At 43.1% G+C, this 288,358-nt stretch overlaps 1 protein-coding gene across 2 annotated transcripts; it reads right to left on the minus strand.

Annotated features, from left to right (window-relative positions):
* Window positions 1–54,279: 54,279 nt before the first annotated feature.
* On the minus strand, window positions 54,280–217,966 carry large2 (LARGE xylosyl- and glucuronyltransferase 2). 2 transcript variants are annotated; one of them, XM_061738909.1, is made up of 16 exons: window positions 217,578–217,966; window positions 153,875–153,983; window positions 97,295–97,500; window positions 83,968–84,257; window positions 81,398–81,480; window positions 80,274–80,397; window positions 74,724–74,895; window positions 71,391–71,495; window positions 71,013–71,125; window positions 69,000–69,125; window positions 67,707–67,862; window positions 66,681–66,844; window positions 64,265–64,543; window positions 59,707–59,853; window positions 59,392–59,587; window positions 54,280–57,895 (listed from the first exon to the last, which is right to left on the minus strand). In XM_061738909.1, the coding sequence occupies exons 3-16, from the start codon at window positions 97,392–97,394 to the stop codon at window positions 57,698–57,700; spliced, it is 2,253 nt and encodes a 750-aa protein (XP_061594893.1). In that variant the 5' UTR covers window positions 97,395–97,500; window positions 153,875–153,983; window positions 217,578–217,966; the 3' UTR covers window positions 54,280–57,697. The 2 variants fall into 2 exon arrangements, with proteins under 2 accessions (XP_061594893.1, XP_061594885.1); XM_061738901.1 differs by lacking the exons at window positions 153,875–153,983; window positions 217,578–217,966 and adding an exon at window positions 114,643–114,870.
* Between the last annotated feature and the right edge of the window lie 70,392 nt (window positions 217,967–288,358).

Here is a 288,358-nt window from a genome sequence, read left to right on the forward strand (position 1 = left end):
TCTTTGTGTCAGTAGAGAAGCCTCTTGGATTTGTAGATTCATTTAAATGATACTAACATATACCAGTAGTTCCTATTTTATAATTTTTTCACTACAAAGTAAATTGTGTATGAAAAACAAGTAAAAAAGAATAAAAACCCAGCTTCCAGCAGCGCAGTCACTTCGTCACACCAGAATCCATATTGATATTGCAGAAATGTCCACGACACACATTGGAGGTGGACGTTGTTTGTAACCACTCCGTTAAATGGTTCACAGCAGCAGCCTCTGATCGCCTGCTGCTTCACTCACGACTGAGCTCCTCTGAAATCAGTCAATCAAACTTTATCGTACAGCCCTTCACAGCGATTCACACCGTTTATAGTGGATTCACACCGCAGCTTGGCATGCGTTGTCTGCGTCCGTCTCCAGAGACTTGGAATGGGGTGACATCAAAAGTTGCCAGAAAGGAATTGTGGGTTGTTTGAATTTCGTCAATTGTGTCATCTCCATCAGAAGTTGGGGGCTTTTCAACTTTTTCTGCATCAACGGACTCTTCGGCCAGTCAAGTTGCATATACCCACCAGCTTAGCCAATGAGCTCGTACACGGAGATCGGTCAGAAAGGAAAGCCGGTTGTTTTGAGCACAAATGGGAGGACAAAAGAGGAAGAACTTGTCATTTAACAATTAAATAAATATATTTGCCTGAAGTAGACGAACAGGAGTTCTGCTGGCAGATGTCCCACGCTCTGACGACAGCATTGACCACAAGCATTGGACACGCCCTCTGTTGTGATCCACATCGAGACCCTTTGGAGTCTTAAATATGTTCCTGCAGCCACTGATATGTCCTTGTTAGAACTTTGTTTTTCTTTGTGCCTGATCTCAGAAGCATTTCTTCCCTTAACCTTCGGGGAGAATCTAAGTTTCTCTTCCTCGCTCCACATTTTGTTCCTGCTCTGCATCCTTGACATCTCTTCTTCAAATACTTGGGATTTTATTCTGGTCATTAGTTGGGTTTTAGAAAGTTCATTCAGCTGCCGCTCACCAGGAAACAACCTTCCTATCGTCATTATTGAATTTAAAAGGAGTTCACGTCCTTTTTCTGGTCCTGTTGAAGCCCAGGAGGTGCTGCCTCTCCTTCAGTACTGCTTCCCATTTCTTAGCATGACTTGTTTTGTTTTCTTTGCACTTCTCAGGTCATGGTGTTCCTGTTATATAAGAAAGTTATTGAAGTTCTAATAATATCACACATTGTGATGAACAGCCTAAAGGTTTAGATGGTAAAAAAGGAAAAGATGCTCATGGCTAAACTCGGAGTTAGGATGATTACTCATTCTTTAAGTAACCCCCCCTGCGATGTGATTTATGATGCATTTCCCACATCCCTACATGTTTACAGAGCCTGACCTTTCACTGAGAGTTGTTTTCACCTGATCAATTCACTGCTTTATCTCCTGAACGGGTCCTTCTGAAATAATATAATTTATTTTAAATAAGCCAGTTTTCTCATCTTTGAATGAAGCTTTTATCTTGAAGAGACCCTAACCCACCAACCCGCCAGCAAGGCCCGCCCCCTCCCAGCGGGGACAGTTCTGTCCCTCCTGTTTCCCATCTGCCCTGATTGTCTGCACCTGTGTCTCGTTATCCCCTGTGTATATCTAGTCTTGTCTTTCCCCTGATCCCTGCTGGTCCGTACCTACTGTTTCCTCCCTCCATGTGGCATGTCAAGTTTTTGTAGTTTTTGATCCTGTTTAAGTTCTGGTTTTTGGTCTGCCTTTTTTGATCCTGCTTAGCAGCGCTTTTGGTTTTGCTCAATAAATCCTGCTTTGTGAACTCCTGCCTCCTGCTCTCCTACGTTTGGGTCCTCTACAAACCGCAATCGTGACAGTAATCAATTAAACACAGAACAGATGCGGCATATACACAATGACACACAATGACAGGATTAAACAACACAGGATTCAACTTCTACCGAACTATGAAAACAATATCTCTTATTTAATAAGTTAATGTTTGCTTCATATTATCAGTGTTTCCATCCTCTGTGTGTTAGACATTAGTTTTCCATGAAGAAACGAGACACTCTCAGAACCAGTGTTTTTGGCAGCCTTTTTAGATTTAGTCTTAGTCCAGTTTAGTCCAGTTTTAGTTAAAAAAAGATATTCAATTCAATTTTCCATTCAATTTTATTTATATTGCGTCTATTACAACAGAAGTTGTCTCTAGGATATTTCCAGAGACCCAGAACATGACCCCCAAGCAATTAATACATAAACAATGGCAGGTAAAAACTCCCCTAGTGGGAGAAAAACCTTAAGCCAAACAGTGGCAAGGAAAAACCTCCCCTTTAGGAGGGAAGAAACCTTGAGCAGGACCTGGATTATAAGGGCGGACCCTCCTGCCGAGGGCCAGACTGGGGTGGTCGGGGGGGAAAGGCCAGGATGTCAGCAACCACACAGCAGACATCCACACAGACAGGTGGAAGCAGCAGCAGAGGGGAGGGAGGGGGGGGGGGGGGGGGTGGGGCGCGCAGGCCAGCACGCAGCTCCCGAAGCTCTGGCCTGCAAAAAGAAAGATAGAAAGAAAAGATAAAAAAGAAAGTATTTTCACCAATATTTACAATAATAAAGGTATATTCTGTTTTAGCCTAAAGCAGGCAGACTCTACGTATAATAATAAAATGTATAAATGCTGGCGTGATGTCAGGTGGGCGTGACCAAACAAGGAGAGGTTGCAGCTGATATTTTTTATTTTTTGACAGACATGTCAAAGGCAGGCAGAAATGTCATGCATTTTGAACGTCCGACCCACTAACATTTTCGTCTAGTCTAGTCTCGTAAACGAAAACTCAAACACGTCTTGTCATGTTTTAGTCATCAAAGAGCCACGTTAAGCTCGTCACCGTCTCGTTATCGTCATGAAAAAAAGGTGCGCCAACGAAATAATTTCGTCATCAACAAAAAAAACAACACTGCTCAGAACCACATTTATGCACATTATGAAGGTGTCTTGGGCCCTGGCTGCAGGGTTTGTTTTAAAGAGCTCCCATCCCCTAACGCACTTATTCCAATTTAGAGTCACAGGGGTCTGCTACAGCTTTTCACAGCTCTATCTGGGCCAAAAAACTATACTGTATTTGCATGCAACAATGCATCAACGAACACAACATAATGAAAAATTTATATAACCAAAATTGAGTCATTAAAAGTATTGCGAGCCAATATTCACATCCGTCATCCATAAGTACTGGATATGCATGTTCACACACACACACACACACACACACACACACACACACACACACACACACACACACACTCTAACACACACACACACACACACACTAACACACACACACACACCAGTCCTGAAATTGAACAGAATCCAAATTAGAGAGCAACTCTGCACCAAAAGTTCAAGTCCCCCGAAAGTATAAGCAGCCATAATAATAATTGTGTGCAGCTGGAGGACATCAGGACAGCTCTGTCTCCACTTTCACTGCACCTCATACATTTTTTAAAAGTGTACAACTTATGCCACACAATTTGTATGTGCATGCACACACACACACACACACATGAGACCAGGCCTTGAGCACAAGAGCGATAGCGTTCGTCACACCAGACAAGATCGCAGCTGCAGACTGTGCAAAGACGCCCCAGAAACAATCTAGCACATAATAGCAGGATGAGGGATGCTGGCAGGTAAAGCACACATGGAACAATACAAGCAGGTGGCGGTTATAGAGGACGGGAACATCGGTACTGGGTATGGGTTGGAAGTCCACGTCAGGGTGGGAGAAACCTCCACAGGTGGTGAAGAATAGCGCGAAATGATTTACTAAAACAAGCGACAAATCTAAAGGGTCAATGCAAGTTTATTTGTAATGAACAATTCAACAACCAGGTGATTCAAAGTGTTTTACAGAGACATGAATACATCATCACAAAGCAGAAAATAAAAAGCATGATTTCAACTAACACATAAAAAGAAAGGAAGAAAAGAACAATGGATAAAATCAGTAGTTACAATATGATCAAGTTTTGGAACTGCAGAGTTGGAGCTTTATTCAAATGCAGCTGAGAACAGGTGAGTCTTCAACCTGGATTTCAATAAGTGTTTCAGCTGATCTGAGGCTTTCTGGGAATTTGTTCCAGACATGTGCAGCATAGAAGCTGAACGCAGCTTCTCCATGTCTCGTTCTGACTCTGGGAACTGATAAAAAACTGAGGGCAAAGATCTTGTGGGACTTCCAGATCCAGAGCGATAAACTGGTGATGGCTAACCAACCAGCCCTTGTGGTCGTACAACTCATGCCAGACAGAATCACATGTGTATGCTTGTGATATTTTCTCTACTGTTCTCAATTACACATTGCAGGTATGATGGGTGTGAAGCTAATTCAAAGAAAGTTTGCTTGAAGATGCAGGAAGCAGACTTCAGAGAGCTGCGACACCGAACCAGGACAATTAAGTTCTGGCTGAAAGTCTTTTGGTCCACTTTGTAATCATTATGTGTGTCTTTTATTTGTCTTAAAAAGACAAATAGTGGGACCATACACAAAAACACAGATATATGAGTAAATCAGCTCATTCATCCTTTGTAGGAATTTTTTGGAACAAATATTTACTGAAGAGTCAAATTTATTATTTTTTTTAAAAACCAGTGTGTGTCCACTTTCATCCGTCTACTCAATATGTTTTCATCATGTTTGTCTTGATATTTTAGATGAAAAAAAACACAAAACAGTCCTCGTATAGCTGTGTTGCGACTCCGACGTGGTGGAATATCTTCTTCTTTTCCACCTCTCCGTCATGCTCATTTGAGGTTTTCTGAAAGCACTTAAGCTGCCATCTGTAAAACACCCGGGTTTAGTCTTTCATCGGGTTATGAACTGGATCCATGATTGGCTTTTGTTGGCTGGCCTCAGTAGAAAGTTGTGTGGAATATCCAACGCCTGGCCTTTTCCGACTCAGCAGAGACATCTGTTTGGTGGACGATGTGCCACAGTAATGGTTGACTCCTGACTGACCCCCTGAGCCTCACTTTTAATCTCAGCCCAGAAGGCTTTGACATTTCTCTGACATTTACCATCCCACTGTTACCTCATCCAAGGGAAAGGCCGGGTTACCGGCTCTCAGCAATCGATAGACAGTTAGTTTATTCCCCTGCGAAGGTCCAGGGAAAAGGAGGCGTGTGTGTAACCACATTAGATGTGCCTATCATCTCCAGTGCACGGTAAATAGGAAATGCCTCCGTTGTTGTAGGGTGGTGATCAGCGCAGGTGTACTGTTCATTTAAAAGCTTCTTGTGCCACTTTTAGATTATCTGACAGCTTTCACCAACAGCAACGTTCAACGTTATAACAGCAATGATCGCGCTTCAAGCAGGCTTGATTCCAAACTCAGCCCTGTGGACAGTATGAAGCAGTCAATGCCAGTGGGAAGCCATAACGCAGACTAATGGCCCACTAGCACAGGATTAAAATGATCTTGGGACCAGTGATGATTTGTAGTAAATGGGGAGGATGGCTTTGACCGAATGCACGTGTCAGTAATTCAGTGATGTGCAGGGCTGGAATCTTTTTTTTTTTTTTAAATCCTCTCATCATCATTCAGGCACTTGCAGTACAGTGTGATATTCAATCAAAACTTCAGCTTCAAATGTAAACTTCAACATTTAATGTTACTATGGGAAGTTAAAACGTTCTGTCAACAGTCTGATATGTGCGATTCAAATCAAGTTCCTCCTCAAAATCTTTTTTTTTTTTTTTTTTTTTTTCTTTTTTTTTCTACCTTGTCTGCACACATATTAATGATTGATACTAGGGGTGTAACGATACACTAATCTCACGATACGGTACGATACACGATATTGAGGTCACGATAACGATACGATACGATATATTATTTTTTTAACAACCTTGAATGAGGTAGTCATGAGGAAATTTTCTTTTATTTGAAAGATACAAAATACAAAATAATGCTGTGCATTTGCCCTATTGTTACAGTTTGTAATGCTTTATAACTGTTTAAGTTTTAAAGAGAAAGCCAGGCCAACCATTTTCCACAAACTGAACTAAAAGTAAATGTCAGGTTTGCATTATGCATCTTCAGTTTCATACAAGTACAAATATTTTGCCACAAACTGAATAGTTTCTCTCATGTATGATTTGACTTTTTTCTTTTCCAGAAATTTAACAACTTAAATAAATAAATACAAGTAAATAAATACATACAATTTTACATCATAAAAAACATTGATTCATGCTCAACTTATAAGTGTAAGAGGAGATTTATTTTTGTTAAGAAGGTTATTTTGGTAATTCAGGGTTCATTATTTTATAAATATATTCTTTATATTGTGATGTAAATCAGGGACTATAATGACACTAGTCAGTTTATCTGTAGTGATTGGTCTGTTTTAGATTGGGCGGAGTGATACGCCACAGTACGGCACTAGGTGCTGTGTTGATGTTCTAAAATCCTACGCTGTTGAGCGGACATTGAAGTACACTGGAACTTAGCAGAAGTTGTCTCCGTGTTTATCCTACTCATGACCCCAAAAAGGTTTAATGTAATAAGGTAAGGCTTAACTCTACACCAGACTTACATAAGTAAAGGTTCAGACCTCAAAACGGGACCGCAAAACGGGACTAGTTTATTCTGAGCGGAGGAAGATTTTGGTCCGCGCGGTCCGGCCGCGGTCGTGGTCGGATGCGCGTTTCTAGTCAACACAGTAGATTAATATTAATAACACAATATCGCGATACACTCTGTCACCTCCACGACACGTATTGTGACATTTTTGTATCGCGAAATTTCGTGGCACGATATATTGTTACACCCCTAATTGATACCATGACGGTAGAAACCAAAAGTATATATATGTGCATTATTACTATATTTAATATATATACATATATATACGCACACATATGCGTACACATACATAAATATACACATACAAACCTAGTGTTTTTTTTTTTTTTGTGGGGGGGGGGACGACATCCACTGCCAATCCAGGAAGCAGGAACACACGGAGACACACGTCAAGCACTGGAAATCTGCAACAAAAAACCACAAACAAAGCACGAAACCGGCACGGAGCCAACCAAAACAATAACAGCAATCGACCTAAATCTTGAGATCTGATCGTCGCAGTCTGAGCTAAGCTATCGCTACCGCTACCTAAACCCAAAAACTAGAGAGCCAGCATGCAGGTGAACAAGCCAGTGTGTATGTCTATGTGTGTGTGTGTGTATGTATATGATCATGCGTGTGTGTGTGTGTGTGTATATGCATGTGACTAAGTGACTATATGTGTGTGTGTGTGTGTGTGTGTGTGTGTGTGTGTGTGTGTGTGTGTGTGTGTGTGTGTAATAAACCAAACAAAGCTCCACCTGAAGTGTATCTATAGTGGGGGAGGGGGGGGAGCAACCCCGCCACCCGTGAGACCAGAGGCCGACACGGAAGAGCCCGGAACCCAGGCCAACGACAACCCCACAGAGGGGAGAAGTAGGAGGGAGGCAACCCACCGCCTGCGAGGCCCCCCCCCCCCCCCCCCGGCGGCGGCCGAGGGGGCCCGCGGGCGGGGCCCCCACGGCGCGGGAAGAAGCAGCCAGGGACCCCGCGGCGGCGGACCGCGGCCCAGGCAATCCCCGGCCACCCGGTCCGGGCCGGACACGCGGCCAGGAGGCCCTCACCCTTCAGGCCAACGACCCCCACCCGGCAGGGGGCCAGCCTGCCCGGAGAGACAGAGCCGCCCCGGCCGCCGACGCGGGCAGGCGCACCCGTCCCCCACGAAAGTCCTCAAAATCTTAACGTCTTCACCTCCAATTCTGCTTTCTGTTTCAAGCCACAGAGCGGTTTGAGTGTTACTGTCTTGTAAAAATCCCTTTCACTCTCGCTGCTACTCTTCTACTACGGACAGCTCCAGACACATGTCCACATCCACTGCTGCTTCAAACCCTTTACGTCCTGCCTTATCTCAGGCTTATGGCTTTATATGCCATTTGCCCCCTGTACCGGGGGCTCAAAGGGTATAACAAGTTGCATCCCTACTGCCATCTCAGACGTGTAAATGGAACTGAGTACATTCCCATAGCATCACAGGGTCAGTTTAGACAACACAGTAACATCCATTGTGAGAAATGAGGGGCCGCTGATTGGCATCCATGTTCACACCTGGCATTTAAAAGCGCACCCAAATGCATCTTGAGATCTTGAATGACCTGACCTTGCACTCTCTCTATACGCAAACACACTACCAGTCAAATGTTTGACTGGTAATGTGTGTGAATCAGAAACCCAAATATGTCCACAAAATCAAACAGAGTTCCCATTAAACTGCTTGCAGCCACTGGGATCCACCATTGTACAACTTGCCTGGCTTCCTCCGGCTGCTGGGCCGCATTGCACAGCATGTCAGTGTCAGATTAAAAGGTCAGCTTGTAGTCTGACGTATCATAACTGTTTTCCATGAAAAGGTGAACATTTGAGGTCAAAATTACAATTTTAACCACTACAGGGAATCACATGCTCATATTGTTTCTTGGAAAACTCTTATTGTATCTCCCAGGGTGTCACTGATAACCATGAGAAACACTACATAGAAGACCAGGTGCATCTACAACATGTCCATGCAAGAACCACACTCTAAAGTCAAAGCTGTGACTCGTTGTGTTTGTGCACAGGAAACAACAATGACAGGCAACAGGATTTTTGAAATGCTGAGGCCGAATTCACTGCAAAATGTATTGCAAGTTTGTACAAGTCATCAAAAAGACAAAGGTAAGACTTTGATGCAAAAACATGTCGATGTGAGTTAAAGTTTTAACTTGACTGAATGATAAGCGTAAATAAATAAAGACTGCTGCAAAGTATGCGAAATAACTGGAGCTGGGGTCAGTACCACGATGGACTCTGTGAAAATTATGTGAATGAAAGACAGTTTGACAGTGTGGGAAAACAAAAAAGTCAGAAGATGTTTCCATCTTCTACTTCCCAAGGTGGCATACTGATTACACCATGTTTTACAGTAATATACTGCGTAGGGGGAAACAGCCCCGTACCCAAGTATGGGTATCAGAGAACGGCTGAAACTATGGCGGGAGGAACTAATCCTCCACTGTCTTTTTTCTTCTCCGTCTTCTTCCTAACAACCAAGTAGCGGTGTCCTCTTTAAAAATGCAGCGGGACAAGCTCATTATGATCCTGCTGTCACATCCGCTGATCTCCGCGGTGCCGGAGCAGATAAGAAGCAGCGCTGCTGCACATCAGTCAGAACAGCCTGAGGAGAGATCTTCACCACCACTTGCCCTCTGTCTCATCATGTAAATCAGAAGCTAAAGAGGACTAAACGAAGGGCCATGAAAGGTCCTCTGGGGTTAAAGGCATAGTAAAATCAATTTTAACCTCATTAGTGAAAGAACCTTTGAACGCAGAGACAGAAAGTTGTTCAGGGATCCTGAAATTCAAAGCGTCACCAAGATTCAGTCTTCTCGCTTTGTGCTATGTGACAAATAACTTCCCCTGAGTTTAAACATGAAAACCCCCTCATATTTAGAGAATAGGTAAACATTCTTGTTCGTTGTAATGCTTTAGACATATTGAAAAGATTCTGAAAGGCCTCACGGTGGGTCACCACTCTGCAGCTAGGATTTATTCACAAATGCCATCCTGGCAGCAGTTCACAATGAGAGCAAGTGGTATTTCAGGATTGAGAGGACGTGTCTTTTACAGAAGTATTTCAAGGAGCTCTTATTTTTAATCTTTCTGCAGGTTACTGAGACTCAAATCCACAAGGCTTCAAGTCAGAACAATGAAGATTAAATCTAAAGTGTACAATCAAATTCAAATAGGAACGACAAAGTAAAGTAGTTGCAGACTAACTGTCAACTATTTAACATAAAATATGAGTCAAATAAACGTAGTCTTGTTTGTCAGTGACGTGGGTTTTCTTTTATGCTCCACTCCTTTGTCTGCTCCAGTGTCCCCCCTGCTCCACTCTCACCTGTGCCTGAAAACCTTCCTATTCAGGAAAGCATTTAAGTGTTAAGGAGAGTAGAGAGAAGAGGACGCTGGCGTGTTTGTTCACTGCTTCTCTGTCTCTGAGTTTTTAAATTATTGTTGAGACTGACCTTTTCTTGTACGTGTTTTAACTCGTTTTAATCTTGTAAGCACTCTGAGATTCCCTGAATGAAAAGTGTTTTATAAATAAAATCTATTATTAGGGCCCGAGCGCTTACAGTGCGAAGGCCCTATTGTATCTGTAGGAATTCTTTTCCTCGTTTTTATTTTTCCGATGAAATGAGGGCCTTCTTGCCCCCCTAAACGTGCCCCAAAAGTCACCAAATTTTGCACGCAAGCCAGGCCTTGCGAAAAATTTGATATTTAATGGCTTGCATTAATGGCTGTGGCAAAATGGCTCAACAGCGCCCCCTAGAAAACTTTGTGCCTCAAGCCCCACAATACGGTTTGACGCACGAAAATCAATACACACCTGTATCATGTCGCAACTTAAAGAAAAGTCTCTTGGCGCCATGGCCGAAACAGAACAGGAAGTCGGCCATTTTGAATTAATCGTGTAATTTTGGCACAATTAATGCCATTTCTTTAGCCGCTTCTTCGCCTGAACCGTAACGTGCACCCAGGTGTGTTATACATCAAAATGTGCGTCTCGATCCTGCGACGATGTGCATTACTTTTCTCAGTCAAAAGCGTTACCGTAGCGACGATAGACGACAAAAAGCACTCCCCCTCTTCATCTGATTGGTCCATATTTGATAGTTCCTACTTTCTGCCATAACTTTTGAATGGTTTGACATAAAGACTCGTGGGTGGTGTCATCAGACTCGGTTTTGAGTCCTTGAACATAATTGGCATGAATTAGCCCCGCCCCTTCTTCTGATTGGTCAATATCTGATAGTTCCTACTTTCTGTCATAACTTTTGAATGGTTTGATATAGAGAGTCGTGGCTGGTGTCATCCGGTATCCAGGCCTCAAGACATCTACATGCAAGTATTACAAGCGCTTCCACTGCAGCACGCCTGAATGTGGACAAGGGTGCGAGGCACAACAGTACAAACCAATAGTTTGCTGGACTGTTGAACAGTATTTTGATATTTTTATTGTGAATTTGATACTGAAAGTAAGTGATAAAATGGTTGATGGTAATACATCACTGCTGGCTGAGCAAAGCAACACGAACAAAAGTGTCTGTGTATCGCTTGTGCCGGCCCAGATTCCCCTAGACCTGAGGCCAGTTACATATACATCACAACTTTAAAATGAGCACCCAAAAGTTCTGGTGAAAACCTGACTCCTGACAATTCTAACATTTTTTCAGCAAAGGCCTGAAACCCTACTGCTCAAAAATTGGGAAAAGGGGCCAGAAAACATTTGGTGAAGGTTGATTCGACCCTCAGAGAACATCATGGAAACGATCACATCCCACACAATAAAGTCCTTCATTTATCACATAGTTTTGTCACACCAAATGTGTGTGATCACCGCTCATTTCATGCCGACAGGCTTATCTAATAAGATGGTGACCTTCAGGGGTCCTTGGTCATCTATCTCTGGAGACAGGCAGAAACGTCCCCATGACAACCTTCAAATGAGCCCATGGCCTTTCCTCTCTCTTGAATTAGTCGCATTATCTCCTCTGCTGAAAACACACGCTTCTCCTCCTCAATGTCAATACCCACAAGTCACTGCTGACATATCTCAGCATCTCTTTAGCCATCAGTTCAGGCTGATGATGTACAACCACTCATCCTCACCATCGTCCCTCGACCAGCTGAGGTTAGAATGCGAAATAAATGAGCAGAAATTAAAGTCTGGAGCGGGGCTTTACCATCAGTGTGCAGCAGTGAAAGTCATTGAGGCGCCGAGAGGCAGTTTCATGTGGAAGTGACGGCCTCCATCATGTCTGCTTTGCTTTTAATAGCCGGCAGATGCTGAACGAGTGTTTGTGCTCAGCTGCTAATTTTTCCCCAGAGGAGTGGGAAATAATTCACACTGCAGCCTCCTCCATCACAGAGCGTCTGCAGAAACGTGTGTGTGTATGTTTATATTTGTCCGGGTGACGTGGAGAGTCTGAGTGGGGCTTTGTTGACATTTCAGAGACATATTGCAAGTGTGCAGAGAGGATTCGTTCCTGTATGACTTATTCAAGTTTGGAAGTTCTCTATTGTAAGGGGATATTTATTATTTTGAAATTAACCAAGTTCTTTAAACAAAATGCTATTCACTCAGTAATAATAAGTTAAGAAAACCCCTTTTTTTTTTAAATCAAACCTGGCTGGTTTGGGAACACCTCGCACCTTGGGGTCCGTCCCAGCCAGTACAGTCTGAGGACGAGGCTGGACACATGGGGGTCTGGTGAAAACTGGCAGAAAAAGGGAGGGATTGGTCAATATTTCAGTGTGAAAAATTACTCAGATGAATATTTTACCAGATATTAATATTTTTGTTCCACTAACAGGGTGATTGCTGGGAGTCCTGTTCAAGCTGAGTTCCCTCACACAAAAATACTAAGCAACATGGAAGATTAAGACAAACTGTTCGTCAGAGCCAGACTTTCTACAGACCTTGAAACACCTGGTTAACGGTAGACAAAGACAAGTTTTGCTCAGTATGAACGGTGAAGCTACGACATTTCACCTTGTACTTTAACCACGATCTTGGTCATTTTAACTGCATAAAAAAGGGGAAACTCTTATAATACCCACAACTGACATGCCAGATTCCAGTCGTACACAGAGGTGCAATGTGATGCTGGCTAATCGGCCCAACTCCTCCTTCTGAGCCCTGCAAACACGTGGGTTTCGTGAGCTGAACTGTTTGGTTTGCAGCAGATGTGGCGGTACTCCAGCGGTATAAACAACAGCGTCAGATTTTGGAAAGGTTTTTCAGGGTCGGTGAAACTTACTCTAATCAAGTGAAAACATGAAATCTGCTCTCTACCAGAAAATCTTGAGGGACACTATCCAATATGTAGTTTGAAATCAATAACTCATAACAGCAAGTCTGCCTTTGAATGGCTCAAAAGAAACAGAATTAAGGTTTCAGTGTGGCGTTATGAGTTCTGACTTGAACCGTAATAGGAGTCTGCAGGGGGACCGTGTTTGTTGCGCTTACAGAAGCATCTACGAGGCGTGCAGGAGCCATTTCTTTTTCACATGGCAGATTTCATTTGCTTCATGGTGTTTAGTGTTGCTATGTGAGTTGTGCGACGTCAGCGGACCTCGCTAGCTCTGCGTGCGTCACGTTATCACGACTGGGGATATTGTAGCAGAGTTATTCCATGCAGAAAGAAGAAACAAATAATTCATTGGAATTTTTTCTCATATTTTATTGACTAATACAGTGCCAAAAAAAAGAGTGTAAACACTGGAATTAACTGGTTTTCTGTATGCATTTGCATTTAAGTTACAAACAGAAAATGCTGATGTTTTTCCAAACAGTGATATTACCAAAATATTCACAGTAAGTGAACCCACAGACTGATCACTTCAGGGAAGCTAATCTGAGACAGTTACTGACATGAACTTGGAGCTGGGTTTAGAGATCTCTGAAGACCTGTGATCCAGGAATTCATTTGAAGCTGGAAAAGCGATAAGAGGAGCTCCAAAGTGTTTGGTCCTCAGTTTAAACACTCATCTTTAGATGGAGACTGTTTTGGAAATGAACTCAAAGATACAACACAAAAGACCCATTTTTTTAGTTCCATGAATCTACAACAGTTAAGTCATTGAAGAGGCCAGGTGTGTCTCTGAATTACTTTGGAAGAGCACTCAGTGCTACAGTATGTCTGGCAAGAAAACGCCCTGCACGTCCTGCCTTTGATTCATTTGAAGCTGAAAGAGAGGTGTGTTTTTAGAGTGTGATCACACCTCACTGAACAAATCGGATTTCAGAGCAAACCAACGACAGTTTGGTTAAACAAGTCTGCTGAGAGACTTGCATCTTTGCCGCAGAATGTGGAGCTCTTGCCATCATTGAGGTAAAATGAATCCCCAAGTTCACGGAAATCTCCTCCAGAAAAAACTACCTGGGTGTCCGTCTACAGGCTGAAGCTTAGTAGAAGTTGAATGATGCAGCTGGAAATTGGAAATCTACTTTTTGAAGTGGTCCAGTCAGAGCCCAAACTTTCACCCACAGAGATGCTGAGGAATGGGCTGGAGAAAGCTGTTCACTCAAAACAGCTCTTCAAAGAGGAATGGACAAAAACATCTCTCAAAAGTTGTGCAGCTGTGATCCAGAAGTCATCGCGGCCAAAGGGTGTCGAGCTCACCAGGGGTTCTCTTATCTCCTACAGTATTTTGAAAGTTTAGTGGGTGGTGTCAGTGCGGATAGAGATGAAGACTGGGCTGTTCCAAGCAGGGGTGCACATACTTCATAGACATACCGTATTTTTCGGACTATAAGCCGCTACTTTTTTCATAGGTTTTGAACCATGCGGCTTAAACAACGGCGCGGCTATTTTGTGGATTTTTTTCCACCGCCAGGGGGCGCGCTAACCGGAATTACCGGTAGAATCAAAAGTAAGACAAAGTAAATGCAAAGAAGAATAGACTACTCCTTTAGCAGATAAAACTAGGTAGAAGCAGATAGAAAAACGACGAATTAAATATTTTCAAATCCTCTCAAACATTATCTTTTCAAATCCTCACCCCCCTTCATCATGGAACCCACACGAAGAACTTCGTATGATGCAAGTTTTAAGTTGAAGGCCGTTGATCTCGCTATACAGGAAGGTAACCGCGCTGCTGCTCGGAAGCTTAGCGTCAATGAGTCCATGGTGAGACGTTGGAGGATGCAGCGGGATGAGCTCATGCAATGCCCAAAGTCCAGGAAAGCTTTCAGGGGACATAAAAGCAGGTGGCCTGAACTAGAAAATGTCCTGGAGGACTGGGTGAACACGCAGAGAGCGGGTGGCCGGGGTGTATCCACTGTACAGGTCCGACTTAAAGCCAAAACCATTGCCCACGAAATGGGAATTAAAGATTTCAAAGCGGGGCCGTCATGGTGTTTCAGATTTATGAAGCGTAAAAACCTGTCCATCAGAACACGGACCACTCTCTGTCAGCAACTCCCCCCTGACTATCAGGAAAAAATAAAAAACTTCCATACATTCGTTGAAAAACATGTACAAGAACACTCCATCAAACCAGATGAGATCATAAATATGGACGAGGTCCCTTTGACGTTTGATCTGCCGCTGACCAGGACCGTTAACAAGAAGGGCGCATCATCCGTGCAGCTGAAAACAACGGGCCATGAGAGGACGCATTTCACCTGCGTTCTGGCATGCACTGCATCGGGGCAAAAACTTCCACCACTGGTGGTTTTTAAGCGCATTACTATGCCTAAAGAACAATTCCCGAAAGGCATAGTGGTCAAAGTTAACAGCAAAGGCTGGATGATGGAAGGCGTGATGAAGGAATGGTTAACGGAGTGCTACAGCAAGCGACCGGGAGGATTTTTTCACCGGAAAAAAGCACTGCTTGTTTTGGACAGTATGAGGGCCCACATCACAGATTCTGTAAAAGCAGCAATCAAGAAAACAAATTCTATTCCAGCTGTGATTCCTGGAGGTACGACCAAGTTTTTGCAGCCGCTTGACATCTGTGTCAATCGGGCATTTAAAGCTGCGCTCCGGGTTGAGTGGGAGACTTGGATGACAAGTGGAGAGAAGTCATTCACAAAAACCGGCCGCATGCGAAAAGCATCCTTTACTGACGTCTGTCAGTGGATCCTAACAGCGTGGAGTGCTGTGAAAGAATCCACCATCACCAGCGCGTTCAGAAAGGCTGGACTGCTGCGCCGCGAGGAGAGCGGCGCAGCTGCAGAGCCGACCTCAGCGGAGGATGACAGTGACGCGGAGAGCGAGACTGATGGAGACAAATGTGATGAAGCGCTGCTGAGTTTGTTCAACTCCGACACTGAAGAAGAGGACTTTCTGGGTTTCAGCGAAGATGCTTAAGGTGACGTGATTTCACAGATAAATAAATAAATACCGATTATTTTCTCTTGGTTCTGTCCCGTTTTAATCAGCAAAGTTGCTGCCGTGTTGCTGTTAAAAGACATGTTGTCTTTGTTTATTGTTAGGAAAGGATCTATGGTATTTAGGTACATACATGTATCATTTACAGTTAAAAATCGTTCTGTACATGTATTAAATATTTCATTTAACAAATAAACTTTAACATAAATATCTGCAGCTTCCATATCTTTTTTTTTTAATAGAGTGGGTGCGGCTTATATACAGGCGCGGCTTGTATATCTTTTTTTTATTATTTTTTTAAAAATAGAGTGGGTGCGGCTTATATACAGGTGCGGCTTATAGTCCAGAAAATACGGTATATATCAACTATAACAGTTGAATAGATCAGCAGATGCATTTATTCACAAAGAGCTTTTGTTCACCCGCTGACAGTCCTCATTAGGGCCCGAGCACCTTCAGTGCGAAGGCCCTATTGTATCTGTAGGAATTTTTCTTTTTTCTTTCTTTCTTTCTTTCTTTCTTTCTTCTGACGAAAGGAGGGCCTTTTTGCCCCCCTAAACGTGCCCAAAAAGTCACCAAATTTTGCATGCAAGTCAGGCCTGGCGAAAAATTTGATATTTAATGGTTTACATTAATGGGCGTGGCAAAATGGCTCAACAGCGCCCCCCGGAAAACTTTGTGCCTCAAGCCCCACAATACGGTTTGACGTACATGCACGAAAATCGCTACACACCTGTATCAGTACACAACTTAAAGAAAAGTCTCTTGGCGACATGGCCAAAACCGAACAGGAAGTCAGCCATTTTGAATTAATCGTGTCACTTTGGCGCAATTTATGCCATTCCTTCGGCAGTTAATACGGCCCGAACCGTAACGTGCCCCCAAGTGTGTTATACATCAAAACGTGCGTCTCCATCCTGCGACAACACGCATTACTTTTCTCTTTCAAAAGCGTTACCGTGGCGACGCTAGACGCCAAAAAGCGCGCCCATCCTTCATCTAGTTGGTTCAGACAGAAAAAACTTTGCGCCTCAAGCCCCATAATACGGTTTGACGTACATGAACGAAAATCGGTACACACCTGTATCATGTCGTAACTTAAAGAAAAGTCTCTTGGCGCCATGGCCGAAACCGAACAGGAAGTCGGCCATTTTGAACATTCTGAATTAATCGCGTAATTTTGGAGCAATATGAGCCATTCCTTCGAGAATTAATACGGCCCGAACCGTAACGTGCACCCAGGTGTGTTATACATCAAAATGTGTGTCTCCATCCTGCGACTACACGCATTACTTTTCTCTTTCAAAAGTGTTACCGTGGCGACACTAGACGCCAAAAAGCGTGCCCCCCTTCATCTGATTGGTCCATATTTGATAGTTCCCCAAAAGTCACCAAATTTTGCATGCAAGGCAGGCCTGGCGATAAATTTGATATTTCATGGTTTGTATTAATGGGCGTGGCAAAATGGCTCAACAGCGCCCCCCGGATAACTTTGTGTCTCAAGCCCCACAATACGGTTTGACGTACATGCACGAAAATCGGTACACACCTGTATCATGTCGCAACTTAAAGAAAAGTCTCTTGGCGGCATGGCCAAAACCGAACAGGAAGTTGGCCATTTTGAATTAATTGTGTAATTTTGGTGCAATTTATGCCATTCTTTCGGCAATTAATACGGCCCGAACCGTAACGTGCACCCAGGTGTGTTATACATCAAAATGTGCATCTTCATCTTGCGACTACGCGCATTACTTTTCTCTTTCAAAAGTGTTACCGTGGCGACGCTAGACGCCAAAAAGCGTGCCCCCCTTCATCTGATTGGTCCATATTTGATAGTTCTTCAAAAGTCACCAAATTTTACATGCAAGCCAGGCCTGGCGATAAATTTGATATTTCATGGTTTGCATTAATGGGCGTGGCCTAACGGCTCAACAGCGCCCCCTAGAATACTTTTCTCTACCATAACTTTTGAAAGGTTTGACATAAAGAGTCGTGGGTGATGTCATGGGACTCGGTATTGAGTCCTTGACCATAATTGTTGAAAATTAGCCCCACCCCTTCTTCGGATTGGTTGTCCCGATTTTCTGCTATAACTTTTGAATGGTTTGACATAGAGAGTCGTGGGTGGTGTCATCAGATTCTGTATGGAGTCCTTGACCTTCATTGGCCTGAATTAGCCCCGCCCCTTCTTCTGATTGGTTGTCCCTTTTTTCTGCTATAACTTTTGAATGGTTTGACATAGGAAGTCGTGGGTGGTGTCATTTCTGATATGCTTATGGGGGCGGTGGCCGTGAGTGCGAGGGCCCGTTCATCGCTGCTTGCAGCTTTAATTATGTTTTAAATTGTTAACCTCCTCGGTGACTGTGAATTGTATCACGTAAAGCCTAAATTAGTACTCATCAAGAGCGCAGTGGAAATTTATTTTCTCTTCAGGTGAGGAGTAAATGTGATTTAAATAGTAATAGCAATTTGTTTCGTGTTTAGATGAAAAACATATCTGTGATTTAAAACTAATTGTGACTTGTGCGAGGTTTTCGCTGCAGTTATTTTAGTCTCATTTGTGTACTTTGTTAGACAATCTTCTGAACAAACGATGCATTTCTTTCCCAAGCTGACACGATTTCATAAAGCCTGTAACTTACTTTGGTTAAAATATCACAAAAGAAGCACTAGACCGGCTCAAACCACTAAGCTCCGCTGGGCTTCATCATCAAAGCCATTTTCAACTAAAGATCTATGATCTAAGCTGCTAAAAGACAACAACACAACACTTCCACCTGAAAAAAATAAAATTCCAACAGTGAGACGCCAAGCATCAGAGAAATACAAGAATGTGACCGCGCCAAAAGAAAATGGGCAGTTAATGACCAGCTTTTATGTTTCTCGCACAAAATGCTGAAATCAGCTGAGGGCTGAAATTCCTCAGATTCCAGCGATGCAAGGATCTCCAGCCTGCAAGACAGATAACAACAAAAAACAACCTGACTTTCTACATCTCAGCTCTGGATGGAGCCTCATCTTTGCTGTTTGACCGTCAGAAATCTTGAGTCCAGTTGAGTACTTGGAGTATCTGTGTGTCAAATCAAAAACCCTCAAAAACTGCTGCTTTCAAAGTTTCTGTCACCCGTCAGATCCCACAAAAGACAGACAACTGAGAACTCTCTTGAGGAATAGTAATGTCTTAGTGATGCACTTACTGTTTTGTCAATTTGTCCTTCAGTTAAGGAAACTGTAGAAGTGATGATGGGGATTTGGTAAATCTGTCGCTGAAAAGCAAATAGCTGAGCTCCTTGTTGTCTTTAGTGTTAATCGAGGGGGGCAGGGTGGAGCAGCTGGTAGTGCAGCCGTCTCACGGCTAGAAGGTCCTGAGACACTGCTGAGTGAGTGTTAAGTTCCCCCCTGACTTCAGCACCCACACCATGGGTGGGGAGGATCTGGCCGGAATAATGTTATCCTTCCACGCGCCACGTCCGGCCGGAGAAGCCCCACCCTGTCCGGTGAAAAGAAGTGGCCTGTTCTGGTAGAGGGTGAGCAATGCCCAGGACTGACTTAGGTAGGAGCACTGGATGATAAAAAATGGGAAAAAATCAGGGATAAAAAATATTAAAAAAAGAAACTGTGTCATTGTGTTTGAACTGTTTTTCGGTGGACACACTACACACGCTGAACCCGCTGTTTATGTACCAACTGCTTGTCTAATATTTTGGATTTTGTCTGTGAAGAATTTGGGAAAGTCATTGCAGGCCATGGTGGAGTGAAATTCAGTTGCCACTGTAACAGGAGGATTTGTTGCCTGTCAACTGTAAAAAATAAGACCCGAGCGTTATAACTGTTTTCAGTGATGATGTAGACAAGTAGGACTTCCTTGCATTCCTCAGTTGTAAATTGTAAGAGTGAAGATGTCTTAATGAACCTAGAGGTTTGTTTTTGTCTATCTGCGCTCAGCTTTCTGACGCTCTCATTTCCCATTTTTCACCAGTTAGGAGTTTCACCATGGATACTTCTTCCATCTAGAGATAATCTTCACCTTAGTGGGAGCAATAGTATGCATAACATTTAACATTTAAGCATCAAAGCTACTGACGAGCTCATTGACCAAACCCCCAGACTGGACAGGAGAGAAGACCTGGTTAAAGATCTCACTACTCTTTTCAGTTGTTTTGAGATCAATGCTGTTGAAACATTTGTGAGCACTGAAATCATCCTCTCAAGGAAAACACAGGAATGATCAGACAGGCCCATATCAGACACAGTAACCTTTTAAATGGTCAGACCCTCAGATATCAGTACGGTATTTTCGCGACCATAAGGCGCACATAATTTTTTTTTTTTTCTAAAATGTGCCGCGCGCCCTATGAAACGGTGCGCCGTTTCTATTACCTGTATTACGGTAATGTAAGGCGGAGCCACCATGAGAACGGTAAAAGGAGAAGGGGGCGTGTGAAGCACCCGTGAGTTGCGGCTGAGTCCGACTGAAAGCAGTAGCGCTGGCGGAAGAAATGAAAATTGAACATTTTCATGGAGGTCCGTCCTGGTGCTTTCGCTTCATGAAACGGTGCCAGCGCAGCAGCAGCGCCCGGCGGATTACATGGAAAAGATGGAAAGCTTCCGCTCATTCTGCAGCCGACCCATCCCTGACATGGACGAGGTGCCGCTCACGTTCCACATCCCAGTAAATCACACGGTGGAGTTAACGGGGACCAGCGCCGGGGAGGGGACCGGGTCCACCGTGGGGGAGCGGCGGACCCGGTCCACCGCGGTCGGGATCTGAACAACGGGGTATGAAAAGTTTATTTACTGTTGTGCTTGCCTGCCACGATGATGGACAGAAACGGCCGCCGATGGTGATTTTTAAAAGAAAAACGTTGCCTAAAGAGACTTTTCCAGCCGGAGTCATTATAAAGGCAAATGAAAAGGGCTGGATGGATGAGGGGATGATCGAGTGGCTGAGACAGGTTTATGTGCGGCGACCCGGTGGTTTTTTAAATTCTTTAATGCGGAAACAGAAGATGAAGACTTTGAAGGGTTTGATTGATGTGAAAAGTGAAATAAAATATCAAACTAAGTTTTGCTCCCGCTCTATTTTTAAATAAGCACACGTGTGTGTGTGTTCTGCAGCGCGTGTGTGTTTTGCGGCGAGCGTGTGTGCAGCTCAGTCTCTGTAGACGGCGCCTTTTCGGTCGGTGCACCGTATGTGTGTTTTAAATCCAAAAATTACACACAAAACTGAGGGTGCGCCTTTTCACGCGGTGCGCCGAATGGTCGTGAAAATACGGTAAGTATAGTGTGCCCCCTATTGTTATATGCTGAGTCAGCCCAAAGTTGTCCAGAGTGTTAATAAGATCTTTAGTCCATTTGTCCTGAGTGTTGTCCACATGGATGTTAAAATCACCAACAATAATTACACGACCAGGTGAACTGGTTCTGTAGGTGAACTGGTTCGGCAGGTGAACACGTACATTAGATCCTTGGTTCAATTTGAGCAGGACACAGCATGCCGACATTATCCTTTTGTTTATAGAGCAGAGTTGCACCACTTGTGTCCAAACACAACCTTCACCTGCTGCTTGTCTGACATCGTATCACATGCATTTAATCACTCCACTGACATTTTAAAAAACTCTCTGAAGCACTAATATGTAAAATGTACTGTAATGTAACACTTTTCAATGGTATCTGCATATCCTGGAAATACCAGTCATAATAAGGCATCAAAGTTGTACATTTTGACGGTCATACTAATTTATTCCCTCCTCATTTACACCAGTTCTTTGTGTGCTCGGACACAGGAGTGGATTTCATTTGGAACATTTTGCTCAGGTTTCATGAATGAAGCTCACTGGCTCCAAGGAAACCGAGGACCACGGAAAGCTCTGCATAGTGAATGTGAGCAGACCTCAGACAGGGGTGAACACAGGTTACAGCGTTTTTTCACTGGAATTCTACTGTGGAAGAGGTCCAACAAGCTTCAGAGCAGCCTGCTGGTTTCTGGGTGCGGAGCCAGCTGAAGACGGCGGGAGCAGATGGGCATAAAGAGTAGCGTGTTCATGAAACGAAGAACGCTTTCACAGCTGCATTATTAACGCGCTCCGAGATGCAGCAGGTGCCTGGTTCTGCCTTTGAAGGTAGAGATTCATGGAAAACTGTGGCTACAGCTCAGGTCAGTCCAAGATCAGGTAATACACTGATTCTTGCTCAGCCCAGCATCGCTGCGGCAACTCTGCTTGTTACACACCCACAGTAGGGGTTTATTTTTCCCTGGAATAAATCGTGATTTTAATTATCTGGTGTCAAACTGTTTGAAGACAAACAACACTGTCCACATGGAGTAATGTCAGCAGGGGGAAAAAACAGATAAAAATGTGATCTTAAAGCAGCACAAAGGAGTTTTTTCCCGTCAAATTAAAATGATTAGCTAAAATAATTAAAATGATTAGCTTAATATGTAGCGGTATTTGCTCACTTTTAAGCCATCATCTTGCAGTCTGGATCTCTTATGCCACGTCAACAAAAAGCAGCCAAAGTGACGTTGGGGTACCGTCGTGGTTGACTGTATCTCAGCAGCCAGGAAATCAGCTCGCAGAGCAACGGTGGACGCCACTACAGAGTAGACGACTCAAAAAGGTAGGACAGAAAAGAAAACGAGGAGGAGACCAACCAAGATTAAGTCTTGGACAGTGTCATAACCTCCACCCTTACAGGTCAGAGGGTCCCCTGAGCTAAACATTGTATTTTCGACTTTTTTGCTTTAAACCCATGTAATTATTATTCATGCAAATACAAACATCACATTCCACAAGTTCACATTTGGTTAGGAACACACTAATGAGAACTTGGAAAGGTGGGAGTTGAACCAACAACCTTGACACTGAATGATTTGGAGCGGTGCTGGACCGCACCAGAGCTAAGGGGCTGCTCCCGGAACTAAAAAGCAACCACTAAATCAGCTTTCTCTTGTAGTGTGTTGCTATAAAACAGGGTGGATGTGAGAGCAGGAGAGAAGCAGATGGAAGGAGCTGTTTGTGTGTTTCACGCTCGATGCTGCGTCTGCTGATGCGCGAGCGCTGATGCTCGTGTAGCAGCGGGACACTGATGCTTCTTCTACAGCAGACAAACTCTGGCTCAGTCTGACTCTCTGTCATCACGGTAATAATAACCGCCGCAGCTGATATGAGTCACTGTGTTTGCTAAACTGGAAAACTGATGGCCAATGCTGCCAAATAAAGAAGCAGCTGTCTGCATACTTGTCATGCGCTTGTTTGTTGACTGCAAGGCGTATGGTTCCAGCCCAGGTGTTGGAAACGGCCGTGTCACACATGTCCAGGACCTTTGAGTGACGATGTTTTTTACTTTGGGTGGATCTGGCTCAGAGTTCAGCAGCAACAGCATCCAGTTTGGATCTTCTGAAGTCAGTGCTGTCCTGTTGCAACTTACCGGTAAACATCATACACCCACGGCTGAGTTCTTTGTGATTTCGTTTTTGTTACAGTTTGTTTGTTTCTTTACCGCCTGTTTGTTGGAACTGTTGGAAATGCAGCGGCGCCACGTCAGCCGTGCAGCGAGCCCGGTTGTATTTATAGATCAGCCTGTCAGGAGACGGAGCCAGGAGCCAGGGAGTAATGATGCGCTGCAAATGGGCCTCATCCAAAACTCATTCCCGATCACGTACAAACACACAGCTCTGTAAACCTACACACGCGTGCACACACATAGGCATCATGCCCCACATGGCCACAGTCATTTATGGTATGTTTTTTTTATAGTTTGAAAGCTTCAAGCAACAGATTTACAAGTTCTGCATCAACATATTAAAGTCAAACATTAATGACCCTATATTAGTGTTTAGTTGTATATTATTTCTTGACGTGTGGCACTTAAAAAGTAAATTTTACATGCATTCACAATTTTTTGTCATTGCTAAAACACAATTTTTGCAAAGTATGCTGGTTTTATCAAAATACTTCACACAATTCTCAAAAACCACACACCCAAACTGCAAAATACCTCATATATCCTGCAAAATGAAGCACTGCAACCAAAACTATACATAGAATTATCGGAATCAAACTTTTGCCCCAGATGACACACGTCATTCATGTTACCAGATTTATGTCTAACCAACTACACACTGTTGGGCATAATGAAAAGCACACTCATCTTTAGTATGCTTTGCTATAATACTAAAATAGTTTAAAATATTTGCAGATACACACACTTTAATTTATTGTTTTATTTTTCACCAAACAAGTCAGTGAAACATATGCACAGCAGATATATTTACATTGAATGGAACAAAAATATTCTCATGAAAACCAGTAAACTGAAAAAGAAAATTACAGAAAAAAATACATGGGAAAAAAAAGAAAAACCATCATGCAGCATCTTGCCACACAGCTGGGTCTGGCCACAACTGGCCACAACTCATCCACATCACAGGCAATAAACCGAAGTCAACCACTTTGGGCCCCTGAGCAAGGCCCTTAACGCTTACTGCTCCCGGGCGCTGTACAAAAACGGCCCCCACTGCCCAGAGTTTGACTAGAGATGAGTTAAATGCAGAAGAGGAATTTCCCCATCGTGGGATTACTAAAGGAAAAATGTATGGTGGGGATGGTGTACGAGACATGGTGGGTGGTCAGGAAACCAATTTCAGACTGAGGCTGCATGATGGACGCTCAAGTTGTCCCATTCGTCCCAGCGTACCGGTTTCTTTGATGGTCTGCATCATTCATACACTGGTGGTATGAGAATGTTGTTTAGTCTGTCCAGAAATGTGTGTGGCCATGACAGTGCGGGGACACGATCTTCACCTTCAACATGCTGGTCTAGAACAGGGGTCGGCAACCCAAAATGTTGAAAGAGCCATATTGGACCAAAAACACAAAAAACAAATATGTCTGGAGCCGCAAAAAATGAAAAGTCTTGTATCAGCCTTAGAATGAAGGCAACACATGCTGCATGTTTCTATATTAGTTATAACTGGGGGAGATTTTTTTTTTCATTATGCACTTCGAGAAAAAAGCCGAAATGTTGAGAAAAAAGTCGAAATGTCGAGAAAAAAGTCGAAATGTCGAGAAAAAAGTCGAAATGTTGAGAAAAAAGGAATAAAAAGAGAAAAAAAGGAAAAAAAAGAAGAAAAAAAAGAAAAAATAAGAAAAAAAGAATAAGAAGAAATGAAGAGAAAAAAAGGAAAAAAAGAGAAGAGAAAAAAAGGAAAAAAAAGAAAAAAAGGAAATAAAATGTAAAATTCTTTGAAAAAGCTCCAGGAGCCACTAGGGCGGCGCTAAAGAGCCGCATGCGGCTCTAGAGCTGATCCCTGGTCTAGAAGGTTCTTCCTGATGTCCTCAGACAACTGTCCCCTCTGCTGTCTCTACGATACCAAACATGTCTGCGTTTTATTTGATTTTCATTTGTCAATATTCACTTAAATATTGTTTATTATTATTTTGTCAGTTTCAAGTTATTTCAGTATCCATCATGGGTTTTTCTTTTTGTAATTGAAGGATACCAGCAAGTTTGTCCACCTGCATAGTGATTTCAGAGTGTTTTTAAGGAAACTGATTACTGTTCGTGTTTACAAACAAAAAGGTCATGAAGTGATGGATACACACATCTAAATAGTTTGACCAAAGACCTTTCCTCTCTGAGTCGGCAGCAGAGGAGATGAGCACCAAAAGAGACACAAATGGGCCGAGTGCCAGTAAAAAAGAATTACACTTTAAAGTTATTTGAATGTAACCTCCACATCCTCTTCAGCTGCTCATTTCAAGTACATTTGCTCCACTTGCTCAATTGAGAAGTTGGGATATAAACGAGGTAATGATCGTAAAAACATCATAATCTGGGCTCAAAAGGCACAGACTCCTCAAGGCTGGTTTCTGCTCACCGTCCCTTTGACAATCATGTCTCCGCCACCTCTTTTAGTCCGCTGCCTCCCCAGTCGATTAAACCTCCAGCTGAGTGTGTGAATGAGGCGGCTCCAGAACAAATGAGACAGCAGAGCAAAGAATGATGAAAGAAAAGAGAGCACAACAAGCCAAGCTGCTCTTTGATCAGAGCCTTTGATTGGCATTTCACATCAGTGTTCTCCGAGGGCGCATGACACACAGACGACTCGAGAAGTGCGGAAAAATCTGGGCGGGGATTCTTGGCTCGCCCTACAATCTGGATAACGAGACTTCCATCAGGCCCGAAGCAGCTTGTTTACTTTCCACCTACCGCTGCTGCTCAGATTGCCAAATCAATAACTGTGTTGGACCGCAGCAGGGTGCCACGCAAACACACACACAGAAGAACAAACGTGTGTGTGTGTGTGTGTGTGTGCGTGTGTGTGTGGGGATGATTATTAATTTTAAAAAGAGATGAGGGGGGTTTTCTCAGAGGTAATCCAAAGAGAGCATCACATTCATCTCACCTGGTGAGCACAACACGAAACACTGATGAGATATATGAGAATACTTTGGAGAGCAAATGATCAAATACATTTTTTTAAGCAGGAAAAATAATTATGACAGGATGCAATTAAGTCCTGCCCACGCAGCGGGGACACGGCCCTGGCGGAGGAATAATTGGGGACGGACAATAATAACCGAGACCTCAGCAGGAAGATTTCTGTTTTTTGATCTTTGTGAAGGAAAACAAAGGTCTATGATATTTTAGCAGGCAATTACTTGTCATACAAATACATCCAATTAATTATTCAATTGTCTTGGTTCATTTTTAGGCCAATGTTGTGCTAAAAACCTTCTAATAGTTACAGAATTTAGCAAAAAACCTGTTCGAGGAGTAACAATCACTTACTGGAAATGAATACAACAAAGAGAAGTAGTGCTGCAATGAGATGACGTTAAAAGGCTGATAACTACATTGGTGAGTCAGTGGACTGTACATCTGGTGGTGAACGGGAAAATCCTGCATTTTCGTTCTTTTCCCTCAGCTGCTTTCAAACAAGTGAATGAAGATGATTACGATGATTACCATGCTCATCATCCTCTCAAATGATTGCAATCACACGATTAATTGTTGACTGCCGCAGACTGACGGCCTAGTAGATACAGGCTGCTGAAATAAACACGTCAATTCAATTCCATTTAGTTTTATTTATATAGCGTCTATTACAACACAAGTTGTCTCTAGGCGCTTTCCAGAGACCCAGAACATGGCACCCGAGCAATTATTACATCAACAACAGCAGGTAAAAAATCTCAGAAAAACCTTAAGCCAAACAGTGGAAAGAAAACCTCCCCTTTAAGAAGGTCCTTGAGCAGGACCTGGATCACTGGGGGGGCTTGGTAGAGCAGGAATGACACGGTAAACTTCAATGTTTAAAACAAGAACATATCTTTTATCTGTGCTTCAGCTGGAAGGAAATTTAAAGAAAAATATAGTTATGCAGTAATATGACATAAACACTTCACTTTTACATAAACATAATGAAGATGATATGATCATAGTGGTTTGAACTATGAAGCAAGTACAATTACAGACAAATAACAACATAACTTATTTCACTTTTACCGCACTGTCATTTTTTGTTCAGTATTTATTTTGATGTCATTATGATGTTTTGAATCGATGTTTTCTGTAGGGTGACCTTCAGTGCTGTGAAAAAGGCACTTAAATGAAATCTATTATTATTTTATTAACCAATTTCCCTTAAGAATCAGAAAACTAGGAATGTTGTGACTTTTGACAGTTCGCAATAAGCAGATGTGAAGAGGACAGAAACATGGACAAATTTGGAAATTATTATTACTTTTGTGATATGTGTGTGTGTGTGTGTGTGTGTGTTTGCGAGCATGCATGTGTGTGTGTGTGTGCGTCTCCGTTTCTGTGCGTGGAGGACTGATGTGATAAGAGGCATAAATGCGTCGTGCAGGTTCTCTGCGGACAGAGAGCTGTTATCATCACAATCAGACCACAACATCCAGGAAACGGCAACGAGACAGATCTGAAAGTGCATGTGTCCACAAGCACGTCTGCAGAAGCAATCCCATTCCACTTTCCTGTGCACGTCAGCAGGTGACACAGCGACAGGATGTCAGAGTGACCTCATTAACCTGACATTATTCAGGAGATGAGCAGTTTTAAACAGTTGTACACACAAGAGTGATGATGTGATGGATGGGCATGATGTGGTCATCTCCATCATTTATTAGTAGGAACTTTCATGTGAGGCACATCATGTCCATCATTGAGTAGTGGGTATAGTGTGAGGTACATGATCTCCATCATTTATTAGTGGGAACTATTGCGTGAGACACATGATCGCCATCATTTATTTATTAGTGGGAACTATTGTGTGAGGTACACCATCTCCATCATTCGGTACTCTTACGTTTTGGGAAATCCCTAATCCAACACACCTCATCCTAAAATTAAAACAAACTATTGATAAATGAGATGTTCATCTAATTTTCTGACAACCCCACTTCATCCACAGACCACTGGAAATGTTTGTCCATGAGGATGCTACAGTTCACATATTTATTCTCATAAACAATGGCTGCATTTCAAATTAAAAGCCCATCATTTACAAACATACATGACTGACCATGAATTTCTTTGGATCTCAGTGCCACTCTCAGCTCTGTCATTTTCTCTACCTTTTTTTACGTTATTGTCGCATTGTCTTATTCTTTGACCTAAAAGGGACATGAAGACATGTTTCTGGACTGAAGTCACTGGACTTGAGCTTTTCATGTCAAGCCTCTTTTTTCTATGGGTGCCCTATCAAATGGTGGTTGTGGTCACTTTGCCCTGCAGGTCCACTTTGGCTCTTGTTGGCTCAGATTGGGATGATACATTCGTGCTTTGGTCTGATGAAAACTCATTTTCTTTTCATCTTCTGGATGAGGGCAGTTCATCATATTTTCACCTGACAGTGCTCTTAAACCGAATTGCCTTGGCTCAGACAATCACGTTATACTTGGCAAACGCCGGAGATGATGGTGGCGGGACGTCGACAGAGCCATTGGTCTTGTACACACCCATTTCGATCCGCCAGATGAGAATACATCTCTTAACGGTAAGTTGTATTCTTTATGACAGAGACTAACAGTTGATACAAGAATAATTTAGTGACACAGCCGAAGCTCTTTGACTCCATTAAAGCGCAGCAGTCTCTTTGTGCTGAAGTTACTGATTAAAAAATGGAGAGGCGCCACTCAGCAGTAACAAGAAAAATGAGGCCCGCCTCGGATACAATTGAAGGAGAGCTGAAGAGTGAGGAGGATGCGAAGGAAGGCTGGATGGATGGAGGTGGATGCTGATTAATTGATTAATTAGGGATGGTGACTGTGTCACTCTTTGTCTGAGCAACAATGAAATGTGCCTCCTACAGGAATGGAATCCATTTTCCAGCCCAACAGTAATTGTCTCTTTATTATTACCCTCATGTTTGGTGTTTTTTTTCTAATCACCATCCTGCCATGCCATAATTCAACCCTGGACTTGCAGAAGTCCAGGGTTGGTGTCCAACATGCAGAAGGGATCCAACATTCTTTAGAGAGGCTGAATTAAATTATTCAAGCCGACTGGAGCCAAATGGAGAAAACAAAAGTGTTTGCAAACCTGCTTCCACATAACTTGTGATCAGCAACGGCAGTATTTATGATGATCATACTTCAGATAAGCAAATCACCCTATAAAAACTATTTGGAAATGATTTGTCCACTGAAAGATGTGTACTAGTGCTTTAAAACTATTGACATTTCTTTAGATGTCTACGAGATGATATAACGGAGAGAAAACAATACTTGCAGTCTTTGACTCATTCCGGTTGCGGGTAAACCCACCAGACGGGAACCTCTAACGCGCCAGACCCCCTCCAGGCCCCCTCCTCAGCCCCCTCAGCCCCCTCAGTCTCCATCACACTGCAGCGCCACATAAGAATCGTTGACTGAACAAATGACACAAACAAATCAGCGTTTCATAGTTAAGAGAGCTATGTTACTGCAACACAGTTTAAGCTTGCAACTTTCCTCCAACTAAGGGCCAAATCCACAAAAGGATTGCGCGGCTTTTGCGGCCGCTAAACCGGTGCAAATGACACAAAAAGAGAGCCTCTAATTCACAAAGCAGCCGCAAAGGGCGAATTGCACCACAAACTGCGCTGCCAAGCAAATAGTGGCATTGTGCGCCTGTGCCATTTGCATGCATGTAAATTAGGTAATATTCATACATTCGGCGCAAAATTGCCCCCTTTCTATGCAAATAAGCCTCATTGCAAAAACCGTCTAATTCACAAAGGCCAGCGCTATTTGCCACACGCAAAAATAGTGGAGCAAATACCGTCTTTTCGAAGCGTGTATTAACTGCGCGCAAACTTACTCCTCACTCCCCCTGCGGCTCTGTTTCTCTCTCTCTTCAATATCATTCAAGCCTGTGTGAATGATATTAAGGGTGAAATCTACAGTCAGACATGACTGTACACAGTCAGATCAAGTGGGGTTGTGGACTTATCTCGGATTTAAAAATGAAAATAACAGGACGGAGCTCAGGATTCATCCATACAGTAGGGGCCGCTTTATTACAAACAATTCCACCATATAAACATATAAATCTAGAATGTGTGTGTTTAACAGCTGACCTGTAGGTGTGTGTAGCAAAACACAGAACATGAATTACCGTCAGATCCTGATCTGGGACCTCATCTATAAAGCTTGCTTGCGCACAAAAAGGGCCTGAAAGATGCGGCGACGCGCACTGTACGGTGCGCGGGCCGCGTAACCTACGCCGTATGCTCTGCGTCGATTTAACGCGGAACCATAAATCAGCCTTGAACATCACTGAGGGAGGAGGGAGGAGAGAGAGCGGGGCTCCCGTCCCGTCTTTGCAGTGTCTTGAGGATTTACAGGCTGAGCCTACCGTTAGTTCTTAAACTGTAAAAATAAAAGGGGGGGGGGGGGGGGACAAAAGCATGAGTTTGAAAAGTGGGGGGGCATGTCCCCCCTGTTCCCAGTGGAAATTGCGCCCTTGCGCCTCACGGCGTTTTATTTTCACTCGCTTTATTTTTTATTTCTGCAGTTTTCATTATGGACCAATCTGTGTGCTGAAATATGGAGAACACTGGAAACAGCTCCGCTCGACTCAGACAAGTGCAAATTGCACTCAGCTCCAAAACTTTATGGGCGTGTTTACGCCGGTATATCATTAGAGCAAAATCTTTTGTGAATAGGACCTTAAAGCGGGGCAAATTGCGGGCGCAAATGCGGCGCAATTCACAGCGCTATTTGCGGGCGCAATCTATTCTTTGTGGATTTGGCCCTAAGTGTTTTCCAGCTGTTTTCTGCAAAAAAAGGCGGGGCACATCCTGGACCGGGATTAAGTAAGTTCATCACATATCCACATAAACTCCCTCACTTCTGGGGTTGAGGTGTCTACAGATGCTGCGAGAGGAGAAGTTCAGTGTCACTTCCATGACATCAGCGAAGGTGGACCTCTGAAGCTTTTCCAGACACATCACCTGGGCAGAACATCTCGTGTGGTGTCTGAGACCTGTTTTGTGATTGGTCAGGAATTTGAAGTGGGTGTGGTCAATGCAGAAACATCATCCCCACATTTCTGGAGGTGTGGAAGTTTGGAAGTTGCTGCAATCTTATTTCTGTTTCCGTGTTATTATGTAGTTGTAGTTATAGTTTTTTCTGCTGCTCGCCGTTTTAACTCTTGTTGAAACTGTACGGCTGTCTTCCGTATTGTCCACACTTATGGTTTCTGTCTTTCTGAGAGACAAGAGGAAGCCATGGAAAGATGCTGCGATACAAGGACACCCGTAGGAAAAGCCCCTCCCATCAGCTGCACTGCAGCAGTTCAGATTGACTCTAGAACCATTCCTCGCCTCTCCCTCGCCACAGGCCGTTAATCAGAGACGCCACACAATCACGACGAGACCTGGAGGGCGTGGCAAGGAGAGAAATTGGCGGGACATTTCTTTTCTGGAATAATGCCGCTATCGTCACCTTGTTCCCTACGATGTTTCTGTTCAGTGTATTTGGTATTTGAAAGAAGTATTGACTGTTTCAGTGTGAAGACGTCCTTGGTCAGGGTGTCAGACATGTGGCGGTGGCGGAAGTCGATGGAAGTGGCGGGAGTATCGCTGATACTGTGGCAGTTCAGTCTTGCAATAAGATTTAAAGGTGACCTATTATGGCATTTAATGTATATTTTAAACAGGCCTTGAATGTCTTAAAAACAATCTAAAGCTTGTTTTTTCTACATAAATCATAAATCCAGCCTGTGGGCCCTGTCACTAGTTTTACCGCTTCTAACCTCTTTTTCTGCGCCTCATTTTTAGGGAAGGGGGGGTATGATAATGAGGCTCTGTGCTGATTGGCTCCCTGAATGACGTGTAGCAGGGGAGGAGCATAAACCTCGCTCCGCCAGAGCAGCCCGAGCCTGTAAATAAATAAAACACTGAATTTTCACAAATGGAAACTTTATTGTTAAAAAAATAAAATATGAGTTGTATATAAATAACATTTATGCACTATTTAAGCCGGATCTACCCGGCGGATGCTGAACGCTGGCCCCGGAGCCACGCCGGGCGCCCGGGAGCAGCGCTGCTGGAGCAGCGCGCATCACTGCGGCTTTAACGGGGGAATCTGACCGGTTCCGACCGGCCGGGACCGCAGGAACCCGCCTGGACTGGTAGCAGGGACTCCCGGGGACCGACCAGCGGAATTTCAGCCGGATCTGCCCGGCGGATGCTGCGCGCCGGGCGCCGCAACCGCACGGCGGGCGCACAGAGCGGCTCCGGAGCATATCCGCGGCGCATCGCCCGTTACCGGGGATCAAACCGACAGATTTGCCTGAAAATCTCGGAGGGTGAAGCTGGTCCAGCCTGGGACAGACCCCCGAGGACCCAGCTCCCAAACCACCCGGGAACCTGGATGATTTAACCCGGATCCGCTCCGCCGCGGCGCCGCGTCCGACTGGCTGAAGGATGGACCACTCCAGCAGCGGAGAGAGCTGGTTGTGGGCGTGGTTTCAGCAGCGGAGGCCAAACCTATGGTGACGTCACGACGGGAGCAGATTCTAATCGGCTCAAAAAAAAACCACGTGACACTGGGGGACTCTGTCCGGCGGGGGTCAGAGACCTTGCAGAAATTCATGGTATTTTGTCTCCCCTGTGCTGGCAGGGTGAGGGGAGACCACTTTATATATGTTAAAACAAGAAAAAACGTGTTTTTCATAATAGGTCCCCTTTAAGGTTGATTTAAAAAAAAGGAGAAGTAAGTATCTTTAGTTTGTGTCTTGCCTGCTCCCATTGATCACATGACGCCCAGCTAGGATGCTCACAGTCATTCTCTCGTTTCCTCTTCTCTATGTATTTTCCTGAGTGTCTTTCTCGCGTCCGCTACCATGCCCACTGTAGCTCTGTGAGCTGCCTTCATCGCTGATGTGTGACACTGTGCTGTGAAACCATACGAGATATTGCAGGAGATAACTCTCCAAAGGTACTGATGTTTGGCTCACAGTTGGGACAGGAGATGGCGAGAAAAAGACGACGCCTCCTAAAACCAAGCAAATAAAATCTTGAACTCATATCCTGACCTAAAAGTATTTTGTCACACTTTAAAGAGACATCAACTCTTGACTTTCACTCAAATGTATATTCATGAGAGAGATCTGACTTACAAACCAAAGACTTAAAATGAATCCTCCCCAGCAATAGTTTCCATGGTGATGGAACTCATTGAGAAGTGAACTGGCTTCGTGGCACCGAAAACAGTCGATCTTGAAGATGAGTCACAAGCAAAAGTTTGAGAATGCTTTAGTGACAAAACTCCCAGCACTGGATGAGTTAATGTCAAGCAAACGCAGTGATATCCTGTGTGTGTGCGTTGTTTCGGTGGATGCTCCTCGCCCCAGTCTGAGCCTGATGTTGAACTAAAGTGCCTTTGGCTGGTTGTTGCTCTGTTGCTCAATTAGTCTAATGGGAGGAGCCGGTGGGATGTCACGACTGCAGACTGCCGACTGCGGAGCGCCGACTGTGGTCCGGCCTCCGCTTCATCACCGCATCAGGTTAGGATGCAATTAATAAGAACATCTCAACATTTATTTACCCTAACAGCCTCTTAAGTAATCTGAGCATACTCCAGTGTGGTTTTCATTTTCTCAGTAAAAAGAGCACCATTAACTCCAGCTCACATATAGAAACCGCCGTTGGTGAATTCTTCCTCGGCTGCCCTTGTTGTGCTGAACAGAAGCAGCGAGCACGCATACAAATGAGTTAATCAATTTTAGACGACACAGTTGGTTTGGTGGATGGTTCCCACGCCGTTGGCTTGGAAACCAGGAGTCCAGATGAGACCGCGGGAGCAAGCTGTTGGGAGTGCAGCGAGTGCAGCGAGCTCTGTCGCCGTCCACTCACAGCAGAGGCCCCGGCGGCGCTCGCAGCGCGTCGCAGCGCTGCTGGACAGAATTCAAGCAGCTTTTACTCTGACGTTCACCAACCCGGAGAAGATGGAGCCAAAGAAATGTTTCAGCGCCACATTTTATGAGATGCTGGATGAGTGATGGCTCAGCGATGCACTTTCCCAGTGGGATTCTGCCAGGAGGTGCACTTGTTTACTTCAGAGGTCGATCGTTAATTTAATCCAACCTTCTCTCTCCTCTTTTTTTAGTTTCTGGTGGATTTTTTCATATAATTGTTTATTAACTTTTGAATACTGACTTTGTTTTTCACGTGTGGAAGAAAACAGTGGGTTTCAAGGCGGCGCTGCAGCCAGAGCTTCAGCCCGCTGCAGAAGTTTGTTGCATTACATCTTTGTGCTTCTTGATATTTACCACTGGGCTTTTACTGTGATTTAAAAAAAAACAAACAATTTTTTTTCAGTTCTGGTTTGGATGCCGTGATTCTGACCTTTTTTCTCTGGCATGGTTGTAAGTAACCAAACCAACGGGAGAGCTGTTAAATTTATAGATTCTGTTGTCTCACATTTAGAAAACGTGTTAACAGCAGTTGTTTAGGAACTGGGTGGGCTCTAAAAGGACTTTACCCGTCCAAAATCCCCAGCTGGAGGACAACTGAGTCCTGGAGATGATAAAATTAAGTCTCAGATCCGTTCTGGTTGCAGTACTGGAAGTCTTGTGGCTCGGATGGACTGGCAATTCTTTTTTTTTTTTTTTTTTTTACTAAAACTCTCCTTGTTGTTTTATTGTGCTGTTGCATATTTAAAGTCATTCTTACACACACAAACACACATACAAAATCATCCCTCTCTTCAGCCCACAAGCAAGCACCAACAATTCAGTTCATCAACTAACCACTGGGGGCAGACTCCAGAAGTGAGTCGCTCTCCATCGACCTCCACGTTAATATCCTGTTCCTTCCAACCGTTTGAAACTGGCAGTATGAAGAGAACAACGCTTTAAAAGCACCCTTCAGATCACGTATGGATGATGTCACAGCAGGCTTGTCCAGTTCTGTTTTATGAACAGTCTTTAACAACACATTACATTAGATCCTGGCCAGAATAAGCTTTTACTGAACCTCAGTCAGAAATGTTGGCTTTTCTGTAACTCCTTATAAGTGAAGCAATAAAGTTATTCAGTTCAGCAGAACATCCTCCTCGGAGTGCATTAACAGCAAAATAATAGTTTGAATTACAAAGAAAACATGAGCAAGTCAAACCTCGTGTCTGGTAAAGCGAACAGTGGTACCAGAGAGCATGCATACGTACGGTAATTAAACTGTTTTTTTTCTCTTTTTCCGTTGCTGATACTTAGAGAAGCTATGAAAGCTGATTTTAAGAGGCTTAGTTTCCAGCGAAGGCTCATCGCTCCATAATGTCAGCTCTATTCAGTTTCTTTAATTACCGCCAACTCACGACAAACACCATCTCAGGGCTTTTAGCAAAGCAAACAAACAACTTCAGCGCATGTTTATTGTAATCCAGTTAAAAAATCCTGGCGATGCAGCCCCAGTAGTGATGCTGAATGCCACCGAGTGCGGTGGCGCCATGCATCTAAACGCAGCCTAAAACTGCTTCCCTGGGTGTCTCCCGTGTAAACCCGTCCGTATATGATACACGTCACCTCATTAAGGTTATTTTACAGTTTCTATGATAAAAAAAAAAAAAAATTCTTGACAGTCAAAGGCTGGGTTTCCCAGATCCAACCTCTCTTAAGGATTTAAGAGAGGTTCAAAGAAGGTTTCAACTAAGAGAGAACCCTAAGATACGGGTGTTTCCCAGATGACTTCTTAACACCGTCCTTTAGTTTCGCTCTTTCAGAAGCTCTTTGGAGGAGCTGTCCGGTTCTGAAACCAAATAATCGATGTCAGGCAAATCGATCACCGATCACTATCAGCGCATTTTCACACGCAGCACTGCTACCTAACGCACTAACTCCCTGCTGCCTGTGCATTATAATGAAAAATTAAGATGATACGGTAAATATAATTCAATGACCCTTTTTCATGATGAAAACAAGACTGCAACTAAATAAGAGTAGTCTTGGTAAGAGAATAATGAGGGAATGTATTGTTTTTACTTTTTAAATTCAGTCACGCAATTACCGTTACCAAACGGTGCGGTACTCCGTTATTTCTGGATACAGTGAAGCTTTTTTTCCCCGCATGCGGAGACCGGAGGAAACGTAGTGGGCGCATGTGTGCGTTTTTACATGAGCGGTCAAGAGCCAAGAGAAGGCGAGTTTCGCAACGTGGAATTACAGCAATCCCTGGTTTTTCGCAGGGGTTATGTTCCAAAAAGAACCCGTGATAAGTGAAATTCTTTTTACAATTATAGAGGGCTTCAAATTGCAGAGATCAGCACCGCCTCGCACGTATTTCCCTGCTCTTATGAGCCGCTGCATCCCGACTCGCGCTGTAGCGTCTTTTTATCCTAAAGCCTGCGGTGCAGGTGTGTTTTTTCAAGAGAAGAAAATAGTTATGGGTCGTTGTCTTCGCTCTTTTTTCTTCTGGGCAAAAAGATTCTTATAAACCGACATGCTACCATTGGTTATATTTGAGAACTGTAATGAACGATTCATCAAAGGCTCCTGTTCTTCAGCTGCTGCTGAAGCTCATTGGTCGTTCTCAGCTTGTTGCTAAGCAACCAACGTTATTGACACAGGAAGTGAAGAAGCGGGGAGACTGTTTAAAATGCAGAACACGATGCACAATGCAAATCCATACAGTACCTGCTGAAATGAAGGGTAGAGGGGCATGAAATGGGAGCATTTGAAATAATGTTTTTATTTAAAGTAACCAAAAAGTTACTTTTCATAGTAACGCATTACTTTTTGGTCTAAGTAGCTGAGTTACTGAGTTACTTTTTAATGAAGTAACTAGTAACGGTAACTAGTTACTATTTTTCAGTAACTAGCACTGGTGGAGACGCAGCGCTGCTCCTCAATGCACTAATTCCCTGTCATCACACATAGAGGTGCTTGGGCTCGGGCAGGAGGATCAGTGTCACGGCTGCCTGGACAGCCCGGTCCAACAGCACGTCCAGGGGACTGAAGTGCTGACGCACGAATGCGTTCATAAAAACAGTTCTGCTTCGCGCACGGTTGATTTGCAGCGAGAATATGCTGTATAGCAGCCAAATTATCAAATAAATGATATTCATGATGATCGTTTTATTTGTGCGTAATGCATAAAGCATATACAGGAACACACTTGTTATTCCTTATTTTTCTTTTTTTTCCCCTTTGCTGTCACCAATAAATGCTAAACAATATAAATCTAAAGTATAAAATAGATCAAAATTTGTGCGGGGTGCATTGTTTTAATATCTCATTGCTTGGTGTGATATTGATTTGCCTGACGCAGCTGGATCTGTGAGTCTTTGTTCACTAAGATGGTTGTAAAGACTGGGTCAGCAGCATCTTTCATTTCCTTCTTAATGAAAGAGATACTTAAGCTAAGAGCAACTCTGGGAACGCGATTTTCTTTCACAGGCTCCTTAAGAAGGTTTGAAAGAAGTCTTTCGCTGTTAAGAGCTACTTAACTGATCTGGGAAACCCGGCCAAAGTCAAATGAAGGACTACAGGAAATGAGTGCAGGTCATCTTTAGCTACAAAAACATAAAAATGGTATAAAAAGTAAATTAAAGGATAAATGTCAATAACATGTTTAGAGGAATAGCCAGAACATGAAACCATGACTTAGTTATGAAATTGCAAGAAAACTACTCAACTGGCTCAGTTTTGACCCACTTAAGCATCCAAAGCCCAAACTAGAAGAATTACTAGCCAACTTTTTTAAGAAGCACTTAAACCAGCATCAAACACGTCCTTTCTGCCCATCAGTCTGTCCACCAGGATTTCAAAGTCAACACTGCCTTTGTAGTTATATCACACCTTTTCTGTGTGGTGAAAAGCCCAGGTTGTCATGACTGATGACCCGTTCTCCTTCTCCAACCAGGAGTGGGGGCTCCTCTCAGTGACCCCACGTACAAACACACCGTGACTTTTTCTTTACCGCCGTTATCCGGTCACGCCAATTCCTGTCATGCCGATTCCTGTCCAACATAAATAAAATCATCCCGAACTTCCCAGGTATGGAGGTTTTTTTTAGTGCCAAAAATAAATAAATAAATACATCATTAATTAATTAAAATGGGAATTAAATATATCATCCATTAATTAAATGTGTCATTAATTAATTAAAATTGGAATTAAATATGTCATTAATTAATTAACATACAAGTCATTTTAAGTAAAAAGATATATTTAATTACTTCAGTATTTAATTAATTAATGACACATTTTATTAATGATTTTGTGTTGCGTGTGAATCATGAAATGTCAAACTGTCAGTTTCACTCGTCAAACTCAGTGGGCGGGATTCACACGAATCTATCGAAGAGGAAGCCTTTCTAAACATGGCAGCTGTGTGTTTAAAGGATTTTCGTGAACTTTGCAGAGTATGTGGAAGCAGGACCTGCTGACCCCGAGAATGTAGCATGTAAAGCAGAGGAACTGATTGAAGTTGTTGGAGTTATTTCTGCACTTTCCCACCAAGCCTTGCAACAATCCATTACGTGGATTCGATTTGCCTTGACTTGATGTGCAGGGGAACCAATGAGGTGTTTGGAATCCGCCCACTGAGTTGGACGTGTGAAACTGACAGTTTGACATTTCATGATTCACACGCAACACTAAATTATTAATTAAATGTGTCATTAATTAATTAAATACTGTAATAGTTAAATATATTTTTTACTTAAAATGAATTGTATTTTAATTGATGAATGACATATTTAATTCCAATTTTAATGAATTAATTACATTTAATTAATTAATGATATATTGCATTCCCATTTTAATTAATTGATGGCATTTAATTAATTCATGATACATTTAATTAATTAATTATATTTAATTCCCATTTTAATTAATTCATGAAACATATAATTAATTAATTTATTAATGATGTATTTATTTATTTAATTTTGGCACTAAAAATTCATACCCAAGTCCCGGCCATCTCCCGCCTCCATTACATCAGCGCCCTCCTGACTGCCAAACCTCCTGTCTAACTAATATTTAGAGCCTGTACTTTTAATTTAGATTAAAATTTAAAAAAAAAAAGTCTTTACAGACTTTTATAGGTTCAATAAGCAGTTAATGGCCACTACATGGAGGTTTAGCATTTTGTTGAGTTCCATTGAAATGTTAAGAAACATAAACAGATGTCTTGTCTGGAGCGGACAGGTCCTCCATCCTGAAGCTGAGAGGAACACACACACACACACACACACACACACACACACACACACACACACACACACACACACACACACACACACACACACACACACACACACGGCCAGAAAGTTCCCGCAGTCAGCAGATGTGGTGAGCAGGTGTTCCGGCCCCTGTTCCAGATGAGGAGGTCGGGCTGTAATTGGAGACTCGGGGCCACCGACGAGACACAGATTTTGCGGAGCGGCAACACCGCGCCGGTTGGACTTCATTTACCAGATGCAGCGATACGTCTCTCTAATGAATCCATCGTGTAAACGCGCTCTCGCCCCTTCACCCTCATTAAACACCGCCGCCGTCGCCGCCGCCTCGCTGCGAGTCACGTGATGACAGAAATGAGGGGAAGAGTCTCAGACCTGAGACCTTCAAACGTCCTTTCATCAGGAAAGGACAGTTAATGTGAAGAAAGGACAGTTAATGTGAAACAATACAAATCAGCTGATGTAAAGCTAGTGTCACCAATGTTAAATAATAGGAAAAGTTTTGCATCTGATTATAGATGTAGAAGAAGATGTAGAGGAGAGTGTTTGAGTCGTGGATGTAGTTTGATATCTGAAAAATTAAAGATAGTTTGCTTTTGTTGGTGGACTTGAAGGTGTGCAAGGTAAACCAAAAAAACATTGTGAACATCTTTTACATTTGAAAGTCTTTTATATATATAATTTGAAACAAAAATGCATAAAGAAATGTTCTTGTTATTATTCACCTGTTACATCCAATTATCTAAAAACCATGTATGACAGCAATGATGTTAATTTCATTCATTACTTTTCCAAACATCACGAATTGCTTCGCTTGACTGATCAAGGATTAAATCATTAAATTTGCACTGCAGGAATTAGAATAATTCAATTAAAAAAATAAAAAGTCACTTAAAAGAACTAAAGTTAATCATCAATAACATTATAATTGACAAAAAAGTTTAACCAAGAAAATAACTTCTGTTTATAAAATAACAATGAACAATTTCAAACGCCACTCAAAACAGATGGCAGTTATTTACAAACCTTAAAGAAACCAATACATATATAAAAACCTAAGATGTCTGATGAGATATTTGATCATTTTATTAAAAATATTAGCAGATTTTTTTGTAATCTGATGAACACAAAATGTCTTAAAAACCAGCTTTTTTCAACTGTAATGCCTTAGTCTAGAACTGTCCCGCCATAGTACAGAACTACCGTAGTTCAGTACTGTCCCAACGTAGTCCACTACTGTCCCGCAGTAATCCAGAACTGTCCCGGTATAGCCTAGTCCAGTATTGTCCCTCCTTAGTCCAGGAGTACTCCATTACTCTGCCACTGGAGTCCAGGACTGTCCCGCTCTCGTCCAGAACTTCCCTGCTCTAGTCCTGAACTTTCACCAGCTATAACCTTTAGAGCATCAGGACACAAAAACACAACAACTCAACTGCAATCCTAGATCAGGACAGCCTCTCCCCATAACTTTCAGCAACTAGTCTTCTGGGTTATTCAAAGTTGGAGTATACACGTCGGTAAACATCACTCTGCTCTAAAGGGCAGCGTTCCCCCACAAACTTTTATAGAAAATATGCTAAATTTAATGCTGCAAAGGACCTAAGCTTCCTGTAGAAATACAAACCATCTGCCTTGTGTCTTGACAGTTCCAGAGTTGTATGTCATCCTTTTGTTGTGCAGAACCTCCAGGTATTTCTAACTCCCTCCTCTTCTCACAGGAAATAATTCTCAGGTCCTCCTCCTCCGTTTACCCCCTCTTTGGTCAAACACTCTGGTTTGAGGTTGAGGTTGAGGTCTAATTGTTGAAATAAATCCTGAGGAATACAACAAACATACTAAGATAATGAGACGCCCCTTTTCTGTTTGTCTCTGTGGAAATAAACCACTGTATGAATTTCATGCAGCTAACAACGCGTGAGTCTCTAGTGATGAAGCAGCAGGGCTCGTCTCCTGTCCTGATGTCATTCCATCCTCTGACCAGCACACATCTCATACCGACAGGAAACAGTGGACCCTTCTGGAAGGAAACAAATTAGCTCTGTATTTCTAAATGACATCAACTCAATTAACACTGAAATAATCCCGGAAACCTACACTCTTTTTTATCGTGACATACAAACAAAGCAATTAAGAATGTTTATCATAATGAGACAAATCTATCTTACTCTCTGAAAAGATTCCTGTAGCTTCATTTTTCCCCAGAGGCTGCCTCTACCCTTTTACTTACAACAAAGGGTATTAATAACGAGACTGTATCGCTATTGCTTACATTATTTAGTTCTGGTTAGTTACAGAAGCCGGTGTGGGACATCCTAAACGGTCCAGAAGTCCAGCATCAATAGAGTACAGACAGGACAATAACCACCTCAGACCTCATACGGCAGATCCATCATTGCTCTCCGTGTGTGAGACTAATCATGGCAGAGGGAGATGAAGTGTTGGCCCCCCCTTTATCGAGCTCGTGGAGGAGAGAAGAAAGAGAGCGAAGTGGTTATTGCCATTGATTTGAGGAGGACGATTCCTCTAAGGCGCTGGTGGGAGTCGTTTTTTTTCTTGGTTCCACATCGATCCTGCCTCGACTCTGACACTAATAATTGGCCTTTACCCGCCTCTGTCCTCTGATGGCTTCATTAGCTCCTCTGGCCCGGTGCTGAGACCAGCCCACGGCTTCTGGCAGCCGGCTGAGGGCCACGGGGCAACCGGCGTAAAGTCATCACAGACGGGGAGAGATGGCCACCGACGTGCTTTTAATTATGCTAATGAGGCTTCTCGCATCATTGGTCCTCTTGGTGGGCAGATGCGGGGGCGAGATAGGATGATGGAGGAGCTGAAGCCACCGAATGAGAGTTATTTGGCTCAGTCCAGAGTCCAGCTAACATGTGCAATGGTTAGTATGGCTATAAAACGGTACAAATCAAGTGACCTTAGTATTAAACTTAATCATGCCACTATTTAATAATCCACTTGTAATTTCCTTCTGTTTAACTATTGGATTCATATTTCCTAATCAAGAGAGAAACCTGTACATATGACAATAAACACTAACAATGCTTAAAAATGGAGGCAATACAGAAAAAAGGGCAATACTAAGGAACCCCAATGATTAACAATTATTTTCGGTCACATGGTTGTGGAGAAATTCTTGAACACATTCTTCTTAAAATGACTTCCGTGCCTGTTTCATGCCTGTTCTGTTTTTTTTTTTTTTTTTGCAGATTTCCAGTGCTCGACGTGCGCCTCCATTTGTGTTCTCGCGTCCAGGATTAGCAGCGGATGTCACCCCCCCACCCTTCCCCTTCCCCAAAAAAATGTATATATATATATATGTATGTGTATGTGTATGTGTATGTATGCATATATATATATGTATATATATATATATTAATGAGATAAATATATTAAAAATGCACATATATTAATATGCCTTCTGGTTCTTACCAGCATGGTATTAACCATTAATATGTGTGTAGACAAGTAAAAAAATAAATGACTTCATGTGATACAGGTTAATTTTGTCTTCTATGATACAATATTTACAGTTTTCTTTTCTTCAGATGATTGAGGTTTTAGACAAACATACGTAACATAGGTAACAAAGGAAAACAACGAGCCAAACTAAAAGAGAAAAGGCAAAAACAAAAGAAAGCAAAGCTAAAACAGGAAGGCGACGATAATCAAAAGAGCATAATAACTGTGCAGTCCATACATCCGGGGGATAACAGAACCAATAGCACGCATCAGTAAAACCACACACCCAACTACACCACTTACCAGTGCACCCAAAGGACAGGATATAACTGGATACAAAGTGCTGTATCATCTACCAAATATCCTGTAAATCAAAATAGATGTATGGGGAAACAGAGAGGGATTATAATACACAGAAACAAGAATGACAATGTAAAAAGGAGACAGCAGGGCGATTCAACAGCACACAAGGAGACAAAGCAGGACAGGAAAACAAGAAATCAGCCATCACAGATCAGTGCTGGAGAATGAACCAGGTCATGGACTGGGACAAGAGAAAGATCCTTACATTTCAGACAAACAAACTCAAACACTACATCAGAGCATCCATCGAAATCCAGAAGCAGGCAAGCGATATCATCAACCAGGACGAGGGGGCATACACTCTCGCACACCTGCCATCCTCTAACGCACAGGTGTCAAACTGAATCCCAGAATGGCCGGTGTCCTGCATGTTTTAGATTTTTCACTGCTTTAACACACCTGATTCTAATTAATCATTGTCACCAGCTTGTCATCAAAGTCTGGATAGTTCTGTTGATGACACAGTCACTTGTATCATGGTGCAATGAAGCAGGGAAACATCTAAAACCTGCAGGGACACCGGCCCTCGAGGACTGGAGTCCGACACCCCGCGGCTGGTCTGAGAGCTCAGTGTTGACAGGGGTCCTAGCATCAGCAGCACGTCAGATGAAGCTTTGAAGAATGCTGCGGTTCACAGCCGCAGATATGAAACAATTCTCCTAAAACCTCAAGAAAACTATAAATATCATTTCATGAAGGTTTTTATTCTCTCATGCACAGCTCTGTCAACTACCACGGCATTTCGTTGTGTTGAGGTGTGAATGTTGGCTCAATGACTCCAAAACTTGAATGCTGCTGATCAACAAAGTGCAAAAAAATAAAATAAAAATAAAATCTTTTATAGGAGGTAAACGCACCTGCTGCGGATTAGTTCATCAAGAGTTAATCACTAGCAACACTTGGCTGCAACTTATTCTCCTAAATCCTTTGAAAGGATACTTAGTATTACCCACTTGTTGTCTGTGGCTGCATGTGCTTAATGATAATTCATATTTTATGATGAAAGGACTTTTAAAATAATGTTTTTCACCCTCCCCAAAAACAGTAGATTAAAAGAGGGGTAGTAACTCTACTTCTTACATCATTTTCGAAACAGACTTTCACATATGGCTCACTTGTATTTTGTAGCTCCTCGAGGAACCACTTCTGCTCCCTTCAAAGTGCATTTAAGGGATTCGAAGATCCTCCGTGATGGTGGAGGGGAAGCGATTTCCAAGTCACAGGAGAAAAGAGGGAATGTGAGGACGCATGTGTTAGCATAATGAAAAGCACCTCTGGAAACCCATGAGCTCAAAGGTGCACTTAGGAGGGGAAAAAAGTGTTAAGAGAACTGTACCTTACGTGAGCTGCGATGCATGTAGGGGGATAGCATCCTGTCTGGCACCTGCTTTAAAATGATTCATCAAATTCCAATGTGAAAATATCGATCTTAATCTTTGCAGGAATGAGGCTCACAGTGTGGTGGAGGTTTTGGCAGTTTACCGGGTTGTGCGTTAACTCGATGCCAAGAAGGACAGTCATCAGGAATGATCTTGGAGAAGCAGACATTGGTGCACATCACTCTGGGAACGGTTATAAAACTATAGACATCCAGCCAGGCAACCTCTGGAGCACACAGGATCAAAGTGGAGATGCTTGGTCATAATGTGCAGCACCATGGCAAGAAAACAAACATGTCATCACAAACTCCTCGCACTACCTCTCAAGCCGTGAAGCCAGCGAGTTGACCACAAACTCCTCTGTGAGAATCCTAGATGCAAACGTCTAACACACAAAACTTGGCAGAAAATGCATCATGCAAAAGAGAGGAAAAACATTACCGCAAATGTATAAAATGTAGTAAAAAAAAAAAAAAATGTGTAAAAATGCAGCAAAAAAAAAAATAAAACATTTAAATACAAATGGCTGACAAAGAAAAACGATCAAGGTGTTGCTCGTTTGAAAATTTTGGCGATTTTTGCTGGCGTTCGTCTGGGTCAGTTCAGAGCACGATGAAGCTCGCTGGCATATGTTGTACTTAGCCTGGTCTCAATGTATGCCAGCGTATGGTGTCCCGTATACACGGGCCAGAAGTTATGCGATCGCTGACACTTGTTCACACACGTTATTTATAAATTACTCGTAGGTCAAAATATGTGGAGGTGATGCCTAACGTACACAGGGTGAGTAACGTGCTCTGTATCTGTATCTGTATCTGTATAATGTACTGCTGTCAGTTTGAAATATACAACCAGCTTTACCTCTGCTGGCTGAGAGGAGGTGGAGGCCACGGACACAGCCGCTGATGGCGCTGACAATGCTGACAATGTTGACAATGCTGAGTCAGTGTTGAAACCTGCATCATCTCCAGAGGGTGAGCATGAGGATGATAATTAATACTCTTTAATACACACACAAGGAGACTTCTGGGCAGCGTGCTTTGATGTTTGATGGTGATGTCGATATTGCGGCTTCTGTGAAGTCTAGTGCAGCTTTGAGCGGCAGCATTATTATAGGTTAAGACAGGTGATCATCAGCGATGTCCTGCTGCACACTATGGATAATTTAGATCTCCGTTGGGCATAAGTTGTGAACACCCGCAACTAGCAAAGCATTCAGTGGTATAAGTCACCTATACGTCATTGAAGCATTTTATATAAGGAAATATGTTGTGTATGCGTCCAACTCGTTATGAAAAGGTCAGGTTTGACTCCAAAAAACAAAATTATTGTTCAGCGAAAACCAGCATTTCAGAGGAATTTTAATGAGTCGCCATACGCCGGGTAAATCATCAATGTGTGACACGCTGAAATGCCAACATGAGCCTCAGTTAGATGCTGAATGTATGTCCAGGAATTTAGATACTTGGAGAATGCAACTGCAGACAGGGTGGAGAAGAACTTCAGGAGTTTTGACCGAAGAGTAGAAGTGAGAGTAAAGGGAAAGGTTTACCAAAGTTAGACCAAATCTTCTCTGAATGGAGATGGAAGCACCAAGAGGAAAACAGAGCTGGAGGTGGCATAGATGAAGATGTCAAAGGAGAAAGGCGAACATTAGAGGATCAGCCAGAGTTGGATATCTTGGGGACAAAGTTGGAGGTCAGACTGAGATGGTTTGGATGCCATCCAAATAGTGAATACAACCAGTAGAAGGATGCTGGAGATGGAGCTGTAAGGCGGGAGGAGAAAAGGAAGACCTAAGAGATTTCTAGATGTGGGGAAAGAGCTATGACGTTGGTTGAAGATGCAGAAAACAGGGTAAAAAATAGAGGGGACTCACTGTGGCAACCCCTAAAGAAGAAAAGGTCTGTGTAGAAGTGGACTTCCAGGTGTGTTAGTCGCAGTTTACTTATATTTTACTAAACTTGTATGTCCGTGGATGGAGGTGAAAATGGAATAAAAATACAGCAGAGATACATGAAATAAAGAAAATGGTATTTGCCAGCTGTTGTGCTCACACATGTTCAAAAGCAATTCTTAAAAAAAAAAGAATTAGTTTCAAAGGCCGAGTCTGAGAGAGAACGCTGTCAGATTAGACGCTATTGTCTCGTAGCAGTGGATGATCACAAGGCCTAATTTTTATCTTTAGTTACTGAAAATAACAAAATCCTTGACTTCACAGAGTGTTTGCTGTTTTGAGGGGATTAAAAAGCTGGCCAGTCCATTATTCAAACACCCAGGCTACAAAAGACAATTCAGTTTCCAGTCTTCGGCAATAACTGTCAAAGCAGGAAACATCCGTTTCTGTACCAAAAGAGATGGTGCGTGTCCTGGTTTTGAGCCGTTCGGGGATTAATTTCCCTTTTAGGTACAGAAATCTGATGCAGACAATTTTGACATTTCATTTCATTTCGGAGTCTGGAAGAGTTTGACGGAGGGGGTTCAACTATGAATGAAAGTGTTCAATTGGATGGGAGACTATTTTGCTCTCTGAATGCAGACTTTGCTTTATTTGTTAGTTTGGTTAGATGGAAGTATTCAAAGCTCCATAGAGGGGCTTCAGCATTTTAGATTGTTAGGCATGGGGGAAAATAAAATCACAACTTGATTTTTGTTCAGCGGGCGCAGGCCAGCACGCAGCTCCTGAAGCTCCGGCCTGCAAACATGCACAAAAGAGAAAAAAGGGGGCCAGCACAAGAATCTACAGGAACGATGGACAAAAATGATAGCTATGAGATATTTATAATAAATAAAAATGGAAATGGAGAAGAGAGGAAGGGAAGAGGAGAGGAGAAGAAGGGTGAGAGGCACCGCCCAGTGGATCATGTCGGTGCCCCCCTGCAGCATAGGCCTATAGCATTATATCTACCAAGAGGCTATATTTGAGACTAACTATTATAGTCTTGTTCTATAGCTCCAACTATGACTACTGACTCTAACACACTAGAGTTTACACTACCTACAGATTTACCAACACCAGCTAGACATTTAATAAACACTAACTATAGGCTTTACTAAACAGAAAGGTTTTAAGTTTGGTTATAAAGGTGGAGGTGGTGTCAGCCTCCTTAACCCAGATTGGAAGTTGGTTCCATAGGAACTACGAGTAAACCTTCACTCCGAGAACGGAGAGCTCTGCCAGGAACATAAGGCACTATCAGGTCTTGCAAATAATGCAGAGCTAAGCCGTTTTGGGCTTTATACGCAAGTAATAAAATTTTAAATTGAATTCTGAATTTTACGGGTAGCCAATGGAGCGACGCTAACACTGGACAGATATGGTCTCTCCTGCTGATTCCTGTCAGCACTCGCGCTGCTGCATTTTGGATCAGCTGGAGCCTGTTCAGCAAAATTACTTGGACATCCTGCTAATAACACATTACAGTAATCTAGTCTAAAAGATACAAACGCATTAACTAGTTTTTTCTGTATCACTCTGCGAGAGGATTTTCCTAATCTTTGCAATATTACGGAGATGGAAAAATGCTATTTTACAAACCTGATTAACATATGGTTTAAACGACAAATCCTGATCGAAAACAACACTAAGGTTTCTCGAAGTTGCACTGGAAGCCATCGCAACACCATCTAATCCCTTCCTAAGATGCTCTGGACCAAGAATGATAACCTCTGTTTTATCTGAATTAAGAAGCAAGAAATTTCCGGACATCCAGTCCTTGATGTCCCACCTTTTATCTGATCTCATTTACCTAGTCTTTTCATTTATTTATTGTGTTTATTTATTTAGCTCTTTTATTATTTTTAATCTTTAATCCATTTTTAATGACTTTCATTTTATTTTATGTTATTTATTATTCATATTAAGTTTTGTATAGATTTCTCAAAAATTTTACACTTTTAGGCATTTTTTACTTTCTTTTAATCTTTTAGTTTTTAGCTCCAGTGTTTCCTCAGGGGGGTCCTCCACACTGAGAGGTGTGCCTGCTCTGCCCATGGGGGTGTCGTCATGGGGGTCCCTCAGGCCAGGGTGGCTGGGGGTGGGACTCCACCTTCTGTGTGGGGTCTGCCCTGGTCTGTCTGGGTTGGGGAGGTCTCTGTGGCGATGCTCCTTGTGGTCATGGTCGGTGATGCCTCTCAGTGTGGACGGCCACCCATAGGTAGTTTTTTCCTCACCTGGATCGTTAGTGCTAAGCCATGTCACCAGTCCACTTACTGTGTGTGTGTGTGTGTGTGTGTGTGTGTGTGTGTGTGTGTGTGTGTGTGTGTGTGTGTGTGTGTGTGTGTGTGTGTGTGTGTGGGCGTGTGTGGGCGTGTGAGTGTGTGCACATGTGTATGAGTGTGAGTGAGTGTGTGTGTGCGGGTGGGGGGTGGCGTCGTATGGGATGTTTTAAATTGTGTTTTAGATTTTTATTTTATTCTTCCTGTAAAGCACCATGTGTTGCATTCGTAATGTATGAATTGGTGCTATTTAAATAAATAAATAAAATAAATAAAAAATAAGACATGCCTGAAGCTTAACTAACGGTTCTGTTTCATCTGGCTTCATAGACAAATAGAGTTGTGTATCATCAGCATAGCAATGAAAGTGTATGCCTTGATTCTGGATTATACTTCCCAATGGCTGCATGTATAAACTGAACAAGATTAGCCCTAGCACTGAACCCTGCGGAACACCATAACAGACCTTCGACTGTTCTGAAGGAATCTCATGTACATGAACAAACTGGAATCTGTGAGATAGATATGATTTAAACCAACGTAGAGCTGTCCCTTTAATCCCAACAACATGCTCTAACCTATGCAGTAAAATGCCATGATCTACAGTGTCAAAAGCGGCACTGAGGTCCAGTAGAACCAGTATGGACACTAATCCCTCATCTGAGGCCATAAGAAGGTCATCCGTGACTCGAACCAGTGCTGTCTCTGTGCTATGATGCATTCTGAACCCTGACTGAAAGACTTCAAACAGATCATTTCTACATAACTGGCTTGAAACGGCCTTTTCTAGAATTTTAGATACAAATGGAAGGTTGGAAATTGTTCTATAATTAGCTAAGGTGTCTGGGTCAAGATAAGGTTTTTTAAGTAAAGGTTTAATTTCTGCAACTTTGAAAACCTGTGGTACATATCCTAAGTTTAGGGATAGGTTGATTTGGTCCAGTATTGTCGCACCAATAAGAGAAAAAACATTTTTGAATAGTCGTGTCGGGAAGGGGTCTTACATACATGTGGTTGACTGACGAGTGAGGTCAGCTCAAGGAGTTCTATAGGATCGAAACAGTCTAGAGTCAAGTCAGAGCCTAGGGAAGTCGCTAAAGCTGAAGAAACGCCCACAACCGGCTGCTTGATTTCTTCTCTAAGAAAGCTCATAAGGTCTTCACTACTGAGAGCTGCAGGAATGCACGGATCAACAGAGTTGTGACTCTTTCTCAGCCTGGCTACAGTGCTGAACAGAAAACGTGGGTTACTTTTGTTATCCTCTATCAACGTTGAATAATAAGCTGTTCTGGCTTTGCGAATGGCTTTTTTTATATACTATTAGAATATCTTTCCATTCACGATAGGAGCCTACAGACTTACAAGAGTACCACTTCCTTTCCATTTTACGCACGTTTTGTTTCAACATGCGGATATCTGAATTATACCAGGTAGTTAAGCTCCTGTGGCTAGAAACCCTCCTTTTCAAAGGAGCAACTTCATCTGAAGCTGAATGCAACAAATCAGCAGTGTTACTAGCAAGGAAATCGACATATGCAGAGGTAGAACCCACTGGCTTCCATAACTTCACTATTTTCCACTATCATAAGATGACCAATGGCCTCCCTAAATTTAGCAATAGCCTCATCAGACAAACATCTGCTAAAGTAATACCTCCTATTTTGCACTTCAACATCGACAATATTAAATTCAAACGTTATTAAATAATGGTCGGATAAAAGGGAGTTTACAGGTGACACCAACAGATCATCAGTTTCAACACCGTAGGTGAGAACAAGATCGAGGGTATGATTAAAACAGTGCTTCGGTTTGTCCACTTTTTGTGAGATACCTATTGATTCTAGAAGAGAATTGAAAGCTAATTTAAGATTATCGTTTTCAACATCCATATGAATATTAAAATCACCCACTATGATGAATTTATCTGTACTGATCAATAATCCAGATAGGAAATCTGAAAATTCAGATAGAAACTCTAGATAAGCACCAGCAGGGGTCCGGTAGACTACCACTAACAAAACTGGCTTTCTCTGATTTCCAGCTCGGAAATTTCAGACGAAGCGTGAGGCTGTCAAATGTATTATAATTGCACTTAGGTTCAGTTTTTGTTTGGAGACTGGAGTTATAAATTGCTGCGACTCCTTTGCCTCGGCCCGTGCTTCTACGAATATGATGATTAACGTAGCCGGGCGGAGTCGATTCATTCAAACTAACATACTCTTCCTCCTGTAGCCATGTTTCTGTTAAACAGAAAATATCACTCCTGCTCTCTCTAATTATATCGTTTGCTAACCATTCTCACTCTCAAAGAATCACAGTTGTTTTATTGGGATTTTTCGACAAATACACACACAACACTCACTGTGTGATGTGATGGATGGAGATCAGGAGATCAGTTTTGGTTAAACTAATCCACATTCACAAGGCAATGAAATTGCACAAATGCAAACATTTGCAGAAAAGACAAACACCAGCAACGTTATTATTTCAGGGAAACCTACTGGCAGTCATAAAAATACTAAAACTGTATATAAGAGATTTTGAGGTTTTCCTCAGTGAATACTTTAGTAGTAAGTCTGATATTGTGCACATATGGGCTTGTTTGGCCTACATGCAGACAATAACTAATAATTGATAAGTTGTTGCTAAGAGCCTCTAAGGAGAGATGTGGATTAACTTCTCCTGTGAGCTGACAGCTTGAGGGTGTGCTCATACAACAACGGTGTTGTGTGTGCTAATGTTGAAGGAGTGGGGCACCCCAGGGTTGTTCTGCGTATGAAGGCATATCCCTTAAGACAACACTGAGATGCTAAAAAAATTTTTAAAAAATAGAGGTCCAGGGCATGTGCATATGTTACGGCCCTGAAGACACGGAAACAATGTTACTTCAGTCATGTCTGGTGTAATGGATTAGCAAAAGCCTTCCCACTACTATAATTATAATTATAGGGACGGCAGTAGCTCAGGTGGTAGAGCGGGTTGTCCAATGATCAGAAGGTTGGCAGTTCGAATCCCGCTCCGTCCCAGTTTGCTGTCGTAGTGTCCTTGGGCAAGACACCTTACCCACCTTGCCCCGTTTCATTTGCGATATGGCAGCCACACTTCCGTCAGTCTGCCCCAGGGCAGCTGTGGCTACAAAACGTAGCTACCACCACCGGTGAGAATGTGTATGAATGAATAATGATATTTGTAAAGCGCTCTGGGTGCCTTGAAGGGCGCTATATAAAACCAAGTCATTATTATTATATGCATGCTTTATGGTTTTGTGCACCTGTGCAGAAATGTTGGCTGGAGGTATGTAAATATTTATCTACATGGCTCAATTGCAGAATTCCTGTGTGCGCCACACTATGCATACTAGGTCATCTGAGGGACATCCACATGGAACCTAACTTGGCTCATTTGGTTCTCATTGCCTTATGTATCGCAAAGAAACCATTCTAACGAACTGGAAACCGGTGGAGCTTTGGTCGTCTATAGCGGGGTGTTATCTTGTGGCGGCGAGTGGGGTGGTTGGGAATGGCCTGGGTGGCGGCCGCTTGCCTTGAGCGGTTCTCTGAACCATTCCGGTGTTGGTTGGGGTGTGGGGTGTTGGGCTGCTGGGCTGTGCCGGGCCTCCAGGGGGAGATGAGAGTGGTGAGAAAATTATTTTTCCATGTTTTTGTCAGTGAGTGTATGTTAGTGTGTGTGTCAATGGGTGTCCTGCGATGGCCTGGCGACCTGTCCAGGGTGAACCCCTGCCTCTCATGTGTAATTAGCTGGGATAGGCTCCAGCAGACCCCTGTGACCCTGCAAAGGACAAGACGGGTAAAGAAAATGGATGGATGGATGGATGGATGGATGGATGGATGGATGGATGGATGGATGGATGGATGTCTGTTGTCTTATCTGGGTTTGGGGCTCTTTGCTGTTGGGCTTGTCTGGGTGGTTCCGTGTTGGGGGGTTCTCGCGTTCCGTTTCCGTCTCCGCTCCCCCCCGCTGCCCTTGCAGCTGGGCGCGCCTTTGGCTGTGTGGTTCCCGCTTTCATTGGGGCAGGTGCCGGCCCGCCGGCGTAGACTGTCGAGGTGGCCCCGTCTCTCCGGGCAGCTGTCCTCTTACCGGGTGGGGGTCGTTGGCGTGGAGGGTGTGGTCCTCTTGGCCCTGTGATTGGCCCATGCTGGGTGGCTGGTGCTCGACTGGCTCCTGGTCCATCACCGTGGGTTCCCTGGCTGCCTCCTCCCATGGTCATAGGAGCTCCACCCGGGGGTTCCCTCTGTCCCTTGTGGGAGGGGGCGGGGCTTGCTGGTGGGGGGGTTTCCTCCTGTCCCTCTTCTGGTCCTTCGTGGGGCTGCTGGTGGCCTGGATTCGGGTTTCTTCCTAGTCGGCTTCTGGTCTCTCAGGTGGCGTGGTTGCTCCCTCTCTCCTCCACTGTAGATGCAGTTCAGGTAAAGCCTTGTCTTCACTTTGCACAAACACATTTACACAGACATACACACCTACTCACTCACCTACATACTCACTCCACAGTTTTGGAGGACAGATAATCGCACAAGTTTAGTCTTTATTCAGTTTCACAGACCTGAAATGGTTGTTTGTGTCTCTGCCTGTTCTCGTGTCTGTTTGTTTGTTCTTGTTTTCTCTCCTACAGATTTCAAAGGCTTGTGTGCCCATTATGTGTTTTCCTGTGTTGTTCTCATTTCAGACTTTTGGAGGACTATCTTATCACCTAATAAGCACCTGTATTCATGAGTTCCTCATCATTTGCGTTTGTTCTGATTTTCTATTTTCTTTGTGATAAATGGAAAGCTTACTTTTGTTAATAAATAATTAAATTTTGAACACAATGGAGGAAAAGTTCTGAGTTCAATTATTCTAATTGTAATTTGCATTTAAACAGGATGAGAGAAGTCAAGGGACCTATTCATCCAAAACAATGCAGTGTAGCTTCGTCTGGAGGTTTTCACAGGACCAATTACACACATGGAAGATTCAATCGGCTTAAACCCACTGACCTTGGTAAATATTATAATTTTTCTGGATATCCCAGGACAGTTTTGCCCTACAAAGTAATAATATAAATATGTATTATATGCTCTCCTTAATTTTAAATACAATGAATCCAACACAGATTTGCTGAGGCTGCAACACAACAAAACCAACAAAAGACAGATGAAGTAATTAAAAAAGGGCAAATTTATTTAAAGCACTTACATAGAAAAATATGATTGATTTGAGTCAACAATAATAAATAGAGCGCCTGACTCCCCCAGGCCCCGTCCATACAACTGTACAATCAATATCCAGTTTCACAACACAGCAAAGGCACTAGCATTGACCACAATCAACAACACGTCGATGGAGGCGGCGTGGATGGCAGCGGGGAGGAGGGGCTCGCCGTGGCACCGGTCACGCTCGCCTCCTCGCCGAGCAGCCGTCATACACAACATCGCTCACGACCCGATGCGTCGTACAACACTCTTCTTCTGACGTGTCCTAAGTGGAAATCGCATGATGTGAGTCACTGCTTCTCTGCTCACCTTCTTCCCTCTCGCACGCAGGCTGACACCATGAAAGATGAGCGCAAAATAAATCTTAATTAAAATTAAAAGTGTGAAGTAAAAATCTGACAAACTTTAAAAAAAAAAACAGAATGGTTGTCTGATGCAGTTGTAAGCTGCGTTTTCTAATTCTGATACTTTTAAAAGAAAATCCCATCGCATACTTTGGGGAAACATCAAATCTCAACAAACTTGAACTGCGGAGTCATTTGGGAAAACTGGTTGGTGGTACCGGTTTTGGTTGTGATATGCTTCAACAGCAGTTTCCCATCAAATATGTTAAACAATTATTTTCCGATCAGCACATTACATGTCATAGCAGCATGATCAATAGATACCTTCGACATATTTCTACGCTACTTTTGAGTCCAGAGGACAAGTCGAATGGACATAAAAATGCTTTTTAAAAGTCCATCTGAAATTAAACTCCATGTTAAATCACTGCCACATACGGCTAAAAATGGTCTGGGGTACTCTCTGTCTACATCACGTCAGCCACTGTGTCGTAGCAGTGGGGCTTCCTTGGGACCGGAAAGACTGTAAACATAGGCAGGATATCATTTTGAAAAACGTCACACATTTTCATGGTTAAATATTTTTAACTATCAACAGATTTTTCTCTTCTTAAATAATTCCTCCCATGACATACTGGGCCATCTGACTGAGCTGTGGATATGTGGCGGATGTAGGAGGGTGAAAGATCCCACTTTCATCCTGGAAACTGTGGGGTCCATGGTAAATAAAATAGACGAGCTTGGAGTGCCGGCGAAAAACGCAGTGAAAATATCATAAATCCAGTGACAACACGATGTTTAGCCAAAGATCTTCTGAACAGCAGTGTTTTTCTGACTGACTTGTACGCTACACAGCCAGAATGAGACTGCAAAGACCGAAAAGGATAAAGGAGGACGGGCCACATTATCAATAGATGGTTTAATCCTGGATATGATTTCAACCGGACCTTCTTCTGCTACTCTTTCTATCAGTCCACCCTCAGTTTATTCTGCAACAATCTTTTTAATTCTAATCAATAAAATTACTAGGGGCCTAGATGACTTGGTGGGCGGAGTCATCTGCCCTCCAACCAGACGGTCAACAGATCAATTCATTGCTTCAGCCACCGCATAGTTCTGGTCCCGAGACCAGATAAAATGGGAAAGTTCCGTAAGGAGGTTAAACCAACATGAAAATCTATGCCAAATCATATGCAGAACATATCTAGTTACCCTAAAAGAAAACTTGCTGGATTGATGACACATTATTCGATCCTAGGTCATGAAGATTCTGTCAGGACACTGGGCTTCACTTTCTCAGTTCTTGAAGACCTTTTTCTGGGTTCTTGAGCATCTTCTTCAAGATCTGAGAAAAGTGAAAAGAAGTCCAGATGCCTTGGAGGAAAACCGCCTCATGCCTCACATTTGTAGGAGGGTGAGACATCTTGTATAGAGACTAAATGGACATTTCATCCATCCATCCGTCCGTCTATCCATCCAGGACTGGCTCACGTGGGCAACACCCTGAGCAACGGCCCTCAGATCTCCGTCCTAGAGCCACCTGCTCTACCAAAGAGACAGATGTTCCAGAGTCAAGTGACAGATAGTATTGTTCCTGTAGCTCTCGTTTCTGCCCTAAACAGAACACAGATGGTACATGTCCAACACCCCTACCCCGGAGGGTTTCCGGCAGGCACCCTAACCAGATGCACAAACCACCTCAACTGCCTCCTGTTGATGTTAAAGGGCAGTAAATCCTCTCTGGACTCCTTGCTGAATGTTTGCACTGTTCACCTAGACCTCCGGGTTCGCCCAGTCACGCCTCGAGGCGAACTCATTTGGGTCAGCTCATTCCTTCATGACCCGATTGTTTCGGCCTCTCCCAGTAGTCGTACTGATAATGAATTTGACTTGTGGCAGCAGAAAGGCAGGAATTTCGTGATTTCAGTTGGACTTTACACAAACAAAAAAGGGGTTACAGGTAAAATGATTCAGTAGATGGCACAAATATCCAGTGATTGAGACATTTTACAGACAGAATGGCACAAACACAACAAATTAAAATATGCACCTGCTTCAGTTAAAACCACTCACTGTCACATGTCAGTGTTGGTCGCGTGAGTTGGTCCCAATAGGCGATGACACATCACATCGATAGCAGATCTTTGCTGCTTTCAGGGTGAATGAGGAGAGAAAATGCATTTTTCTGTCGTGAAAAGAACATGTAGTGCAACTGTTCACATGCAAGACGAAAGCAAGCATGACACTGACCACGAGCAGGAAGCGTGTTGAAGATGCGCCATATGATGCGGCTGGAACACACACTTTCACACGCACACACACACATCCCTGAAGCCCACAGAAAATCTCAAATAAATTGACTGGGACACTACATGGATTTCTTTTAAAGAGGTCAGAAAACGTAGAAAACAAAATAAAAATAAAATTAACTTGCGTAAAGCCGTAATCATAACTCGTTAATGGAAATGCTCACTATCATTGGTTTTGATTTATGCAAGAAAAAAAGAAATGAAAATACCATTAAATATCTTAGTAAATATCATGAGAGTGATAAGGCTTAAATCATTCTCCAGTTCGACCGGCCTCACAACAGTCCTTCCTCCAAAGTTATTCCCCAGAATGACGGGGTTCCTCTGTGTCCAGATAGCCATGCAGACAGACTGGCGTGTCCTCTTGAAAAAAGCCCTGATTGTCAGAACAAATTGTAAGAACATGGTTATTTCCTGGCCTTAAAGCTAGTCCTGTGAGTATCCACACATCCCTTTCAGCCTTTTTCAGAATCCTGTTTAGGAAATCCAACATTGTGCTGTCCTGTTTATATTTCCACCTCCTCCTCGGACGCATCGAGGTGGAGTCGACTGGAGAATTAATGCACAGAAGCCCGAGAATGCTCGAAAGGGCTGTAAAGCTTTACTGTATCATCGTATTCAGGCTCTGCTGTAAAGTGGTCCCCGGCATCAGCGCATGTCCCGAGGCTCGAGGAAGCCGACAAATGTGCTGGCTCTCAGCAGGCCTGTGTTGTTAGATGTTCCTCTGGGCGGTGAGATACTTGAGAGCCGCCGCCCCGTACTTCCTGGACAGATCTTGGTGGAACTCATCCTTCAGGGTGTTCAGGCAGTTGCGGTAGCTGGAACTGGAGCGGAACTTGGAGATGTCGAAGCTGGGCGCGTGGGGCATGTGGATCATGAAGGCGTTGGGGAGGACCATCAGGTCGTACTCCTGAGAAAAAGAAAGAATGGAGTGACAGTAAGTGTGAATGTAGCGCCCTTAGAATCGTGTCAACCAAAAATGCAAGTTGATAATATTATAATATGAATTACTCCTATGTGGTATGAATAAAGTTCTTATTTTTGCCATCTGAGAAAATAAAATATATTATATTTGGTGCCTCACTGTTTCCCAAGTATATTAGTGTATGTGTGAATGAATAAATGAGACGTAAAAAGTAAATTTCTTACCTAATTTCTTACTCACATAAAAACAATCCTAACCCTAATAATTTATCAGACTCATGTGTGTGACAGCAGAATTTGGGGTACAACTTTTTTATTTACATACAAATGTTTATCATTACGAACTGCTGCATGTAAACGTACTGACTGAGAGCTACGCGCCGACTAGTGGGTGACGGCTGTATTGCTACTATAGCCTGGCGTGAGCCTGTGAGTCCGAGCTCAGGGCAAAGGAAACATTAAGGACGCACGAATCGTTTTACACACGGATCTTTTTACAGATTTGCCGCGGCAGAAGTGTGTCAAAATCCACGTGTACAAAGACAACCAATCGAGAGCTCCCAGCTGATTTTTTGTGCACACATAAATATGAATACAGACACACAAATCTTTTTACACACACACAAATGTGAATACGGACACGCAAATCTTTTTACGCACACACAAATGTGAATACGGACACGCAAATCTTTTTTACGCACACACAAATCTGAATACAGACACACAAATCTTTTTACGCACACACAAATCTGAATACAGACACACAAATCTTTTTACGCACACACAAATCTGAATACAAACACACAAATCTTTTTACGCACACACAGATTGAGATACGCACACACAAATAATATTGGAACAACAAAAATATGACAGCTTTGAGCAGGAACCAGTAACAAGAGAATATTTAATCAAAAATTGTGCAGGTCTTCCAAAGTCCACGGAATCCACTTCTCCTTCATGAAATCACGGAAAATGACCTCTTCAGACATGGCTGGCTGAAGATATTGGCTTCACTGCTGACCTCTATGGTAGTTTAACTAAAACTAATGACAGAGTGGCTGCAGATATGGAAATAAGCAACTTGTAATAAGCTCTTTCCTTACAGGGATCCCCACAGTGGATCGGTGCTGTGTTTCCTTTATATATCGGATGCCCATCTGGACTCATCCGTCCTCATTTATCCAGGGTTTGAACAAGAACCATGACAAATTTAACACTGAAAACACGTTTGTAATTAGGCCACTGTGGGGTTCGGTGTTTTGTTCAAGGACACTCAAGGGCGGAGATCCATCCTGCAACCTTCTGGCAAACTTTCCATCATTCTTGCTAGGGCTTATTGTAGAGAAGAAACTGCGATGATGCCTGACGAGCGTGTTAATGGAAAGTAGTCATTTCAAACGTACAACGAATTTAGACAAACATCATCCTGGTATGCGCACTGGATTAGTATCTTCTGTGGTTGTAAGAAGATAAAGTTACCTGTGCATCCAGCTCCATGATATGGGACACCTTGTTCCAGCCAAAGCCCACGAAGCGCTGGTCGTACTCCGGACAGTCTCGTCTCACCACCACGTACGGCTCAAAATCGGGCTCCCAATCCACCTTGTAGGGTGTGGTGGCTGTTCGCCATTTGGCATAGTTGGAAGGGGCGTGGCCCTTTGGCCACACGTGATACCTGGAGAGGCAAGAGAAGAAGGATTTCATTATCGGCTTCTTGTTTCCTAATTAAACGTTATCCATTGATATGACACGAACTGGCAGCTGCTATGTGGATTTTAGGTTCTCTTCCAGTACCTGAAGGTGTAGAGAGTCCCCATGTCCAGCATGGAGAGCAGCTCGGCTTTGGATTTGGGGAAAGACAGCCGGTAACGCAGTGTCTCAAAGGCAGGAACCACCAGAGCCTTCTTTGTGTGAGCCATATCCAGTTGCACCACAGTTTTTCTGCAGCGGCAAACAAGAGGGGCAGCGTCAGTTCTACCACCAGAGAACTTTACTTTGTGTATTGATTAATGAATGAATGTAAATATGGATATGAATGTGTAAATATGTAGAAATACATAAATAAATAACATAAATCTACAATTAAATTCAGATTCAGATTACGTTTATTTGCCATTTGTGTAACACACATAGGAAATTGTCACGTTGGTAACAGTGTGCCTACTCAGTATTCTTTTCACATGTACCGGTAAATAAATAAAACACAGACACAAACACCGTAGTGAGGAATAAGCAAAAATAAAGTGCAGGCATATACATAAATTATAGTCCAGTTATGATTACTATTATTGTTATTATTATTATTATTTCTTTTTTTTTTTGTCATCATTGAGGAACGGGAAGAGGGAGGGGGAGAGTCATTGATGAGCCTGGCGGCTGAGGGGAAGAAGCTGAGTCTGTGGCAGCTTTCACAGCCTTAGGTAGCCTCAGCCTCCTACCAGAGGGGAGGACGGTGAAGAGGCCATGGCCAGGGTGAGAGGGATCGGCCATGATCTTCCTAGCCCTCTTCAATGCCCTGGAGTCATACTGAGACTTCAGGGAGGGCAAGGGGCAGCCAATCACTCTCTCTGCAGAGCGTATCACTCGCTGCAGCTTGTGGAGGTCCCTTGCATAAGTGAGTGCAAATACACTTTTAAATTAGTCACGTGCAAAAGTTTATACGTCAGATAAACAGGAGCTTATAAGTTGTTTCACCAGGCTTTAACGAAGATGAAGCCAAACACAAAACTCCTAATGTGGGCAATACCAAGTACCACCATCAGCTTGTACATCTATCCTCAGCAGCAGTAATGGGATGGATTCATTTTCTTAATCTTATACCCAAATTTGACAAAACTTTAGCTGTTGGTCAGGTCATGGTTAGTCATTACAAGTCCCTACATCTGCAAAGCATTTCCAAAGCATCTCTCCCTCCACAATGGTGCTTGCCGGTGTGCATGTGGTGTTTCTGCAGAGACGCTGTGTAACTGTCTGGCTTGTGATCAGTGATGTAGACTCTGGTGGTATGGAGGTCCATCAGGAAGCAGAAGACAACGATGCTGACAGGTACAGTAACTACAAGTTTCAGAGCTTCTGGGATTAATGAAATGTTATTCAATGAGATTCAATATGCATCCATCCAGACGACGACTCTTTCAGGGAAAGTCTTGCATCTTTCAGCTAGAATTTCAGCTGCACCCTGCAGCAGTTACGACAGCACGGCCTCACAGCTCCAGAGTCTGGGTGCTGATCTGGTCTGCCTGCAGTTCAGAGCTTTGACCAGCAGAAAACATTTGCTGCTTCATTTTTTAACCTGAAGGGGAAAACCTTCCTTTCCCAAAACTCCATCAACGGCTCAGTTCCAGACGTTTACAGTCTGCTGTTAAAAGCAGAGATAAACTTCACTCTGTCCCAACATTTGCTGCCATCAAATTCAAAAGTCTTTTTTTTTTATTCTTAAGATGGTTTATTTTCTCACGTGTGCCGTCTATGTTTTACTGTGAAGGAATTGTGGGTTTGTGAGGATTGCAAATCATTTCAACCCCTTTTTATTTGCAGTTTACACAGCACCCCAAACAAGTCTATGAAAAGAGCCATTAAACGCAGCGTTTGCGGGGAGGCACGGCTACCAGGGAGTCCAGAGTGCAGAGGAGCACATTTATGTGGTCGCTGGGTCTGCTAGGACCATCGTGGAGTCTTAAAGTCTCGTTGTGATTTCCCAGGAGACGTGTAAGACTGCACATCGGCGCTCGACCAATCGCAGCCCGCCGTCTTTCATGACCCGTGTGTCGTCGTTGCCTAGGAGGTTCCCTGCTCCCGCAGCGATGTGAAAGAACAATTCGGTGACTTTTACTGTCTTCGTTGTGCTGAAAGAAGCTAAGACTGCGGGGACAGTCACGTGTCACAGCAAGGGGACGGTTTCCCGATCCTGTCCTTGAGCCTGACCTTCTCCTCATCCGCCATCAGCGGCGATCGCACAGGTCCTGGTGTCATCCACGACTGACACTAATGCTCCGTCAATCAGTGTTTTCATGGCTGAATCAGGGGGTCGGAAGCTGTCAGAGCCCGTTAAAGAAAGCATCTTTGAAGAGTCGTGCAGACCCAACGTCCCGCTGCAGCGTAGCTGCACGCTGTGACGTCCAGCCGTGCAGCCTACTCGCCTCCGGACACGTTCACTAAAGTTGAACTTGACTTGTGTGTCTCCACTTTGTCTTCTGCATTTTGGCTCCCAGGGCACAGAAGGTATGAGTCAGCAGAGGGTTAGCGGGCGCCTCGGAGCAGCGACGTGATGAGTGGCGAACTCCTCCGACCCTCCGGCACAGAACAACGTCCTGCCTCAGGTTTGATGCTTAATTATAGTAATTTCTTTTAGCATTAGTAGAGTCAGGCTGTAGTAGTAATTGGTCTCTAAATTAAAATTTAACTGATTTAATTATTTGTGCTATTAACACGATTAAAGAAGGCTTAATAGTCTCATTTTGTGCATTTTAAATCAGACTGCTTTCATCTTGAAAAGGTGCAAATGTGTTAATTACTCCAGACAAAAATAAACCAATGACACGTTCATTTTAAAGGGTATTATGGCATCTAATACCTATTTTAAACAGGCCTTGATTGTCTTAAAAACAAGATTTTGATTGTTTTTGCTAAATAAATTAGGAATTCAGCCTCTGAGCCATGTCTTTATCTTCCCATTCTCTGACCTCATTATCTATGCGGGATTCTAAGTGGGCGGGGCTATGATAATGATCACTGTGCTGATTGGCTGCCTGAATGATGCGATACACCGCTACGAAAAAATGGAGGAAACTCCGGCCGGGGGAGTTAGTTGTGGGCGTGGTTTCACACATCGGAGGCCAACCTATGTAAATCGCATTTTGGTTACGTAACGACGGGATCAGAATCTGAACGGCTCGTAGATCCACATCACACTGGACGACTCATCCGGGCGGCTGTACAGACACTGCAGAATTTGGTTGCTTTCCTCCTTCTCTGAGTTGGCAGACTGAGGGGAGACCACTTTATATATGTTAAAGCAAGAGAAAACGTGTTTTTCATAACAGGTCCCCTTTAAGGGACTTTATCTGGAATAACTCTTTTGATTCCAGGACACATTTATTTACTCCACTACACTCACTGGCATTGATATTCAGGTCGGCGGTGTCGTTTCAACATTGGTTGGTTGGTGTTATTGGGCCTAAAGCGTACCAAAATTCTTTTGAATAAAATAAAGATGGTTTTGGGTCAAAAAAGCCAAAACAAATAATCCATCAAAAAAAAAAAAAAAAAAAATTCTGTTTCTAAACTGAATTCATGAATAAAGTTCAATCAACTGTCCGGCTCCGATGCACCACCAACCTGAACCAGGCCGGATGGTATGGAATACCAAAACTGACATAGTTAAAAATAAAATCTGAAATATATGTGTTGTTTGTTGTAGTTGTTGTTGTTTTTCCTTTTCCTTACTCATGCATTTTCTACTTAATCCTATGCATTTAGGCCTCATTATGCAAATGAGGAGGGCTGTATGTGTATTTATTTATTTATTTATTTATTTATTTATTTATTTATTATTTATTGGATCCCCATTAGTCCGCATAAATATGAAGACTATTCTTCCTGGGGTCCACATTAAATCAAACAATTAATCAACAATACAGCATTTGTACAAAGAATTACATAGATCAATTAACCTGAAAATATATATATATATATATATATATATATATATATATATATATATATACACAGTATATATTTCTACTTTTATTTTTAATGATGTCAGTTATGGTCCTCCATATAATGGATCTTTCATGCAGCTTGCACCAAATCCCAGACCAGCCAGCATTCTTCAAATCCTCTATTTTCCCATATTTTTTGGAGAATTTAAGATGAGCCGTGGCACCATGTGCTTGTTTGACCTGTGGTGTGATCAGAGATGCTCCTCCACACACCTCGGTTGTAACGAGTGGTTATTACTGTAGCTTTTCCAAAATATCAGACTACTCTGACCATTCTCTGATTTCTGACATCAAAAAGGCCTTTTGGCCCACAGAACTGCACCTCGATGAATATTTTCTGTATTTTGGGCCAGTGTCTGTTAACCCCAGAGACACTGTTGAAAATATTCGCTGCAGCCCTGGCCCTTCTGCAGCCAACAACCATGCCATCTTCAAAGATGTCAAAGATATCTCCCTTCTTCCCCATGCTGTTGCTGAGATCATCTTTACCACGTCTACCTGCCTTCGTGCACGGAGCTGCTGCCATGTGACTTCCTGATTGCATATTAACTCTAACGAACATCTGAACAGGTCTTTCATAATCTTAGTTATTGGCAGTTATAAAGATATATTTCCAGGACGGCTGGTCTTACCTGAGGTAATCGTAGAGGCCGTACATGGGCAGGAAGTCCACGTCTGTCAGGAACACGTAGGGCGTGTTGGCGTTCTTCAGGGCCACGTTCCTCACCAGGTTGACCGGGTAGAACTGGCCTTCCTTGTAGACAACATGGTAGCCGACGTTCTTGCGGTTCTTGAGGACCTCGGAGGCCTGAGCGTAACGCAGGAACTGCTGCGCCTCGGCATCGGACATGTAGAGCGCCAGGCTGATGGGACCCTCCCAGTGCTTACAGATGGCCTCCAGCATCTGCAGCCTGCAGGCGGCACGGGACAGAGGAGGAAGACCATGGTGAAGAAGAGGCAGATCAGGGCTGTAACAAGGATTCTCATTCTCTCATTTCTGATATTAATGACTAAACTTACCAGGTAATAATATACAATGTTTATTAAAATCGGTAAATTTTACTATTTGTCAAAAATTTGAGGAAAGTCTTGCTTTGAAAGAGACAAAACTGCTCCACTTCCTGGAGGCTGATGGATGATAACATGAACCACTTTTTTAAAGGCAGGGTATGGCATTTTTGGACAAGGTCACGTCTGTTACAGCTGTACCTCCCTTTCCAGTGCTCATCGAGGCAACAAATCTCCCTCTGATGTTTTTCCTCCCTCTCCTACTTCATGGGCATGAACATGTATATGAAGACCGAGATTTTACTTAGTGCCCACGAGAGGAGATATTTTACAGAAAGTGTTCTGGGTTGGAAGATGCACAGACTCCCCTTTAAGTGGCTCACATGACATTTGGTTAGCTCACGTGGCGGTCCTCAAGGTCCAAAACTCACACCCCTACTGCAGTTATTACTAGGGTTGCCACCTTTCAGAAATAGAAATAAGGGACACCCGATTTCAGCAGCGCAGGAGCCAAAAAAAAAGCCCCAAAACTTCTAAATTGCATAAAAAAGTGTTTATTTTATATGAAAAAACAAAATGCTTTGATTTAAAGTTTAAAGTGCTTTAATAGCATTGAACTTGCATGACTGTACAGACAACCAACCATACTAGCAACTGAAATATCCTCCTATTCTATGTATGTCCACATCAGCCAAGATGTATAATATAGCCTACAGGTGAAGAATATGGTGTAAAAGTTAATTTATTTCAATAATTCAACTAGCAAATAGTGTAAAAGTTAATTTATTTCAATAATTCAACTAGCAAATAGTGTAAAAGTTAATTTATTTCAATAATTCAACTAGCAAATAGTGTAAAAGTTCATTTATTTGAATAATTCAACTATAATATACAGAGCGCAGCAGGTCCTGTTGTCCTGCCACAAAGATTTTGCTGGCCTTAATGTTTCCTGTGTTTTATTTTGTTCAGTATTGGTAAATTTAGTGTTGATGTGTGTGTGACAGACGTGCGTATGGGGCGTTAATGAAAATACAGGACAAATCGCGTCCCGTATTAGTTCAATACGGGACACAACATTTTTTTCTCAAATAAAGGACAATTCTGTATTTTACCGGACGGGTGGCAACCCTAGTTATTACATAAGTACTGGATAAGTACACCAAACATGATTCTGGTTGTATTACAGGTGTTTTACAGGTGTTGCAGCAGCAACGAGCTACGAATGCAGCTAGTTGAGACATTAGCATATTAGTTAACATAGAGTTAAAACAAAAATACCCAATTTCATGACATGAGTTGTAAATAAGAAATTATTAAGAAATCATAAATGTTTTCAGAAAAAAAGTAGAAAAACAACAAATGTGGAAATGTTATGGGGGAAGGAAACTACAGCGACATAGAAACTGTCTGGTACAAAAGCGATTTGTTTCACACTTTAGCAGTTAGCTGTTGGCCATTAGCTGTTAGCCTAGCTACCCATCAGGATTCCTCATCAGTTCTCCAAACTGCGAGCTATAGGACTTGTATCTGCAACAGGAAAAACTCTAACAAGTCATACGTACTTCAAACAACCCACAGAAATTATATTTTCAGTTCCACTGGTTGTTAATGATTATCTGTTCTTCTCACTTGTACACAATTCCTTTTGAGAGGAACTTTAAGAGGAATATTTGTGAATGAAACATGGTTTTGTTGCTGAAAGTGTTGACTCTACTGAATCTACTGAACGTTATCTTCAAAGTCCCCGTGTGGACCATCAGAGGAGGACTGTTCTGTGCTGGTCTACGTCCACAGAATCGTATGAAGCTGGGCCTCGTGTAGGAAACACTTGTGGCCGAGCTGATCATGTCTTCATATTACAGGAGCTGAAGGTTTCTGTGCAGGATTTAGAGTCGAAACTGTAACTTCCAGCACTGACCAGCAGACATCTGTCTTCACTGAAACATTAAACTTTGTCAGGTTCACAAATGGTCTGATGACAGGGTTTTGATAAGTGGCTCATTAAAATGACGGGTTAAAGGCTTTGTTTGAGCGCAGTACCTGTCCATGGAGAGCTGGGCCACCAGCGTGACGTCGGCATCGTCCTCTGTGGGCGTGTACTCGTACTGCAGGAAGTACAGGTGCACTCGGTGAACCGTCAGCCGCTCTCGCCGGAAGTCGTAACACTGATCGTCCTCATCCAGCTCCTCCAGAGCAGCTTGCAGCTGAAATGTACAGCAAGTTTGAATTTGTTTCATTCTTTAGTTTTCAAATGTTCTGAGTTTTAATGTTTTAAAAACACCAAATGCGAAGTTGTTTGTTTACACTGCTCACAAATGACAATAAAATAATTCCCGTTGATGAGAAGAGGCTTCATCCTGGCCGTCTGCTGCTTGTGCGAAGCTTTAACTTGACTGCTGTTTTTGGGTGGTTACTAAGGGGAATACCACACAGTCTGACCTCAGGGTGAACCTGCTGGGAGATCGACCGCTGTGGAGAGCCACAATTGTCTTGAACGTTTCCCAATCATACTTTTTTGTTCACTGTGGAATGATGGACTTGCTGTTGTTTGGAAATGGCTTAATAACCTTTCCAGATTGAACGACAGCTAGCTGCTTTTGTAAGATCATTACTGATATCTTTGGCACTGTGTTTACACCAGAATGTTCTAGATCGGAAAGCAGCCAAGGCGTCTGGTTTTGTAGAGGTTTGCACATGTTGTGATCAGTAAATCAGCTCCTGACTGCTGCATACCTTCTTATTTCCTCTAGTATTATGGGCTGTATGTAAAGTACTGCAGAGCTGAGATTTATTCTGTGTATGTGGAATGGAAAAAAGTAGCTGCTCAAACATGATCTGAGAAAGAGTAAAATCTCCAGGAAAACAACTTGAAATACCTGCTTGGGGAAATGAGCCCTATTTAAAAGTAAAAATATCAAATCAAATGATTCTTAGATGTTTATTCTCCTTCATACTGGTTATAAGTCCTTCAAACAGCTCCAAGGTAAAATGAAACGTAAAAAACCCCTACTGATGTCTGAGCTGAGCGCTCTGGTGTTTGTGCAGGAGTTTGTGTACGCGTCTCACCTGCACGCTCTCCAGGCTGGCCTGACTCGGGCAGCCGAACAGCTCCCGTCTCAGCAGGTTCCCGTCGTACTCCAGGAAGGTCAGGTAGAGGTTCCTGAAGAACTCCACGTGTTTGTTCTTCACGCGCAGCTTCTTCGGAGAGTTCCAGTGGATTACCTGGAAACGCCACAAATTGATTCAGAATAGATCTTTCTGCAAATTTCTCCACCAATTTTATTTCCGTGGGGCATTGATACTGAAGGTTTTTAAAAAGGAACTTGACGCCCTGGTCTGACCTCACCCCTCATTGCAAAACATAAATTATAAATTACCAATTCTAACTCTAATAATTATTTCTGGCATTATCATGATATATTGTTTCATATTATTATATTAAGTTATGAAATCTCATGGGATGTTAAACTATAGTATTATATTGTTATATATAATAGTATGGTGGTATAATTTGGTTATATGTTATAATATTTTATAAAAATTATGTTATTAGGATATTACTATATTTATTATGCTATATTTATATGATATCATGCTACACCACTCTATATGATAAATATTTATTTGTTTACTCTCGAATTAATATTCTCAATTTATGTATCTATTTTCATCTTACAAACACGGCACGCACACACACACACACACACACACACACACACACACACACACACACACACACACACACACACACACACACACACACACACACACACACACACACACACACATACTGATGTTGTCTTTTGTCGTTGTTTGCACTGTATGTTAATAAATAAAAAAAAAAAAAGGAACTTGAAACCATGAATGTGTGTCCCATTGCTGGAGGCTTTTATTCTCTTTTCTAGTCTGATATCGTGGCTTTGTTGTCATGTACACAGATGAGCTGCTAGTCAAAAGAACACATTGATTTTTGTGAGTCTTTACATTTATGGGGGTTTATGCTGAAATGAATATTCAAGTAAATGAATCAATAATATTTTTTATTTTTGCAGCTGTAGAGGCCTTTATTCTGATAGCGGCTAGACAGGAAACATGGATGGGGGAAGACCTGCATAACAGCCTCTGTATATGGTGAGCCCGCTCAACCCACTGAGGTAGCCGGGCTTTTTAAATCCCGCCTCACCCCCCCCCACTTCAGGCTCTAGAAATCCCAGAGCTTCTGGAAGTGTTTTTTTTCCAGTTGATTCAGCTGTTTTATCGAGAACTGATGATGGGGCCTCCTGTAAGCACCTGCTGCAGCGCCGTTGGCTTGGGGGACCTGGAAACCTGAAAGAGTGATGGCGTGTGCCGACGACGTACCTTCAGGTCGGAAACCTCGGTGTAGCACTGCTCGGAGCGGGTGTGGTCGGACAGCTGGACGTTCCAGAAGCAGGGCAGCTGGTGGACCAGGACCGGGTTCTGCTTGATGAAGGCGTTGAAGATGTCCTGCAGAGAAGACACACAGTTTTAACCACATTGGTAGCTCCGATTAGCCTGTCTGCTACTGCGTTTATCCAAACATCTGGAACACAGGACCGGTTCACTCTGAAATCCACCATAAGATTCTGGAGATGAAGGAATTTGCACACTAGTGAGGAGACATGAATACACAAACATGTGTAAATGAACTGCAAGTGCTTGCGTGAAAAGATTCCAGCTTCTAACACATGAAAAACACTTTTAATACTAAAATACTTATAACAATGACACTACAGATAAAAGCTGCTTAACTGAGCATCTGAATCAAATGCAGTTCAGTCAAACTAGTCTTTTTTTTGAAGGAAACATGTATATATTTATCAGTTAGTTAAAGGTAGGGTAGTGGATTTTGCACACTTTTCAATCCAGAGCACTTCGTCTCACACTTGGTGGACTCTACCTCTGCACTTCCCGAGTATATTGCAATATAATTAAAAAAATTAATGGGTAGCCCTGCCCCCCACACCATTACGAAGGTTTCTCTAGCCAATCACCGACAGGGGGAGGGTTCATGCTCATTTACATGGAGGTGGGGGCCGGAGTTCCTGACAGGCTGATATCAACAGACGTGAAGCTATCCAGAAACTGCTTACCCTCCCTTTAAATCATAGACTGACACCTGACTCAGCTCTGCATCTTCCTGAAAGTTAAATGTTAAAATAAAGAAAACAGAGAACAGCTTGAATTTATAAATAAATAAAATCAATAGCTAATGCATTATAAAATGGGAAGAATCCTGAACATAAAAAGAGTCAAATAAGCAATGAAAGCAGTACAGAAAATTTACTCTGAAATTTAGTGAAGTAGGATTGGGGTTTTTTAAATAAATACAGTTAAAATTAAAGCAGAAATAAAAGTGCTTTCACATTTTAACCATCTGTCATTGTGTTGGGTCTTGTACTTTCTTAGCAGCATTTATTGGCACATTTATTTCTGAGCCATTTTTGTATTTTATATTTCAGTTTTCAGTCCTCCATAAGTTTCCTCACTGAGCGCAAAAAGCATGAATAATTTTAGTAACTAAACCTATTTGAGTTTCTGCCCAAAAACTCTCCCTTATTTAGAATAAGTATATTTTCACAGCTACTATAAGACTGAATTTATGTGGTCTAATAATTAAGGTAACACATGGGACCTTACAGCAGAAACATCAACATAAGTATCTAAATATCATCAGGATTAATGAAGCATTAATAACGCATCAATAAAGAGAACGTATCTCTGACTGATAAAATATTACACTTTTAGTATGTAAATATTATCAGTGTCATGTAGTAAAAACACTCAATCCTGCAGGAATACTTTCTTTAACATATTACCTTTTATTCATTTCACACGGACATTTAGGACATGTACACACCTGCCCCATTGAGCTTGAGAATCACCACCAACGACTACTCTGACATGTTCAGAGGGTAAAATCGAGAGGACGTTCACAAATCCAGGTGAACGCAGCCACAACCAATCAGAAGGAAACAGAGGGCGATTGGCTGTGTCTGTGGAGCCTGTGGTGACTGAGCTCTCAGGTGACAGCAGCTCTTTGTCCCGGTCAGAACCTGGACACTGGCATCGCTCTTCAGGAGAACTGCATCCTTGTCTGTTACTCATGTAATCATTTCAAGTTCAAAGCTGATCACTGAGGATTTTCTCATTCATGTGATGCGCAGTGTTTGTATATTGTGTCATGCTTTGTGTCTAAAAAGCTGGACTGATGTCAGAGCGGTCCGCCTTCGTACCAGAGACAGGAGCAGGATTATATCTTTATGATTTTCTGTATTTTGTTGTCAAACATCTTTTCATCCGTCACATGTCGAGGACAAATACATTAGATAAATACTTGGAGGTGTCCCTCACCTGGTCAGCTAGCGACGTACTGAGCATGCTCATTAGCTCCCTCTCTGCTGTCAGCCGCCACATCTGCTCCCAGCTGATTCGCCGTAGTCGTTCCAGGTAGAGAAGGATGACACCTGAGACCAAGAAGAAAACATCAGTGGAAAAGCCACTGGCCAAAGGAGGCTGCAGTCCATGTTACGTTGAAGAACGTTCTGCAGGCAGAATGAGCTCCGGGTGGATTTATCAGGAGCAAACAGCAGCGTTTGTGTCATTCAGTTATGACTGTGAAAGGAGCTCTGCAAACATCTTCAGCCAATCAGGGCTAAAGTCCAACATCTTTGGAGCAAACACCTGGGTGAATACGGTCCTGCACAAAAACATCACACAGCAGCTGTTTACCGGTGTTGAAGCCTCGTCCCAGCGCAGGCCACGGTTTGTGGTTCTTCCACAAGTTCCCCAGGTACCAGTCGCTCTGATTCTCCACCAGACCGATCACTTGCTTTTCTGCAAACATAATAAAATGAATCTTTCAAGCGATTACTCCATAATTGTAGGGATTTTTCAAGTTCTCCTGTGTATTTTCATCCTCTCTTGCAGCGGTGGGCCTCAGCATCAGAGGTGCCACCAAAGGACCGGAGGCAGCTACAAAACTCTTTAAATGTATCTGTGTTTCTGGATCATTAACACAAATACATTCATTGTTTTTGTCGAGATATGGCAGACAGTCTAATGTTGCTGCTGTTTACTATTTTTGGTTTTCACACTAAACTCCTTCCTTGGCGGTGTATCCCTGGTATAAAAATCCTTCCATGGGGTGCAGCCACCGTCCAGAAACGCTGAGAAAATATACGGCTCGTCCCCACTAGTGCATAGTGCGTTTTTTATTGCTATCTCTCTGTGAAAACGCCTTCCCTTCTTCAAAGGTTCTTCTTCTGTTGGTCATTTTTCTTTGAAAAGGAGGACATGTAGTCATGCTTCAAGTGTAGTACAGAATAGTATTGTAAGTGTATAATTATATGTACATGTTCCTGAAGCAGGAGGTACAGAGGAGTTCTCAAATATATCTTATGTTATGACTATGACCCGTCATTTCACAGTCGGGGTCATAAACAAATGTGATATCATGGTTAATAGTGTTGAAGCTGCTCGGAGTAGCAATACCACCTCTGACCACATGGAGGCATCAGTGCCGCTGTGTGGGACCAGTCCTGCACATGTAATACCACTTTACCCCACTAGAGGGGCACTTTGTTGTGTCTTCTCCCAGGGGCTGACCCCTGACGCTCAGGTTTGAAGGCCTGAATCATGTCAACTTCTCCAAAAGCGCAGCATAAGTCTCTAACAAATGGAAAATAACTGCATTTGCTGCCTTCTTCGGTGCAATCTGCGTGGAAGCAATTTTCAGTAAATTTTCACATGAAAAATTAAGTTATTTTTTTTCCATTTTTATATGCAACACTTTTTAAGGCTCTAGTAACTCTGCAGCTATTATCCAAACATATTAAATTTCCTGACTATGAATGCTATTATGCTGCCAAATAACAGCAAAGAGATTTTAAATCAGTCAGTTACCTAAAAACCAGCATGAGTTAAATGCAAAATATTTTATTTTAGCTCAGTTCTACAAAAAAGACCAACATAGGTGAGCATCAGGTAACATCTGATGATGAAAACTCCTCTTTTTTGTCTCCTCTTTCATTGATGAAAGTGTAAGTTTATCGAAGAAAATGATGTGCTGCCTTTTTGCTGTCGTGTCCATGGAAACAACTGTGGATACAGGCTCATATTTATGCAGAAACGACTGTTTACAGTTCTGTTAAGTACATCATTCAGACAAAAGCTAATATTTGTCCATTTGTGATGCCATGTGTGCTTGAAGTTCAAAGACGCAGGCGTATTTTCTCCCTGCTGATTTGGGTGCATGCGTTTCACAGCTGGAAGACAGATGTGCGGAGCTGCTGTGCAGCCTCAGACACTCAGGCAGAGGTCATGCATTCATTCACACGTCACTTCAACTGCATCATGCTGAGTCTCCAGCTCCGTGTTAAACATTTAGAAGTTGCAGGCTCCTTGTGTGAATGAAATAAAAATCTTTTCTTTAGATGCTAAAATAGACTAGAATCTTAACATTTATGCTGTCACGGCCCGGCTCAAAAGACGTAACAAACCAAGAGGGAGACACGCAGGAGACAGGAGACAGGACACCGTCACCATCACACCACACAATGCATTCTCTCTCATAAAGACCTGGTTAATAAGGTTTCAAACGGCCAGAAAACATGTGAGAACATTCTTCTGTTTTTCTTTTACTATACTGGATTCATAAATCACTTATTAAACTGACAGTTTTTTAATAGTAATTGAATGTATCCCTGCAGCACAAACTCACCCTCATAGTGCTTGAAATTGCATAGTAAGTCTCGATAAACGTGTGCTCTTAAATGGTGGGAAATGCTCCTAGCACATTCTGGCATCGATCTTCTGGTCTCCCGTACGCTTTAGATTATATTTCAAGATTTTATTGCTTGTTTTAAAAGTTTTAAATTGACTAATAATACCATATTTGTCTGAACCTTTATACCCCATAGTCAGAGCGCTCAGATCTGGTCTGCTTGTAGGTTCAGAGATACAGACTCAGAAGAGGAGCTGTCCAGGTCTTTTTAGTAGCTGGTCGAGTCCTCCAGAACAATTTAACGTTACAGGTAAGAACAGCTGTAGCTGCTGGTGCATTTAAATCTCTGCTGGAAGCCTGTTTCTACTCGCTGGCCTTCAACTTCACTGGAGTTCAGGCAGCGTGTCATTATGGTTAGTTGTGTTTTTGTTGTTTGTTTTATGCACACTATTCATATTGCTTAAGTTTTACCCATAACAGACTTCGGTCAACCTTGCTTGACATTAATAATAACAATAATAATAAATATAATAACAATAACTTGCATTTATACAGTGCCTTTCAAGAAACTCAAGGTCACTTTACAATGGTAGTATATTATTCATTCACTCCATTCATACTTGGTGATGGTAAACTACATGTGTAGCCACAGCTGCCCTGGGGCAGGCTGACGGAAATGTGGTGGCCAATCCCGTCCAAGTTTATAAATGTTTTCCCCATTCAGGGAATGCGGGAGGGTCTGCTGTCAATATGAAAACCTGACAGAAGACATCTTGGCCGACCAGTCGACGCTGGACCGTCTCCTCTTACTCTGCTACGCAGTAAAGATTGCATCTGTGAAGCAGCCTTTAGTCAAATAAGGATGGATGCTTGGGTAAGACTTTAGAAACTTTCACACCCTACCCAACGAGCAGCTTATCAACCGTAGCTTGTTATAACTTCTTCTTCATAGCATCTTAGATTTTTATTTCACCAGTTCCTCTCCAAGCAGTTGGGTCGGTTCTTCCACTCCCAACTAGACTGTAGAACGTACGGTCGGTCTGGGCTCACATTTGTAACTGTAGTCGTTCGTAGTGTTCGGCAGATTCAAACCACACTTCTTCAACCACAGCACTGATGCTAGATTTTGATCTCATGTTATTTACTCACTTATGGACAAATTAATCAAAATATTTCAATCAACTTGGTACCAAGACATAGAAATCAGAATCAGAATCAGAATCAGAATCAGCTTTATTGGCCAGGTTCGAACATTGTCCATTGTCCATTGTCAAGGAATTTGACTCCGGTAATTTCGCTCTTTGGTAGTAAAAATATGTAAAAAATGAAAATGGTCTCACCAGTAAACTTCTTAAAGATTCCCCAGAGCTCGGCAATGTCCGTGGCGAAGGTGATGTCAGTGTCCAGGACGATGACCTTTGACAAGTCGGATGGCAAAGCTTTGGTCAACGTCAGCTTCATCAAGCCGTAAATGCCAGAGTAATGCTTGTTGGGAATCCACGACACCTCAGACTGAAAAGAGAAAGCACATCAATGTGGTCCTAATTCACTTTGCCAACAGGTGAAACATCTCTGCTCTGACTGAGCTGCTCATTATGTTCGAGCACCAGTCCGTATGTTGGCTGCGCACAAAGCCACATTCAGCATACTTTGGCAAAGACTCAATGTGCTTTTTTTTCCTTCCTGAATCTGCAAACAGTGTCTTTTAATTAATTCTCTTGATTCAGAGTAATTGGATCTGCATAAGTGCATCATCTGCAAATATAATCGGCTTAGTCTCAGCTGTTTTTCTCCACTTTAATGCCAGTTAATGGAAAGTGAAGAGAGGTTGCAGGTCAAAGCGTCTGACAGCACAAAGGACTCATTGTTCAACACAAAGAGCGTGCGGGAAGAGAATGTGGTGATGGGAAGGAGGGAGATGCGGACTCGAAACACAAACGCTGTTCTTCTCATTCCCTTCACTCTAAGAGCACATTCATCAACTTGATGCCCAAGCTAATTGTTGTTTTTCTCTTTAAGTGTCACTTTTTCAACTCAATTAGCCTGTGTCTCTGTCATTCCAGGACCCAAAGAAGAGGATCAGCAGACTCGCAAAAAAGGAATCTGGAGTTTCAATTTGTCTTTCAGGAGGGGAAGTTAAATATGTGTTCTAGCAATATTACCTGCGGTGAAAGTACATTCAATTTATTGCCAGAACAACCAAAATCCATCCATCCGTTCTCTATAGACCTGTTCAATCCTAACCAGTGTCATGGGGTCTGCTGGAGCCTGTCCCAGCTGAACAACCACACACTCACATTATACATATCGAGGGCCAAAGAACATAACCTCCTATCTGAAAATTTCACTTTTTTGGGAAAACACAAAAAACTGTGTTGTTTTGTTGTAGAATGCTATATTTTTTTAAAGATACCTCTATATATATGGGTGGAAATAACGTACAGACAGGCTGAATAGGTGCAGCCCACCTTGTGATGTCATCTAAACAAAGTGAAAAACACCAGTCAGACAATTTTGCGGATAAGGGGTTATGTTCTTCGGCCCTCGATATGTGCAATTTAGAATAGTCAATCAATCCAATATACATGTTTCTGGACTATGGGAGGAAGCTGGAGTACCCGGAGAAAACCACACTACCACAATTTATAAAAAAAAAAGACACAATTACTTTAGTTGGTGCGTCTTATTGGCATCACTGTACCATAACTGTTCCCAATGTCTGATCTCTTCTTGTTATTCATGTTAAACACAATTTTTTCTGTTTTTGTGTTGCAAACTGCTGCGGTCGCTGGAGTCTGCATCCCACCATGAGTGCATGTACAGTTAGTGCGATCCGTGGACTGTGTACTGGTAACGTGTTCAAGTCTTCTAGAGGTGTCCAGGGCTTCAGATTATCCCAGTCCAATCCCAGTCCATCAAGTGTAGTAATTTAATATGTTGGTCATTTTGTGAAAGATAGAACTAGATATTAGACAGGCTGGTGACTTGCCCACTTCACAGGTTATGAGTTGCACACATGCACATGCTGTACTTATGGAAGCCCAGTTGCTTAGCGACTAAAAACGCAGGTATGAACTATTGTTTTTGTAGTTGTGGACTTGGATGCACCCTCCAGTGTTCTACCTGCCCACTAGGTCAAGCTCAGGCTTTAGATGTTTTAATGTGAAGGACGAGACAATCTGCAGCAAAGAGGAAGAGGGTCTGTGATATCCTGTGATAGCCACAGAAACCCAGATGGTTTTAAGGTTCAGGCTGAGGGAGCAGCTCGACAGCCTGATGGGGGGAAAAGTACCAGAAATACAAGAAAAAAAGAGATCAGCGTTTGCTGCTTATTAAAAAGGCCTACAGTTATCCATACTTGGACGAGGCCTTGTCACAGAGGATTTCAGAGCTGGGAGTGGGAATGGCATGAGTCCTTGTGTCAGGCGACAAATGAATGGATTCAGGACTGAGTTGCGCACCCAACCGTGTCCTCTCTGAAAGGCCTTTTAAAAGCAGATAATCAAGAGACAATTACTTTTTTGAGATGGTGTGATGTTAGCGGACGTTTTTTTCTGACTGAAAGTGGTTTTGAATGTTGGTGTTCAGACTCAGACTCTTTTATTGTCATTCGACCCATTTACAGGATGAACGAAATACAGATACTCCGGTCTCGGTGAAGTATAAAAAGTAAGGTAAGAATAAAAATATATACAGGGATAAAATCTTAAAATATTAAGAGAATAAAAAAATAAAAAGAACGAAGAATATACATTTCAGCGTAATGAATAAACATTGTAACTTGAAAAGCATCATGACCAGAAGGAGCAGCAGCAACATTTTAAGTGTGCAGTGATGAATGTGATGCGTGTGGTCTTGATCAATAGTCTGACTGCATCCAGGTAGACGCCAGGTAGACGCTCTGTCCCTACATATGATGGTGTAAATGTGCCCCAGCGGTGGCACCCGATGGTCCTCTGTGCAGACTTAACCACCAGCTGCAGCGCCTTCTTCTCTGCCACCATAGCACACAGTGAGGCACAGGTGTAGAGTGCAGTGAGGGTATCAGTGTTCAGACCTGCCTTCACAGATTCCTCAGGAAGTAGCATGCATTGATGGGCCTTCTCAATAACAGCTGTGTTGTTGATGCACCAGTTGAAGATGTCAGAGAGCTGGAAACTGAAGTATTTCATGGAGGAGCCAATCTTCACAGCCTCCCCGTTGACGTAGAGAGGGGAGGGGTTAGTGGGGGAAGACAGAAATTGACAAACATCGTCTTGGTCTTGGGTGTTGAGGATGAGGTCCTTGGCTCCACACGACCACGTCAGGTCCTCCACATCCTGCCTGTACGCAAACACGTCTCCATGGGTGCTGACTCCAACCACCGCTGTGTCATATGCAAACTTCACAACAGGCCTGCTCTCCTGCCGAGCTCTGCAATCAAAGGTCATCAGTGTGTACTGCTGTAGACAAAGCACACGTCAGTTTGGCCAGCCAGTGTTCAGGATGATGGTAGAGGATGAGGTGTTGTTGATCCTGACACTCTGTGAACTCCCATTCAGGAAATCCAAGACCCAACCGTGCAGTGATGAAGGGGTTCTTAGATCAGCCGGCTTGGACAACAGTTTCTGCAGGGTGATGGTATTACATGCAGAACTGAAGTCCAGGAACAGCAGACTCGCAGAGGAGTCCTTGGTCTCTGTGCTAGAGGGCCTGGTGAACCACAGTAGAGATGCCATCAGCTGTGGACCGGTTCCCCCTGTATGCGTACTGATGGGAGTCCTTCACCACATAGATACCTCATCACCAGCCTTTCAAAGCACTTCACGGTGATAGGGGTGAGTTCCATCGGGCGATAGTGGTTGAAGCACGATGCTACAGAGAGGCATGGGGATGATTTTGGATGTCTGAAGGCATGGCGAGACTTTGCCTTGGAACAGCAAGATGTTGAATATGTCTGTCAATACCTCAGACAGCTGGTGATTACAGTCCTTCAGAACGCTTCCTCGTATTCCATCAGGGCCTGGGAACATCGGTGGGTTAATCCGCTGAAGCATTTTCCTTCACCTCATACCGTTGGTATGCTGATGACTGGGGGCTTGTTAGGGGAGGGGGGGAGTCAGGAGGGGGTGGTGGTATTATACACCTCCAAACGGGCATAAAAGGTGTTCTGGGAGTGCTGGGTCATCAGGCCCCTGTGCATCTCTCTTCTTGTAGTCACTGATGCCCCTCCACATGCTTTGTGGGTCATTTAATGTAAAATGGCCCTGGATCTCGAGAGCATGCAGACTTTGCCCGCTTCATTTACACTTAAGAGGTTCTTTCTGGTTGCTTTGAGAGCTGCTGCATCCCTGTCCTTAAACGCAGAATCAAGGGTTCTCACCAAGGAGAAAACTTCTGTATTCACGCATGGTTTCTGATTTGGTCAGATGGTGATGGTCCTGGTGGTGGTCACATTATCCATGCAGTTCCATATGTAATCATGAACTGGTTACGTGTACTCCCCCAGGTCCACACTGGACTCCTGTTGTTGCAGCCTCTCTGAATATCTGCCAGCGGTCTCAAAGCAGTCTTGAAACACGGACACATCCCCATCTGGCCATACAGGGATGGTCTCAGTTACAGTGTCTCTGCTTCTAGATACCGGGTTGTAAACAGGACCGATGAGGATGTGGTCCAAGTTGCTGAAGGGGCTGTGGGACGTTGCTCTATACCCTCCACGTGTGTGGCGTTGTTGATATCTTGGTGGATCATAGGGAGAATGTCTTACAGGTTCAAATGGTTGAAGTGAAACATTTGCCAGGCGAACTGCAAACATGAGTTTCTACCTCAACGACTTGGCAGCGCTCTGACAATCTGACATTCATTTATCAGCTGAGGCACTAAAATCAGCGTAATCCTCGCTGCTTGTTTTGTGTCCTCATGTCAAACGCAGCAGGTTTGTTCATTAAAGATAAAAACCATCTGCAGATTTAAACCACTCTGCTATAGCTTTTCCCTATGATTGTGCACCAATAAAAGGGAAGAAGCATGAGCTCCTGGAAGAGCTGAACTAAGTGCTGTCATGCAGGTGAGTCATGTTTCCTGATTGCTGATAATTTATAGTGATTTGTTCTGTTGAGCAGGAAGTGGAAAGCTGTTCTGTATTGGCTGCATTTTATATTTGTTGGTTCCCTTTCAAGTTGTGTAATCGAGGATGTGCAGCTGTTGTGCTGATAACAGATGATGTCTGATCTGTAACAGACATCAAACATTGATACTCCTGTGCTGAAATGAAACAGGTCCTCTCTCCTAGAATCTGAAAATCAAAGGTAAACTGATACTTGACCCTGAAAACGGATTCCCGTTAAAGAGGCACATGATCTGACTGGAACATAAAGGCACACGTTCTCATCTCCTGTGTCTTTTTAACGTCATGTTATCTCTTTAAACCTCTGCATTTCATCTGCTAGAAGAGATTCATAAATACATTTTTACTGGAACTTCATATCTCTCTGCTGTTTTGGACGCCGCTCATTTCCCTTTGATGAGTGAGTTGAACACAGGAAAAGTGGCTCATGTGAGGTCCATTAAGAAAGACCGACATGGTGGGTTCGAGGCGTGGGTCTGGGGCATATGTTTGAGGCATATATTTGAGGGATATGTTTGAGGCATATATTTGAGGCATATGTTTGCAGCGTGGGTTTGTGGTGTGAGTCTGGGGCGTATGACTGAGGCATGTGATTGGGCTGTGTGACTGAGGCCTGTCATTAAGGCATGTTTTTGGGGCGTGGCTTAGAGGCGTGTGATTGAGGTGTGTGATTGGAGTGTATGTTTGGCGCATGTGACTAAGGCCTGTGTTTGGGGTGTGTGCTTAATGCGTGTGATTGTGGCTTCTGTTTGGGGCATGTTATTTCACAGTGACCACTAACCTTGAGTTCATCTGCGTCATAGAAGCTGACCTGCACGGATGGGACCATCCAGGACTGGAACAAAGAGCTCAGAATGCGATTGGCTACTGTGTCAGTGATGAAATGAAAGTGAAGAGGATTTCTCCTAAAAATGGTGAGCAAAAGAGATAAATTAACTTTAGGAACTACCAAACTGGTTGCAGTTTTGACTAATCATCACAGACACACTATCATTTAACTTCCTGACCAGCACCAGAAACGCACCCACACAAGCGATGGACATTCAGATCTCTACTACTACAAATACTACTACTACTGACATTTAGCAGATGCTTTCATCCAAAGCGACTTACACCTGAGGGAATTTCACCCCTCAGATGCCCGGGGAACAAGGTTAAGGGTCTTTCTCAGGGGCCCAGGGTGGTTCATCTTGGTTGCCATTCTGGGGCTTGAAGCTGGGTCCTCCAGACACCAGCTCACCTCTGTAGCCACTAAACTACCACTCCTAAACTACTAACTAACTAAAAAAAACTGAACAAAAAATAAACAAAATAAACCGCTGTTAACTCAGAAGTGGTAAAGTTTGCAGTTCTTTGAATAACCAGCAGGGCCAGTCTGCAACACGTAAAACATACAAACGTACAGACTTGCAGCTGAAGTGACCTTCAGCAGGGTGCGATGGCTGCCAACCATCCAGCAGGTGAAGACATTGATGATATGTAAATGTAAATGTGACTGCAGCACCTCAGACTTGTTTTCAAAGTGGTATCTACACATTAGTAACGAAGTCCAACCAAGCGAGACTGATGTTGCAAAATGTTACAGAGAAGCTGCAGAGCGCTCATTCAGACATTACTCTGGTATTTTCTATTGCTACCAGGCTGTGTATGTCTGAAATGAGCTTTTTGGAAATGAAAAGTTGTTAAAAATACAAGTAGCTGGACTCTGAACGGTCCAACTACAAGTAGAACAATCAGTTTCAAACCAGATTCGAGGAATCTTTCTTGTCTCTGTCAGTCTGGGCTACAGCCATGTCAGATTCTGCTGTAAGTATAAAAGCTGAATGGAGATGATTACAAATAATATATACATGTCAGGGACTCAAGACAGGACTGGAGAGAGGAAAGCAGATGATGGAGTCTCACCTGTGAAATAGGATGGACTTCACCAGCGTGACCACGTCCCTGCTGGCGTTGTGACCGGCACAAACGCACGCTACATGGATCAGCTGTGGAGACACAAGAGGAAGCTCTGAGTTCCATCGAAAGGCATGCAAATTCTCTTCAAAAACCACCCGTCGACACCTTTTCTCTCAGGGTGCTGACAGCTTTCATCACTGGCTTGCATCATCCCTCTCTCTACAGATCAGGTTTCTGCGTGTTTTTTTTTTTTGTGTGTGTGGTTTTTTTTTTTTTTTTTCTGTACATCTCCCGTCTTCTGAAAAGCCAGAGCCCCATTTTCCCGTTTCTGAGCCGTCACCGTTATGGAGACATGCAGCTCACCCACCTACTACTTCACAGAAAGAGCCAAGGAATCTAGGACATTCATCCGCCTCTCTGATGTGAAATTTCATATTTAGTTTCCCAAACGCGGAGGATTTCACCTCGGTTGCTTTTCATTAGCAAAAGCCTTTGAAAAGTTGGAAGTGGAAGTTTTGCAGACTGCATCAAGCACCATGAGTGTTGGCATGGATTTTAGTGCTAGGTGACCTCAGCTCCCCTGGTCCATCAGTTCCAGTGAAGCTGGGATTCACTGGGAAGAACAACCTGCAGTAATCACGCAGGACATTGTGTAACAGGACAACCTCATTGACCAGACTTAGAACCTCCCTCTTCTAATTCAGTTTTTTGTGTAATAAGATACAATCCTTGAATCACAGACAAACAAGAACACATAACGTTTTTTTATCCTTTACATCCTTATTTAACAAAACTGTAGAGTAACGGGGGGTATGTATGAATGAAAAAAATGTATGCTAGGACACCGATAGCATAATCAGAGGCACTGCTTGCCAACAGGCATACCGGACAAATACTTGGCCCCCAGCCAGAAGGGCGCACAAAAAAAATCTTATAAACCAAATGGGGCCACACCCAAAGTTTGTCAACCACTGGGTTAGCTGATGACGCTAACCTCATCCCCACTGCTGAGCACGATGGTGGGGGGGGGATTATTTGGGCTGGTTTTTCAGCCACAGCACCTGGACGCCTTTCAGTTAAGGTTAGGATTCATAAACTCCTATTCTAGATGCTAATTTGAGCCTTTCTGACAGCTAACACTTGGGTGACGCTGGGTCATACAACACGATCTGAAATGCAGCAGCAAATCTACAATCAGGATGACTGAAAACCGTTTGGCAGGACCTGGATAAAGTCCAGTCCCCAGCCTGGCTGAAACGTTGTGGCGGACCTTCAGAAAGCTGCGTATAAGCGAATGCCCGAACACTGGTAAAGATGAAATTACTGAAATTCCTCCACAACCATGTGACCCTGCGTTCACACTGAAAGCGTAAAAAATCTCCCGACGCCAGCATCTCGCTGCTTGGTGCGTTCACACTGAAAGCGGCATGCACTGTTGACGCCTGCAGTGGGCGGGGCTTAAAGCTGGGCTGCAGAACTGGAGGGAACATTGGGAACAGCGTACACATCTTCAGTTTGCTATTTCACCATAGATCACAGTTTGGGACGCCTTCTTTATATTTTAGCGTTATTTCTGCGTAGATAAGAGTGAGTTTGATACTCCTTTAACAAATTTGGTCCGCGGATCAACATCAACCGCCAGAACCCACTCCCGGTGAACCATAAATCCGCTTTGGCTGATTTATGGTTCGCGTCACACCAACGCAGAGCCGACGGCGTAGGGTTCGCGGCGACGCACACCGTACTGCGACCCTACGCCGTCGGCTACGCCGTCGATTTAACGCAGAACCATAATTCAGGCGAAGCTGCAGTCTGTCTGCGGTGAACACCCACACACCGGGTCGGAGCGGATTTGGTCATGATGACTAACCTGTGTTTTGTGATTAATAAGCACGCGTTTTAATTATTTTTCGTTGGATCAATGTAGCAAATAAAATCGTTGGGACCATCCAGCTCCTCACCCATCAGATATGTGTTTCACATGATCAGTTCAGGTAAAAACGGCAGTCAAATCAGCAAAAATGTAATTTTGCTGGATGAAATATATTAATTCCTGATAAAATAAGTTTGTTAGTGCACAGCTCTGCTCCTGTACGCATGTGAGTGAGTGTACGTTTGTGTTTACATGAAAGTACAATCAGCATTGAGGCTTCTCGCTTCGGGAATCCCGGTGTGTGATTGGACGCTGCCTCGGCGTCGCCGCTGCTCATTTGCATAAAGTTCAGATTTTTCAACTTCAAATTGACGCGCCGCTCCCGCCGCCTCTCGACGCCCGTTTTTCATAGACAATGAATGGCAGCCAGACGCCTATGACGCCCGTGACGCTTTCAGTGTGAACGGGGGGTGAGAGTCTGATAAAGTTAAACACGAAACAACTGCTTCGGGTTATTGCTGCCAAATGATGGTTATGGGGTCATTAGTGTTTTGGGGTTCATTTTTGTTACATAAATAAGGGGTACAACCTATTTCACGTATCTCAATACTGGTACAGACAGATCTGTAAAGTTTAATTTAAGACCACCTTGTTGAGCATCAGTGGTTTCAAAAGTGGAAGTATCAGGTGGGGGTTTGCTGACCTCACACTTCTGGACGGTGGGTGAGCGGGGACAGTCCGTGTGGTTGTTCTTCTCCTCCGCTGTGTTGTCACCATCCTCCGGCACAGTGTCCGCGGATGCCCCCCATTGCTGGTTGCCATAGTTACCCTCGGCCAGCTGGGCGGCGGTGCCCTGGGACTGGCTGAGCTGTAGTCGGATCTGTCGGTTCTCCTCCTCCACCTCTCGGACCCGGGACTCCAGGACGGCTCGTTCTAAGACCTGAGCGGCCGGCGTGTCGGCCAGACAGGGCGCCAGGAGGAGGGAACGGCCATCTGAGGGGAGAGAAGGAGCATCAGACTACCTGCATAAACACACCATTTAACAGCTTAAGCTTATTATTTACACTAAGTGAGTTTTATGTGACAGATTAGTAGTTGAATAAAACTTAACCACTCTGTCTACTGAATACAGGGCGGAAGTTTCACGGATGTATATGACTTAGTCGTGCTGTTTGAGCTTAAAAGAAGTTTTCAAGTGCTCCTGTCCCTTCTTAATTACAGATGTTGCCTGAGTGAATTATCCAAAAGGTTCAAATTATTTTTATTCAAACAAAATACTGTATCTGTAGTGTTTACAAAGAGCCACCAAGAAGTCCACACCAGCAATATACAGACTGATGACTACAACCAAGAATAAGGAGCTCACAATGCGGAAGAACCAATTTAAAGTTATTTTAGGAGGCGGAGTCGGACACTAGCTGTAACTCCACCCCTTTTCCTTTGCAAGGGCGTGTGTCTTTATACTGTAAATGACTATTAAAGCTTTGTTCTACCTAATGTTGGGGTACAACAAATGCACTGCGATGTGAAATTGGTCTGTGATGTCATAGTTCGCAAATCTTTTTTTTTTTTTTTGTGGCTCTAGTGGCCTTGATTGACAGTGTGGAGAAAGTAGAGGTGGGTGCAATTCATCGATGTGTCGATGCATCGCGATGCGTCACGTGACGATTTGGAATCGATTAATTAAAAAAAAAAAAAAAAAAAATTATTATTTTTTTTTTAAGTTATCCAGATTCCAGACTGAATAAGCTGCTGAATCATTTCATTTTCAAGAATGCACATTTCTTATTGTTCACTTGAAATATGGCAGATATGTTTACACTAAATAAATTTGATGGAAGTACATATCTTGTTTACTTGAATTAATGAACAATCGTTATAATCGAACAATCGAAGAATCGAAGCTCCAATAATCGAAATCAAATTGAATCGTGAGGTACCCTTGTTTGCACACCCCTAGGAAAAAGGTAAGGGGGTCAAAGACTGTAGGAGAAGAAACGTGGCAAAGGGTCACAGGCCGGGACTCAGACCTGGACTGCCGGCAGGAGGACTCAAGCCTCCATATACAGTATAGCTGGCCCCGTAGCTGGCCCCATAGCTGGCGCAGAGCTAAATAGCGCTTCCACAGTCTGCAACTCTAAATTGCTCACTGAATAAGAAATATTCAGACTTAATTTATGCTGAATATATGCTCTCAGGAAAGTTGTTTTATTTCTTTTTCTATAGATCCTCGTCCATATAGCTCCCATGTCCAGGATTACGTTAATTTATAGTTTCAATATCTTCTGTAAAATTAAATTACATTAAATGTGATGGTAGCTAACCAAATTAAAAGACAAACTTTTTGAAATAAGAGTAGAACTTTGTTGTAAATTTTCTCAACACTATTAAGTAACACAGATAAAAAGAGTAAATGTTTCTCCAGGGTCGGAAAAGTTGATGCTATAGTTTCAGGAAGTTCAGCTCTGAAACAAGTCCCTGCGTTGAGTTGGTATTTCAGCACAGCCCCAATAAACTGATGACTTACAGCACCTTCAATGTCCATTTGTGGTTCAAATCTTCTTCCCTCATCCACATCTACCATCACAGTATAGAACAAACACAGGAAACAAAATTGCAGCAACCTTTGCAGCTCCATCACTGTTTATCTTGTCATTCTCGTTTGCTTCATCGTCTCTTTTTTTCTTTTTCTTAGTTGTGTTCTTTTATGAACACAACTAAACTAACTCCCCCCTTATGAGCCTGGTCCTGCTCAAGGTTTCTTCCCTCCTAAAGGGAAAGTTTTTCTTTGCCACTGTTTGGCTTAAGGTTTCTCTCCCACTAGTACAGTTTTTTTTTAACCTGCCATTGTTTATGTAATAATTGCTCGGGGGTCATGTTCTGGGTCTCTGGAAAGCGCCTAGATACAACTTATGTTGTAATAGACGCTATATAAATGAAATTGAATTGAATATTGTAATACACTGCGTATGTTTACCCACAGCGGGTAAACAGTAACAGCTGTGCATTTTTTGTGTGTTCCCTTCCCGCCCAACACAACAGTCCCTTTATACAAGAAAGCTACATCTTAAAAGACACCGTCATACTATCATCTTGTCATACGTGCACGCAGATTACTCAGTGCTGAGTCATGCAAAGAGCTGGACAAATCTTCTAACTGATTCTGATGAGCAGATACGTTTACTCGATGCAGAAGTGCTGCTTAAAAAGCTGAGTCTTTAGCTTGCCCTTAAAAGTTGGTACAGACCCTGCAGATCGGACAGACTCAGGACTGACACTGAAATGGAGACGCAAAGATTGAAAGGATTGAGAAGGTCGGCCCTGATAAAGTTCCAGCCTCATAGTTTTTACCCTTCTGTAAAAAACATGGTTTTAAAGCTTTAGCTGTTTTCCAAAATAATCACAATCTCAGAGACCAGCTGTGTTTAATGTAACACATAAGACATGTGAACCAAGATCCTTCTAGAAAGTGCTCATGTCAATTATTTGGAGTGTTTCCGCTGCAGTAATCAAGAGTTTGGAAGGCTGAATGCTTGTGTTAGGAAGCTGTTGAACTGACTGGAAGTACTGCTCCTCATGGTAAGTTCAAATCGTCTGTGGTGAAGGGTTGAGGGGTCCTGACTATATTCAGTACTGTATATCTGCAAGTACTCTGAAGCACCTGCTGGACTGAGGGCAAGGACACGCCGCTGACCCTCTCACTACCCTCTGGAGAGCCTTTTTTGCATCATACTGCAACTGCAGTATGATATTGAAATGCAATATGTCAGGACACTAAACCACTCCCTCTGAAGAATGTAATAAGGATGCCAGATGGACGTTTCTCACTGTTGAGCACTGATGTGCAAATCTAGCACCAGCCAACTTCAAATCTATCATCAACAGGAATACAGAACTTCCTTGTTGGATGCAGTTTAGTCTATTGATGAATTAATGTTCTTTAGAGCACTTAACTACAGGAGTTTTGCAAACCCATCCTCACAGATTCCACAAACCTCCAGGTCCTTCCTTGCAGCCATTTCCTTTCTGGGGCTCCTGTAGTGCTGCCCTGGATGGAAAGTTGGGCCCCAATACTGGTGGGGCACCTGTAAGTCCCATAGTATGGTCCTTAGATTGGAAACCAATAGGAAGGCCCAAAGTATGGGCTAAAATGGGCAGCCCAAAGGAAACAGAGCTCTTTCTATGATATGCCCATAAGAATCCATCACAGGAAACTGGAAAAAGAAACTGCTGGGGTCCTGTATGGACTTACCCACATGGGGCCTGTACAGATTAGTTATGGCGAAGCCCATGGTGGTTTGTCATGGAGAACTGACATGGGATCCCAAAAGGGCAAAGTTTCTCTGGACCTTCTTTAGGTCTAGATCCATATTTGGTTTATGTGTTTTTTTTAGTGGGATAAATGTGGGATTACCTGCCCACACTAGCCCACAGCAAACCCCCACATGTCTGTGAGGACCTTGTATGGGCAGGTCTGCTGAGTCACCCAACTGCTGCTTCAGAATCTTTGGTCAAAGTATTAGAGATATACAGGAACACAATTCCCTTTTCAGTTGGATTTTTATGTCTTTGTCCTTATCATCTGGTTTTAGAGGGCAGAGTCGGACACTCGACTTCGCCCTCCACATCCATGAGGTGTGCCTCTTTTGAGATTGGTGCTATAGATTTGTACATCTGAGAAACAACAAATGCAGCGTGAATAAAATATTTTCAGATGCAGATACAGTTGTGTTCAAAACAATATCAGTCCAACATGACTAACCAGATCAATCAGTGTTTTTGGTATAAATCATATTATTATATGGCAAATAATTTACCAGTAGGCGTAGTATAGTCAGATAAACCTCATGCTGTGAATGCTCTTGAGGCTGTGTAATTGAATAATTCAGTAATTAAAGGGATGTGTTCAAAATAATAGCAGTGTGGAGTTCAATCATGGAGGTCATTCAATATGTGAAGAAACAGGTGTCATTCAGGTGGCCCTTATTTAAGGATGAAGCCAGCGCATGTTGTACATGCAATTCCCCTCTGAAAACCTGAGAAAGATGGGTATTGCCAGACATTGTTGAGGAGAACAGCAGGCTTTAATTAAAACGTTGATTGGAGAGGGGAAAACATATAAACAAGTGCAGAAATGTATAGGGTGCTCAGCTAACATGATTTCCAATGCTTTAAAATGGAAAGCCAACCCAGAGAGACCTGTAAGAAAACAGAAGACTATCATGGGAATGGATCGAAGAATAGCCGGAAATGCTAAGACTCAGCCAATGATCAAGGAGATCAGAGACAGTCTGAAGTTATCTGAGTACTGAGACAAATAGAACTCAAAACAGTGGCTATACAACTAAATACAGTATTACTTTAGTGATTCACAAGAATGCTAAATCCTAATGTTTTTTTTTTGTTATAAATATTTAAGATTGTAATGAAAAATGCAGACACTGCTATTTTTTCGAACACCCCAATATCATTTTCCTTTAAATTAATTAAAATATTGATGCTTTTTTCTTCATGTCTTGATTTAAAAAATAATGTGCAGTGTTCCCAATGAATGGAAATAACAAATATAAAATGCTGCTATTATTTTAGAACAAAAACAAAGTGTGTTCAAGTTTTTGAGTTGGATTTCACATCAGACTCCCTAATTTATGCACTCAAGCACAGATTTATTTCTCTTTTTTTCAAATTTCTCCTTTAAGGAGGAGACTAATCTCATACTGGCAGGTCTCACTTCCCCTCACTTAAAGCACATTGCAGACTAGAGCACACGTCTAAAGTGATTCTAAATCGTGTTAAGAAATTTTGCATGACCTACAGAGTGCAGAATAGATCTGTACTGGGAAATGAAAAACATAAAACATGCAAAATCTTCAGTTGTAGTCAGATAGAACTACGGCATCGCAGGCGGTAAGACAGTTAGTAAGACAGTTTCCTCAAAGGTGGGAGAATCTGCAGTAAAATTAGCATCATGTGTAAATATAGAAGCATGAAAACACAAGTGTACACCTCCACATGTGATGCCATGAATATTTACAGTTCTGCATGAGCTGCTAACAGGCTCCATCTTCTGATTTCAGAGTCCCTGAACAGACAACAGCGAGCGTAAACGTGAACTACTGGCTTTTCATCATCACTCCTGCTGACACCACGCAGCACAGACGTGTTTTTCTCATCGACGGTACAAAACACGCTGAGAATTTGCGAGTGAAATGTTCTCCCGAGTCTCACACTTGAAAATTGGTTCATCACACTTCCCCTCTTCCTCTTTCTCCACCTTGTTCCTCTCTCCCTCCATCTTTCTTTCGACACAGTGGGGTGTGAGCATTTCTTGAGTGCTCTTGGATGCGTTGTGTCTGGCTATTTACTCATAATGCATTTCTGTCTCTAAAAGGTTCATTTTACAGCGACAGAAGCTGATGTTTTTAATGGAGAGTATTCGGTTGTAAAGTCGGCCCTTCTCCGCCCAGCGAATCTTGACACCAAAGCACCAAAGGTTGCCAGATTCAGGGCAATGCTGACTGGTGAGGGTTGGTAAAATCCAAGACACATTCAGTGTCCTTTGACGAACTAGATCTGGCTCCGTTTGCTTCTTCTTGTTCCAGAAGGGCAAGAATGCATAATGTGCCTTGTAGCCTGAATAATCAGAGCCCGCCGAAGCTCTCGCTGCAGTTCATAAATACTAATAGGTGTGCAGGATCTGCCAATGGTCCTTTCCTTATTCATGCTCTGTGACTCAGATAAATTAATTGTAAAGGTCTGGACATGAAAATGAGCATGAAGTCAACTCAAGTTTGCACATATAAAAGGGGACAATAACAGAAAAACTGCAGAGAGAGAAGCAAAAAAACAAACAAAAAATTCATTCATTCATTCAAAAACAACTAGTAACAACATTTTATTTGAACTGAGCTTCATATCCTGTGATGGTTTATGTAATAACCTCCAAAAACAGAGAAGTGATTGTGTTCAGCGTCTCTGTCCAGCAGCATCATGATGGAAATTCTAAAAGCAGAGTGGTTGCAAAAAAAAAAAGAAGCTTGTTTTCTTTTGAATATTTAAATTTGCTAGCAGCTTAATGGATCCCACACAAGCACAAGTACAACTAACGAGGACTACGTTTCCGAAGCTTTGTGTTCTGTTCCATAAAGCCGTAGTGCTTGTCCAAAAACACTCACTGATATTTATTTCCACTTGCTCACACACCCCCATCCTTCTTTCCCAAATACTCAACACAACAGCAAATGTGAATTAATCAGCAGCTAAGAAATATTCCCAGAGAAATCTTCTCCTGCTTAGATAACCGTCTCATCTCCCATCCTCCATCTTTTTCTCTTCCTCATTTATCTCTTTCTCTCCTCCACTTTTATCTTGACCTTTCCCTCTCCCACTATTCTAACCATCTTTCTTCTATGTTTCTTCCACGTACCAGTTTTGAAGCCACACATTCATCCTCCATCTTCCTCTTCATTTCCATTTATCCTCAACCCCCCTTTTTCTCCTCCTCCTCCTCCTTCTTTCCCTCTCTTGTCACCTCTTTCTCACAAGTCTCTCCTTCCTTCCTTCCTCTCCGCCTCGCATGCCTCGTTTCACCCGATCTCTGTCAAGCAGCAGCTGGACCACAGCTGAACTCGGGCATCATGGGAATGTCCACGCCCTCTGCTGAGTGTGAGGAGGAGGCTGCCATCTTTCTGATTTACATGTCATGTATATTCTTGTGTTGGTTTTTATTTAAAAGTTTCTCAAAGCACATTTCACATTTTGTTCTGGTGGAGGAGGCTGCTGCTGACAGGGATTACAGCCGACGTGAAGGAATCTGACTCGGATGCAAATCTCTGCTGCCTGCCAAACAAAAAGTCACACCAATATTATGTAAAACCAACTCTGGCTAATATTATAGCACATATTGGTCTCAGTAATTTCAATAAGCCCTTATATTCTCACATCTATTTCCAGATGTTGTGTTACTGAACATAAACCTGACCAACTGAAACCACTCCAGACTATAATACTCCCCCCTCAGGCTTGTATGGTAGACACTCGACGTGATGGGTGCATCACTTCTTGCCTTGACGCCTCCGTGCATCGTTACCAGACTGAACCTGAGCCCCGTACACAGAGCAGTCACATCTTATCCATCCAAATAAGAAGTCCTCATTAAACTGTTCCTCTTTAGAAATTCACACAAAACAAACAGAGGTGACACTGCACCGTGTCAGTGTGTGATTACACACATCATGCCGGTGTTCCTGGGAGCGGCAGGTTTTCTTACGAGTGCTTTTGATGCCTCTTTTCTTTTCTCTGCAAGGCACCATATAAGGAACTGATGCCCCAATAAATCAGAAAATAAGCAAATGGGCATTACTCAGACTGGAGGCTGGCTAGAACACGCCCACCCCAGCTCAGTTATCACCAGTTAGCTATTTTAGCTGGCTTTGCTCATACCGAGCTATGATGCTGACTAATTTTCCCTTACTTCTAAAATCTGTCCAATTTTCTGATGTTGCTATGGAAACAACGCTGAAACTAGAGCTAGCAGGGCACTCTTATCACTCTCGTCACCCGTAACCGTCCGAGGTTTGAGGCCATTAGATTGGCTGTTTGCAGGCAGCCACCTAGCAAACAAGCAGCTTGACTGGCCGGGGCCACGGTCACCCGTGACTATCGTGCTTAAGTCTGACTTTTACTTCTGCATTGCAACTACACACAGGGCGTACGCCATCTCTAGCGTTTATACTTCTGCGTTATCGTTTGTGTCGTTCTGTAACACACCACCGACTGCTAGGTGGCGGTGTAGGTGCTTGTTGCACTGTACCTTGCAGTGCTGGGTTTCCTGTTTATTTCCTGTAGCCTATGTAGCTCAGACATAGCAATGGAGCAAATAAAGCTTATTTTATCCCAGTTGGGGCTGACAAATGTTGAGCATCAGCTGTTTTTACAAAAATCGCAGCAAACTATCGTTAAGAAAAAAGAAACAAGCAATAGTGGCAGGAAGTTTGAAAAGGAATATGATCTTCCAAAATTGTCATGTTTCTTGTAGTCCATGTCGCTACATCGCATAGTGAGATTTGGAGAGGCATGTCAGGCTATACTGTCAGGTTCACACCTACGCGTAGGTGAAGCCACATCGTGACTTTGACAAAGAAGTATGAATCAGACTTTGGGCTGGCTGGTCGCAAGCAGCTGACTGGCCCGGGCCCACGGTCACCCATGACTCACCCACCTGCAGGAGTCTGACTGGAGTCCCGCTTCCCCCACTCGAGGATCGTAAAAAAAAAATATCAGTTCTATTTCTGAGGGGTCCTGGACTAATCAGACCACAGGACCTGTTTCATTGATCTGGACAAAAGTCCTATATTGATTAGCCTCACTGATTAGTGCTGCACATCTGGCTGCACAGCTGACTTTTCTATACATTGTGGAAATTCTCTTATTTTTACAATCAAGAATGTTAAGTATAAGCCATTAAACTGTACATTTTCAATCTAAAACCAGCAAGATTCAAGTGTTTGTCATATGTTACTGTTTAATCAGGGTTTCCATACAACTACAGCAGCATTAGCTAAATATGCTAGCAGCTAGCTGCTCGTTTACACTCTTGCAAAAACGATTATATTGAACAAGTGATGAAGCTGAACTAACATCCGGGGGATTTGTCACCGCAGTCGTGCCACCGTGCCAGACCAGGTTGATACCAAAACTGGTCCACCTAACCACCAAATATCAGGATATTTGGGTACAGCTCTCAAAAGCAAAAGAAAAGACAAAAACCCTGAAAGCCTCCCCTAACTGGAAACAGTTCCTGCAGTTAAATGCCCGTGATAATCCTTACATTTTAAATATTGTGATGATAAACGCGTTTGAAAACCTGTAAGTAGATATGCGCATGTAATGCAGGAAAGAGAAACCCAGAGCTGGAAGCATGGATACTGTCACAGAACCTGATCTCCAGCCTGCCAGTCAGACACGGCGCATTAAGAAAACGCTGCTTATTTCTGAGCTCATATGCTTCAAAACCTCGCTCCATCACTTTTAACGCCCTCAGTTAAAGAGGCTCCATTGCACCGAGACAACTCATCAGTCATCGACCTTCGAGTGCTCCAGCACCTCTGGGAGCCTCAGAGGATCCTACTGTATATTAATGCTCTGCTCACCCCCCCAAAATCTCTTCAACCCCAACACTTACATCAAATATTGTGTGATTTCTAAGAAAAAGGTAAGCCACCTTTGGTTATACCGTACCACAGTAGGACAGCAGGACTTTATTCAATGGTAAAAAAACTATTCCCTGCTGCTGCAGGGTACATCATTCTGCTTTGAACTTGGATCACTTCTCTGTAAAAGTCACAATGTCGACGTTAAGGTCGTGAGGTCCCACTGAATGACTGATTCGGACGGTTTATGTGTCATGTATTGACGTTTCTGGGTGAACCAACTGCAGTCCTCTCGGCTGACTTTTTGAAAGGCCTGGCCTGTTTACTCAGATTTTCTTTACAAGAACTTTAATCAACCGTGTACAGTCATATAATCGCCAGTAAACAATAGCCGAGGCTGCGCAGCTCTACAGCTTTACTTATGGAGTCTTGGTTTCTGTTAGCAGTAAAAATACACAGTAAAGTAGAGCTGGTTTTAGTTTGTTGTCCAAAAATGTTTCTGTTGCTTGATCACGTGTTATTTCTATTTTACAAGTTAAATTTGCTGTCTTCATCTGTACTAATAACAACATTTTTCACATTAAAGACGTGCTTCTCCATGACATCTCATTGATTTATTTTCTAATGAACTGACTTTTAAATATGTGATGTTTGGATTATTAAAAACCCAAGTCTTACATAAAGCCTGTTAAAGACGACAGCACTGGTGCAACACAGGCAAAATCACTGTAGATGTCAGCTGTGTTTTAATCTCAACTACTTTGATTCATAAAGCCAAGTGCACAAGTTATTACAGTCTCTTTGTGTTTTGTGTGTGAAAAAAGCTTAAAACACACCTGATCATAGTGGGTCTCAGTATAAGACGAATATAACCTAATACAGACAACATCAAACATTTTTTCACTGTGCCATTATGTATTAAATTAAAATTTTTTGTCATTTTACTGTTTTGGAAAATTCAGGTGTAATAACACAACGCCAAGAGGGAAAGAATTCAGCAGTGGCCTGAAAAACATCTGTTGATGCACAACAATATGGAAAAGATTGTCAGTCGATTTATCAAGAAACCATTCAGAGCAGCCACCAATCTCTCCAGGAGTCGACATCCTAGCAAATTTAAAAATAGAAAAAGGTCTGAATGGACCACCACACTTCTGGAACAATGTCATATGGACAGACGAAACCAAATTCCTGTGCAATCTCTTTTTGGAATATCAAGGACTTTGAGTTAACTGCATTGATGATTGGTATTGCTCATTTTCTTTTCTTTTTTTTAAATATTTTTTATCCCCGATTTTTTTCCAATTTTTCACCCAGTGCTCCTAAGTGACAGTCCTGTGCATTGCCATCCTCTACCAACCCCGGGAGGTCCTGCACTGAGCTCAGGTCTCCTCCTTATCCTGAGGAGTGAGCAGGCCGCATCTTTTCACCAGACAGGGTGGGGTTTCTCCGGCCGGACGTAGCGCGTGGAAGGATTACGTTATTCCAGCCGGATCCTCCCCACCCCATCTGGCGCCCCGGTTGGCCAGAGGGGGCATGTGTAGCCCAGGACTGTGTGCATGTTTTTGTGAGGGTAGCTCACCTTGCTACCCAAGGGAACACAGGGAGAACATGCAAACTCCACACAGAAAGATCCTTTCGCCAACCCCACCCATGGTGTGGGCACTGAAGTCATGGGGGAACTAACACGCACTTCAGCACCCACAGCGTCCCCGGCGAGAATTGAACCCAGGACCTTCTTGCTGTGAGACGGTATTGCTCATTTTCGAACTGCTCAGTCACTACAACAGTAGCCTCCACAAGTTCCTGGACACCCTGCTCCCTCTAAAACCACATACTGTTTAATTTACCCACTCTGCACCTTGGTTTACTTCTGAACTTTGCCAACTGAAAGTCATCAAATAAATGTCTCTGCAGGAAAACTTGTCTTACCAAACACAAGGAAATGTTCAACATGCATTTCCTCCGCTGCAAGTATTTTCTCTTCACTGCAAAATCAAACTACTTTGCAGATTTAATCAGGTCAGGTTTTGGAAATTCTCAAGCTCTATTCTCCTTGTTCCACAAAACTCTATGCCCACCTGACTCTCTCCCTCTTCATTTTACTCCACCATCTTTCTCGGATTTTAACCTCCCCTCTATTTCTGAAATCTAAACCCTCTACTTGTCAACTGGATCCTGTTCCCATTATACTGGTCCAAGATAATAAAAAAAGATTAAAAAAAAAAAATAATAATAATAATAATGCATTATATTTGTATGGCACTCTTCATCCAATCTCAGAGTGCCACAGAGACAGTAGTTAAAACTAACAATAATAAGTCATTAAACTCAACTCAAAACAAACAAAGCTTGCATTCACTCTCTGGCACCTCTTATAAATGCAATTATCCATTCATCTCATCTCTGGTACTGTTCTGCCACCTCTCAAATCAGCAACAACAACCCCTATTCTCAAGAAACCTGGTGCTGACCCCAGCGACTTCGACAATCTCTGCCCGACCTCCAACCTCCCCTTCCTTTCAAAAATTCTGATGTTGCCTCTCAGCTACATGATCATCTTTCTTACAATAGTCTTTACAAACAGATCCAATCAGGCTTCCGTTCCCTCCATAGCCCAGACACAGCTTTAGTTAAAATAACCAATGACGTCCTTATGGATGCAGACTCTGGACTACTTATCATTCTTGTCCTCCTGGACCCGAATGCGACTTTTGACACTATTTCCTTCACCATCCTCATCAACCGACTAGCCTCCATTGGAATATCTGATATACCCCTCAACTGGTTTAAATCATATCTCTCTTTCCATACTCAGTTTTTCAACTCAAAACATTCAGTTCTCGTTCTTTCCCCCTCTTTTCTGGTGTACCTCAAGGCTCTGTCCTCTGTCCACTCTTGTTCATCATATACCTTCTCCCTCTTGGCCACTTCTTCCGTAAATATAACACCAAGTTCCATTGCTATGCAGATGACACTCAGCTATACCTGTCCATTAAACCTACATCAGGATTGCTTCAGATTAATTTTCTTGGATCACAAACGCATGTTCAGAAACTCCCAGACACATCAACTAAGACTGTTTCAAATATTTGATGCCGAGCAAAAAAAAAAGGTCAGATCCTAAAAAACCATCCACAGGAAATGTCACATTAATCTGTCCTGAGATCTTGTAAGAACTGATGAATTAGTCACCAAATTGGATTTTTACAGGGATTAGAGTACTCATGTCCCCGCCCCCAAAAATGTAAATCTATCATAGTTTTCTTATCTTTAGAAGACTTCTAATTAGACAATCTAATTAAATCAGACTTTACAAAATGAATCTAGGAATTAACAAGTGATGAAAAGAATCGTTAGTTATACTCTTCAGTTTAGTGGTTTGATTTAAACTAAAGTAATCAAAAGAAAAAATAATGTGTATGAAGTTGCACGAATCCTCTAAAGTTCAAGCTGCTGCTGTGAATGTGAAGCGTCTGTGTGTTGTCTGATGGTCTCCAGTCAACACAGCATCTCAGTGTTTGTCCTGCGAGGATGTTGACCGTTCTGATCCAAACTAAACTGCTGACTGTGGCTCGCTGGCGAAGCCTCCACAGCTTTCTGAATGTCACCATCAAGGAAAAAAATCCAAACCAAACAGAAAATAGTCTCCATGTGTTTAAAAGATCAACTTTGTGTCCGATTGACAGGAAGTTGAGCTGACTTGCAAAACCAGATCCTATAATTGGTGTTTTCTGTTCTACTTGGTTCGATCCTCATAACCCAAACCACAACCAAAACCTTGTTGATAGACCAGCTCTGACATTCAAACCCGAAGCCATAAATGTGACCCAATGAGGGTCATCGGACTATACTGGCTAATACTCTGCTCAAACTCACTCTCCAGGTTTCCAGCCAGCAGGTAGAGCCAGGTGAGCAGGACGATGGCAGTGAGGGACGCCACCAGCAGCTTCAGGCGCCCGCGGCACAGCAGGTGCATGATGGGACGGCGTTGCTATGTGCTCTGAAGGATGGGCACGGGATCAAGGGTTAGGGGGTTCAGGTGGGGCTCAGTCCCTCTTCAGGTCCTTGCAGCATCCTTTCATCTGAGGAGACAGAAACAGTGAGTGTGAGATCAGGAAGGCAGCAGTCGAAATTCACATCATTCCTACACAAAAATCTTTCCCCTCTCAAACTTTCTGCAAGAGACAAGGCATCTATAATCAAGAGTCTCGCCAGTCCAGCCAGCTAGATGCCAAGAAATACCCAAGAACATGTAGATCACAAGGAATACATCAGCAACGACGTCTAATATCCAGCCCACAAACACAAAGATCAGTTATTTGATATCAAATTAAAAAGAGCTAATTATTTTCAAACATTAAGAGCACATGAATGCAGGATTATGAAGTTGGATCCAGGTTCCAGCCCTATCTATGTCCATGAAGTATGTGTCATGGCTGAGAGAACAAGGTTTCCAAAACAGATTTATTGGGGAGTTATCAGAGTAGAGCTGGAGCTACTAGAGGTAGTTGAAGCATGTGGTCAGGATGTATTCCAGAGGTTACCAATCAGGAGAAGTCCCCAGGGCAGACCCAGCACTCGCTAGAGAGGATGTGTGTCTTGGTTGGTTTGTCCTCAGGTTGGAGGAGTTGGCTTGCAAGAGTCATGCTTGGGGATCGCTGCTCAGACTTAGTCCCTAGGTCTGTTTGGACTCCCATTCCCAGAAGAGAGGCAGAATATGGACTGATAAATGGATTAAAAGTAAAGAATTTATTCTAACTTTACCAGAGCAACCCATTCATTCTGAGCTGGCTCTTATTTTTCTCAACAAAAAACAACAACAAAGGTTTACGTCGATGGGTCAGTGGTGTTGCAGACATCCAGAGATTTTGCTTCCAGTAGCCGGAATTCCGGGTAGATTTTTCGGGGCCAGGTCGTTTCCATTACCAGGAACGGCCCTGTAATGTGGCCTTCAGGAACATTTACAGGGGAAAAAAACTACCCTGTAATAGGAGAGGGACGTTTTTCGGCCCAGAGGGGCTACCTGGTGGGTGGTCTCGGCTGATTGGGTACTCCAAAAGCAGGAAATTATGTTCAGCCCTCTCAGGTGGACTTATATCCTGTGACCACAAATTAATCAAGCATTTGGACCAGAATCATTTTGCTAGGAGTACATTTGATGAAGTTGGAGATTACATGAAAAAAAACGTGGATGGACAAACGAGTTGGCTCAGGTCTTGCTGTCATATTACACCAATTTTCATCTCAACCGCTATGACCGTGGTGTTTAAAAAAAAAAAGCACATAGCATCCATGTTAATGTGTTTCTTTTTCCTATCATTCTTCTGCTGGCCTGTTTGTGAACCAAGCATTACCGCCACCTGGTGGTTGGCGGTGCTATTTAGTCAGTCAAAGGTTCTTGTGTGGCTCTACAGTGTAGTGCACGGGTAGGCAGCCCTGGTCCTCGGGTGCCACGGTCCTGCATGTTTTAGATGTTTTCCAGCTTAAACACACCTGATTCTAATTAACGGTCATCATTACCTTGTCATCAAAGTCTGGAGAACTCTGTTGATGACACAGCATCTAAGCATCTAAGACATGCAGGACAGTGGCACTCAAGGACCAGGGTTGCCTACCGCCTGGTTAGAGGTTCCTGTCTAGCAGATTAACACGCCTGTTGACACAACTCCTGGCATAATTACTGAAAACTTGCTAGCTGACATTCATGCGGCCGCTGTCCAGTCATCCATTATCTCAAAGGTGTTTGACTGGAGTCAGATCTTCTGAGAAGGCCACTGAAGTCCTCAGGAAGTGCTCAAGAAACCAGACTGAGATGTCTCTTGATTCATAAACCTGAAGCCTCATCTTTCTGGAAGCAGCCTCTTAGAGATGTGGTCAGAAAGTAATTCAATAAGTAGCTGGCATCATCATCCTTTAGCAAAAGGTGGAGCAGACCTCACCTGTCCAGCTTTGTTGAGTCTGAAAATAAATACAGAAATCTGTGGCAGAACAAGGTTGCAGGTCCCCAAGATCCTGAAAAGATGGATAAGCGGATGAATGAAACGTCCGTTTGCATGAGCTTGGAAAGAATGCAGCGCTGATTCATCTACATAAAATGGGTGGAGAACTTGATTTAACCTCTGAGTTTCCTCCCAGCAGAATTTAAACCGTCGTGAATGAAGCCGCTACACAATCTTAGCCTGCAGAGTCGTGACAAATAGCGATGAACAAGAGCGTTAAGATCTCCTTTATCATTATACACTGTGTTAGGAAAGCTGCATGAGCTCCGTTCACCACGATGAAATGGACAAACGGTAGTGGATTGCACAGAAAGTAGCCATTTTCCACAGCTGGAGATATTGTTAGTGTAAGTATGTTTGTATAGAAATTTGTCAAATGGAAAAAAGGAGAAGGGTTTTTTTTTATTTAAATCCCAGCTGTACTGGAAAAAAAAAAAAAATCATACCAGAGACATCAAAGCTGAAATGTTATATGCTGTATTTTAATTTTTCACCATTCTGGAGGAGCGCCAGAGGCTGCTGCAGGGACAAACATTCAGGAATACAATCTGGGAAACTCATGAAGGCTGTTTGTTCTGGATTCTGCAGACTGAAACTCTGGATTCATTTCTGAGATGTTGGACTGTACTACAGCTGAGTGGTCGGCTCAGTGTGAACTGCTGTGAAACCTCGCTGTGGGACCCATCGCTAAGACCCACCCCTCACCCATAGATGAGCCAATGGCTGTTTAACATCAGTTCCACAGGGACTGGCACTTGGACATCTGTAGCTTTCAGTTCCACACAAAAACATTCTCATCTGTTTTATGGAGCTGATGCCAAAAAAACAACAACAAACAAGCAAACAAACGTTTAAAATGAAGTACTTGTAAGACTGATTCTCAGTATCCGGGGAGGATGGACAATAGTTAATTAGTTAAAATCCTGAACAAGCAGCTGTTAAACCCTTCCGTCCTCTATCTGTCTGCACCAGCGTCCCTCCACGAGCCTGATTACAGCGGGTGTGGGGGGTTCTGAGTGTTCAGTATTTGTTTTACAACGTCATTCATTAATCCCAGATTAATTAATTAGACAGAAGCCCGAGGGAAACAAGGCTAGAGACAGCCACCAATAGGAGACACGTGGAGATGCCAGTTTACAGGAGAAAGTTTAAGTCGGATCAGGGACAACGCTGAAAGTGTGAAAAAGGTCCCGGTCACTTATCTTAGTCTTAAAAGTCCCTCTATCTCCCATTTACCGCAATCATTGCAACATTGAGGATTTCTGCTGATGGTTCCTGGAACATCAGGTCGTTAACATGACATTCACCAGATCCTCACAGCCTCACTGTTCACCAGACTGACAGCAGTCAATCCATAAAAGAAACGATGGAATATTCGGGGCGATTATTCATGACTATAACCACTAGGGGTGGGCAAAAATATTGATACGGCAATATATCGCGATACATAGTCTCCCGATACGATATCGATATTCAATGTATGTATCGCGATATATTGCCGTATCAATATTTTTGCCCACCCCTAGCTGCACTTTATTTTGTGATTTCAGTGTGGGTGAGACACTGCATTTTATTTTTGTCATTTTAAGTCAGGGGCAAGTAGCTGTACTGTATTTTTGTGATTTCAATTTCAGTGTGGGTGAGACACTGCATTTTATTTTGAGTATTTTGTATCTAAGAATAATGCACACACTGCACTTTTTATTGTGTTTCAGTGTGTTTTTTCATGCAAATATTTTGCATAATTAAAATGGAAAGTTTGAATTACATTGTTTTGACTCAGTCTGTCCAATGCATTATCACTATCATCTGATGTACATACATACAACTTGGATTTTAAGATGTGTAATGCATTTTTAAATTTTTCGGTGAACTATGTAGAATATCGCGATATATATCGGGATATATCACAATTTGTATTGTATCGTGGCTCAAGTATCGTGATGCGTATCGTATCGTGAGGTCTTTCCCAATACCCACCCCTAATAACCATACAGTTCTTCTTCACCTGACTCGTTTGTCTCTCAGAGAACGAACAAAGAAGAAGCACTTATTGTTATTATGACTGGGTTGAATAAAGATTTACAGACGGAGTTACAGCGAGGCTGGAAAGTGTTGAAACCTCCGGATATTAAAGAGACATATAATCAGTGCTTGAGAGCTTAGATTTGGGTGCCTGAAACTCTGAAAACAATCACAATGATCTCACTTTTGTTCGCCCTTCCTCTCACGCTGAGAATCTGTAATTTAATGAGTCATTCATAATTACAGGGTGCTGAATCATCAAAGAACCAGAGCAGAAGTATCCAGCCCCCTCCATCGGCACGTGATCTGTGCACCTTGGAATTGGGAAGTCCAAACTCTCTCATTCTCGCTTTTTTTTTTTTTTTGCTTCGTTATTAACAGCGAACTTTGATCACAGGTTGGAATGTCCGGTCCAACTTCTGGCCTGGCGTTCCCGTCAGAGCAGGCAACATTTTTCCCCTCTTTTAAATGACCTCAGTTTCCAGGTTTCCTTCTGAATACCATGATGGTTACACATCGTCTCTAACCAATCAGATCAATCACCTCTGGCATCAACATGTCTCCCTGGATATTTGCTCTCTCTCCGCAAACCTGACAAATGGCTGAAAATCCCAGTAGTCCCCAATTCTCATCCCACCAGACCAGACCAACCACAAAGTTGTGCCATAAAAAGCAATAACATACAGCCGTTGATGGACAAGAGATGTGTCTGGGTTCTACCTCACCGTAGCTAACCTCATCTCCTGCCCACTGACAGTCTCCCAAGCCCCCCCATGACTTTGAAAAGAATGAACCAGGTTTAGAAAATGGATAGAGAGGAGGTTTATTTCCATTTAGCAGGATATTGACACTTTCCCGGGGCTTAGATTAAGAGATTCAAGGACACAGCAACAATTAGACTGCAAACACAACAGGGATGTCACCTAAACCAATAACTCAATACAGAAAAAACAATAATTCTACAAATCCCTGAACCCAGTAGGACAAAACTGTAAAAAAGAAAATTAGTATTATGGGCGCGACCCGACATGTAGCAAAGTTAACAATCCTTTGCTGTAAGTGCAGCTCCACCCGAGGAGAGAAATCACTCGGCCAGACGTTTAAACTTTCTAAGTATGATTTATGTGTTAATTAGTGAGGCTGATGTATGCGTTGTGTGTTGCCAGGAGCAACGAAAGGTGCTGATACAGGAAGAAAACAGGAGGAGTGGAGAGCAGGGCCGGCGAAGATGAAGAGAAGCGAGAAAGGGGTGACGGCGTGGAAGTGACAGAAATGGAAATGTTTGGAAAGGAAAAAAAGAGATGAGTCGAGAGAAAAGGACCTGAGAAGAAGAAAGCAAATAAAGGGAGAGGAGACGTAACAGAGATAATGGAAAAAGTGGAGAGGCAAGAAAAGAGGAGATCAAAAAGATATGAGGAGGGATAAAAGACGGGGAACCAAATAAAACAAAAAGAAAACAACAGAGAGGGCAGAAAAGAGGATGAGATAAGGTAGAAGCATCACATCGGAGAATGAGATTTGGCCAACAGACAGGAGATTAAATAACACAAGAGAAAGGAAAATAACAGAAAATAAAAGATGTAAGGTCGAAGTGATCCGCCTTTACGCTTCCAACATCCATAAACCCAGCGCGGATGTAAAAGCCAAGGACACCGCCACTAAAGAGGCGTTTAATAGGCAGCTATTGTTGATTCTGCAGGAGCTGCACAAAACTCTTTCTGAGCTCTAATCGTAGCTGTAAAATCGAAAAATCTTGGCCCGAGATATGAGGAGGAAGAGCCGGAGGACAGAGGCAGTCTGCAGCCTCCCCTGTCGTGTAAGCAGAGCTGAGAACAACACCAGAGGGACGGCTGGGCTGCGTGGGTGGCAGGGTAGCCGACGCACAACAAATAACTCCGTCTAACAGCAGTAAATTAAAAGACAACACGCCCACAACCGCTGAGGGAAAACAGTTTCTAAACACGCCTCTGTTATCCTTTACCGGCCCCAAAGAAAGCATCCACTACTGATGGAAGCACTTGCTGCACGGAGAGCAAGACCGATTCCAGAAAACAGGATCAAAGGTGCTACATTTCACCTGAGCTAATTTAGATCAGATCATTACCCCTCCCCCCCAACTTACGTGCTCTATCAAAGCTGTTGATCTGGACACGTACGACGGAGTATTAGGGCCAAACTAAAACATAAGAAAAATTGGAAATTACGAGAATAAAGTCATAATATAATGAGAATAAAGTTGTAAAATTACGAGAATAAAGTCATAATGGTGCGAGAATAAAGTCGTAATAGAATAAAGTCGTAATATTATGAGAATAAAGTCGTAATATTACGAGAATAAAGTCGTAACATTACGAGAATAAAGTCGTAATATTACGAGAATAAAGTCGTAACATTACAAGAATAAAGTGGTAATTTATGAGAATAAAGTGTTAATTTATGAGAATAAAGTCGTAATATTACGAGAATAAAGTGGTAATTTATGAGAACTCTAACAGGAAGAGCAGTCTTCTCCCTGTGTTAAAATGAAGAATATTGAGCATCTTGTGAAGTTATATTTATATATTTATAATATATTACAACTTTATTCTCGTAATATTACGACTTTATTCTCGTAATATTACGACTTTATTCTCAGAACATTATGACTTTATTCTGGTAATTTTACGACTTTATTCTCATATTATTATGACTTTATTCTCGTAATTTCCATTTTTTTCTTTTTTTTTTTGTCTTAGTTTGGCCCTAATACTCCGTCGTAGGACACGTGGCTCCTCCCAGGTGACATTACTCATCTCTCCAGGTTTTCCACTTGTCAGCACGCCCTCTGACATCCCTGATGAATAGCCCTCTCTCTTTTTGGCTCAGAACAACAGATCATTATTTGCAGTTTTCTTGGCTGATTTTGAGGTCAGTCTCCTGCTCCTAATGATTTTGAGTTGATTCTGATTTTCCTTCTAAAAGCTGTAATCATCTGCATACTTTAACAGAATCAACCAGAAGAAACACAGCTGGAGCTGCTGGCAGTGGCCTCGGCTAGATTTCCTTTCTGCTTTTAGTCTGTTAGACTTCGATAACTTCATACCGTAGCACTGGACATCCACAGCGTGCACACTCCCATGTACATAGTACACAGATTTACTGGGGGAAAAAAGGATTTCTTATAAAACTACACTGATAAATTTACTAAGATCTAACAAACTCAGAAAAACAAACTGACAAAGGAAAACCCACAACAGAAGCCAGAACTTCAACCACAAATTTACTATGGAGTTTAAACAATAATATTTTAGACAACGTTTCTGGGCACAAAAGGACCTCAAGAAGCATTCAAATAGGACTTAAATATTAAATGGAACATTAATCCAAATCTATGCAGTTGGTAATAAGGTTAATTTGGAGGTTAGGGTTTAGAAAAGTGTGACAGATGACAGCATCCAGGATCAACACTGTTAATACACCACAGGGTAAAAATAATACTTTTATATATAGAGATGGAACTTCAGATCTACTATCAGCTGTCTACCATTAGATATCAAGTTATGAAGATATGATACTACTATGTACCTAAAATTATGTCCAAAGTTATAATGCTTGACCGGTGGTAATATCAGTAGTCCATCCTCTCTGGATACCTGGAATCAGTATTATAAGCACCACAGACATATCGTTTAAAATTATTTCTTCGGCATAAATTCCATAAAGCTGGTGAAAGCAAAGGATATTCTAGTGTTTTCTGTAGAGCTAAAAGTAACGGGCGTCTTAGTTCTGGTCCCTGAGGAACTGATACTCAACAGCTATTGGCTCACCTGTGTTTTGGGGGCGGGGCTTATTGACAGGTCAATTACAAACACTCAGTGTAGGAAGTGAGTAGAGAAGTACTGCCTCCCTACTGTGGTCAGTGCAGGCCCTATACTGTAGGGGATGAAATCCCTCCTCCATTATTATTTTTTTTAAGGCCCAGTTCCAGTGGTAGAACTGGAGGGGTCAAGGAATAAACCTAAAAGATGACGGTTCTTGGAAAAGCTTCCTCCATTCAAATGCAACTGAAGCGTCCCTCTTTGGAAAATATTCAAATCTGTGGAACCCTTTCTATTAATAAAATTCAGTTGTGTGACGGCACATTCTTAGACTTGACAGTTGCAGACAGCTGAAACATCCTCATTTAGTGATTTTCCAGAAGTAAACCAAACAGCTGAGTCTCCACAAAGCATAACTGTTATTCCAGCTAATGATGCCCCTTGAAGTAAATAAGGCCTTCCAAAAACAACAAAATTGCGACAGAAACATTTTGATGGACAAAACCTCCTGCAGAAGATGAGACAGCGTGATGATGCAATCAAGCCTCGAAAGCAGTGTTTTGGTCCCATTCCATCTTTTTTCTCCCTCTTTCAGTTTTGCATGTAGTTAATCACAGAGGGGATAGCCCTGATTAAGGGGACAATCAGAAGGTACTTGCTGCACTAAAGAAGAGAGATGAAGAGGATGAGGGGGTCAGTAATCAACTCCTCTCACACTTGCTGTTGACCTCCCTGATCCCCTTACAAAGACAAGACCATAGCTCTTTCTCTCACAGGTTTACCTGAAGTCCAGACACTTATGAATCAACACAAGAGAACTACTGTCATGCAAGTAAATAAATAAAGCTAAGTTGAGGCAAACCCCCCCGCCCCCCCTGAAAAAACTCCAACTTAAAACGAAAAAAATAAACGAGAGAGAGACCAGGATGATCAGGTTAGCATCAATGCATCCTAGTTATTTGAATGTTCACATTCCGTGAAGAACAGGTTGAGGACAGCCATCTACTAATCAAGTCTATTAAAGGAGCATGAGGCAGGATTGAGGCAGGATTTATGAAAAAAATTCATATACGTTTTAAGTTTTCTAGTAATAATGTCAGATGAAGCGTTCCAAACCAAAAAGAATGAGCCCTCTAGTGTATCTCTCTGTTGCCTTGAACAGGCTGTGTGCTGCAAAATTTGCTGCAATTCCGGGCCGGAATTTCCCGCGCTGTCCTGCGGATGTGACGTCAAATGACGCTGCATGCACGTTCTCCCCGTTCTCCCGTGCCGGCTTCACTGTTGGCTGCAGTGACGACGGCCGTCGTGGTGGTGGCGCTAGAGATTCTCATTTCTTAAAAGGAGCCTCATGCTCCTTTAATCTACCCCAGACCCACCCTTAGTTACTTTTGAGTTTCTGACTCTCACCGTGGAAAACAGGAACCAGTACTCTTTGTCGTGGCATATCGTCCTCGTGGTCAGAGAACAACAAACTTCACTGAACTAGACGATTTAACTGGACTGTACGGACTTTGCTTGCAGCTTTCGGTGTAAAGACTCAATTTGAGCATTATCTGGCTTGCATCATGATACTAGAGCAGAGGTAAGCAATTCCGGTCAATGAAGGCTGCTGTCCTCCATATTGTAGATGTCTCCTCGCATCAACACACCTGATTCTAATCAATCACCAGCATGTTTGGTCTGCCCAAGTCTGTCAATAGTCATTTGTATCAGGGTGTGATGAAGCAGGGAAAACATCTAAAACATGCAGGATAGCGGCCCCCGGGGGGCCGGAATCGCCCAGGACTGGAGACATAACTTGAGGAAAAATAAATGTCTGTGCCTGAGAGCAATCATTTGATTCATTGAAATGAAATGAATGAACATAACGCAGTGACATCTCTTCAAATCCCAAAGTACATCATTAATTGAGCTGTTCAGAAAAGAGCACTTTATATCGTGCTACATTTGCTTGACCTCAGAAGTAACTAGTATAAAGTTAACTTTCCCAGAGGTGAAACCAGCCGCCAAGACCATCACTGTAAAAACAGTTGAAAAGGGAAATGCTGTATTGCATTTTTCTTATATATTTTGATAGGAATATTTCTGACATTTTATCAAGACTTCAGAACATTCTGGATTTGGACATTTTTTTAAAAGTGGTACCAATAAAGTCCCTTTGAATAAGGCCTTCACAATATGTATCCAGTTATGCAATTATTTTGTCCAACTTCATATAACTTGAGTAAAGAAGAAGTCACATCCATCAGATGTTACAGGCTGAAAAAAGTTCTTATTATAGTCATTTTCTCTATCCGTTTAAAACTGAGCTGAGACCCTTTGACTGGCAAGTTTGATCATGTGATACGTTCAGTCTGAATATCACGATACCTCGAGGCTATACCATGAAACATCTTAAGGCCCTTATTCAAGGAGAATGTCTTTCCAGGCAGGATTTTTACGACAAAAAGATAAAACCCCTTATTTATTTCAGCAGTCATGGACATAAAATGTTCCAAAGCTTGGAAAGCTTTATCCCTCAAAATGCCTTGCTTACGTGAGGATATTTTTTAAAACAATTCTTCAAACTGGACCACGAGAAAGAGGCAGTTTGGCGATTGTAAGATGTCTTCTCTCCTATTTTATTGTTAACGTTCATCTGGAATGGCATAGTTAAAGTTTGGTCACATCATCTGGCACTCTTGGGGACATGTCAAGACCATGAGGGAATTAGACAGCGACCGAAGACCGAACAACACCGAAACCAGCTTCTTACTAACAAAGACGACTTTGTCAAGAGGAAAATGCACACAGGATCTCTCCTTTGTGCGTGATCTTCGGTGATGGCATCTTACAGCACTTTCTGTGTAGCTACAGACAGCATCAAAACACTGCCTCGTGCAGCTTTCAGGAACTGGCTGCTTGCCATCCTCTGCCCTCCAGCATCTCTGTTCATCATGTTTCAACATCTCCTCTTACTGTTCTTCCCTCCTCACCATCAGCTTCATCGCGCTGCACTCATCAAACGCTCATCGTCTCCCGTCTTTCCTCCGGTCGAGATCTGAGCTCTGCAGCAGCTTTTGACGGAGGGACAAACCTTGTTTTCTTTGCACGGAGCTGAAACAAGACGGCTCCTTTTGAAAATTCTCTCTTTAAGTTTGAAAACAAGCCAGGAGCGCACGACACAAGAAGCCACAAAACAATAAATAACAACAGGAAATTCATAAAAATCTTAGACATTAGCACAAATCAATGCAAATGAATCTTTTTAAGGTTTAATGCTGTGAATCATTTTATAATCATCAAGTTATTTCTTGATTTACAGAAAAAAGAACAAAAACAAGGACAGAGGTCCAGTCTGCAACCGCTGATGAGAATGTGCCGTTAAACTGGCCAGTGTTCAGAATCGGACAATTATCCAACTCTTCACTTTGAATAAAAAATATCAAAGGATAGACGTCTGTACTGCTTGGTAAGGTACAAAATAACCCAGTGGAGTAACAGTAATCGAAACATCCCGGACAATAAAGTAAATCTGACACTTGAAACTGCTGCAACAGCCGAGCAGCCCAGTGAAGCTGGAAAAGGCTAATAAAGCTAACAGAAAAGACACGCTGCAGCATTGATTGCAGGATTGGCATTAGTGGAAGCCTTTGTTCTTATAAAATCTCAAAAGAAGAATGAGTCTACGAGCCTGAAAACTAACACCCTCCCCCGTGTTTTCCAACATTTTCACATCATTTCCACAAGCTCCTTTTCCATTGGCAGATACCCTGCGTTTAACGCGTGGAACTAGCGTGTCCTTTTTACATTGATCGACACAGAGTTTTGTGTTGAGCTGGTCCAGCCAATAACTCGACTCTTAGGGAACCGCGAGTCAGGATAACGCAGGGTTATGGGTAGTAGGAGCCGTTTGTTGATGCTTGACTCCAACCCACCAGGGGAGGTTTGTTTGTTTCCATTTAATCATGAGCCAGAGAGAGTAACAACAGCAGCAGGACGTCACAGGTAGGGCCTATATTTTCAAGATGAGTAACTGGTGAGCTACTCAGTCTCGGAGCCGAGGATGCCATAAACTGGCGTATGTCCGGAACGACAAAGGCTGGTCCATTGTTTGAACAAGTGGACACAAAAATGACAAACCTGGACTTTGCAGGAATCAAAACCCGGCCAAAAATGCTCATCCCGGTGTTAATCCATCCTCATCCTCACACCTGTCTGATTGCGTATTTCATCCTGCTGATGTAGGGACAATACGTCACTCTAAACGCCCACACCTCTTTTGTTATGTTACGAGGATAACGCTTCCTGGCTCGCCTTCCCAACCCTTCAACGGAATGGCAAATAACACGCCTTGTGTTTATATTACCCAACGTGCCTTAAACATGCGTTCATCCTCCAGCGATAATAGCGGGAATCCCATCTAAAAATGACGTGGTTTTAAGTGTTTGAATCTTATCTGAATAATTTGACTACGTTCTGTCGACCTTCCTCTGTGGTGTTATATTTTGAAAAACTGAGAGGACTCGGTGACAGTCTTGTGTCTTACTTACTTACTGCCTACTCCATCTTTAGTGTTTAAATCAGTGTGGCTTCGCTGCACCTGAGAACTAAAACAGACTTGACGTAGAGAGCGTGGTTGCTTCTGGGAAGCTTCCAAGCAACGTCGCGGCTCCTCTGGGAACACTCAAATTCACTAGACCGGCTACGATTCCCAGCAGCTGGAGCAGTGCAGTCATGCTGCGGTGCTTCCCCGCCCGCCGGGACCCGGGCTTTAGTCTTTGCATATGACAAAAAAAGTCCTGACCCTTGTCGGGTCATGTTCAGTTACCACACGCTTGGGTTCATGACCTGGACATTTACAAGCCCCCACACTGCAGAAAGAGACATTCAAACAAAGAGAATAAGGGAAGAGAAGCATTTTGTCTTAGCATGTGATGCTAGCAATCATGCCTACTGAAGGAAGTGACGTCTGTTTTTCTTCTCGATAAGCGCTCGTTGTTAAGCACTCGTTGATAAGCACTCGTTGATAAACGCTCGTTGATAAACGCTCGTTGATAAACGCTCGTTGATAAACGCTCGTGTGGCAGGGTGGAGAGGCTGACGGGCCACACCTGTGTCCCGTCAGCCTGAGTGGCTGCACCTCCTCCACCCTGCCACAGCTCGTGTCTGTGGTTGAATTTTTGTGGACGGCGGCTTGGACGCCCCATTAGTCCCTGAAATCACATTTTAATAACACATGCAGGGAATGAGTCATAACTACGCACATGACAGAGTTGATTATTTGAAAAGGGTCTGATGAAGGTAGGAAATTGTGCTATAATTTCATTAAAAAACAAACATAAAGAGAAGATACAGAACATCGGGCAAATACAGCGATATTGTGTGCTACAGGTATAGTTGTAGGTTTGTTTAAAAATAATCTTTTGTAATTAAAAAGTAATGTCTTGTTTGTACTCAGGTGTGGCGCATCGTGTAAACATTGGTCAACCATCAGCAGCGGCTCAGCGACATATCGGCGAGTCTTTGACAAGTTTGTGACTTATTCATCAAACACAAGGAAGTAGTTCCCGCTCCTGACCGCCAACACAAACATGGAGGTGGTTGGAGTTTTGCAGCTGGCAAAGCTAATTTAAAATCATATAAACTGAAAAGAGACATTTCAACCACACAAGTCCTTCCTTTCATGACTTCAAAAGAGTCACAATGACGACGCTTGCTGTCACTGTGCAGCCGGTCCCACATGGTCACGGCGACCGCCACCGCGACCGCGCTCCACGAGGAGTCACTGGTTAACGACTTGCACACGTACAAACACTACTGACATGACATTTCTGGACGTGATTACAACTACTTTTCACATTCAAAGTGGAAGTGACCACTGGCCTGGAAGAATGTTTCACTACAGTCTGGCTGTGGGGGGTGGATGGATGACGCTCAGGTGGTCCACTTTCAGTTTGCTGTGGAGCATCTGCTTAATGAAGGTAATGAAATGAAATGTGCTTCTTCCAGAGCCTCGTTAATGAGAGAGCATGTCTGTGCTCAGAGGTTGATGTTTGATTATGTCGATATTTTGGGGTTTCATTCCTTATCCAGCATTCAGAGTGCCTCTTATATATCCCCATTCTCTGTTTAATTTATCTTCCAGTCCTCCTGGAGGTTTTACTTCCCATTTTGTCATATTTAAGCTTAGATTTCCCCTTTATTTCTTTTACTGTAAAGCACATAAGGTTTATGTGTAATGAAACGTGCGTATAAATAAAACTGCCACTTCCATTACAGCCCTTTAGTTGCAACGTTCAGCTCAGGAGCCTCCAGCCCGGCTGTAAACTGTTAGTCATGTTTGGTTGATCCGGCTGTGGCGCAGAACATCCATACTTCATCGCAGAGATCCACGCAGCAAATGCCACTATTTTCATCTTCCGCCGTCGAAGTCAGCGTACGTTTCCTGTCCGCTCTCCTTCCTTCTGACGGACGTTCTGTAATAATTCAACCGCAAGCTTCATTTCCCACTTCTGATTTTCATTTGATGCTTTAAGGTCACGCAGTCACTTTCCACTTAATCTGCCGTATCGCCGGCGTGCGGGCCGCCTCTGCGAGGCCAACTGGACTTCTCTGTGATTTATCGGAGTAAGCTGAGGTGGGATTAGTGGCTTCCTGACCGACGATGACCTTTTCGTTTCATTTCCCCGCAGTCCCACGGACACAATCCACTCTCCCCTTGCTGTTTCTCTTTGTCTCGCTCGCTGAGGCTCAGTTTTTCATTTACACACCGCACAACCTTTGACACCATCAACTAAACTTGCTCTTAGACTCTTTAGAGGGCATTTACATTCTTCTTTTTAACTCCAGGTGGGGCCTAATTATTGTTCACAGCAAACTTCTCACTGTTTGCTCTGTTTCTTTCTGTGAAGCCGCTCGCGAGGATCAATCGTCCTCAAAGCCGAGGGATTGGGAAGTAATTATCCAGACTGTAGATGAAATGTGGTTTTTAAGACTGCTTTAAAGGTTTATGAAATCATATTTCCAGTTCAGATTGTAATTATAGTGCTACAGTTATGCCCTGACATCTGAGGGTTAGTCATTGGGTTTAGATTATTTGTTTTTTAGTTTATAAGCTCTTTACAGACATATAATATAGAACCTCAACAGCCGAATGGTCTGTTCCAGAGTTAAAACAACCCCTAGATCCAAAATGGTAGGGGTAATGATCCCCAGGGACTAAAATTACGTGAACCGAAGCAGTTTGGAGTTAGTTCAAAATATGAGTTTGCAGCAAAATGGCAATTAATGTGAGCACAGAGGACAAAGGAGCAACGTCAAAACAAACAGCCACTCTAAGCCTCTGACAAATTCATAAATGTTATTCCACCGCAGAGATCGTGTGGAGTCCCTGCAGATGGGGCAAGGTGTGCAAAAAAGGTTATGAAAGCAATGTTTGTACCCAAATCTTGCATTAAATCTCTATTAAATGTCGGAAGAGTCCCTGGTCTCTGCTTTCACAGAACCGGATCTGTAATAAACAGTCACGTCTGCATCACGCATATATGAGCTACATGGGGCATGAAGGGGCCACCAATTAAAGTGTTTATGCCTCCATCAGAGAGATGTGTTCAGATTTTGTGCTGACCTGCATTTCTGGGGAATTCTGGGGAATTCCCGTCTTTTCCATTCCTTCCTCCTGCTGTTTCATTAAAGCATGCAGATCTGAGGATCGTATCAGGTGCATCTCAGCGTCCTGATCAACGTTGGGAACAAACACAGCGGATGTCCTTCAGACCTGTTTCTAAGCACAGACCCCTTAAAGGAGCATGAGGCTCCTTTTAAGAAACGAGACTCATTAGCGCCACCCTTCACCACGACGGCCGTTGGGGGTACTGCAGCCAACAGTGAAGCCGGCACGGGAGAACGGGGAGAACGTGCATGCAGCGTCATGTGACGTCACATCCACAGCCCAGCGCGGGAAATTCGGGTCCAGAATTGCAGCACATTTTGCAGCACACAGCCTGTTCAAGGCAACGGAGAGATACACTAGAGGGCTCATTTTTTTGGGTTTGGAACGCTTCATCTGACATTATTACTAGAAAACTTAAAATGTATACACATTTTTTTCATAAATCCTGCCTCAAGCTCCTTTAAAAGCAGCTGGAGGGAAAGAAAGCCATCAGACATTTAAAAAAGCCAAACAAACTCAGAAAAAAAGGATTCTAGCACACGCCCGGCGACCACTCCTCTTTCACTTCTGTTTTGAGTTCCTTGCTGCTCTGCTGGGTTTAAACAACACTGAACCCCTGGTTAGATTTAGCCATTTCAAACAAACTATTAGAAGCTGACGAATGTGTCCAGACATTTTTGATCTCCGATCAGAACACGTTTCTCCCCAGCTGTGTTCTGTAGGTCATGAAAACTGCTGAACATAAATGCTAATTCATGCATTGATGTCTTAATGCTACCACTCAGCGGGAAGCCGAGGCAAGATGCACCGCAGGTAAGAGGTCTGCTTTCTGGAAACATCACATCATACATCAACATACGGGTCGTCCAGTCACTAGCAAACCCAACAGCTCCCTTGGAGACTCTGCACGCCTCAGTCTGCATGTTAGATATTAAACTTGAAGACAGCACCAGCAGACAAAGAGTGAAAATCTTGTTGCCAACGTTACCAGGATAAAGAGTCTTTAAAAGTTTAAAAGTGAAAGCACAGCTTGAAGTTTGAATAAAACCACATGATTGCTCTTCGGACAGATTCGGCGCCAAAGAACAAATACGCAGAGACGACCTCGGCGGAGCGAGGGGATGCTGGTAAGACGAGCACGTGAAGGTTCTGTTAAGTGTTCATCTGAGCGTGTTTGTCATCTCTTTCGGATCTGCTCACATCTTAACATTTCTGTAGTGTCCTGTTACGTAAAACTTTAGGACTTATGAGGGGGGGCTTTGGATTTCTTTTCCCTCTTACATGACTGCATCTTCAGCTCAGGCTGCGGGGCAGAAACGTCAGAAACAGTAGTCTGTACCGGAGACATTTCAAATCCATCTGCCTGGACAAGAACCTCTGGAGGTGTCATCTAACGGCGCGTCCCCGTGCAAAGCTCCAGGGAGGTTTAGCGATGCCTGTTAAAGACATCTCAACGGCTAACTGATAAATGAAAAAGCATATGCTGCACGAGGGAGGAGAAAGGAGCTCTGGCGGATCAGCAGACAGAAACCTGGCGAGCATGGTTTCATCTGGACTGCGTGAGGATCCTGGAATCTGCAGTCCTCCTACTTGTACTAAACGCAGATATGTCGCTCTTTTCTTTCACTCCCACGTCCTTTCAGCTGACTTCACGTCCAGGTCTTTAGCTCCTTGAGTAAAAGCAACAGATAAGCACAGCGATGACGCAGAGAAATAACTGCAGCGGGGACCTTTGCCCTGTCGTCCTACCTGAATAGTTCCTGTCCTACGCTCTGTGTGATGTAAGCGTGTGTTAACAAGTCCGAGTTCAGCGGCGCAGAGCGAGCCCAGCGCTCTTCCACCTTCTCTTCTCATAATCCTCCCCTTTCAGAGCTCTTCAGCTCTAACAATAAACTCCAGTTCTTTTTCTCTCCCTCTCTGCAGACTTTTGTCCCAGTTCTTCAACCTCTGTGGCGGCTTCATGCCCTCCTTTCCTTCACTCTGCCTGCTCTCCTCCCACTGCTCCTCCTCCTCCTCCTCCTCCTCTTCCTCGTACATAAACAGGCCTCTACCTCTGAGCCAGCGGCTCCGATTTCAGCCCCCGCGCCCTCGTCTTCCCCTCGGCGAGCTTTCAGAGACACGAGCTCCTCTCTGTCAGAATGATGGGAGGAGAAAGGTGGACAGGGGAAGAAATGAGAGGGAGAAAAAAGCGGTGTCTTCTTACATACTGTCAGGGAAACAGAAGAGCTTTGAGAGCCTTTTTTCGGAGGAATGCACAAGTCTTTTAGAGCACTTTCCTTGGGGGGATAAAACCATGCTCTTGCTCTATTGTCCCCAACATCAGCTCCATTCTCCCTCTCTCTCTCTCTCCTTTTTTTATTCTCCTGTCCAGCACATTCGTCACAACAAAATCTGATGCTTCCGCAAATTGATGATAATTAAACACCCACAAAAAGAAGCTGCTTTTTGTTAAAAATGATTTGGATTCATTAATTTACTTATTTGACAGGAACAGAAGCCGAAATCCAACACGGTGCAGCGTTTTACACGAGTATTACTGCTGATAATAAGTTTTACTTATGACTAACATGACCACTCCCCCCGGAGGTGGAGGAGCATTAAATATCTCACAACAAAGTTAAAATCTGGGGTGGCTCCAGCAATGAGTCGGGTCTCGTTATCAGAGGTTTATTTTAATGCGGAAGAGATAACTTGAGTGACTTCATCACACGATGAAACTGGGGCCAGACGACACATCAGAGCACCGTTGGTGAGATGATTTAGTCCAAATACCGCAGAGAGAGAACAGCTCCCTCTCAGTCGCGTGGTGTAACTCCGCCTCCTCCTGCTGCACGTTGTGCCTTTGGAAGCCAGTGTTACAACTCCGGATGAGGTGGATTTGAAGACGAGGGGATGGGGCACTTTTACTTTGATCCGGCTTGGTGACATCACACCGCATAAATCTGACCGTTACGCTCAACCACAGACTTCAGCCTGGTTGATGCGTCTACGTTGAGACAACTACGCTATTCAACTGTAGCCTGACGCCCAACTAGGGCTGGGCGATATATCGAGATTTTAATATATATATCAATATATTTTCAAACGCGATATGGTACGAAACAATATCGTTTATATCGATATTAAAAAAATTATAGTATTTTTATTTTTTTATGATTTTGATATAGCTTATTTTGTGACAAATTGACTTGAATGTTTTATTTGAGATTTGCACAAATGTTTTGTTATTTGCACAACTATCAACCTCAGTGGAAAAGTCTGCCTGTTACTGTCTACATTGTATTAATTGCACAGTGTATTTTAATTTAATTGTTATGCAGGAAAGGGATATTTGTTTTATTTTATTCAAGAAGCATTTTTATTCTATATATGCAGGCAGTTTATTTTTATTTCATTTGTTTTATACATTTTGATATTGTGCAGACCTCTGTTAATAAAGGAACCTGTGTGACATTTGGCACGAGGCTTTGTATTAAAACTGACTGTTTTTTTAAGGGTTTGCCTCAGAAAAAAATGAAGCTAACAGAGATGCTATGCTATAATGCTTTGGGGGAAACCCCAATTATGGCACAGAAAAAATATCGATATATATCGAGTATTCGCTATTCAGCTAGAAAATATCCAGATATGACTTTTGGTCCATATCGCTCAGCCCTAGGTGACATCACACTGCATAAATCTGACCGTTACGCTCAACCACAGACTTCAGCCTGGTTGATGCGTCTACCTTGAAACAACTACGCTTCTCCACTGTAGCCTGACGCCCAACGCTCCAGAAATATTACTGAACAGGGTGAGACATGACTGGTACGACCTTGTCTTCATCGTTGACAAGCTGGGCAGAAACATTGATTACGGCAACGTCAGTAAAAACTGCATCTGCTGCTATCTCTGATACATATAGGAAGTAAACACAATGAAGGTCAGCACTGCCAGCTGCAGTTAGCATTTGGTGTTTAAATACACAAAAATACAGACAGACAAGTTTAAACATCAACAACAACGCAGGCCGCGTAGGCAGGGTTAGGTTTATAAATCATAAATCAAGCCTTAGGCAGCACCAGAGTCACACCGTTGAGTTACTTTTACAGTTTTGAGTGATTTCATACACAAAAAGTTGACCCCTGTATGACCTCTGCCACCGTTGCTACAGTTACTAGAATGGACCAAAAAGAAAAAGCTGAAGCACAGCAGAGAGGAAGGGGGAGGGGCCAGTGTTATTCTTCAGATACGCAGCCATATTTGGTGAATGTGCGTTGAATCCATTTAAGGTAAAAACAGCAATAGTTAGCCACACTTTCAAGATCAAAGATCAAGTGCAATGGCAAGACAAGTTGGAGGCGAACATCCATCCATCCATCCATCCATCCATCCATCCATCCATCCATCCATCCATCCATCCATCCATCCATCCATCCATCCAGAGAGATGGGGGTCTGCTTGAGCCTCCCAGCTCTCTCCGGGTGAAAAGCGGCGGTACAAACTGACCGGCTCTCCAGTCATCAGGAAACGTTTGTTCTTCCAAAACACGAGCCAACTAATGTGAGACATGGAGATTACCATTGAAGTCCGAGTACTAAAACAAACATACACTCTTTACTGTTCTTAAGTGATTAAATACTTTGCAAGTAAGTTTTTACAAATGTTATTTCATGTCCCTGAGCTGCTTATTTTTGATGGAGTGTTGTGTGACTTTAACCTTCAGGCGGTTGGCGTTTGTTTATTTTGTTTTAATTTAAGTCCTAGAGACTGCCCTACTTTTCCGGTCTCACCTACATTACATGCAGACCTACCGCGGCTTTAATAAGTGACTTGTTCAGGAAACTGGCTGGATTCCTCAAGCTGCAACCTGCACACTCTTCCGCTCTGACGCCATTAGACAAACACACCTGGAGACCCTGCTGTCAGCGTGCAGTTATTTGCTCTAAGCCACGGATCTGCCAAATGGGATTTTCTTTGGAACAAATTCATCCGGCTCCATCCTCTGTTTTTCTCCTGCCCGGAGCCATGGAGGTAAACTTCACATCACATACACCGTAAGGTAAGGAGTGCTGCACAATTACACAGTTACACAGACCTCCAGTGTTTGGCAGGAGCCGGAGCGCGCGGCGTAGCCGAGCTAACGAAGCTCTGCCGATAGATGCTTCATTAAGGACGGAGATCAGTGGAGTGGATCAGCGAGGGGCCTGGGAACCAGCCACAGCTCTTATCTCGTCTCCAGACGCAGCTCAAATGCTATCCGAAGTCATAGCTGCAGGGGGAACTCTGCACCACACACGAACGACGCCCGGCCACGTCTGTAATCACCGTCTGTTATGTAAACAGTAAGTGCCGATCTGGGAACGCTCAACCTGGATTCTGCAAGTGTTTCGGGGTTTATCTTCAGGGACACGAAAGACACGGATCCCCGAGAAAATATCACCTTGCCGTTTCAGTCACAATGAGTTTCTTTGATCTTTTTTTTTTTTTTAAATTGAGAGCTGAAATGTGAAACGGTCTGCTCTTTAATTAACTTTCCATCGTTACCATATAGGACTTTTACCACCAGATAAATCCTTTCAGCTAACCCGTATTACACTTGTATGGTTCAAAATAAATGGATCATATCAGACTGACGTGCTTCTGTGATTGAATCATTGAAACGAGCAACTTTCCTTGTTGCGGCTTAGTTTCAAACCCTTTGAAACATGACTGCTTTCTTTCTGCGTGGTTTTCTCATGGATCTATTATAAAACTGGATGGGAAATTGAAAATGGCCGCCCATTCATTTCAATGCATTCTGCTCAGCCAGCGCATACGCCGAAAAAATCTCTGACTTCCGGGTTTACTTCCGCGTACACGGGCCCATAGAGCATGCGCAGTTGAGTCACCTCCCATGATGCTCTGGGGCCTCCCATCATGCCCCGGGGCAATGACGCGAGTATTGATATAATATGTATTAATATAATATATTAATTAATGTATATTATTACATGTATAGTATTACATATATTATTAATGTATTAATATAATATTACATAATATATATTAATATAATACATCCGTGGAATGCACGGACACGGCTGTTACGTCAGCCGTGATGTCACGCCCAGAAAGAGACTTTTCTTTGACTTTTCTGGCCGTTATAAAACATTTTTGACGGATATAAAGTCCATGACTTAAAAATATAGAATACAAAGATTAGTAATTGCCGGTGATTACAGCTGGAGGTGTCCTGTGAACAGTTTTAGAGGCTTCTCTTTTACTATTGCGGTCTATGGGAAAAAAGCTTTCTGGGCCCCATGGGATTTTTTGTTGCAGTACCGCGGCTGGCCACTGGAAAAAATCGGCGCGCCTTCTGAGTGCGAGACTGGGGGGCTGGGTTTACTTCCTGAAGCTGAAAAGACAAAAGTACATCCTGGGACTCTGCCACACGGCTCCTTCTCCTCCATTAACAGCTTTACCAAACATCCACTTGTCGTTTAATCACACGTGAGACGACGGCGTAGACTGTAAACAGATGCGAGTCTGCTCCACGTCGGGGGTTCCAGCCAAACGCGGGTTAACGTCACCGCGGGTGCGAGAGGACGGTTGGCTGAACCGATGCTTTCCTGTGACATTCATTAATGGAAATGCTGTAAGTGTCTTTTTCCCTCGTCTCTCATGGAAATACGGTTTTCATATAAGTTTGTTAAGCTTATTTACATTTCACAGAGATAATGTAAGGTACACAAATGTTTTGTTTTCTTTGGACATATGGAAAGCTCAGAGCTTAATGCAGAAATGTGAGAAGTAAGAAGAAGGAAATGAATTACTGAACAAACAAAGATTTGACTTCATTACTTACTTTTACTTCTTACTTTGCAAAATTAAAAAGAAATGAGTCAGAGGGTTGCTGAAAGATGAACATTTCTGAATGGTGAGACCACAAACTCGAGACGACGGAGGACAGACAAATTCTTCGGATAAGCTCCAGTTTTCCTGCTGTTGTGCCAGCAGTATTGATTAACTGATTATGTGCATTAAGATGCCAAAATCTACAAGTAAATTGGAGAAAATGTACCAGTATTATAATCAGATGTAATAATAAGTGCTTGTCCTGGCTAAAATGAATTCCCAATGTGTCAGAATTGGTATTTATGGTATTTATGGTATATGGAAGAGTATACATACATCAAACAATCTCTTTTTAAAAATACTAATAATAAGAAAAAAGATGATCACAACATTTGTTATTCCTGCAGTGAACAGCAAATCATACCATTTATTCTAAAATATTCCAGTATTTTCCATTTTTGGCCACGGAGGTGATACAGTTTGTGAGGTTGGAACAGCCATTATCCATGCAGGAAACAAACAGAGGCAGAATGACACCTTCCTGTGTTTACTTCAGAAGAACTGGGCTTTTCCAGTGTCGTGTCCGCTGCCGGCGAGCGGTGTTGGTGTGAGAGGATCAGGTAGCGGCCCTCCAGACGACTCCGCGCTTTAACACCGACGCATCCCTGCTTGTTATGAGGTCAGAGGTCAGATTCACTGATTCATGGGGGGTGTTACATCAGCCCGGTAGCCAAAAATGTGAAGCCAAGGGGTCTTGAGTTTCTACAGTGAACGTGGGAGGGTCGGGTAAGACAAGCCGGGTCTCCCCCTCACACCTGCTGCCGCTCCCTCCTCCTGGTCCCGACTTCCAGGGAAGTCTGAACTCTGTAATCGCTTGGCTAAATTTAGCGGCTGGGGCTGTCCCCAGACAAAAATAAGCCGTCGGTGGTCCGAGAGGTCCTTGTTAGTCAGATACTCAGGAAACGTACTGGATATAGCTGTTGTTGAGGAGGAAGCAGGACACACTTGTCCTCCTCATCCGTACACAGACTGCAGAAGGAAAATCAAGCGCTGGAAGCAGAGCCCTTCATATGATTATTATCTTCACTGTTATCTTCCATTTTTTTTTTTAAATATTTTGACTAAAAATGATTTGTCTGAGCATCTGAGATTGTGAGTCGCAGATGTGAACGTGTGGAACAGGGTGAAGTCCGAAAGTCTCATACGGGTTTGAAGTTACCAGCACAGGCAAACACCGTGGAGGTAGAGGAGAAAACTAGGACTAGGTGGACGGAACTACAACAAACTCCCTGCTCCTTTTCACTTTAGGGTGAACTTGCAACATTTCAAACCAGTGAAAACTAAATCCTAGTCAAGTCAAGTAAAAGCAAACCCGTTTACACGGAGCAAAAACGGAGGCGTTTTGATGCGTTTTGGCCGTTCGTTTACACGAAAACGGAGCTCAAAGTCACCAAAAACGATAATTTCTGAAAACTCCGGCCAAAGTGGAGATTTTCGAAAACTCCGCTTTCACGTTTGGTTGTAAACGGAGGAAAACGGAGGAAAACAGAGGAAAACGGAGGAAAACTGAGATTTAGGCTCAGAACGTCACATTATGTGACAGAAACGTCACCAGCATCATTTGTGCGACCTGTGTTTACAATTTGTTTGGCCACCGTCAATATTTTCTTTTATTTTACCTGTTTTATATTCTAAAGTCACACTTAAAAGTAACTCCACTTCTCTGTCACTCCAAACGAAAGACTCTCGTTCCGTCTTGGAAGTAACTGGCAGTCAAGGCTGATTTATGGTTCAGCGTTACACCAACGCAGAGCCTACGGCGTAGGGTACGCGGCGACCCGCACCGTACGTAGGCTACGCCGTCGATTTAACGCGGAACCATATTATTCAGGCTCCACACGTGTTGATGTGTTGATGTTTTTTTCCAGGATTCTGATTGGCTAGCATGACTTTACGCTTCTCGTTACACTGCCCCCTGCAGGTTTGGCTGCTCATAGCACCTTAACAGCGTTTCCATGCGGGTTCGTGTAAACGAGGATATTTTTGAAAACGTAGAGGGGAAAATATCCGTTTTTGTAAATACCCGGCTATGTGTAAACGTGGCCTTACTTACATGTCACACTACAACTTGGATCTGTTTAATCTTGGATCACATGTCATGAACAGTGTTCACACCATGTAAACCATAATGCTCTCTGGATTGGGAAGCTTCAACCAGAAGAGGATGGAAGGAGGACTGCATCACCAGCATGAGCTGATGGTTAACAAACAAGCATGCAAATGAACTGCTCTGTAGCAGCTTTTGTGCTGCTAATCCTCCCTAAAAGAAGCGGTGGAGGGCGTGGTCGACTGGCAATGGAGTGAGTCGTACTTTCGAGCAGCTCCGCTCTTAATGGTATATAATTAATACTTTGAGGAACTTAACCGCAATAATTCCATATGCCACATGCCCTAAAGTATGTCTAAGGACCACACAAACCGCAGATATCCCACTAGAACGCCTATCGCTGCCCAAAATAGTGAGTCTGTCGAAGTCAGAAGTTTGCCGAGTGGAAAACTAGCTAGCCAAACAACGGATGCTAATATGGCTGCTAGCCAGGCAGAGGCAGCTAACGTGGTGACTAGCCCCACTAATGCCGACCTGTTGGACGCTATTCATAGGCTACAGGGCTCACTGGAAACCAAAATCACCGTGGTTTCCAACAACCTGTGCTCCGTGCAGACTACACTGTCCACGGTGATCGACAAGGTACGGGACATCGAGGTAACTGTAGCTAGCCACGACGCGCGGCTAGCAGCCCAGGACGCCAAGATCAAAGCACTTCAAGCCGCCCACGACGACACACGCAAGACCATGCTTGCTAACGAGCTAAGATCGAGACGTTTCAACGTTAGGCTCGGGCCAATCGCTGAGGGAAAAGAAAAACTAGACGCCACGGGCTTCGTCTCCAGGCTAATTCCTAGCCTACTTGGGCCCGAGCATTTTCCTGATGGAGTGCGCGTCGACGTAGCACACAGAGTTGGCCCGAAACCTGAGAGAGGAGGTCGCATCAGGGCCATCATCGCTAGGATACATTATCTTGATGTGAAACAGCTGATAATCAAGCTGGCTGCCAAGCAGGCCCCCCTTAGCTACAACGGCACAAGGGTGTCTATATTCCCGGATCTACCGACGTCAACGTTCCAACAACGCAAGAAGTTCTACGAGGTTCGGGGAAGGTGCAAGGCTGCGGGGCTGCAGTCTGGCTTCGTGGGGACGCGCGAGACCCGGCTTCGCATCACTCGGAATGGAACCACACGGTACTTCGACACCCCCGGGGCGGCAGACGCCTTCCTGGACGCGGCGCGGGTCATTGAGGACGGCGTGGGGGTCCGGGGGGGTGACGGGGCCGTTGGCGGCGCGCCCGCGGGCGGCGACTTGGATGTAGGTGATATTGGATCTATGGCGGTTTCTGCAGCTGGAGACGGTAACGTTATCGTTGAAGACGCTGACAATGAAGAGGACCAGTGAATACGGGTTTTATTCTTGTTTTTCTTTTTTTTTTTTTGTGCTTTCTGGCTGTGGCTGAAGACTAAAGGTATGTGCAATTAGTTTACAGAACCATTTGTGCTCCGACCAACTGTGAGTGAAGTGCCTCTTCAAGACTCTGTTTTTACTTTTTTTTCTCCACTGACTTTTATCCTACGCGCTTAATGGCTTTACAGGTACGGTAGCCCGGCTGATCTTACTGCCGTTGCGGTTCCTAGTTTCAAAACATAGCCGGGCTGCGGGATGCCTCTACGTTTTTTTTTTGTTTTTTTTTTCTTGGATTATATTGGACATTGGTTTAGCCTTTAGCATCGCTACCATGTTATTTTATTCATCTTTGAGTAGGCTGGACTGTTATGTGGTCTCTCATGTTTCTCCGCCATTTCCAAGTGTGTGTGTGCGTGTGTGTGCGTGCGTTTGCTTGTGCGCGTGCGCGGATGTCTGTGCGGCTGAATGTGTGTGCAACTAGAGTGTGTGTGTGTGGTTGTGCAGCAATGTTGTTATAACTATATGGTTTACTTTGGAATGCCTGTGTAGTAGTGCATGTGGCTGTCTATGTCCTTTCTGATCACAGCAGAGCTTGGGTTTTCATGCTAAGCTACCGGTGCACTGTCTGATTTAATTCCTTTACTTTAAATGCCTAATTATAATGCTGTTTTGCTTCTTGCTCTGTGAAGCATAGCCTACTGAGGGTCTCTGGTCTTGCCCTGGGCTTGTGTTTGGCTGGCCATTGGGCACCCAGTGGCCCCCTGTTTATTTGAGTATGCTTGCACTGTATTGGCTTCAGTGTGGAAGGTTGCTGAGAGTGGGGGCGTGAGTGTGCGTGACTGTGTGTGTGGGTGAACCTGTTTGTGCCTGAACACTGGACTGTTATTGTTAATGGTGTATGCCAGCCTGTGGGAGAATGTGAATGTAAGGTTACGCGTGCACTCCTTGCTATTTACTTTGATTATTGCTATTTATTTTTTGCTATACGTTTTCTTTACGTTCAAACTCTGCAAATGGTTTAGTTCATTCTACTTCTTTTGCTTTTTTTTTTTTTTTTTTTTTAATATATATTTTATTATTATTACCGTTAATTTTTGATTAATTATTTTATTTTTATTGTTTATTTATTTGTTTTATTTTATTTATCTTCCTTTATACCTTCGTTCCTTTAGCACAACCAGTCTTGATTTAACTTTATTAACATATATAGCATATTTTAACGGTATTTACAACTCTAAACCTGTTCCTTCCTATCGCCCGTTTCGTAATAATTCGACTTGTGATTTGTGTCACTACTGCTACTGTGATTTTTAATATTATTTTTTTTTTATTTTATTTTATTTATTTATTTTTTGTTTAATTTTTTTTTTTTTTTTTTTTTTTTTTTTTTTTTTTAAAGCTAACGTGGTTACAAAGGGCTGTCTGCTATTGTGCTGGTTGTTGTCTTTGTCTTGTATACGTGTGGATGTTGGGATTTGGCTGGGGAACTCAGAGGGACCTACGTTCGGGCTAGCTTAGTGCAGTTTATGCTGTAGGTTCCATTAGCCCAAGGCTGATGTCATCTCGCGTTGGGAGTCGGTGGCTTGCACTTCACTTTCTGTTCCTGGAGGCCAACATGTGCTTACTGTTCAGAAGGCCAGAACCTGCACCTATCGTGCTGTTATAGGTTCTCTCGTTGTTTTACCGCTTTTACAACTGTTTCTATTATCACTCTTTATTTAAACCGCATTTGTCTTTGTTTCTGAGGCAATTGTGGAATAGGGTGCCCCACTTAAAGGGCTCTGTATATCCGTTACTGTGGACTTTGGTTACTTGTGGCTATTTTGAGGCAACACCACATATACTTTCGGTTAATATTCCTCACACTGCATTATTATAGAGCGGGGTAGTAGGGGGAGGTTACTATGCCCTGTATAGTACTAGGGAGAGTAGAGTTGGGCTCCGTAAGGGTTAGTCCCTCTGTTAGGGGTGGGGGGTGGTGGACGGGGTGGTGGTGTGTTTTGTGTTTCTTGTTCTGTGTTGCTGGCTGGCGGGGTTTGTGTGCCTTCCGGGGGAGGGTGAGTGCGGTGCCGTGGAGCGGCGTGGCCGTTAACTGTGTCAATGACACATAAAAATGTAAACAGTCCGACCAGCGGAGCCCTAAGGTTCATAAGTTGGAACGTTAGAGGGTTGGGAAATCCAGTTAAGAGAGCTAAGGTTCTGGCGCATTTAAAATCAATACAACCAGATGTCATATTTTTGCAGGAGACGCATGCTAAACGTAACACTCCTTCAGTTCTTAGAGCCAATTGGTTAGGCCAGGCATATCATGCTAGTTTTGGAGCAAAAGCCAGGGGTGTGGCCATACTGTTTCGGAAAAATGTACCATTCACTCACTCTGTAACTATATCCGATAATGAAGGTAGGTATCTAATACTTCAAGGTCAGTTGGCATCTACGCATGTTACACTAGTGAATATTTATGGTCCTAATTTTGACAGCCCTGAGTTCTTTCAAAAACTTTTTAATCGTATTCCAGATGCTCACTCCACTCATATCCTGATAGCAGGCGACGCTAACTGTCTGATGGACCCAATATTGGACAGGAGCTCAGCTCTCCCGTATTCTCAATCAAAAGCTAGTGGCCGACTAAAAGTCTTGTTGGAAAGCTCAAATATTGTAGATATCTGGCGTTTACTTAACCCCACGGGCAGAGAATACTCGTTCTATAGTCCTGTACATAAATCATCAAGCCGTATTGACTACTTTTTTATTGATTCGAAATTTTTGCCGGCGGTCACGGACAGCACTTATCGTCCAATTTTAGTATCGGATCACAGTCCAGTGACTCTGGATCTACATTTTGAGGAACTCGATAACAGAACTAATAGGTCTTGGCGGTTTGATCCTCTTCTCCTTAAAGACGAAGTCTTCCAGAAAGAAATGGCGAGTAACATTTCCCATTTCTTGGACGCAAATGATAATGGTGAGGTTGATGACTCGGTTCTGTGGGAGTCATGTAAAGCTGTCATGAGAGGACATATTATTGCTCATGCGGCCGCCAAACGAAAATTGCAAGAAGCTTCTCTGAGAGATATTGAAGCCACCTTAATACGATTAAATAAGGAATATATAGATAATCCGTCGTCCGAATTATTGGGTAAAATCACAAAACTACGGTATGACTTTAATACGATCTTAACAAAAAAAGTCTGTTCTCAACTGTTAAATTATAGGCAGCAAATCTTTGAGATTGGTGATAAACCACATAAATTACTAGCCAGACTGCTGAAACATTCACAAGCCTCTCAGTCCATTCATTCAGTCAAAAATAAAAGCGGAAGACTAGTAACCACACCGAAGGACATTAATAAATGCTTTGAGGAATTTTATCGAGATCTATATAGCTCAAAGACTTCGAGCAGTCAGGGAACGATTGACGACTTCCTGGATGACTGTGATCTTCCCTCCTTAGATGAGGAAGCTGTAGCGGCCTTGGATGCGGACATCACAATAGGGGAAGTCGAAACGGCTATTGCACAATCGCCCAACAATAAGGCTCCTGGCCCGGACGGCTTTGGAGCCGAATACTATAAGGCTTTTAAGAGCTCCTTAGCGCCTTTAATGCTTCGTATGTTCAATAACTCCAGAGAGCAGGGATCTATGCCTAGAGGGGCGTACCTCGGGAGGATTTCACTTATACTTAAGAAGGATCGAGATCCTTCGCTAGCCTCCTCATACAGACCTATCTCCCTTCTGCCAGTTGAATCTAAGATCTTGAGTAAAATACTGGCGTCGCGCCTAAAAGAACATATTACCAAAATCATTCATCCGGACCAGACTGGTTTCATGCCGGACAGACATATTCAGTTCAATATGAGAAGGCTCTTCAACTTAATGTATAGCCCCATGCGGGCTTCGGAAGATGCAATCGTTATTTCGTTAGACGCGGAGAAAGCGTTTGATCAAATTGAGCACCCGTATATGTTGTCTGTTTTGTCCAGGTTTGGTTTCGGCGAAGCGTTCATTAACTGGATGCGTATTATATATCGGGAACCAGCGGCTACAGTAGTCACCAATCGAACCGAATCGGCCCCCTTCAGACTATTTCGGGGGACTAGGCAGGGGGACCCGATATCTCCATACATTTTTGCTCTTGCGCTGGAACCCCTGGCCTCCCGCATACGTTCTAGCGAGGCTATACATCCAATAGTGCAAAATGGCACTGTACACAAAATATCAGCGTACGCTGACGACGTGGTTCTATATATTTCCGACCCAAAAACCTCCATTCCACCCTTACTGAACCTCATTAATGAGTTTGGAGCCTTCTCCGGTTACCGTATCAACTGGTCCAAGAGCGAATTGATGCCTTTATCTGAGGTCGTAGACATTTCTCACTTGGAGTCCACTCCCTTCAAAATAGTTTTGCACAAATTTAAAAGTTTGGGTATTATAGTGACGTCTAAACTAGATCAGCTGCTGAAGTTAAACTGGGCGGACAAGATGAAGCAACTGAAAAGCAATATTGAATTTTGGAAAACTTTGCCCATTTCCATGGCAGGGCGCATAAACGCAATCAAAATGGTTACATTACCAAGATTCCTGTATATTTTTCAGTCACTCCCAGTCAGTATTCCGCAATACTACTTTAAGAATTTGGACTCTGTGATCTCTGCCTTCATCTGGTTCGATAAAGCTCCAAGAATAAAGTTGTCGCATCTTATCAAGCGTAAGGATGAAGGGGGCTTTGGCCTCCCTCATTTTAGACAATATTACTTTGCGGCTCACTGGAACTTTCTGGCTCACTGGTATGACTGTTATGTCGGCAATAGCATAGAGAATATGCCTTCTTGGCTGCGTCTGGAACACCTATCATGCGTAAACACTAGTCTTCCTGCATTGTTAAATGCCCCCGTCAAATTTAACAAAACCATATTTAATTGTAACCCGATCATTCAAAACTCTCTAAAGGTTTGGTCTCAATTACTTTCATTTATGAAAGCCCCTAAAATGTATTTACACACGCCCATATGCGGCAACCACGCCTTTAAACCGGGTTTGACTGACTCTGTGTTCAGAACATGGAGAGACAAGGGCATCGACTCGTTAAATAATCTTTATGTCAAGGATCAGTTTGTTTCCTTTCAACAGCTTAGTGAAATGTACCAGCTGCCGATCACGCATCATTTTAGGTTCTTTCAGATCAGAGACTTTTTTAGATCTCATCTTGATAATTTTGAACAGAAAACACGTCATCCTGTTTTAGACTGCCTTATGGATATCCTACCCTTTAGTGAGGGTGCGGTCTCCCGAGTTTATGATACCCTGCAGAATATCTCTGGCCCATCATCATCTCACCTCCAGCAGCTGTGGCAAGCAGACTTAGGTGTAGACATTCCGGAAGATATTTGGGAAGAATGCATTGACAATGTTCATAGGAGCTCCATTAACATTAGGCATTCTTTAATCCAATTTAAAATAATCCACAGGCTACACTTCTCTCCGGTTAAATTGCACAAAATTCACAATGGTTCTCCTATGTGCTGCAAGTGTATCACTGAGGAAGGCACTTTGGCTCACTTATTTATTCACTGTCGTAAACTGCAGGCCTTCTGGAGTGGCATTTTTGATTTCATGTCTAAAGCATTTCGGAGAGATTTCCCCCCTGAACCGCTGACAGCGCTGTTTGGCGTTGTGGAGCGGGGCTGGGCACGGAACAAGTTTGAACGCCAGGCAGTTAGGCTTGCTACTCTAGTGGCCAGGAAGTTAATACTCCAATTCTGGAAATCGGAGAGCCCTCCCACTGTTGAAATGTGGATAAGGGAGCTAGGGAATGTTATTCATCTAGAAAGTATCAGATTTGTTCTCTCCGACAGGGTGCCACAGTTTGAGAAAATATGGGCCCCTTTACTTTCTACGATCGCAGGGTTGAAATAGTCTGTCTCGCTACTCTTCTCCGCTGGCTCGGTTGTTATATGATTTGACTTGTACAGTTGGGGGCTGCGTCCGCTCCTGGTGCCGTCCGTCTGACCTAGGCAGGTACATGCTCCCTCCAGCCAGTTGTCTATGTTTTTGTCTCTGTCTTCGGCTTTGTCCTTGTCTTCGTCTTTGTCAATATCTTCGTCTTTGTCTCTGTCTTTGTCTTAGTGAGCGTGTCTTTGTCTTTGTCTCTGTCCTGGTCTGATCGTGGTCTAACGTGTATGTATGTTAGGTGTGTTTCTTTCTTTTGCTTTCTTTTATTTTCATCTGTTTGAATACCACTACTGTAACCACTCCTGAACGCTTCTCTTTTATTGTTGACATATGACTTGTATTTTCCACTTTTTCAATTGCAAAAATTTTTGAAAAATTTAATAAACAGACTTTAAAAAAAAAAAAAAGAAGCGGTGAAAAAGGAGAATCTTGTCCTGGTCACGACTCAGGAGAAGAGGAAAACGTATAATTGTGAATGTCTCCATCGTGTTGGTCTCTGTTGCCACAACTCTCTCAGAGTACCATAAAACTAGATAACTTCCTCACTTCCATGTTCTTTTCTTTTTAAGGAAAAGCGCTGGGTCACATCAATCCGTCATTTCACAATGTATTTTATTGGCTGGTGAGAGGACGGAGTGGGAGGATCTGGACCTGTCAGACAACTACATCAGTCAGTCTCTGGTCCCAAGGCCAGTGAGACGGTGGTCCTCAAACCACTCACATCGTGGGACAGCCAATGTAGACGAATGATAACAGGTATTTCCACAATGTTCCTTTTCTTTTTACGACCACCATCTTTTATATGCAACAGCCCAAAATCATGTGGTGTGAAGGAGTCTTCAGTGAGGAGAAGAGAGCAGGAGGTACCAAGTAGAAGACTTTCACCTCCAGGAACAAGTTTGGAGAGTTCAAGTTTGTGAAGGAGCTCCATTTCTACAGTCTAACATCTGCTATCATCCTGGATGGATGTTTCATTTGCTGGATCTGGATGCCTCTCTCTGTCGGTTGGAAAAGGATTCATCATACTAATCGAAGTCAGTGAAATGAACGGGTTTCAGACCACAGCTTTTATTTTGAAAGGAACGTGGGGCTAAAGCCTGATTTATGGTTCTGCGTTAAACCAACGCAGAGCCTATGCCGCTGCCGTGATGCCGACGTGAACCCTTCGGACTTCTCCGTCAGTCCATTCTGCCGCGGTGCAGTACCCCCCCAGAGAGCTAGGGGGTTGCGTTCTTTTCCTGAATGGTTTATCGTCATTTTACCTTTTTTTTTTTAATGAGTCGCTCCTCGACTTGGTCCATGTTGACAATGTTCTGTCTTACTGAACAAACAAAGATTTGACTTCATTACTTACTTTTACTTCTTACTTTGCAAAATTAAAAAGAAATGAGTCAGAGGGTTGCTGAAAGATGACAATTTCTGAATGGGGAGACCACAAACTCGAGACGACGGAGGACAGACAAATTCTTCGGATAAGCTCCAGTTTTCCTGCTGTGCTGCCAACAGTATTGATTAACTGATTATGTGCATTAAGATGCCAAAATCTACAAGTAAATTGGAAAAAATGTACCAGTATTATAATCAGATGTAATAATAAGTGCTTGTCCTGGCTAAAATGAATTCCCAATGTGTCAGAATTGGTATTTATGGTATTTATGGTATATGGAGAGTATACATACATCAAACAATCTCTTTTTAAAAATACTAATAATAAGAAAAAAGATGATCACAACATTTGTTGTTCCTGCAGTGAACAGCAAATCATACCATTTATTCTAAAATATTCCAGTGTCCTATGTCCTATGTCCGTGTACAACAACAAGATGTTTAAAAATGGCGGGGATGGCGCAGTCTGGAACCGGAAATGCGTTGCTAACAAGCAAACCAATCACAGCCTTCTCGGGCTGCGTTGGGTCTGCGTCGCCTCGACGCATAGTTTTTGGGAGGTGCACGTCAGGCTACGGCGTAGGCTACGGCGTAGGCTACGGCGTAGGCTACAGAGAGCCTCCCGTATAGCCGCGTACCCTACGGCGTAGGCTCTGCATTGATTTAACCCAGAACCATAAACCAGGCTTAAGAGCATGCTGGTTTTCTGGTCTTCTGCTACAGTAAGACTCCCCGGAGGGGATACAGTGGTAAACTCAGAACGTGCAGAATTCCTGCACTTGCAGAAAGTGAACAATGAACACAGACGTTAAGGGGTCCAGTGTTTGGCTGGCGGATGGATAAAAGGTGCTGGATATCTGGTCATGTTTGAGTACGACCATGTGTGCACCAGTGAAGTGGCTGCAGCCTCCCTCACTGCAGACCAACACAAAGCCAAGGTTTGCACAATATTTTCTACCTTACTTTTTATAGTTTGAATTATTGTAAATGTTTCTGTCCTCCGTGTGACTCGACTGAAGAAATATTCACCACGAGATGTTCCAAACCATCTCCTGATATCAACACAGAGTTAGACGGTTTTCTTAAAACTTTCTTCAAAAGAAGCGCTAGAAGTTTCATTTTAAATGTCAATATTTGGTGCAAAAGTTAACGGGAAAACAGCGGCTGAGCTAATCTGAATGCAGAAAACAGCAGATCAGTGTTTGAGAGAGGATCTCTCCATCTCTCTCCGTGTAAACATGTCCTGCCCTCTCGCTCTGCCCTCCCACCCACGCCGACTGTATAAATAATATGACAATGGGCTCACAGTTTACACATTCACACACACATTCACACACAAGAGCTCTTGTGTGTTTCTCTGGGCTTCGGCTGCCTACACGCTGCAGATTCTTATACAAAAAAACTGTTTCAGGACAGCAGAGAGGGTCAGAGGTTCTATTGGGAATCTATTATAAGCAATCAGCTGTCGTACATTCACCTGCTGTTTCTGAGCAAATCTATACGCCACCGCGTATGAAACCTACTTGAATATCAGTGGGAGGTTGCAGGGCTGGCGATCAATAGGATGACTAGATGATTGCTTGGTCAGTAGCTCAGATTCTGGACTCTGAGAAAAATGCTTTTTCTTGCAGAAAACTTGCTTTGAAACAACTCCTCTCCCCCTGGAAGGATTACAAAGTCACAAAAGTTGTGTTAGGTAGGTTGGGAGGTTGACCTCGCTGTAGGGCTGCACGATTCTGGACAAAATGAGAATCACGATTTTTTTGCTTAGAATTGAGATCACGATGCTCTCACGATTTTTTTCCAATATAAAATGTATTGCACTTATTACTTTAACTTTGCAACAGCTGAACAAAAATATAATAACAATAAACATCTCTTGTCTTCTTTACACAAACCTTTGAATAATTTAAACAATAATAACAATTTTGAACAATATTTGTTCCTCCCTGAGTTGAACACCCTTTCAGAAAGGGGACTTGTAACAGATCCTGTAGTTCTGAGGCAACAAATTATTCCTCTGGCTGGGATGAACCCCCCATTGCCTTTTGCTGCTATTAAGAAGCTGCCGATACAAAAGGTAAACGTTACAAAAAATATGATGGTGCCTGATGAAAGACTGGCATCAACTTTGTAACAGCTGACATTGAACATAAAAACAATAAACATAAAAAAAAAAAAAAAAAGTTTTTTTTTTTTTTTTTTTTTTTTTTTTAAATCGTCGTGATTTGGAAATGAGATTGCATTCAAGCATGAATCGAGATCGCGATTTTTTAACGATTAATCGTGCAGCCCTACCTCGCTGCTTTTAGCCACCTTTTGGTTTGAGCAGCGTCCGTGTCTACGATGTTCCCGCAGCTTTCTGTTTCATCTAGATTAGTGAAGGTTGTTACTTCTGCAGTCAAATTAAGTTTCATAAGCGTAATCATGAAATGCTGTTTACATAGTGTCTTCTTCTGCATCTCTTTGTGGTTGTTTTGTGTCCTTTTATTGTCAATTAGAGTCTCTTGTGCTGTTTTAATAATGTTTATGGCCCATTGTCTGTTGTGGGGGTTATTTTATGTCTTAACTGCAGCCTTTTAACCACTCCTACCGAAGGCCTGCTGTAATCCCTCCAAGGGCTTGAAGACGGTTACTTTGGGACACATCACATCACTTTAGTTCAGTATGAAACAGAAGCGAGTGGAAAGACTGTCCAAACATATTTAATCCCACCACGGACATCTTAAAATGAGCTGAAGGTATTCTTAAATGGTCAACTTCTTTGCACGTTTGGAGGCTGTTGGAACTAAGAGAGATGTGATACTGATTTGGACTGAGCCTGTAGAACGTCAACTCGTTATACATTTCTTCAGCGTGTGTAGAAACTCAGATGGACAGTATGAGGACCTGGAGGCTGTTGCTGCTCCATCCTGAGATGGCGTCACAGCTGAGACTCAGCGGAGGGACGACGAGAGCTGGGAGAAACCAAACGACCAGGAGCTGTTCTCCACTGACCTCTGCCCCCGTCTGCCCCCGTCTGCCCACACAGCCCTCTACTCACATGGTCAATGACCACTCGCCTCCCAAAGCATTCAGACTTTATTATGTTTGGGGCGAAATCATTCCCATCTAGATTACACTGATCTTGTTGAGACAAAGAAGGAACTCTTATAGACCAATACTGTTTTAGCTCATTTTGACTTTGAGGACAGCTCAACAAAGTTGGGACACGGGCAACACAAGACTGGACAAGTGGAACTAAAAAGAAACACCCAGACAAACATCTCTTTTCCAAATTAGGTGAACAGGCAACATGGCAATGTCATGACTGAGTATGAACGCGCATCTCAGCGAGGCAGAGTCTCTCAGGGAAGAGGCCCAGCAGAGGTTCGCCAGTCTGAAAAAGCGTGTCCAGAAAGTGTGAGACAATTTCAGAATAGTGCCTAAACTTGCAAAGACCTTCAACATCAGCAGTACACAATATAATCCAGATATGCAATGAATCTGGAGGAATCTCTATATGTTTGGGACATGGTTGAATATAAGTATATGATTCTGAGGTCTTTGGACCCTCAAGCATCACTACATTAATAATAGAGGTGGGTGCAATTCATCGATGTGTCGATGCATCGCGATGCGTCACGTGACGATTTGTAATCGATTATGGTCCAGTAAAAAAAAAAAATTTAAGTTATCCTATCCAGATTCCAGACTGAATAAGCTGCAGAATCATTTCATTTTCAAGAATGCACATTTCTTATTGTTCACTTGAAATATGGCAGATATGTTTACACTAAATAAATTTGATGGAAGTACATATCTTGTTCACTTGAATTAATGAACTCATTAAATCCAGGGCTTGACCGTTTTCAGTGTTTTCCGCCAATAGAGGGCGCTCTCATGCAAGTGCAGCTTTCCCTGGTCAAAGTTAAGTAAGTCAAAGAGCAAATGTTTACATAGTCATAAAATAAATTATTTTGTGTCTTTGAAAAATACATGTCAAATGTTCAAACAACCTTGTTATTTACTTAATGAGTGTTGTTAGAGGAACTGAGTTAATTGATTGGCTATTTATTTACAAATGTAGCCACAGATGAAGACAAAATCAATCTTGTATGGAAAAAAGCATTAAAAATCACAATAATCGAAGAATCGTGGCACCAATAATCGAATCGAATCGACAATCGTTATAATCGAAGAATCGAAGAATCGAAGCTCCAATAATCGAAATCGAATCGAATCGTGAGGTACCCTTGTTTGCACACCCCTAATTAATAACAGACCTGATTTTGTCATGGAGATCTCTGCACTTCCAAATACCACTGGACGTCCACCTCCTGTCCAGGCCTTTCCCCAAATGAAAACTGTTGAGTAGCTCTGATCCCATCTCAGACCAGAATAGGACAACATCCCTCTCCCAAAGTTCCATCAACCGATCTCCTGGGTTACCAGACGGATATGGACTGTGGCTAACAGAAGAAGAGATGCTTCACAGTGGTCACCATCATGCTGTCACACCTTTTACCCCTCGGTCTTATGTACTCGTTGACTGTGAATGGTGTGGTGTTGAACTGAATTGTGAGTCTGTTTAACTGCGTTGGAGGCATTGCCTCAGACAGAAGTTGAGAAAAGTTAAAACTTTCAAAAAAATGTGGCTGTAGTGATTTGTAGTGATACAACATGGGGGCGGGACTGTGTCAAAGCATGCCACCTTCTTGAGCATCACAAGGGCAGAAGTTTATTGGTTGTTGATGCAGGTGTCCATCAGACGTTTCTGCAAAGTTCTTTATTCCAGAGACATGAGGCTGCCATCAAATTCAGCCTTTTTTCCTTCAGTTTAAACAGTCCTAGGGGCCGCCGTCCTGCAGGTTTCAGGTGTTTCCCTGCTTCAGCACACCCGGATACACATGACTGTGTCATTAACAAACTTGTGCATACCTGGATACACACCAGCAACTAGATCAGGTGTGAGAAAGCAGGGAAACATCTAAATCACACAGGACACCGGCCCCCAGCCCCGAGGACAAGGTTTGCTCACCCATGGTCTAAACATTTGACATGTTTTCTAGGTTCTATACGGTTAATATGTTATATTGAGTTTAATTGAGTTTAATATATTGAGATTTAGAAAATGTTGATGTTGTTCCAACTTTTTTTAGAAGTAGCATTGTAGATTATTACATTTTAATTTAATCAGAAGAATTGCAATTTTTTAATGTTGTGTCTTTGAGTCAAACTGCAAACTTGATTTTGTTAAAAAATAAAATCTGATTATGCTTTTATAGAAAAAATATCTGTAATGTAGCACGTAGAAGGTGAAAAGAAAGAGACTGTAGGGTTTAGATGTGAAACACCAGTTACATCCCGCCGCCCGTTACCCTCGACGCGGCTTCTTCTCGCGCTTCGTCTTAATGAGGCCTCTCTGCTGTCATGGCTGTCAGCCGTCATTGATAACGCGAGGCGACAGCAGCATGACAGCACACACACACACACACACACACACACACACACACACACACACACACACACACACACACACACACACACACACACACACACACACACACACACACACACACACACACACACACACACAAGCCTGCACGGCTGCAGCTCCACCAGCAGGCCGGAGCTATGTGACGTGAAAGCCGCGCGGGTCTAACATGCATTTCATGCCTCGCCGTGTGCGAGCCAAGCGAGGGAGCGTCAGGAGCGCTTTCATCAGCAGCTCCACCCGCCGCTCAGACCTCCAGCTCTCTGCGTGCTTCACGTTACATCTACATGTCCACAAAAATGTGTTTAAATAAAAAAAGATTTCCATGAACGCATGAGGATTTCTGACCAAAATAACATATTTGAACATGAAATAAAATGAATGGATGATGGATGGATTGACGGCTCACCTGTCACATCTCTGTTAGTCCTCCACAAATCTGACAGACTCCAAAGTAAAAGTACAACTTTAATCTTGTCATCCTGCAGTCATGTGAAAACTGAAGACATTTCCAGTCAAAGTAAATCTACTAACATGTATCTTATCAGGCAGAACATGCCACTGTGTGGCCCTTTCACCTCTCCTTCATTAGTATCTACTCTTTTCTTAATTCCTTTTCCTTTTAGTCCTTCAGTCTGTTATAAATACATTAATAATAAAGGTGGGACACCAGGAAATGCGGCTGTTGAGTCACTTAGTTCGCACCAGCGAGAGAGCTGATGACAGAGAGGATCTCACGTGAGCTTGTGGATCTTGTCGTGATGCATCATTACTCCCGTCCACAATCTGCACGTCAGAGCGCGCTCGCCACACTTTGATGCTGCTAGACGCTGTTAGCTTCTGTTAATGTGGTGAGTCACATGCTATTTCTGTCCGGGACACGCGAATGCTGCAGCAACAGACGCTGCCTCTCAGCCTTCGACCTCCGACTGAGGTCTGCTCAGGTCCACGCCGTCACAAATCTGTGGTCCAGTCAGACAGCTTCACGTCATTCCCTGATCAATAAGTCCAAATGCCTTGGTCAATGTTCTTCCATCACAGGCACCGGACTAACTCATCTTGTGTTTCAAAGACGTTTACTCGTCATGTGTGGAGGAACATGCCAGATTCAGGACCAGTGGCTCATCCAAACAAACTCTAGCTGACCCAAATGCTGCTGATGAGGGTCAGCTGGTGGGCTCACATTTCCCCCCAAAATATGTTTTTGTGCTTTAAAATTCTGTTTTAAAGCACACTACTGTGGATGTAATCCCAGCTGGGGACTGCTGGGAACTCCCATGATGCTCTGATCTTTTTCTGCACACAGTTTCGTTATTATTCATGTTTGTACTAGTGGGCGACCGATAATCGGCCGTGGCCGATTATCGAATTCGATATTCATAATTTTATTAATAATCGGTATCGGCCCCCCCCCCAAAAAAAAATCGAAAATAAATAATTTCGATTTTTTTTTTTTTTTTTTTTAAAGAAAAATTAAGAAATTTACTGAAATACTGCATTTTCTTTTTGTATTAAGAATGTTCAACATGCTCAAACTTAAGTAAACTTAAGTAAATATTTGCACTTAAAAAAACAACAACCTGTGTAGCCATTTTCACAACCTGTACTGTTTGGTTGTTTGTCATGTGTACTAGTTAGCTTACTGTTACTACCTCCAAGTATGCACTTGCTGTGGTTTGGGTCTGGGAATTGGGAGTATTGTGCCTGACTGTTCTAAAATTGAGGCTGTTATTCCTCTTAATTTGTTATTTTTTATAGGCAGCTTTTTTATTTTATGTAAAGAGAAAATTCACTTAATGTTATTTTTAATAACTGAAATGCTGCTTGTTTTGTTTGATGTTCCATAATTTGCACTTTTGATGTGTGAGCTGTGCGAAGTGAATATTGCTGTCCTTCCTAGTTAAAGCAATAAATTGCTCACCATTCATTTAAATTAATTCTTGTATTGAAATTTGTTTTCTCCCAAAAAGGTAAAAAAGGGTAATAATCGTATCGGCTGATATCGGCTATCGGTCTTTTTGATTTCCCCCTAATCGGTGATCGAAATAATCGAAAAAAAAGGCTGATCGGTCGGACACTAGTTTGTACCACTAATGTTGTCATCAAATCGGTCTTCTTCTTCGTCTACCTCACCTTCTCATCTCTCTGTTGTCCTCTCACGCCCGATCGAGGCAGATGTTTCGTCCTGTTCAAAGGGCACCGTTTCTCCCCACTGTCACCGATTGCATGTACAAGAAATGACGTGAAGATGCGATGCTCTCCGTCGGATAATTTAGCAAAGCAACTTAGTAGGAGCTGGCATTCATGAATATTATTTTACCAAACTGGACTGGATCTAACTTGTTGACTTTCTCTGTAAAGTGACCTTTGTTGTGAACTGGTCTTTTCCCATAAACAACGTAGAATTCGACTTTTTTTGTTTACCAGAAAAGTGCAAATGAAGAAATTAAAAAGAATGTGGAATTTTCTTATTCTTCCACAGGCAATGAACCGAAACTAGAAAGTAAGTCCTCCTTTATCATTTGGATCGACTGGATAGAGAGGGGGTGGGGGGGCGTTCAAACATTAGCATATTTTCATTTTTAGTCATAGCGTTCATTAAAAGAGTGGATGAAGGTACAGTATTACAGGAAATCCCCGGCAACAGGTCCTGAATACCGTTGTGAGATCTAGATGAAGATGTGTCTGGTGCAGTTGCTCCTCGTCACGGCAGCGACGTGCTTTCTGTTCATCTACACATCTGTTCATTGTTTGTTTACTGTGAGCAGATTTACTGTTGGTGGAACTGACAAGAATAAATAAAATATTGAGAAGCTGCACCAGAAGGCACAGAAGAACTAAATATGCTAATCAGTGAGATGTTAGAAACTCTGAAGTCTGTGTGGAGCTGATGTCTGGGACTGTAATCCGTGATCGTACTGGAAGATTTAAACATTCAGCTGGAAGCAAGCTAATCAATCAACAGTTCGGTGACTAGTTTGGTTGATTAGTTACTAGTATGTTTACTGGTTAGGTCAGAACCAGCTGCTGAAAACAAACACAGTAGCAGCAGTGCTGGTGTTCCTGTGAACATTAATCTTAGAAGTATGTACAGTCATTTTCCCTAACTCCTCCAAACCTAGGGAAGTTTTAGGTTCTTATTATCAGCATTATCATCTGTTGTTCAGGTCTTTTAAGGGTGCCGCTGTCGCCTGCACTTTGTTGTGTCACACTCGTCACGCCTCTTTACGACGCTGGAATGAATTAGTCCTGGTGCTGCCGTCAGTTGCCACAGAGTGTAGACAAACATTACAGCAGACGGCAGTTTACACAACACAAACTTATAAGATGTTGTGCTGCTCCCTGGAGCTGCCACAACCTGGAGTCCGCTAGATAAAGCTGACTGTAGCCTGAAGCAGTTTGCACGTTCTGGAACTGTGGAAGTAGTGGTGATGCTTTTTTATAGTTTGATTTGACCACGTACGAGGACAGGTTCAGTTTAGAAGTGATGGCGAGATATAAACAATTAAACAGACGGACTACCGCGTAATTCCCACACCATCACAAAACCTTCTAGTAAACTTTTAGGATGTTTGGAAGCGCTCTGCTTTTGAAATGCTACCGGTAAGACTAGGGCTGGGCGATATATCGAGATTTTAATATATATCGATATATTTTCAAACACGATATGGTACGAGACAATATCGTTTATATCGATTTAAAAAAGAATTTTTTTTTTTACATTTTTTTTTTTATGATTTTGATATAGCTTATTTTGTGACAAATTGACTTGAATGTTTTATTTGAGATTTGCACAAATGTTTTGTTATTTGCACAACTGTCAACCTCAGTGGAAAAGTCTGCCTGTTACTGTCTACATTGTATTAATTGTACAGTGTATTTTCATTTAATTGTTATGCAGGAAAGGGATATTTGTTTTATTTTATTCAAGAAGCATTTTTATTCTATATATGCAGGCAGTTTATTTTTATTTCATTTGTTTTATACATTTTGATATTGTGCAGACCTCTGTTAATAAATGTACCTGTGTGACATTTGGCACGAGGCTTTGTATTAAAACTGACTGTTTTTTTAAGGGTTTGCCTCAGAAAAGAATGAAGCTAACAGAGATGCTATGCTATAATGCTTTGGGGGAAACCCCAATTAAGGCACAGAAAAAATATCGAGATATATATCGAGTATCGCCATTCAGCTAGAAAATATCGAGATATGACTTTTGGTCCATATCGCCCAGCCCTAGGTAAGACCTGAAAACGGATCTGCAAACCCCCGGACCACGGAGCTTCTGCTCTCTGTGGGACCGAGCCGTAATGGACCTCCAAACCAGATGCAGGTTTTTTGTTTTTAGTGACATGAGCGCTGGTAAGGAGACGGATGGCCCCTCCCCTCTTTAGTGCGGAGGGCGTCCATGGTTTACAGAAAACAATATGAAATGCTGTATTTGTCTGACCACAGTTTCCCAGTCGGTCTCAGTCCACTTCAAATGATCTTCGGACCAGAGAATATGTTATTTTTTCATGATAGAGCTCTAACCTGCATCTGCGGATGGATTGCTGAACCGTGACCTCACACAGTGATTTCTGTAAATGTGTGTACAGCTTTATGCACTGATGTCCATCCCAGAATCAAGTCTGGTACCACCTGAACCACCTGTGTACCCAACCATGTATTTGACTTGCTGCTGTTTAGGATCATTATTTTCACATTTTCCTCCAGGTGTTCCTTTGATTTCTCCTTTTTCATTTACTTTTCAAGCCTTTTGTTGTTCTATGAAGTGGTAAAATGTCTCATTTTCAACATTTGCTATGTTTTTCTCTCTTCTGTGAATTATGTGGTTGTTTTTTTTTTCATTGCATTTCAACCTTTTCAGAATTTGAGTTATACTTGGAAGAAAAAATCAAATATATTGCACTGATTTTGAATATTCATGCATGGAAGGGTTTAAAGAGGCACAACCTGCAGGTATTGGAGTCACGTCTGACTGAACTGTACCTCCATGAACCACCTGCTATGAACAGAGCTGTAAACCTGTGGTTGAAGGCGGAGCTGTTGTATCTGTGCGACATTTTGACCAAATGTCACATACAGTGCAAATGGAATTGTGTCAATAAAAAGCTTAAGATGCCTCCTTTAACTGCTCATGCATGACTGATTTGAATGTGTTTTCAGTCTACATTTACTGGTTTAACTGTCACTTATGCAACAAAAGGTGAGGACATCCATTTTACTTTGATCGCCGTCGGCTGCTGATGTACAAAAACTCTCTTCTTTTCAGGTGAGTCACAAAGAGCTGAGAGGCGTTTGCTTGGGATTTGATCCCAAGATCTCTGTGGCGTTTCCTTGGTTCAAGTATCAGCTACCAGAGGGCGAAGAAAAATATCAGACGTAGCCAGAGAGAAAAGGAGACTGCAAGGAGAAGTGGAGGTAAATGATTAAGTATAGTAGTGAGTTCATTTCCCCGCCTGAGCTGCAGCTCCATTTCGTTCCCTTCGCTAGCGAGAGATTCATCTCTTTGACAGCGAGGGAAGGGGGGGTGGTTGTGTGTGTCTTCTGTGTGTATGGACAGTGATATTGTGAGGAGGAGGAGTGGCAGACATCCATTAAAAAGGGCTTTTTACTCGACGAATCTCATGTTGTCTCTCTCAATCTTCGTTCGTCACTTTTCCCTCCTTCAATCTTCTCCAGCAGTCATAACAAATGTAGTCCACGGCTTCTCTGGAGGGCCTCATCATTTACTCTCCACGAAGAAGAGGACAGCGAGGCGCTTTGGGAAGCTAGGGGGGTGGGGGGTTTGGAACTAGCTGGATTCACGGAGGGATTTTTCTCCCCATCTCCAGTCTTTCTTTCTCGTTTGAAACATCATTCAGAAGTGGACAAACCAAATGAGACCGTTGCATCTGACACACACGCATCTTACTGATCTTCCTTTCAACTATAGAGATTAGTCATGTATGTGCTCAATTTCTTGGATGTTGAGAGTTTGAATCATTCTGAGGAAAATATTGTTAGAAATTGAACACATCTGATGATTCATCTGAGTCTTTGAGGATAAGAGAGTTTGTTCATATTATCATTTCACAGCAGCAAATGATTTGCTTTGGAAGTTGGGAAGCACAAACTTAGTTGACAGTGGTAAACAGTCATTTATGCATCAGAAACCATGACCCAGCACTTAATCGATGACCAGACATGGCATCAATTTGTTTACTGACAGGTCAATATATTGACTGTTTGTTCCAAAGAAGCGCAGTGGCAACGTGGGTAATAAATTAATGTCTGCACCGTGACCTGGCAAACAGAAGTGGAGTTAAATGGCTCTAAACTTAAATGGTGGAAATAGTCTTAAGTCAAACATGAAAACAACTGCAAACAGACTTATATGTAAGACCTGCTCTTCAAATGCAGATGAACCAAAGGCTGCTGGGTATCAGCTCCACAGGGACCAGATCATGGACATCTGTAGTTTCAAGCTCCATAGGAAAACATTGTCTTCTGTTTTATCACATTTATGTCAAAAACATTACCTTGTACATAAAATGAAGCATGTTCAATGATCAGAAGTTAACACAAGCTAAAAATGATTAGAGCTAGGCTATCCCTGCTGTCTTATCTTGGCTGATTTTATCCAAAGTTTTCAGTAATCTTCAACATATCCAGAACTCTGCTCTGGTCTCCAACACATCCAGGTTAAAGTCCTTCTCCTCATACTGAAATCCATAATGATCAGACCTCCTCCTACCTCACTGACCGTCCTCAACACCACATTTCCCCGAATCCCCAACAACAAACCCAGGAGCCAACACCGACCTCTGGTGGTCCGAGCATTTTATAAAAAAAATCTAATATAAATACATTATTATTATTAGTCAAACTGTTTGCAGATGATGAGAGGCAGAAATGGCAGGTCTTTTCTCAGACAAGAAAATAATAAATTGGAATTAGTCACAATTGCCCCAGAATCGACTAATTGCAATAAGATAAGATAAGATAAGAAATCCTTTTAATAGTCCCCCAGAGGGGAAATTTCCAGGTTACAGCAGCAAAGGGGATAGTGCAAAACAAGAGGCATCAATATCACACAATATCACACAACAATAATAATAATAATAAACACTATAACACTATAAACAGTATATACAATAATAATAATAATAAGAATAAGAAGGAGAATAAAAATAGTAATAAATAAAAAAAAAAAAAAAAAAATTCTAGTATACAAAAGAAAAAACAGATGGATATTTACAGATGTTATTTATGCCCGTTGCAGAATGGTTTTTATTGTCAGGATTGTTTGTATTGTTTGTGGTCTACTGTGAGCAGTGCTGGTTGTGTAGTCTCACAGCTGCAGGAGGAAGGACCTTCTGTAGCGCTCCTTCACACACCTAGGGTGAAGGAGCCTGTCGCTGAAGGAGCTCTCCAGCGCTCTGAAGGTGTCCTTCATGGGGTGGGAGTCCTTCCCCATCATGGATGACAGCTTAGCCATCATCCTCCTCTCTCCCACCACCTGTACTGTGTCCAGAGAGCAGCCCACGACAGAGCCGGCCCTTTTGATTGTTTTGTCCAGCCTCCTTCTGTCTGCAGCTGTGATGTTGCTGCCCCAGCAGACCACTCCGTAAAAAATGGCTGATGCCACCACAGTGTTGTAAAATGTTTTCAGGAGCTTCTCCTGCACACCAAAGGCCCTCAGTCTCCTGAGCAGATAGAGTCTGCTCTGGCCTTTTCTGTGGAGTGCAGAGGAATTAGTAGTCCAGTCCAGTTTATTGTTGAGGTGAACACCCAGGTACTTATAAGATGTCACCATCTCAATGTCCTTTCCCTGGATGTTCACCGGTGTCGAGGGGGATTTATTACACCTGCGGAAATCCACCACCAGTTCTTTGGTTTTCCCCGCATTGATCTGGAGGTGGTTCTGCAGGCACCAGTCCACAAAGTCCTGGGACAGTTCTCTGTACTCGCTATCGTCTTCATCAGTGATGAGGCCGACGATAGCAGAGTCGTCAGAGAACTTTTGGAGGTGACAGGTTGGGGAGTTGTAGGAGAAGTCAGCAGTGTAGAGGGTGAAGAGGAACGGCGCCAGGACCGTTCCCTGCGGGGCCCCCACACTGCAGACGACCATGTCCGATGTGTGGTCCCGTGTCCTCACATACTGTGGCCGGTTGGTGAGGTAGTCCAGAATCCAGGATGTGAGGTGACTGTCAACCCCTGCATTCTCCAGCTTGTCATTCTATATTGTCCATTCAATAGTTTGAAATGATCTAGATCATTTGCTTCATCCTTTCTAGCAGCTTATAAGGCTGAAGGTGTTAACCCGAATAAGCTGGGCAGATCATGTTCCAGCCGCAAAACTCACCCCGCTACCTCGACAATCAAAGACACCAGTAACTAACTGTTTTCTTCCTCTTCCGCGGTTCCACCAACCCCCTCGACCACCACTGGCTCCCCCTACTGCCCACCCCCTGCATTTGTCTCTGTGACTACTCACCCCATCAGAACTCACATCACAGACGGACCCCTCACAGACCAGGCAGACTGCTCATGGGAGATCAGTCCTGTGATGCCTACGCCCCTTGGACCCAGTACAATGCAAAACCAAGGAACTATTAACATTAGGGGTGGGTATTTGGAAGGACCTCACGATACGATACGCATCACGATACTTGAGCCACGATACGATACAAATTGCGATACCCTGATTATGCGATATATCCCGATATATCGCGATATTCTACATAGTTCACCGAAAAATTTAAAAATGCATTACACATCTTAAAATCCAAGTTGTATATATGTACATCAGATGATAGTGATAATGCATTGGACAGACTGAGTCAAAACAATGTAATTCAAACTTTCCATTTTAATTATGCAACATATTTGCATGAAAAAACACACTGAAACACAATGAAAAGTGCAGTGTGTGCATTATTCTTACATACAAAATACTTAAAATAAAATGCAATGTGTCACTCACACTGAAATTGAAATCACAAAAATACAGTACAGCTACTTGCCCCTGACTTAAAAAGACAAAAATAAAATGCAGTGTCTCACCCACACTGAAATCACAAAATAAAGTGCAGCTAGGGGTGGGCAAAAATATTGATATGGCAATATATCGCGATACATACATTGAATATCGATATCGTATCGGGAGACCGTATCAATATTTTTGCCCACCCCTAATTAACATGGCTATTCTTAATGTCCGCTCGCTGTCAAACAAAACATTTATCATTAATGATTTGATATAAGACAAAAATATTTATTTTTAACAGAAACATGTCTGGGCACAAATGCACCAGGGGCCTGTACTACGAAGCAAGTTCAACATATCCAGGATATCTTTTCCTTATCCAGATTCACTAAGCGGGACAATTGCAATCATGCTAAGCGGTCACACGACGGCGGTTATCAACTCGGTATATCAACCCAGGTTTCTCCAATCTGGATATGAGCGCGTGCACATAAAAGGGGCGGTGTTTTCAGCGCATGACCAATCGCAAGCATGGAGAAGTCCGCTGCCAGAGCCGCTTATTTCAGTAGCGAAGAGCAAACAATAATTTTACGGAAATATGATGAGTATAGGCATATAATACAGGCAAAAAGCAACACAGTTGCAGCTGCAAAATGCAGGAAAGACAGCTGGCAAAAGATCGCTGACTGTATAAATGCATAAGTTCATAGGGATATAAACATATATTTGAATATTCTGGGAATCTTAATCTTAAACTGTAAACCATGATCAGCAATATTAAAATAATAAAAGGCTTGCAATATTTCAGTTGATTTGTAATGAATCCAGAATGTATGACATTTTTTTTGTTTTTGTGTTTGCATTACAGAAAATCACAATATTCTAATTTTCTGAGACAGTCTGTATATTGGTTCTATAACTATTGTTGTTGACCGATAACTTGTGCTGATGCTGTACCAAAGAATTGGGTTTTTTTATTTATTTTATTTTATTTTTTATTTTTTCAGGAGGGGGGTATTTAGTATTTTAAAGTGACTTCTCAGAATGTTCGAGGGACGAAATTGAAAATCCCTTTTTTGCTATCCCCTTACAAATGCATCTTCTTTTTCATTTCTTCTTGATTTATTTATTTAATTGGTATTAGTTTTGGATTGACTGTACATCGGATTTTGGGTGATGATTTGTTTTATTTATTCATTGATTGATTTATTTTTTATTTTCTCCTCCACCTCTTTTTTCTTTTTTTCCTTTTTTTTTGGATCGTTCATACAGGTACTCATCAGGGAAAGCAAAGGGGTTTTGGTGGTCCCTGAATACGCGTTCTCTTCGGAGGGATCCTCTCACGATCCGCGCACCAAGCTCCACTGGATTCTCTTCGAAAGGGCATGTCATTTTCCAAGAGAGCTGATTGGTCAGTGGGCGGTGCTTTTACACCCGGCGATCTGTATCTCGAACATAACCTGCTCCGGAGCAGGTTAGCGGTTCAGCATAAGTTACCATGGCGATGTGTCCCGGTAAGAAGTGAACCACCGTCGTAGTCCTGAAAACCCAGGGTTAAACCTGAAGTTACCTCGCTAACCCCAAATCCCGCTTCGTAGTACAGGCCCCAGCAGTGTGTCCTCTGTTGTTGGCTTGGCTGCATCCGACCACTTTTGTGTGTTTTTTAACATCACTGGTTTTATACACCGGGAGACCTCAGTGCGAACTCTGAGGAAACGTTATCTAACCCCAGAAGTGGCTGCAAATTTCCCTGAAGTCTATAAAAAGACTCCTTCAGTTGTTTTACCTGCTTCCTGTGATTTTATTATCGACGGAAAACTTAAGTCAAGCCTGGTCAGTAGCTCCACTAAACACAAAAAAGGTCAATAAATGATCAAATTCTACAAGGACAACTTAGGATATACAACACCAAAGGTAAACAGGCAAGGAACAATTACTTTGCAAATCTCATTACTGAAAATAGGAATATCTCCACAGTTTTTTGTACCATTGACAATCTAATAAACCTTGATTTTAATAAACACAGACTTCGTAAGATTGACCTTTTACGCAAATAATTTGCAAACCACTTAAGGAGCAAAACTGATTTGATCAAAACCAACATTTTACTTGACCAAAAAGCTGTTTTCAGTTAAACTAAAAGTTTGCTTTTACCTAAGGAAACACTGGACAGTATTGTCCTAGTGTGAAGATGCTTGGTAGAGTCTTGGTAGAGATGCTTGGTAGAGTCCTTCTAGATCCAAATCCCACTCCGTGTTAAAAAATCTTTTATGAATCCTTTGAGGGCATGTTTTTAAATATTGTGAATTGCTCTCTTCAGAAGGGTATCTTTCCTTCTGGCTTCAAAACAGCCGTGGTGAGATCCCTTCTGAAGAAAAGCAATCTTGTTTGTTTGTTGTTTTTTAATGACTATAGACCTGTACCCAACTTGCCATTTTTAAGCAAAAGTTTAGAGAAACTTGTTTTTATTTAGTTGAATTATTAAAAAAAAAAATAATGTTTGTGAGAGATTTCAATTTGGTACTGGATTAACCACAGAACAGAAAAAGCTTTATTAAAAAGCATCATTATGTTAGGTGCAAACTGGACTCACACAAGATTTTAGTCCATGTACTACTGGATTTCAGTGCAGCCTTTGATACAGTAGACCACCCAATCGCTGTAAATAGACTTAGGCACCTGGTTGGTGTCTCTGGAACTGTTCTTAACTGGTTGAATCCTACCTCACAGATAGAAGGTTTCTGGTAAGTATGGATACATGCTCCTCAGGGATCCATGAAATCAAATGTGGTGTTCCCCAAATCTTAATTCTAGGCACAATTCTTTTTAATTGATTTATGCCTCCATTTGCGTCAGGAGACGGCAATCATTTTCCCAGCTATGCTGATGAGACACTGCTGCACATTTCAATGTCTCTTGAAAACACACGGCCAATTGATGAACTTTTAAATTGTATTTAGATGTTAAATCATGGATGGGAGAAAACTCAACCAGGACAAAACTGAAGTTTTAATTATTGGTTCCAAGGCTAAGAGAGACAAACATTTGTCAAAATTAAATGCACTCTTTAAAAACATTTGATCAAGTAATGAACCTGGGCGTCATTCTTGTCTCTGAGCTCAGTTTTATCCCACATGTTAAGCGTGTGGTTAAAACAGGTTTTTATCATCTCCAGAAAGTAGCCAGAGTTTGCTTGTTTCTCTCTCGGGTCAACACGGACATGCTGATGCATGCTTTTATCTCAAGTCACATCAATTACTGTAATGACCTGATTTCTGGTCTTCCTCCCAAGATTTCCCACCGTCAGTTTCTTCTTCACCTTTTTCAGCTGCTCGTATGTTGACGAGGACAAGAAAATTGACTCACATTACACTGGTTTCAAAATCACCGCATTGGCTCCTGGTGTCTTTCAGGATCTATTTTAAGGTACTTCTTATCATTCTCCCGGTCTTGCGCCTTCTTATCTTACTGATTTGCTTCTACCTTATGAACTCTGGTGGACCCTCAGGTCCTCCAGCACCGGCTTTCTTAAAATTTAACCCACGGTGAGTCTGCTTTCCAATACTATGTCCCATTTTTATGGACCAGCCTGCCGGAGAACCGGAGAGCTGCAGACAGTTAAGTCAACTGCAGATGCAAATTTTGCAAGAATCCAACATGATAAAGGAGGAAAGTATATGTTTGCAAACCTGAAGAGTCTGTTGCAGAACAAGACTCTGATTGTTATGGGTTCCCCAGCACATCATTTGAGTAATTGTGTTCATCATGGGTTAGACACAATAGAGAACATACAGTTCAAAATGTACCTGTATTTTTACATTTTAAATTTCTTGGCAAGAACTGTGACTGGTTCTGTGCTGATGTGCAAGGCCTGGAGTGTCTTGAGAAGTGGATAGCTACCAATGAAGAGTCTCCACATTTATATGGATATATCTGATATATATACCTAAGTTTCTAGCAGAGAAATGGGGTGTGCCAACTGATATATCAAGTGTTTTGAAAAGGTCACCAATCTGAAGAAATTCTGAGGTGCAAAAGTGATGAGTTCCGTGGCATGCAGGTGTGCCAGAAGGGGACCAAATCTTTAGAGAAGTCCCAAAGCATTGCATCTCATTCAGCAAACCACGGTTAGCCAAGCTATTGACTGGCCTCCCCCTTCTGGAAGTGATGAGACCACGGAAGCGGGAATAATAACAGTATTGGCATTATGACAACACAGTAGCAGAAGAAGAAGAGGAAGACTTTGCATGCATCTCACGTGCAACATGATCAGGCTGAGTATGTACGAAATGTACAGAGCTGCTGCGTTGTTGGCGTCCATATCTATGTGTGTTGTTGTCTTCCTTCTATGTCGGCTTCAAATTTGCTGCGTTTGTTTTCTAATTCTTCTGCCGTGTAGTGCCACCTAGCGTCGCAGAGTCAGAAGGACACTGACTTAATTTTGGAGTCAGCCCCTAGTGTTCCTCACTTCTGAAATTGGATCGTTAGGGTTTGATGTTAACATGACTCCTGCTGCGACAAGCCGTCTTTTTTCTTTGTTGATAAGACAGCAGCACTAAAGAGCATCACTGGTACCTGCTGCCAACACCTGCAGGAAAACCCAACCAAGTGCATTATCCTTACTGCTAATTTGGACTTGACAATCAGTTTCATCATTTGTATGAAAGTTTGCAACTCCAGAGTTTATAAGTAAGAGGTTACCTGTACCGAAAAAGGGTGGTGGGGAACTTTGACAGGGTGATGCAGCCAACGATAACGTCTGAATTACAATATTTGTTATGTCACATGTACCTTGTGTCTTGTACTTATTTTTAGAGTCTAAAAGTTAGATAAATTGGTAATAAAACATGCATTAATCAAAAAATTAAAGGCTGCCATTTTTCACAAGTTTTATGTTGATTAATCGATTATTAAAGGAGCTTGAGGCTCCTTTTAAGAAATGAGACTCTTTAGCGTCACCCTTCACCACGACGGCCGTCGGGGGTACTGCAGCCAACAGTGAAGCCGGCACGGGAGAACGGGGAGAACGCACATGCAGCGTCATGTGACGTCACATCCGCAGCCCAGCGCGGGAAATTCGGGACCGAATTGCAGCACATTTTGCAGCACACAGCCTGTTCAAGGCAACGGAGAGATACACTAGAGGTCTCATTCTTTTTGGTTTGGAACGCTTCATCTGACATTATTACTAGAAAACTTAAAATGTATATACATTTTTTTCATAAATCCTGCCACAATCCGGCCTCAAGCTCCTTTAAGGTTATTTAAGAATAGCAGTTTAAAATAAAGAGATGAGAACTGGTATACCAGTTCTGGTATACCAGTTCTCAGACCTTCATTTTAAACTGCTTTCAGCTGTTGGGGACATTTTCATATACAGTTGGTAATGTTTCATCCATTTCTGATTTAACATAATTTTCTTAATATGTCAACCGTCTTTAGCAAGTTGTAAAGACGATCAAAAAATCCGATCCTGCAGCACATTATCCTCTCATGGTCACTGAAACGTCTTGTTTCGGGTCAGAAAGGCTCTGGTTCCAGTTAAAAATCGGACAAAACTGACCTGAGAACGCAACCTTCGGTTTAGATTTGATCACAAACATCATCCGCCTCATAGAAAAAGCATGCTTTTATCCGTCGTGAGGGTCCTGCTCTGCAGCCGGGGGTTTTTAGATGATACATTACCTCTAAAAGCTGCATCGCTCTGTCAATTATGTAATTATACATTTTTATTGTTTTTCTGAAAATGTGATCAAAGTCAGAGAACAAGTTGTTTCACCATAAAATTTTACCTTCTGAGTCAACCTCCACATAGAAACGTTTATGACCAGCACACCTCATAATGATGATGGAAAGAGAGGGGAAGAAAATCTTTAAGGGTATTGTTTGATCAGAAATGTGATGGGATGAAGTCTCACTTATAACCATTTATAGATGTGGTTCTGTATCTCTGCACATGGTTCAGAGCTCGAGTTTTCTCCTCCCAGAGGTTCCTCTCCTGGGAACCCGACCTAATTAAATACGAAGGCTCCAAACTCCCAGCGGCTCAGACAAACCCACCACCTGACCTCCAGCATTTGTTATCTGTCCAATGAGAGGCGAGCTGCAGCAGAGGGGTCAGGGGTCAAGGGATTAGGTGTGGGAGAGCGACGCATTGTCGGTGAGTGCCCTGTGGTCATGCCAGGTCACCCCTGACTGGAAAACAAGGTGGGGGTGGCTTAACGTGTGTGTGTGTGTGTGTGTGTGTGTGTGTGTGTGTGTGTGTGTGTGTGTGTGTGTGTGTGTGTGGGGACGGGTAAAACCTCATTACAGGTCTTACAGGTCAGCTGCAGCCACAAGCTGAGAACATCAATCAGTCAGAGCTCCATATTTCTGCACAGCATGTTCAGTTAACCACAGGACCTTCACACACACACACACACACACACACACACACACACACACACACACACACACACACACACACACACACACACACACACACACACACACACACACACACACAGCTCGACATTTTTACACTGACTGTAACTACAACAAGTGACAGAACTTGCTATGACAAACATCAAAGAATAAGAATTAGAACTAGCTCAGCTGTTTGAGCAGCTTGTGGGCTCGTTTTAGATTTAGTTTTGGTTCTGAAGTGGATTTCCTGCCTGGTTCAGTCTCGTTCATGGTTGTTTAACCTCATCATGCTACAGAAACTCAGATAACATCAGTGCAGCTCAGAGCTATGTTGGTTTTCAGCAAACACAATGTGCAGTCAGGAGTTTTTAACTCTGCTAACGTTGCTGCGGTCAAAGAATTGTTGACGCACCACTCCAGCTGTTTTGACGATGCCATCAGCCAAGGGACTCGTATGAGCAGTTTTGCCCCTGTGGGCATTCATTTGATCCAACCAAAACCAAGGAGGCTAATTCATTGCAAACTTAGGAAAAAAAGAACGTTTAAAAAAGAAAACTTCTTTCTGTTCCTGCAGAGAAGCGGCATCATCTTCTCAGTAGTGCCACCTGCCGTCTCAGGTGAGTACTGTGTTGTGTGGAGCGGCACCGAGCGCTGTTTTCTGGCCGTTAACGTCACATTCATTGTAACAGATGCTTCGGGCATAATTAACCCACTGTGTCATTTCTGTCACCAACTCAGAGCCACAGTCCAGAACAGCCCTTTAAAAATGAAAATGTTAAAATCCTGATTCATAGTTCTTTCACACGGTCAAATTACACATAAAAAAAAGAAAACCTTGGTCTATGTCAATTAGAAGATTAAACACTGCGTTAAGACTGTTCAACAGGAAACGGCCGGTCGGACATGTAAAACGAGTACATGTGGGAGCAGTTTTATGCTCTTTCCAGGGACAAAAAGGTCAATTTAGATCAAAAGACATTTTCTCTGCTTTTCAGGGAAGAAGCTCACTTGGAGTTTAAAAAAAAACTTGTTTCCTCCATCGCCTCCATCTCACTGACATAATCAGGCATGCAGAATCCAGCGTTGGGAATCTCTGGGCTCCTTAGAAGTCGGTTCCAACTCAAGGACAAGTTGCTACTTTCTGAAAGTATATTTCATTTATTCCCAGTATATTTAATTAATAAAGAAACATGGGAGGTCAACTGGGATATTACATTTGCCAACATTTAGCCAAGAATTTTAAAGAAAAGTGCATAATTATCATCCGCACAGATATCAGCACATTCTGAATAAATGAAAAACCTCTGACCATCGTCCTCCAATTATGTGCAATGATGAGCGGTATTACCTTCCTTTTTCACACATAAATATTGGGATTTTGTGTCCACGTACCGCATGTTCTGTCCTCGCTAAACGACTGACTGACTTTGGTTCTGGTTTCACCATAGAGGGAGGGACTACCGCACCAGCAAATATTCCTGGACAAGGTTTGGATGCTGCATCTCAGCTCCAAACCATGAAAGTCCTGATTCTCAGCGACTGAATCGGTGCAGAAGCCATTGGGATTAACAGTTTTAGGGTTTCTGTCTCACTCCAGTCTCTCCCAGTTGGCCAAAAGCTCTGACAGCTCTTGACGGGCCACTGGTTGTCGTCTACTGTGGCTAGGATCTCATAAGCGATCAAACATCCATACTTTTATGTCAGATTGCTGCCAGACCGTCCCGGCACAAAACTTTGGTGTTTTTTAGTTCTGCCTTTTTTTGTTCCATCAACATTACATAATGATTTAACAAAGACTTTGATGCAACACAGAAATACAGTTTTGTTTTTGGACCTTTTACCCTGATTCAGGTCTGTGATGTCACAGAAGTTGCCAAGTCGCTGCACAAGTTGTTAGACATCCACTTTAAAGCTTAGTGTAGCTCCCCTAAGGCTATGATTTCTGTAAACTTAAAACCCAGACGCCTACACGGATGCAGGCAACGCAACTGCACTAACAGACCAGATCTTCTCAGTCTTAATCCCACTAACAATGATTAGCTATAAATGTTTGGACAGCAATTCAAACAGCCACAAAAAAAAATGAAAAAAAAAAAAAACATCTGAGATTTTCTGAGAAAAACACAGAACTCTTCTTGTATTTAGCAGGCACCAACTCCCATCTTCTGGGTATAAATACACTCTGGGAGGGCTGCAGTATTGATCTGGTTCTTCTACAGCGCTCCTCTGAATGACACTCCATGCTGCTGCTGTGCTAAATCTGCCCCCAAAATGCTTCGAGCACATATAAATAATTTCCACTGCAGCTTCTAAAAGCCTTGAAGGAGAAAAAGGAGGAAAAGATGCACACGTACACACGCGCACATACACACAGCCCAACATGATAACCACTGGAGAGAAGGCGCTTTAATTTCCAAGATGTCAATTTAGGGGAAAAGCACACATTCCTTACCAGACTGGCTGATGTAAATCCCAGCGTGAGAAAGCTGATGGAGAGTGACGTGCAGGCTCTTCACTCTCAGACGATGTCTTGTTCAGAAACCACGAGGAGAAAATCCAGTCTGTAGAAATAAAACACACAAATATAGGAACCCAGATGAGATGGGATGTTTACACATCGGCAGAGAAATTTCAGGAATAATATTGAAATAAAATAAAATGACTATTCAAAAGGAACAAATAAAGGAAAGACGGAGATGTTGTTGAGCTGTTGAGGAGAAAAGTGCTGAATATCAAACATCAAAGTGGGGGAGGATCAAACTGAACTGTCAGATGCAGCTTCTCCCTCTCCTGATTAAATCTGAACCAATAAGACCTTTTTATTTCCAGTGTTGCTTTGTTTTTGCTGCCACTACCAGCGCTCATCACATCTCCCGTCAATAGAGCGGCGCTCATGGGAATTGGATATATTCCATTCCTGTGACTTCAGGAACCTCTTCAGGACTTCGGTTCATAAAACCGCATCGCTTCCTGAACTCGTCATCACATTTAAACTTGTTTTGGAGCCTTAACCGTTCCTTCTTTATTTGATAAACCAACGGATCATCACACGCCCCTGAGTGACGAGTAAAGAACCAGCATGCTCCAGCAAAGTCTGGCGTTGTAGACTTTTCTGATGATAGTGTGCAACAAAACTAATGTCACAGTTTGATGTTTTTGAGATTCATTTATTGAAAAACATTTTTGCATTTCAAGCTTGCAGCACATTCCAAAAACAGTTAGGACAGAACAGCTTTTAATACCTTATATTAAGGTTTAGTCTCGTAACACGTACAAAGTGCCAGGGAGAGAAGGTCAGATTTGTTGACAATTTGCGTATCTCTGAACAACTCAAACACTCAGCCTTTTGAGGGAGTTTTTTAAATGAATAATTACTTGCACTTATCACATGTTCTGAGTAACTTTTATTTTTCCTTTCATCTCATTGATGGCAATAAATTCCCCTCGTACCAACTTTTACTGGAACATACTGATGACCAGTCAGTAAACGTTCAATAGTTCTCATAGTTCTGGTCCATGGTACGAATGTAGACTAGAAGTCTGCACGTACCACTAGCAAAGATAAACTTTATTTGCAGGTACATCTAGCTACCATCAGTTGAAGTACATTAACTTTGCCCAGTCTTGGGGAGCCAATCAAATCAGTCTGCCCTTGTAGAGCATCTCTGGGCAGGCTTAGCATGATGACGGCAAAGCACTGATGTAATCTGGATGTTCACGGTGTAGATGGATCCAGCTGAGGATTAGCAGCCATTTGAATTAGCTTTGGTATTGACAGTTAAATATTTGTGCTTTTTCTTTTGAAAACTGAACAGAAGACAACACCCAAATCTTTCCTGTTAGAAGTATTTGCTGTTGTGCCGACAGTCTGCAGCAAAAGTTTTAATTAACTCTTCTACTCTTCTACCCACCCTCCCATTGACTTGTTTCCATCACTCTGAATATGTCACCTTGATGGCTGCTGATTGGTCGTAGCGCTAGCCACCTGTCGCTTGTTGGATGAGGAGGAGCTGCAGTCCGTTTTTGATACCCTGCATGTTTCTAGACGTAGGTCTGAGCTATCAGGCTACAGCCAAAGTTAAACCTATGCTAAATCCGTGTCTCTGGGCAGACTGGCCTCTCGCCGGGTGGGGGTCGTGGGACTGGAGAGCGTGGACCTCTTGGCCACATGATCGTCCTATTGTCCGAGTGGCTGGTGCTCGGCTGGCTCCTGGTCCATCACCGTGGGTTCCCTGGCTGCCTCCTCCCGTGGTCATGGGGGCCCCGCCCGGGGCTTCCCTCTGTCACCACTGGGATGGGGCGGGCCTTGCTGGCGGGGGGTTTCCTCCCGCCCTCTTCTGGTCCTCCGTGGGGCAGCTGGTGACCTGGGTTTGGGTTTCTTCCTTGTCGGCTTCTGGTCTCTTGGGTGGCGGGGTGGCGGAGTTGCGCCTTCTCTCCCACAAACACAGTTACACAGACATGCACACCTGCTCACTCACCTACATGCTCACCCCACAGTATTGGGGGACAGTTAATCGCAGCGTCTTGATTCAGTATTAGAGACCTGAAGTGGTTGCTGTTTGTGTCTCTGCCTTTTGTTTTCTCTCTTGCAGATTCCAAAGGCTTGTGTGCCCGTTGTGTGTTTTCGTGTGTTTCTCTCATTTCAGACTTGCAGCGGATGCCACCCCATCACCCCCCTGATCCCCCTCATATACAGTATATGTTTAAAAAAAAAAAAAAGAAAAAAGAAGTTTCATACAGAGATGAGAAAACTGGCTTATAGGTTTCTGGCTTGTCATTGATGGTAACTCTGAGTATTAAGAAAAGAAAAAAAAACCTATGCTTAATCGAATAGCAGAACACAATGATCGGCTGTTGAGACTCCCAGAAGGGATAAAGCCAAATGATCCGATGTGTCAACCATTGAAACGAGCAATAGTGTAAAAGTGTATATCCTGCATGAAAGTCAGTGCTGCACTTCTCTGTTTTAGCAAACCGCAGCAAAATTTCAACCTCAACTCTTCTTGAACTTCAGTAAATGGGCAAATGGAGGCAGAAAAAAAGCAACAATTAGCCAGGGTGACGGAAAAGCTTGGGTGCCCATGGAAGTGCTCAGTAATGAAGTAACAATCAGACAGATTTACTGATGTGAAAACATTGCTGGTCATTACTGTAACAAGTCTTGTGTGAAACATAGTTCTAAGTCTGCAGGCAGGGCTCATTATGGCTGGCTTGGGAGGGGAACAGAGGCTCTGAGGGGGACGGACAGGGACAGAGAGGCAGATGGGATGATAGAAGGAATAGGGGAGGAAAAACTGAGCAAAAAGAGTTCTGTTTTGATTTTGCCCTTCCCTGGCGCTAGCTGCGCTCAGTCCAGATGGTGGTTCCCTCCCGCTCGTCAGAATCTGTGCCTCGGAGCCCGATACGAGCCACGGCCTATGACAAAACCATCACCTTGCATACCAACAGTCTTAATCTGCATCTGCATCAGGGAGAATGTGGGGGGTCTGGAATCGAGCTAAACCGCAGGAGGTTCCAGGCTGTTTTCACTGCTGCTGATAGCTGGATAGCTTCTGTTGTTTGCGTGCTAACATCCCTCTGATGGCTGTACGAGGACCGCCAGATTGGCTGTTAGTGTGAAACAACAGCAACCATTAAAGCTGCTTCATATGGCCTGGGGGTAGGAGGAGATGGGGAGGTGCATCCACACCAAAGGGGGCCAGACTCAGCGAGAGACGGGTAATTTCTTTGTCTTTATGTTTCAGTAAACAGAACCAGGAAAGATTCAAACTCATTTACATGCACCGCAGTAATCTGAGACATAACCTGAAGTGCATGTGGTTTAATATTATAACATGAAACTCAGCGACAAAAGATGAATATCATCCACATTGATTCAGATGCATATATACACACACACACACACACACACACACACACACACACACACACACACACACACACACACACACACACACACACAGTTGTGTAAAAAAGTGCCTACCCCTTCCTGATTTCTTATTTTTTTGCATGTCTGTCGCACTTAAATGTTAGACAAAAACACTAGTAAACACAAAATGTTGTTTTTAAATGAAGGTTTTTATTATTAAGGGGAAAGAAAAATCCAAACATGGACCTGTGTGAAGAAGTGATTGCCCCCTAAACCTAATAACTGGTTGGGCCACCCTTAGTAGCAACAACTGCAATCAAGCGTTTGCGATAACTGGCAATGAGTCTTTTACAATGCTGTGGAGGAATTTAGGCCCACTCATCTTTGCAGAATTGTTGTAATTCAGCCACATTGGAGGGTTTTCGAGCATGAACTGCCTTTTTAAGGTCATGCCACAGCATCTCAATCGGATTCAGGTCGGGACTTGGACTAGGCCGCCACTCCAAAGTCTTCATTTTGTTTTTCTTAAGCCATTCAGAGGAACTGAGTTTTGGATCATTGTCCTGCTGCAGAACCCAAGTGCGCTTCAGCTTGAGGTCACCAACAGATGGCCGGACATTCTCCTTCAGGATCTATTGGTAGACAGCAGAATTCATGGTTCCATTTACCACAGCAAGTCTTCCAGGTCCTGAAGCAGCAAAACGGCCCCAGACCATCACACTACCACCACCATGTTTTACTGTTGCTATGATGTTCCTTTTCTGAAATGCTGTGTTACTTTGATGCCAGATGTAATGGGACATACACCTTCCAAAAAGTTCAACTTTTGTCTCGTCAGTCCACAGACTATTTTCCCAAAAATCTTGGGGATCATCAAGATGTTTTCTGGAAAAAACTGAGACAAGCCTTTATGTTCTTTTTGCTCAGCAGTGGTTTTCGTCTTGGAACTCTGCCATGCAGCCATTTTTTCCCCGTCTCTTTCTTATGGTGGAGTCATGAACAATGACCTTAATTGAGGCAAGTGAGGCCTGCAGTTCTTTGGATGTCTTTAGTGACCTCTTGGATGAGTTGTTGCTCCGCTCTTGGGGTCATTTTGGTCGTCCGGCCTCTTGGGAAGGTTCACCACTGTTCCATGTTTTTACTAGTTGTGGATAATGACTCTCACTGTGGTTCGCTGGAGTCCCAAAGCTTTAGAAATGGCTTTGTAACCTTTTCCAGACTGATAGATCTCAATGACTTTGTTTCTCATTTGTTCCTGAACGTCTTTGGATGGCAGCATGATGTCTAGCTTTTGAGGATCTTTTGGTCTACTTCACTTGGTCAGGTTCTATTTAAGTGATTTCTAGATTGAGAACAGGTGTGGCAGTAATCAGGCCTGGGTGTGGCTAGAGAAATTTAACTCAGCTTTCCAAAGATTAATTAAAAATGTATTTACTTTTAACAGGGGAGGGATCACTTTTTCACACAGGGCTATGCTGGTTTGGATTTTTTCCCCCCTTAATAATAAAAACCTTAATTTAAAAACTGCGTTTTGTGTTTACTTGTGTTATCTTTGTCTAATATTTAAATTAGTTTGATGATCTGAAACATTTAAGAGTGACAAACATGCAAAAAAAAAAAAAGAAATCTGGAAGGGGGCAAACACTTTTTCACACAACTGTACATATACTGTATGTTGGCGAGTTCGCATGAGTTTTCCAAATATCTGATGCATCTTCTGGGCCGTCATGCTGCCTTTTAAAGGCTGTTTTCATTTCAGGGTCGGTTTGTTGCCCAACTCTTGTTTCAATATGTAGGTGTGTGTGTGTGTGTGCATGCGTGTGTGTGTGTGTGTGTGCGTGCGTGCGTGCGTGTGTGTGTGTGTGTGTGCGTGCGTGCGTGCGCGCGATGCTGCAGCTGGCCAGGTGACAGGACATGGTGTTGAAGTCTTTCAGACCTCTTCTGTCTTGTCTTGTCTCTTACCTCTGGGACAGGAATGCAGTTGCCACTATTTCTGGGGTTACTGTCCAAAAAATATCAAAAAACATTTGCAGTAATTTCAGCACCACAGTCTTTTCTTTTGATAACCTTGCTGCCTGTGCTTTCCAAACACAACAAACACAACACAAACAACACATACCCACTGTAAAACCCAGCTGGATGAATTTGAGCCTGCAGTGACTAAGGGAACACAGCACGGCTGCAGTAACCTGCGTTTGTGTCAGAGGGACCAAACGCAAAGAGAAACTGATAAGATAAAGATTTTAGTTGGTCTAAATTAAGTAGGTTATGCAAACAAGTGAGTTTAGATAGTGTTGTGTTCCAGACATGATTGTTCGTATGAGTTTCATAATGGTGCAGCCCACTAGCCCGGTAATCCTCTGCCCTGGGGTCCGGCTTTACTAACCTATACCACTGAGATAATATATCACATCTCGGCCCAAAAATAGTCATTTACAAATGGGACAACGACCATTATCTCCAACCCCACATTCCACCTCGGAGTGCAGCTTTGAATATTCATTGCGACCTTCTGCAGAAGCTATAGAAGAATATTTAGACAAACAACAAACAACACAAACTATACCGTACCCATGTTTCATGATTTTAACATGGGTGGGGGGGTGACATTGGATGCAAATTTTATTGAACAGAACACACACCTTTTCAGGTCACGGTGACACATTTTAGTGACGAGTCATCAACGGATCCAGTTAGACTTTAGTTATGGTTCTGCGTCAAAACGACGCCTACGCGTGTGGTACGCGTCGACGCAGACCACACGGCGTCACTGACGCCGTCACTGACGCCGTCACTGACGTGCACCTCCCGAAAATTGTAACTACCCGTCAAGGTGACGCAGACCAACACGCAGACGGAGAGGGCTATGATTGGCTCACTTGGTAGCAACGCATTTCCGGTTTCCGGTTTGAAGCAGTGGTGAACTTTCAGCGCTCTTTTCTTCGTGTATGTGGGATTTTTTTTGTTTTGGTTTTTTGCACAATAGTTGTCCTTATCTCTTTGATTCACTGTGACTGGAAAAAGTCAGAAAAACCATTCAGGAAAAGATCGCAAACTAGCGGTCGCGGGGGGTACTGCAACGCAACGAAATGGAGTGACGGAGAAGTCCGAAGGGTTCACAACGGCGTCACGGTGACGGCGTGTGCTCTGCGTTGGTTTGACACAGAACCATAATTCAGGCTTTAGACTTTAGTTCTGTTTCGCTCCATTAGAAGGAAGCTTGTCCAGACGTGTGATCAACAACAGCATGGAAATGCCAGTTTATGTTCAACATATCCAGCAATGACGACACAAGCCCAGAAAACAGGGAGCTGAGAAAAACTACACTCCTTCTATTCATGTCAAGCTGTTGAAAGTGCTACGATCCTCAAATCAGAATAATCTTTAAGGACGAGCGCTGCGTACATGAACTGGGATCTTGGCCCCCTCAGAGACACGAGCAGACGTGGTAAGGTAAGGCTGTTTACCCATGAATCTTTGCGATGACCCTCACCTGTGTTCATGAACTGTGCGTATTTACTGAAACAAAGATGCTGCGTATCGCAGATGAAATGAGTTTCCTCCGTCAGGTGACTGACGTCTCCCTCGGAGAGGGGATGAGAAGTTCAGTCATCCGAAAGGGATTGAGTAGAGACACCGCTCCTCCAGGAGATGCTATAAAGATTGCATCAGCTGTCCTGGGAACGCCTCAGTATTGGATAAATCTTGTGCTGGTAGGAAGTGAGTTTCAATTCTTTCTATCTCAATGTGAATCATTCAATTTGAACCTGAATTGATTGATTTAAATAATTGCTTTTAAAATCTGAATCTGACTGTATTTCATTCTATTGAAAAGTTCAGCTCTCTAATTCATTCTCATTTTCAGTTTCATTTCTCTCTTTGTGCCACACATCCGGGCCCTCGCGTCAGACAAAACTAGTCAAGCGAAGATGGGAAGAAATTGACTTTACGACAGTAACGCACTTTATGTCATCTATACCTCACATAAACACTTTATGTTTTATGTACGCTTTTATACTAGTACCTACTCAGCGCGACTCGACTTGCCACACCTCGTCTCGCCTCCACTCGCCTCCACTCGCCTTGCCCTCATTTGTTTTTAGACACCCAGATGAGAAGTAGGCGGGTTGGAGAGAAGCTGCTGTGACGTATTTGGTTGTGTGATCTAAACGGAGAAGACAACAACACTAAAGATGTAGAACATGGAGGAGATGATATATGTGCTGCTGGGTCTGTGGCTTGTGTATATCAAGTTAAAAAATGAGAGTGAGAGAAGCTTCAAGCAGCAACGCTTTTTTTTGTTTGTTTGTCTCAGCGCTGATGAAAAGTCAGCTGGAGCCGCGAGCGGCTGAGAAGTGACAGAGCGCCTCGCGGGAAACAACGTGCATGATGTTGCAGCATAAACAGTCTGGGGACTTTAGCAGCAACTGAAAGCTCGTGTTTCACCCCATACAAGTAATTATTGGAAACACAACGTACCCAGTGGTGTACTGGCCAGCTGGCATACCGGGATGAACTCCAGTGGGCCGACGCAATCACTCCCGGCCCCCGGTGGCTGATCTGGTAAAGCTGGACAGATATTCACAGATTCCCACTTCTGCAATCAATAACTCATGAATAAAGAGATATAAAATCATCAATGTTGTCTCTGTCCGGCCACTGAGACACATACAATAAGCTACAAGCTGATTGTCATCAAAACAAGACCTAAGCTGCACAAAAGATGTTGATGTCAATATGGAACTGGCTGTAAGTATCCTAGGTATCGTCTCCAAATTACGATCCACAAATAAAAATATTCAATAACTTCACTATCACCAACTTAGTTCTATCCCAAGACATCTGATGCAAGCTTTCTAGCAAATTAACTTCCTCCTGGGACAGGCTTTTTCCCATACCTGAGTATTCTCCCAGAAGAGCTAGACGAGGTGACCAGAGGGGAAGGGTTCTGCAAATTTCTGCTCCGGCTGTAAGCAACCCTGAGCTTTGATAAGTGGAAGTTAATTGAAGAATTGATCAATGGATTAAAAAAAGGGAAAACTGATCAACAAGATATTAAAATGTATTTAACCGAGACATCACCTTGTGGTCACAATGATCAGGGATAAAACACTGCAGATGTTTTTGTCCCCTACATCCTTCCAGTAAACCAAGAAGCCATCGTCTTTACCATCATGTTGCTGGTGACTTAATGCTCCAATTGAACTTCAAAGGTTCAAACTAGGCAAAAACAAACAAGGAAATCAAGAAAACACTGAGGACTCATGGTAAATAGAGACTTTACATACTTTAAACTGAAGGGACTTCATCTCCATTACAAACGCAAGCTGAAGCCAATTAGTTGAGCAACAAAGGATATCTGGAACTCAATACTTTTATGCGCGACTCTTCAAAGCACCAGAACACAAGTGACAGAACTCCAAAGAGGATAAATCATCTATGATCACACTGCTGGCGCAGCTGTTTGAAAAATCTGCTAAATATCTGAATAGGTCAAGAGAGAATATCAGCTAAATCTGAACAACAAACAGCCGGCAGCAAGCCCACGTCACTGGCCAATGTAGCTGTGGAGTCAAAGTCCTTCTGCAGTTAACCCTGCTTACACCAGCATGACGACAAACATCAAAGTTTAGGACTAAGGCTGAGAAAAACACGGTCTCGTTTTGAGAGTCTTTGATTAGAAAGAGCTTTACAAGTTGAGAAACAGCCAAGTTTTTCAAGCTTTGTCTGAATTTCTGGAAAAAACATAGCATCTCTGTAACACCAATATTTATTGAAGCGGGTTGCTCTGCAGAAGACAGGCACTATCAAACAAAACATGGACCTGAAGTCCTAGCAGATTCAGTCTAAAGGAGTAACTTATGGCTCCCTCTATTGACCGTGTGCCATGAGAGAAGATCCACAGATGTGACTGGTCCACTTAACAGCATTGTTCCAGCAGCTACAACTCACTTAAGATATGCTCTATTTGCTTTTTTTTCATGTCTGAGTTATATGAAATAAACAAAAAGCTAGACACTAGAAGCTACTGAGCAAGGCCTTAACGCTAATTGCTCCGTGGTGTGTGTCTCAGATGTTAGTCGCTTTGGATAAAAGTGTCTGCTAAATTTTGACAGTAGTAGTAGTAGTAGTAGTAGTAGTAGTAGTAGTAGTAGTAGTAGTAGTAACACCAATGTAGGGCTGGGCGATATATCGATGATTTTAATATATATCGATATATTTTCAAACACGATATGGTACGAGACAATATCGTTTATATCGATTTTTAAAACTTTTTTTTTTTTTTTTTTTACATTTTTTTTTTTTTAATGATTTTGATATTAGTCAGGGCCGAAAATTGAAAAAGCCCCTTAGAAAACAACATGGTAGGCATTTTTGAGGAAAAGCACTTTCTCTATTGTTTCTGTAGGATTTTTTTGTGCTGAATCCATTTCTGCCGTATGCTAAGCTGTCAAAGTTATCGTTTAGTCATAATTATTGATTAATTAGCACAACTATTGATTTGTCGTCTAAAGTTAGAAATGGTGATCAGTTTCCTATTTGTCAATAGTAGATATATGATTGTTTGGTATCAATGTAAAGGGGACCTTCTCAGCTTTTATCTGAGCCCATGGTTGTGTTTTTCTGACAAACATAGAGGTCACACGGCCTCCTTAAACCATAAATTACACACATTTCCATACAATTTTTCGCCTAAACTATCTAGTTAATTTTATCTTCTGGGATCAAGAGATATCAACGACCCAAAAGACAACAACCACAATACCCAATGGACTTTGAGGAGTCAGGAAATGTATGATATAACCATACTTTTTCTTTGTGAGAAGTTATTATAAGGCTTGAAATAGCTGTAACCAGCTCAGTCCCATTCACCACCATTCATTCTTTGGACCAGCATTTTGTAAAGACTACCACATTATTAGTAACTAACTAACTCTAACTCTAACTCCTTTCTTTTAATTGTGATGTGAGCCCTGTTAGGGACGAGTGTTGCAAATTAGCATTCGCTATAAACACTGATTCAGGCATCACATAGCCATTTATGTCTGTCTATGTTTTCTGTATCTGTCCCTTCCAAATAAACAAATGAAATGAAATGTAAGCAATATTCAAAGGCCTGAGGGATTTTCATCAATTTAATTCATCAAAAATTTCACTGAACAATCACATTTTTCCCCTCCTTGAACCCCCACCTTACTGTGGTGGAGGGGTTTGTGTGCCCGAGTGATCCTAGGAGCTATGTTGTCGGGGGCATTACGCCCCTGGTAGGGTCTCCCATGGCAAACGGGTCCTGGGTGACGGGCCAGACTAAGAGCGGTTCACGCCAATCATGGAGGAGAAAGAACAAAGGGCCGTAACGTCGCCCGGATCGGCGTCACCGGGGCCCCGCCCTGGAGCCAGGCCTGGGGTTGGGGCTCGTAGGCGCGCGCCTGGTGGCCGGGTCTTTGCCCGTGGGACCCGGCCGGGCTCAGCCGGCGAAACGGCGACGTTGGCCCACCTTCCTGTAGGCCCACCACCCGCAGGAAGGTCCGTGAGAGGCCGGTGCCATGTGGGCTGAGTAGCGGTCGTGGCGGGGTGCCTCGACGACCCAATCCCTGGACTAAAACCCTCACAGTGGGGACATGGAATGTCACCTCGCTGGGGGGGAAGGAGCCGGAGCTTGTGCGTGAGGTTGAGAGATACCGGCTAGAGATAGTCGGGCTCACCTCCACACATGGCTTGGGCTCTGGAACCCAGCTCCTTGAAAGGGGCTGGACCCTCCACTACTCTGGAGTTGCCCAGGGTGAGAGGCGGCGAGCTGGTGTGGGCTTGGTTATAGCCCCCCAGCTCAGTCGCCATGTGTTGGCGTTCACCCCGGTGAACGAGAGGGTTGCTTCCCTGCGCCTTCGGGTCGGGAAAAGGTCTCTCACTGTTGTTTGTGCCTATGGGCCGAACAGCAGTGCAGAGTACCCGGCCTTCTTGGAGTCCCTGGGAGGAGTACTTGATGGTGCTCCAACTGGGGACTCCATTGTTCTACTGGGGGACTTCAACGCTCACGTGGGCAATGACAGTGATACCTGAAGAGGCGTGATTGGGAGGAACGGCCTCCCCGATCTGAACCCGAGCGGTGTTTTGTTGTTGGACTTCTGTGCGAGTCACAGTTCGTCCATCACGAACACCATGTTCAGGCATAAGGGTGTCCATCAGTGCACATGGCACCAGGACACCCTAGGACGGAGGTCAATGATCGACTTTGTTGTCGTTTCATCTGACCTTTCGGCCGCATGTCTTGGACACTCGGGTGAAGAGAGGGGCTGAGCTGTCAACTGATCACCACCTGGTGGTGAGTTGGATGCGCTGGCGGAGGAGGAGGTTGGACAGACCGGGCAGACCCAAACGTATTGTGAGGGTCTGTTGGGAACGTCTGGCTGAGCCCTCTGTCAGGGACATCTTCAACTCTCACCTCCGAGAAAATTTCTCTCGGATCACGGGGGAGGCGGGGGACATCGTTCAATGCCTCCATTGTCGACGCGGCGGCTCGAAGTTGTGGACGCAAGGTCTCCGGTGCCTGTCGTGGCGGCAATCCTAGAACCCGGTGGTGGACACCGGAAGTACAGGATGCCGTCAGACTGAAGAAGGAGTCCTACCGGGCTATGTTGGCCGGTGGGACTCCTGACGCAGTAGATAGGTACCGGCAGGCCAAGCGGGCCGCGGCTCGGGCAGTCTTGGAGGCAAAAACTCGGGTCTGGGAGGAGTTCGGGGAGGCCATGGAGGAAGAGTTTCGGTCGCCCTCGAGGAAATTCTGGAGGACCGTTTGGCGCCTCAGAAGGGGGAAGCAGTACTCTGCCGGCACCATTTACGGTGTGGGTGGGGAGCTGTTGACCTCGACTGGGGACATTGTCGGACGGTGGAAGGAATACTTCGAGGATCTCCTCAACCCGACTGACATGCCTTCCACTGAGGAAGCAGAGAGTGGGGACTCTGGGGCGTGCTCGTCCATCACCCAAGCCGAGGTCACTGAGGTGGTTCATAAGCTCCTCAGTGGGGTGGATGAGATTCGCCCTGAGTACCTCAAGTCTCTGGATGTCGTAGGGCTGTCTTGGTTGACACGCCTCTGCGACATTGCATGGAAGAAGGGGACAGTACCGCTGGAGTGGCAAACCGGGGTGGTGGTCCCTCTGTTTAAAAAGGGGGACCGGAGAGTGTGCTCCAACTATAGGGGGATCACTATTCTCAGCCTCCCGGGGAAAGTCTACGCCAGGGTACTAGAGAGGAGATTACGGCCGATAGTTGAACCTCGGATTCAGGAGGAACAATGCGGTTTTCGTCCCGGTCGTGGAACACTGGACCAGCTCTACACCCTCCGCAGGGTGCTCGAGGGTTCATGGGAATTTGCCCAACCAGTGGACATGTGTTTTGTGGCTCTGGAGAAGGCATTTGACCGTGTCCCTCGTGCCATTCTGTGGGGGGTGCTCAGTGAGTATGGAGTCCGGGGCCCTCTACTAAGGGCTGTCCGGTCTCTGTATGATCGGAGTAGGAGTCTGGTTCGCATTGCCAGCAGTAGATCAGACTTGTTCCCGGTGCATGTTGGACTCCGGCAGGGCTGCCCTTTGTCACCGGTCCTGTTCATAATTTTTATGGACAGGATTTCTAGGCGCAGCCAGGGGCCGGAGGGGATCCGGTTTGGGAACCTCAGGATTTCATCTCTGCTTCTTGCAGATGATGTTGTCCTGTTGGCTTCATCAGGCCGGGACCTTCAGCATGTGCTGGGGCGGTTTGAGGCCGAGTGCGACACGGCAGGGATGAGAATCAGCACCTCCAAAACCGAGGCCATGGTTCTCGACCGGAAAAGGGTGGCGTGCCTTTTCCGGATGGGTGGAGAAGTCCTGCCTCAGGTGGAGGAGTTCAAGTATCTCGGGGTCTTGCTGCAGCTCGTCAACTCATCTATGGAGAAGTTAAAGAGCATCTACCGCTAGATTCTCCTTTCATCAAGGCAGGGAAGAGTATCAGGCCATAATAGATGAATGTTACCAGCAGTGACTAAGTTTGTGGTGTTGAACATGTTACTGGACATTCTTGTTCAATTGCTACAAAATAATTTGTTGTTTTTAGTTAATTTCTACAGAAGAATATTTATTTTATTATTATTATTTTATATTAAATACATATTTTACTGTATATTACAAATCATCTTGTGGGGACCCCCTGGCACCATCGAGCCCAAGGCTGGGGGCATCTTAAGACCTCACTTAAATTTTTTTGTTCAAAGATATAAAAGTTTTATATCTTTGAACAAAAAAGATCAGAGAAACAAAGACATTGAAACAAAGAAACAATTTTAGTATCAACTTTGTTTTATTAAAACAAAGTTGAAACTAAAATTGTTTCTTCTCCTTTTTTCCATATGAGAATCGATAAGAGAATCGAATCGTTAAGCAGAATCGAAAATGGAATCGGAATCGAAAAAATCTTATCAATTCCCATCTCTATCCAGCACACAATCACCCACAAGATAGAAATAATATGGTGATATTATACATTTTCTGAAACTGTATATGAAAGTGAGTATTGCTGTACTTGTTTTTTTATGTATCTGGTATTCCTAGGTGTCACAGAGTTAATACAAATAAAAATAACATAGGCGAAAATGGTGAAAAATTAACATTCTCTGGGGTTTCTGGAGCTCTATTGACCTCCAAGTATGTCAGAAAAGTTCAACTTTAGGTTTGAAAGACAGCTATAAATGTCTCCTTTAAAATGATACCAAACACAGTATTATTGGAACTTAGGAATTGCTTGATCTATGAGCCTAAACCAGGATAGGCAACAGCGTTTACAGTCCAATTTACCATATGGGGTGGCCATCTTGAATGTGGGAATATAGAAAACCAGGGGTCTAATTTTTTTGGCATACGGTGGATTCTGGTTTGGGACACACTGATCTTTCAAAAAATGCTGTATGCCATCTTTTCCTCAAAAATGCCTACAGGGTTACATGATTCTGAAGTTACAGCCCAGTCTATATAGCTTATTTTGTGACAAATTGACTTGAATGTTTTATTTGAGATTTGCACAAATGTTTTGTTATTTGCACAACTGTCAACCTCAGTGGAAAAGTCTGCTTGTTACTGTCTACATTGTATTAATCGCACAGTGTATTTTAATTTAATTGTTATGCAGGAAAGGGATATTTGTTTTATTTTATTCAAGAAGTATTTTTATTCTATATGCAGGCAGTTTATTTTTATTTCATTTGTTTTATACATTTTGATATTGTGCAGACCTCTGTTAATAAAGGAACCTGTGTGACATTTGGCACGAGGCTTTGTATTAAAACTGACTGTTTTTTTAAGGGTTTGCCTCAGAAAAAAATGAAGCTAACAGAGATGCTATGCTATAATGCTTTGGGGGAAACCCCAATTAAGGCACAGAAAAAATATCGAGATATCGAGTATCGCCATTTAGTTAGAAAATATCGAGATATGACTTTTGGTCCATATCGCCCAGCCCTACACCAATGACAAAAAAGTATGAATGCCAACGTAGGTCTCATAGGTAGGCTACATGCATGACTGCCGTGTAAATCCACCAATCAAGCTTCAGAGACAAGCAACCGGTTTAAAAGCCAACATTATAAGTCCTATAAACAGGCTATATTCGTAGCTGCTACGTAGAATCAGAAATCTGAGTTAAGCTGGACTTCCTGTTGGCAGCAGGTAATGATTTTATGGGGAATGTGCGATTGAAGAATATATGTACAAGCTGCAATATGTTCTTCTTGTTTTAACGTCATAAAATCTTAATTTGTCATTTTTAAAGGTGTAATGTGTCTGGTGATGTGATGCTACAACCACCTGGACATCCCCACCTACCCACAAAGTTAAGGCTACAAAATGTGAAAGAGCAGCCGTAAGGATTTCACTGCTATCCAACTATCTCGTATGTTTCCATCTTATGAAATGCTACATACCACACCAACATATCCCTCCCTATTTTCTTTGTGTTTCATATCATTAAAATAGCTTATTAAAATAGCTTCTAACATTCCTGTGAGTGAAAGAAAGAGTCCAGGCAAAGTCCAGATGAGAAATTGTATACTAGGAAACAGGAATCACATGGCACTGATCGTAGTACATGAGGGCCAGAGAAAGAGAGAGAGAAAAAAGGGTCAAAACTCTGGCCGACAGGGAGAGAAAATGGAAGAAGAAACTAATGCTTGTTATTGAGTACCTGACCTGACTCACTGACCATGTTCCATCGATTAAACAAATGGACTCATCAAGCTGAAATCATTCCTCCCTGACTGCTTGGGGTCCCTGGGACGTGTTTACACTGCAGTTTTCATTCCTACACACCACTGGTCTTGTCTGTTCTCAGTTTTCAGGAGCCCATTTAACTTGCAGGTCTAGATTAGGTTTTACTGAGATCTGGAGCATGGCTCATCCAGGATTCTCTGTAAATCATCCATAAAATCCATCCCTGGGCCTAAGAAAACTTTTTAAATCGTACTCTATACTTTGACTCAAAGTTTTACATAAATTCACAACAACATGGAGTGACTCAAGTGATATAAATGCAAATCATGGAAATGAACCTGAGGCGATAATGATCAAAACAATCCACGAGATAGATGGGTAAATGACAAGCTTGTGACCTCTTTTCACCATGCAGACAACTTTTTGAGTTTGTGGACGAATGAAGGGGACTTGGTTTTCAGATGACAGGGACCCAGCGTTATTTGTGCGATTGACTTCTCGCACCTCACGGCATTGTTGCAGACTCCAACCAAAAACCTAATGCACTACAGGCATCGGAGGAAGCAGTGGAGTAGGAGCTGTCGACTGAGGGTACCCAATGGGATTGAACCAACGAGAGAGCCAAAGACGAGGCGAAGAGAAAAAAAAAAAAAAAGGAAAAGCCTTAAAAGGAAATAAGTTGCACATCAAATCACAATCTGAGCATAGTTGAACCTTGGCAAGAAAAAATGATGTAACATCGTAACAGACTCCTGTGCCATATTTTCAGCAGTTTATTAGAGAGCAAAAAGGGTCGCAAGCATAGATACTTCAAAAAATATACATTACTAGAGGGAGAGTCTTGAGGAAACCACTTGAAATATTACAAATGAAAAGTCTACCGACATATCCTGTCACCCAGGCTGCACAATGCAGCGATGACTGCTGGGAAACATGTGCATATCATTCCCTAAACTTCCGTCTCCATTTCACAGTAGGACTCTGGGGGCTAGGTCAACGTCACAAAATATGATAAACAATAAACTGAGAAGACCTACACAACAAGACATGAAACTGGATCTAAGAAGAACAAAAGGATGGTTAGGTTCTTCTTTTTACCAGCACTCCCGAGCCCAACATCTCTCCCAGCGGTATTGATAGACACAACTCTAGTTGGCGAGTACGCATGAGTTTTCCAAATATCTGATGCATCTTCTGGTCCGTCATGCTGTTTTCATAACGTCATGCTGACTTTAATGTATGCATATATTGATGGAATATATATAGTAATCATGTCATCAATGTGGATAATATGGTAAATTAACTGACTAACAGCCAACAGATTCCTAACTTTACATCACCAAATGGTGAGGGTCAGACTCGTGCTGACTTTCCACCAGTGTTTTATTATTTATTTATCTATATTACTTTCCTTTCCACAGTTGTGCGTTTCTGTCCAAGCTCACAATATAGTTACGAACAGGTCGCCGGCTCTGTGGCGTTTCACGACTGTGGTGAAGAAAACGAGTAATGTCGAGGGGACACTTGAGCTGAACATTTGTAGCGCCTCCCCAAGTTGAAACATCAGAATTTCTGTTCAGTTCTGTTACGGTATCGGTAGCTGTATCACTACATTTAAGAACACCAATTACGACATTGCGATTAATGTGGTACTGCTGAAGGTTATCAGGCCAAAACAGCGCAGCTCCACCAATCAATCAACCCATTTTTAAAACCAGTGGAGAAGAAGTAAAAGCTGGAAATCCGTAGAATGAAATGCAAGGCTACCAACCGAACAAATCACTTTTAAAGATAACCGCTCTGACCTGACACTCACTATGGCAAACATATGTAGTATAATCTAGTATAAATTACTTAGATGGAGCTTCCTGAAACACCTCCACCCATACTCACTCGACTCTCCAACGGCTTCACCCCGTACCCCATTCCTTCATGTTTTATTCAGCTTCCTGGAGACCAACGTTAAGGTCTTGTAGGCTCATTGGGATTGTTTTGGGGGCTGAGGTAGGATGATGTGTCGCTACTTTTGGCAGATTAGTAATGACCTATGAACACTTTGTGACCTCAAAATTCATGATTTAAAAGCAAGCACGTAGTGTAGTCTGTAAGGTAAAAGGAACTTGACTTAAAAATGCTGTTAACAAGTGCGACAGTTTGTGTTAAACGTTTACACGTAGCCGGGTATTTACAAAAACGGATATTTTCCCCCCTACGTTTTCAAAAATATCCTCGTTTACACGGACCCGCATGAAAACGCTGTTAACGTCATGCCAGCCAATCAGAATCCTGGAAAAAACATCAACAAATGACACGTGTAACTTCCAGTTAAGGCTGATTTATGGTTCCGCGTTACACTAACGCAGAGCCTACGGCGTAGGGTACGGGGCGATGCACACCGTACGGCGCGCATCGCCGCGTACCCTACGCCGTAGGCTCTGCATCGATTTAACGCGGGACCATAATTCAGGCTTTACTTCCAAGAAGGAACGAGAGTCTGAGAGAATTTAAAACAGGTAAAATAAAAGAAAATATTGACGGTGGCCAAACAAATTGTAAACACAGGTCGCACTCATGACGCTGCTGGTGACGTTTCTGTCGCATAATGTGACGTAAATCTCCGTTTTCCTCCGTTTCCTCTGTTTAGACGCAAACGTGAAAACAGAGTTTTTGAAAATCTCCACTTTGGCCGGAGTTTTCAGAAATGATCGTTTTTGGGGGCTTTGAGCTCCGTTTTCGTGTAAACGAACGGCCAAAACGCATGAAAACGCCTCAGTTTTTGCCCCGTGTAAACGGGGCCTAAGAGGACTTCAACCTGGAGCTGAAAATTCATCCTTTATTTTTATGTAAATGAGATCTCTTGATGATAACCGTCATTCATTAACAAAAAAAAAGAAAAAAGAAAACAATGTTGGCAGCCCTGCTCAAACAAACTAAATCCATCATTCATGACCAAAGAGACCATCAGTGTGTTCCTACATCTGCTGGTACCACACAGACTTCCAAAAACATCCAAGATCATCTGTCTGCTGCACCAGTATTCAGGCCATCAGATGTAATCAGACATTTCCACAAGTGGCACAAAAAAACAGGAAAGAACATGTGTTGAGTTATCTCGCTCTTAAATGAGTTTAAAGCAAACCCATCACATGTTTCAGAGGAATTACAATGAAAACAATATGAACTCTTTGAAAGACTGCTGTGGTTTCTGCAGCTCCCTTGGAGCCACACACGGTCTCTGTGATATCAGCTGCATTTGGTGTGAAAACAGTCTCTCAGGTTAGTCGTTGCAATGGATTTTGGGGTTTGTCCTCCTTGAATTGTAATTGCACCTCAGACAGCTGAGGACGTTACTCCTGGGTGGAAAACGGAGAGGGAGGAACTGAGATAAGAAGGATTTTCAGATGAGTTTGGGGACTTTGGGAGGGATTCTGGCTTTGGTTGGATGTGGGAGACTGAGGGGAAGAGGGGGGGGTTAAAAGCTTCAACTTTTCCTCCTCTCGCACGTGATACACACCAATGACAGAGAGGAAGGGAAGTTACTTGGTCTTTACTTCCCTGAGAATAATAAGCTAAAATATTGAGATGTTTTCAAGGAAATATGCCAGTTTTGAGCAGATTTTCTCAAATATTCTCTATCCCCTGCTATTGAAAACATGATTCCACAGAAATTAAGATCGTCTGAGGATAGATCAAAGAAAGTTTCAACTGAAGAAGAAAGAGAAAACCGCTGCTGAATCTGCAGTCCATTTATGTAAATGGTTTCAAATTAATTTACTCGGATTATGGTTGAATTATTTTTCCTTTTTTCTCAAATAAACATCAGTAAGACCTCAAAACTGTCAAAAGAAAGTAAACAGGTATTATTGATAAGCAGCAGCCAGCATGTATCTGGTCCAGACCTCTGCAGGCCAGTCTGAGCTCAAAACAAGGAAGAACACATTAAAAACACAACCATGCATTGATCCACGGCTGGAAACTGTTGTTTCCACAGCGGGACTGAACAAGTATAAGGTGTAAAACATAACAATGTACCTTTTTGTAACTATCAGCAGTTATATTACCACAAAATTTAAAGCTGAGTGGACAAAAGTAAGTGAACCCTTTAAGCATTCATGTTGTTGAAGGACGTTAAAAAAAGTTCTTTCCACCGTTGTTGGCCTTCAGAGGTATGACGTCGGCATGAGCCACAACTTCAACATTTTTTCCGAAATGTTCTAGTTAATGTTGCCCACGCAAAAAAAACCCAACAAAAAACAACCCAACAATCCTTATTGCTATTACTCATATTTGTTCTTCTGGCCTTTCGTTCTTATTCTCCCTTTTCCATAGAAACAGCCCACAATTTACATAAAAATCCACCAAACACATCAAAATACATCAAAATGATCAGCTCAGTCAGTCTCAAGTACAGGTAGAAAAGTGGACTGATGGTGAAAGATGTACTGTGTCCAGTACTCGAGTTGTAAAAAAAAAATCAGGAGGGATGGTGGATTTTATCATATGGGGACAGATAATTTGTGCTGATTACAAATAATATAATATATTAGAAATAATAGCAGTGACCAAAACACCTGCAGAAATACTGCAGGAATGACATAGCAGCAGTTAAATGCAGCCTTCTGTAAGCTTTAAATATCCACTGGGCTTACATCAAGTACATCAAAACACAAAAATAAAAACTGTTTTCTGAACTTAACAATATGCGGTCCTTCACAGGATAAGTAAAATGGATCACTGCAAAAACTCAAAATCTTAACAAGAATATTTGTCTTTTTTCTATCTAAAATGTCTCATTTTAGTAAAAAAATCTCATTACACTTAAAACAAGACTCATCACTGGAAAAAACAACAATTTTCTCCTGTTTCAAGTAGATTTTCACTTAAAATAAGTAGAAAAATCTGCATGTGGAACAAGATTTTATTGCTTGTAATGAGAAGATAAATCTTGTCCCGTTGGCAAATTTTTCTTCTTATTTCAAGTGAAAGTTTACTTTACTTTACGTGAAAATTGTCAAATCAGTTATTTTTCTGGTGTTATTTTTCTGGTGATGACTAAATGTTGAAATAGCAGTAATACCAGATTCATTGATTAAATGACATAAGGGATGGAAAGGGGGGATGATTTTGACCGTTTTTATTTCAGAGGGGATGCCATCCCCGCTCATCCCCCCTCATCTCGAGTACTGACTGTATGAACAGAAATGATGAAAGTAAACATCATGATGGAGGAATGCAAATCACAATGTATAATGCTGATGTAATCATGCATCAAAGCCTCAACTGTGTCCCTGTGGGGAATGTGGTGGTGGTTTGACTTTGAGCCTCATGGGGACGACGGGAGGCGATGGGTCGAGTCGTGTGCTCTTCACCAGCCACAGGCTTTTTGAAAACAGCGCTGAAGAACATTGAGGTTATTGGTGCGTGGTTCACACGTCGTTATGTCCTCCTGAACTCCCAGGTATATCCCAGGACAAGAAGCCATTGCTCACATTTAAGTTTTGCCATCTCCTCTGAGGCACATTTACCTCAGCAGGTGAGGATGGAGGAGGAACCACCACACAAAACGGTGAGTCAACATCCAGAACTGTCAGTGACGAGCCATCAGAGCATCCCAGCTATAATGGAACGACGGCAACGTTCAATTAATTTGAATCGCATAAAAAATTGGAACGCTCACCTCTATGACTTTGTTTATACTCCCTGGTACTCTAACAATAGACATGATCTGTGATATACTGTTACTAAATCCTAAATATAGAAATATTGTGTTTAATCTGTGGGTGTAAGTGAGATGTTGTGCCATAACATGACTTTTTACTTGCAGTTTTCCATTTTATCCCTATTTAATTATTTCAAAAAGGAACTTTTCAGAACTGACTGGGACTTTCTGGTGGACAGATAATAACATATTGTTGTCAGACAGCCAAACAACTATTTAATTCAAAATAAACTGCATTTCCACCGAAGAAAAAAAACTATACTCTTGTCCTTTCAGGCCGGTTTCTGATCAACACGTGGACGTCAGATATCTGAATATCCAAGACAGTAAACCTAACCACCCGGGGAGGTTTGAAGTGGAAACGTGCAGGTCATCTCAGGCACATGGGAACCTCTGTCACACAGCTGCGCTCACTGACACACCCGTGTCAGGTCGGACACACGGCCTGAACGTGTACACAAGCTGAACACACAAACCTCGTGGGCACAGCCCCCTCTGGTGTTAAGGTTTACCTCGTCCATCAGCACTTTGCTCTCACTTAGCTAGAATGTGAAGCTCTGAGTAACAAACTGACTAAGCACCGTGGCATCACCACAAACGCCAGAGGCAGGAACTTCCTTCGGCCGCCGTTTCGGCCAACAGACCTTCACAATTGCCTGATTCAGAGCCCGCCGGCCTTCCACCGCCACACAAAGCTTCCTGCAAGTTGTTTGCCAGTGGTACAACACACTAGGGCTGGGCGATATATCGAGATTTTAATATATATCGATATATATTTTTTTTTAATGATTTTGATATAGATTATTTTTTGACAAATTGACTTGAATGTTTTATTTGAGATTTGCACAAATGTTTTGTTATTTGCACAACTGTCAACCTCAGTGGAAAAGTCTGCCTGTTACTGTCTACATTGTATTAATTGCACAGTGTATTTTAATTTAATTGTTATGCAGGAAAGGGATATTTGTTTTATTTTATTGAAGAAGCATTTTTATTCTATATATGCAGGCAGTTTATTTTAATTTCATTTGTTTTATACATTTTGATATTGTGCAGACCTCTGTTAATAAATGTACCTGTGTGACATTTGGCACGAGGCTTTGTATTAAAACTGACTGTTTTTTTAAGGGTTTGCCTCAGAAAAAATGAAGCTAACAGAGATGCTATGCTATAATGCTTTGGGGGAATTATGGCACAGAAAAAATATCGATATATATCGAGTATCGCCATTTAGCTAGAAAATATCGAGATATGACTTTTGGTCCATATCGCCCAGCCCTACGGTGGTACAACACGCTACGAAAAGAGGAACACAAAGAGACGTGACTTTAGCGTCCGATCACGCTACTGAAGATACGTCCAGACGGCACCAGAAGAGAAAATGGTGGTTTTAGCAGACGGACTCGTTTTACTTGGACTAAAAGAAAAACACCTGTTTGAGGTTATAACCTACCTTTGTCCACATCCCAATCTGTGACCGCGTGTACTCTTTATCGTCTTTATCACAAGACCTCCAGTGAGGTGTTATTTATGTTACAAGAAGGGTTTCAGAGAAGTCTGATTCTTTTATTTATCTGTTTTAAAGAGGTAGTTAAAGAGTTAAAGAGGGGTTATCATCCTAACTATTTAATTGTTTCTGTCCAACAATGTTGCACAGCCCTAAACTCTATTAAGAGAGCTGTTAAGCTGTTTTTAAAGGTAATTTATTTACATGGTAGTAACTTATCATTCAGCTCACTTATTGCTTTAAAACAAGAAAAATGTGACAAACATTCTTGTAGTGTCACTAGGGCTGTTCGATTAATCGATTTTAAATCGTAATCGCGATTATGTAATTAGAACGATGTTAAAACGTGAAAATCGTATAATCGATTTTTCACTTTTTTATTTTATTTTTTTTTTACCTTGTCTGCACACATATTAATGATTGATACCATATTAATGATTGATGGAAATACCTCTCAATACCTGGGACAAGTGCCCCATCGGAGAGGCTCTTTAGTGTAGGAGGGGGCGTTGTAACATGCCACCGGGCATCCCTCAAGCCAGATGCCGTAGACCGGCTCGTGTTCTTGCAAAAAACTTGCAAATGTGAATAGCAAATGTAATGACTGACATTACACACCTCTACCTCCTTCATGGGTTGCATTATTATTTAGCATGCAAAGACCCAGTTTAGTTTAATTAGAAAATGTATTGTTTTATTTAATTGGAAATATAACTTACTGTATGTTTGCAAGTGCTGATTTGCTGATTTTTTTTTTCAGAGATAAAACTTTATGTTTTATTATATTTTTTTAAACTTTTTTTAAACTTATTTTACAGAGTTTTGCACTTTATTCATTCATTTTTGGTTTAATAAGAGCAAAGTTTGCACTTAAAGCCCAATGGGGCAAATGTTCAATAAAAAAACAGCATATTTGAAATCATTTCTTTGCCTTTTGTCAATTCACAAAATAATCATAATCGTAATCGAAAATCGGATTTTGAGAGAAAAAAATCGAGATTTTATTTTTGGGCAAAATCGAACAGCCCTAAGTGTCACATATGCATTTGAATTGAAGGGAAAAAGGTGCACGGGAAAACCCCGGGACAGGAAAGTGTACGCTGACGGAGACAGAACAATCCGGCCCTCCTCCTGCTACGAGGTGACCCGGTGATCCACCCAGCAGCCACGCTTCAGTGTTGTACGAAGAGACATGAGGATGGTAAATGTACGTCAATGAGAGATGCGGCTCCTGCATCTCATTCTTCAGCTTTCTCTGCGTTGGCATGACAACGGCTCCACATTTCATCTCCGGCGACAACACACGGAGTTTCAAATGCAACTAGAGAACAGGAGCAACAATAAACATCAGTTAACAGGTTCCCGATTCAAAGAAATGGATTTGTTTGGGTCATCAGCTGGAATTTTCCGTAAAGTTTTGCACTAAACTGTTTCTGCCGCTCCTCATCTCACAGTGGTTCAAGGAAAATAAACGGCCTTGTGCAGGAGGGAGAAGCGAGGGAGGAGATCCATTATGAAGAGGCTCTGATTTTAGTGCTGACACCACGAGCAGAAGTGAGTGTTTTATATCAGCACTGCATCACATTATGCTCTGCTTCCTGTCAGTCACTTCACATCCCATCATCGGGGAAAAATGAGCCCAAGCAGAAGCGGGCCGTGTTGATCGTCGGACGCATCCCCTGTGGCCGCATCACTCCACCCGGTGCTTTTCAGACTTCAAGCTCTTGTACCATCTAAACAATTTATTCCAGGATTTTTTGACAACACCTTGTGGTTTTGAGAGTTCGTGCAAATCAGCGACGTACTTGTGGGCCGGTGCTTTTTAAAGTGAGTCGGGTTTAGAAAAAAGCCGGCAGACTGAAGCCGGAGCCTTCAGGCTGCAGATCAACCCGACAGAGGTAATCAGTCTGGCTGAGTATCATCATTTCAATATTTCCCTCAGTTCCACTTCCCCCTTGATCTCATCCTTGTCGTGTATTACCTTTATTTCTTCAACTCTCTCTCACTCGTTTTTTTTATATTTCAGTTCAACACAGTCTGATTAATTATAGTCCAATACAGTCTAATTATCCTCTCATTCAGTCTAAATAATTGCAATCCATTAAAAAACACTTTCTTCCAATTAGAAGAGTTAAATTGAGCAAAGAACAAGCTATGCAAATATACAGAAACCTCTGCAGTCACTAAAATGATCAATAACCAGAGCTACAGTCAACATGAAGGAACGAACAGATCGGTGAAAGGATGGGATGTTTGTCCAATAAAAGCCAAGATATTCCACTCGATTATAAATGTCTAAAGGAGAAAAACAATCTTTTCAGCAGTGTTTTAAAAGCACCAAGTATCTTCGTTTGGCTGAGTCTTCTGTCTCCAAATGTACAGAGGAGGTTGAATAGTCTGATCAATGCATGGCAGATATTCAATATCCTTTCCATAAGCAGTTATTTAAATGGCTGGCAACATTTTATGGGCTCTGGGCATTTCCAGAAGATTGCAACAACTATTCTGAGCTTCCATCCATTCATCAACTTCTGCTTCCAATCGTGGGGGCAGCACCAGGAAGGTCCGGGCCTCTCTGTCTTGGTGGATGAGTTCCCAAGCCTGAATGATCCCAGGAGACAACTGCCCACATTAGGGTTTCCCGAGTCAAACAGCCCAGCCCAGCCCAGACCAAGAGATGTTATTACTGTGTGTAGGCTGGGTTACTAGGGTCCCTCCATGGAACTGGGCCTGAAGAAATGACTTGTTCAAGAGCTCCTGGTGGCCAGGCCTTCCAGGCCATGTGACCCACTTGGGCTGGGCCTGAAGGACTGATGTGGCTCCACCACCCTCCTAACGGCACCTCACCTGCAAGTGAGTGGGGTGCTATGCAGGACAGGTAGTGGTCGAGGGTGGAAACTAGGGATGGGCGGTATGGACTAAAAAATGTATCACGATAATTTCTGGCATTTATCCTGATAACGATAAAAAAAATACCAATACAAAAAGTGTCATCAACGGGAATCTTTCTTTCTTTCTTTCAGGCTCATTTCTTTCTTTCTTTCTTTCTTTCTTTCTTTCTTTCTTTCTTTCTTTCTTTCTTTCTTTCTTTCTTTCTTTCTTTCTTTCTTTCTTTCTTTCTTTCTTTCTTTCTTTCTTTCTTTCTTTCTTTCTTTCTTTCTTTCTTTCAGGCTCATTTCTTTCTTTCTTTCTTTCTTTCTTTCTTTCTTTCTTTCTTTCTTTCTTTCTTTCTTTCTTTCAGGTTCATTTCTTTCTTTCTTTCTTTCTTTCAGGCTCATTTTTTTCTTTCTTTCTTTCTTTTTTTTCTTTCTTTCTTTCTTTCAGGCTCATTTCTTTCTTTCTTTCTTTCTTTCTTTCTTTCTTTCTTTCTTTCTTTCTTTCAGGCTCATTTCTTTCTTTCTTTCTTTCTTTCTTTCTTTCTTTCAGGTTCATTTCTTTCTTTCTTTCTTTCTTTCTTTCTTTCAGGCTCATTTTTTTCTTTCTTTCTTTCTTTTCTTTCTTTCTTTCTTTCAGGCTCATTTCTTTCTTTCTTTCTTTCTTTCTTTCTTTCTTTCTTTCTTTCTTTCTTTCTTTCTTTCTTTCTTTCTTTCTTTCTTTCTTTCTTTCTTTCTTTCTTTCTTTCTTTCTTTCTGTCTTTCTTTCTTTCTTTCTTTCTTTCATTCAGGCTCATTTCTTTCTTTCTTTCTTTCTTTCTTTCAGGCTCATTTCTTTCTTTCTTTCTTTCTTTCTTTCTTTCTTTCTTTCTTTCTTTCTTTCTTTCAGGCTTCTTTCTTTCTTTCTTTCTTTCTTTCTGGCTCATTTCTTTCTTTCTTTCTTTCTTTCTTTCTTTCTTTCTTTCAGGCTCATTTCTTTCTTTCTTTCTTTCTTTCTTTCTGGCTCATTTCTTTCTTTCTTTCTTTCTTTCTTTCTTTCTTTCTTTAGCCCCTTTCACACAGCCAGTTCGAGGCGGGAACGTTGCGCCTTTAAGCCGCCTCGCTGTTCTGTGTGAAAGTCACGGAGGCGGAATGGGGGGGCCAAGTGGCCCCACCAATAAGCCGGCAGCGGAGGTAGTCACAGAGCCGTCACAGAGACGAAACGGGGTCTGTGTGAATGACACAGCCGGCATGCCGCTGACATGACGGTCGGACTGACGCTGTCGTCACGCCTCTGATTGCGGAACGCCGGCATGCTGTGTGAATTTACAGACGGGAGCGGCGTTATGCCGGCGTTGTATGGTTCTGTGTGAACCAACAAAGGCGGCGTATTGGCAGGACTTCTTTACACCAATATTGCGGAATCTCTGTGTGAAAGGGGCTTTTCTTTCTTTCTTTCTTTCTTTCTTTCTTTCTTTCTTTCTTTCTTTCTTTCTTTCTTTCTTTCTTTCTTTCTTTCTTTCTTTCTTTCTTTCAGGCTCATTTCCTCAATTTATCGTTTTTACCGTGAGATGACAAATTCTTACCATGGGGAATTTTTTTGACGGTTTATCGTGAACGGTAAAATATCACCCAGTCCTAGTGGAAACTACTAAAAATATGACTAAACACATTTGCAGAACTAAAACTGGATCTCTATCTGGAGTCCAAACATTTGGATATGGGAATCTTCTTTCTAACAGAAAAACAGCTTATGTTACTATTACACATTAATAATTTTACATTTTTAGGTGTTACATGTTATTAATGTTCAGGTCAAGCGTGATGACATCGGCGTCTTACGCACATAAGCTGTTGTATGGTAACGGTTGTCAGCTGGTATCTAAAGCTCTGGTATCAGTATCAGAGTATCGACCCGGACAATCAATCATCCACTCCCATACTGTCACGGCATATTTTTCCTTCTGTTAGTCTTGGATGGCCTGATTTTGTATTTCTAATTCCTGTTTTTACTTTGAAGGTCCATATCCTTGGTTCTTAAGTCCCAGTCTGACGTCCCCTGTGCCCATCTGTCCCGATAGTTTGACCCTGTGTCTCGTCAGCACCGTCTTTATATTGTCTTTACTTAAGTACCTTTTGCTTTTTAAACCACTGCCGCCTCATCTCCTGTTTTTGGCTCCCCTTCACTCCCCACATAACACTTAAAAATTATACTGCATCTATCAAAATCATAAAACTGCTTAAATTTCCACTGTGAACTTAAACTTCGGGCTGAATAAAATTTCACACTAATTAAAAATGATTCAAGCTGAAAAAGCCAAAGCTGGCAGATCTGTTCAAATAATTAGTTAATGGTCGGAATCAGCGGCGGGGAGTTATGGTCTTCCTGTCCACAAACACCGGCGTCACCTCGATGGTACTTAGAAATTCAGAACACAAGAAAAATGGGACAAAGTATTTGTTTTGTAACGATTACTTTATTGATGCGTTTGTTGGGAGCCAACATTGATATCAGGATAGAGATTTTATGAACTGCACGGCTCTAAACGGGACGAAAAAAGGAGTTTATCTCTGCAGAGCAAGAGTTAAACCATGGGCCTCGTTTGCTCAGAGGTTTATTTAAGTTCACTCCGTGCTTCTTAACTTTTTACAGTGTTTAAACAGACTTTATGATACTGACAATTTATTTTCCTTATAATCTTTTTTACTTATTCATACTGCAATGTAAAAACAATTTAATTTAATGGCAAGACCATTACTCCCCACGGCTAAACCGGACCATAAACTGACCCCAGACCTCGTTTGGAGGGAGCAGTTTTGACTCCATAATGGTTGGTTGTGTGCTTTAAATGCAAAGTATCTTGATGTGACTGGGATCAAAGTTCCACAAATCAACAAAAGTTTAGTTCTCATCCTATCCTGGGGTCTTTGCGTGTCTGAATAAAACCATAACAGTGACACAAAGCTGACACCTGAATAGCAGCGAATGTTTTGTAGCCCGCGTGTCGATGAGTTTTATTTCACACTCTCGGACACACAGAGATGACGTTTATATCGTTGTTCTCTTTCTGACAACTTCTCCAGCCGTCAACACCCAGTTCACCCGGTTCAAGAGCACTGACTTAATGGATCGTGAATCATTCATGAGGGAAATTAACAGTTCGTGTTTCCACTTTGGTACTGAGGTCTAAGCCATTATCTTGCTTTCATCTTTCTCCGACGCTGTCGTTCTCACTGCTTTCTCTTTCGGGATGAGCTTTAACCGGGTTGAACTGTTCGCTTCGGCGCCAGAACGCATCTCGTCTCGTCAGGTCATTTGCTGCACAACGCTCACCGATCTTCCCTCGGCACGGAGGGAGTAACGAGGGGGCTTCAGTGGCTCCACCGTCAGACCAACACAGGAAAGATAACGTCGACGAAGCCGCACCACAGCTCTTCACGGACGTGCATCTCTCATTATGACACCAAGCAGCAGCACGAGTGGCTGCCAAGGTGGACAGGTGTGATCGCAGACCTGACAAACATCCCACAGCTGCATATGTGAGGGAGGAGGGAGGGGAAGGTTTAAGAGTGCAGAAAAGAAGTGTCGGTCGGTCTTTAGTTTAGCAACAGGGTTACATTATGTCAGCTACTCAAATGCCCTCACCACATCGGGTAATAAGCTCATGCAACTAGAAAACTGGTTTCTCTGATCAGGAATGATGATCAGTGAAACGTAGGTCCTTCCTCCCCTGGGATATTTGAAGGTGCTACAGAAAAGGTGTAATAGTTTGTTCTGACATTTCGCTTCTGTTCTGCCTAAAGCAGTAGTAGTAATACAGAAAGTAGTAAAGGTGGTGCGGAAGCTGTAATCAATGCAACTAGGCATAACAGAGGTGAGAGGATGGCTGCAGATGACATCACAGGAACAGCGAGACCCCAGCCTAGTGACAAACAAGCTAACGATACTGCAGAACAACCACCACCAGGATTGTGACCACAGCCAGACCAAACTTTGATGTCCAAATCGGGACTTGAGGCTACTCAGAAAAACCTGCTGTCTTGCTTTGTGACCTAGCTGCACCTGACCAACCATCCAACTTCCAGGTTGAAGCCATAGCAGAGGTAAGAAAAATTGCAGTCCTTCTACTGACCACTAGGGGCTGGCTTCAAACCCACGTCAATCCGTGTTGACCTCAATGTTAAAATGTCCAGTTTCATAAACATATTTACAGTCCGGTACAAAAAACTGTTTTGGTTTCCATAGTTAGATGTTGCATCCATGGAAACCGTAAGGAGGTGATGTTCAGCTAACCATCGGCAGCTCCCCAGCTCCTCCAGCATAGGTTGGGTGACGGAATCCTGAGCCATGGATCACAGGACCCCTCCAAGCAGAATTCTGCTGGGATCCACAGTCAATCAGTCCAAGATGCTGGCATCGGCAGGCCAAGCGACCAAGCATGGGTTCTGCCACTACCAGAAAGATTATCATTTGTTCCGAGTTCACTGATCCTGAGTTATTTTGTCTCCTTTATGAAGTTGCTGGGACAACCTAAGTCATTCCAAAGAGTTTTGTTTGAGATTATTTGTGTAATAAATCAGGCTTTGAGTCTGTTTTTTTGAATCTGAAGCCTGCTTCTGAGTCCCTAATGCATACAAGAAATAAAAATAAAAAAGCAGCCAATGACCAAAGACATTATGGATTTGTTTCTGGGATTGTCGTCAGACTGCAGAGCTCCGTACGGCTTAGCGTAAGTCTACACTGAGTAGGGAAAATAATTTCTTCTTGGTATCACAAAGACAGAGTTTTCTTGGAAGATTCCTCCCGTCAGTGCATCCTATCCTAATCTCTGTGTGAAACCAGATAGTGGATATAGTTGCTCCAAAAACTGAATTCTGATAGTTTTTTCCTTAAACACATTACCATGAACCTGTAGAACATCAAAAAATGAAAGCTGGCGGGAGACTGTGATGTCAGCATGATGCAAGAGCGAATTACTTGGTGACCCAACCCCACTTACGCTAAGCTGTGATGTTGATCTAAAGCAACAGATGTTCCAGAAATGTCCTACAAAAGGCGCATTAGGTATCTCATCTAGTAGATCTTCATCATGTTGTTACCCAAAGGTCAAACTATACTGCGTTTAGCATATTAGCTCATTATAAATCCATTGTTAAGGTTGGAAGTTAGAGAGATAGAACATCATCACTGCTGCCCAGACTCAACTTCCTGACCTGGTATTTAATTACATAAAGCTCTGCTTGTGCAACTCCACAGGGATAATTGACCAGTACTTCCAATTGTGCAGTGTCGGGAACTGTGGGACGAAATGATCTACTTTATTTCAAAAGTAGAAAAAAAAGAAGCTCCAGCGTTTCCTTTGCTAAAGGAGATGATAAAGGGAGCAGTGAAGCTCCCTTCCTTGACATTTCAGAGAATTTGACCTGCTCTGGTCATGGCTGTCACTCTGATAGTTTCGGGTCACTTCACTCAGTTGGGAACCTTCCTCAACGTCAAAGGTTATTCAACCAGAATGTTGTTGCCAGATTTCTTTGGGTTCAGGCAGATTTCTTGGCTCCGTGCTGCTGTGACGGTAACAAAGACTTCAGACAGCCAGCTGAATGCCGTGACCACCACTGGATGAACCTGACTGAGGAAAATCCCGTTGATCCTGTTTACTTCCCAAACACGTCGTTGTATAAAAACTTCAACCAAAGATATTCTATACAGAAGATAGCGCATTACCGTTACTGCCAATGGTATGAAATGGTATACACTTCCTGTCTCCTAAGTGGGTGTGGTCGCCCCTCTCCCCACATCGTTTTGGAACATACAACACTAGATACAGTCAAAGATACTCTATACAGTATACAGTAGTTTTATAGAACGTCTCTGATACAGTACAACTTTGATATTTGGGCCTTATTTTGCCGCTCGTTTTTTTTATCTGCTACCTTTTATCTGCCGCCTTCTATCTGCTCTGCTTTATCTGATATCAACCCAGTACAAGATCATCGGATCAGTTTAATATTCTTTTTTCCCTTCCAAAAAGACTTCAATAATAACAATAACAGTATTATTAAGCAAAGAAGCAAGTTTTATTTTAGTTTTAAACTTAATTTTATCCGATGGGAAAACGACTTTGGCAGTTCTGCAGTGACTGACGACTCTGAGCAGAGCTATGTATTATTATTATCATTAGCTATGAGAGCCATGTTATGTTGCTATGTTGCTCAGACAGAGACAGGTCTCAAACAAAGTTCATTTTCTCGTAATTTGTCGGTCTGAAAATTGCCATTTTGGTGTCAGAATGTTCAGAAGATTTGTGGCTTTTGATAAATGGGTCCCATATTTACTTAGGTTACTATGGGGCGAAGGAATTGGTAATAATCTGTGCTCACGTTCACTTTTCCCATAGGACTCAATAGACTCAGGACCTGCTGTTAGTCTCCTAAAGGGGCGGGGCAGTGGGGAAACCCACATGACACAGATACAGGAAACCCAACCGTAGTGGGCTGTCTCGTTTTATAGAAGGTCTCTGCTTCAACCCAGGAAGGACAGTGATGGGAAATTTAACTGATCAAAAAGAAGAAAATCTCATTTACAGCCTCTCATACGTAAACATCAGAGAAATTCCACAAACATACCCTTACATGTCACAGGAATCCCCGCACCCATAAAAAGGAATACCCACGTTCCAAGGAAGGATGGAGGGATGGATGAATGGATGGATGGGAAGAAGGATGGATTATGGGTGGGTGGATGGATGGATGGATGGATGGATGGATGGATGGATGGATGGATGGATGGATGGATGGATGGATGGATGATGGATGGATGGATGGACGGATGATGGATGGATGGATGGATGGATGGATGGATGGATGGATGGATGGATGGATGGATGGATGGATGGATGGATGGATGGATGGATGGATGATGGATGGATGGATGGACGGATGATGGATGGATGGATGGATGGACGGATGATGGATGGATGGATGGATGGATGGATGGATGGATGGATGGATGGATGGATGGATGGATGGATGGATGGATGGAGGCAGTGTTTACAGCATCATTAATTCGCCACTAAGTTGTTGGGAGAGCATAAAGAAATGGGGGATTTATTAAATTAGACGTGGATCATTTGGGGCTTTGGCAGCTCTGTCTGGTGAAGACTTCAATTGAAATTGTGACTACAAAACAGTTGTTTAAAAGTAAAGGTCATGTGATCATTTTATCCACTTCCACAAAAACACTTCCAGCTGACGTCCTACTGAAAATGAAACTCACAACACTGGAGACCTTCAAAAAGTTTGTTCGACGTGGCAGACTGCCTTTAAACACCGGTTCTGTGTCGGCGCCGGTGAGAAAATAAGTGCTTCAGGTGGCAATTACATACATTACAAACATTCAGAGACAAACTGCAGCGTGAGACGCGCACAGAGCTTTTACAGCTCGGCTCTGATGGCTCATTCTGTTGACACAGATTTGTTCGGGGGTATCAAGGAGGGGCGACAGCGTTGGTGTGGAGATGTTTTCACTGCTCTGTGACCATCACAGCTGCCACAAGATCATCACTGTGAGAGTAAGAGCTGAATGAGGAATACATTTTAACATCAGGGTAGAAATGATGAAGATAGAAATCTTCAAAAGAGAGATTGTGAGGTCCTCAGCACCTCAGTGTGTGAGTAAAACCATGACGACAACGGTTCCATGAATATCAGATTAATACTCTGCTTTTGCATCGTCATGATGAAGAAACTCCCTCTTTTTTAACTTTCACTGTCGGAGCAGACGCTGACACACAGGAGGAAGTGGTGTCTCATGTCTCTGAAAATCTGAATAATCGGATTTCCGACTGCGTGTGCATGTGGATTCCACAGTTTCTGGGTCACTACAGTGCATGCAGAAGTCGTCAGATTCTCTGCGCGGCCTGGTTTCCCAGAGAAAAAAACCTCCGTCAGGTTTCCAAAACTGCTATGATTTCAGTCCCAATATGGCACAAGCTCCAGCTTCTTTTTTTCTACTGCATAAATGTGGAGGCATTCTGTGTTTTTATTCCAGCTCGTGGAGCATTTTTCACACAAAACTAGTGGGGAACTCCCGCAGAGAGCTGCCCGACCCTCCTGAAACAGAACACCCTCTTTCTGCCCCCTCAGTTCTTTCTGACACATCTTCACCCTGACTCAGCATCCTCTCAGCATCATCTGCAGGAAAAAAAACATTCACTGCTGCAGCTGTTTGAGTTGCTCTTCATCACATACACACCCACAGCTTCGTCATTTCTAAATTTGCCAACATTTCCGGGTGACAAAGATAGCAAAGATGGCTCGATGATGCAGTCCTCATCCCTTTATATACCCTATGTATTAGTCTTATTTTAGCTCAGGGGAGCATGGATGTGCCTCCTTAAAAGACCTTATCACATCACATCTGCTGAGAGGTTGTAGAAGCTGCTGGATAATGCAAGAACACCAGGGGATTCTAAGACCAAGAGGATGAAACATGGGTTGTAATCCAGAGCTGCACATTAGCTTTTAGTAGCGGTGTAACAATATATCGTGCCATGAAATTTCGCGATACAAAAACGCCACGAAACATGTCGTGGAGGTGACAAAGTGTATCGCGATATTGGGTTATTAATATTAATCTATTGTGTTGACTAGTAACGCGCAGCTGACCGCGCGTGGCGACCGCGACTAGACCCGCGGACCAAAATCTTACTCCGCTCACGAGAAAGTAGTACCTTTTTGCGGTCCCGATCACAGGACTCTAGCAGGGTTTTGAGCAGAGCCGGATTAACGGAGAGGCAGAGTAGGCACGTGCCTAGGGCCCGACAGGGGGGGGGGCCCAGACAGAGGGGAAAAAAAAAAAAAAAAATTTTTTTTTTTTTTTTTTTTTTTTGTCTGCACACATATTAATGGTTGATAACATGCCGGTAAAAACCTAAGGCATATATATATGTGCATTATTACTATATTTAGTATACATACATATATATATACGCATACATACGCACAGGGCCGCCGCAAGGGATGTGCGAACCGTGCGACCGCACGGGGCCTGGCGCCCCAAGGGGCCTGGCGCCCCAAGGGGCCTGGCGCCCCAAGGGGCCTGGCGCCCCAAGGGGCCTGGCGCCCCAAGGGGCCTGGCGCCCCAAGGGGCCTGGCGCTATGGGCCGTTTTTTTTTCCCCTATTTTTTTTTTTTTTTCTTTATAAATATCAACAGTCACGTTCCATTACAGACCTAAATGTGTACTAGTCTGTGCATATCAATAAATATATGTGCAATGATGACGCGTGTCTGTTGTTCAATCCAATGATCAGACCAAGCGCAGACACAAGCTGCTCTGATCCAGACGGGTGGAGGTGGAACAAACTGTCACACAATGTCGAGAAAACGAGACAGATTCAGGAAATTTCCATCAGGGGATTTGCTAATCCATCAGTATTTTGCTAATTGGAGAGTTAAAATTGCGCATAGAGACACCAGATCCGACCCGAAAAACCCAAAAATTTTGCGTGCGCTCGCTACGCTCACGCGCGAGGGCCACCCTGGCTATTTCACACAGGGCCTCGCAAATCTCTCTAACGGCTCTGCATACGCATACACATACATACATATACACATACAGACATACATACTACAGCACACTTTGTCTTACTGCAAATTGTATTGGTCTTTGTAGATTTGACTTCTTATTTAACTATTCAATTTAATCAACACATTTAATTAAGATTTTCTGCTAAATGCTCACAATCGATAAGATAAGGATAATTTAATAGCATTTAATAGAGCATTGTAATAACGTATAAATAATAAAAATCTAAAAATAGTCTGATAGACTGTTTAATATACAACACATGACTTATTTTGGAATACAAAGAACCAACTTGACTATGACTTTGCTATGTAAAATGTGAATTAAGTTTTATTAGTAACTTTGGTAAGTTTAAGATTTCATAAATAACATCGATGGAGGGGGGCCCGAAAATCACAGTCTGCCTAGTGTAGTCCATTTATTTAATCCGGCTCTGGTTTTGAGCTCTGAACTTTTAAGTCTGGTGTAGAGTTAAGCCTTACCTTATTAAATTAAACCTTTTTTGGGTCGTGAGTAGGATAAACACGGGAAAACTTCTGCTGAATTCCAGTGTACTTTAATGTCCCTCAACAGCGTAGGATTTTAGAACATCAACACAGCACCTAGTGCTGTATCACTCCGCCCAATCTAAAACAGACTAATCACTACAGATAAACTGACTAGTGTAATTATAGTCCCTGATTTACATCAGAATATAAAGAATACATTTATAAAATAATGAACCCTGAATTACCAAAATAACATTCTTAACAAAAATAAATCTCCTCTTACACTTATAAGGTGAGCATGAATCAATCTTTTTTATTATGTAAAAATGTATGTTTTTATTTACTTTTATTTATTTATTTAATTTTAGTTGTTACATTTCTGGAAAAGAAAAAAGTCAAATCATACATGAGAGAAACTATTCAGTTTGTGGCAAAATATTTGTACTTGCATGAAACTGAAGATGCAAAATGCAAACCTGACATTTACTTTTAGTTCAGTTTGTGGAAAATGGTTGGCCTGGCTTTCTCTTTAAAACTTAAACAGTTATAAAGCATTACAAACTGTAACAATAAATGCACAGCATTGTTTTGTATTTTGTGTCTTTCAAATAAAAGACCATTTTTTCCAGTCATATGTTCCTCATTCAAGGTTGTTAAAAAAATACTGCTATAATATCGTATCGTATCGTTATCGTGGCCTCAATATTGTGTATCATACCGTATCGTGAGATTAGTGTATCGTTACACCCCTAGCTTTTAGCTATTATGCTACCGCATTTGATCAATCCCAGCATTCAGCACCAGAAGTCAAAAACCTTCAAAACACTCTATTTTCCATGCCAGGAAGGATGTCAACAGCTGGAACAAACCTACTTCTCTTTACACAGTTCCCTCCCCCACCAGTGACTTCTGCAGAAGACTTTTTCTCAGCTGCTCTTTGGAGCAGTTAGTAAAAGAACCAAAAACCATCAGTGTGTTCAATTAAATTTATGCTGCTGCACTTAATTAAACACCATAGAAAATATATTTAATGGATCAGCATCATTATTTTCAGCATCATTGAATTATTTCAGTTTCTAGAAACAATCTTATCCACACACACCTCAGCATCAATCCACTAGTCTCCTTCTATGTATATCGTCATTCATCCTACCTTTTGTATTATCTTGTTACTTCACAATAAAGAAAAAGAAGGTTAAACAGATTTAATGAGGTCAAAAAGATGCTTATTACTATGTAATTTCCATATTTAATGTACCCTTTTTTCTCAATTATGATCCAGTCCTTGTGCCTCCAGCCTGTAATGCTTCCCTTTTACACTTGACTAGTCTTATAGCCTTTAACCAGTTGACAATAACTCTGCTAAACTTGAAGTTCCCACTGACAGTTCCTCTAAAGGGTCATCAACCTTCCTTCCTCGTTTTCTAAGACTTATATCTCAGTGCTGACAGAAGATTTGTCGTCTTTAATTTGCTTTTACACTTTCATAAGAGGATGCCACAGTTCTGTGAAGATTCTGAAAACCTCTGCTTGATGGTTCCTTTCAGCTCAGCTGGATGCCTCAGAACAGATAATTGGGACCTGAAAAGCTTCCACTTCAATAATCAAATCGAGACAACATTCGCAAACAAAGACGTTGTCGTAAACACCGAGGAAATTAGGTTATTTTCTGCTTCTGGGGCCAGATTACACATTTGATGGAGGCCCTTTGAGTGAAATTAACTTCTGTATGTCAGTAAATATACTGCCGATTTTGTTTAAACCCACTCATTTAAACAACAAACTCTTTATAGGACTAAAATTCATGCAAAAGGTTACAAAAAATGTCCCTTCTTTCAAGTTTCAACTGTCAAACCAAAATGACATTAAAAACTTAGAACGTTAATGCTTCTGCAGGAATGAAGAGAAGTATCACCTAGGCACTACTAATCAAATGCACTACTAATCGATCAGTAATCCTGCACACCTCTATAACAGGCTGTGGCAGTGAGGCCTTCTGCACAACAGCTGAAGTTTGGCTGAGACTGGTTCCTGCACACTTGGAGCTGACTGGAGCATTTAACATAAGGAGAACTTAATTTTTCACAGACTGCTTCTGTATTCTGTTGGTCTTCTTAAATAAATGGTGACAGTTATAAGTCACATGTTGTTCATCTAATGTTGCAGAATCACAGAACAGCAAGAAATGGAAAAAAGTGGAGGCAACAGTATGATTGTTTGACTGATATTAGCCCAAACATCCCTCTTTGATTATTGATTATTGCATATATTTTCATCTATTACCTGTATCTTCACACATTTGAAGACCAGACATTTATCACAAAGCTCCTCCACTGCAATCAAACTCATAATCGTGTGTGGGACAACAATAGCAGCACTTCAGAAATCCCGATCACGCAAGCATATCAGCGACTCGTCAAACGTCAGCAGCACTTGTCATGGAAGGAAACGGAGCGAACCAGCGCTGCAGAAATGGCTGCCACTCACACGATCGCATTCGTCATCGGCTGTCATTCTGGACTGAGGAGCAGAGCTCTCAGCATGAGGGACAGTAAAGGCATTCTGGGAGCAAAGTTCACTTCCAGTAGGGCTGACGAGGATACGAGAGACGAGATACAGACAGGAGGATGAAGTGTCCCCACCTGGGATTCCGACTGATACTTCTCAACAGCCTTGAAGCACGACTCGGACCAACTTAAGAACTTTAGACTGCATGGTAAAATATTTTAGGTCTATCCAAACACCTCTAAACGACATACAACCAGTAAAATGTGTTCACTTCCACAAATAACGGGACATACAGTAGATGTACACATCTCTGTCTGAATCAAGAAGCCATCTCCTTTTATTCTTGCTTTATTCATATTTTATCTTATAGAAATATATCCATATTGTTTTCAGCACAACTTTGATTTCATGTTAGTTACACCATCATAAATTTTTTATTTTTTACCCATTTTAACACTTCAAACATTATTCCCTTTAAGTTTCAATATGCGTACAAAATCTCAGACCGTGATTCCATGTCGGAAATTTAGCTGGAGTTTATCTGAGCTTGTTCTCTTCAAAATTTGCCTTATATTAATACAACGCTGTTATCGCACCTCTTTGCAACAACTCAGATTGATTGTATTGGGAAGCAGGAATTTACAATTCCTGCTTCCCAAGTTCCTCCTGCATAAATGGCAAGACCTGGACCTTTTTGATTTATCTGTCAATTGACTTCAGTTGTAGTCTTAACCTGCTGTGCTGAAGCTCAAAACACACAAAACAAATAAGTTATTTAAAGTTTAACATTAAAAAAATGAAGTATAAAAAAGTGTTCCAATTATTTTTGTCCCGCGGTCTCCAGCAACACTTCCTGTGTTAGAAGTATGTACCATCAACAAGCAGAGATGCTGCCGCTGCATCAGCCACGGTGAACTGCGGCCTTTGTAGTCGATAAGAGCGGTCTCACAGCCCACACCAAGAAGCAGTTCAGACGCCTGACGCTAAAGATACACATGATGTCTGCTTCTGCACTGCACCATCTCAACACTTTACACCCAAGCACCAACCATCCAATATCCGGGTAGAGGCTCATATGGGACGAAGTTTTCGTTAACAGACGGCCTAGTCAATGGCTAGGCCGTCTTCCTCATCCATAATCAACATGCTACCAGACTTACTGAAACCAGTAGCAGTTTTGAAATAACATTGCAGTAATGTTTAACACTGCCATTGACTCAACATCTGAAATGGGATATTCCGCTCTAAGCGTCTCCCGGCAGCTTTGGAGATATTTCAGCTGAAAGAGTTGGTAGCCACAGCTAACTTTGACAAATGTGGGCATGTTCACACCGGCTTTCCCACCAACATTGCTGCAAGCAGTTCAAAGAAAAAGAAGCTTCAAAACCGCTCTCAAGAAAATCCAATCCAATGGATTTTCAAAATGAAACACCACTGACTCATATATAATGATTAGCGTAGTCTTAATCCATGAATCGGCTAATGAGGATGCAGCTTTTGAAACTTCTCCCGTTATGAAATGCTCCTGATGAAACCCGAGGACAAGGTGCAATCTGTACAGAACCACGACAGGACTGGACCCCTGCAGATCTGCTTCCCTTGAGACCCGAGCTTGAGAAGAATGAAGGTGGCGAACGTGCCTCCAACTGCTCCAGCTACGCAGACATGTGAGTTTCCCACTGATGGGAGGAACAGACATTTTTCACCAATAAAGATGCTGCCAAGTGTGATGGGAAAATGTACCAATGACCTGAATTTTCCATGTGTGAACAATATTTGAAACATCTCTTATGTGAAAATGATTGTATCATCTCTGTGTAATTAGATGTAGCTACTGCATTATTATTTGTACTTAGTACTTTGCCATATAATAATTTTTTGTTGAGTTATGAGTATAATTCATTCTATAGTTAGGATGAATCACAAACAGAGAACAACAGCTGTGGTTTTCTGAACTGAGCAGAGCAGAACTTATCTCTTGAGGCACACAGCAACGACCCTGAGTCTCTGCTTGCTCTTTTCCTGGCCGACAATCGTGGTTTGAGTCTCAAACCAATACACAGCAGTGATGCACCAGAGTCGGTGATGTCGAAAGAACAAACCGTCTCAGATAGCCGAATGCACTGATACGTTCGGGCGTGCAGCGAAGGGCTATGAGCAATCTGAATTCCTAATAAAGTGGTTTCAGACTCATTGCAGCACCGAGCGCATTGTTGTGACAACGCTCCTGTCTGCATGCAAAGAGCAAATAAATATGTTTGTTTAACCTGGATGTCTCACTGTTCTCTGGTAAACAAGAACATCTCCACAACACAATTCTATTGTTTTGAGCCTTTCATTTTGACATTAAGTTTTTTCCCCTATAGCCATTTTATTGTCATATGCACAAACGTACACATGACTGGGACTGAGTTGGAGGAGTGAGAGCAAAGAAACCCGTTTTTACTCTGATAACAATACACTGGGAACCATAAACCTACTTTCAGCCATTTTATAAAAGTAAAAGTTAATTTTAGCCCTTACATTTCCTGCAGTTAAAACAGGCACCACTGGCAGCTCCATCAATACAGGACTTGTTCAGAGAGATTGCTATATACAGCAAATAGGGGGGAAAGAGATCTGCACAGACCAGCGAGCTACCTCATTACCAGACATCTTTGTTTTATTTTTTCTAACAAATTCATGCATATGAAATAAACTTTATCCCGACGCCTCATTCAAAACAGGATAAAAGTGGAAAGTAACAGGCAGCGCCTGCAGAGAAGAACCCGACGATGGGACGCAGCGCTCAGTAAAGCAGCCACATGATCAGGAGTTGCGTCTTCCTCCTCACCCGTCTCTGCGTACCCACTTGCATGTTTCCTCCCCTATTTTAGCCTTCTTTGGAGGGGTTTCATCAGCTTTGGGCTTTGTTCTGTCAGCGCGGTGCGCCTCGGTCTCAGGACCTTTCCTGTGGCAGGTTCAGGAGCTGTGGGAAACTGGCTTTAAACAATGAGAGATCATTTTTAGCCTCGAGGAATGCACGGTGACAGTGAAATAGTGCATTTGATTAAAACGTGTAAGATGAGACGATAAGTGATATCCGTTTAAGAGAATGAAAAGGTCTTTAATAATGTGAGTCGAGAAGAAGGCGGAAAAAAGCTTTTTTAAGTGTCTTTTTTATTCATGGATATAATTATTTCAGTTAAGAAACTAACTGTCCATTCCAAGTAAAGGAAGTCTGCGTGATTGGGAGTTCATACATGTTCAACTTGAGGTTTGGGACCACACCGTCGGCGGGAGGACCAGGTTTAGTCCTTCATCTCTCTCACCGACGAGCAGACTCGTCTCTGAAAACAACATTGGGATTTCAAAGTCGTGGCTAAAGATTTTAAGCCTTCTCCTCCACCATTACTGCTCTATTTTAATGCATGATGCATTCTGGGAAACTCATACCCACATACAAACTACAAAATTGGGAAGCGTGAGAACTCATGCACATTGAGAAACACTGAACTTTAACTGCTGCTCCAGTATTTTCTACGGCTGGACCCAAATGTTCTGAAGTAGCTCACAACAACGTTTACTTAGGTTTACTATTCTTGTCTTCCAAATTTACTTTCTTGAGTCTTTGTGAGCTAGCTGCATGCTGTTGATGTGTGGCACGTGATGTAAGTGGCGCTCAGCTGTCCCGGGGCTCGACCAGGACAGAGTCCAGAGTTACTTTGTTTAAAACCAAACCATGTGTCCTTGAAGCAGATATGATAATAAAACAGCCTCTGCATGATCACGTCTCCTGACCATGACCTCAGCTCGGCAGCAACACTTTGATCTGAAGCACAATCATCATAAGAAGAAATCAGCCGGATGCTTTCAGTGCGACTTACAACGTAATCAGGTTAAGTTAAACCTCAAAATCAGCTGCTAGCTGACTTGGCTAACGTTGCTGCAGTCGCCATGCCGAAATAGATATCATTATATATCATGAATTTTATGTATTATAAAATGTATACATGATTGTAGTTCATAAATGACATGCTTTATATAAATATATAAAACTGGGACAACACCCCTAGCAGTATCTTTTATTTGTAACAAATATATTTAGCATTTTTCTACCAGCTAGAGCCCATCAAATGTTTTTCTTGCCAGCTCTTAATACTTTGTAATCACTTCAGTCGTGGTGGTCCACAATGAAGGAGAGGAGGACTGCTGCTCAGGAGTGCTAATCATACAAACGAATGACAAAAGATGCAGAAACCCCTCACCCACTGCTCACATTAGCAGGACTCTGTGGGATTGTTTCAGTAACTTTCCGAAGTTAAAGGACTCAAACAACCCCTTCTAGTCGCACAACAGTTCTGCTTATTTATTATTGATGAAATTATTTGGAGTTTGTTTCACACAAACAAAATCTGTGGGAATATTCAAAGAGACACTAAAAAATGGACAGTGTTATCCCTCAAAATGAAACTAACTCGCCACTCCGGTCTGTGAATGGGGCTTTTCTCGTCAGGTGTAAACACTTGTGAAGAAGCACTTCAAATCTTTATCAAATCAAATCTTTTGAGCCTTGGTGCTGAGCAGCCCTTCAACCAGCGGAAATTACAGGAAAATCAAAATGTGTCTGCAGCCTCTCTTTTCAAAACGTGTAAGTGTGAATCAATCAAACAGCCTCTTAAGGAGATCAGGATTTGGCTTCCGATTCCTTTCTTGATGCTTCACGTCTCATGACAAATAAACTGAAAACAAAGTGTGAAACGAGAATCCGGCAGGAAAAAAACAGCATCAAATGCAGCTCACTGAGTGTGCAGGTTTGACGTCTTACCTGGAGGACAACGTGCAGAGCATCAGGAGGGAAACGAGCATGCGGTCGAGCTGGAACAGCTCATCACGCAGGGTAGAATAAAACCGCACTGAGAGAGCAGAGCTGCTGCTTCTCCAACAACCTCCCACCCCAACACCCAACAACAGTTGATCTGAATACGAAGAGGCCAACGGCACGGACAGACCCAAACACCTCACCCTCCGCCCTCTTCCTGGTCCTGAACTCATAGCCCTGCAGGGGTCCACACCGTAACCCTCCCCACGGGGAGCAAACGTCCCCTGACTCAGGCCATCTTAAAGCGGGGGCCTTGTTGTGAAGACAACAGGCTGTTAGGCCGAGCCACACGGAGCCAGCACACTGTCCTTTCCAGCCCTTAACAGAACCAGTCCAGGCCGCCTCCACCCCCAATTTCTGTCCTCACTGTCCTGTGGAACCAAGCAGGGCTGAAAGGGGCTGAAGGGATGTCAAGGTAGACAGAGGGTTTTACAGTTCAGCATCTTTGTTAGGCTTAGGCTCCTATCCATAATAGTCATGATATGCTTGCTTTGCTAACAGCTAAAGTTAATAGTCTAAGATCCCGTTCAGTTTTAACTTCCAGTCTTGGCGGTCACTTATTATTTTCTTCCTTGCTGCTTGTGCATGACAAGCATGACGAGCAGGCCTGCTCGTCATGCTTGTCTCTTGCTCTACAGCTCTTACCCATCATGCTTTCAATAATTTACTTTCCTTTGTTGGACTGACTTAACCTTAAATTCATTCTAGAACCTTCAGCTGAAACATGACAGAGCAGGTCCAGATTCAGCTCATGAGAATCTGCCTCCACAAGTTCTGTCATTTCCCAGGTTGTCATTGTAAATGAGAAACTGTTCTCAATTGACTTACCTGGTTAAATAAAGGTTAAAGGGGACCTATTATGGCATCTAATACCTATTTTAAACAGGCCTTGAATGTCTTAAAAACAAGCTTTTGATTGTTTTTGCTAAACAAATTAGAAATTCAGCATCTGAGCCATGTCTTTATCTTCCCATTCTCTAACCTCATTATCTATGCGGGATTCTGAGGGGGCGGGGCTATGATAATGAGGCTCTGTGCTGATTGGCTGCCTGAATGACGCGATACACCGCTACGAAAAAATGGCGGAAGCTCCGGCCGGCGGAGTTAGTTGTGGGCGTGGTTTCACGCATCGGAGGCCAACCGATGTAAATCTGAACGGCTCGTAGATCCACATCACACTGAACGGCTCATCCGGGCGGCTGTACAGACACTGCAGAATTTGGTTGCTTTCCTCCTTCTCTGAGTTGGCAGGCTGAGGGGAGACCACTTTATATATGTTAAAGCAAGAGAAAACGTGTTTTTCATAATAGGTCCCCTTCAAATTCATTCTAGAACCATCAGCTGAAACATGACAGAGCAGGTCCAGATTCAGCTCATGAGAATCTGCCTCCACAAGTTCTGTCATTTTCCCAGGTTGTCATTGTAAACGAGAAACTGTTCTCAATTGACTTACCTCGTTAAATAAAGGTTAAATAAATAAATAAAATAAAAATTTTGACAGACATACCAGATTCCTATTAGAAATCTTTCCATTTTGGAAGTTTCCTTACTGAATATCGGAGGTGAACATGTTAAACTGTCGGTTGTTGTAGTTCATCCAGTGAATAGAGCACTGATCCTGATGCAGCTTCGCCTACAAGACTCTTCATTCTCTTGCTTTATGGACTTGCCAGTTTTTTAGTTTAGTGTTCATTGAAAAAGTCAGTTAAAACAGAAGGCAACCAGGAGGTGCGTTTTTCTACACAAAATTAGTGCTTTCATCTTTCATGAACTCCAAGTATATTTGCCGTTAGCTCAGAGACATGCAAATAAAGCATTTTTGTAATCAATAAATGATTGGGTAATAAAATAAAGATTACTAATCCACGAAAAACAAGCATTTAATAGTATAATTTATTAATTTTCCTTTATCTTCTTTTCTTACATCTAGTATGTTCCTATTAGACAGTTTAAAAGTAATTATGTGTTTAATAATTTATTTTCAAACAATGATTGTGGCAGGGTGGAGGAGGTGCAGCCACTCAGGCTGACGGGACACAGGTGTGTCCCGTCAGCCTCTCCACCCTGCCAGCCTTATAAGGGAGAGACAGAGAAGCTGCAGGGGAGGACTGGGAAGCTGCTGCTGGTCGTGGTGCTTGTGCACGTGTGTCCTGAGGTTCCAGTAAATAAAAGGGTTCTGCACTAAACTCTGTGTCCTCTCTATCCTGTCGGTCGGGCCCCCGTAGCACTTGCCGTGCTACAATGATATTTTAAAATCTGTTTGAAAATACGTTTTCAATAAGAGAAATGAATGTAGTCAGTTTCCCGTTTCTGTTTCTTTTTCTCAGCTAAAAATCCTTTCCTAACTGGATCCTCTAACTCGTCTTGATTAGGCCTCTTTTACTTTTTCAGTGACGTTTTAACAAAGCAGGCTAATTAACGCAATCAGAGAGCTTTGTTCCTTTCAAGGTGTTTGTTGCATCCAGTATTTAGACGCTGCAATCACATGCAGCTCTGATATGCTGCAGTTTAGGTAGTTTAATGTTAAAACGCAAGTAAAAAAGCCACCTGCGAACTAACAGTGCAATCTGCCCATGATTTCTTTTCTCAACAGTTGAGAGTGAACTTGTTAAAAACACAATAGTTAAAAAAATCTCAACTTAACACAATAAAGAAAATCCACATGGAGGGGTTAGAGTGCTTCTTTACAAACGCTTTGATTTAATTTCATCCATAGACCGTTAGTTCACTGAAGTAGAGGCCACACTGTTTATCAGTACATCTGAAAAGTATTTTTGTTTATTTGGGAATAGTTTAACATTTCAGCACCCATGTTCACTGTATGTTAAAGCAAAGACATTTGCATAACAGTTTTATCAAGTCAGAGCGACTCTACAAAAGCTGCAGAAGTCCAAGGTGAGACATGCAGCGTGACAGAAATGCCTCGATCACTATTAACATGGCAGTAATTATTTAATCTTCTCAATAGTCAAAAGCCGTGCACAAATGATCTCAAAAGTGAAAGCATGACAACCCATTTTAAGCCTTTTTTATCTCACATCACATCAAAATACAGCTGCATAACAAAGATGAAAAGTAATAGAATTAAAATATTAGCTATGATGTGGTTAATATTCTTTCTCTCACACTAGATTAGATCTGATCAGGTCCAAGTTTAACCTGACCTGACCTTCCGATGTCACGATAAAACGAAACAAGAACTGCAACGGCTCCAAAAAGTTAGAGCTCATTATCCAGCTTTTACCCTCCTGTCAGTCAGCAAATCATTTTTGTACCAGATCTTTTAATGATACACAACGTACATTAAGGAGAAAAATCAGCTGAAGCAGCTCCAAACAACAAAACAAAAAGTGCATGGACAGTGATCCGTGTCACATACAGATAGCCTTGTGTCAAAACTAAAGCAGGAAAACACACATGAACAAAGTGAAACAGTCTATTTCCTGTGAAAGAAACGTCAGTGAGTGAACGCATTTACTACCAGCTACCACACACACACACACACACACACACACACACACACACACACCTTTCATACGCAACAGAAACAGGAACACGAGCAGAAAACACAGCAGGATTTGCTATAAAAGGCAGAAAATCAGAGTCGGACTCCCACATGCAGCTCAAAGCTGAAGGCGATCATCCGAGCAGCAGCATCGCTCAACTCTGCTTAACATCACGCAGAAAAGTGAAGAGGAGGAGACAGGCCTGACTTCATCCTGCCGCTGCCGCTGCCAGCATTCAGTCAGTGACAGTATTTGTCCAGTTATGCAAGTATTTAGATCATTATTTCTTTGTTTTAAGTCTATCTAAAGTAACATGAATTGTAGCTGCAGTGAATCAATCTCCATTGACCTCAATGTTAAAATATCCAACTTTAGAGCAGAAATAAACATATTTACAGTCTGGTTCAAAAAAGGGGAGAATTTTTTTGTACTACGCCAGGAGAGGTTATGTCAAGCAATACATTTATTTCTAATATGATTGCTTGACAGTGGGTTCAGCCAATGGCTGATCACCTCATCATCCGTAATCGCCATGCTATCGCACTTAGCGAAGCAACCAGCCATTTGTATGAACCCAGCATCGGCTAAATGCGAAGGTTATCTCTGATTTCGCCGTTGAGCTGACAGGTTAAAACTGTATATCCCGCTGGAAACATGATGGCTCACTCTGCAAATATTTTGTCTGAAGGATCTGGGAGGAATGCTAACTTTGATTGACATACGGTGGTCGTATTTCCATCGACTTCCCGAGTAACATGACTGTATGGTATACAAAGAGGCTTTAAATCACTCTCGAAATGAATGGGTCACGTGTCTACTACTTCCCCCTACTTCTTTTCTACAGTCTACGTTCACGCCTCAGCAGGGATGAAACTAAATGAAACTAACCCGCAGAGTATGGAGCTAGAACAGTCTCATAATTCACAAATGCACAGGACAAGTTTTACAAATGCACGGACCGATTTGCAAATACACACACCGTTTCACACGTGCACAGGACAAGTTTTACAAATGCACAGACCGATTTGCAAATACACACACAGTTTCACACGTGCACAGAACAATTCACACGTGCACAGGACAAGATTCACAAATGTATTTTTGATGCACACACAAATATAACCTGATTTACAAATGTTTTTTTGTCTGTGAGCTGCGCTGGATTTGTGTGTGAGTTTTGAGACTCCCCTGACATGACTAGATCCACAAATGTTTTTTTTTTAACACGGAAGGATCTGTGCACGTGTGAATTGTCCTGTGCACGTGTGAAACTGTGTGTGTATTTGCAAATCGGTCTGTGCATTTGTAAAACTTGTCCTGTGCATTTGTGAATTATGAGACTGTTCTAGCTCCATAGCAGAGCCACATTGCACATCATTGCAGAGATTAAAGCACTCAAGGACGCAGTGATGAGAGAGAAAACGAAAGGTGGCCGAGCAAGACGTAGCCTTAAGCTTGTCGGGTCAACACGGAGCGCACCAAATGTGATTGTTTGTCTTGGCACCACTGTATTTCCCACTTTTACTTCTTCTTCAACCGTTATTCAACATTTATGTTACATCTGAACCTGACGTAGTAGTGCTTAGATGGTATGGCTCAGTTACTCGGCTGGAGTTTCCACTGCCAGCTCAGAGCAGTCGGGGCCAGGTGGCTTTAGCTAAATCAGCCATGTAACCGTGTGACAGAGTCCTCCGTCAACATAATCGAGGAGGGTCGAACATAACCCAGTTAAGAAAGGACAACAGTGATGGATCCTCAGTCGACCAAGAAATGGACTGCTGAGTTTCTAGTGTCATCTTAACCGAACGTAACCACTGACTTTGGTACCCCCACAGAAGGACGTCAAAAGCTGGGACACCACAAACTGAAACAATGGAAATGCAAAATGTGCACACGATAGCAAACTGAAGGATCCCGTAGCTCTCACTGAAATCATGGCTAAAGATGCATTACAACAATGCTCGTTTCAACCAGGACGTTCCTGCAGCCCAAATCTTTCTGCCCCTCTTTTCTGTTTGTGTGTGCCCTATTTCAGATCTGTGCTACAGTTTTAATCTACTCGAAGCTGTAGGCCCTGACCCATAAACTCTAGCGGGGATTTTGCAAGAACAAACCTCTAGAGCCCTGGAAGACATAAAACAACCATTTTCACAGACTAAGCAGCACTAAACTTATCAGAAAGATGTTTTTTACGAGTGAAATCATTGCAAGTAATTGCAAAAATGGCATCATTACCATCCTATATACCATTTGCTTCATCAGATAAACAAGGCAAACATGAAAACACTTTTAATATCATCTTAGGGTTTAATTATTTTACAAAACCAAACAAAAAGTGAAATAAAAAGTGTCTTTAGGAACAGAAAAACACAATAATGCTCTCAACATTATTGCAGCTCATTATTGGATAAATGAAATTAAAATTTCCATCAGCAGACATCTTCGTGCTGCACCATAAATCAAACGCATAACTGTGCTGTAAAATCGGTGATAAAGCAGCTTCCGAACAGTGGCGCATTTGTTCCTGTTTAATCCTCATATTGGCAAAACTAAACCTGGAAAAAACAGCCCACAACCATACAGGAGCTGAAACAAACACAGGACGGAGATAATGACCTGAAATCAATCAAGAGCTTCAGAGCGATTATCCACATGCAGCCCACGCAAGTCTGCAGTTGTCTGCGGGACTTGGATTTGGTTCAGGAATCACCGGAAGATGAGGGCTGGAAGATGTGTCCTCACAGGGACAAGATGAGACTGGGGAGGAGTGAATTTACAAAGCACACGAAGACGTCGCGTCAACTTGTCAAAGGAAGCACAAACGTATCGGTCGGCAGCGATCTCACTACACATGAGGTGAGGGCTCTTGGTTTTTGATGACGGTGGGTGTTCAGTAGCTGTCAGACATGTAGATGGATGAGTAGGTGTAGGGTGTAGGTGAAATGGTGATGGTTGAAAGTTAGTAAGGTGGAGACTGACAACGCTGGATTATTATGATGGTAATGAAGAAAAATTAAGCACAGGTGGGAAACACAGACAGTATTAGGACTGGAGATTCTTTATTTGAATAATTAGTATATGCATGAAGCCATTCTTGTGCATCCTGACTTCGGTCTGCCCACGGCAGCGAAGAAACGCCAGTTTCTTTCACTTTTTGCCTTGATTGTAAGCATTTGTGATGATGCTGTCAACAGGAAACACGTCTTCCAAGTGGAAATGTTCGAAGCGCAGAATGCTTAAATAAAGTGACATGCCCACAACCTGCAAGGTAAGATGGACCTGTGTAGGAACAACAACCAAACAACCAAAATGTTGAGGACAACAGAGGCTTTAACCCAAGAAACGTCCCTAAGGCCAAAAAGCTACGAGCTAACAGTAAAGTAAGTAAAGGTCTCAGAAGGTAGGGATGGGCCCAACCAGTCAGATACCTGGATGTATGTTCATTAGGACATCCGGTTTTTAGTTTTGGTATCTGGACAACCTTTTATGTTTCCACTTACAAATGCTAAATACATTCGTCAACATGTTGTGTTTTATTGCTTGGTCCGAATTAATGGAAATAGAATATAATACATTCTCAGCCTGATCACAAGCAGCCATCTCCCTCACCAGCAGACTACCATGAAAGTCTGCACACGTCAGCTGTTTGAGGGAAGAAAACATCCCCACCCACTCTGATCTGTGGATCTACTTTCAACTGAGCAACAACAAACAAAAAAACAATCTGCCCAATATGCAGCTGACCCCCGGCCCACCACGGTGCATGGTAGATTTGTTTCTTCGCTTTCACATTTCGCGCCGCTTCTTTGTCGTTTTCAAGTCGGCTACAACAGCAGTTTGATGTGGTGTCTGTAAAAATGACTGATGCTCAACATTTATCAGCTCCAACTTGTGTAAACAATACTTGTTTTGCTCTGAGCTACATACTGGGAGTAAACAAGAGGAAACTCAGCTCTGTGAGCTACGGTGCTGCAGAACAAGAACCTACACTGCCACCTAGCGGTTGGTGGTGTAAGTGCAGAGCGACGTGAACAATAACACAAAGGTTTAAACGCCAGAGATGGCATACGCTCCTTGCATTACCTACATGCGTAGCTGTTACGCACAAGTATAAACCAGGGTAAAGTGTTATAATCATCAGTTCGTAAGGCCACAATTACCCCACCCAACTGGTAGCTGGATCGATTCCCAGGCCAGTCATGCTCAAGTGTCACGGGGCAGGACACAGTCTGAACCCCATGTTGCCCCTCTTGTCCAAGCCACTCTTAGTCGGCCCGGAAGTCCGGATAAATGGGAAGGGGTGTGTCAGGAAGGGCATCTGGTGTAAAACCTATGCCATATCAATATGCTGAACACAATGATCTGCTGTGGCGACTCCTCTGACGGGGAGAAGCTGAAACCAGATGATCGGAAAAGTATTATTGTATTAATTGTCTTTAAAAAATAAAGAGCCACCTGAGCTCAATTATAATAAACCTGGGAAAAAAAGTCTGTTCAGAACCATGCTAAGGCTAAAACAGTGTTCCAACTTAAGCAGTGTCATGTGTTATTGTGGGGTTGTACAGAAGTGGAGGCACTTACTGTTGTAGTGCACTACCGAGGACAGATTGCAGTCTGGGCACAAATCCAGTAGGAAGAACCAGACAGGAATACCCAGCAGAAGCTTGGAAGTTATCAATTTTCGTTTACCTACAAGCCATAAGAATATGGCTTGTAGGTAAGGCGGGGTGTTGAATTCATAGGATCCTCTTCAAAGCCACCGGACTGATTTGATAAAAACCTCAAAAAACATCAGTCTCGGCGTACCTGCTTGGACTTGTGTGTTTGAAAGGGTTTATTTGGAAATTAACTTGTGTGTTGAAATGAAAGTCAGTTAATAAGACAAGCAAAGCTAAAAATAATCCCTAAAAGCTTGTCGTTTGTTCAGTAAAGCTGTGCACAAGATCAGAGAGCACCGATTTTCATTCCATAATCATTTGATCACATTTTTGACAAAAAAGATTATTTTTTTTAAAACAACAAAAAACTCTGACTATACAAAGACATCATGAGCATTTTCTGAGGGGAGATAAAAGCAGGGGATGACGGTGGAAAGTGCAATCCACTCCACCTACATCAGAGCCTGCATTGATTTTGTTTTTAAACATCCTGCAGCCGCGGACGCAGAGGGCGGGAAAAAGTCAGCTCGACCGGAGATGCAGCTGCAGAGCTCAGCGTACGTGACGTGACAGTCACACCTTCTGGCAACAGTTTCCATTAAAGAGAAAAGTCAGAGTGGGTGAGTGAATGCAGCGTGTGGAGGTAAATCCGACAGGCACGGCTGGCTAATGTCTCCTTCTGCTCGGTCAAATGCGTTATTTATTTCTCTTTGTGCGTGTCCACAGGCCGTAAATATGTCTGTAATTACCCACAATGCCGTCAGGTGGGGTTAATGGAGAATCCATTAGCATAGATAGAAAGAGGATGGATGGGGGGAAGCTGCATTAGAGGGGCGGTGAAAGGTGAAACTGAAGAGTAGGAGGATGATGAAACCTTAGGCATAATCAGCAAATATTAGACATTAATTCAGCTTTTTATGAGTCCATCTGCCTCCTTGCTGGATCGGGTCAACAATTACAGCAGGCTGAATTAAAATGAGAATATCATCGTTGAGATGTTTAAGGCTGGGGTCATTCTATAAATGTAAAAATATATATTTGCTGTCTTTGAAAGTGCAGCTTCCAAGCACTTTTTGACTATTCCTCCTTCGCCGTCAGTAGCTTCAAGTAAACTTATTCCTGGGACTGATGCAAACCTTTAAAAGCCCTTCATAAATAATCAGTTTAGTTTAATAAAATGGCTCAGTAATTTTCGAAAATGGTCACTCGTTTTCGAATGAATTCTTTTCAAGCTGTGCCCGAGCGGATCCCACACTGTGATGGAGACACAACGGCTGAAAGATCTGAGGAGGATGTGTCACGAAGGCCATCGAGCGTGAAAGCCCCCGCCAGATCAATATGTGGAACACATGATCCACTGCGACGACTCAGAGAAGGAAAAAGCTGGAAGCACGCTGCAGACGAGGCTTCCTCCTCTTAGGCCACAGAGGCTGTTCGGAGTCTACAAAACTGCTGCGGGGCTTAACTACGTAAAATAACTCAAACCCTGATGGGACCCATGCAAACAGGTCGGCCACGATGAATACTTCTTATCCCCTCATGTCTGAATGAGAGCTCTTCCATCTGGAAGAAGACCACATGCAGAAGTGCAAATGAAACAGTTTGAAACTATCATTTGCTGCACCTTCCTTTAAGCTGCTGAGCTTTAAATACGGGCGCAATAAAGCAAAATGCAATGCATACACAATCACTAATCTCAGGGCGCTTCACAGGTAAAGTAGTGGACCCACTTTTACTTTATCTCATGCAATACTTCTTAAGTGAAATAGAGCGACTAAATCTCTTTCTTCTTTAAGTATGAGCTGCATTTGTGGGCCGCAAGATATAAAAACAGAGTTGGCCGGATGTCTTGACAGGCTTTTAATGAACCCGGCTGTTCATTGGTTTTTAGGACATTTGTGGTTGGTGTTAGTTGAAGGATCAGCAGGATCCGATGGATACTTTACTTTCTTTTTGTATTTCCGTCTCTTCATGGGATTTGACGCCAAAATAGAAAGACATAGTTAAAGGACTGTGTCATCCAATGGCAGTGTTTTATATTGTCTTCCATTAGCTCCTGTGTTTCGTTAGAATAGGTAGAGTACCTCTGAAAAGTTTTATAAAAGTGCAGTGAATTAGCAGAGTTTATGATGAAAAGGTACCACGACTGGCTCCATCAGCTGATGAGCTGCAGAGTACATTAAAGCTCACTCAGCAGAGCCTGTTACATTACTGTATTGGATATGTCTTTGGATTATTTATCAGGCTTATTTTAATGGTTAGGTCCACGTTTAGAAAAAAACAGTGGAGCAGGAAGAGCCCATTACTGGCCGTTCAAGTCAGCGTCAAACGTGATTTAAAAGGCAGGATGTTCGATGAAGTCGGTCCATTCATGGGACATTTGGAGATTTTGGGAAACATGCCGACTCACTTTCTGAACAGTTTGATCAGCACCACACCCTTGTCTGGCTCCAAGAGCGCAGAGCTCCATTTGCGCCATGAAGTTGGGATTTGTGAGTTTCAACCGAAATACCTCCTAAGGTTGGTAGACCTACGTCCCGACCCACAGCTCGGTGTTCCCAGCAGGCTGCTGCCACTGTGACTTGGAGTCAGATGAAACGGAAGATAACTGATGGAAGGTTGGGAACGAAAAATAAAGCCAAGTTATTCCTTTAACCCATCAAGGTCAACATCCACGTGTCACAGCCTGTCAGATCGGATGGATGGTTATTATGTTGATTTTCTTTTTTTGTGTTTCTAAGGATTTGTCACTGGTTTCTATCGCTGCTGGTTTTCCTGCTTGAGCAACGCTTTTTGTTTAAATAAAGGACTTTATGTTTGGTGCTCCTGAAGCCTCCTGCATTTGGATCCTCGGCACACATCCCATCATCACAGCTCAGACCAGCAGGGAAAAACGGAAGGAACATAAAATACTCACTTTATGAAATTGAGGCCCTGTTTACACATAGCAAAAACGGTGGTGTTTTCATGCGTTTTGGCCGTTCGTTTACACGAAAACGAAGCTCAAAGTCACCAAAAACGACAATTTTGGAAAAGTCCGGCCAAAGTGGAGATTTTCAAAAACTCAGTTTTCACGTTTGCTTAACGGAGGGAAACGGAGATTTAGGCTTCAGAACGTCACATTATGCGACAGAAACGTCACCAGCGTCATGTGTGAGATCTGTGTTTACAATTTGTTTGGCCACCGTCAATATTTTCTTGTATTACCTGTTTTATATTCTAAAGTCACACTTAAAAGTAACTCCACTTCTCTGTCACTCCAAACGAAAGACTCTCGTTCATCTTGGAAGAAACTGGAAGTTACACGTGTGATTTGTTGATGTTTTTTTCCAAGATTCTGATTGGCTAGCATGACTTTATGCTTCTCGTTACGCTGCCCCCTGTAGGTTTGGCTGCTCATAGCACCTTAACAGCGTATTTATGTTCGTTCGTGTAAATTATGGAATTTTTCAAAACGTAGAGGGGGAAATATCCATTTTTGTAAATACCCGGCTATGTGTAAACGTGGCCTCAGTCAACAAATGGCAGCCGTTGTATCTCAAATTTTTGTGACATCAACATTTTCAAACAAAAATTGCATTTAAAAATGAATAAACATTGATAAAAACAAAAAATTAATTATCATAAAATACAGAAGTGTGAGCTGTCCGATGGTTTAAGCATCCTGACAATCCCGAAAGGAACACTTTTAGGTTTAGGAGGCTGTTTTCAAACACTTGTAAGGTTTTGAGAACTTTTTTGAAGGAGTAATCAGGTTTAAGAAATGGTTCAATCAAACACTAGAAAGGTCTTCAGAAAGGGCACAGCAGCTTTAGGTTAGTGGATGCAAGACTAAAGTTTTAAAAGCCATAAATGCTTTGGATTCCTCAACAAGACTGAAACTATTATCTTCCCTAATCGATAAAATGATGCTTCCGTCAAATGGAAGTCAAATGCCAGTTATATAATTGATCCGGTGGTAATAATAGCAGGCTCTCTCACTCAGCCTTAGTACAGGACAGCATGTCAATGATGTGATTATATCCGGCGTGTAACCCCATCTCTCCCAAACACACAAGTGCTGGAAGTGTGACTTATTCTGCACAGAAATAAAGAGGGACGAAAACAAAGGAACAAAACAACAGCTAAGTGGATCATGCAGGATATACTTTGTTGTTTAAAAATTAGAAAAATGGCTGAGTGGCTTTTATTCTGCATTAAGAAGGACAGGTATTAACGCCTGCTCTGAGAGTTCAAGGAACCTCCAAACCTCCACTCTGGAAATGTGCATAAAAACATAGAGGCACCTTCCTTTTCCTGGATTTTATGGTTCATCTAAATGAGCTCTGCAGTAAACTCCAGTAAATAGTGCTGTCAAGGTCAACGCAATAATTATGTAAGCTATCTCACAAACCTAAAAACATGTCTTTGTTTATGCAGGTGATTTATATTGTTATTTACCTCATGCAAGGAACTTCAGTTAAATCCAGGTCCCCCACTGAATATTTATACTAATCTTAAACCGAAGCTCCAGAGCGCATAAAATTGTATTCGGGCCAAAACTATTAAACAGATAACAATACGTCAAATTGAAGGTGGTTTAGGTGATGGCTGGAAAAATATGCAAAAATAATTTTAACAAAACACAACACTCAGCTTCTTTTTAACCGCCATCAAAACCCAGATAAGTACCATACGCTACAGATGTGATGTAGTCCGGCCATCACGAGTGTACCACAGACCGGCTGACTATAGCCACACCCGAATACTGTTTTCCTCATGTTTCATCCTGCTGAAACGAACCAAATCCTATCTAATATGGGAAAAGCTTAAGCCAACTTTTAAGTCCCTTCTGTGCCCTGAAATGTCGCCATCAAGAAAACCCCACAGCAGTGTTAAAGTGGAGTAAGATTGACTCCCGTTTGGTCTCATGCTCAGTTTTCTTTTCCAAGTCTCTTAAGGTGCATTCATAACAGTCTTGTTTAATCGATCTCTAGCTCGTTTGCCCAGAAACCTCAGTTTGTTTGGGGGAGGTGTGAATGCATCAACTTCTGATGAGGACAAAAGAGACGAACTCTGGTCCGCTTAAAAACGTGGGTCTCTGTGAAGTGAACAACAGCCAGAAAGAGGACTAGAAGGCCATGAGGAAAACAGAAACGCAAGATGCCCTCTATGTACCAATAGATGTCTTCTCCTTTATTGATTCTTAAAGCGGCGGAAACAGAGGTGAGAAGGGAAATTCCTTATTTAAAAGATTCCGTTTGTCTGACAAAGTGCAGTGTGAAAGTAAACTTGGACCCACTGGATGTTGCAACCCCAATCACACTTCAACTTAACCAAGTCTACCAGACCATTCGGTGTGAAAGCAACCTCGATCTACTCCATGAAGTCATCTGCTACCCTGAGGTAGCTTCATCGTTGTTTATGTAAGACATAAGGGGACAAAGCCACACACAGCTGTCCCCAGAGATGGACAGGACAAAAGTCCAAAGTTGCTTTGGGTGGATTTTGCCAACAGTAGGAACAGGAGACGGCGAGAACTACTTGACACTTTTGGGATGACAGATGAGATAAGTGTAAGTAACTACCATGTGTTGCCTTCCCAGCCTTGTCAAGGAGTAAAAGAGGAGCAACGTATGGACAAGTAATGTAAATCGGGAGATGTTTGAACAGTTAACCTCTTTTTAATGCCAAAGCATTGATAAAAAAAAGGGCTTTAAACTTTAGGGAGAGCCAACAACCAACAACGAAACAACCACCTATGCATGGGGAAATCTACAAACTAAACTCCTTCGCTCCAAACACATAGTGAAAAATGGTATGTAGTATCTTGGGGTCTTGTTCACAAGTGAGGAAAGAATGGCGCGGGAGATCAATAGGCGGATTGATGTGGCGTCCGCGGTGACGATCTGTCATGGTGATTGAAGGAGGAGCTGAGCTGAGAGCCAAAACTCTCAATTTACCAGTCAGTCTACGTTCCTGCCCTCACCTACGGTCATAAGCTGTGGTTAGTGACCAAAAGAATGAGATCCCTTGAGGAGCCCGGTCAGCCAGGAAGTGCTCAGAGTAGAGCCCCTTATCTTCCACTTCAAGAGGAGCCAGATGAGGAGGATCGGGTCTCTGGTGAGTTTACCTCCTGGACGCCGACACCTCTCTGGTGAGGTCTTCAGGGCATGTCCCACTAGGAGGAGACCCAGGACACGCTGTAGGGTCTATGTTTCTCAGCTGACCTGGGAACGCCCTTGGGATCCCCCCTGATGAGCTGGACGAAGCGGAGGAAGAGAGGGAAGTCTAGGCTTCCCTGCTTACGCTACTCCCCATGCAACCCAACCTGGGATAAGCGGAGGAAAATGGATGGACAGATGGTATGTAATATAAAAACAACTCTCACATAGAAAACCCTTCTGAGGAAACCTTGCAACCTAAGATCAAACATGACAAATGTGAGGGCCAACACAGCATCAGGAAATCACAACAATAAATGTGGCCAAAAGGGTCCAAAGGTTTAGCTCCACAGACAGTTTATAACACAATAATGTGCATCGTTTGTTTGTTTGTTAGAGAAGGGCTTGCATGACCACCAGCTAAAACAACCCCTGCAATCAGAAAACCGGGAAGAAGCACAACCAAAAAACAGAGATGTAACAGCACAGAAAGAAGCAGGGAAAAAAGTAGCTGAAAGTCTGGTTGACTGCCGAAAAGGGTGACAAATAATTTCCTTCAGGTCAACACAAATAACTGGCCATTTTATTTATTACATTGTCTTAGCCATGACAAATAACAGATATTATTCATATTATTCTCAGAAGATGTACTACTTTAATATCTGAATTAAAAAAGAAAAATGCTTCTTGAAATAATTACATACTCTACATTTCAATTAAATTGAATCTATATGGCATGTTTTACATTACAAACTGTATCTAGGCCCATTTAATGCATATGTCCTGCATTTGAGCATCTATGAATGTGACTCATTCATTCATGAATGTAAATGTGATTTCAGACTCGTCCTGTGTTGAAAATGATACGTATGCCTCACAACGTCCAATCTTGTAAACTGCTGAAGTAAAATGTTTAGGAACAGCAACATGGGAGTTGCTCAACCATCACACGGAAACGTTGAGCTGGTGTCAGATTAATGAAAGCAGCACCTGTCTGAAAGGGGCTTTACATAAGTGAAGGGATCAGTGATTAAATCTGAGAAGAAAGCTGAAGCAGCAGTAACACTTTGAATTTCAGCCCCAAATGGGAAATAACCCCAAAAGCCTTCAGTCGTTCATTTCTTATAACCAGACAAGTAATTTTCTTTCCCTGAATTCCCTGCCAGGAAGACAGGACAGCTTTGAAACTCTTCACTTCAAGTCTGCAACGAGAAGCAACATTCCAGCTTCCAGGTTGAACCCAACGTGGAAATAAATAAAAGTTGCAGTTCAATACGTGGCCACTAGAGGCAGGCGCTAAAAGTGAGTTTATCTTCGCTGACCTGCGGGTGAAAATGTTCAACTTTGCATCAGAAATGAATATTTACAGCTTGATTCTAAAATACTTCTGGTCTCCAAAACTAGACATCATGACAGCTGTGCAAGAGGTGTTGTTTTTAATTTTTTCGTCAGATAAAATAATATAAAGCAAAAACTTAATATGTAATAAGGGGCGTGGTCTTTTGATTGCTGGCTAGCACAGCTCATGTCTACCTGTCATCATTTTTGCTACTTAGTGCTGAGCACTGTATTAACTTCTGAGCTTTGAATAAAACACCTAACAGGGCATCCACTAGGGCTGCGGCTATCGAATAATTTGGTAATCGATGATTCTATCGAATATGACATCGATTCATCTAGTAATTGGATAAAGCTTACTTTTGCTTAATTAAAGCCCAATTCGAAATATACAATAGAAAACATAACAACAACAAATTTGTTTCCTTTATAAGAGAAATTTACATTTATTTACATATTATGCAAACTATTAAACGGTCTGTTTCAAACACAACATTTCCTGAGACACAAAATTAGGAAAAATAAATAAAAATAAAGGAAAATAACTAAAATTGTATCAAAAATAAAATAAAAAAATATTCTTAAACACTACCTTTAAACTGTGCAACGTTTAAACAGAAATGCTAGGCTGGGGACATGGAACAAGAGTCTTACACAATCTGGACCGGACCCTTAAACAACCAAAACTGTTATTTGTACGAGACTGTAAATATGTTTATTTCTGCTGTAACATTGTGCACTTTAACCAGGAGGTTTGTTACTTCCAATGAGCACTAAATCCAGATGTAAGATGATTGCCGCTTGGTCCCACTGGAGCCCTGCTAGGCCTTGTTTCAGCTGTGGAAGCAGTTTTTATGGATGTATTTTCAGTAGCGACACTTAAAATACAAATGTTTGGACAGATTTGATCCGAGTGAATGGCAATTAGCATCATATCTTAGCATGAACTATATCAGCCAAGCTAAAATGGCTAACTGTTCCTAAACTAAGGTGGGCGTGTTCCAGATGGGTTCCCAGGCCTGTTCTGTGTTATCAACACGGCACGGCACGATACGAGGGAAGAGAGGCTTCAAAAATCACTTTTCAGTAACCTATTGGTGACCTCACAGTCTGTGCTTCGCAACAGCGGTTTTCTGTCATAAGTTAATAAATAAAACTGGTGCCTCCCAGTCAAACCACAACATTACTTTGACAATGAGTAATTCAAGCTACACAACGCATTATACAGGCATTTTGACAGGCTGAAGAGCGCTCCACATCACAGCTAAAATCATCTTAATATGCAAAATCACGCTCACGTATCAGTAAGAGCCTCAAAAACTCAGTGTCAGCCAGCGTCCACACACTGACATGCATCGCTGCTTCCCTCCACTCACCTCACTAACCGCAGTATTAACATAAAGTGCTTGTGGTGAAGTGTGAAATGGTTCTGCGGCAGCTGGCGGCCAAACTCCGGAGAGTCATCAGGATTTTGGTCGCACACTTGAAGGACTTGAGCAAATGTCAACGACGTTTTTCATTTCCTGAATCAGATTTCACACTTTGCGGATGGGTTAAGTAAGAAGTCAGTCAAGAGGGCGACGACCGCTCGGGGGGGTTCACGGCGCTTCGACACACCTTGTAACAAGTAATGAATATGTAAATGACACATGCAGGAGAAAAGTTCATCTGACTCATTGCACAAACTGATATGAAACTGAGTGAAGCAGGGCAGAGGTGCAAGCAATTAAAATGATCTGAAATATCTACTGTTTTCTCAGGGAACGTTCCTTGGACAGACAGCTAGGTCAGAGCAAAGAGGAAGAGAAATCCTCAGTGCATCTAATCCGCCAAATGGTGAACCGTGCAGAGGCTTTAAGGTGGTCCATGAGAGTGAAAGGAAGCTGCAGCCCCAGCAGCAGGGTGTTAAAGAAGTAACAGCTGTTCCAACGGGACCCCCGAGGTTAACGGCGGATGTGCAGATGCTGTTCACGGCGTCTGCTGGCTGGTTATACGCAGGGCTGTGTTCTCGGACAGTGGCTGGATCTGATGCCGGTCTGGGCAGCGTCTCCTGTCAATACAACAGGACCATTTTGATGCCAGGACTTTTTTTTTTTAATTCAACGCTGGCTATTTTATTGTGGTCAAAAATGCCATCTAACCCGTAATTATCGTGCTGTTATCTGCTGTTTTTAATGCATAATGACCTTAAATAGATCTGTACGTGTGTAGAACCCCCAAGCTGACAGAGCAGAGCTCCATAAACATCCAACATGGTGACGGAGCAAACAGAGCAGATCCTGTGAGAGCTGGAGCTGATAAATGTTGCACAGTAGTTGCTTTTACTGAAATTACAGAAATCTATCCATCTGCTTTGAAAATGGTCAAGAAGTAGCAGCCAGAAATACACAGAAGGGTATAAAATTGTGCTAATTGGACCAATCGCAGCTGCTGCGATCTGCGTCGCAGCTACATTCCTGTCAGGCTGCAGCTACGCAGGCCTGAGCAAATTAATCACTTTTTAACTGTGGTTTGAAGTTTGCTTCTTCATGATCACAAACACGGTGTGATCAAGGACACAACAATCAGTTGGCCACATGTTCTGAATGACCTGCTCTCCTCAGGGATCCACTACACTTGGCCGTGCATGAGTGAGTCCTTCCCACTGAGTGGAACCAACGACTTGAGCAGCTCTACAGCACCAATGCTGCTCTGAATCATTTTTGTTCAGTCTGAAATTGCATTTACAAAATGTAACTGCTCTGGAAATTTCAACATTTTTATTTGAAGTCTGGGAGGAATCGTTTTAAATAATCTAGAATTGTATTTATTTATTTTTTTCATAAACCAAGCAGTCCCACAGCTACGTCCCACCTACATAGTAACAACATTGATCACCTAGAAGAACGTGTCAACACAGTCCACCCTTCGAAATCAGGCCATTTTAATCCACTTCCATATGTTAATGGTACAGCAGCGGTCTAGGATAAAACCAAAAGCCTCAGAAACGATGACTCCCTGACAAAAACAGGGGAGCTGTATGCAATGGGATTTTACAACGCTGGAGTGTGGATAATGATTTATCCTGACACTGTGCTGTAATGGTTGTGAAATGTTCATTTTAAGGGGAAACGACACCAGTGTGAATGAGGCTTAGAAAAAAAAGAATGTCCTGCCCCCTCCTACAGGGCCGATGGGTAGAGTGGAAACAGTCGGCGTTACAGGAGTCCTCACACGTCTTACATCGGCTTTGGTCATAAATTTTGAGGTGTGACAAAGAATTTTGGCCAAATGAGCTCCCCTCTGCAAAGCAGCCAACTGGTTGTTCAGTTGGAAGAGTTAAATCTGGCCCGAGGACGGATGAAGATCCAGGAGGTTCTTGAAATGCTGCTGGTGAGAACCTCTCTTTCTGTCTGATATGTAGCAGCCGAGGGGCGGGTGGGCTCGCTTCCACGGAGACGGGGTCGTTCCTGTCATTCTGGGGTCTTTATTTTAGGACGGTAGCGGAGCCCAAAAAAACTGATATAGTCACAGCCAAAATTAGATGTCAGTGGTGGTTGCTGTTGCAATGCCCTCAAGTGGCAAAGAATAAAGAGACTTTACTTGTAGATGCATTTTTCTATGAAGAATATTGGTTCATTTTCAGTCAATCGAATAAACATTAACTTCAGTGTCTCCATAATGCAAGTGTCCTGCAAATGTTGTCAAACATTTCTTGTATACAGTAAATGTAACTTAGCAAATAACTTTTAATGCAAAAAAAATGCCATTTTGCTGGTCTGAACAGAAGGAGTGCAGGTACCCTGAATGCGTCCTAAAGTGTAGTACCTGAGTACTTGGATGCAGTCTCACCATTGTCGTTTAGCATCAAATTTTCCAACTCATTTATATTCAGACCTTTTAAACTTCTTGTTGCAGATTACAAACAAAATTATCCTAAAACAGTGTTGACTAAATAAACGAATGGATCTGTTCATGAACACCGAGAGGAGGGGTTTGTAACTGGAGGACAGGTGCTCAAAAGGGCTTTTGCATGAAAAATCTCTAACCTTGGGTTACTATTTAAACTGTTTAAAGGATAAGCGTGTTTTCTCTGGTTTTATGTCAGTCACCGCTTATGGACTGATGCAGAAAGTGCAGCTCGTTTATTTTATCACATCCTCCGGTGTTCTTGTTTTCTTTTATTGTTGGGTTTTTCTTAATCGTCTATTTTACCCTGCAGCTGTCTGAACAGCTGATTTTAACAACGGGGGAAAAAAAGTATTTTTCCGTGTGAGAAGGAGAGGGAAGCCGACTGGATGAGTGTGTGCTGCACCCGGAGATGGTTTCGGGAGCACATCTGCAGCAGCTGGAAGACTGTTTCTAGGATTTATGAATCCAAAAAGAACCGGGTCAGTGGTCAGGACCTCAACACTTTACACATTATTAAACCAGTTACAGCACAATGTTCCACATGTTGGCTTGGTTGGTGAATGATGTCAATAAATATGAGGAGTAATGTGCAGTTATTTAAGCTTTTCTTGTGAATATAATGATTTCTGATGAAGATTTAAAATAAAAGCCTGAACATGTGGTGGGTGGTGTGTGAGAGTTGTGGGGGGGGATATGAACATGGTTCAGCAGATAAGAATGTAGCTCAATTAGACCTTATCCAACAAGCAGGTCACATGGACCTGACACACACACACACACACACACACACACACACACACACACACACACACACACACACACAGACACACAGACACACACACACAGTCAGACACATAATCCATCAGGAGCAGAACTCGCATCACTTCTGTTTAAATGATGCGAGATTAAAACTGCTTTCTGCTCAGTCTGATCCCTCACTCAGATGCTGAGCAGTTTATCCGCCACAGAGACACAAAGTGAAAATCCTCACCTGTGTGTGTGTGTGTGTTGTGTGTGTGGTTGTCGAGGTTCTTGCTTCCACTAGTGTTCTGGTCCACGGATCATTCCATATCCTAATCCGGTGGGTTGTAAACCATTCAAAAAATCCACTCCGATTCACAGGGAGACCTCCGCAGAAATAGTGGGAGGCATTTCCTCCGCTCCCGGAGGTGTGTGTTGTGCTCTGCGTGTCAGCTGTGCTGGAGGAGGCAGAGCCCCGGGGAGCCGGGGGGAGCCGGGCAGAGCCGGGGGAGCTGCTGCGGAGCTCAGCCCGGGACGGAGCGCCCTGGCCGTGCAGGAGGAGCTGAGGCTGGGGCTGTCAAGTCCAGTCCCCGCCGGTCTGAGGCTCATTCAGGAGCCTGCTCGCTGTCGGTAAAGCCGTTGCTCCTGCTGGAAAGTGAGGAGGCTGCAGCAGCACGGAGCCCCCCCTGCGAGGACAGGCCCCGCCCCCCGCGCAGGCTCAGCCAATGGGAGCCCCCCCTGCCAGGACAGGCCCCGCCCCCGCCGCACAGGCTCAGCCAATCAGAGCGGGCTCCTGCTCTCTAACCTCCCACCCCCGTCCCTCTCTCTCCCAACACTTCGCTTCACCGCGGGAGTCAAACCCATGGATGTATTATTTAACGTCAAACCCCTCACGGAAAAGCTCCAACACCGGTGTTCTGCCAATCCTTGCTACCTGCCGAGAAATGCTACTTTGTGGTTCTGCGCATGCGCACAGTCGATTTTCAAAGTTTGATTGCCATGCTAAATTAATAATATGGGATGTCGAGTATTTGATCCTTCAAAAATACACTACCCATGACATGAATTGCATTACACTTTGTGAACATTATACGATAAAGAGAAAAAAAACCCAATTCTATCGCTTTACTTGATATTCATTCAGTCATTCAGCTTTATTTAACCAGGCAGGTCATTGAGAACACGTTCTTATTTACAATGACGGCCTGGCAAGAGACAAGGACCACTTGGGGGAAAGGAAGGGGTTTAGGGAGTAAAACACAGTAAAATTGTAGCTCTGCAAAGGTAGGAAACCATAGCATTTTTTTGGCAAAGCAGCAAAAAATGGCAGAACACCGGCTCAGTCACGCATGTCCAGCCACAGAGACACGTCTGTCCACACCTGACCGACCCACGACTCATTTCCTGTCCCCACCTGTAGTTCAATTCACTGCAAATAGTCCATGAGTCAGACCAGATATCAGTACCACTCAAGGTGACAAAACCTATTTATGATTTTTGAAAAGATCCATGTCTGTAGATGATATTTTGGTATGATAGCCCTTCCTGAGTGGCAGCTGTATCATAGTTATCAGCTCATGAAGTCACCCACCCCCTTCAGAAAATTATATTTTAGATGCCGGTACATATCCTGGTTTAGACTCATGCACAGGATTTCTGTAAATGTTTTACAATATTGTCTTTGGTATCATTTTAAAGGGGACCTTTTAAGCATTCATTGAAGCTAAGATGTGAATCTTTCTGACCAACGATAGATGATGACATATCCAAGGTTTTCACAATTTTATGCTCAGGAACTTTATCCTGAAATTATTCCTGGCACAAATCCACAAAGGAGCAGTTTTTTGTAGATTTATGCCCGTGTCCCAAAGTATTTCAAAATGAATTTATATTTTTCATGAAGCGATGAAATGTCTCCCTTGTTGTTTAGTAATATACTGTTCATAAGATTTCTACGTTTTTACATTGTAAACAGTGCACCTTTTTAGAGAAAATATGATAAAGCAAAGCCTCTGTTTTCAATATTATCGATGCTCACTTCATTAAAAAATAAAGTCAATCATCTATTCACTAGTGTGAGACATACGTTTTGTCTCCAGCATGTCCAGCAAATAAAAGGACAGCTAAGTCTAGTTTCTGAAGAACTTTATTTTTCAGTCAGCATTATTCATGAGCAGCTGCTCTGATTGGATGAGGTGAACGCCGGGACACCACCTCCATATGACCGGATGATGCACATTCAAGCACATTTCATCACGCATGGCTGCGGCTGAATGCATCTAAGTTTTACTGCAGATGAGCCACAACGACCCCACATGAGAGAGAACAGGCCAACGTTGATCAGCTGAGACCTGAACTGCTTCAGCAACAACACGTTGTAGGCAGGTATAGAAAATCAATAAGTGGAGCTTCAAACAAACTATATCACTTCACTTTTAACTTTAAAAGTTTAACTTTAAGTTTAACTTTAACTAAGTAGCCTATACCGCAGCCAGGTTGAGCTAATCATCACATATTTTTTGTCTGCTGGTCTGGAACATGCTGGTGTGTGTGTTAACATAATGCCAAAAGGGAAAGACATCAACAACCAGCGTGGAGTTCAGTGTTAAAGATGTGTTACAACTGGGAAACATCGAGGATCATTGTCAATATTCACAGGATTTGATTTTTGACTTGTTATCCATGAGTTTATTTTATTATTTATTTTTTATTTTTTAAGTACTGGACAACAATCTTGAGCATACCAGCAAATCTACATATAAATCAGCTTAAAACTAAATAAATACAGTTTAAAACATTGATCAGTTTAAAAGAGCTGGGGCCTCATTTAAAATGGAGTGCGTAGGAGTCATACTAAAAGTGCACTTACACCCAAAAGCCGAAAATGCCGGGCGCAAAAAAAAATCCGGATCAATAAAACCATGTGCACGCACACCTGCACGCAATGTTCGCTTTATAAATCACAGTCCAGCTGGAATTGCGCAGCTGAATCCGCCTCATATCCCGCCCTCTACACGCCCACTTCATACCAAAAATGGTATGTTTTTGCATATGAATGAGCCTACTGAGCATGCGCAGTGGCTTCCTGCAGCCTGTTTGGCTTCAGGATGAATGAGAAGTATCCAGCCACCGTGCCACTGAATTTCCCTGAGATCTGAGATCAAGATGTTGAGGATGAGGTGGAGAACAGGAAAACAACATTATTTGGTGGTGACAGTAAAAGTAGAAAGAGTATATAAATAGTATAAAATAATTAAAGCGAGTGAGTGGCAGCACGCCATTGCTGCGCTAAACGCTGTGAGTCCTCCAGCGCAACAGGGGGGACATGTCCCCCCGTCTCTTCAAAATCATGTTTTTGTCCCCACTTTTTACAGTTTAAAAACTAACGGTAGGCTCAACCTGTAATTGCAAATCACCAAGACACTGTGCGAAGGCGATGCGAGAAGCGGAGGACGAGGTTCTCGGCGTGTCCTGAGTCAGAGTCCTGACTGACGCTGTGCTTCACACACAGAGAAACACGATCAGCGCTATTATATTATAAGTCTGATATATGTTGTGATATGTGATGATATTATTAAGAGTATGACATGAATCGGGCTTCATTTCACCACCTCACAGCCTGCGTCGCCAGTTCCCCGTGTCTTAAGTAAATTCTTACGGGAGGGTCCGGGTTGCCGTAGGGATACGCAGATCTTTCGGTTAGTTTTTTCTTTTTAGATCCCAGCCTTTGCGTAGAAGGTGGCTTGCGCATCTTTCAGGCCCTTTTTGTGCGCAAGCAAGCTTTATAGATGAGGCCCCTGTGCATTACTGAATGGCAGGGAACTTCTGTGGCGTGAAGCAATACTTTGAGAAAAGACCAAAAAGATTCAAGTTGTTGCTATTAAAAGGTAAAAATAGAGGATATTGAATCGAGGGGACACATCGTATTGCACACATGATCATCAGTTGTTTTATTTTTTTTTTTTAAATAAAAATGACACTGTGTTCATCTGTGATGGTGTACAGGTCTGTTCATTGCTGTGTAGCCTCACAGCAAGAAGGTCCCTGGTTCGACTCCGGGCCCGGCAGGGTCTTTCTGTGTGGAGTTTGCATGTTTTCCCCGTGCTTGCATGGGTTCCCTCCGGTTCCTCCGGTTTCCTCCCACAGTCCAAAAACATGCATAGTAGGTTAATTGATGATTCTAAATTGCCCGTAGGTGTGAGTGTGTCTGGTTGTGTGTTTATATGTGGCCCTGCGATGGACTGGTGACCTGTCCAGGGTGTAACCCCTGCCTCTCGCCTGAAAATGGGCTGGGATAGGCTCCAGCAGACCCGCGTGACCCTGCAAAGGATAAAGTGGGTATAGATAATGGATGGATGGATGTGTTCATCTGAGGTTAAATTTGCCTCATACTAAGGCCCATGATCATAACATACGTACACTCACACAACTAAACAAACAGGACTAAAAGGGGCATTGCTAACCATTACAAATGCCTTTACAAATCAAAAGTACAAGGTTTCCAACTTCCAACTAGCTTGAGACAGCTAGCGTTTGTTTAGCAGCCTTTGCCAAAGCGACGCAGTTTCCAGAAAAAAGTGTCAAATATTTGATAGTTGTTTTTTTGCTTATACCTGACCAGTCAGTGAGAATGAAATTCAAACAGAATGTTGTCACACAGTGTCACCAGCTGAACCCTGACTGGAACCATGGTGTCAAAAACAAGGGGTCTGTGGGCCAATCGTCCCTTGACTTTCAACACGGGTGTCCTAAATCCCGTCCGTCCCTTTTCTATACCAACAGCAATTCTCTGCAGCGTCGCAGGGGTCCACAGGAGCCAATTCCTAGCCAGCAATGAAGCACAGGTAGGGTGCACGGGAGGACCACACAGACACAAAACAAACGTGATAGGAAGCTAGAGTATCTGGTGAAAACTCACTCAAGCACAAGGAAAACATGTCAACTCGAAACAAAAAGGCCACCCCTGGGACTTGAAAAAAATACTTTTGAATGAAATCCCAATTTGCTGCTTCTTCTGTATTTATAGCCTACTGTTGTTCAGTCACTGCTGGTTTTGAAATTTATTTCAATATGTTGAACATATGAAAGTGGAGGAGTTGACCTATTAAAAAACCTTTCCAGTCCAGACTGGACCAATTCACAGTCAAGTGTAAAGCAGCAGGGATAAGAATCAGTACCTTCAAATGTGAGACTTTGACCCCGTCCACACGTAGCCGGGTATCTGCTAAACCGGAGATATTTTCCTACGTTTGGACCTGTCATCCACATGAAAACGCAAATAAACGAAGGTTTAAAAAAACTCCGGGCAAAGTGAAGATTTTTTTAAACTCTGTTTATGTAGATGCGTGTAGACGGACACAACCGGAGTTTTGCGTTTTCGAACGTCAAATTATGCGCCAAAACAACAACAAATCTGCTCTGACGTGCGCCTTTTGTTTACTATAGAACTATAGATGATCCAGCATCTGTAGCTATTAAAGGAGCCGTCTGTAAGAAATGGCCAAAACTGGTACTGCAGTCACTTTCAAAATATTGTTGAGCGGCGTGTCCCCTCCCCCTCCTCCCCCCGACCAGAGGTTGCCAGGTAGGCTGCAGAATGCAGCAGGAACGTAGGCTGCCATGGCTGCGATAATTAGAGCCGAGCTGGCAACCCGGATGCAGAAACAATACTGACTTGGTGATTGGGAGATAGGTGGAGGGTGGAGCTTCAGAAACAATACTGACTTGGTGATTGGGAGATAGGTGGAGGGTGGAGCTTCAGGCCAAAACAAAAAATGACAACATAAACATCAGTTGAGGGCTGCAACTCCTCTTTTTAAACTGGAATATCCTGGCTTGAGTGCTGTTGTCAGTGACATAAGTATTTGAAATGAACATGATTTTTAAATGTCTGTTGACATATCGGGGTCATTTTATGATTTGTTTTATTATTGCTCTTACATACAGCTCCTTTAAATAAATGGTCTCTGGTCTTGACCACCGCTTACTGCGTTACACCGACACAGAGCCTACGCCGTAGGGTACGCGGCGACGCGCACCCTACGCCGTACCCTACGGCGTATGGTACGGCGTAGGGCTGCGTCGATAACGCGGCAGCTCCGTGGCAGGACACGGGGGGGAGAAGGAGACACGCCTGCCGGGGAAGCGGAGCCGCGGAGGTGCAGCTTCCCCGGGAGCCGCAGATTATCTACAGGTTTGAAATGCTTATGAATGTGGTGGAAAACGCAGATCTTCAGTTACGTGTGGAAGGGTTTTTTTTTTTAAATGATGTAATGTGGATGCAATTTTTTTATAAACGGAGGGGGGAAATGTTCGGTTTTAAAAATACCCGGCTACGTGTGGACGGGGTCTTTGATTCTCAGGTGAAAAAAGGTAGAATGCCCTCTCTAGGTTGGAGATGGGGAGCTGGCTCAAAAGGAGGAGATTAAATATTTCAGGGTCTTGTTCACAATAGAGGGAATGATTTTGCAAAAGATGGGGCGACCTCTAGAGTACGGTAGACTCTGATCTGGTTTGCTCTGGTGTAGAGGTCTGTTTATTGGTAGGTTTAAGTTGCAACCCTCCCCTATGGTCACCAACTGTGGGTAATAATGACTGAAAGAATGACATCACAGACACGAGCGTCTGCAATGACATTCCTCCACAAGGCGGCTGGACTCTTCCTGAGAGAGAGGGTAAAAAGTTCAGTCATCAAGGAAGGCTTGGAGAAGAGTCACTGCTCTTTGGACCTTTCCAACCAAGAGAAGACCTTGAAGCTGACCCACGACAAATGATGGGAATATATTTCTTAGCTGGCCTGAGAACACCACAGGTGGATGGATGGATGGATGGATGGATGGATGGATGGATGGATGGATGGATGGATGGATGGATGGATTGGATGGATGGATGGATGGATGGATGGATGGATGGATGGATGGATGGATGGATGGATGGATGGATGGATGGATGGATGGATGGATGGGCTTGTTTAAGTAAATACATTTGTTTTGTTTAATTGTGAACACTTTTTCTCATGGAATGTTTCACCTTTGATGTGATTAAATGATCAATCGCGGGAAATGAAGATCAATAAACAAATTAACAAACATGTCTAACATTTAGCATATTATAAGGGTTGTTTTACTCAGAAATATAGATTCTCTGCTGTTTTGGGGCCGAAACAGCTTTATTCAAAACTTTTATCTAGTGATTTTCCCACCTCCGTAAAACATTCTCTCAGAAGGAGGTCATTGCAGGCATTGGCAGATATCTTTCACATACAGATGTGGATAAACCACGCTTATTCCCTCCGAATTAGTTAGAGAAACAAATTACTACATCTCCTCCATCCAGACCCATCATTCGCTTTCACTGGAACTGAGACTATATTAATAATTCACTCAGTCCTTACTATTGCTACCCACTTGTCCCTGTAACCCCAATAAATCAAAATATCACTCATCAATCCCTGGAAGAATTGCACTGCCAACATCTACGTCACCACCAAAATCTCTCTCCACTCACAAAAACTTGGACTGATCATGCGTGAACATGACTTTCAGATGTTTTCAGATATGGTTTTGGTTCCTGTGAAAGAGCTGAAACAAGATTGAAACACTGAAGCAAGAGCAGAAACTCCAAGGCACTCTCACCTGGCAAAAGTTAAAAAGCCTTTATTGTAGCAGCTCGGATACATACACCTCTAAAATAACTCTGTTGACTCCTTGATGTAGGCTTGTTTCCCGAAACGCGTCAGAGTTTTTTAGATGTAACCAAGCCGCTACAATAAAGGCTTTTTAACTTTTGCCAGATGAGAGATTTACCACCACTCTCATCTGTTTCTCCTGTTTCTCCTGTTGTTTCATCTGACTTTTCCCATCCAAAGAGCACCTCAAACGGACCACTTCTGAGTCCAAGAAGCGCTCCTTGATAAACATCGTTGAAACGCTGAAAAGTCAGACACACCTAAACCACAGTCACATGACGCCACATTTCAGAGCTGGTTTGAAATGTCTGCACTTCACAAGCTCAACAAAACTCTTGAATTGTCCCTTTCAAGCATCACATCCCCATCCATTACTCCCACCCCCTGGTTCTGGGTCCTCCTCCCTAAAACGACACCGTAAAAAGACAGAATTAAGTGTCCGTTGGTCTTCACATGGTTGTTTGTTCTTGTATATATCAACATGTTATAGGGGACGTTCTTCCTTTAGAAGCTGGCTTGAAGGGTCAGAATGACCTTAAGAGTTTGAGGATCAAAGAAGTATTTCATCATACATATATGGTGTGAAGAAATATATATTTACCCACCAAAGGTCCTACAAAATAAACTTGTGACTGTTAGATAATGCAAACCCACTCGTGATATGACTGGGTTTACAGGAATCACTACAATGTTATAATACTTCACTGACATGGTGTTTTTTTAGAGATCAAATCAAACATAACATCTGAAGAATAATAGCTTCAGGTCTTTCCTGCACGTCGTCTGGCTGAATCCTGAACACGACTCAAACTCTGCTGTTTTTTTATCCAGCAGTGACAAAGGGATATTTCCTCTACAGAATCCACAGAACGGTCTGGATCCTCTGGGAATCAAGGATGGCGCTTACATTTCAGATTTTCTTTAAAACCTTTCACTATTGTCGTATCTCTCCTGACACCTGAACACAGGATAGTAAATTATTCACTGTCCAATACTACTTTTGAGTTTACACATGTGTTGTTACTACAAGTTCCTTCAACTGTTCAGTGATATATAGCAGCATTTATTTCGCTTTTGAACTGATGTGAGAGTCAAAAAATAAATTCGTTTTTGTGAAAATAAAGTAGCAAATACATTCAGGGATTAAGAAGTAAGAACAAGTCAGTCAGGCTTACTTATCTGTGATTCTAAAACCGCTAATCTGTTTTATTTATTTGTATTTGTATGGCACAATTTTGTCCATAAACTTCACACAAATGGGTCTAAATAAAGGCTGCTTTCTTGTACGTACTTGCGTACTTGTGTGTACTTGAGTTCTTGTGCCTACTTGTGTGTATTTGCGTTCTTGTGTGTACTTTTGTGTACTTGTACATGAAACGTCATCATCTTCAGCCAAAGTTCTGTTGTAGCTCTCAAGAACACATCTGACCAAGAACAGAAGAAATACCCGGATATGTTCTCGCACCGCCCGTGTTTTTGAGGATGCATCCAGTTTGATCTAGTGTCGACTTGTGTCGACTGTAGACCATGAAGTATCCCAGAATGCACTTCACACCAGCAACCAAAAGTAATAGAAGAGAGCGACGTAAATACAATTTTTCTTTAAAAAAATTTTGTTTTAAGATGTTATCATGGAAGAATATAATTATCATAACTGTATTTTTGTAATAAAGTTTTAAATATAGTCTATTTCTATTGCAGAAAGCACCGCCCCTCAAACACAGATGAGCCAATGGCTGTTGAGCGTCAGTTCCACAGGGAACAGAACTCAGACATCATCATCTTTCAGCTTGACAGATAACATTATTTTTTTTATGAAGAATATGTTAGAAAAGGTTTTAAAACAATGTATCTGGAGCACTTGTAATACTGATTCGAGGTATCCAGAACAGATGGACAATAGAGTTCATTTATTCCATTTTCTAAACACAAACAGAACAGATATAAATGTGTGCTTTGTATTAAACAGTCAACTTAACATTCAGATCAACAAGGACGTCTACATTTGTTCTCAGGTAAATCCAAACAACACTTTTACCTTTGTTAACGTTAACTAAACATATTGAATCTCAGCTAGCACCGAGTGCAAAGTTCTAACTTTAGATCTGCTTCGAGACAGCAAACAGGAGATCTGAAGTTGAATTATAGCTTTGAGAACTTTCACAACATGCTGAATCAAGTGAACTGAAACAAGTGAGGTTGGCAGAAGCTATCAATACACTAAACACTCCCGCTGGGCCCTGCGATAGACTTGGGACCCGTCCAGGGTGAAACCTTGCCTTTAACCCAGAGTGCACTGGGATAGACTCCAGCGGACCCCTGGAATCCTGCAATGGATTAAGCAGGAATAGACGATGGATGGATGGATGGATGGATGGATGGATGGATGGATGGATGGATGGATGGATGGATGGATGGATGGATGGATGGATGGATGGATGGATGGATGGATGGATGGATGGATGGATGGATGGATGGATGGATGGATGGATGGATGGATGGATGGATGGATGGATGGATGGATGGATGGGTGGATATAGCTCCAGCTGGTGGTGAATCACAGTGTGAGCTTCCTCTCAGAGATAAGGAGTTTTCAGAAGGCTTTTAGCAGAAATACAAAGGTTAAAAAGCTGAGTGATGATAAAAGAGAGTGGGGTCGACACAGACAGGCAGCGAGCGTACAGACTAGCAAGGAAAAGAAGGTGAAACAGCACAAGAAGCAAAAAGCCGCAGATCATAAATTATTCAGGGACAAGTTGCTTTTGTAAGAGCATGAAAAAAAATCAGACGAGGACAACTTTCACCGAGCTGCTGCTCAACTCCGACGTGCACTTGTACCACGAAGTCACTCTGCTCAACATCCATTTTTCAAAGAGAGCACGCAGATATTCAAGGTGAGGCCAAAGCTGCATGAGAGGCATCCTATGCAAATAGCCCATATGTGCTGCCTGTCACATTCTCACGGATACTCTGGTCACACACAAGGTGACGAGCGTATCTCCGAGCGTGTGTGTGTGTGTGTGTGTGTGTGTGTGTGTGTGTGTGTGTGTGCGCAGTGTGGCATCTGATGTATAGGCTGCTTTATGAAGTTTATACTCAGGTCAGAGGTCAAATTAGACACGTAAAGGACAGCTGGGTGACAGTTCTGAGAAGTCTGTTATCTAAAAAAAACAGCAAAACAAAACCTATTTAAAAATCATTCTTACTTTTAGATAGGTTTAACCTGACCAAAACAATTTTAGGGAGTCATGGGTGTGAAATCTAACTTTGGAGACCAAAGCTGTGTTTGGAACCAGACTGTAAATGTCTTTATTTCTGCTGTTAAGTAGGACATTTTAACATTGAGGTGAGTGGACATTGCGTTCCTTTTGCAGTTGCCCCTAGTGTTCAGCCGAGGAACTGCAACCCGTCTAACATGCAGGTTGAAGCCAACGATGGACGTTTGAGTGTTTGTACGTGGGTGAAACACTATGTAGTGGGAAGGGGACGACGTCAAACACGGCCACTTGGGGATATCAAACAGAGCCATGAGTTTTATGGACTTTTGAGCTAACCGATAGCCGCAGTTATTAAGCGTGGATCAAACTTCGTAAAGTAGTTTAAAATGTGCCACAAGACTGGAAAGTGATATAGAGTGAATTATTACAGATTACATTTGGCACAAAGTAATGAGTGCAGTAATATTACTTTTGAGTCCCGTCTTCTCAGTAGTGGCTGTGTTTCAGCCACGCGTCTCTGAACAAGCTTGTGCTGCTACTCGTGTTTTGGAGACGTAGACGGACCCACTGAATGATTTCTGGTTCAGAACGGGTCGACTGCAAGGACCAGTCATCACATATGGCACGTTGAAGCAGTGGGGCTGGAGGAGACAGACAGGCCTTTAATATTTTATAAGCTTCCAGATGGCACAGTAGAGCCTGTAATAACCATCTTTAATAAAGGTGGTCAAGAATACCTGTGTGTGTGCGTGCGCACTCGCGCGCGTGTGTGTGTGTATGTGTGTGTGTGTGTTTCAGAGGTGAATGATCAAAGAACCTAACTAAAATGGCAAGCACACGTCAAGAGCCAGACGCATACATCAATAATTGAACACGAACACACAAACACACACACACACACACACACAGACACACACACACACACACACACACACACACACACACACACACACACACACACACACACACACACACACACACACACACACACACACACACACACATATGTCCTGATCTGCCATTACTATGGACATGCAGACACACAAACACAGATTTGAGGCAGTAAAAGCTCTCAGCGAACGTTCACATCTTCTCACGGACTAGACTTGGTTATCCTCTAACTGGATGGTTGGTGGATCGATCCCTCGCCCTGTCAGGTGTTGAAACGTCCTTGGGAAGGTCATCTTCATTTAGGATCACAGCCATTTTAAAGGTATTGTGACATCATTTTTAACATGCTTTTAACACTATTAAAAGTCTTGGCCAATATCCCTCAAATGTGTCTAAAAGAGTGTAACAAGAAAAACTTCACTCTAGTACTCCATTCCTGGCTTTTTATTACAGTGTTTTTTTGCGCCGTGAAAAACGCTTCCTTTCCCCCCTTTCCTGTCAATCATTGCTCCGCTCCTCCTCCAAACCTCCTCCAACCCAGCCATACGCTCACAGCGGCGTCGGAGAGTTTAGCCGGGAGCGACAGGCGAAGCATGCACGGAAAAGCAGCAGGGCGAACCACAGCAAACAATCATAAAAATAAAGGCATGCAAGCAGCAGTGTCTCCTTATCTTAAGTCCAGTCAGTGGCCGCGGGTCTTCTTAACAGTTTTCCTCCGGTGATGAGGACAAAAGAGGCTCTAAACAGCTCCGTGTTAAGCCTCATTTATGGTTCCGCGTTAAATCGACGCAGAGCCTACGCCGTAGGGTTCAGCGTACTGTGCGCGTCGCCGCGTAACCCTACGCCGTAGGCTCTGCGTCGGTGTAACGCTGAACCATAAATCAGCCTTTATGGTGCGCTGGAGAGGAGAGGAGGCAGGGAGCTGGGTGGAGGGGGCGGTGATTTAGCGGGTCTATACGTAACGACCCGCCAGCAAACCAGATGCGCCGTTTTTGCATAGTTATGCGGAAAATCCCAGAAAGCACACAATACACTGAATGTTAAAAGTTTGTTGTTTTTTGGGTGTAATTGATGTCAAGACACCCAACAAAACACAAAAAATCAAGAAAAATTTGTTTTTCATGTCACAATACCTTTAAGCAAAGTACCATCTTTTTACAGCTCTAATAGGGCAAAAAAATTGGGCAAAGTGATATAATTTTAGCTATAACCATTGTTACTATAAGTTCATTAAAAGTAAGTTTAAAAGTCTGTAACTGTCTGAGCGTGGAGTTCATGGACATCTCCCGATTTGAGTTTCCTCCATGGAGATCCTTTTCAAGACCTTCACTTGGTGCTTGTTTCTGGGTCTTTCTGTCTTCAGTTTTGTCCCCAGTCACTGAAAAGCTGCTCTGTTGGCTTCACATCAGGTGACTGAGCTCGACAACAAAGAATATTCCATTTATTTCCGGTCAACATTCAGATTTTCTTTTTCATTATGTCCAGGGTCATCATCCATCTGTATCTTCTCAGCTCTGTAGCGTTCGTCTGAATGCTTCACCTTTCTGCTCCTCCAAAGAGGTCATCTTGGTTTCATCTGTCAACATAATCTGGTTCCAGAACATGAGAGGCTTCTTCAGATATTTCATGTCAAAGTCTGATGTGGTTCCTCAGAGGTTTGTACATTTGTCATAAACCTTTTATATCATCACATTCCTGAAGGCGTGTCTTCTTTGTGAATGTTAACAATGAAACTCGTACCTTCTCCAGAGAATTCTTGACTCTTGTTGATGTTATGAGTACCTTTTTGTTCACCATGGAACATATTCTGTGATCATCTGCTTTAGCTGTCTTTTCTAGACTCTTCCAGCTATCTTGTTGATGATTTTTTTCCTAACAAGCATGACCCAAACTCTTGAGTTGGTCCCAGGTAGTTTGTCTGCTGTCTCTCTTAGATCCGTTGTTTTTTTTCTTCAGCCCAATGATGACCTGCTTCACTTTCACTGATATCTCCAAGGACGTCATACTGGCTCCTCCAGTCAAACACCAACACCTGCAGAACTTGAAACCTCTTGAAAGTCTCTGAGGTTTATATAAATAAAAGTGGAAGTCTACACTTTGACCCAATCTTGATTGTTTTACTTCAAATCCACCTTTTGCAGTTCTAAAGGAAAACAATGCCTGAAGATTTATGGACCTCCAACTGTGGCTGGAGAATCAGTTTTTCTGTGAAAAGTTAACTGAGAAACACGTAAAGAATCTGGAAGAGGTTAAAGAGGCACTATTCAAGCGAAGGGCCACTTTGCATTTTATTGATCTTCCTGTTCACTTCATTTATTGATTTAACTAAATTTGTAGAGGGAGATGTTTCTGGATGTTGCCATTCCTTCATATTATTAAGCTGTTAATAGAGTAATAATGGTTATAATTATCAATTTATTTATCAATCAATGACAACCGGATCATTCAGTGTCACTTTGTGAGACTGATGTATAAATAAATTAATCATCAATAAATTAAAGGTAATTCTCTGATCCTGATTCTTCATTTTGATCATTTTAATTATGAATTAAAAGTCCACCATGTGTTCAGAACACAATGATCACAACAGTAATTATCATTAGATTCAAACAAACCAGACAGATTATTATCAAACCCTAGATTTAATGTTGTAAGCACAATAAGCATGTTTGCTTCATAATTAATTAGAAAGGAAAAAAAAGGCTGCATATCCTTTGAATGGGTGACTCTTGTCATTGCCAGATTACATCTAGTCATTAAAGTCCCATCAATGTGCACATCAAGGACAGAGCGCTGTGATAATGCCACAACATTTAGATAACAGTTAACCTGGTGCACGGGCATCATGGGTGATTAGCTGGAGCCACATCAACCCTTTTTTCTGTGGAAATCGCTTGTTAAATGATTGACAATAAAATGCAGCGAGAGTTCAAAGGATTTTGCTCTGAATTTTAATTTCTTTCTTTCTTTCTTTAAATTTTAGACTAAGGTCTTGGGTTCACTGGGACCACACATCTGCAGCCAATTAAAACTTGGCTTTTTAGTACCATAAACTGAGGAAGAAAAACCGGTTCAACTAGATCAAAAGAAAACCGAGCAGACTTTGGTCACTGAAAACAACGCCATCCAGAGCAACGATGGAGTCGCTTCTAGACAGCAAAAACTGTATTTTAGAGCTCTGAGCATGTAACGTCTATGTGTAGTAGAGTTTCCTATGACATTTCTGGATGCAGTGGCAGATGTTGTGATTAGCTCTGGATTTCCAACATGCTCCCAAAAGCATGTGCCGTTATCCATCACAGAGGAATGATGACTCCTAAAGGCTCAATTATGGTTCTGTGTTAAACCTCCGCCGTAGGATACGCGGATACGACGGGAGGCTCTCCGTAGCCTATGCCGTAGCCTGACGTGCGCCTCCCAAAAAATGGAACTACACGTCGAGGTGACGCGGACCCAACGCAGACCGAGAGGGCTGTGATTGGTTTTCTTGGTAGCAACGCATTTCTGGTTCTGGTTCGTGAAGCAGTAGTGAACTTTCAGCGCTCTTTTCTTCGTGTGCGTGTGATTTTTTATTTTTTTTGGTTTGTTTTGTTTTTGTGCACAATAATAAAAGCCGGAAGCTAAACAAAGTATCAACTAGCGCTCTGGGGGGTATTGCACCGCAGCGAAATGGAGTGACAGAGAAGTCTGAAGGATTCACGACGGCGTCATGGCAACAGCATAGGCTCTGCGTTAATTCAGGCTTAAGGCAGCGCCGCCGGAGGGCTCCAGTTTCATGCTCATCCAACAGTGGGTTTCTGTTGTGGCCTTCAGTCACTGAATTTTTCCCAGATTCCCTGAATGTTTTCATAATATTTTGTTTAAAGACCCAAGTCAAGTCAAAGTTTATTCATATACCACATTTAAAAGAACAAAAGATGACCGAAGTGGTGTATAAATTGCACAGATAAATTAAGCAAAATAAAGTTATAAAGCGGAGAAAGATTAAACCTAATGCAACAAACTGAAATGTCAGAAAAATCCACTTTTATGCATGTACCTTTTGACCTGAATTGTATAATATTCCATTCATCTCCAATAGTAAATCACAATGTTTCAATGTGAACCACTTTGGAGTATGCAGCATGTAAGAAAGTATAACCGTAGGTGCGAAAGCATTGGATAGCAGGTGTGGTTGAAATCTCCAGACATGGTCATCAGGACTGCTTTAGATTGTTTAGTCTGTCGCCTAGCAATCACTACAGTGATGACATCACACGCAGCCTCAGCAGGTAACACAAGTGAAGTCTATCAGCAGGAAACCTGAATTGAAACTCACATCTGGATTCAACATCTGGAATTCAGAGACGCTCCTCCACAGTCACATGTCCAGGATTATTACATCTTTTATATCTCATCCTGGCACCCTCACCTAACAACAAAACTACATTTTTGAAATGAAATGAAATGAAACTTTTGTGCCTCTTAACCTTTTATTTGTGTGTGTATCAGTTGTATCAAAATCATGACTTTATTTTTGCTTTTCCATTTTGTAAATACAATAAAGTCAGTTATTAAAAGAAGTAATTAAAAAATGTTTTGTGCATGTGTTTGTTAAAATGAAGAGGTTTTTTTGGCATTTCAGAAATAAACAAACTTCTGGAAATTGAACTCTGGAGATAAAGGAAAAAACTTAGATCATATTATTCTTATATATGAAATTACATGACTATTATTGTTTAATCATGTTCATTAATTATGTATAAGTAACTGCTCTGGGCAAATTGGATAAGGGTTTTTTGTCGTAATTTGGGTAGAAATTCAAAAGGATTAGATGTGTTATCTTTCTTTTAACATCAACAGTATCTTCAAGGCGCTGAGTGTTTCTGTTTGGATTGAAAGCTTGAATCAATACAAGCTTTGGTTAAAAGAGCTGACGCTGCAGGGTCTTTAAAAGTTTATCAAAATAAATAGAAAGCCTTTACTGGCATTTTCCCTCAGCAGGAGCTCAGTGTAAATAGTTTGGTTTACATTTCTCTTTTATCTGCAACACAAAAATCTGTTGCTAATTTTAATTAATGAAAATTTAGAGAAGACATTTCTTCCTGCAGGTCATAGAAACGAATAAAATGAAGAAAAGAAAGTTATGGTGCCGTGAGATGTTAGCAGCAGTATCTTTAATGAAAAGTTGAATTGATAACAGCTCGAAGAAACAACTGACTCTCTCAACGACATGGTCAAATAGGAAGAAAGATTTTCCATCGCACTCAGAGTTGTTCGGATGGTGCAGGATGCTGGTTGGTGGTTAAGAGTTGATTTATCAAGGAAGAAGTAACAAGCGTCACCACGCCATCAAAGCTTCAACCCAACTGGTCATTTTCTCTGTGCCAAAGACACTGCAGTTGTAAACCAGATCCCCATAGCTGTAGACAAAATTGCACACCCAGAGAACGCATCCCCACAGCTGGAGAAAAGAATCTCGACAACTGCAATCCAGATCCCCAAATCTGCAGACCAGGGGCCTCATGTACAAAATGTGCGGCACACAAAAAACGTGCGTACGCCACTTTCTACGTTCACGGTCAGATGTTATAAAAGTAATTTGAACGTGGAAAGTTGCGGTCCTTCACGCACACATCAAGGCTGGCGTACGCACATTTCTGAGGTTTTGTCCGTTGGCGACACTCACTGGCGATGCAGTGAAGTGCAGAATATGAGGAAACGTGACGTCATCAATAAGTCAACTAAAATACAATTTGCGGCGAAGAACAGGTTCTCTAAAGTTGTTTTTTTTAAATATAACTAACTAGGATGAGTGATTTTTAATGGATATTTGTCCTCATTATCATATTCAAATGTATCTATTTGAGCGAGGACACAGGGGGGAGTGTTGTGCTCCTGCATATACGCTCAATCCCACATTGATTGTGATGTTTGAGGAAACGTGTGTGGATTTGGGTGTACACACAGTTTTGAACACCTGATTTTTTTTTTGCGTACGCAATAATTCCTAGCAGGGATTCACGTTGAAATCCACACACTCTTTGTACATGAGGCCCCAGATCTCACAACTGCAGACAAGATCCCCACAGCTGCAGATACAGTCAATTTCACAGGGATTCTGAGGATTTGTAGGAATTTTCCAAAGCGGTCCTCAAGTGTTTCTTTCTGAATTTGGACATTGGATTTGGAGGATTTCCAACCGTATCCTTCATACTGTTCAGTAGGAGTTGCCTCAGTTATCAGGCATTTTGTTACAGGCCATTGGGCCAAAAGCCAGAATCATTTCTAGTGGATGTTGGACTCCATGAAGACTGTTCTATCTTACTAGACTTTTACACAGCGATCTTGCCATGGAGATACAGTGATGATCCCCTTTCTGCTCTGCTTCTCCTCCCCAGATTTGTGTTCAGTGTTCCTATGGAGGAGTAATAATCCCTCCCCAATGTGTGGTTTAACAAAGCATTTGGTGTTCTGCAATCTAAAGATAAACCCTGTCCTCTACTTTGCTGTCCCCAGTCAGCAACAAGTCCCTAATATCTCACTGACTGCTCTGTTCAGTAAGTGCTGAAGGAAAGACAGCACTAACACTTTTTTTGTATAATTTGTTTTGTATAATTGTAAATAGGTTATTTTATTCAGAGCTGTCTTTTTTTTCTACCTCAAATTGCTGCACCTTAGATGTTTATCTGTATATATGTCAAGAAATACCACATTTGTTTATTTGATATTTACTGCCTAAAGAGTGAAATTACCGGAGTCAAATTCCTTGTTGGACAATGTTCGAACCTGGCAAAATAAAGATGATTCTGATTCTGATTCTGAAAAAAAACTAATAAAACAAAACGCTTCTACCTGTTTTTTCCCATGGGAGACACACATATGGGGTGGCTTCGGTTTCCCTGTCACTGATAGTGTTTTTAGATTTGACTGCAGCTCCAGGAGGGAGGTGGGAGCTCCAGCACGATCACCACTGTCAGCTGCTGCAGATCCTCCAGGTTGCTTAGCATGGCAGCAGGGTTCACTGAGTACCTAGTACCCAAAGTTGAGTGATAAAGTTCAAAATACACATCTGGTAGGGTTTGTTTTTTTTGTCTGTTTTGTTTTCCACTCCGACTGAACGCTGCTGTCAGACGGCCCAGTGGGCCATGTCCAACTGCCACCTCCTTTGCATTTTAGTGAAGTGAAGAGGCAGAACAAAATTGTTATAAAAAACTGGGCTAGTGATCCTGTTCAGAATCTCTATGTACAGAGTTTTCTAAATGCAGCCAGGTGTGGGACTGTTTCCAGTTCAGTTGTTTTAGGGTTGTTGCTTTTGTTTCGAACCTTTGAAGATCATCTCAGGGTCATGTTCATCAGTAGAGGTAGATTAGACTGGAAGAGTGGACAGGTGAATATGAACAGCATCTCTACTGATACAGACACTATACTGGTACATTGTAGAAAAGAGGAAGGTGAGCCAAAGAAGGATATGTATTTCAGCCCTCACCCAGGATGGTGAACTTTGAATAGTGACCAAAAGAGTGAGGTTGTAAAAACAGGCTTGCAGTGGGAGCTTTTGCGGAAAGTTGCCTGATCTAAAGTTTAGGACTCAAAGTAACTGCTCCTCTACATCAAACAGACCCAGGTAGGTCGTTTTTGGCATCTGGTCACGACGCCTTCCAGGGTAGGTGCTTTGGTCCATAAGAAGAGCAGACGCAAGACTCATTGGAGAGATTACATTTCTCTTTTGGCTTGGGAATAAATCTGTGACAGCACCTCCATGGATGGATGGATGGATGGATGGATGGATGGATGGATGACAGGTCTGATGACTATTTCCCCTCTAGATGAGTTGAGTATCCTTACCTCGGCGTAGTCCCAATGACAGTCTCATCTCAGAGATTGATGGTTTATGCAACACTACTTAATGAAACTCAAAGTTCTTGACCTTCATGTCTTTCATTTATGGGCTATTTAATGTGGTGATATTACCAATAGTACATCACCTAACGGTGTCAAGTGAGTTACAATTTGCTTCCATGAGGCACATTAAGATATGAAGACACACAGAAGCCCAGAAAGTGGGCTGAAGCATTGGAAGCTTTTTCCCAATATAGGTCACTGCAGTCTGACGTTGAGGAGCACCGAGGAATGGCAGGTCTCTGAGATGTCTGCAAAAGCGTTATTTTAAGTTTAATGTCGCATGATGTTCTCTTGATAAGTAGATGGAACAATTTCAAGGGAGATCAAGTCAAATAGGAAATCGAATGTTCTATTAGAGCGAAAATTCAAAAATAAACAAACCATTAAATATTGATGCAAACTGCTCTGATTTGAGTCACTTTGAAGGAGAAATGAACACCCACTTGGACATAAATATCCTATTTGAAATATGAAACAGGAAGAACATAAAACTCTGCTTTTGTCTAACATATAAACCTAATTTATTTCCTAGAATAATATAAAATTACAACCCTGAGTCAGAAAAACTTTGGAGGATTCTTACATTCACTTTGACTTTTCTCTAGATAGTCTGAAGACATTTCATATTGCTGCTTGTCAGCTTTAGTTCATTTGTTACTATTCAACCATTTTGTCAGGTCTGTATCACATTCCAAAAACAGCTGGGACAATACAGCGTTTACCAGTCTGCGTTGCTACCATTCCTTTCTAAAACATTCACAAGGCATTCTGTCATTCAGAAACACATGAGATGAAGAGTTCCACTTGTTATTTGATCACATTTTACCTGCAAACATCTTAAATCAAGCAACAATATGCTGTTGGTATTGTTTAATTTTTTAAAGTTCTCTACAGGTTCTTTGCTGGGGACAAACATGACTCCAGTCCCTAAGGTCAAGCTTTGCAGCCACAACAGCCCAGGGGCCTCATGTACAAAACGTGCAGAGCACTAAAAACATGTGTACGCCACTTTCTACGCTCACAGCCAGATGTTCAAAGTGATTTGATCGTGGAAAGTTGCAGTCTTTCACGCATAAATCATGCCTGGCGTACGCACTTTTCTGAGGTTTTGTCTATTGGCGACACTCACTGGTGATGCAGTGAAGTGCAGAATATGAGGAAACGTGACGTCAACAATAAGTTCACGACCACACGTGAAGGACACGACAGTCCCCGCATCACCAGATAAGTTATACAAGAGTGAAGCTGCAACAATTTCACAATTAACAACATGGTTTGAACAACAACTAAAGGCAGGAGCTCAACGATGGAACCCGCAAATCGTAATGGCAGCATTGGCTCCGTTAGTGTCAGGGTTTGACACTTCCCCCCAGTTTGAGTTTCAGTTCTGTCCCTCCTGTGTCCCATTGGCCCTGATTGTCTGCACCTGTGTCTCGTCGTGTCTCGTTATCCCCTCAGTATATCTGGTCTTGTCATTCCTTTGTTCCCTGTCGGCAGTACTGGAGTTGAGGGGGGATGAGGGGGGATGGCATCCCCCCTGAAATAAAAACGGTCAAAATCATCCCCCCTGTAAAACTGCCATCCCCCCTTTCCATCCCTTATGTCATTTCATCAATGAATGTGCTTTTACTGCTATTTCAACGTTTAGAGTCATCACCAGAAAAATAACGTGACAATTTTAGGTACATTTTCACTTGAAATAAATTGGAAAATCTGCCAGTGGGACAAGATTTATCTTCTTATTACAAGCAAAAAAATCTTGTTCCACTGGCAGATTTTTCTAATTATTTCAAGTGAAAATCTACTTGAAACAGGTGAAAATTATTGTTTCTTATTTTAAGTGTAATGAGATTTTTTTACTAAAATGAGACATTTTAACTAGAAATAAGACAAATATTCTTGTTAAGATTTTGAGTTTTTGCAGTGATCCGTGTTACTTATCCTGTGAAGGACAGAGTCATATTGATAAATTCAGAAAACTGTTTTTATTTTTGTGTTTTGATGTATTTGATGTAAGCCCAGTGGATATTTAAAGCTTACAGAAGGCTGCATTTAACTGCTGCTATGTCATTCCTGCAGTATTTCTGCAGGTGTTTTGGTCACTGCTATTATTGGTAATATATTATATTATTTGTAATCAGCACAAATTATCTGTCCCCATATGATAAAATCCACCATTCCCCCTGATTTTTTTTCACAACTCGAGTACTGCCTGTCGGTCCGTACTGTTTCTACCTCCATGTCTTCTCATAGTTTTTCCTGATCCTGGTTTTTGTTGATCCTGCTCTGCAGCGCTTTTAGTTCTTGTTTTTTGTAAATAAATCCTTGTTTTTTGAAACTCCTGGCTCCTGCTCTCCTGCATTTGGGTCCTCAGCAAACCGAACCATGACAATTAGAGGAACCTGCTGATGGCAGGATCAGGATGGAGTCTTCAGGGACCACACCAATCTGCTGGTCCAGGATGAAAACTGGATCATCAGCTGATTTAGGTATGTGTGTGTGTATATATATATATATATATATATATATATATATATATATATATATATATAATGTATATGTGTGTGTGTGTGTGTGTGTGTGTGTGTGTGTGTGTGTGTGTGTGTGTGTGTGTGTGTGTGTGTGTGTGTGTGTGTTTAAAAAAAAGCATACAATGATGAGAATATAGGCTTCTGGCTGGTTATTGCTGGTATCTCTGAGTATTAAAAATAAATAAATACATTTGGCTGGTACAAACTGATATGACTAAACAATATCTGAATATTTTTTTGTTTAATGTAAATTTTCAGCAGGTGCTGAGGTGTTTCTCTGAAGACAGAGGCCGATCTCTCCAATCGGACTTCACCCACAAGACCGTCGACTGGCAGCGACTCTTAAAGGTACGTCATGGCAACGGCGTATGCTCTGCGTTGGTTTAACGCAGAACCTTAATTCAGCCTTAATACGTCATTTTATATATGTTTTTAAAATGTTCACAAATCAACAAGGTATTCTATATTTTTGGTGATAATAAGGTGTACCAAGTCCACTATTTCCCAGCTTGAAGAACACGCTCTCACTCTGTGCACTGATGCCCTACTGAAAGACAAGGCTTAATAATGTCCTCAACTGTAAAAGCGCTGCAGGACATGATTTCAGCTCGCGTAAGATCACATTTACATGTTGTAGTGAGTGAAATTAGGAGAGTCATTTATCGCCCCTCCATCTTCATTTATGTTATCAGTTCTTAAAAAACATCATATAGTAGAAATAAAAAGGAGGATTTAAGTTTGAACAAAAAAGAAATAAAATAAGATAAAAAATACTAAAAAAGAGTGTAATGCCATTAGAGTTATACATAAACTTTTACATACAAACACAATAAACCCACACTTTTGCAATGAAACAACACCTAAAGCAAGGAACAAGAACACCCATGATGCAAAGCGGTCAATACAACCACAGCATGCACTATTTTCTTTTTTATGACTTAAATCAAAGGAAATACCACCAGATAAATCGTTTTTGCTTGCCTCAACCTCTGACAGGAGTGTCAGGCTCATGCATCTACACTCAATTTCACGTTGATTGCGATGTTCAGAGAAATAGTGCATGGATTTGGGGGTATGCACACTTTTGAATTTTGTCAGATTTTTTTTTTCCTTTTGCATTTCCAAAAAAGATTTAAGATGAAATCTACACAACTTTTGAACATGAGATTCCAGTAATGCTGACCCTACTGGAGCCCCTACGGTCTAGTAATGCAATCCCTGTGGTCTAGGACCGTAGGTCCAACAGTCCACGACAGCAGACTCTACAATCCATAGCTGAACCTTCTTCTTCCATCATATCTCTTTAATGTGTGCAGAATGTGGTTTTGAAAGCAATGCAAATGCCATCCATCCATCCATCCATCCATCCATCCATCCATCCATCCATCCATCACAACACATTTATGAAACTTTATATTTTCTGCAAATTAATAAATATTGTCATATCGTTCCAACATTTTCTGAAAGTAATCTCTCTGCGGATCCACACACAAAGACTAAGAACATAAAATACACCAGTTTGCTTGTGGTTTTATGAGCTTCGGACAACAGAGGGCAAATAATTCCCTGCATCTAAATCGCTGAGATTTTTCCATGAGAAAGTCGGCTTGGAGAGCAAAGAGATCTAGACTCCAACTGCCAACACATCCTCTTCAGGAGAATCAGCAAAACTCTGGCTCTCTGAGCAGCACAGGTACATTCTGAATGCTGAAGCTGAGAAAATCAGTTATAGAGGACACAAGCAGAAATCTGGGCTCCCACTTCTGGCAGCCAGAGTTTGTGAGATAAGGGAACGAAAAATTTGTTTCCCAGCATGGAGGGAAGACATGAAACAGATACTAAGTAGATGCCTTCCAAGGACAAAGAGAATACAACGGTAAAAGTTCGAGAAAATGCTGCAAATCAACTGCAACATAACCTAAAGTATGTACAGGTAAACACATGCCAACAGAGAAAAGCAAGATGTTTCTGCAGACTGGAAAAGTTTGTCTGCAAGAGGAGCACCATGAAAGAGGACCAGCGTGCTTACCCTCAGAATAGTCACTCGTAGCAGAAAATTGAACTGAAGACTGACCAAAACTGTGCAGGCCTTGGGGACGAGTAAGTTCATAACGCTCCTAGAATGAAGTATGCGATGGCTGTAGTGAATATTGAGCAATGAACGTAGGTAAAGTGATGCTTTGTAAATGAACATACACCACCGCAGCAGGACGGGTCAGGGGTTATGACAAGGGTGTCCAAAGTGGGTCCTCGAGGGCCGGTGTCCTGCATGTTTTAGATGTGTCCCTTTTTTTTATCAAACCGTGATACAAGGAGCTTGGTCATCAACAGAACTATCCAGACTTTGATGACAAGGTGGTGACAACCGTTAATTAGAATCAGGTGTGTTGATGCAGGGAAACAACTAAAACATGCAGGACACCGGCCCTCGAGGACCGACTTTGGACACCCCTGGGTTAGGGGGTTAGGTTTAGGGTTAATCCTAACTCTGTATTCTCGAATCCTCCACATGCTGGCTGGAATCTCCTTTCGTGAGATATTCCAGGATTTGGAAGGACATTGTAGTAGAGTCACTGCTCCACATTCAGAGAAGCCACAGAGGCTCCGCCCTCTGGGTAGGATGCCTCCTGCTTAAGGTGTTTTGGCATGTAATAAGCAGAATCAAAATGTCTGTCTTATTTTAAAACATTAACTAAAGTCAGAAACTGCAAGTGCATCATTTGGTTCAAGAACTTTCCTGGGTTTAGCAGATGGTAGACTATGTGTTTGGAGAGGAAATGTCCATCTGGCCTTTTTCCAGATTTTCTATTAGGATTCAGGGTTTCAGTTCTTAGAAAGTAGAAAGTTTTTCACTTTTGAATGTTGCCTGTTTGGGAGAAAGTCATGAACGGACCCTGGACAGGTCGCCACTCAATCACAGGCCCACAAAGACCACCACGCGTCCTTACGCTCACTCCTATGTGAAATCAAATTTTCACCAATTAACCCAACATTGTTGTCAACATTGTTGTCTGGACTGACCCAGCTGCTAATGCAACAAATTATGGTTGCAAAACACGACAGAAGTCAGCCATAGGCAAAGCATCTGAGCTTTGAGGAGAATCTTCACTTGTGCTTCTGTTTGGACATTTCAAGGTAATTGAACTCACAATATGATTTAGCTGCACAGTCACTCATGTTTACTGGATGTGTGCAAATACAGATTTCATTATTATTATTATTATTTATAGTAGCTCAGTCTTACGTAAAAGAATAGGCAGCATATATATATGAATATGCAAAAATACGCAATAGGTCTATGATAGGGTTGGAAATTAACTTTTTTGACCTACCACAATAGCAGTTGGATTTTAAATAGCTACAAGTGACTTATTTTTTTTAGATGTATTTTTAGATCATGTACCTGCATCCATACATCCATTTTCTATTCCCGTTTTATCCTGTGCAGGGTCACGGGGGTCTGCTGGAGCCTATCATGTAGTTGCACGTAAAAAAAAAAATTGAATACATGTTGAATAATTGAAATTATTTTTTAATATTGCTTGTTTTTCATATTTATATTTGCATTAAAAATTCATTCAATAAATAAAATAAATGAATTAAGTGTCCATTATGTTCAGATACAGCATGGACTACTGTTTTTAGTTTACACTTTACCTTTTGGGTTAACTTTTGGGGATTTAATCAATTTTCCGCCCAGGAATCTGCAGAATGTCCAGTTGTTCATATACAACAAACTGATTACTGCATTTTGATAAAGTCAGTCCTTTCCTTGTGAAAGTGGTTTATAAAACAGTAATCTTTGTTATGTAACTAACATTTTCATGTAGACCAACATTAATACGATATTTCATTCAGTCAGGTTGTAATTGGTCAGATCAGCTTTGGTTTTTTCTCCAGTGGCACGACCGGAGTTGTCTACAAACCCTAGTTTGGGCTGCACGCACGCACGCGCAGCAGCAAGTCTCCTGGATTTCAGTGGCTGAACCCTCTTTCAGGATGATCTTCCACCTTGAACATATTAAAGGTAATATTCTCATCTTCTTCCATTTTCAAGCCACTTTTCTAGCGGCTCCCATACCGCCTTCGTGCCCTCTGATATACTCCATAAATGAAAAGTCAGAGCTGAGAGCGTGGGACCGTGCACACTCCAAGTATACATGCGTTGTGTGTTTCAGCAGTGGTGCGCTGACATTTCCTGAACTGGCGGAGCAGCACACCAGCACACTTAGCCGGGTGTGACTTTCAGGAGTGTAGTTGTAATAAAGAGCTGGGAGGACGGCTAGAGGCTGCGCCGACTTTCGTTCGGAATCTGTCGGACCAGAGGTGCAACCATGGAAACCATGGAAAGCATCTTGTTTACAGTACGACAGTTCAAAACTGTAAATAATCAATTTAAACAGAAACTAAACATGAAATATTAAGATTTTTTCAAATCGTTTATCCTGTTTGGTTAACTGGCAGTTAAACCAGTTATCTCAAAGTGCTACAGCATTCAAGGCAAGGAAATCAACAAAAAAGAAAAAAAGCAGCAGTATCATCACTAAAATGTAAAAAAGTCATAAAAATCAATGGCAAATCATAAATCCTAGCTGGCATATGCTTTCCTGAAAAGGTGGGTCTTAAATCTGCTCTTGAAAGAGTCAATTGACTGTGGTTCTCTCAGGTGGGGGGGAGGGCGTTCCACACTTTAGGGGCAACGGAGCAGAAGGCCCGGTCTTCCATAGTGACTAGTTTAGTTTTGGTGGGTTTGAGGAGGTTGTTCTTGTTTGCTGAACGGGTGCGGGTGGGGGGTTGAGTATGGATCAGCTCCTTGAGGTAAGGGGGTGCGTTGCCAAGGACGCATTGGTAGGTTAGCAGGGAGATTTTGTATTCTGTCCGGGAGGAGATGGGGAGCCAGTGTAGTGAGTGGAGGATGGGAGTGATGTGGTCGTATTTTCACACTCTCATCAGGATCCTAGCTGTTCTGAATGTATTGGAGCTTTCGAAGGCTCTTGCTTGGGATCCTGATGAGAAGTGCATTGCAGTAATCGAGCCTGGAGGAGATGAAGCCGTGGACCAATTTTTCAGCATCTTTCAGGGACAGGATGGGGCGGAGTTTGGCTATGTTTTTGAGGTGGAAGAAGGATGTTTGACAGAGGTGTTTGATGTGGGCCTCATAGTTGAGGTGGGAGTCCATTCTAACACCCAGGTTGGTGATGACAGATGACAGTGGGATATCCTGGCCAGAAAAGGTGATGCATGTGATGGGGGATGACTTAACCTGGTATGGGGTGCCGATGAGCATGGCTTCTGTTTTGCCGCTGTTGAGTTGTAGAAAGTTCTGTTTCATCCACGCCTTGATCTCCTCCAGGCAGATGGTGAGTGTGGATGAAGACGACTCTGCTGATGATGGGTCCAGTTTTATGTAGAGCTGTGTGTCATCAGCATAGCAATGGAAAGCTAAACCGTGCCTTCTGATGACACGGCCGAGGGGAAGCATATACAGGGTGAATAGGGTGGGGCCAAGTACAGATCCTTGAGGGACACCACAGGTGACGGGCTGGGTCCGGGATTTAACACCTCCCAAGGAGATGCACTCGGTTCTTTCGGCGAGATAGGATCTGAACCAGTCCAGGGCGGTATTGCGGAGTCCGATGGTGGAGTGAAGGCGGTGTAGCAGGATGGTGTGGTCGACGGTGTCATCAATGACGTTTGTGAGGTGGAGCTAAATTCCTGCTGCCCCACTTCAGTCCATATGAAACAGAAGCTTCAATGATCATTTCATTTTCCAGATTACAGACATATTTGAAACCAATCTGGACCACTGGTGGCACTTTTGGCTTAGTTACGGCACTGAGAGGTCCTATGTTGGTCTTATGTGTCCCAAAGTTCATGAGCCGGACAGAACTAGGGCGTTTTTGGATGCATCTTGTGAGCCACATGCGGCCAAAACTTCATAAACTACCTCCGACATGGGCTCGGTAGGTCCAAAGACAATGAATAGCTGGGCAGTATCTGGTGGATATGTGGCGAGTTCAGACAGCCACACGAGTTAAATGTGGGCCCATTTCTGGTCTTGAGTGGGCTTAGACTTCTGGTGCATAAAAGTGTATAAAAATGGCTAGAAATAGCCGTCTTCGTCTCTTACCCCATCTGATGAACATCATTGACACTGTTGCATTTCAAAATTCGTTCTACAGCTATCAAATCAGAGCCGTGTCCAGTTAAACTTATAGTTGCAGGTAAGAATGCTAAATTATAACATTCATTGGCAAAACATTTTGAAAGGTGCACGGATGGAAATAATTGTGCATTGGATTGTGGTGTTTATATTTTATTTCGAAACTATACAAATGTGCACTATTTCAAAAATAGTTTTTCTTTGACATTTTTCGTTAGTGTCAGATTATATGATCTTCATTAATTGACCCTTTGTAAAAATCAAAAGCAACTAGATATAAATAAAAAGGAACACTTTGTGTACTGTGTAGTGAGTTTTTGGCAAAAACCAGATCTTTTGATTAGTTTAGCTGATAGCACGGTGGAAGGGTTCAACTGCGAGTGTGGCCGTCCACATAGCTTTATCCAAAGCAGACATTTCATCCAAAGGGATGAAATGTATTCCTGTGATTCTCTCTGGGTAGCTGGTGTCACTTTTACAAGTGCCCCAAGCACACCGCTTAGCCATTTAAAGATAAATAATAAAACGCTTTAGCGGTTGTAGCCTGCTGCCAAGCCGACTTTGTTTTGGCAGTACGAATCAGATTTCTGCCAGTTTGGTGATAAAAAATGTGTTGCACCCTCACTACACTGTGTGCAGTGTGTTCCCAAGTGTTCCTTTTACTAATACAAAGTTTTTAAAAAAGTAATCCATTAATTTTGTCCAACCGGATATTCTGCCCGGATGTAGCAACTGAGAATGATTTTTCTCTGGTCAGTCAGGGACCAATCAGAAGGCTGACAAAAGGTTAATTAGTTGGAGGGGCCCCCTGTGAAGTTTTGCCCAGGGCCCCAAGAGACTCTAGAGGCCCTGTCCATTATGCTCGTCTAACAGGCCCCATCAAACACCAGTCTATTATAGACAGGTGTTTCATGGGGCTTGTTAGACGTGTTACATTGTTAAAAAAAGAAGAAAAATAACCAGGTAAAAAAACAGTTACAGTTGAAATAATTAGACTGTAAATGTGGTTTGTTGTTTCATTTAAAAGAGAGGCAAACATTTCTTATAAACCAAAGGACGGCCCACCACAAAAGGTTGACTCGGAGGACGGCCTCATGGAGATTTTTTTTTTTTTTTTTATTATTATCATTTTCCATGCAGACTCTTGCAAACTCATTCCTGGTTTTCAGAACATCCTCAGTTAAATTAATTTGGGGCAGCTGGTCACTTCTTTACTCGATCCAAGAAGTCAGATGGTGTAATAACTCATTACAATTATTCTAAATGACTCTTTTCCTTCTAATGAAAGGATTCCCAAATCAGCCACCATTAAAGTGTCCAAGTCTGAAACACAACCGGCTGCTTGTGCGCGGACGAACAGCCGTCTAGCTTGAAATTCGAACAAAAACGTAGATACATGCTGAATGGACAAATGTGACAAAGGGATGACTGAACCACATTAAACAATCGCTGCATTTACTGGAAATGTTGTCTAATTTACCGGCCATTGATTACCAGTAATTTGCCTGTTTTCAAGATCCATAAAATGTATATAAACAATGAAATTAACTACAATAATTATATAAGAGCAGCAGAAACAATTTTGATTTAAAAACATAAATATATATTTTCTTCTTAGAAATAAAATGTTGTTGTTGGTTGAATCAAAAAGAAAGTTTCAGTATTTTTCTGTTTACGTGATATTCTTGAACTGAAATGTGAAATATTGATTTGGTTTTTCCTTCCTGCCGTGCTGTTTTTGTTGTCCCTCACCGCCACCTATTCCTCCGTCGCCCCCGCCTTTCCTCCTCTGGTGCGCTTTTATATCTCTTATTTTATTTTAAAAGTATATTTTTACTGGTAGCAGATTAAACTGGCAGAGATATAACGAGATGCCGCAGAAGTAGGAGTCGCCATCTGCCTCCATCTGCTCCCTCGTTCCCCAACACACACACACACACACACACACACACACACACACACACACACACACACACACACACACACACACACACACACACAAACCCACCGCAGCGTCCAGTCGCAGGAAGGAGGCCTTTCTAATCCGATCCGCAGGTGGCTTCTCCAACCACATGTCATACCACCATCAGACTGAACGATGGAGAGGCGGTGAGACACAGGAGCACACGCAGAAACGTTCATTACCTTCCTTTTCTTGTCTCTCTGTTTCCCTGCAGGTCTCTTCATTTAACTGGAATTCCATTTTAATACTCTCTCCTTCTCCTAATGTTGGACAGAAATGGAGCTGCTGCAACTTTGTGGACCGAGTTACCCGAGATTGAAGGGAAATCAGTGTAAGGATGTTAAAAGCATCTTATGTTTGTCGTCAGATCCCCATTCATGAAACGTGAGCAGAGTTCATTTGTGCATAAAACGTAAGCAGAGCTAGTTTATACAAGTTTGGGATTCGTGAAAATGTTAGTGCTTGTGAACATGTCGTCCTCACAAACAAAATCTGTGAATGACGAGTGGTATTACTAATGCCACTCGTCAAAATAATTAAAGGGGACCTATTATGAAAACACGTTTTTTCTTGCTAACATACAGTATATAAAGTTGTCTCCCCTCAGCCAAATTCAGCCGTGTCTATACAGCCGGCCAGATGAGCCGCCCAGTGTGATGTGGCTTCTACGAGCCGTTCAGATTCTGCTTCTGTCGTTACGTAACGACGGGAGTGATGCGTGAAACCGCGCCAACAACTAACTCTGGCCGGAACAACAACAACAACTCTGCTGGCCGGAGCTTCCGCCATTTTCTATGCGTCATTCAGGCAGCCAATCAGCACAGAGTCTCATCATCATAGCCTCCCCACCCACTCAGAATCCCTCATAGATAGATAAAGACATGGTTCAGAGGCTGAATTTCTAATTTATTTAACAAAAAAAATCAATAGCTTGTTTTTAAGACATTCAAGGCCTGTTTAAAATAGGTATTAGACGCCATAATAGGTCCCCTTTAACTTTGTAAAGTCTGAACAATACTAATGCCGCATTACGCCCTATTGTTCAGACTTTACAAAGTTAATTATTCTCACAAAACTCAGACACCTTTAAAACGTGTTTTAAACAAGACATCAGAGATATGAACACATTTATCTCTGTGGCGCTGAAAGACACTGTGACACGCTGCAACTCGCCGTATAAACCCAAGAAGCTGTGATAAATAACGTTGATAAGTTGTATTATGGATAACGTGGCCATGAAATGAGGCGCTTCCCTGGCAGAGGTCACCAATGCACCTGGAGACCAGGTTCACCTGCAGAACCAATTAACCCTCAGAACCAGTTCACGTGCAGAACCAGTTCACCCCCAGAACTTGGTGAGAAATGCTGCAGTTCCTTTACTGTCAACCACGGTGTGGATTCAGACCTTCAGCTCCCCCCAGCTGTCCACTAGGGTTTGGATCTAGAACCTGCAGTTCCTCTACTGACCTCTAGAGTTTTAGTCTCCATAGCAGCATCTCACATCCATGACAACTTTACGAGGGGGAATTTTTTGGTCACGTTTTTTAAAATGATGTAACGAAACATATTAATGTACAGTTAGGGGTGTGGTGTTGTGATTGGCAAATGGCTGGCTGTATTGATGTTGGAGCTGTGAAATTCATATTCATAGTTTAAAGAGAATATATTTTTACTGCTCTGTTAATTTTACAGAGAGACCGCAGAGGACATTGTTCCAGGATTGTTTTTCCAGATGTAGTTTTGTTAAGATCAATCGTGCTCCTTTGTTTTATAGGAGAAGAGACTTTCTCCTGGAAACCGGAACAGTCTTTCAAAAGGTGCTGTCATGGACTTCTACATTTACATGCTCACTGAGGCCTGTAGCCTCTGAGACGTAGTGTATGAGTAGAGTTTTTTGTGCATGGTAAATTTGCTGGAACGCCCACTCCTGGGAAGTTTGACATCTGACTTCAATGTTTCCCTTTCACGAATAATCTCTCACCGTGGAACATTAAACTGCATATTGTTTGTCTAGGGTGTGCAGACTGATTTTAATAGCAATGGTTTCTCTAAAAACATTGCTTGTGTCTTTCCTTCCTGGCATTGTGTTTACACACATATCACAAGTTAACGTATAGAGGTTTGAGCACCTGCTGATGATCAGTTAATCCTGGGCTGTTGATAAACAACACCGGGCTACAATTTACTTTCATAAATCTTATGGAAGCAGTACTTGGTATTACCCAAAACAATTCTTTTTCTACTTTCTGGCTTCTTTTTTGTCAAAAAAAATAATTGCGCATTAATAAAACTATATATCACTGTTGGTTTGAGGTTGTATTTCCTGAGTACGAAGACCAACTTTGATCGGATACATTTTTTTATTGTTTTTGAACAAAAATGCCAGTGCATTTCCTCCAGACTGAAGTGTCTTGTGTCTTCTTACTTGTGGATAATTTACTTTTATAGTTTTGTTTATTCAGCTCATATGTCCTTAAAGTTGGACAAAAAAAACAACATTATAATAAAATGACACTGTTCATACAGATACATGGTACTAAACCTTTACCTCTTTAACGTTAAGGGTGGCGGTTGCCCCGGTAGATGTTGCCTCAGGTGACCACCCAGACTGCAGGAACACGTGGGGGTGCTTATTGCACCTCCTTGTGAACGGCTTCAGTGCTGGGCATCTGTCCACATGGTTGTAATGTGACTTTTGTTGTATTTAAGGATGAAACAAGTCTCAGCTGATGTAAGTTCAGTTATCATTCATGGACTCCATTTCGAACCCAAACCCACTCTGAACCCGAGTAGCCCACTTTTTAACCAGATGGGGCCCCACACAAGCGTTCGCAGGGCCTGTACGTATTTTGAAGGACAGCTTTTCAGCAAATTCATCCGCTTGATTGGATAGAAACCGAAAAGAAAAATCTCAAGGTTGTTTATTCTACCTTTAGATATGAAAAATAGTTTCTTTTTGTGTCGTCAGTGCTGTTCTCAGGAGGGGAAAGCTCATTGTCTCAGGCCTTTTCAGTAAAAGCTGCCCTGAGTTGCCCCTGACCACTAACAAATTCAACTTCTCTTTGTGTTTTCTTCACCTACGGCTGATCCAGGATGGGTGAGCTCCGTCTAAACCATTGTGTCAGTTGGAGACATGAATTAATGAGACATCTTCAGGTCACGCTGCTTTGCTTTGTCACTTGTGCAACAGTGACGGTGGTTTTGTATTCACTGCATGCCTTCTGCGAACAGCGACTGTCACTTCCAGGACATGGACTGAGTAAGTGCGGAGAGGGAAGACTGGGAAAGATCAACGGTTCACGTGTGTCTGCTCGTTTTCACTTCAGCTGACTAATCAGGGGAAGATTGACAGCCGGGACGGCAGGGGAACGTGATTAGCCACCTGGTGGAATTGATCTCCAACGGAGCGGCGGGATCCAGAGCTGAAACCAACCGGAAGAGACGCGTCTGTGAGAAAATCCAGCTTCAACACAGTCCATGGCTCTTTTGGAACCTCCAACGTGGCCCGGGACCGTTTCATTGTAACCCTGCTCTTTAACTTTCTAACTCTGAAAGATAAAAGTAAAGTCAGAGCTAATGTCCATTTCAGGATTTCTTCCCTTTTCATTTAAAGGGGACCTATTATGGCATCTAATACCTATTTTAAACAGGCCTTGAATATCTTAAAAACAAGCTTTTGATTGTTTTTGTTAAAAAAAAATTGAAATACAGCCTCTGAGCCATGTCTTTATCTTCCCATTCTCTAACCTCATTATCTATGCGGGATTCTGAGTGGGCGGGGAGGCTATGATAATGAGGCTCTGTGCTGATTGGCTGCCTGAATGATGCGATACATCGCTACGAAAAAATAGTGGAAGCTCCGGCCGGCAGAGTTAGTTGTTGTTTTGTCCGGCCAGAATTAGTTGTGGGCGTCGTTTCACGCATCGGAAGCCAACCTATGTAAATTTCATTTTGGTTACGTAACGAAAGGGAGCAGAATCTGAACGGCTCGTAGAAGCCACATCAGACTGGACGGCTCATCCGGGCGGCTGTACAGACACTGCAGAATTTGGTTGCTTTCTTCCTTCTCTGAGTTGGCAGGCTGAGGGGAGACCACTTTATATATGTTAAAGCAAGAAAAAACATGTTTTTCATAATAGGTCCCCTTTAAAATGAGAATCGCACCAAAAATGACAGATTTAATTTACAGTTACGTTAAAAAAAGTACAACCTTCGATTCTGTAGTTTAACACATCAGTAAATAATAATTAAAGCAGCGATGAAAGGGCCCTCGCACCCTTGTGTACGTTCAGGCGTGCTGCAGTGGAAGCGCTTGTATGACTTGAATGTAGATGTCTTCAGGCCTGGACATTTAGCGGATGACACCAGCCACGACTCTATATCAAACCATTCAAAAGTTATGGCAGAAAATAGGGATTATAAAATATCAACCAATCAGAAGAAGGGGCGGGGCTAATTCATGCCAATGAAGGTCAAGTACTCAATACCGAGTCCGATGACACCACCCAAGAGTCTTTATGTCAAACCATTCAAAAGTTCTGGCAGAAAGTAGGAACTATCAAATATGGACCAACCAGATGAAGGGGGAGCGTGCATTTTGGCGTCTATCGTTGCCACGGTAACGCTTTTGACTGAGAAAAGTAATGCGCGTCGTAGCAGAATGGAGACGCATATTTTGATGTATAACACACCTGGGTGCACATTACGGTTCGGGCCATATTAACTGCCGAAGGAATGGCATAAATTGTGCCAAAATTACACGATTAAGTCAAAATGGCCGACTTCCTGTTCAGTTTCGGCCATGACACCAAGAGACTTTTCTTTAAGTTGCGACATGATACAGGTGTGTACCGATTTTCGTGCATGTACGTCAAACCGTATTGTGGGGCTTGAGGCACAAAGTTTTCTAGGGGGCGTTGTTGAGCCATTAGGCCACGCCCAGGTATTATCCATGATTTTGGAGAGCTAGCATGATTTGAAAGTGGCACCTCCTCTAAGCCCCGCCCCCTCCTCCCCCTCCCAGCTTAAATCATGTAAAAACTCTAACCAATCCATTTCATTCGGTCCGAATGAAACGGATTGGTCCAGGACCAGAGGCTTGGCAGGGGGGGAAAGAACCAATCAGATGCCTTCATGCCGCCCACGCCCTCCCCCCCTGTCCCATGCGCGCACTCGCTTCCAGCCCCCCGTGTCCACTTCCCACGGGTCCTCCTGGGCTCACAGTGTCCCAGTGTAACCCCACTCCCTCCCCTCTGCCACGGACCCCCAGTATGTAGTTATTACGTAGTTATTTCCAGAGCGGCTCGGCCCCGCTGTGTGTGAGAGCGGGGAGCACAGCGTCGGGCCGGGCTGCTGCTGCAGGACTCTCCGCCCAGCAGCAGCATCCCGCGGGGACATGTGAAGCCGCACTGAAGCTCTGCACCAGCCGGCTCGGAAGCAGTATGGGGGTCCGTGGGGATGGAGGCGTCTCCATCCCGGCGAGAGCGGAGCGCGCCGGTGCGGTTGGCGGAGCGCTGCGGTGCCGTGCAGGCTCTGGAGCCACGGCTACGCCGCAGGGTACACCGTAGGGTATGCCGTAGGGTACGCCGTAGCCGTGGCTTTAGAGCCTGCAGCGCACTGCCACCCGCTCTCTGCTCTCTGCTCTCCACCTTGCCAGGCTGGAGACGCCGGTGGGCAGGATGCACGTTTGGGTGGGCACAGCCCACACCTGCCCCCCCCTAAAACCGGCCTCGCTTACAGGTGAATGAGACATGGGGTAGTTTTGTTGAAAATGTGCTGTCCAAAATGTCCAGAGAAACTCGACTCCTGCAAATGCGCGTTCCCCAAAGTTTGTGGGGGCGTGGCTTTGGACGGAGTGCTGACGGGAGGGGGAGGAGGGGGCGGGGCTTACAGGAGGTGCCACTTTCAAATCTTGCTATCTCTAAAATCATGGATAATACCTTTAAATATCAAATTTTTCGCCAGGCCTGGCTTGCGTGCAAAATTTGGTGACTTTTGGGGCATGTTTAGGGGGGCAAAAAGGCCCTCATTTCGTCAGAAAAATAAAGAAGAAAGAAAGAAAGAAAAAATTCCTACAGATACAATAGGGCCTTTGCCCTGTAAGTGCTCGGGCCCTAATTATAACGACACTGCCATATGCAATTAGTAGTGAGAGAAAAATAATACTGGAAATGTGCCTACCTAACTGACCAGCCGACCTCGCGGACCGTTTCTCAGAAATCCACCGTTAGACTGATTATGTCGTACCATAATCACTTTCATTGTGACAGACTACGAGCGCTAAAGGGTCACTCAGCCTGCTGCTCGCAGCATCACAGCCTGATATACTGATGTGACAGCAGACTTCCACTTGGACCCTGAAAGGTTCCTTCGTGGCCCCTCCAGCCGATCCGAGGCGGAGGGGCCGCAGAGCTTCAACAGGACCTCCTGTTTCAGATGTTGTTCAGTGTATTAAGTCAACACAAACTGCCCCACCCTTAACTAAGCTTAGTCCTCAGACCCATCAAGGCCGAGGTCACGGTGGTCTGTTGTGCCGGCCCGTCCACACTCGTTAGCGCAGTTCTCTTTTGCCCGTAAGGCCCCATGTGGTCAGAAGTTGTATTGCTGGTTGGAGTTGCCTTCTCCCTCCTGTCACAACTCTGGCTTTATAGACTTTTGTAAAATGTCAGTTTCTAAATTTTTCCGAAAGCTTTGTGGCATTTTTTTGATCATTGATCTGCGTATGGTCGGGTTGAACTGAAATCCAGGATATTTTTTCATACGATGCTTCGGTTGTGACGATGTTGACTTGAAGTGCTTCCTCTGAATCTTTCCTCTTGCATATCTGTACTGCAGGAAACGATCAGGTTTATTCAGGGCGATTATTTCGAACAATAAAAATATAAATCAAGATTTCAGTTAACTGGAAACAAATAACAATCAGTGTCACGCAGCTAATCAAAGTGAAGCGTAAAAACAAGCAATCAGCCCCACCAGGCACCTAATTTACCTGCTTTTGTCACAAACTCTGGGGCGGTTCAATCAACATTTTAAAAACCACTCAATCAGCCACCGACTTAAACTAGGATAATGAGAGCAGCTGGGACTTTTGACATCATGACTTATGTTCATTTAAGTACAGGGTACTACTAAAATAGGATTTTGGCAAAATTACTGACATCCTCGGCTCTCTGCTCCTTTTATTTCTAGTATATCTATAATACTTGACTTCACATCAGTTACGTAAAACTGGTTGGTAGTTTTGTTACAGAAAAACGCTGAAGAGCTGCTCCAGAAGCCTTTGCAGAGATCAGAGTGGTGTTTTGTTGCACTGCTCCACTTTCCTTTTGCCATTTGTGGGAGAAATCTGACAATCAACCGGCACAAACGGCTGATCAACAGGCAGCAAAGCTCTGGCAGCAGGTTTACCTTTGTGATGCTCATTGAAGTTAGGAGCCTTCAGAGTCCCGAGTTAGCGGAGAGCCACAAATCAATGACACTATCACACAGCAGGACTGGACAACAGCAAACTAATAGGCTTCATTTTGAGTCCAAAGGGGAGCAGGAGGAGTGTTATGATAAGATAATGAAATGTCAGTGCCCCGCTGCGTTCCCGCCACCGCTATTTCTGCTTTCCCTTCTTACTTTTGCACAACTTAATTTTGTTTGGAAACTTTGGCTCTTGTTGGAGGATGAAAAGAAAATATTTCATGGTTTCAGCTGATAGAGTTTGGGCATAGTTGCTATGGTTACGCAGCAACTGAAAGTTGTTTCCTTTCCTTTTGGGCATAAGCTTTACCACAGATTTAGTTTGCAATCAGTTTCTTCTAAATTTGATAATTGGAAATGAATATGCATTAGAAGAGTCTTGATTTTCCTCCACAAACTGCTTCCTTGTTGTTTTTTAGCCGCAAATACAGTGAGTCTGTGGCAGCTGTCCGCAAACGTGAGTTCGTGGATTTAGGAAGAAGAATGTTCGCCATTCTGGTTTCATGATTCAGCCCACAGCACACATGCAACGCATTTCTGAAAAAGATGTCAATGACAAATCCCAAGACCCAAGTCCCGATGCTACAATTGTTGTGACATGTATCTGTGCACTCGCTGTTAAAGCATAATAAGTAAAACCAAAAAACTAAAAAGCAAGAGCTGAAAATAGAGCTTAGAAAAAAGTTTAGCAGACCTGCAGTAATGTGTGGACTCCAGGTCACAGTCATGCCAGGCCACCAGAATCAGAATGGGAATGTTTCCTTGAACTAATGTCCAAAACATCAGAGTCGCAGGATTTTAGAATCAGAGCTAACAAGTATCTAATAACCATAATTCCCTCCATTGTTCTTGTAGTTTGTTGTGCTGGTCTGTCCCCTCCTTTTCTTTTCTGTGCATGTTTGCAGGCCAGAGCTTCAGAAGCTTCAGAAGCTTTGGCCTGGTCCCCCCCTCTGACCACATCAGTGTCTGCTGTTTACATCTGTTTATATAGTCATCCCTGTAGTACGTGTCTGTGTCTCCCCTCTCTCTGTTTTTCATTTTCTCTGTCTGATTTCTTCTTTCCTGCTCTGCCCAGCTGGCCTCCGGCCCCCCTTATGAGCCTGATCCTGCTCTTGGTTTCTTCCCTCCTAAAGGGGAGTTTTTCCTTGCCACTGTTTATCTAATAATTGCTCTGGGTTTATGGTCTTGGTTTCTGGAAACCGCCTAGAGACAACTTGTGTTTTAAGAGACACTATATAAAAAAAATTTGTCTCAGTCCATTTTAATTTATGCCTAGTTTACGCCCAATGAAGATGGAGGCATTTCAACATCATGTCCACATATGCACCCGTGCCTTTTGCGTGAACAGAGCTGGGATAGGCTCTTTACAGCTTCAGCGGCCTGGTGGTCGGCACCATTACCCAGCAGTGGGAAGGTCAATTCCAATCTGTGTGAGACTTGCTTGTTTTCCTGTGCTTGGAGGGTTGCATCAGGATGGACATCCAGTGTAAAAAACCCCACCAAATCTGCATTTGGGCTCTGAAGTTCCACTGTGGCAACTCCACCTTCACGTAGCCAAAACATGAATCATTATAAATCTGGGATTGGGTCCAACAGATCCAGTTGACATTAAATAAGAATAAGATGGTATAGATAATTGATGGATGGTTCACAAGTGGCTTCTTCTTTCCATGATGGATCTCTCACCTACATTAGTGGTCTACACAGCCGACTTTGTTCTTAGGAACACTTCCAGAAATCTGTCTGTCCGTGCGGTCATTTCAATGACAGAATGAAAGTGATTAATTTGGTTTCATCTGAGGGTCCAAAGATCACAACATCCATCTGTACTTCGAAGTTTTATGTCATGTGCACAGTTTTCTCCAAAAATCTCTGAATCCTATTTTAGTGGTATTTTATTTCTTCATTTCAGATGGCCTTGGGTGCTCTTCTTATGCCCAATCGTGTCACTGACCTGTTGCCAATTAATCTAATTTGTTTCTCTCCAGGTGTGTCTTCTATTAATCACATCCCTCATTATTTATACTCCTGCTTATCTTGTTCCTAACCCTGGTCCCTATTTTGTTCACGTGCATTGCTTTTCCTCCTTCGCAATTTTCTCTTTTTTCATTTTTCTTTTTTTCTTTACCTGCCTTGTCAGCTTGACTTTTTTTTTCTTGACATCGCAAGCTTGCTCAAATTAATCAACTTGCAAGCATCGCTCATCTGTTATAAATAAGCCTGTGCCTCCGGTTTCCAGCACACCCATGCGGACTAAGTAGCACTATGAAGGCAGGAAAAGGTGTTTGAAGAGCAAGTGGAAGTGTCAGATGGCTTAATGTTATTCTAAGTAAAAAGAGGGTTTCTCTGCGTTAAATGGTGGCTAAACTGAAGGTTTCTAAGGTTTCACAGAGCTCTAAAACTATTTGCGGAAATCGAGTAACATCCAAAGCTGATTCTGGCAGATTAACTGCAAACATGGGCTCAATACAAATACCAAAATCAAAACCATATTTGAGCCTAATCTGGAGTATTTTTGACACTTTTGGCTGAGGTACAGCATGAGCAAAGGATATGTGGGTCATATGTTGAAATCCAGCTCTGATGGCACTGTTGTTGGGGTTTTTACATGTTTGTTATTGAGTTTTTTTTGTCACTCTGTAACTTTTACCACCAAACATGATGTGGGCCAGGTATAAATTACCTATTAATGTTGTCAGAAGCAGGTGTAGCCCACAGGAAATGCAATGTGGGGCGCATTGGCTGTTACGTGGTTGAATTCAGGCAACCACACCTGTCCTCAGTCAGTACCACCAGTCACGGCCTAATGCGGGCCAAAAAAAACTGCAGATGCCCTGCTAGCACGTGCATGTGGGCTCCATCTGTATTAAAGGTGGGTTACCGGGACTTCCGGGTTGGCTCCGGTATGGTGCAGATGTAGGTCCCAGTAGCTCCCGTCTCTTTTCACTTATTTTATGCACTTTTGCTCTTATAGCCAAATTATTTCGATGTGATACTGTTTAATATCCACCCCTCGCTTGAAATACTCGGACACTGCCCTGCCAGAGATAAATATTTCGGGGAACGACGAAAGTGAAGAAACGGCTAACAGCTAAGCTAACAGGAAAAGATGGCGAAAGACGGCGACCAGCTCACCGTTGAACTTCTCCGTGAAGAACTCAAGCTTTCCCGTGAGGCTATCCTGAAAGATTTCAAGTCTGAAATCTCCACCCTTCGCGTGGAGCTGAGGCACGAAATTGAATCCATCCGTTCAGAGACTACAACGAGCCTCCACGGCCTGCGCCAGGAGTTGGGAGAGGAGATGAACGGGCTCCGTCAGAACCTGGCCCAGGTGACGGTCGAGCAGGCCGACATGGTGCAGAGCCTCACGGACGCCCAGGAACGCATTCAACAGCTGGAGCGCCACGACGAACAGAAAACTACTGAGCTGAAGCGTCTGAAGGAAAAGTGCTTCGACCTCGAAAGCAGGAGTCGGCGCCAGAACCTGAGGTTCGTCGGCATCCCGGAGGGGGCTGAGGGCACGTCTCCCACCAAATTCATGGCGGAGTTTATCCCAGAGGTTTTGGGTGCTGAAAACTTCCCCAGCCCGGTAATGATAGACCGCGCTCACCGCTCGCTGGCGCCGAAACCGAAAAAAGGAGCCCGACCGAGAGCTCTCATCATCCGCTTGCATTACTACGCGGAAAAGGAGAAAATAATGGGCATTGCTAAAGGCAGAGGTCCCCTCACCTACCAAGGCACCCCGGTTCACATCTACCCCGATCTGCCGGTGGAGGTGAGCAGGCTCCGGGCAACATTCAACGCGGTGAAGGCGAGGCTGCGGGAGGCGAAGATCGACTACAGCCTCTTCTACCCTGCGGTCCTGGCGGTCACTCTGAACGGCGTCCGACACACCTTCGACTCCCCGCAGGCGGCAGAGGATTTCTACCGGGCTAAGATCGCTCCACAACGGGATAAATAATCCCTCTTCCTTAGGCTGTGTTTTCTCATCGTTACCGGCGGCGGCTGGTGGGATGTAAACCGTGATAATCTGCTGCTGGATAACTTCACACAGGCGGCTTCTGGCCAGCGCGGCTGTGGATTACTTTCTTTTTTTTTTTGTTTTTTGTTTCTTCTATCTGCTTTTTTCGCCACCTAATCAACCTGCTGAAGCGGATGAGGGAGAGCGCTGTCCCGCGCCGGGAGTGCGGTAAGACTGCTGCTGCGCTGTCCTTTCAGCACCAGCGCTGGGTTCTAAGTGCGGGCTGATGCGAGGCAGACGCCGCCGCTGTTATTATTCACTGGACGCGCTGAGGACGCTGTCCCAAATGACATTTACGGCACGACCGTTTTATATATGTATATACTCCTGTTCAGCTTGGTTGTGTTCAAATACGACCGTTCTTTCTGTGATCATTTATGTCTGGGGAATATAGCTCACTTTCTTGCCGGTGCGTGACTGTAGAATATAAATGTGGTGGCTGGGGAAGGGAAAAAAAAAAAGAAAAAAAAGGGGGGTGTTGTAGAGTTAAATTTAAATTTCGGAAATGTTGTCTATTGAGTAAAGTGCAATACTTATGCATCATGCTATAGGGTGCTGAATTCAGCCAAGTTAAGCTGGATAGTATGACAGCTGAGTGCTGTAAAACAAAGTTTAGCTTGAAGCAAGTGTGGGTATTTTACACCTTTCAGTTGGGGAAAGGTGGGGGAGGGAGGGGGGTGTGTTCCAATTCTTTGTTTTTTTTGTTTTCGTGTTTTGTTAAGGCAGACCCAGTTTCGTTTTTCATATTGTGTGATGTGGCTATGCAGGCTTGTCTGGAGTTAAAATTGTATGGCTAACTCATTGAACGGGGGGGAGAGCTTGGTTCAATTTATCACCTGGAACACTAAAGGGATGAATAGCGCTGTAAAAAGAGGCAGAATTTTAACGCACCTTAAAAAATTAAAGGCAAACATAGTATTTCTTCAGGAGACCCACCTGAAAAACCAAGACCATCGCAGGCTACATAAAGGGTGGGTGGGCCAGGTATACCACTCTCACTTCCAGTTTACATCTAGAGGGGCAGCAATCTTAATAAGTAAAAACACTCCTTTTGTTTGTTCTCACTCTTTTTCTGACAAGCAGGGTAGGTATGTGGTGGTGGAGGGGAAGTTACACAACGTCCCACTTATTTTAGTTTGCATTTACGCTCCCAACTATGATGATGACAAGTTCTTTTCATCGCTATGGGCTTCAATACCTAATCTGAACTCACACTGTTTGGTGGTAGGCGGAGACTTCAATTGTGTTTTGAATTCAAATCTGGACAGATCTTCTCAAACCGTACAGCCGCTTTCCAAGTCAGCAAGGAGCATAAATTCTTTTATGAACGATTACGGTGTTGTTGATCCCTGGCGGTCCAAAAACCCTTCCTCCCGTTGCTTCTCTTTTTTTTCCTCTGTTCACCAATCGTATTCGCGAATAGACTATTTTCTCATTGATCAAAAACTTCTTTCACAGGTTAAGCAGTGTGATTATGAGGCAATAGTCATCTCTGATCATGCACCTCATTTGATGCAGTTAGCATTTCAGCATAAATCAACGCCGGCTCCCTGGCGATTTAATAATTTGATGCTGACGAACAACGCATTTGTTTCGTTCATTTCTACCGAGATAAGAGAGTTTATTTCAATTAATGACAATGGAGAAGTATCAAAGGGCACACTTTGGGAAGCTCTTAAAGCTTATATTCGTGGGCAGGTCATTTCCTACAGTAAAACCATAAATCTCTCCCGTCACCACCGTCAGTCTGAGATTAGAAAAGAAATATTAGAGATTGATCGTCAGCACTCAGTAACACCCTCTCAAGACCTCTCTAACAAGAGGATATCTCTCCAATCTGACTTTGATCTCCTCTCTGTCGATGAAACGGCTAAGCTACTATTACAAGCCAGACAAAAAGTGTATGAGCAGGGGGAAAAGGCTGGTCGCCTACTGGCTCACCAGATTCGTCAAACGGCCGCATCAAGACTTATAAAGGAAACATGTACGGCTTCTGGTGAAATTTTTACAGATCACCAGGAAATTAATAATATTTTTAAGTCTTTTTACACAACTTTGTATACCTCAGAGTCCAAAGGTGACCCGTCACTAATACATACATTTTTGAATAAACTGCAATTTCCAACAATAGAAGCAAGCCATAGGGACAACCTTAGTGAACCCTTTTCTCTTAAAGACGTGGCACATGCAATAAAAAATATGCAAAGCTCTAAGGCCCCGGGCCCGGATGGGTTTACCGCTGAGTTCTTTAAGACTTTCATTGAATTAATCTCTCCTGTGTTACTTGATGCTTTAAATGAAGCCTTTGTCACTAAAACTCTTCCCCCCACCTTCTACCAAGCATCTATATCAGTTTTACTGAAGGATGGTAAGGATCCTAGGGAACCGGGTTCATACCGGCCCATTAGCCTCTTGAACGTAGACACCAAATTGCTCGCTAAAATGCTCGCCAGCCGTTTGGAAATAATTCTCCCATCAATCATATCACCAGATCAGACCGGCTTTATTAAAAACCGTTTCTTATTTTCAAACCTCCGCCGACTCTATAATATTTTATACTCCCCTAGCACGGCCCCTCAGCGCCCAGAGGTTCTTCTCTCTCTGGATGCTCAGAAGGCCTTTGATCGTGTCGAGTGGGACTTTCTTTTTGCTGTTCTTGGGAAGTTTGGGCTTGGTGACAAATTCATAGCTTGGGTTAAGCTGCTGTATCGGTCCCCTCTTGCATCGGTGCGAACCAACTCTTTCGGATCCTCCTATTTCCCCCTGCAACGGGGTACAAGGCAGGGCTGCCCCCTGTCCCCCCTTTTGTTTGCTCTGGCCATTGAGCCTTTGGCTATCGCCCTGCGATCACTTGAGGGGTATGAGGGAGTTTATAGGGGAGGGGTGGAAAACAAAGTTTCCTTATATGCAGATGACCTGCTTTTATATGTAACGAACCCCCAAGAATCTATTCCCAATATAATGTGTGTTTTGAAAGAATATGGAGAGATTTCTGGTTACAAGCTTAACCTTTCGAAGAGTGAACTGTTCCCAATCAGTAAATCAGCCCGAAACCTTTCATACTCTCACTTGCCATTTAAAGTGACGATGGACTCATTTAAATACTTGGGGGTGGTTGTGACTAGGGATATGGTTGGTTTGTTTAAAGCTAACTTTAGGCCTCTACTTGAGCGCACTAGCAAGGACTTTGACAGGTGGTCCCATCTCCCCATCACTTTGGCAGGCAGAATTAATATTATAAAAATGAATACACTGCCAAAATTTCTGTTTCTATTTCAGACAATTCCTATACTTTTGCGGAAATCTTTTTTTGTGTCCATAGACAAAGCAATTTCTAATTTTATTTGGAGTGGGAAGAGACCCAGAATCAGAAAAGCTTATTTGCAGCGGCCGAAGCCAGGTGGGGGAATGGGACTACCCCATTTCCAATTTTATTACTGGGCATGTAATGTTCGTACTCTCTCTTTTTGGACTCACTCTGATGGGCATGCCGAAAATCCAGTTTGGATACAAATGGAACAGAACTCATGCCAGCAGACATCCCTGTCGGCCCTTGTGTTTTCACCAATGCCTCTGTCGCTTCACTATGTCACGAAGAATCCCATTGTTACACATTCTCTGAAAATATGGTCCAGTGTTAGGAAGTACTTTGGTTGGCAGAGAGGCTCTCTGCTCGCCCCTGTCTGTCCCAGCCACCTCTTCTCCCCATCCATTGCAGACCGCTCTTTTAACATTTGGAAATTGAATGGCATAAGGACTATGAAGGCCCTTTTTATAAATAAAATTTTCCCCACTTTTGAACAATTACGAATTAAATTTAATTTACCCCAATCCCATTTTTTTAGATTTCTCCAGGTACGCAATTATATTAAAGTTAATACACCTTCATTTCCCGATCTGCCTGATGAATCCACCATGGAATCTCTGTTCTCCTTCGAGCCCTCAAGAAGGGGTGCTATTTCCTTTATATACACTCACTTATCTAGTCTGCAAAACCCATCGCTGGAGTTCATAAAGTCTGCTTGGGAGGGGGATGTGGGGGTGGATTTGACATCGGAGCAGTGGGAGAAGGCCCTGGAGGGGGTGCATACAGCTTCAATCTGTGCTCGCCATGGCCTCATTCAATTTAGGGTGTTGCATCGCCTTCATTATTCTAGAGTAAGACTTTCTAAAATGTTTCCCAATGTAGATCCCACGTGTGACAGGTGTAAGGCGTCTCCTGCCTCCCTAGCACACACATTCTGGCTCTGTCCCAACCTGCACACCTATTGGAGTTCCATCTTTAAAACGCTGTCAGAGGTCTTTCAAACTGTAATTCAGCCAGATCCTCTGATAGCTATCTTTGGTATAGCGGGAGGGGAGAATGAGAATCTCTCTGGAAATAAACTCAAAATAACTAAATTTGTCACCCTATTGGCACGGAGACTGATCCTCCTGAACTGGAAGAATCCTCAGCCACCGAGCTGGACTCAGTGGCTGAGAGATGTGAGGCAGCACCTTGTGTTGGAAAAACTGAGATTTGTGTTGCGAGGCTCCCCAGATAACTTTGAGAGAACCTGGAAACCCTTTATGGATTACATTGAAACCAAGCTTTAACTCTCCCACTTTCCAGTATACATCGTGGATCAGGCCTGCAATTTGAGACTACGGTCCGATATCTACTTAAACTCTTTTAGCCCATCAAGTTGAGAAAAGCCCTGAACTGCCTGTCTGTCTGAGTCTGTATGGATTCTTTTTTTTCTTTCTTTTGAATTGAAGTGTCTTGTAAATTGTTGACTGTCTGTTATGTTTTATATGTTTAAAAGAAAAAGCCAATAAAAAGAGTTTAAAAAAAAAAAAAGGTGGGTTACCGGGTATGGAGTGGGTTTGGTCTTGAAATGGGTAAATGGTACAGGTCCCAATAAATGAAGAGACAAGTGAACTAAATGAGCATATATGAAAGTTAGTTAGCAGTTGGGTCACACCTTAAATCCAGGTGGATGTGACCCACTTAGAGTCCATGTGTGTAAAGACAGGTAGACCTATGGAACCTGCAGACAAACCATGGTGGGACCCATACGTTGCCCACATGTAAATGCTGGCTGACCAGCGTCGATAAGATAAAAAGTCCCGTACCCCGATGAAGCAGAGTGAAAGAATTGTACAAAGACGAGCGGCAGAGACCAATCTACAGTACCATCCAGAACAATGGACTGAATATTCTGAAATGGCACGGCTGCTACAAGTTCCGTCCTCACAAATGCCCCACAGGAGCAGAGATACTTATAATCCAGTGATGTTTTATGAGGGATTCATTTCTCAGGATCTCACCTCATCATTCACTGCAACATAATTTTGAGGTGAAGAATGCGATTCAGTTCATCTGAAAAATCTGTTTCATAAAAAGCATCTTGGTGTCAGATTTTGACATAACTGCATATGAACGTTGAAACTAAATAAAAACAATTTCATGTTTAAATGAACCTTGATTTGCCTTTGATACACAGCAAGAAAAACGTTTCTGCATTTACAATGACCTGAAACAGTTGAAGCAAAAGGAATTAAAATTTAAAAAAAATCTGAGGAGACAAAATCACATTTTTAAAGAAGGCTAGTGATCAAAGAAATATGAGCAGCACTTTTTTTCCTCAACATTTTCATAAGATCAAACCGGTGAGTTTGTCCGACTGGCGGCGTGTCAACTCACTTTTCCTTTTGATAATCTGGGCCCCTGAACCATGCAAACAACGCGCGGGAGGAATAAAATAATATTTGTTTATTCTGTTGTTTATTTTAATGTTCCTCTCTTCTCTTCACACTTTTAATTCTGATTATTTGCTTCTAACTGGACTTGAAACTGAACAAGTAAGAAAAACTAGTGTTTCCACTATAAGAAATTATTAACTTAATGATACTAGTAGATGGCTGAGGGGTTATCATGCTTTGGATTTGTAACGGACATATGGGTAAACCCTGCCCCTCAGACACCTGGAATACACTTTATTAAATGAGTTGGAGGCTTGGCTTTAAATTACTTTAATGCATTTAAATGAAAAATTTGAATGTGTCCCCAAAACGCATCTTTTGAGGTGGATGAAGACTCAAGGAAGAGATCTCTGAAAACATACAAAAGAGGTCAAGAGGACTCATCCAGACTAGACTGGACCAGGACAAGACTGTAAACAGACAAAAAGTGAGAATGAACTACTCAATAGTAAATACTCAATGCACCAAAAATGATTTTAAAACAGTGTCAAAGGAGAATGTATTTCTGGTCGTGAGTCAGAAGAAGTGACCAATTTTAGATGTCTTGTAAAGAGAACCATGTGAGTCATGTGACCCTGACTGTTCAATAACATCATCTGCCACAGCTTGTTATGTGTTCTTTTGACTTCTTTAACTACATCTGAACTACGCTGTGTCACATTAATGCATTATTCAAGTTGCATTTCAATGAGCTAGTCAGTAGACTGGAGGATTTCGGGCATGGTCACAAAATTACATCAGGCAGTCTTTGTCTGAAGATCAGTGTGACGGTGGTCATGCCATCTGATGATAGCCGATTTGGACCTGTTGTGGCAGATATGGCAGATATGGCTATGGTTCCTTCCTTGTGTAAGAGCCTCAAAGTCGACGTCCAGCCAAGATATAGAATTCTTAATGTGGTAAAGAAGATCTTCCAACTCCAAGGGTTCACTTACCTCGTCCCCACCATTCACTCACTCACTCATCTTCTCCCGCTTTATCCGTTACCGGGTCGCGGGGGCAGCAGCCTCAGCAGGGATGCCCAGACTTCCCTCACCCCAGACACTTCCTCCAGCTCCTCCGGGGGGAGTCCGAGGCGTTCCCAGGCCAGCCGAGAGACATAGTCTCTCCAGCGTGTCCTGGGTCTTCCCCGGGGTCTCCTCCCGGTGGGACATGCCTGGAACACCTCCCTAGGGAGGCGTCCAGGAGGCATCCGGTACAGATGCCCAAGCCACCTCAGCTGACTCCTCTCAATGTGAAGGAGCAGCGGCTCGACTCCGAGCTCCTCTCGGGTGACCGAACTCCTCACCCTATCTCTAAGGGAGCGTCCAGCCACCCTGCGGAGAAAAACTCATCTCGGCCGCTTGTATCCGCGATCTTGTCCTTTCGGTCACGACCCAAAGTTCGTGACCATAGGTGAGGGTAGGGGCGTAGATTGACCGGTAAATTGAGAGCTTCGCCTTTCGACTCAGCTCCCTCTTCACCACGACGGTCCGGTACATCGACCGCATAACTGCGGACGCTGCACCGATCGGTCTGTCAATCTCACGCTCCATTGTTCCCTCACTCGTGAACAAGATCGTCCCCACCAATACGAATTATTGAATAAAGGCAGGAGAAATCATTATTGTGTGTTTTCATCACAAACACATTCTGTTTGTCTTAAATTGTGACTTACATGAAGATCAGATCACAATTTATAGCAAATTAAAGCAGAAAACTGGCCAAGTCCAAGGTGTTCACCGATGTTTCCCTGCCACTGAACGTCAAAGGAAGGATTTCTGCTTTATTTAACTGCATCAGTTTAGGAGCCAACAGGCCCCAGTAATCTCACAGCCAAATATGTTGAGTAAAAATCATTATTTTTCCAATAAACTGCCCAAGATTTCAATAAGAGAGTGAAGATAAGAGTTTTAATTTGCTGTATTGCCACGAAACAGCTGATATCTCTTTGAAGAATTGTTTGAGAAGTTTTTCACCCTGAACTCTGAGGTGGAGGGTATCAAGTCGAAGTCCTGACGTGAACCTTCCCTTTGGAGCTTCCTCTGATAAATACGCCTGAATACTTCATTTCACCGGCGAGGCAACGACTCAAAGTGTTTGATTCAAAATGTTTCCTGAGGTGAAGACTGCTGAGCAGTGTTTGTGTGAGGCTGATCAGTGAGTTTAAAGGAGTCTGAAGAGTCTTAACCAACACGACATCAAAGTGGAACCAGAAAAGCTCACAGAAAACACGCTAAAAACACACCAGCGTGCACATATGGAGGAAAATGAAGCTGTGGAAGATATTCAAGGGTTATTTTGAAGATGAAATCATGCTTCAAGTGATGTGAAACTTCAAATAAAACGTCATCCACGGAACAGAATCACTGCTGTCTGCGGCTGGAAATGTAAATGATGTGTGAATACCCTTTGGTGTACAATCTTGAAGACTTTGAATATATACAGTATATTATATACAGTATGTCTTTAAAAGATGTGGAGAATCTGTAGGAATCAGAAATGATGTTGTGATCCTTCGGGACTCCGGGTACCAGTGTGCACTGATCCTAAAAGCAAAATCACATTCTAGGTCAGGAACGTTTCCATACGGGAGACAAAGATCACAGTCAGCCGTGTCATCCACAGACACAGTTTAAAGCTCTGTCAGTCAAAGCCATCTGTGGACATGATCTAGAAAACACTGCCAGCTTCTCTGGAGCAAAGCTCGTTTAAAAATGAATTCAGAAAGTCAAAGTCGGACCTGTGGACAGACAAACTGAAATATGAAATCTGTACTATAAAATTTATTATGGACTGCATCCTGGACTAAGTCAGAGGAGAATTAGAGGAAAAACCTGACTTGTCATCAGTTCAGCTGAAAATCCTGCATCGCTGGTGGAACGGGGGGCCATCAGAGTGGATGGAGTGGGCCACATCTGGGAAGGAAAATCAAAAGCTGAAAATGGTGTATACAGTTTTCAGGTGAACATATGTGCCTATCCAGACAGTGTCTCTTTCAGGGAAGATGTTGCAACTTTCAGCAAGACAATGCTAAAGCACATGCTGCATTCATAGCAAAAGCATGGATTAACAGAAGGTTCTGGGTGCTGAACTGGCCTGCCTGCAGTCCGGACTGTTCACCAGCTGAAGGCACATACAGAAACAGAACTTTCTACAAAAGGAGATCCAAGGCTAGTGAGCGGCTCTAATCCCATATCAGCCAAGAATGGAAACTTTTTTATTCTTGACACTGTTACAAAACACACTTACAGGACCTGAGATGACTCCTGCAGTGATGCAGCAGGTGGCAGATGTTTATTCATTTTCAACTTTTCACAGGAACTGAGTGATGAACATAATGTTTTCTTGATTTTTCTTATCGTGTCAAGTTTTATGACATAACAACCTCATTCTGTTCTGTTGATGGTCCCGACTAAGTTATTTGAATGTCATTACAATGAATATCCTTCACATTGTGACACTGTAACTATGGATCCAGGTTGATAAAGTGTTTTGATCAGAGTTAACGATGCAGCTCAAATATTTTCAAAAGCTTGAAGGGTTGAGTAGTAGGTTGTGCATCTAAGATTTGCAACAATGACATGCCGTTTCCACCCTCTCCCATCTAACCTCCATCATCACACCCTCAGAACACATCATTAACTGAGTTCCTCTGTAATTTTGTAACGCTTTGCTTCCCCCCCAGTGAGCTGTTCATGTGTGATTCTCGACATGATGACGGGAAGAGGCAGGTATGCCGAAGACGCTCTGATTCATCCCTAACTGGCATCACAAGAAACAGCTCACTGATGTAGACTGATTCAATAAACTCACTTCTGGGGACGGCACACATTACTAGAACACTCCAGAGTATTGATCCCTCTCTGAACTTAGAGTTAAAGATGCTGTCGGGTAAAATAATGGGGTTTAAGTTCCTCAGATTCCAAGTGATTTCTGCATGTGTGAGTGTTCATGGTGGAGAAGTTGATGTGTATGTGCTGTACCTCCAGTAAAAACTACGTCCACGGGACGCGTGAACACACGAACGTGCAGCTGCAGTTATGCAATCACACAGCACAGGCTGATCAGCTGACTGCAATCCAAGAGGGAACAGGGGTTTCCTCATGTCCTGTTATGCTAATGAACCCACCGGTGGTACCTCAGAGACGTACCGGATGATCCACAGCTACTGTCTGTGGGAATGTGTGAACGGCATCTAAAGATCAGTGCTTTGAACCGGAGCACGGAGGCCAACAAAGCTGAGCCAGTTCCTAGGAGCCATTATGGTTTGTTTTGACAGTGTTTGGATTACATGGGCACAGGAGGGGACTAGTTGTTATAAAAAAAGGTGCTCACTGAGTGGTGCTTAGGGTGGTCGAGGGAGGAGAGTCTGGGTCGCCGTAATCTTTGTTGACCTCACACACCTTCTAACTGAATGTGGCAGCTGGTTTGACCCACATGCGTACACATTTGTGCATCTGCTACTGAAGCTGCTGTTGTAATTTTATCTTTATCTATGGTAAACATCACCTACCATCATCTGGATTCAGCATGCATCAGAAGTACAGCACGTCGTATATAGTAAATGGACAAGACCCCTTCTGCACCTCCCTCCCACTTCAGGTGGACCTTGGAAGTCGCTACTATTTCTAAACCTCTGTGGAGACAAGTGGAACAAAATCCCCAAAACGTATGCAGAAAGATCTTAAATAAAAGATGAAAAACAGAAACTACACAGATTTCTGAACATCCAAACATTCTGGCAGGTTCCACTTATACGATTTATCTTGTTGCAAGCAATTTAATGCATCGGTTCATTATTCAGTGATCTTCTTGGGATAAAAAACGTTCTTAGCTGGTTTTTCCTTGCTTGAACTGGCCTATGAGTAAGCCCTGCCACTGAAACATTGACTCATTCATGAGTCAATGAGTGTGGAGTATCAGCTCCACAGGGACCAGATCTCAGACATCTTAAACTTCCAGCTCCACAGATCTGTTTTATGGAGTTTATGAGATAAATATAGAAAAAAAAAAACTTATCTGCGGTACTTGAAATATTCTGTCAAATTCTTCGATGAAAACAACTCACTCACTCACTCACTCACTCATCTTCTCCCGCTTTTCCGTTACCGGGTCGCGGGGGCAGCAGCCTCAGCAGGGATGCCCAGACTTCCCTCACCCCAGACACTTCCTCCAGCTCCTCCGGGGGGAGTCCGAGGCGTTCCCAGGCCAGCCGAGAGACGTAGTCTCTCCAGCGTGTCCTGGGTCTTCCCCGGGGTCTCCTCCCGGTGGGACATGCCTGGAACACCTCCCTAGGGAGGCGTCCAGGAGGCATCCGGTACAGATGCCCAAGCCACCTCAGCTGACTCCTCTCAATGTGGAGGAGTAGCGGCTCGACTCCGAGCTCCTCCCGGGTGACCGAACTCCTCACCCTATCTCTAAGGGAGCGTCCAGCCACCCTGCGGAGGAAACTCATCTCGGCCGCTTGTATCCGCGATCTTGTCCTTTCGGTCACTACCCAAAGTTCATGACCATAGGTGAGGGTAGGGGCGTAGATTGACCGGTAAATCGAGAGCTTCGCCTTTCGACTCAGCTCCCTCTTTACCACGACGGTCCAGTACATCGACCGCATTACTGCGGACGCTGCACCGATCCGCCTGTCAATCTCACGCTCCATTGTTCCCTCACTCGTGAACAAGATCCCGAGATACTTGAACTCCTCCACCTGAGGCAGGACCTCTCCACCATGAAACGATGAAAACAAAACAGAGTAAAATGCTTTGGGTTAAACTGCCAACTTAGCGTCCACAGGATCAACATGAATGTCTAGATCTCTGAATACATCTGTGAATCAAAGCAACAATGATTTTACCGCTACTTTTAACATTACTGACTAACTTAATTAATTGCAATCATTATGTTGTAATACAGACTCTGTTCTGGACAAGTTAGTTTTCTGCTACATTTAGCTAACATTAATCTTCTCCAGTGTCCCGAGTTAATCTCAGTGGTAACTCAACAACATATCCAGAGTCCAGGTACACATTTTTAGAACCCCAGGCTGTCTTTTTTTTTTTTTTTTTTTTTTTTTTATTTATTTATTTTTTTTTTTTTTTACCTTGTCTGCACACATATTATTGATTGATACCATGACGGTAGAAACCAAAAGTGTATATATGTGCATTATTACTATATGTAATATATACATATATATACGCACACATATGCGTACACATACATAAATATACACATACAAACCCAGTGTTTTTTTTTTTGGGGGGGGGGGGGAGGGGGTGGGGGGGGGTGACGACATCCACTGCCAATCCAGGAAGCAGGAACACACGGAGACACACGTCAAGCACTGGAGATCTGCAACAAAAAACCACAAACAAAGCACGAAACCGGCACGGAGCCATCCAAAACACGAACAGCAATCGACCTAAATCTTGAGATCTGATCGCAGTCTGAGCTAAGCTATCGCTACCGCTACCTAAACCCAAAAACTAGAGAGCCAGCATGCAGGTGAACAAGCCAGTGTGTATGTCTATGTGTGTGTGTGTGTATGTATATGATCATGCATGTGTGTGTGTGTGTGTGTGTGTATGCATGTGACTAAATGACTATATGTGTGTATGTGTGTGTGTGTGTGTGTGTGTGTGTGTGTGTGTGTGTGTGTGTGTGTGTGTGTGTGTAATAAACCAAACAAAGCTCCACCTGAAGTGTATCTATAGTGGGGGAGGGGGGGGAGCAACCCCGCCACCCGCGAGACCAGAGGCCGACAAGGAAGAGCCCGGAACCCAGGCCACCGGCAACCCCACAGAGGGGAGAAGTAGGAGGGAGGCAACCCACCGCCTGCGAGGCCCCCCCCCCCACCCGGCGGCGGCCGAGGGGGCCCGCGGGCGGGGCCCCCACGGCGCGGAAAGAAGCAGCCAGGGATCCCGCGGCAGCGGACCGCGACCCAGGCAATCCCCGGCCACCCGGTCCGGGCCGGACACGCGGCCAGGAGGCCCTCACCCTTCAGGCCAACGACCCCCACCCGGCAGGGGGCCAGCCTGCCCGGAGAGACAGAGCCGCCCCGGCCGCCGACGCGGGCAGGCGCACCCGTCCCCCACGAAAGTGGCCCTCCAAGACCAGAGGGGCGCCCCGCCGTAGAGGCAGCGGGGGGGACCGGAGACGGGCCCGGAGAGAGGGAACCCCCCAACAAGGCGACACCCGCGCAGGCCCGACAACGGAGGGCCCCAGACCCAGGCATCCCATTCATTCATCAATTCACCTATCCGATACCTATACTAATAATAATATAATATACTATACATAATAATAATAATAATACTAATAATAATACTAATAATAATAATAATAATAATAATAATAACCATCTTTGTATAATATAATATTGATAAATTATTAAGTTTTTGATGTCCTGCCAATGGAGGCTCAAATCCTCCATGGCAGGACCCTTCCATACCGCATTCTCACCGACACAGACATACAATCACGCACCGTTTCCCCCTCCCCGGGGGGGTCCAGCACCGCCAGAAGGCACCCCAGGCTGCACGGCGGGCCCCGCCAGGCCCGGGTAACCCGACCCACCCGTCCCAGGCCCAGGCCGGTGAGGGAACGCGGGTGATGTGGGACCCCCTCCCGCCCCTTGTGTTGAGTGCATGTGATTAATGCCATAAAAACAGGGAGGAGGGAGGGCCAAGTACCGATTGACACCGACCCCCCCCCCCCTCCCGAACTACGTGTCCTTGTCAAGTGTATTTATAAAGTGTTGAATGTGCAGTGTCTATTTTGCTGTTAAAACTGTGAGGCGGGGAGTGCCAGGCCCCGCGGGACAGTGCCCCCCACGACCCGGACTCCCCGCCTTTCGCCTATGTGCGTATGAATCGTGTAGGGGGGGCAAGAGGGGGAGCGGAGGCCGAAGCCAGGAAGCAGGACCAGCAAAGCCGGCCCTGATAAGACACCCGCGTCCCCCCACCGGCCGTCCAGTAGACGGGGGCCGGCCCCCCGAGCCGGGCAAGGGCCCCACCGCACCTCCAAGGGCGCCCCCGGCGCCGCCGGAGCCCCCAGACGGAGGGGGAAACGGTCCAACATCCTCCCATTCATACTGACAACATAAGACATAGATACCTGGGAATGGTGCCACCCCGCCGCCGCGCCCGCCCGTGCACCCCCCAGTCAGGGGAGGCCCGCTCCCCGGACCCGGCCCCACCCCCCCCCCCCGAGGCCACCCCGGCGGACACCCCAAGGGTCCCGGAGTCCCCACATCCGCAGGGGCACTTGGCCCCCGCCCAGCGACGGAGGACCAAGGCAGCAATGCCCCCCCAGCGCAGACAGCCACCCCCCACCCAGGCAGGGCCGGGCCCTCCGGGTGGGACCCCCACGTCCACGGCCCCGCCCCCCCCGGGAGGCCCGGAGACGCCCCAGCCACAGCCCCCCGCCCGAGCCCTCCCCAGCCACCCCCCCCCACCGCCATGAGGTAACCCCCCCCACAGGCCCCCAAGGCCCCCACCGGCTAGGGACGGGGCCCCGCGGCCCCCCCCACCGCCCCCCAGGGGCCACCAGAGGCCCGCGCCCCAGACCCCCCAAGCCGACCCCCAACCCCAAGGGCTACGAGATCACCACCCCCCCGCCCCCACTAGGTAACGAAGCCAATAAACGGGGACCACAGAGAGTGCAATTCAGCCGAATGTTGTTCAGTGGAGGCAGACATTATCTCACTACTAATATGATCTGATAAAAGATTCCTAAAATGGTTGATACATAAACTGGATTTTTGTTTCCAATTTACTAGAATGGTTTTCTTTGCGATACATAAGGCAGTGAGAACCCGGTGTGTCCAATTAGGATCTATTTGAGTGTCTCCCAGGTGACCTAATATACATACCGTGGGGCACACTGGGATTCTGTGGTTGATCCATGTGGATAAATCCTCACAAATCTCCTTCTAGAACCTCTGTACCGGTGTACAGAACCATAAAGCATGCATATAATTATCTGGGGTGTTCTCTGTGCACTGTGAACAGATATTAGAGGTGACAAAGCCCATCTGGAACATCCTTTGTCCAGTATAATGTATTGTATGAAGAACTTTGTACTGTATAAGTTGTAGGTTTGGGTTTTTAGTCATAGTAAACGTATTTAAGCATATTTGTGACCAAGAAAACTGGTCGGTATTAAGAGAGAGATCCGCCTCCCACTTAGAGATCGGGAGAGAGACTGAATCGTCCAGTTTAGACACTAACCTGTAGAGTTTTGATAACAACTTTAAAGTGCTTAGATTCAATAAATCTATTATCTTAGCGGGAAGTTGTAAATCTAATTGGCTAATTTTGTATGTTTTATTTATTATTGCCTTAAGTTGTTGATACTCTAAAAATGTATTCCTGCTAACTCCGTATTGAACAATAAGTGTATTGAAAGGTACAAACTGTCCTCCTACAATTACGTGCTGTAAGTACCGTATTCCTTGATCTCTCCATTGAACGAAGTTAACCATCTTTTTATCATTTTCACGATGTCTGGGTTGTTCCATATGGGTGTACGGTCACATGGAAAAAGTGAAATTTTAGCTATTTTAAGAAATTCCCACCAAGCTGATAAAGTTGTGCTAATATTAATGCTTTTGAAACATTGATGACGTTTGATACTTTGACTAATAAATGGTAACTCTGAGATTTCTAGTTCATTACAAAACACTTGCTCTGAGTCCAGCCATTGACTATCTAAAGGATGATCTTTTGACCATTTTACAATATACTGTAACTTACTGGCTATGAAGTAATACTGAAAATTAGGTAATTCTAAACCTCCATATTCTTTGGATTTTTGCAATGTCTTTAAACTAATACGTGGAGTTTTATTTTTCCACAGAAATTTTGATACATATGAGTCCAACGATTTAAACCAGGAAAGAGGGGGTTTGCATGGTATCATTGAGAAAAAATAATTTACTTTTGGTAAAACCATCATTTTAATGGTGGCTATTCTACCCATGAGCGAAATGGGGAGAGAGCTCCATCTGGAAAGATCATCTTCTATTTTCTTTATAAGCTGAACATGATTTAATTTTATTAACTCTGACAGCCTAGGGGAGATGTTTATGCCTAAATATCTAATGTTCCCTGATTGTAATTGAGTATTTGTTATATTCCTAAAATTGCAGTTAACACACAAAACAGTGGATTTAGACCAATTAATAGAATAATCAGACAGAGATGAAAATCCCTCTATAAGTGCAATTGTCTGTGATAGTGAAGATCGTGAGTTCTGGAGGAAGAGGAGTACGTCATCCGCATAAAGACTTATTTTGTGCTCTAATATTTTACATTGTATACCTTTAATATTTTGATTTTGTCTAATAGCTGCTGCTAAAGGTTCAATAAATATTGCAAATAATGAGGGAGAGAGAGGGCAACCCTGTATAGTGCCTCTTTGCAAGGTAAAACTTGTAGAGATTTGATCATTTGTCCTTACACGTGCCTTGGGAGAGCTGTATAATATTTGTATCCAGTCAATGAAAGATTCGCCAAATCCAAATTTATGCAAAGTTGCCAATAGAAACTTCCATTTTACCTTATCAAATGCTTTTTCCGCGTCTAAGGATATAATAGTAGTCTCCTGTTTATTGATACTCGAATAGTCTATAATATTTAATAATCTGCGAATATTAGTAGACGAATGTCTACCTTTAATGAAGCCTGTTTGATCCGGATGTATAATAGAAGGGGTGACTCTTTTCAGACGTTCAGTAATGGCCTTGCTAATTATTTTAAGGTCTACATTTATCAATGAAATTGGGCGGTAGCTCGATGGGAGCAAGGGATCCTTATCCGGTTTTAATAAAAGACTAATATTAGCAGAGTTCATATTTAAGGGTAAGCTTTTATTCTCCCTAGCATTTAGAATCATTCTATAAAATGTTGGTGCTAATATGCTCCAGAATTCCTTGTAAAATTCAGCTGGGAAACCATCTGGGCCCGGAGCTTTATTATTGGGCATATGTTGAAGAGCTTCATGGAGTTCTCCTATTGAGAGCGGTGAGTCTAAATTCGTAACCTGTTCCTGATGTAACTTCGGCAGATTAATGTCTCCAAGAAACTCATTAATGGATTGATCAGATGGTTCAATTTGTGACGAGTATAATTTATAGTAAAAGTCTCTAAAGACTGAATTTATTAAACAGGGGTCATGTGTAACTCCCCCTGACTGGTCCTTAATGGATGTTATGGTTGTTTTTTCTTTGTTTATTTTTAATTGATTGGCTAAGTATTTTCCCGATCTGTTAGCATGTGCAAAATTTTCCAGGCGAAGCCTTTGTACTAGAAACTGTGTTTTTGCGTCAATTATTTTATTTAATTCTATTTTAGTTTTCCTTATTCTGTTAAGGATACGTTCGTCTGCAGAGGTCTGGAAGGCCTCCTCTAGCGTCTTTATTTCACATTCTAATTCTTTTGTTTTTAAGTTGTCTTTTTTTTTCTTATTTGAAGAAAAGGAAATTATTTTGCCTCGCATTACTGCTTTTCCTGCTTCCCATAGAACGCTCGCTGATATTTCCGGCTGGTCGTTATTTTGTAAAAATATATCCCATTCTTTCTTAAAAAAATTAATAAAGTCGGGGTCTTTGAGCAATGATGTATTAAATCTCCAAACTTTGGAGGATGATACGCTCCCCCTCTTCCCCAGAGTGAAAGAAACAGGTGCGTGATCGCTAATAATGATTGGGTGAATTTGTGATTCTGAGATATCTCTCATCAGAGAGCTACTGACTAAAAAATAATCTAACCTAGAATATGAGTGATGAACGGCTGAGAAAAAAGTGTAGTTCCTAAGGGTTGGGTGTAGAGAGCGCCATGTATCGCAAAGACCCAGATCATTCATGTATTGCTTAACAATACTTGCTGACTGCCAACTCCTGTGTCCGCCTGCATTACTGAGCCTGTCCACTCCAGGGTCCAGAACCATGTTGAAGTCTCCTCCGATGATGACTGTGTTGTCTAGGTGAGCAGAAAGTGAGGTGAAAAAAGAGTGAAAAAACGAGGAGTCATCAACATTTGGACCATATACATTAGAAATACATAAATTCAAGCTTTGAATTTGCAAGACTAAAATTAAATATCTACCCTCTGAGTCAATGTGAGTGTCCTTTACGGTGAAATTTACTCTTTTATTAATGAGAATTGCTACCCCTCTTTGTCTGGAGTTGTAACAGGCGGAGAAAACATGCGGAAATTGTGCCGTGGCCAATGCATCTACCGAAGCTTTAACTAAATGAGTTTCTTGCAGTAGGACAATGTCTGCCTGCAGAGTTTGTATCTGGTTAAGAAGTTTTAATCTCTTTGCCGTGTTCCCGGCTCCGTTTACGTTCCAGGTGACAAACTTTAATTAATCCAATCATTGAAAGTAACATTATATGTAAGTGGTAATGTTGCATGAAAAGCTGTTGTATGTGTGTGTGCCATGTTATTCTAGATGTGTGAAATGTGTGTTTGTACCAATTTACCAAACCGAGAAAGAAAGTGCAGCAGAGTGGGACATAGAGGGAAAAAAGAAAAAAAAAGGGGAAAGGGAGTGAGGTGGGGGGGAGGGAGATAATTCTAAACATGATAGAAAAAAAAATAGAGAAAATAAAAAAAAGAGAGAGAAAGGCAATCACCAGTGTGAGCCTATAACTTACCGAGACTAGCAGAGCAAGAATTATTAATACATTAATATATACCGAGAATATTTTATGAAACTATATCTAATCTAATCACCAAGTGTTTATGTAACTATATCTAACCTAATCACCAGTTAGTAAGAAAGAAAGAGAGGAAAAGAAAGTAAATTTTGTACTCATCCTTTTTAGAAGAGCCAGGGCGTGATGTTGGAGCCGCGGTACAGTTGTCCGTTCACGTACAGCTTGTCTACGGTGATGACAGCACGAGATCCCTCCGTCATGAACCTCCTCCGGACCGGGAAGAGGACTCGGCGACGGTCCAGGATCTCCCGGGGGAACTGGTCGTTCACGGAGAACGGCAATCCGCGTAGCTGTGGCCCCCGTCTTCTCACAAGCTCTTTGTCTTTATAGTGTTCGAATTTAGCAACAATGGGCCTGGGTCTCTGGGCTTCGGGTCTTCTTCCTCCTAGGCGATGGACGCGGTGAAACGTGATGGAGTTCGCTAGGTCTTCTGGAAGCTTCAGGTGGTTCCGGATGAAATCCTGGACGGATTGTTCAGGATCTTCATCAGGTTTCTCCGGGATCCCCGACCAAGTTGTCCCTCATGGAACGAGCTTGAAGGTCTAAAACGGCCTCCTTTAAAGATTTATTTTCAATTTGGAGTCGGCTAAAACCCTCTGACATGGATTTCATCGACTTCTTCAGATTGGTGTTTTCAGCCATCAATTTTTCCACCTGCTGGTTACCGTATTCCACAGCTTCTCTTAATGACTGGAATTCCTTGTGCAGGACTTCCCCAGGGATAAACGGGAGTCATGGGAGGCCAAGCGGGTGTCAATGGACCTCAGAATGTCCTCGGTGGTATTTCCTGGAGGAGAGATTGCTCCAGGGGAATCCTCAGGACGGCAACGCTTCGGCGTGGAGGAAGCGCCGGAGGACGCGCCCCCAGACTTCTTCACCATGACAAATCTCTCAAAATACTCGTCTATAGATGCGTCTAAAGATTCGCTTTGCTCCAGGTTGGGTTCGGAATTATATAATCTAACTATAAACTACCCTTTCGTTATTGTAAACTGAGAATATAATCGTTTTTAAAGCATTTATTGAAAACGAAAGTATTACCTCGCCATGTTGAATTCTGCTGCCTCGTTCTCGCGATACTACCACATCTCGTGGTGCGTTCGCTGCTGCTATTTGTGTTTTCAAGCAAGACTGTACCTTCCCCTTGCCCCAGGCTGTCTTAAAGAAGTAGAAGCATGACCATTTATCCACCGTTCGTATGAGATTGCCCACCCTTCAGGTGAAGTCCCAACTGAACGTAAACTCATGACGTCAGCTCTACATCCATATTTCAGCTCCATCTGCCTCTCTGAACAGAAGATCTCAGCTGCTGTTTTCCTCTCAGCTCCACAACTTCAAATATCATTGTTCAACATCTGACATCCTTTTAAGAGTCAATAACACATTTTCCCTCACTTGTTAATCATAACAGTCTGATTTGAAACCGCTTTCAGTCCCACCTCAGCCTCGGTATTCATTTAAGCTTTTAAGATTTACAGTCAGACTTCCAGCAGCAGACAGCCTGTCCGGTCATGATTTACATCTCACTGGTCAGAGGCACATCAACCCCAAAATGATCGAAATTAGACCTCAAGAAAGATTGAATCTGTAAGTCCTGTAAAACTGTGCTCAAGATAGATGACTGTCACCCAACACACAGCCCGTGGGCAGCAGACAGAGCCACACAAAAAAGGCATGAACGGAGATGAGAAAGCACAAAATCCATCAGCAGCTTCCCACACAGAGAGACCAGCGCTGGAATAAAATTAATCTGACTGAAGCCCAAAATAAAGTGCCTCAAAAGCTACGACAGCTAGCAATAATATTTCACAGAGGACCTGAGAATGAAAGCCAGCCTTTCAGTTCGGAAACTGGTGTCTAATAGCTTCATGTCAGTCTTTTACAGGCTGCAGAGAAACAGTGAGGCCTGAATTCCCCCATCAACTTTGGACAATACATCGTTTCATATCTTTGTTCAAATTAAGAGGCTTTCAGAGCGTATATTGAGTATCTTCAGGGTTAATATCTTCAGCAGTGACGTGTGAGTGTGGACATTGTAGGTTCTGTTATGCCCTGTCTAGGTGTGTCCAAGACACAACATGAATGAGCCCATCTTCCCCAAGTCCCAAGCAGCCATGGAGACCAATATTTTGAATATAAAGAAGGTGGATTTATTTACAGGAATTGAATAAATGAAATAGAGCTTGATCTGGCTTTAGGGTGGACCAAGGCCAACATAACAAAACAAAGCAGATCTAACTAGGGAGGAATCAATCTAACCTAACTAAACATAAAGGAACCAAACAACAACAACTTACCTCCCTGGCTAACATAAACATGAAAAAACAAGGCTGACCAAAATGGCAGTCCACCCTTAATTAGCTCTTACAAAAGATAATGAGATTACTACTAAGAGCGGGATCTGAAGTGTTGCCGGTTGGGAGAGGAAGGAGAAGGGGGTGCCCCTTCTGCCCGGGGCGGCGCCATCCAGGCCGTTTATAAAGTGGTTAAGAGCCAATCACCAGCCGAGCTGGAAGCCAATCCCCCAATCACCTCCTGGTCCTCGCACACACTTATTAACATATATACAGAAGTGAAAAGACACACCTGACACGGATGACTGGTCTAAAAAACACAAACATATTGTAATGTCCCTCATTGACTGACACGGAGGCGTTAGCCAAGTTAACGTCGGTTTATTGTGGGTTTTACACAGGTTACTGACGGCCGTAACCTACGTCAAAAACAAACCTAAACTGCGCACAGCACAACAGCAACACAGCGACCGTTACACCCCTTAACTACCGGAACAGTCAAACTTCCCCCAGCCCCGAGGCGTTCACTGACGCTCTGGGAAAAACAACACTCAATTAAACTCAACAGAACAGACAGCAACATTAACAGTTCGTTACATTACCCCCCCTTCTCAAAGTCCCTCGTCCCCGAGGGGACAAACAAAGTCTCTCAAATGTCTAGGCGGTCTGCGGTTTCTACGGGGCCGCCCCCGACCTGGAGAAGGGAAAACGGAAGACAGGTTAGTGTTTGAGGCAGGCACAGGGTCAAGGGGCAACAGTCCATTCTGGGGCAGGGTGGACGGGGTACTCAAGTCTGTAGGGGGCCCCTGGGATGGGGTCAGCACAACGGTAGGGGATCCACCTGCTCCAGGACCCGGCTCTGACACGGCGGCCGTCCCCCGGTAGGGTGCCAGCCTATCCCGATGTAGAGCAACTTTTCTTCCCCTAGGTGGCAGCTGGACTCTGTAGACGACTTCCCCCATTCTCTCTAGGACTTTGCAAGGTCCCAACCAGTCACTGTCCAACTTTGGGCACTTGCCTTTTTTTCTTTGCGGGTTGAACACCCAGACCAACTCCCCGGCTGCGAAATGCCGGCCCTTGGTCTGCAGGTCATAGTTCCTTTTTTGTTTCACCCCTGCGCTCCGCAGCTGGGCCCTGGCAAAGTCATGGGCGGACTCCAAGCGGTCCTGAAGTTTCCTGGCATAATCGGGTCCCGGGGGATCAGCAGGGGAGTCGGGTGGCTTGCCCACCATCAATGGCGGCAATAATCTTCCACGTCCCGTCTATGTTGGCCCCAGTAAAACCCCTGACGGAGGCGGCGGAGTGTCTTACCGACCCCGAAGTGGCCGGATCCTGGACCTCCGTGCACCGCCTGGAGCACCACCCCCCGTAGGAACTTTGGCACCACCACCTGCCACCGTGTCTCTCCTGTGGCTGGTTCCTTCCACCCCCTTTGGAGTACCCCTCCATGCAGCCGCAGGGCTTCAAACATCGACCGGAGTCCCTTTGTGGCACGAGAGCACATGCCGACCTCTTGCCATGAGGGTCTGTGTTGTGTTGCCACCCATGTAAGCACTGGTCTGATGTCGCTGTCCTCCTCCTGCTTGTGTCCCCACTCAGCTGTTTCTACAGTTATCAGTCCCCGCTCAGACGACAGCCCCTCTGGCCCCCCCGCTGCGCATATGACCTCGGTTTGTAGCCGCCCGTCCTCCCGGATCTCCCTTTTCTCGCAGTAGTGGTAGCCATCGGCGATGCAGGGCCGGCGAGAAAGCGCGTCCGCGTTTCCATGCTGTGTGCCTGGTCTGTGGACCACGGTGAAGTCATACGCCTGCAGTTCTTCAATCCAGCGTGCTAGCTGGCCCTCCAGCACTTTAAAAGTCATGAGCCACTGCAATGCTGAGTGGTCAGTCCTGACTGTGAAATGGAGGCCCCCGAGGTAATATTTGAAGTGACGGATGGCGCTGACCACGGCGAGCAGCTCCCGCCTGGTGACACAGTATCGACGTTCAGCACTGTTGAATTTCCTGCTGTGATATGCCACCACTCTCTCTCCTTCAGATGTCCCCTGTGACAACACAGCCCCCGAGCCGACACCGCTGGCATCCGTGTCAAGGATGAAAGGTAAGGCAGGGTCAGGTGGGGCAAGAACCGGGGCTTCCACCAGGGCCCTCTGCAGTGAGGTGAATGCTGCATGGCACTCCTTTGACCAGACGAAGACCTCCCCCTTCTGTAGTAGCCGGAACAGAGGCGCAGCAATGCAGGAGAACCCCTTCACAAATCTCCTGTAATAGGAGGACAGTCCCAGGAAGCTCTTTAGATCCCGCACGGAGTTGGGGGTGGGCCAGTCCTTCACAGCTTGCACCTTGTCCGCCATGGTGCTGACCCCACCGCCCCCAAGTCCGTGGCCCAGGAATGAGATCTCCCGTCTCATAAACTGGCACTTCTGGGGATGCAGTTTCAATCCCGCTGCCGCCACCCTCTCCAACACCCGCCTGAGGGCCCCGAGGGCTGACTCGAATGACTCCCCATGAACAAGAATGTCGTCCAGATACACAACGCACTCCTGGCGGGGAATACCAGCAAGCACCTTGTCCATGAGTCTCTCAAATGTGGCGGGAGCATTGCAGAGGCCAAACGGAAGGACCCTGAACTGCCACAAACCCCCGTTGGTGATGAAGGCTGTCTTAGGTCTGGCATCTGGGGCAAGGGGGACCTGCCAGTATCCGCTACGGAGGTCGAGTGCAGAGAACCAGGAAGACCCTGCTACCGTGTCCAGGGCCTCGTCGATACGTGGGAGGGGGTAGGGGTCCTTTCTGGTCACTTTGTTGAGGGGTCTAAAATCCACACAGAACCTCCAGTTACCCTGTGTCTTCTTGGGGACCATGACGACAGGGGAAGCCCAAGGACTGGTGGAAGGCTCAATGAGTCCAGCCCGTTGCATGTCCTGCAGGGCCTTGTCTGCCGCTGCCTGCCGGGCCAGGGGGAGGCGCCGAGGTCTCATCCTAATGGGCGGCGCATCTCCAGTTTCAATGTGGTGTTGGATGAGATCTGTTCATCCCACATCATCCTCTGACAGGGAAAAGCAGTCTCTGCACTCCAGTAGGAGCTGCCACAACAGTTCCTGTTCACTGAGAGTCAGTCCGTCGCGATTTTTCTGCCAGACCTCCCTCACCGCCAGAACTCTGTCCCCCCTGTCAAGCAGTTTCGCGGCTGTGGGGGATGGTCCATCAGGTGGGGTGGAGAGTGGTGTGGGTGGTTCATTACCGTTCATGCAGCTGGTGACTGTGAGCATGGTATGTGGGTGTGGCTCTATGTCGGGCAGGTTGAGGGGTATTGTAGGCGGTCCGTCAGGTGGGGTGGGCAGGCAGCCATGTGGTTTGTTGTCTCAGCCGGTAGTGCTGCAATGGTGTGGGCCGCCGAGCAGCCCGGCTTTGTCGGCCGCCGAGACATCTGGACAACGTGCCCATCCGGAAATGTGAGTGTTCCCCTCTTGGGGTCAATGACACAGTCCAATGACTTAAGGATCTCCAGCCCCAGTATGCAGTCTTCCAGATCTGCAACCCACACTGGGCAGTGAACCTTCTTTTTCCCTAACCCCAGAGTCACCACTGCCTCACCCACCATGGGCGCCCGCTCCCCAGTAACAGTCTGTAGTTTCACTACGGTAGGAAAAACTGTCGTCCCCTGCCCCACCACATCTGGTCTTACCAGTGTTGCTGAAGACCCCGTGTCCACCAGTGCAGAACAGAATGTCCCCTCAACAGTCATTACAGCATACCAGCAATCCCCTACCCAGGTCCGCCCCAGCATCACAAGTCGCTCCAGCTGACCATCCGTGTCAACTGCCGGCCACAACACTCCTCCTGGATTGAGGGGCGCTGCATTCCCGTCTATGTCGGGTCGGGACACCGTCCCAGGGGTCCGCATCGTCCCGTTTATGCGGTCCCCGTGTCGTTTCCCTGCTTCGCGGACACCTGGGGGCACTCCCGGATCAAGTGGCCAGGCTGCCCACAACCCCAGCAGGTCCTCAGCCGCGGTCTAGACTGCCGTCCTCCTTGCAGTGAGGCTGCCCGGACTAGCTGTGTCAGTTCCTCTGCCCAGGCAGGTGTTGTCGTGTCCAGTGCAGCCCCACTTGTAGCCCTCACCTTTGGTGAATTGTCTATGATGGTCCCCAGGGGCCCAGCACACAGCATCTCTCTCTCTGAGGCCAGCTCCAAAGCCTCCAGGAGAGACCTGGGGTGAGCCAGCAGCGTCTGGACACGCAGGTCGGTCGGCAGCAGTGCTTACTTTCTTCTGACACCAGTGTAATGTCCCTCATTGACTGACACGGAGGCGTTAGCCAAGTTAACGTCGGTTTATTGTGGGTTTTATACAGGTTACTGACGGCCGTAACCTATGTCAAAAACAAACCTAAACTGCGCACAGCACAACAGCAACACAGCGACCGTTACACCCCTTAATTACCGGAACAGTCAAACTTCCCCCAGCCCCGAGGCGTTCACTGACGCTCTGGGAAAAACAACACTCAACTAAACTCAACAGAACAGACAGCAACATTAACAGTTCGTTACAATATTAACATAAATACGATGTGTTTCTGGTCAATTTTGTTTAACACTGCTGTTTTCACGACAACATCCACAATCAACGCTGTTTGATGGGAAGCTAAGTTAGTTGATGGGAGTTAATATCAGAGCTAGCTGACTTATTCAAGGCAAAGTCTGTTGCTTCAAAACGATTTAGGTGACATTAACAGAGTTAAAAGCAGAGTTGCTTTAATTTATCTTAAAACAAATGTTGACATCCTCGATGAGCTTCCGGTCATTGAACTGTCAGCTTCAACCAGAGCTGACATTTAGCTCTGTTTCACTCAGATTCAGGAAATGGAATAAAATAATCTCCGGTGCACATCCTCTCTGGATACCTGGAATCAGTGTTAGTATCTCCAGTGTTGTGCCACAAAGGGGGTGCTGGTTCAGTTATTAAAGAGTTATTAATATAGTCTTAGGATAGTTATTAATAATTGATAAAGAGGATTACTTATCAAAATGAATAATCAAAATGAATCAATCAAAACGGGGCACCACCTGACTTATCAGGAAAATAACAACTGAACAGCAAAATCAGTCTCAAAGTAGCTGTTATTCCCTACGTGCCAGCCTCTTGCCAGGGGGGGCGTTACAGAATAACAGTGAAGAAAGGAGTCAGAGCACATACCTTTGCAACCAGCAACTGTGAGAAATATGTATAAAATAAACACAAACAACTTCTCTCATTCAAATGAATAGTGAAACAACACTTAAGTTAATAAACCAAGTTGTGATGGGATCAGCGCTCCGGCTCACAACGTAAAACTAAGCTAGTTAAATGTGTTAACTGTGTTTCTCTGTCCAGACACAAAACAGCCTCTTATCTGGATCTTTTTAGTGGAAGAACAAGGTGGTTTGGTCAGGCCTGTCAGCATTACTTGCTGAACAGCTGGGTGGTTACGCTCCGCAGGTGAACCTGATAAAGAGCAGTTCTCTCTCTCTCCTTCTCTCCTCGTCTCAGTGTGGATGAGGGTGCAGCATGGGCACAGCAGCTGGTCCTCCTTCAGCTCCAGGTCGGTCCGAAGGTGTTCACGTCGAGGCATGCAAGTGTCCTCCGTTCGGCTCATCTGGGGCTCGGAACGTTCGTGTGGTCACTCGTTGCAGCGCTGCAGACTATGGCTGCCATTCCATGGCAACCAGACGCTTCTTCAGGCACAAGAATGGAGAAGGCCAACCCATAGCTAGTAGCTCTTCATGCTAAAATAGGAGCTGTGGCCTTCTTCATAACTCACAGAAAACTCCACGGGGACCATAAATTGACTGCGGCTCCTCCTACGATTTGGGGTCCATGCCCTCCTTATCACGAAGGGCCGTAAATGGAAAGCCTGCCGGAGCTTTGAGTCATTATGGAGTTAGCCGGATGGAGCCTTCCATGGCTTGTCCAGAACATCCACCGGTCTGCTTATACCACTCTTGAGAACATATGTCCAGACTTTTACTGGCTGTGTTGGTACCACTGCTGCGCTGCAGAGGGGGAAGAGGATATATCTTGTCTCCTGCTATGGAGCACAAGCTATCACTCAACTGACTGATTAGTGCAAGATGTCAACGACATCTCAGTGTAGGCCAAATGTTGTTGGTGATGATGTTGGGCCCTAAAAATAATATGTGAAAGATTGATAAGCAGCAGACGTAAGGTTCATCAGTTGGAGAAGCCTCAGGGGCATTCAGCTTCATCTCTGCTATGGTTGTTTCTTACATAACACCAGAGGTTTCTCTGCTAAAATCAGACTCTTCTGTTGTTTTTGTTTTAGTTCCAGGTTGTGATTTCAAAAGCCAAACTTTGAAAAGACCCAACTTCTGAGTAGCTCTCTAGAGGATGAGGGCCAGGCAGCCGCCAGAATTTGTGGCTGCTTTTAAAACGTGGCCGCCCTGCACTTTAGAGTCCAATTCCAAAGCTATGAATCTCAAATAGGCTTGAAGGAAAATCTCACTATGCACTACTCAGACACCTCACACACACATCTCAAGATGGTGGGTCAGGCTGAAAGCAGTTTTCCTAAGTGATTCCAGTGAAGACTGCTGGCTGTTCAGGCAGTGTTAGTGTCACCCCTCCACAACCAGGCAGCCTCCTCCGGGGTGCATCTTCCCTGAAACTGGCCTCCACAAAAACACATTTGTCCCGGTCATCATTGAGTGAGGAGAAGCTGAATTTGAATACCTAAAGACGCACGCACGCACGCACGCACGCACGCACGCACGCACGCACCCACGCACGCACGCACGCACGCACGCACACACGCACGCACGCACACACACACACACAAAGATTTTAGTCTTGCAGAAGACACTTTTCTTGAAGCGCTTACATCACCTTATTTATACTAAACTTTTCTTCTTGGACATAACTGCACTTGGAAATAGTAATATTTAATACCTGCCTTAAGTACAATATATCAAACCAGTAAAAGTGAATGTGATATTTATATTTCAGTTCTCAGATCACATTATATATAGATATTCGCCCACTGTGTTGCCAGATTAGCCGAACACGTGTATCTGTGTGGAGTGGATCTGTCTTTGTTGACTATGCAAAGATTCCCCTTTCCATTTGCCTGCAAGAATCCTCCACATGATTCAAGATCCAAGATCAGAAGATGCTTGTTTTTTTTTCCACTTTCCAGCCTTCACAGAGACCACAGGAATCACACTGAAGTCTGTCCAGTAGCCATGAAAGGAAAACCAGTTTGGTGTGTCCGAATTTTTCCCACATATGTTTTAGGAACTGATGCAGTTTTAATTCAATATTATTCTTTTTAGGTAACATATGCTTTCATCCAAAGTAACTTACAACTGGTAAACGCAGATATACTGTATATTGAACTCAGCACCGCCCACTAGTGGGTGAATTGACTTAACAACCACAGCAACTTAAAAAACGCAAGGAAGAATGAAGGCGGCGGCTTATGATGAAGTGACTGTTTATGTACGTAAGGGAGCATGAAAGGGCTTTAGATTTTTCTCTGCTGCAACACACCTGGCTGAAATTACTGGACCATTGACAGACCCATGTAGACCTTGATGAGAAGCTGATGGTTATCCAATCATTGAAACAGCTACTTACACAGTTAAACAAATTGTATAGAGAGGTGTTGGTACCAAAACTAGGTAAAAATCTGAAAGTGCAACAAAAAAAGGTGACTCATTTTTCCATGACTTCAACAGTTTATAAGGTCAAAATTCTGCCACAGTCAAATAAAACTTGTGATGCTTTCGAGATGGAAGGTCAAGCATCTTCAAGAACGAAAGAAAAGTTAATACACTTAACTGTGCATTAAATTTAAAAACATATTTCCTCTAAAACAGCGAGATTGTCTCGGTCTTTGATTTACAAGTGACCTAGAGCTGACTGCAGCAATACTTTACTACAACATGCACTTAAAATATACACAGGAGTCACTGGTACAGAAATAGCATAAGATTTTTCCTCTTAATGTCCAAGGAACTTGATCTTCATTATTTTCCCCAGACAGCAACTTTACTTTAAATTCAGAGAAGGATCAATAATCTGGAATGTTTTAGTAATGCATGTCATACCCAATAAAGACTTTATCAAATCAACCTGTGTCCGTGAGCTGTTTCTTGTGATGCACGTGAGGGATGAAGCTGAGCGTCTCCCGTGTACCTGCCTCTTCCTGTCATCGTGTCGAGTCTCACACATGAGCAGCTCGTTGGAGGGAAGCAAAGCGGCACAAAATTACAGAGGAACTCAGCCAGGAAGTCGGTTAATAATCTCTGCAGTGACTTCACCACTTAGAAGTCTTTATCTGTTTGCAATCCAAACAGCTCACCGCACAAACACAGACGGCTCACAAAGATAAACGCTAATGAGGAGATTAAGAGACGGATCTGTTGTTCCAAATTTCCCTCTGATGTGTTCAGTTGGGATTTTTGTA

Source organism: Cololabis saira, chromosome 2, assembly GCF_033807715.1.
Source record: "Cololabis saira isolate AMF1-May2022 chromosome 2, fColSai1.1, whole genome shotgun sequence".
NCBI classification, from domain to species: Eukaryota; Metazoa; Chordata; class Actinopteri; order Beloniformes; family Belonidae; genus Cololabis; species Cololabis saira.

What these genes read in the sequence shown, in the direction of transcription:
- large2 (XM_061738909.1), bottom strand. Translation starts at nt 97,394, where the DNA reads ATGCACCTGCTGTGCCGCGGGCGCCTGAAGCTGCTGGTGGCGTCCCTC. An exon ending in AATCTTTAAGAAGTTTACTG is followed by an intron (nt 71,496 to 74,723) that starts GTGAGACCATTT and finishes TTATGTTTGCAG; the next exon opens with AAAAGCAAGTGATCGGTCTG. An exon ending in GCCCAGCTCTCCATGGACAG is followed by an intron (nt 64,544 to 66,680) that starts GTACTGCGCTCA and finishes TGCCGCCTGCAG; the next exon opens with GCTGCAGATGCTGGAGGCCA.